Source organism: Passer domesticus, chromosome 19, assembly GCF_036417665.1.
Source record: "Passer domesticus isolate bPasDom1 chromosome 19, bPasDom1.hap1, whole genome shotgun sequence".
NCBI classification, from domain to species: Eukaryota; Metazoa; Chordata; class Aves; order Passeriformes; family Passeridae; genus Passer; species Passer domesticus.
The window spans coordinates 6,742,072-7,026,402 of record NC_087492.1 but is presented as its reverse complement, the minus strand read 5'-3'; the positions used below and the strand labels follow the sequence as shown (position 1 = coordinate 7,026,402).

General features: G+C 44.9%; 5 protein-coding genes and 4 long non-coding RNA genes across 24 annotated transcripts in view; 6 read left to right on the top strand and 3 right to left on the bottom strand.

Annotated features, from left to right (window-relative positions):
* NUP88 (nucleoporin 88) overlaps positions 1-8,015 on the top strand; it is a 9,740-nt gene extending 1,725 nt beyond the window's left edge. The window contains exons 3-17 of the mRNA XM_064394480.1: positions 1-21; positions 235-321; positions 937-1,113; positions 2,067-2,250; positions 2,662-2,812; positions 3,417-3,515; positions 3,637-3,727; positions 4,060-4,161; positions 5,005-5,163; positions 5,577-5,702; positions 6,192-6,257; positions 6,496-6,576; positions 6,884-7,010; positions 7,376-7,494; positions 7,793-8,015. The exon at positions 1-21 is cut by the window's left edge and continues 105 nt beyond it. Of these exons, the coding sequence (XP_064250550.1) occupies positions 1-21; positions 235-321; positions 937-1,113; positions 2,067-2,250; positions 2,662-2,812; positions 3,417-3,515; positions 3,637-3,727; positions 4,060-4,161; positions 5,005-5,163; positions 5,577-5,702; positions 6,192-6,257; positions 6,496-6,576; positions 6,884-7,010; positions 7,376-7,494; positions 7,793-7,856 (1,654 nt within the window). The 3' untranslated portion in view covers positions 7,857-8,015. The remainder of the gene's footprint in view (positions 22-234; positions 322-936; positions 1,114-2,066; positions 2,251-2,661; positions 2,813-3,416; positions 3,516-3,636; positions 3,728-4,059; positions 4,162-5,004; positions 5,164-5,576; positions 5,703-6,191; positions 6,258-6,495; positions 6,577-6,883; positions 7,011-7,375; positions 7,495-7,792) is intronic.
* A 217-nt stretch (positions 8,016-8,232) lies between these two features.
* RABEP1 (rabaptin, RAB GTPase binding effector protein 1) lies at positions 8,233-55,345 on the bottom strand. Its single transcript, XM_064394478.1, has 18 exons — positions 55,172-55,345; positions 37,221-37,349; positions 35,092-35,295; positions 33,732-33,892; positions 28,383-28,496; positions 26,915-27,050; positions 25,970-26,148; positions 24,927-25,052; positions 22,304-22,771; positions 20,315-20,419; positions 19,505-19,621; positions 18,195-18,293; positions 16,658-16,798; positions 15,803-15,992; positions 15,461-15,516; positions 14,920-15,018; positions 14,003-14,119; positions 8,233-12,046 (listed from the first exon to the last, which is right to left on the bottom strand). Exons 1-18 carry the CDS (start codon positions 55,203-55,205, stop codon positions 11,945-11,947), a joined length of 2,577 nt encoding a protein of 858 aa, XP_064250548.1. The 5' UTR covers positions 55,206-55,345; the 3' UTR covers positions 8,233-11,944.
* Positions 54,561-73,001, top strand: LOC135283561 (uncharacterized). Of its 10 annotated transcripts, XR_010349283.1 has the most exons (7): positions 54,561-54,650; positions 59,190-59,274; positions 61,461-63,310; positions 64,263-64,431; positions 64,549-68,746; positions 69,788-69,899; positions 70,180-73,001. It is a non-coding gene; the product is annotated as an uncharacterized LOC135283561 (long non-coding RNA). The 10 variants fall into 10 exon arrangements; XR_010349281.1 differs by having other exon boundaries at positions 61,461-61,627; positions 63,198-63,310; positions 64,549-73,001; XR_010349278.1 differs by having other exon boundaries at positions 61,461-61,627; positions 61,905-63,310; positions 64,549-73,001.
* Positions 72,102-75,462, bottom strand: IFT22 (intraflagellar transport 22). Of its 2 annotated transcripts, none has more exons than XM_064394486.1 (5): positions 75,382-75,462; positions 75,071-75,150; positions 74,906-74,995; positions 74,070-74,272; positions 72,102-73,127 (listed from the first exon to the last, which is right to left on the bottom strand). In XM_064394486.1, the coding sequence occupies exons 1-5, from the start codon at positions 75,418-75,420 to the stop codon at positions 72,979-72,981; spliced, it is 561 nt and encodes a 186-aa protein (XP_064250556.1). In that variant the 5' UTR covers positions 75,421-75,462; the 3' UTR covers positions 72,102-72,978. The 2 variants fall into 2 exon arrangements, with proteins under 2 accessions (XP_064250556.1, XP_064250557.1); XM_064394487.1 differs by having other exon boundaries at positions 75,406-75,449.
* Positions 75,463-75,598: 136 nt separating this feature from the next.
* On the top strand, positions 75,599-84,975 carry LOC135283562 (uncharacterized). Of its 3 annotated transcripts, none has more exons than XR_010349286.1 (6): positions 75,599-75,858; positions 76,365-76,561; positions 76,685-76,834; positions 77,277-77,443; positions 79,227-82,013; positions 83,769-84,975. It is a non-coding gene; the product is annotated as an uncharacterized LOC135283562 (long non-coding RNA). The 3 variants fall into 3 exon arrangements; XR_010349285.1 differs by having other exon boundaries at positions 79,227-83,932; positions 84,538-84,975; XR_010349284.1 differs by having other exon boundaries at positions 79,227-84,975.
* A 6,161-nt stretch (positions 84,976-91,136) lies between these two features.
* On the top strand, positions 91,137-260,458 carry COL26A1 (collagen type XXVI alpha 1 chain). Of its 4 annotated transcripts, none has more exons than XM_064394324.1 (15): positions 91,137-91,563; positions 114,514-114,636; positions 125,679-125,776; positions 217,926-217,987; positions 229,739-229,892; positions 232,362-232,406; positions 235,398-235,514; positions 236,741-236,893; positions 243,030-243,122; positions 244,559-244,620; positions 246,940-247,002; positions 250,556-250,600; positions 251,886-251,930; positions 252,518-252,602; positions 255,829-260,458. In XM_064394324.1, exons 1-15 carry the CDS (start codon positions 91,412-91,414, stop codon positions 255,999-256,001), a joined length of 1,470 nt encoding a protein of 489 aa, XP_064250394.1. In that variant the 5' UTR covers positions 91,137-91,411; the 3' UTR covers positions 256,002-260,458. The 4 variants fall into 4 exon arrangements, with proteins under 4 accessions (XP_064250394.1, XP_064250395.1, XP_064250393.1 ...); XM_064394325.1 differs by having other exon boundaries at positions 125,673-125,776; positions 255,853-260,458; XM_064394323.1 differs by having other exon boundaries at positions 125,673-125,776.
* Positions 242,332-243,116, bottom strand: LOC135283475 (uncharacterized). The gene is made up of 2 exons (XR_010349224.1): positions 243,006-243,116; positions 242,332-242,608 (listed from the first exon to the last, which is right to left on the bottom strand). It is a non-coding gene; the product is annotated as an uncharacterized LOC135283475 (long non-coding RNA).
* Positions 260,459-263,509: 3,051 nt separating the features above from the next.
* Positions 263,510-279,031, top strand: LOC135283735 (3 beta-hydroxysteroid dehydrogenase type 7-like). Its single transcript, XM_064394799.1, has 7 exons — positions 263,510-263,710; positions 268,083-268,238; positions 271,628-271,736; positions 275,879-275,978; positions 276,847-277,009; positions 277,910-278,363; positions 278,616-279,031. The coding sequence occupies exons 1-6, from the start codon at positions 263,563-263,565 to the stop codon at positions 278,347-278,349; spliced, it is 1,116 nt and encodes a 371-aa protein (XP_064250869.1). The 5' UTR covers positions 263,510-263,562; the 3' UTR covers positions 278,350-278,363; positions 278,616-279,031.
* Positions 265,731-266,698, top strand: LOC135283737 (uncharacterized). The gene is made up of 2 exons (XR_010349387.1): positions 265,731-265,917; positions 266,291-266,698. It is a non-coding gene; the product is annotated as an uncharacterized LOC135283737 (long non-coding RNA).
* Positions 279,032-284,331: the final 5,300 nt, after the last annotated feature.

The following is a 284,331-nucleotide window of genomic DNA, read 5'->3' as shown; positions in this document are numbered from 1 at the left end:
GACATCAGACAACACCATAAGGTGAGCCCCATTTGTGTTTGATTAGCTGAAGTGTGGTTTTTGTCGTGTCCAGCCTTAACTTGTCACTGGGTATTTGCATCCTGCCATTTTTACCAGAGTTAGCATTAAAAAAGTAGGATGGGAGGAATTTGAGAGTGGCTGGTGTGGCTGTGTCAGCAGGGAACGTGCAGCACTGCCAGCAGAGTGAACATGGCTGATGTTTGTTTCCCCCAGGTTTTACAGTCTGAAGGTGCCTCACACACCCATCAAAGTGATTGTGCTTTCAGACACCGAGGAGGAGACTCTTACCATCAAAACAGGGTTGGTGTGGCTTCTTGTGTTTTAAAATGCTTTTGCAGAATATTCAGTATTCTCAGCTGTGTTTTTAATGAATAAGTGATAAATGTGCTTAAAAATTTCATATGAGTTCTACAGTGCTAGCACTTCTTCATAGCAGAGTACCTACACATTTCCCTCTCCTTCGCTTTCCCTCTCTCCTCTCTCTCTCCTCTCTCTTCCTTCTTCCTTCTCCTCTCCCCCACCTTTCTAAAGCAAATGGTGACAAACTGTACAGTCAAGCATTTGTCAGAGTAGCAGCTTCAAAACACACGTTGACTGTAAGATGTGGTTAAGAAGATGTTTGTGAGTGAGGAATGTAGAAAATAGATTATCTTTATTTCCCTCTTGGCCTGGTTGGAAGCAGAACTCTTGCACCACGGAGTGGTGTCCCTCACAGGAATGCCAGAACCCCTCTTGCATCCTCTGAAGCTGCAGGGTCACCGCAGGAGCCATGTGCCGTGTCAGGGGTGTCACTTACACCCTTTTGTTGCTGGCACTGCTGGGTGGGGTTGGCAGGGATTTGGCACACCTCCCTCAGGAGCACTCAAACACGGTGCCCTCAGTCCTTGCTGACGCACTGGTTGTGCCCTGTCCCAGGAGAGCCTACACCGCGTCCCTGGGCGAGACCGCCGTGGCCTTCGACTTCGGGCCGCAGGTGCCGGTGCCGAAGCACGCGCTGGGCCAGCGCGGCAGCGAGGAGGTGCTGGGCTACCCCCTCTACATCCTCTACGAGAATGGAGAGACCTTCCTCACCTACGTCAGCCTGCTCCAGAGGTAGGCTCTGCCCTCAGCGCTCGCGGGGTGCTTGGGTGTGCAGTGCTGGGGGGAGAGAGTCACCTCTCAGCTCGGCTGGGACTCTGTGAGGGATGCTGGGCTGACTTATCTTGTATTGCAGCCTGTTCTGTCTCTGTGGCAGTGCTGATGGACTGGAATCCAAAACCAGTGTGTCATCCTTTCTCATCCAAACGTTATGGGTGCAGCTTCCATTGCTCAGAATGCACTGTGCATTATTTACCACCAGCAATCTGATATGGAGGCACAGGTCTGTAAAAAGATCAGTGGGTCTAAGGCTGTTCTGTGTATTTTGTGGCACAGACATCCTTAGCTTTAAATGAGGCTCATTGAGCCAGGGGCATCCTAGGAGAAGAAATATTTGAAGAGCATGGTGGGTTCACAGCCATGTTCTGCAATGTAAAGTCAGGATGATTAATCAAGAATAAAACATGATACAAGAAGGAATTACTTTAGAAAACTGAGAAGATGGTTCAAGACTTGCAAGTTAGATCTTGTGTAGCTGAATGTTAAAGAGTGTGGTACTTGGGTTAGAAACAGCACTGTGTGCCTCTGCACTGAGATCTGTCTGCAGGCAGTGAGATAGCCTTAGTCCATCTGAAGTTCTGCCCAAAGAAATGCCACAGCACAAAATGCTGCATGTGAAGTACAAGAAACCAGTTGAGTAACCATTAACTTGAGCTTTCCATGAGTATTTTGTGTTCTTATATGAAAATGTTTCCTCGTGAATTTTGGCAGTGTAGCTTTGGTTGCTTTCAAAGCATAAAATGTAATAAAATGAGCTCTGATTTCCCCTCTGAGATCTCCACCACGGAGCTGCAGGTCAGACTTGCAATGCAGCAGTCTGATGGGACTCAGAACTGCAGGCAACTGTTTGACAGCTGTGGGGAGTCCCCTGCAGAGCGGGGCTGAGAACAATCCCCTCTTCCCTGCAGCACTGGCAGCCTGGGGAAGCTGCTGGGCCCCCTGCCCATGCACCCGGCTGCCGAGGACAACTACGGCTACGACGCCTGCGCCGTGCTGTGCCTGCCCTGCGTTCCAAACATCCTGGTCATTGCCACCGAGTCGGGAATGCTCTACCACTGCGTGGTGCTGGATGGAGAGGAGGATGATGAGCAGGTACCTTGCCTTGGTTGGGTGTTTTCTGTAGGTATTTTTGTTTCTTTAATGCAAGTTCTTGCTGCAAGGTGGCAGGATGCCTGGAAGTGTGTGCCAAGTGCCAAAGCTGTGTTCTTTTGGAATGAGGTAGTAAGACTTTCTCCTGTTTCAGCCAGTCCCTGTAGCTCCCTGACACTTTTATTTAACTCAGTCATGTGTACCCTGACAATAGATCAGTTTCTGATCAAATTTACTAGGATCTAATTTAAGGAGGATTTTCTAAGAAACCCTGGGTTTGAGTTAATTTTTTTTTTTAAGTAAACTTGAACTACATTCCTTGACAATTAAATCTTATGGCTATTTCTTGATGCTATTTATGTTGGCATTCCTATTTAAATGATGTCTGACAGAAGAATTCAATGCTCTTCACAGTCAGAGAAGTCCTGGGACCCAAGATCTGATCTTATTCCTTCCCTGTACGTGTTTGAATGTGTTGAGCTGGAACTTGCACTGAAACTGGCCACAGGAGATGAGGAAGATCCTTTGGAGTCTGACTTCTCTTGCCCAATCAAGCTGCACCGAGGTAGGGTTGTTCATCTTGTGGCTTTTTATTCCACACATTTAGGGTCCAGTTATTTGCATGTTCTCATCGGTGTCAGACAAACAGGGGGGTCAGATTAAGGATTTGCCTGATGCCCTCAATAAAGCTGTGGAAGGAGCAGGCCTGGGAGGGGCTCCAGTGTAGATCACACATGGTCAGTACTAAATCCTGTCATCTGAGGGTATAAAGTCTTAAGTTTCTGCATCTGTGCTGATCTGTGAGTGTGAGGGAGTTCTGTGGGGAGGGTGATCCTGAGAGAAGGACCTGCTTATCCCAGGGAATTGGGGGCAGGACAAAGTGTTTGGGGCTTTGGGAGCAAGCAGCTTGTCAGAATGCTGGTCTGTGAGTTTTAATAATCTGCCATTGAAAACCTATCTGAGTGATGCAGATGTGGTGTGATAGGAAGGGTTCAAAACAACTCATCAGTATTTTAGACTTTTAACATGTTTGTCTGTTTCTGGTGCTTGCACTAAGATGTTAAAGCTGACAGGACACTAAGTTGATACACAGGACCAGCAGTGCAGGTATGAAGGATGAGTTTTCCTCAGTTCAGTGCCATCTCTTACATTTTCTGCTTCAATTTCAGATCCCAAATGTCCCTCTAGATACCACTGCACACACGAAGCTGGTGTCCACAGCGTGGGCTTGACATGGATCAATAAACTGCACAAATTCCTTGGTTCAGGTGAGTGAGGGAAGTGAGGAACAGATGAACATCTGCCAGTAACAGGCTGGTGGATGCAAGTACCACTGAATCCCTCACCCTGCAGAGTGGATCTGATGCATCCTGACATGTCTCCTTGTAGATGAGGAAGACAAAGACAGTTTACAAGAGCTGGGAGCAGAACAGAAGTGCTTTGTTGAACATATTCTTTGTACAAAACCACTGCCATGCAGGTAAAAAACCAAACTCTTTCTCAATTGCTTTTAAGTTGGGGATTGCTATGGAAAATATTTTGGATTTGTCACCTTTTGCTGCATTCTTGCCATTAAAGTAAGCTCGAAAGATTTCAACCAATACAACTGAGCAATCTGTGTATCAGGATGCTTACTGCACAGTTAGGGTAGTAGCTTAAATTCTTGTGTTTCTGTCTGAAAATCACCTGTCAGACCAGCAGAAACTTTCACTTCCATTTACCTGACCTTGGAGCATTTCCAAAATAGTGAAGGTGCACAACTTCAGGAACAAAGAACTTTCCTGACTGGATAATTTTTGTTCTTCCCTTCAGGCAGCCTGCTCCAATTAGAGGATTCTGGATCGTTTCTGATGTCCTGGGGCCCACAATGATTTGCATCACCAACAGCTATGAGTGCATCACAAGGCCTCTCTTGTACGTGGTTCTCAGTTGAAGTCCATGACTGCATGGAAAGGACAAAAAAGGATATTCCCATTTTTCAATTACTCTTTGATTGTTTCACCCCAGGCTTCTGCACCTCTTAGGACACACCATGGAGTTTTGCTTTCTGAACTGGCTGAGCACTGAAGTGTTACTGTAGTAGTTACCTACTGCTGATGAGTGTTTGTAGGGGATATAATTAATCAGATCACTTTTAGTGAGTACTAGGACAAAAAAATGTTCTTGATGGTATTGTTGAGGTTTTTCAGTAGTGTGGATATTCTTAATGGGCTGTTGGGGTTATGTGTGCCTGAAAGGGGAACAAAAGAAGTAGAATTTTTGTTTGTGCTTCCAGTTACTTTCTTTGGAGGTGGTGTAAATGTGCATTTGCACAATGAAATGAACACCTTGAGGGGGTGACATTATTTTGAGCTTATTTTTTGCAGGACTGTTTAAGGTAGGACAGGTACCATCAGCAGAGCCAGTGTTAACATCTGGTTCTCCGAGAGACCTTTTGTTTATGTCACTGTTTCCACACAGGTGGGCAGTGACCAGGCAGGGTGCTTTGTGGAGAAGGTCATGCTGCTGTTGCAGTGCCTGCCTGCCTTGTTCTGGAACTTTCTTCTCCTTAAGCCAGAGGATATTTATGATTTTTGCTAGTTTGAGCCATGACCAGACAGGTTGTGGGGATGTGAGCTTTACCTGCCCTGCTAGGGCTGGATTTACCACGTAACTGAAACAGCTGCAGTGGCACAGGAGCTCCACAGTGCCTCGCTTGCAGTGAGGAGGCTCTGAGCTGTTTCAGCCTGAGTGTCTGACTGTGTTCTCCCTGTGCAGAAGCACCGTCCATCCTGCCTCCCCTCCCCTGCTGTGCACCAGAGAGGACAAGGACCTGGCCGTGTCCCCGCTGCGCATCGTGGCCGAGGCGGAGCATTCCTTCGAGAAGCACATCCAGGGCATCCTGCAGCGCAGCTCTGCCAACCCCCTGCACCTCAAGTGAGCAGAGCCCTGGGGCACCTGCAGTGGGAGCACTTGGGAACACTGGGTGCTGGCCAGCTCCTGTTGAACAGCACATGGGCATGGCAGTGCTGGGGCACAGCTCCTGCCACTGGCTGGTGCCTGTGCACTGGGGGATGCATCCAGCCCAGGGATGGTGCAGGCTGGGAGGGATCACCTGGCTCCAGGCTCCTGCTCAAAGCAGGGCTGCCTTCAGCTGATGAGGTTCTCACTGCTTGGCCATTGGGTTTGGAGTATCTTAAGCTACCTTGGGATTTCCTCATGTCAAAGGGATTTCATTGTAATTCCTCCCTTTCAAAACAGACCCCCCCTGAGCTTTACCATAAACACTGGAAGTGGTTTAGCCTTCCAAAGGAACATGTTAATAAGATGGCAAAAATCTCAATCTTAAGATCTGCAGATAAAGATGCTGCTCCTCCCCCTGAAGAATGCCTTCAGCTCCTCAGCAGAGCCACCCAGGTGTTCAGAGAGGAATATATACTGAAACAGGACCTGGCAAAAGAGGAGATTCAGCAAAGGTAATGCAAAACTCTCATAACAATGTGCTGGCATGTCTCTGTGACACAGCAGCACTGTGGGTCTCATCCTGGTGAATGAGTAAATGTAAAACTAACAATGAATACCAGAACTTAAAACTAAGTTATCAGGAAAAGCAGGGGTGAGTTTAGTAGTTGATCTCTGTAGTGGCTTATAGGGGAAGAAAAAAAGGGTAAATACACACAGAGATAAAATACTTTTCTTGTGGTGTTGTCTGCCTGCCTGGGCATGTGCGTGGCAGGAAGTCTGACCTCAGCACTAATCCTGACAAAGGAAAATTGCTGTAAGTCTCTGCTGCTTCAAATCATAGTTATTTACACTATACAGTTAGGACAAAATGGGAGTTTTTTCTCACTGCTCCTTTTTCAGTGTCTTTAGTTCTTCCCACTCCCAGCATTTTCTCTGTGGTGTAAAGCCTGATTCAAGTGGTTGAAGTGTTTTGGGGTTTTTTTTGTATGTGTTTACTTCAGAGTGAAGCTGCTGTGGGGACAGAAGAAGAAACAACTGGAGGATCTGAATTACTGTCGAGAGGAGAGGTGAGTAGAAGCTGTCTCCTTTACCCAGTCAGACCTCAGGAATGATGCACCTCTGTGGTGGTTTGGACAAGGCCCTGTGTGGAACAGGTGACAAGTGAAGGCATTCCCAGCCACAGGGAAGCCTCTAGGTTTGCTCCCTCCTCCAGCTGGCTTCTTCAGCTTCCTTGTCCTGTTCCCACACCCTGGCTTGTCCCCTGTGTGGATCTGAAGTAAGGAACTGTTTCTCCCTCGCCTTAAGGAAAAGTTTGCGGGAAATGGCCGAGCGCTTGGCTGACAAGTATGAGGAAGCCAAAGAGAAGCAAGAAGACATCATGAACAGGTGAGTGCACACGGGGCTCTATCTCACCTCACACCACCTGATGTTAAACAGTTTGCAGGCGTGGTAGAACAGTGGGCAGGAGCTGCTGCACTGGTTAGTTACAAGACTGGGCTGCTGAAATTCCCTGTGCTGGGGCTTGGTGTGATCAGTCTCAGGCCCAGACTGCAGAATGCCACCTAAGACCAGCTGGAAGGGGAAGGTGAAGCCCCTGAGACTTGGGAAGCATGGCCAAAGCACCAGGCTGCAGGTGTCTAAGCAGAGCTGGGTACCAGGGAAGTTAGCTCAGAGACATTTCTTGCTTTCAAAGGATGAAGAAAGTCCTTCGGAGTTTCCACTCTCAGCTTCCTGTTCTATCTGACACTGAAAAAGATATGAAGAAGGAACTGCAGACAATCCATGACCAGCTGCAGCACCTGAGCAATGCTATCAGACAGGTGAGAGGAGGAATGACCAGGCTGGGAGGTTACTGAGCTCATCCCTCAGTGCGGACAGAGGAGTCCTGCCAACAAAGTGATGCTGTACTTGTGTTAATTAACAACAATGTACTAAAGGGGCTTTGGGCCCTTGGTGCTAATACAGACAACCTCTGCACACACTGCAAGCCCTCAGAGAGCTCCCCCTTCCTCAGCCTGGCAGGGAGGTTTCTTCTCTTTGTGGGAAGTGCAAAAGCAGACAGATTGGAACACAGAAATAACCAATTAATTGCAGTACAACACAGCAGTCTGTAATTAACAAGCTTCCACTGTGGCAGGCAGGACCAGCACTGACTGGGGCCTTCTCTTCTCTCCTCAACTCCCAGGTGAAAATGAAAAAGGAATACCAACAGAAACAGATGGAGAAGGGGCGGAGCCCTCGCAAACCCAGCATCAGCCTCAGTGCCTACCAGAGCAAGTGCATCCAGGCTGTCCTGAGGGAGGAGTAAGTGCAAGCTGGGCCCTCCTGAGGAGCCTGAGCCCTGGCACTCAGGTTCAGTTCAGGTGTCTCAGCTGTCACTGAAGCCGTGCTGCAGGAGGGGCTGGGGCACAGGATGTGCAGCTCCCGAGAGCAGCACTGAGCAGATGTATGGAAGTGCTTTTTGCCCCAGGATCCCAGGGCAGTCTGTAACCCAGCCCGGGATGACAGGCACTGCTCCCATTCCCTGCTTCTCCCATTTGAAGTGTTTCCCTTCCTGCTTAGCTCTCTGCAGCCTTTTGACTTGGGTTATTTTTTCTTGAAGGGGAGAGCACATCCGGGAGATGGTGAAACAGATCAACGACATCAGGAGCCACGTGAACTTCTGACCTGTCCCTGGAGAGGACCCTGCACGAGGGGCTGGATCAGCTTTACCTATCCCTGCTATTCCCCCTTGTATATTTACCATTTGTATGTTGAACAATACACCTTTTACATAGTATTTTGTAAAGAATTGTGAAATAAAATACTTTTGATATGACTCCTCACATGCTGTGGTTTTTGTTTTTGTCGTGGGAAGGGGACTTGCTGCAGGTGTTTTATAGTCAGGGTGTTAGAGGGTAACTCTTGCAGCTGCCTCAGGAGTGGGGGATTGCTGCTCCCTGGGGTTATCCTGGGATGGTCTCCCAGCCTTGCTCCATCAGGGGTTCCCTGGGGGGAGGCTGTGGCAGGAGGCAGAGGAGAAAGACCAGAGGCATGCACACACACACTTCAGCAGCTTTTTTTAATTTGGAACACTTTCTCCATAAAGGACACACCTTCAGTACAGTTAACAAATGGTTACACTGGAATCCTGGAGACAGCAGAATTCTACACCCACGATTGCACAGGACACCAATGGCTTGGCTCACTGGAATGCAGTATTGACTTCCAAACACTGCCTTTTGCAAAAGATGGCTCTGCAGTCCTTGCCATTACAAGGCCAATTCAGTCTCTGCTGTAGACAGACTCTAGTGGACAAGAAGGAATTGTTGTCCCTCCCCCCTGCCCCTGGAAAAGGCGCCGTGGTGAAGCTCAGGGGGGACAGGAGTTACTGCACTGCTAAAACAGGGGGGCACTGCTGGGGGGTACCAGACATGCTGCAAGAACACTTTGTACAGGTTAAGACTATACAGGTACAGGAATGCAGACAGAACTCCACCTGGGCCCTGTTCCAGCCTCCACCAACAGCTCAGCCCTGTCACAGCTGAGCAGTGGCACTGCCTGAGACAGGAGAGCCCACCCCGGCCCCAGCCACGCTCCACAACACCCAGAACTGGAAGGAAGAGCATTTGTTTTCTCATGTTCACAAACAGCAACACCAGAATCCATCATCCAGTGAGTATCTACACCAAGAGCTTTTCCTACATTTACAGTCTTTTAAATTTGCTCTGCAAATTTGGCACACACTGTCTTGTTTTGCTTTTAAAGGCCCCTTTGAGTTTGAGTTCAGCAGAAGCTCAGTTGCTGCTGCTGAAGCTTTGCTGTCCTTCCCCCAGAAGGGACAGCAGTTTGCAGGGAGCACATCTCCCACCACTTCTGTGAATAGCCAGGGTTCCAATTTCAAACTGAATTGTTTAAAAGTCTGACATTACAGCAGTTGGTGAAAAGGGTGACTCGTGTTCCAACACTAAAACAGTCACAGCTGGCACTGAGACAGGAGCACAGGTGTTGGGCTGGTGATGGAACAGGGAGGTGAAAAGGAAAACCATGCAAGAGCTGCCTGCCCTCCTCTCCACACCAAAGGAAGGTCCTCGAGGCACTTGTGCAGTGCCTGCTTCACAAACCAGGAAAAGCACACAGTGCACACCCCCAGGCCTGCAGGTCTGCCCTGGGAACAGCTCCACAGGCCCTGGGGCCACCAAGGAGCACAAAGCACTTGCCCCACTCCCTCCTTCCTGCCCTGACCCTGCCCTGACACCAGCACACCCGGGGAAAGCTGTGCCCACGAGCCATAAAAACAAACAAGGAAAAGCCCCCAGCCCTGGAGCACCTGAAACGCTCTGAGCCAGCACAGCCAGGGCTGCTGAGAACAGGCCAGACACAGGGACCAGCAAGGGGTGCTGGAAGGGCAGGAACAGCCCCTGCCCCTGCTCTCTCACACTGGGACCAGCCAGAAACACACCCAAAAAATACTTCACTGTGAAAGACCTCAAGGTGCAGTTCCTAAAGAACTCAGCTTGCTGAAGAGGGTGCAGGATGTGGTGTAGTTTTGTCCTACAGGAGGTTTCCTTACACCTCCTGCACAGGTGAAGCAGTCCCCAGTTACAGTAACTAACCCTGTAACCTGTTACACCTTAGTTTTTGGCAAGGGAGGGTGGGAACAGAGAAAAAAAGCTTTCCTTTCTGTTCTGCAGCTCCTACTAAAGGCCTGTAGTTTTGTCTCCAAAGTCTACCCAGCCATTGGAAAACTGAATAAAAATATCTGGTCCTGGATTTATGCATCAGGACCTGGCTGCTGTCACCCACAGTTCAGCAAATAGTGAGGAAGAGTAAAAAAACCCTAATCTCGTAATAGCCAAATAAGACTCAAGCCACACTTCAACGTCACCTTTATGTGACAGTAAGTGTCATCTCTAGACATGACAGCTCTGCCATCTGTTAGTCATTACTAAGGTGGGAAAGATTACTTTTGGGTGTCAGGATTATGAAGAGAATTAATTGCTAGGGTGAATAAAATGCTTTAATTCTTGTAATGAGTGGAAAGGAATTGAGCTTATATGATGCTTTTTTGGCTGTTTTTAAGGCATTCCTCTTCAAAACCACTGGTTCTGACTTTATGTCAGTAGCAGGATATACACTGCTAAAAATAGGATCTAAGCACTTAAAATATATAGTCATGTGCATTGCAGTTTGGAGCATTTTCTGTCACTTTTGAAGGTGATGAAGAAAAGCAGATCTCTGGCCAAGTATATGAAGTAAAAACATCAAGGAATGGAGGAAAAACTAAGAAGTTTTGGACAGCGGGATCTGCTCCTTCAGCCTCCTTTAAGTGAGTTGCAAAGTCCAAGAATTGGGTTTGTACCACCAGGATCATCAACACCTGCAAGAGCTCAGGAATCCATCCAGCTGTGTGCATGAACTCCAGCAGTGCAGGAGGAGGAGGAGGAGGGATGCTCATGTTACCTCTGGACATTTATAGAACAAGAAACCCAAACCTGGCAACTGAGTGATCACAAGAATTTCCTGCCTCTGCTGCCACATCACTCAGTGCCAATTCAGAGTCTGGGAGCAGAACCAGGGGACAGCCCAGGAGCCACCTCTGAGCAGGGCAGGACACCAAAGAGCTGCACTGCCCCCTCCAGCAGCACAAGCCTGCAGGTCTGTGCCCTGCCCAGGAGTGTCTGAGAGCGGCTCCCTGTGAGCTGACACGAGGCTGACCTGGCAGAGGGGTCAGGAACAGCTTCACTCAGCACCTGCCCTCCCCAGAGAGCTCCTGCCTGCACAGCTGGTGCCACCCCAGAGCAGAGCACACCTGCACCACCTCGGGCCAATGCTCAGACATGCACACAACTTTTTTTCTGGTTGGGTTTTTTGTTTGCTTGTTTTTTTTGTTTGTTTGTTGTTTTTTGGGTTTTTTTTCCACAGAGAAGGGATTCCAGGCACTGCTCAGCTTTAGGAGATGAGAAACAACCAGTTGTAGCTCCATATTCTAAATTACATTTGTGAAAAGAGATTACAAAACAGTGCATTTCTTGTGCTTTTCTTTCTGTATCTGAATTCAACAGAAAAATGGCAAGGAGTTAAATTCTCAGTACAGTGTTCTTTTTCTTTTGGATTAGCATTTATCTGTTCAGGAGATACACAGCTCACTCATATCCACATTTCAGCAGCATTCAGATTCTTCACAGAGCCAATGGTTTTTAAAAAAAAAAGTACTGAGTTATGAAATAAGATCAATATCCAGTGTCCTGCTAATAAAGTCATATTTTAATATAAAATATTCATACAGCATACTCTACACCTCATTCTCTCTGCTAGCTGAATACTGTTACTGACTATTCAAACAGAAAAACTTCAACCACTTTGCTCTTCAACGTTTTGGAGGGACAATAGTTTCCAGCAGCTACTTTGATCACAGTAGTGGGGGAAAGAACAGAGGGAAAGACAGGGGTATAATGTTCCAAAACTCTATATTAGGTTACGAAGTCGGCTGAAAGAGGGAAGTTTTTCAGAATGTAAGGACTGATCCCACTCAGTGGAACACGAAACACTGCACTCATTAGTGTTTCCATTAGAAATTCTCCTTCCTACACTACAAGTCACCCTTGTGCTCTCTTCCTGCCCAGTACGAAACCTTTTCCCCTCTAGAAACAAAACTTAAGTCATTGCTCCCCTCTGTTGTCTTCTGCTCTCTCGGTTAGAGTTAAATAATAATTAATGTTGCTATAAAGATGAGTTAAAAACCCCAGACACAGCCTTGGAGCCCATCAGGGTGTCATGTTTCAGGGAGCTGATTAATGTCCGTCAGTTTTGTGTCGTTCAGGATTGCACGGATCCTCTCCAGGGAATCTGCCTGCCGGATCCTCTCCAGCTGCACCTGAGGGAACCAACACAGGCACTGCAGTCAGCAGGGGGAGAGCCCAGAGCCAGGCCCAAAGGGGGAGAGCCCAGAGCCAGGCCCAAAGGGGGAGAGCCCAGAGCCAGGCCCAAAGGGGGGAGAACAGCTCACACCCAAACCCAAAGGGAGCCCCCGAGGAATCCAACATCACCAGGGGCTGAAGAAATGCAAGGTGTGAAGGAACACAAGCTTAGTTTGGGTGCAAGAACGGGAAGAAGAAGGCAGTTGTGATTTTACAATAATTCCCCACTTTCTGGGGGTTCCAGGCATCATCAGGACTCTGTGTTTTATCTCATGTCCAGTCACTGACACTGTACTGGAAAACTGGAGCTGTGCAAAGTAAACCTTGCCAGGAGCAGCCCAACACATGCCTTGGAGGCTCTCAAGGTCACAGCCAAAATGCTCTTGGAGCAAACATCCCATTTCCAGGCTCACTCCTTGCTTTGCTGATAGTCCAGTTTAAGCTATTTCCTGTCTGCTGAAAAAGGGCCCAGCAGAGCTGTGGTGAAATCAAGGCAAAGAGAGCACAACTGATTTCTTTCTCACACTCAAACTTTCACCATCTTTGCTTTCAGTTAAAAATCCCCAGCTAGCATTTAATTGCTTGTTAACCCTTCCTCTGAATTGCTGATAACAAATTTGGCCAGTGCACCCCTCACACAAGGGGTTCCTGCCCAGGCTCTCACTGACAAGGCCAGGCAAGGGAATAACCCTGCCAGGAAACCACAATCCTCCTCTGATGCTCATCTCACACTGTGCACAGTGTACATGGCACAAGCCATTGCTTCAACTGGAGCACAAACTGATGTGCAGTACCTGCTTAGGGCAGAAGGAAACACAAAACACAGCTACAGTTCTTACTGAGCTCAAGGTTTACTAAACTACCTGCAAGTTGTGGATGAGCCCACCACACATCTTCAAAGAGCTGTTTGCTCTAAGAACTGCAGGACTTTAAAAACCAAAAGTGAGGATGAGGACAAACAAGAAACAACTTCCCTAAGCAGGACAACTCAATAGTCTCCTTTGTTCTACCAATTCCTCCAGACACAGAGCCAGAGAGGACAGATCTCTATTGTCCATCCAGCTAAACTGTGCCTAGTAAACAATCTCCCACATTCTGGGTTAATTTTCCAAGTAATCCTGAATGCCTGACTCAGAAAATGTGTAATTTGAATTCTGCTGGATGTCACTGAGGGCCTGGCCAAGGACTCCAAGGAGATGGGGCTGAAATTCAGCATCTCCTCTGTGAGCAAAGCTGAAACATAAAGGGAGCACAAAGTCTGGAAACACAGACCCTGCAGGTGAGCCCAGTGCAGCCTGGCTTCCCCAGGACACTGACAGTCCCTCTGCACACAAACTGCAGCAGAGAACAGCCTGACAAACCTGGATCAGCCTCAGGGACAGCCCTGACAAAACTCCTCCCCTCAGCCACCTCTTGGCATCTCACAGCAACCACAGGTTCACTTGGTAGAGGAAATACAAGGATAACAACAGAGACAATAGCAAGGACAAGACTTCCAGAATGTATGAACAGAAAACAGTAACTGTAACACTAAGAACCATTTCACATATTCAGGTCAAGCAGTACCAGTTCCTTACTTTGCCCTCAAATATTTGCATCTGAATGATTTGCTAGGAAAGTATCACACTGTAAGCATCAGGAGATGGACAAGAAAAAACACAGGTCTGGAAGAGCCATCATCTTTGGCCCTGCACAGTTTCTTTCAGTACAGTAACTGAAAGTTGGCTGAAAATCAGAATAGAATCCCAATAGCTTTAATAACAGTATCATAGCAGGAATACCTAATCAGTTTATTACACTAACAAATTCTAAAATAGATCATATAGATACCAACATAAGAAAATTCACAACTGCTATTTCTTATTTTACTCAGCTCTGGAGAAGTGAAGTACACATTGGTTGGACTCTCTTACCTGAAGTGTCTGAGAAAGCTTTACAAAGTCTCTCTGCACTTGCTCACTGACATCCAACTCAGTCTGCAACCTCTGGGCTTTGTTCTTCTCTTCAAACACCAGCTGCTCAAGGTTGGCCTGAGGAGGAAAAGGTTCTTTTGCTTGAACTGAATAAAAATCAGCAGCTTGTATAAACTGATTAAAGTGTGATACCAGAAGAAAGCAGCACAGCATTCACAGGGCCCTGGCAACAAATCAAACCAGTCTTTCCACACCTCAGTTTCCCATAGTACAAAATCAGGGGCTAATACCCATTAATAGGTGCCAACAGACTCGTTAAGGCATGGAAAAGCCCAAAGTCCTTTAACAGCACCGTGAGCAGGGATCTCAAAAACAAAGGCAGAGTTCTGGGTTTTAGTGCAGTAAGTTCATGGTAAGGGCAGTAATTTGCTGCTGGCAATGTAACTGCCTTGCTGTCCTGAGCTTTAGCCAGAGAAGTGTTCGGAGAAAAGGCATAAAAAACCAAAATCACAAGAAGAGAGGGCAGAGAGTGAGTGCTCAGATCACAATTAAATAACCTGAGTGCTGAAGTAGAGCCCCTTCCTACAGCAACGACAAAAAACCCACCATTTCTTCAAAAGCATCAAAGCATCCAAGCCAAGGCTGGATGGAACAGGCAGGAATGTTCCTGAGCCTTCACTTGGGAGGGCAACCCAAGGATGGTCAGGTCAGCAGCAATTCAGAGCCACCATTTTACAAATCCCAGTGAAAAACAGGGGTGAGGATTTAACCACATCCAGAGGACATTACTGCCCTGCCAGTTTCTTACCAACATTCAAAAGCTTCTTTTTTTCATTCTTAGGTAGTGCCACATTCTCTGACACAGCTGCTCATCACAAAAGATGCAGATACACTTCACATCCAGACATCATAGCTACCTTTGCTGCAGTCTCCTTCTTCAGCTGTTCTTCTAGAGCATTCTTTGCCTCCTGCAGACTCTCCAGCTGCTGCAGGTTTTCCTGTGAAGAGCTTTCCAACTGTATAATAACAATAATATTGAAAAAAATTAACTAAATTTCTTAACATTTCCATCTCCCACAGTCCCTCCATAAGGAAGTCTAAGTATCTTTCAGATACTTAGTGGACTCAGAAACACACCCAACTAATCACTTCTAGGGGCAGAGAAAACACCTGAATAACATCACTTTCTCACCATTTATTTACTTCTAGAGCTGGAGAGAAATGTCCAAACTTGACATTTAGGTCAGTGCTAGGCAGTCTAGTAGTAGTTAGGAATTACTTAATCAAGTATTTAGGTTAGAGATTAATAAAACAGATCAAACACCTTTTAAGGAACAGAACTATGAATGTGTCCTACTCCAACACTGACATCAATACAGCAAAGAGGAAAAAAGCCTCTTTACAAAAAAAACCCCACATTACCAAACCCAAAAATTCCATAGTGAAAAAGCTTCTTACCTGTTCCTTTTCCGCTTTTATTCTTTCCAGTTCAGCTTTTAAACTGGAAATGGAAGCTGAAAAACAAAAATATTAAAACTTAAATGCAAGAAACACAGGAAATTGTTCACACCCTGTTTACTTCTGTTAATATTTAAAGGAGAATTAAAGTCGTGTTACATCAAGGTACCTCAAAAGCAAACAAATATTTGTACTTTTGTTTTCAGCTGCACAGCTTTGGTGTCTCTGCTTTCAAAAGTTCACAGTATTTAGAATTCAGGTAAGTCTACTAAAAAATCAACTCTTTGTGCACCTTAATAATTCCTTATATTCCTTTTCTGAGGCCGTTTCACCCCTGCTCACCTATTTCCTCTTTGCAATTCTCTATTTCCAGCTGTAGAGTTTCTTCTATATTTTCTTTCAAATATTGTTCAGCTTGGATCTGTTCCTTCAAGAAGAGGATCTCTGCCTTCAGCTTCTCCTCCAGGTGATCTGCTGCTGTCCTCACACTGATGATGTCCTCGCGGTACTTGAGGATCAGCTCCCGCAGCTCCTGGATCAAGGATTAGCAGAGATGTGCATTTGGCACCCCCCAGCACTGGGCAATCTGCACAAGGACAAAGCTCTGCTGCCCCAGGGTCTGCACTGACATCCCAGACCTGCTCCCAGCAGGGAATTACAGCCACAGTCTGCTGGGCCACAGGAAATGAAAACGTGGCAAACATCCCCAGGGTTTATGATGCTCCCCCTGCCCTTCAGCCCCACCAAGTCTTTTAGGCTTAAAGGAAAGGAGTGGCCATGAAAGGAATGATAAGGCTTATCATTATGCAAGGCTTTGGATTATCACTGGTTTAACTGGACAGAAGTGACTGACTTCACTTGAATTACTGAATCAATACAGTGGGGCTCTGCTGACTGAACACCTGTGTGCCCAGTTGGAAAATGCAGCTTGAACTGGCTGAACTGGGCCAGAGCCACACCCACAGACCACAGAGCAGCTGTCAGGCCAAGTTAGCTGGTTTTACAATCCATCCAACACCCTGAAGCAGCCATGGCACGGGGGGACCACTGGCTGGCTTCGTCCATCACAGACTTCCAGGGTTAAAACCCCAATTACTGTTCCCTGTGCTGTTTGAGACAGTTTTTTGATAAAGAATAACACTGCAGTGAGATCAAGTCACAAGCACTGTTGGTGTTAATGATTTAAAAATGTTTTACCTCTGTTGCTTCGGGTAGAATGAAATCTTCAGCCTGCTGTAAGGACACATGCAAGCTGTGTTTTCCTTGAAGACTTTCATTATCTTTTTGCAGTCTCACCAGCTCTTCTGAAACCTGCTCCCTTGACTGTGTCAGGACAGCCTACAATGCAAAGAAAAGCATAAATTCACACTCAGGGTCATGCTCAGATCTCTTCTTCCCCATTTACTACCCCTACTTTCAGAAATCTGGTGAATTGATATTCTTTTTAAAGAAGGGAAACAAAATGATGCTGTGGATCAACACCAGCAGCTCCCTCTTGCCTGGCCTGTGCACCAGAGATAAAGGCAAGGGCAACTTTAAGGTCCAGGCAGAGAGGAGGAAGACAGTGATAAATAAAATACAGCTTTGTTCAGTGTCCCACTTTCCTCCTGTGTTTATCCATTAGCTGCGCTCATGGAAGGGAAGCAGAGTGGGGAATCACAGGTGCTTTCAGGAGCTGCAGGGATGTTTATTAACAGCACCTCAGCACTCAGCTGTAAGAGCAGGTTATCCAAAAACCTGAAATATTCACCCTGGAACTTTCCATGGTGGGTGTCTGCCTCCCACTGTCCTCCCAGGAGAGCACCAGAACAGCTGACCCCATGGAAAGAAAAAGGATGAAGACTGCATTACAGAAGAAAAAAAAAAAAATTCCAGGGGAGTTTTCCAAGAGGAATGGAAATGGGGAACCAGGGACCTGAGCAATGCAGGAGCTGTGCTACAGGGGGCAGAAGGAGAAGCAGACTCAGATCAACACATTTTCTGGATCTCCTGCACATCCACCAGACATGTTCTCATGCAGAGCATCTCCCAGCAATGCCCTGATGTGCTACACACAATCCCTGACCCCAAAAATGGGTCAGTGAGGATGAATTCTCTTGGTCCCCCACAAATGCTGGGCCAGGGAGGACAAAAGAAGAAACTTGATTCTGATCCTTCTGTAGAAAGGAATGAATTGCTCTAAGGAAGTCAAACTTAGTTCTAAAACATGAGGTCCTCTTCCTATTCTCTGGCTTAATTCCAACAAGATGCTCAAAAATAGTTTTAAAAAATTAAGCTTCCATACATATCTCTCCCTGGGTGTTAGGGCTGTTATTTTAAGTCTGACCTGCAACAACACTGATCATTCATCTCTAAAACCTGAGAAAATATTCACTAACGATAGCACTTGTGATGAGTCCCAAAAACGTCTTGAGAAAATCTGTCTTGAGATTTGAGGTGAAGTTGAGATAGCACAGAGACATGGAATTAGACAATGAGTAAGGGGAAAGAAGCTGGCCAGTGATGTCCCTGCTGCTGAATGTGCAGGAGCACAGAGAGCAGCAGACTGACACAAACTGCCCCAGCCCCAGCACTTCCCATCAGAGCTCACTGCACCAGGCCCTGTGCAAGTGAAGATGCTCAGCCCCCTCCAGCCAAGCCTGGCTGGGCAGACAAAGCCTTTCACAGGCACACTGAGCTCCCAGGGTCACACAAACAGGGCTGCTCATGGATCTCTGCAATTAACCTGTCTTACCATTTGCTCCTGGACACTTCTCTTGGCTTGCAGAAATGCCTGCTGCAGCTCGCTGAGGAAATTTTCTGACTTCTGACACTTGGCCATGAGCAAGGAGATCTTAAAGAAAGAAAACACAGCAGACACATAAGAAATAAAGCCTAGAACAGATTCAGTAAAAGAAATAAGTTTTCTTGCCTGTTATCATTACTAACAGGTACTTTGAAATTTCAAACTAAGCCACTGCAGTTGATGTTAATTCTTCACTCAGTCAAGCAGGAAAGCAGCTCCAGGCAGTAAGGACAGATGTTGTGTTTCTGCACCAACAATATTTTTATGTTCTATTTACCAAACTCTGAATCAACAGTTAATTCTAATAAAATTTACACATAAGCTACTTTGGAGACACTGAAGGGAAACTGAAGAGCTTTTTTTTTAAGTTTTCAGCATTTTTTGAATTTTTGTACCTTTCTCTGAAAGCACCTTCAAAAACTCTACAAGTAATTCCACAACAAGTGTAAGATTAATCATTACTTAATTAACAGCACCCTGGTACAGCCAGAAGAACATATAAACATATTTCTGTTGTCTAAGCTGGACTTTGTCTAATGATTGTTTCTTTAGTAAGAAAAAATGCTGGGTAGGATGGAAGAGACAAAGTTCCAGCCCAAGTGAAGTAAATTCAGTGTCTGGTACACAGCATGTACCTACTACTCCAACCTTAATTAGGCCAAAGATGATGACTTCTTTTTTTCCTTCTTTTTATTTTTAACTATGACTACCACCCATTATATTTGGCTTCATTGTTCCAGAAGAATTAGGTACACATCTCAGACTGAGAAATCTTTCCAGTGGGCTATTATTTTAAAGGAGTTCAGTGCCTATTTTGGCCCTGCTAAGGCCTGCTCAGCTCCTTGTTACTGCATTCTTCACCACAAGTCCATTAATTGGGTGTCAAATCTTGATAACAGCACGTGGTGGAACAGAATCACTCTTCTAGCAACAAAGCTGTGCCCAGAGCACGTTTGGGTCATTTCAGACACACTCCAAAACTCAAACATTCCTCAAACTCCTACTGCCACTCTGTAATGGAGTTCAGGATTAGACATTCTATTTTAAGGCAAAAAATGGGTAACACAGTATTAGAGACACAATAGATTTATCTAGAAACCGTGGCAGACTCAGGTGGAGCACAACTAACCCTAGAAATTCTCCTTTGTGCTGCCTCTACAGCCAGTAGCCCATCCCTATCTAACAAAGCACAAGTTCTTGTTACATACTTTTGAAGAACATTTCATCATTCCTGGATCTCAATTACCAAATCCTTGTACCTGATTAGAAGAGTCTTCAGCACTTTGTTTCATGTAATCCTCCAATTCCTGTTTATCTTTCATTGTCTTTTCCAGCTGGTCATTAGCTTGCCTCAGCATCACCTGCAGCTTTTTCACCTGTGTTGTCACAACAAAATTAATTCATTTTTCATTCTCTTGGGGAGAATTTATTTTCTGAACCCCTTCACTCCTCAAACCAACAATATAAAATCCCTCAAAAATCCAAAAATCCTATGAAACCCAGAAGTTCCTTTGCTGTTGAAACAGGCTCCAGCACAGATTATCCCTCTAAGGAAACATGGGACATCCAACTGCACTGGACCATGGCCATGTAATGACTTCAATCACTTATTTCAAAGCACAATGTGACTCATGCCTTCCACACCCATCTGAAAATTGTCCTTTGGTATATGGCAGGAAACAAATACCCTCCAAGACTTGAAAGTCATTTTATGCTGCTAGGATGAGGTCCTTTTCTGTTAACAGATCTTACAGTATCAAAGATAATAGAATTTAATGCATGACAAGCATTTTAAACATATAAATTATTAAAGATACTGACTTCAGCATGGGCATAATACTTTTTATAGAACACTACCTTTACTACATGGTCTTACAGCATCAAATAAAGGGGTTCTTCAAGGTGAATCCCTAAGAAATATGTACATGACCACACATGATTAATAAAGCAAGTTATGCCAAGTTATCCAGTATGCTGATATTGGTCAGTTAAAACCAATGAATAAAACAGCACTCTCAGTAGTTCAAAAAGCTGCAAAAGCCTGGCTAAAGCAATGAGGGAATTCCCACCTGGTCTCTGGTCTCAGCCTCCTGGATCTGGATCCCTTGCAACTGCTTCTCATAATTGGAGCACATGTCACAGCGCCTGCCCAGCTTGTTCCCTGCATTCTGCACCTGCAGGACACAGAGTCAGCACCTGCCCTGAGCCAGGGAGGTCTCCAGGGAATGCAGGGATGCTGCACACACTCAGGTGTTGTGTGGCCACAAAGCACAGCAGACAAAAGACAGAATCATGTAATGGCAGGATTGAGTTGCTCTAAAAGTGAAGGATGGATAAATCAGCTGGGGGATATCAGCTTTTCCTGCCATGGTCCCACCAGTGGCACAAAAAGCCATGACACAAAGAGTTCATCAAGTCACTGCTGTGCTCTTCTGACAAGCAGAAACCAAACAGGAGAGAGGAAAGTAACAGTGTTGGGGAGGGCAGCAGGGAAACCAAGAGTAAACCTGATGTCATGCTGGAACTGCAATGGTTTTGGCCAAGGGGACAAATGGAAGTTTAATCAAAGTTCCAGCTGCAGGTCAGGTTTGAGCTGAATCTGTGTTTGTTTTTGCTGCTCCATGTCCAAGCCACAGCAAGAGGCATTCACACCCCAGTGTGTGCTCCTGCCTCCAGAAGATGTGAGAAGCTGCATTTCTGTTCTGGATTCTGAAACAGGGCTGAAGTAAAGTGTCACCAAAATGTCAACAGGGCAAGGGAACACTGAAGAATAAGGATTTAACTCAGCTCTGAGCTCAGGATGCTGTAATTTCTTCAGATATAGCAAATCAGTAGAAAAACAAAAACAACAAGAAAAACAAAGCAACTTTACAACAGGTTTGGAGAGACCTCCTAAGCAACAATTTGCACTAAGTTAAATTTCAACAAATTGAGAAAAAAAAATCAGTAGTTCTTAATTTCATCTGTCCTTCATCTGGCCTTTTCTCCTTCAATACATTTTTTTTACTCCCATCTTGTCTCCCTTTTCACCCAGTATCAATTACTATCTCCCCCCACCTTTTCTTCCCCCTAAAGTATTGCTCCTTGGCCTCTCTTCCTCTGAAACAAAAACCACAGGAAACCCCAAACACTCCACTTTTCAGCAAAAACCAAATACAAGCTTTGAACTGGCATCAGATAAAGCTGCTGAAAAACTGACAGGCAGAACACCCAGAAGCAACAATTTCCTTGATCATCCACAGTGCAAGTGGCCCAGAGTTTAGTCTAATCTGCTGCTTACTGCTCTCAGATATGGGTTTGTGGTGATGCAAGTCCCCAGTAATTTCCTGGAGCCTCTCTGTGGTACTTTGTGCCTTGGACATAGTTTGGCTGCTCATTTCCAAAGTGCCCCCTGTGCACAGCCCTCAGCAAACACCCCAGCACACAGAGCAGCACCCCCAGCTCTGCTGCTTCTGCTCCTCTCTGCCCTCTCCTATTCACCCCCATTTCCACTAGAATGCTCTCTCCTCAACTTCCCATTTTCTCCTGAAGTTCTCCTGTTCTTTTGAGTTCTTCTAAGCCTTCTAATGTTTACATTCTTGTAACAAACTTTCTCACGGACTTCATGTAAATAATTATTTTCTGGAGGAGGAGAAATTTGATGGACTGTTAGTTTGTCCAGTGTCATTGGAGAGATGGCACTTTCACCCTCCAATCCACTGTCACTTTTGGAAATCTATAAATGTTGCAATCAAAATTAAACCTCCCTCTTTTCTACCTTGGAGAATCTGTGTTTATGTCTTCCTACTTTGTGTCTTAGAATGACACTATCCCACCTTTTCCCCCCTCAGACAATACTGAGTTCCACAGCCACCTCCTCAAAACCCAAAGCATCTCGTGTTTAGTAAAGCTGCCTGTCCCAGGAGCAGGGCCAGCTCATACACCTTCCACTGGATGTGTTTCACCTGCAGAAGCATTCCAAGAGGGGAAAGTGAACATCTGCCCTGGATGTGACCTCTTCCTTTCCCAGCTGGCTCTGGGCAGAGCCCAGGAGGCAGGAGCAGGGCAGGGGGACTCACCTCCTTCTGCAGCAGGTTCCACTCTGTCTCGCTGACCAGGCGGTACCCGCTGGGGGACACATAAGCACTTTCCACCCCCTGGGTGACACTGGAGAGCAGGGAAGCAGTCTCTTCTTGCTCTGGTGTCATTGCTTTGATTGCTTTTTCCTGATCTTTGGTCAACATGAACCCGCTCGGCATTTGCAGGGATCCAAGGGAAGCCGTATCAAAGTTCTCAGACACTGAATCTGCTCCAACAAGTGGTCCAAAATCTGACTCATCCAGGTTCCCAGCAGATTTTGCTTTGTTGTTGTACCCTAAAGCTTTGGACTGTAAGGATCCAGATGTGCCCAGACTGTCTGTAGACTGTGCTCTCCTAAGTCCATCTTTAAACATATCAGTGTCTGGTTTATTGAAGGATTCGCCAGAGGAAAGAAGCAAGTCTGCATCCAGGGAATGGACTGAGCCATGGGTGCTATTCACATGCACCTGGAATTGAAAATCAAGGAATAAAACAAATATTTACTCTATTTTAGTGGTACAGCAGGAATGCTGGACACTGATTATCTGGCATGGCAAAGGCAGTTTAAATTTCTTTGGCAAGAACATCTGCTCTCTAAGTTTAAGGCCACAGAGAACTGAAATGAACCAGCTAGAATGCAAAAACAAATAAAACAAGTTTAAAAAGTCCTCTGTTAACAGAGTGCTTCTGTAAGACTACCTTCCTGCCAGACAAGCAAGGACACAGTCACCTTCCATCTTCCAATATTTGAGGCAAGATGCTTCCCCTGAAGAGATGTACTGGCAACATTCCCTCTGCAACCATAATCTACACACCAGAAGGCAGATACTTTACTTCCAAAAGGAAATTCAGGAGTTTTTCATAAAACAAAACACACTGCATTAACACAAAAATAAACAGAGAAAAATATACTTAAAGTCTACTCTATACCAACAAGTATATGTTGGACTTCTATTTTTCTCTTCTGCTTTGAGTGTCTAGCAAAATACCAAAATATTTCCTTCACAATGTTATTTGTACATAAAAAAAAAAGGGAAAAGGCTGGGCTTAGACCCAAAAGGTATCCTGGGGAATGCAGCAGCAAAAGCCACACAAATTGTCCTGTGATGTGTATCAGGCACATGGAGCCTCTCGATCTATTTTTGTTTTTTGTAGCACTGAAAAGAGAGCAGTAATGCTTTATTTAAAAAGCACATGACTGCTTTCAAAATACCTTCCAAAATATTATGCACTTCTGCTTTGCCATTAGACACATAAGGAAGTAACACTGGAACCAGGCTCTTGAGAAAAATTATCATTTCTGAAATAGGTCCAGAGACCAGCAGGCTGCTGGCACTTCATATAAGTGCTCATAACCTATAATAGATATATATTTATATCATGCACTAGTGTTTTATGGCTGCTGTAAATGCCTTGTTTTTATCATTTTTACATGTAATATTTATATTTGCATGTATATATACAAGTTCATCACAAAAAAGTCAAGAGAATGCAGACTTACATAAAACTGCATTTTCAGGCTACAGCTGTGCTGTGATAACCAAAACAATATTAACAAATCATCTCTTTGTATTGCAAACTGCACAAGAGAGAGGATCTTAGAAGCTATAACAAATTATAACAAGTTGTAAGAACTGATGAATATGACTGATTACAACATATAAAACATATTCTAAACAGCTAAAAAGGTAATAAATAACAAAACCAAACATATATATAGAAACCCAAACCACTCTGAAAGTTATGCTCCTTCTCAAAATATAAATTTTCCATTATGTATAAATCTTATAAGCAAATAAGTGCTGTGAATGATGGACTAAAGAATATGCTATGAACTGAGATTTAAGAAAACATCAGAAGATAAATTTTTTGCTCCTCACCAATGTGCCTCATTTGCATATCTGGACATAGAAGATATAAACAGTATTTGAAACAGAAAGTGGCTGTAGGCTAAAGGGTAGAACTAGATCTCAGCTACATTTAGATCTCAAAATTCTGAACAACTTTCTGCATTCTGAACTGTTATAAATAATTTATAAAAGTAAAGGAATTACTTCAGAATACATATAATAAAGTACGTACTTTTTTTCCCTTCAAAAATTATAAAAAACCAGCAAAACACTGGCTCACTCTGAAAACTCCCAAGTCTCTTGAAGGTTAAATAAGCTCCTATAGCACAAAAACTTTGTGGGTTTTTATTAATTTTTCCTTCATTTGACTCACAAAACCAAAATGGACCCTGAGAAATGATAAGTACAGAATTCAACAATTTGGTTAGCAAAGTAGCTGCAACACTCTTGCTGAATGTTCAGATATAATTAGCTTAATCCTGAACATTTAGGTGTGTTAGAACGTGCTTAGAAATCCCAGGAGAACCTACCAGCAGTTAACCTCCAGAATGCAAAATGTAAATTACCATTTTTAATGGCACCTCCAGGATGGTGCACTATTGTCTTCCAATCTTAATTAGGATTTATAGATTCAACTGCAACTCTGAGGATTTTTTTTATTGCCTAATAAGATTAGAAGCTACAGAGAATAGAGGGCTGTAACTTTGCATTTGTATTTGCAATGAACACCCTGAGGAATGCCCAAGTACAAGTGAAGATTAAATTGTTTTACCTCTTCATTGGAGAGCTGGGTAAGGGTTTCTTCAGGGGCCAGAGAACATGAAGCCTTTGTTTCATCATCTGAATCTTTTTGCTTCTCTTCCTTTCTCTTGCTAAGCCTCTGCTGATCATCTTCTTCCTAAAAATCAGTGGTCAATAGAGCATACACAGAAAATGGGATTCAGTTTTGCCATAATAGTCATGACATCAGCTTTCATGATAAACTAAGCTACTGAAAAAGATTATTTTGGTTAAAACCCAGTGGTTTTCACATAAATATTCTTTTAGTTAATAAATACAGTGTTCATTTCACAAGGCACCCAAACTGACTGAAGTGAGAACTTTGCACATTTAGTGGCTGATTGATGTTCTAGAACGATTTTATTCAAAAAGCATATTACCTGGTTTAAAATCCTAATTATAAAGATTAACAAGTAACAAAACTAGCTGGTACACTGGCTATGGTACAGACTATAAATATATAACATATCTATCCCTAAAAGACCCATTCATAGCCATTACACAGGCATGAACATGAAAAAAAAAAGTGAAATAGGAAGTGCCTTGATCACTAAATGATGGAATATAAGGAAACAAGAAAAAAACCCTAATAGATCACTAAGTCATAAGTATGTACAATCACTTGTGTAAGTTAATTTAAAATGAAAGTCTTAATTTATGTCTAAGATATGTACTGGAAGGCTGAAAAAACCTAGAAAGAAGTGAAACTTGCTGACATCCTTAACCCAGACATTTTGCATCATAGATGACTATTTCTTCCTCCAAGAGTAATTTCTGGATATTTTTACATTTTCATTTAAATATTGGCAATATTAGAGTTCTTATATGTAGCACTAGGAAAATACTTGTCCAAATGGGGTCAGTTATAACTGCCAGCTATCACTCAAAGGGGAGATTTCAGTTAAAACTGTCAGTTCTCATTTTTTGAGCTATTACCACATTTTCACCCAACATGTGATTTCCACGCCTGTTACACCACAGTAAACCTACAGCATTACAAAAAAATAAAAGCAAAAAGAGAAAGCAGCAGGTAACCTGATCCTTTTTTTTCAGCTCTTCCACCTGCCGGAGCTGCTCTGAGGTGAGCACAATTTCCATCCTCTGCATGTCCCTCATCAGCAGCCTCTGGGACTCCAGGAACTGGTCATTGGCTTTCTGCCATGTGTGTTTCAGCTGGTTGTGCTGCTGCCTCTCTTGCTCTAGGAGATGGCAAACTATGCAAGCAGAGAAAAAATTCTTCTGAACCACAAGTGTTTAAATATCTTTTCCAAATAGAAGCATTTTCAGGAATAAAAGTAATTATTGGTCTAATCAAGAACAGTCAGGCTTTGTTCAACAACTATTTAGGTTAATAATGTCTTATTTCAAATACCATTTTCTTAATTTCCAAACTTGGCTTGTGATTAGGGATATATTACTGACAGTTCAAGATTTCCCAGTGAGAAGACTAAAGCCTCAACTTCATTAATGAATTCTAACAGTTTTGGGGTTTTTTTTAGTGGTGGGTTCAGAAAACTGTCTTCTACATCCCTATTTACTTCAGCAGCAGGTTCTGGTTTCCACTCCTCTGCAGTGACCCTGGGCTGTGGTGCCCTACAGGGATATTTCCACACTCAGCACTGCAACACCTCAGGGAACCAGGTCTATACATTATGGAAATAATGCTCATAATTATGCACAAATACAACACATACCTAAAATCACTTCAGCAAGAATGAAGCTTGCAAGCTTAAAGAACTTAGCAGATATTCAACAATAAGCCTTGAGGGAAATAATGACTCTGCTGTTTTTCTGACATAAGGGAATTCCACATTCAATTCCTCTCAAACATTTTATGGCCTTTCACATTTAAAACTCCTACTTCTCTCTCCCAATTTCTTTTAATCAAGTTCAAGTAAGAAATTATAAAAGAATTCACAGCTCCACTGGGTTTTGCATCCTCAGTGGAAGAGAGTCAAAGGACTGTTGTTAGGTGGGTACCTTCATGCAGCTCCTTCCTCAACTTCTCTGCATCCTCTTGCAGGACTGATTTTTGTGTGTTGAGAACAGCCACATACATCTCCAAGTCTGTCCTACACGACTTCTCAGCTTCTAAATAATGGTTCAGTTCTTTAACCTGAATAAAAAGAGGGAAATAACCAGCTCAGGGGGGAACACTCTCAGACATTTCCTTCTTGTTAGAAGTTATAGTTCTGCCTGTTCAGGTAATGTACGGGTGCTGAAGGACCAGTTTACTTGCAGAAATCCCAAATATTCAACTACCAGTGTGTAAGCAGTGCTTGTGAATGAGTTACTCATTAAAATTCCAAGTCAAACCTATCAGTGTATCACAGTTATAGCAGCTGGATCACAGCAGCACTGAGCACAGATGGTAAAAAGGGAAATATCTCAGGAAAGCAGACAGTGAAGTAATCAGTGCTGATAGCCAGGATCTAAATGGCTGATAAATACTGATAAGCCAAGAGCTCCTTAGTTCAAAACAGAGTAATCATAGTAGCCAGAAAAAAATTAAAGAGGCAAGCTTGAAGTAAGCCTAAGAAGAGAGAAAACTTGGGGACAGACAAGAAAAGAAACTTTCCAACACATGAAAGACTGTTGCAAAAAGGAAGAAAATCTATCAACAAAAAGAAATTATATCAAGAAATATTGAAGAAATATATTTGGATTTTCTTCTTCTTGTTTTGTTTTTTTAGATTTTTTTTAATAGCAGAGCTAACAAATAACTGAGTGTCCTGCAGAATCTCCAGCCAGAACCTTGTAAGACAGGGTTACATAAACATCTGTCAGACATGATGCTTGGAGAAATGGATTTCATCTCGGAACAAGGATCAATTGGAAAGATTTCTTTATGGCACTCTTCAGTTTTACAGTTTGCTGAGTCAGAAATCACAGGAGGTTTTATCTCAGAGAAAACCAAAGCCTTCAGGCAATTCCTAACTGGCTGCAGAGAGCTGCTGTTCATCTTCCTCAGCACAGCACGGGACACGCCGACGCCAAGCCAGGCTCAGGACAGCCTTGGGCTGTGACTGCCACTGATGGTGGGGACAGATTTCCTGCCCTAGGACACCAAACCTTCCATCTGCTGCCCTTTATGCCTTTCAAATGTGAAAGTCTGACTTCGTGGCTCCAAGTGTGCCAATAAGCCAGAGGCCAGGTGGCTGGGAGAAGTGCAAAGCAGATATTTTTCTAGAGCTTTTTTTCTATTAATAGTAGACCTGGAGCTGTGCAATTTATTCTAAACCCAGATCCCACACACACAGTGCAACTCTCAAAACAAAAAGATGCAAAAACGTATTTAGGCCAAACATGATATTTGAGCTCCAGGAGACAAGAAGTGCATGAAGAGTTTCCCAAGACACCTTTTTCTTTCTTATAAAATTTGACTTGTCTGCATCAAACTAGCACACTGCAAGATATAAATCAGGATTCAGTTAGAGCTCCACCTCACCTCTGATGCTGCTTTTATTTTTTCTTCAGCTTCTGCCAGTTTCTCCTTTAGGGCTGCAATCTCTTTCTCCATGGGCATCACAACGGAGCGCAGCTTCTCAGCATCTTCCTGAGCCTGAAATTCAGACAGTAAATTGTAATGCAGCATCAGAATTTTCACACCAGTTCCCATTATTGGAGACATTTGGAGAAAATGTCTGCATCAACAAAAAAAGCTGACTAAACTTCCACTTTCAATGCTCAGCTTACTGCTATTTATTCAGTTCAGCAGCCACCTCTGTGACAATGGGCTGATATTACTCCATTCATAGAAGGCAACTAAATTTTAAATCTATGTATGGGTTAAGTCACAAATATCTCTTTTAAAAGAGCATATCAGCAAATCTATCACTCTTGATGCCTGGGAGAAAATGCATGGATCAAGCATTTAAAACAATGTGCACTTTATTAAAGGCCTAACTGTCCCACAACCTGCTGCCACAGAGCACATATGAAAAAACCCAAAAGAAGTGCATGATGAGGTCCTGATCATGCAGTCACTTACTCGAAAAGTTAAAAGCAAGTGGAGCTGCACAGTAATGCCTAGTGTAGCTCAGTTCTCTTTTAGAAGATCATTTTTCAACTTTACATTACTACTCGTGCAGCATCAGGTTTTGGTGTTACTGTACTGAATATTTCAAACTATATATAGACAATTTATCCCATGATTTCTTTCAAAAAGTAGTTCTGAGAAGATCAAAGAGCAGCAGAATTAGAGGATTGTTTCAAGGAAAGGGGAAAAAGGGAAAACAAGGTAAAAATAGCAAGAATTAAAATGAGAAATAGCATTCGGGGTTCAAAACCAGAGCTGCACATTAACGTGTGGCCCTGGCATCCCCATTTCTTAAATGCTCTGCCTTTCCTTCAGGGATGCACTGCAGACTTTCCAAATGAAAGGAGCAGCTCCCACAGACTCCCCAGGAGCCAGCAGAACACTCAAATACTCGCTGCAGTAAACCTCTCCAAGGCACAGAGAATTCCAGCATTCTAATTTGGGCTGGCTTTGTGCAGGAGGCTCAGAAAGCTCAGTTGTTCTCTGCCTTCTACTGGAAGAACTCAGCAGGGGAGGGAGGGAGGGAGGGCAGGGAGCTGTGCCCCAAGCTGGAGTTTCAAAAGATGACACCTTTCATAATCTCATCAGCAAAGACAGACAGTAAATGATAACACTCATGTCTGGTTTTGAAACTAGACTAGAATGCAGGTTTTAGAGGTTATTTATTTGACTTTCAGTTTCTGGTGAGCTTATTGAGAACTGTACTCCTAGCAAGACTTTCAGGAACAGAAATAGAAAATATTTTTAACTACTGAAGTTTTTTAACTTAGAACTAATAGACAAAATAAAATGTTACTGCAATACCTGTCAATTATTTAAGCAGTACAATTTTAAAACTTTACAGAAAATTCTGAACACAACACTAAATTAAATTTCTTTACATTTCATTTATTTCTGCTACATTTGTCACTGCTGGAGTACCAATGAAAGCTGTGAGGAAAGCAAGGGATGTCACTTGGCAGTGAATTCAATACCAGGGACATGTGACTGTCATACACACCCAGACCCTGGTGCTTGCAGCCAGCAACTCAACTGTCACATTTTTCAAACAAATGGGAGAAGGAGCTCCACTTCAGGCATTGCTTTATATTTCATTTATCATACCAGTTCTATTCATGTAATAGAATGAATTGAACATTATTTTCTAATTATTGAGGATAACTGCAGCAATATTTCACTGCCAGCCTGGTTTCACATGGCTCACCACAGAATACAGAGCAACAAATGAGCCTGTGTAGGAACCAAGCAGTTCAGAGAAACAGTCAGAAAGTTCTCTGAAAGCAAAACCAGACTGTGAACAACTGGAAAGACAAAACTGTATCACATTTCACATACAGAAAAATTACTCTGGCTTTTACTGCTTGGTAAACAGAGCTGAAGTTTGACACTGTGGTTGCAACATATTGTAAGGATCTCTATTAAAGGTCAGTGTGATCTTGAGCTAAACACTCCCAACAGCCTCTCTCTGCTAACAAAAGGAGTGCTGGGCCCTGGGTCTGCTTCTGGACATAAAGCAGAACTACTAGACTCCAAAATCGAGGTTAAAGCTCCACTCAACGTTTTAATAAAATGAGAATATCTGTTGTGTTGAAAAATGCTACTTAAAGATACCGTCACATGTGGCAAGAGGTGCCACAGCACCAAATTTCCTGTGCTAAGAGGTGTTATTCAGACTCTTCCAGAGGTGAGATCCTTAAAACATTTACTTCCTTTTAACTTTTTATTAAACTTAATTTGGCTGTCAACTGCCACAGTTTTACATGTGATCAGCTCATCTTTAGTCATTCCTTAACCAAAAACCAAGCACCCAAACCACTTCTGCCCCAGCCAAACCTGCTTCCCCCAGCACGGGGGCTGCAGAACACACTGAGGGACCTGCAGACCACAGCAGGAAAATGACTCCATGGAGAGATAATGCTAAAAATGAGTCCAAAATCATTTTCAGAGGAACAAACACTTGACTGGAGACATCCCAAGTGACATTGTACCTGAGCTTCTTCCTTAAAAATGAGACAAGTGGAAAACACACAGACACAACTTGAAGATTTTTCTTTAAAGCAGGACTAAACCATTTGAAACTCCTCTAAATATATCCCACTGCTCTTCACCATTACCAACAAAAATAGCATACTGTATATCAGATTTTATGGCCAACTCTGTCACAGAAATCTGATTACTCTTCCTTTCCAATTTCCCCTCTCCTGAGTAATAAGCACAATTCCTAACAGGAGCTTTGTACTTTCCTGCTCTCTCTGTACACAAAATATCTGCTCTGCAGACTTCTGCTACTCAGAGTTTGACACAACTGTGCTAAGAAGAGTATTTACATTCATCACAGCTCCAACAGCAAAACAGATCTTTTCCTGAACAGAAAATGAGGTCTGACTTTAAAAAAAAAAAAAAAAAAAAAAAAAAGTCATATTTTGCCAGTGGCCAAAGTTTGGGCACAACTCATCCCCATGCAGTCACTGTGCAGAGTCAGCCCAGTCAGTCCCCAGCAGGGAAGTACACGCTGCTGTGCTAGATTGCCTTTAGCTGCTGTGAAAACAAAAAACCCAGACCTATCTGGTACTACAACCCAACACGAAAACAGATTTTTATAAATCACTGAGATTAAGACAAAGTGGCAAGATTTTCTTAGAAATCATTGCTTTATGATACAAGATCACAGAACAGACAATTTCTCTACAGAAATTAGCAATTTGCAACCTGAAATTCACATGGAAAAGCAAAACAGCTGCTTCCAGACAAGAGCATGTGTTCCACCAGACAAGCTCTTTCTGACAAAAGAACATATAAAGATGGAGCATAAGCACTGCTGGCTGCAAATGGCATTTTGCATGAGGAATTGATCATAAGTCTTCAAATAACACATCCCAAGTGATCAAGAAAGTTCCTCTTTTCACACTGACTGCTGACACATGAATATTCATTATTTCGCTGCCCAAGCAAACCTTTTTATGGGCTTGGGATTTGCTTGTTTGTTTTTAGGTAAAATTGAATGTCCTTTTCCTAATTTTGATGTAATTCTCAGCCTCCTTGAGGAAAAACCTCACAGGTTTAATAATAACAAAGAAGATTAAACCCTCATGCAAAGCAGTTTAAGCAATTATTTCAAGCTGCACTCTGAAAACCAGATTTCCCCCTCCCCCTCCTATTACATAAGGTGCATGTTCCTCTGCTTTACAGGCCTAGAAAGCTTTCCAAACTCCTATTACCAGAGATTAATAAACTGATCACCTTTTCCTTTAGGGATATTTAACTCCCTTTTAAAGGACTATAGCTGAAAATGCTATTTATCTGCTATGCTAAACTTCCCTACTAAAGCCACAGGGTTTAGGTGAGCTGTGCTGCCATGTCAGCAGCTTGCAATTTCAACTTACACAATCAGTAATTTCAGATTAAAAATATGAATCAGTTGAGAGAGAGTGTTCTCTAGCAATGCTTATTGGCAGGTAGTTGGGAGTGCAATGCCAGGACTTTTACACTGTGAGCTCTGCATCTTCTGGGCTGTTTCTACAAGACTCACTGATCCAGTTTTGAACCTCCATTCAGCTTCAACCAAAGTCTTTTTGTTCTTAAAAATACTGAAACCTTTTCTTAAAAACAGTAAATGTCTTACAATTGCAGTGGGATTAGAACAGGCTTTACCCTGACTCTTACCTTTGAAACCAGGGCTCCATGAAGAGCAGACCCACAGCAATAATGCAACTACAACTAGCAATAGTCGGGAACCTTTCCTAAGTCTCAGAAAAAGAATTCCATTTTGCAACACTAACACTGATTGCTTGCTACAACACAGTAAAAATAGCTAAAATGTTTCTCCATACTGCATTTCTTCTGCTGACAGCAAGCAGGAACAGGCACATGCAGTGATGTGGCAGATTACCAGATGTTAGCCTACTTCTTTATTATATACAGGTTCAGTCACTACTTTAAAATTGTGTTAGAATGCCTTGAAGACTAAGGTAATCTTGCTGAGATGAGAAATTCATGAAAATGCAAGTTATTATAATAAATAAACAAAGATTTTTATAAAGCACTAATCTGTTATGACCAGTTCAATTTCCTTCCTGTCTGAAACACTAAATCTTCAACCTCAACAAAAAAAAAAGAAAATCCAAACTCAAGACAAGACACCTCAATCTACTTCTACGAACTTTTCTTAGTCACAGATCTTTGAACAACTACAACAATATCTGTCCATCCTCCAGAGCAATTATTTTTCATCATCTAGAGCCTGCTGTTTTGTGACAGCAAGGTTCTGCACTTCCTAGGGAGGCAGCAGTACTGTGATACACAAACATGGCTTACTTTAGAGAAAGAGAGAAGACATCTTAGATATTCTGAGGTTTTAATGGGCACTTTAAGTGCTGGGAAAAAAAGTAAAAGTAAAGAAGTGTAAAGAAAACTTTATAAAACTGCAGTCAATCCAGAAAAATCTAAAGATGGTTTTACTTGAGCTCATTTGACATCATGACAAGTGCCTTGACAAGGCTCCCTGTTTTTACAAGCTGAAGGCTAAACTTCACCATCTTCTCAGGTGCAATTCTCTCACTGAATGCACATAATTAGGAACAAAGCTTTTAAGGCTTTAAATGGATTAGGTCATGATGACTTCCCTGAACAAAGGCTGGCAGCTGGCAGCACCAGGCTGTGTGAGCTGCTGAGCAATCACAGCAGCCATAGGAATGAACCCATGTCCGACCCCACGGGCCTATCCTCAAACAGAAACTGAGGAACTCCTTTCCAACGTACCTTTTTCATTTCATTTTCTAGGTTTTCCTCCTCCTGGCCTTCAGACAGTCTCCTCCTTAGCTCTGCAATTTCCCTCTCCATGTTCTCTCGGTACTGGCTCCACTGAGCTCGCTCTTGCTCCATCCTGTGGTGATACTGCAGCTCATAGTCACGGACAGTCTCTAGAAAACAGCATTTTCAAAACTTATTTTCAATGTAAGTTAAAGAACAGAGCTTTAGGAACTCCATCTCCAACCACTCAGTGATTTACTATAATTAACTAAAACTAGGACAACTCTCCCTTCCTTCAGACTCCTGCCCCAAAACCCAAATACATAAGTAAAAGAACTGAAATTAAATTTCAATTAGTACCATCAACAGAACAGAGAGAAACAACCTGCAAAAACTGTGCAACTCCTAATTTCAAGGTAATGTACATGACTAATATCCTACTTAGCAGCACACAAGTACATCATCCAAACAAATGACTAGATCCTTAAAAAGGTACTCCAAAATGCAAAGAAATTCAAACTTCTCACCCAGCTTCCATTTCCCCAGGATTCACACCACTCAGCACAGGAGCTGCCTGTTTACACAGGCACAGCAGCTGGCACAGCTGAGCCTTAATCTAGGTTCATGTATCTGTGTAGATCATAAATAAACAGACATTTGTGTACTCAATATACATAAAGGTTTGTCTGTTCTGGGTGAAAAGCACAATGAAGTGATGGAAAAACTGCCCACAGCCAAGAGGCTCTAGGCTCAGGATAGTGAGATCCTGTCTGTGAACCTTTAAGAAAACAGACATTTGTGGCAATAGTCTGTTCCCAGTTCATATCCTTTTGTTCATTCCCTTTGTCTCAGAAATGTCAGCAGCTGTGCAATGTGCAAATATAACAAGGAAGAGATCAGAACTATTAAGAAAAAAAAACACCCAGGACTGAGAGAGCAGTATGTGCAGACAATACCCTGGGGGAAGGCCCACGTGAGTACTGGAGGGACACTTGACTGTGTGAGAGCAGAACTGTGCTCACACAGAAGGAAAGAAGAGAATCATGCTGGCAGCTTAAAGCTGTTTGCAGACTTGTCAAATTACAGGCATTATACTTATCTTCGTGGAAGGATGAAGTATCACACTCATAGTCCCTCAAAAATGCTTTGCATATACATGAGGTTCCTGTGGCCATGAATTCTAAATTCTATCCTCAAGCTGACAATAAAAAGCCCATCAAGCTCCTTTCCACAACCTTGGGAACTACACTTCACCCAGCCCTTCTGCAGCTTTCCCAATCCATAACATTTATCCATACTCTGAGGAAGAGCAGCCACAAATCCCTAAAGAATCAGGGTGGCTGATCTCAGCAGCTTCCCTGGTTGTTACCTTTCATGATGGCCTGGAGGGAAGCCACTTCTTCTTGCCACTGCCTCTTGACCTCGTCGATGGCCTCCTGCTTGGTGGTCTCTGACACTGTGGCTATGGCCTTGATGTTCTCCATTTCGGCATGGGCCTCCATCAGCTGGGTGCGCAGCTGGCCCAGGTCGTCCTGGGCTGCCTGCAGCACTGCATTCTGTCTTTTCAGGTCCTCTGAAAGGAGCATTGGATACATTGAGCTGGATTAATGAGTTCAACCTGAAGTCTAGCCCCAGTTGCTATGGCAAAGAACAGAAGGGAGTGAAGGAAGCAGTGGTATTAAAACATCTACCTGTAACGACTGAACAAATGTTGGCAGGCCTCTTCAGGGAATGCTTCTTCTTGACTTTGTTTGCCCTTGTCTTTATTAAAGGAGCATCTTATAGATGCAGACACTAGATACAACTAGGATCAGTATACCTGATGAAAGTGAATTGTGCTTTTCATCAGTTCTTATTATTTAACTAATTCTGGTAATGAATCTGGAAAAAGCATGAACAGACTGGAAAACAGTTTCCCCCCATTTCTGGGACCAACTTGGTTCTCAATTTGGATGGCACACTTCATATTTCTTGAACAAAAACACTCTGTGACACTTTAGAGAGCCCACACAAGAAAAACATGCAGCCTAATTTGCTTTTTACTAAAAACTTTGTTAAAACTGAGCTTCTGCAAAGAAAAGGGATACATTCAATGGAACAGCCATGACTTCTCTAATTGTTGCAACTATAAACAGAAATTAAACTAACTTTGTATTATCCTTCTGAGTTCTCAGCTAATCAGAAATAAACAGCTCTGGAAGACATATATAATTAATTCCAAAAGCACTAACACAAAATATGTGTTTTATGCCCACATAGCCTGCTTCAATGGCAATCCCTTTTAGCAGAAACATCTGGCCAGCACATAACCAACACCAAGCTATCTCCATGTATTTCCCTCAGGGCCAAAAAGCTGAATTAATCCTGGTGCTCTCACCCTGATAGAGAATAGAGAATCAAATACGAGGTAATCAAACACATAAAAGGACATTAATCCTTGTGTAAAAAAAAAAAAACAAGACTGTAGCATTAATATTCTTAGTTTTCAAATGATTGTATTAAAGATGGGTCCCAACAGCCCCAATGAACATTTAGGAGAGGGTCTTGGAGACAGGGAGGGGGAAAAACTTTGCAGGGGGTAACAAAAAGAAAAGTAATTGCTTGTATATTCTCCTCTGGTGTCCTTTCACTTCAGTAGCTGTGAAAGTTGGGGTGTTTTTTCTTCCCTTAACACAATTTATTTTATATTTTTTGACTGTACCAAAATGGGAGAATTATTGCTGATCTCATCAGTAGCGTCTTGTATCTTAAATTTCCTTTTATCCAGCCTGAGAAACACAAGTAAGTAGGCTGGCTGTATGATCCAATCTTCATTATGCCTGTTGTATTTCTGCTCTCATAAGCTTATACAGCAGCTGCAGTCTTAATGCATTATGTTTTGGCTCTGCTTTCATATGTTAAAGACAGGAAAATCATCAGAATTAGATAAGTCAATCTGGCTCTCAGAACAGCTATCTCTTCTCTCAGATCCTTCATCAGATATTTGAGCTCATATGATTTAAATTTTCCTATAAATTGTGTTATTGAAATAGATGCCCTTGGCTGGTATTAAAACTTTTATAACGTTTGCCTGCTTGCAGCCTACCTCAGATGGAAATTTAAGACAAATAAATGCTACATAAAAAAGGCCACAGCATAGAAACAGCACAGCATCCAGACTATGTCTTTCCATTTACTAGATCAGCTCCTGCTCAGAGAGCACACCCTGAATTCAGGAAATTAGTATTAAAACTCACTAATAGTTTTAGTTAGTTTTATACTAATTAAAACTCACTTTAATTAGTGGTATTTCTGCATGGACATCAAGTTGCTTTGGCTCCTTTCCATGAGGCATGTCTTTAAATTTAATTCTAAAGTTCATTCTAGGATGCTCAATAGACACCTATTGAATCTCTTACATTCTTATTATAACTGTTTAAAAGACTATGCTTTGTACAGGGATTATTTGAAGATGAAGTTCAATAAATTTTAGAATAATTCAGAGGACTAAGAACTTACCTTCCTTAGCCAGGTATAACTCCTTAAATTTTGCTCTCTTTTGATTAAATTCTTGCTCAAGTTGCTGCTTTGTGCGCAGAAATTCTGCATTGACCTTTTCCAATTCTGCTACCCGTTGTAGAAGAGCATCTAAAAATAAAGCAGAAGATAAGGTACATCACTAACAGTTATCCAGACATCCCATTCTGCAAGGCTGAGGTTTGGGGCTTACTCTTTTTAAAATATCTTTACTCATTAGCTCTGCTGCTGCCCCATGATAATGAGGAAAACTAGCCAGTTCTGTAAGGAACAAAGGAAGGTAGGTTTTCTTAAGACTTTAACACCAAATTCTAATTAAACATCTCTAGGGAACTAGAGGGAATGTGGCAGGGAGTTCTGCAGATAACAATTTTCCAAAGAAAGCCACAATTTAGTATATACAATGAAAGAAGAAATAGAAATAATTCTGGTGATGGTTTTCCCCCTGGGAAGTATGTGAGGGCTGAGCAATAAAGCACCAAGTGCTCAGAGGCTGAGGTCAGAGAAAGCCAAGTGACAGCAGCTCAGCTAACAGCTACGAAAGAGCAAAGCACAGGAAGGAAACGCTGTGAGCTAAAAATTAGGTGCCATTATCAATCCAGTCTTTAGTTCTGCACGTTAACCAAAAGATGAGCCACTTTACATCTGGAGAAGTTTGCCAGAGGATGACCACAATCTACAGAGAATTAATTGATTGTGAGATCACAACCTCCTCATTTTCAGCAGGTAAAAATTCTCAAGGGGGCACATCACTGTTTTCCATAATTTACCACATCAGCCCTTCTTCATCTGGTGGTACAATGAAAGAAGGAAAGTAGGAAGTCTACAAAGATTGTTATAACATGCTTATTATTGGAAAAACCCCCTTATGATACCATTGTATGATGCTATAAAGACCCCCTACAACCACCAACCTATCTGCATGTGCAATACCAACTTCTTTGCACCTCAAGTTCTGCTGTAGGTGGCAGTTTCAACTTGCACACTTCAGAATTCAAATATGAAATAGAAAGAAAAGACTGATGAACCAGAACAAAACACATCTCTCTGCTGCAACGCACTGGGGAAAAAATGTTCTTCTATATGAGTGTGTTCTGCAAAAGCATTTTGTGGGCATGTTCCAACTCTGCTGTGCAAACTGAATCACTTCAGTTACAGCTTCTATATAGCACAGACTAGATACACAAAATATTGATCCATCAGAGGTGTTTGTGTAATCCAACCAACACTTCCCACCACAATCAGGTAGTGAAAACATTCCAAAGGCTACACGACTTCAGCATCAAACATTCAGACTCACAAACAGCTGGAATCAGCTCTACAGCTTGCAGTGGTAAAACACTGGATGGGCAATGCCACTGAGATGGGGCCAGTTATTTTTGGTACCAGATGACGTAGAGTAAGAGCAGACACAAACAAAAGGACCTTCTAATAGCACAGGTATGTTTTACTGATTGCTGTTTATAAGAGCTTATGGTGTCAAAAAATACAGCACCTAATCTCTTCAGCTCTGTACTGAATAAAAAGAGAAATGCACTGACAAAATTTCCATGTTGCTTTTTAAAAAGAAATCCTAATTTGGGGATTTTTTTATCACTTTAAATACAAACACATAGGTTTTTCCGGCCAGCAGAGAGGGGGGATAGTTCCTTATGTGATAGATCCTTATGTGGATAGTTCAAAGCCAACTGCACAGGAGTGTTCTCCAGAAAATGAAAGGAATCCGCAGCAAAGACACACTGAGAGCAAAGCTTCAAGTGAGTTCAGAGAGAGTCTGGATCAAAACCAGGGATGAAACAGCACATGTGGAACCAGGTCTGGGTAGGAAAACCGCTTCCCAAGGTTAAAGGGCTGCCTTTGATCTCTTGCTGAAGTCTTGCAAAGGAAAGGGTTTGCTTGTGTTTCCACTCCCCGCAGTCCTGTGAGTGATGCAGAGCCCGCAGCCACCGTGGCACCTCCTGCTCCACTCCCCACCAACAGCTGGGCTGGCCCTGAGGAGCTGGGCTTGAGCTCAGCCCCAGCTCCTCAAGGGAAACTCCTGGAGGCACTAGAGCCTGAGGGAGCTGTGTGCCAGGGCCAGCCAGGCAGCTCTGCATCCACAGGTACCACCCTGCAGCCTCAAGCACACATTGCAACTGAACAAGGAGGAATCTGGGCATCAATCACCTTGCACACACTCACAAAAATAAACTGTTTCATTCTACAGTTAGTAATCCTGAAAGTTAAATCAACTGTAGCCTCAACTCTCCTGCCCTCAAAGATGACTGGAGCATTCCTTGTTTACTCAATTCCCTTTCCATCTTCCTTCAGCAGAGAGACAGCAGCAGCTGTGCTGCTGCTCCCATCAGAAAGTGCAAAGCACCCAAGCTGTACTTCTTCTGAAGGTGTGAGTTGCTTCTGCTGAGGTTGGAAGGGCAAGAGGACACCCCAAGAGCAGAATGTTCAAGTGCTTTCAGCTGGGGAAACAACAGACTCATCCTTTTGAAATCTTCCTGCCCAAACAGAAAGAGGGAGGGCAGAGTCACCAAGAAGGAAATGAAATTTAAATATTTATATTTTTATAGAATTCCCCCTTCTCTGCAGCCTGGCAGTTATGTCTAAAAAGTAATAAATAAATAACTAAATAATCAACTTCCTCCACAACTGAGCTCTGGCAGCTGTCAGGGCCAGCTGCAGGCATTCAAAACAACAAGCAGTTTAAGATCTCAACTGCAGGTCATCCATCACTGCAACTGTGCATTAACATTGTTCTTTCGATTCTATACTAAGTTTAAAGTGGTTTTACCACCTGTGCTACATATACAGCTCAGGACAGAGCTCAGCACATCCCCACTCAGTGAGACAAGGTACAAACTTGAGGACAACAGGCTTTATAGGTCAGCATCAACCCCCTCAAATGCACCTGTATAAGAAGTAAAAGCAAAAGAAAGTTTATTTTCTGAGACACCCTAACAACCACCACCTTTCTGCTAAGTGATTAATTTCACAAAGAAATTATTTTCTTCCTCAGAGGTACAGTTGTACAAAAAGCCACACAGACATTTCCCAAAGTGTGATCCCAAGCCCAGACTGCCAGGCACAGGTACCCTCGGGCTCTGTGGCACAGGTTGAAGTCCACCTGGGCATGCACTGGAGGCAATGGCAGGAAATGGGCTCATCCATACATTTCCAATTAGGCCTTTGTCATTTATCACCTAATTTTCACTCTGAATTTAGGCTCAACTCAGCCCAGGCCTATAACAGAGCTTAAAAAACAACCTTAGCTGCTATCATTTTAAAGGCAGCCCCAAAGCAAGCCGTCCGTGTGCAGCCGGCGGTGCCCGGGCTGCCAGGCGCCGTTCCCAAGCTGCCAGTGCCAGCTATCAATGTTTAACCAGGGATGAGGCAGAGCAAACACAGCCCGGGATGGGCAGCGCTGCTGGAGCCGGGCCCGGCTGCAACCGGAGCCGGGGTCACACACGGCACCGGCACGGAACGCTCTGTATTTCCTCACAGCAGCACTGCGGAGACCTAATTCCCTATTTAGGGCCCTAAGTCATCAAGAAACAGAGACCCTAAAGAAACTGCAAATACCCTATCAATTTCTTAACTTTGTAAACACCGCTGAGAAAACTTGAAATTAAAACTGATCTGCCAAACTAAAAAAATCCTAACAAGAAATCCTTTTGGCCAACAATTTAAAATAGCGTTTTTTCACTGATTATTAGGCTAAAAAGACTACAGGTGACAGAGTCATAGATGCCAATTAAATCACTAACTTTATTTCTAGCTGGCAACACAGATTTTGCAGAGACACTCCAGTCAGACACAGGGATCCCCATCTCCTGTGGAGCACTGACATTACAGCAAAGTGAACGTCATCATATGCCTTAACCAGGGAGAGGAACTCAACAGAAGGGCAGCAAAATCTATTTCAGAGCAGGCTCATTGATTTACAGGAGAACCATGAAACTGCTGCAATACATGAAGAGAAACTCCAGTGAAAAAAGATACAGCTCTCTGTTAACCCACTGCACCGCAAAATTCCAATTCTAGGAAAACACAGGAAAAACATACATTTCTTAGTGACTAGTTATTTATACGCTGTTCCACAGATCAGCTCCAAAAAGAGTTAAATTTTTTATATGACAGTTTCCAGTTACACAAACATGTAGCGATCATTCCAGAACTAAGACAGACAAAGCTGATTATCAATAAGACTATTTTTGAGTACCAGGTCTATTTATAAAATTAATGCCATAGAGCTTTCTGCTTGATATTTAAAGAATCAAACATGACATCAAGAGTTCAGTCCAGCATAGCTGAAATATGAAAACAGACCAGAAAAAAACCTACATGTACAATCAACTTTTTGGAGACAAATACATAGTTTCTGTAATTTTCTACCCTTCTTTTGCTGTCATCATTGCTTGAGACAGAAGTATGGAAAAATAATTATTTCTGAGTTTCTACTATGACTTTCTACTATTTTCTAGGAGAAGTAATTTTCATCTATCATGACATCATTCTGGAGCCACAATTCTGCTACTACATAAACTTTTAATCTAAGTCTGCCACCAGACCATTCACACAGACTGCTAAAAGCTTTTCTTTATTTTACTCAAACAGGATTTGATGAAAAAAGAACAACCAGCCCCCCTCCCCCCACACTCAGAATAAACCCCAATTTAAACCACTAAACCCCCAATAAACCCCAGCTGTTTGCATGAGGCACTCAGAAGCAAAGGAACAGATTATGGTTCTTTGAATAAGCAAGCTAAACAGCAGCAATTCCTGACTTATGAAATGGGGTTGCTTTTTTTCAAGAAACATTTGCCCTTACACACAGATATCCAGCAGCAGCAGATCAAACTGGAGGGAAAAAAAAAAAGGAAAAAAAAAGGAAGAAAATAATTACTTGCTTTTCTCAAACTTGCATTTGCAAGCATGAAGCATTTAATTTGCTTGGCCAAATGGCTCAAGCTCACTGGTCACACACTTTCCTTGTTTTATTTGAGGGCAGAGAATGACCCCTGACTTCTCACTTGCCACCTCCTGTTTCAGAGCAGCACCAAACACCTCTGACTGTCACAGCTCCCCTTGCAGAGCGTTTCACTGGGTGTGGTGAGAACTCAACCCCAGAAAGGGGAAAAACTGGGGGTTCTGCCCCAGAGCTGAACCCAGGCACAGGACCTGGAACCCGAGCCCAGAAGGGGAAAAGCAGGGGGTTCTGCCCCACAGCTGAGCCCTGGCACAGGACCTGCTCCCAGCTCCGAGCTGCCCTGCAGAAGGAGCTCAGGCAGTTCCCCATTTCGGGCAGTGCAGCTTTCAGACACTGCTGCATTCACCCAGCCATTTCTGGCTGATTGTGCAGCTGAAGGTTATTTGACATCCACAATTTGTTCTCTATTGACTAAACATTCACAGGCAAACAATCCAGTACCAATTTAAGGCCAATCCATAAAAACTTGGTGTTGCTGACAAATGCAGGTATCACCATGCAGATCAGAGCCTTGCTGCATCATATCTGTTACAGAAGCTTTATATTTATTACAGTAAATCGGCAAGTGCAGGATGACAAATATTCAGCTAAGCACTGCATGTTACCAACATCTAAACACATAAAAAATACTCTATTAACATCAAGTGGAAGTGTGCAGTATATTATTAAATGAAAGTAATGTTATTTTTCATTGAAGCTGAATGACCAACACCTTTCCACTATAGCCTGTAATCTCAGTAGTCCCTATTCCTACTCTTTATTTTCCTTTTTTATGCTAAACACTGTTTGACATCCTACATTAAGGATCTTAGAGAGAAAATGAAAAGCCATCACTAAATTAAAATAATTAAAATCTGAAGAAATTTAGATGTTTGAAGAAATGAGAAGACTCTCTTCTATAATACAATCAAGAATCACAGAATGGTTTGGGCTGGAAGGGACCTTAAAGGTCATCTCATTACAAACCCCTGGCTTGTACAGGGACATCTGCCATTAGATGAGGCTGCTCCAAGCCCTATCCAAACTGGCCTTGGACACTTCCAGGGATGAGGCAAGAAGAGAACAAGCAAAAGGGGGAGAGAAAACAAAGGTCCTTTAAATGTCTTAACTAAACCTGTAGAGATAAACAGCCATATGCAGTAACAACTAAGTAATTTTCCCCAACAGCACAGCAAACATCTTCATGCACAATTACAAGGAAAAGAAGGCCAACACACAGTTTCTCCTTCCCCATTTTTTCCACTTCGACTTTCCGCTTTTTCTCCCTTTTCACAGCACTCACAATGTGTTAACTACTTCCTTGCTTTGTTATTGACTCCTTCATCTTCTTTCCTGGACACAAAAGCAGGCAGCTGCTTCCTGGGGTCCAGATCTCCATCTCATGACAGTCCATTTCACTCAGTAAAGGAAAATCACACCTGACTTCCAGTTTGGTAAACCCACTTCATGTGACAAGTAATGCTCTTCTATACACTAGTCATTCTGACCCCAGGTTAACTTAAGTCCAGTTTTAAATTTATGCTTAGTTAACCATTATTTACATTGGACTGCAATGGAACACTGCTCACTCACATCAAGCATCACAGGAATGAACTTAAACATGGATGTCCGTGTTGACAAAAGTGAGCTTGAATTTTTTTCCAACAGTTTGTTTTCATTTGCCAAAAGCATCATTTCTTCCCAAGGACAGTCCCCTACCTCCATCATGATAGCCTGGCTTTTTGTACATCCCTGCTCACCATAGTAGCTGCTTCTCTCATTTAAACTAGGCTGCCATCAGAACTCTCAGTTTTGTGCACAGTCTTCTCCATGTTAGTCCCAGCTTAATGCACAAGAAGCTATACCACCATTAGTTTTCACTCTGTTTCATCTCTGTCACTGGTGTTTTGGAGAGGAGAACAATTCATCCAGAAATTGCAGGAAAACACTGTTGGTTAGCTTTTTTTCCCAAGAAAATCAACCACACTCTCTGCTTTATCAATTCTTTGAATAATTTAAATAGGGCAGCAGTGGATGAATCACAGAGTTGGAAAAGTCAACCAGATAACACCATTAATGGAGTCCTATGGAAAGGATTTTGGCTGTGTCCTGCTGCTACCACCAGTGAATCTCCTCAGAAACACTGTTGCTAAGCTTGAATGCGTATCAGAGTATCTCAAAAGTCAACAGCAAGCTACAGTCTGGTGAACTTTGAATTCATCTACAGTGACACAAAATGGAGAGAACAGTTACCAATCTCATCACAATCACCAGCATTTTCCCTGCTGCATAAATGCTTGCATCTTGTTGCCCTTGCTTTAATATTTTTTCTTTTTTATAACTGCTCTTTTCAGGAGGATCCATCTGGAAAAAAAAGAATAAAATAAAAAAAGCCAAACCAAAACCACTCGGTGTCTCCTTGGATTTATGAAGAGGGTTATTTACTCTGCAGGCTGTGGGCATTTACTCAGACCAGTCACTGCTTGAGCAAACAAGAGCAGGGTGATGGCAGCACAGAACTGGGCAAGGTGAAGTCCCCAAGAACCGGGCACATTTCTCCAAGAGGGTTCACAGCTGGATTACACGGCTGCCACTCTAGGCCAGCCTAGGTAGATCTCCACAGCCTGCAGGCACAGCAAAGCTTTTCCAGCATTTCACACATTTGAGCTCAGACAATGCAGCTGTCAAACGCTTCACACATGTCCCTGCCCCTTTCATTTCTCCAGCCTGTCCCTCCTCATTACCTGCAAGATAAACACCAACAGAAGGTGTTTTAAGCAGGCACAGAGGCTCCTCCAGCCTGGAACCAGACCTCCAGCACAGCCACCTATTCCCTTCCACAGCATTTGAAAACAAGTCCCCAAAAATGTCAAGTCACATAAATCTTTATGACCAGAGCAAGACTGAAAATATGAATGAGCCTTCATATTTACACAGGAATATTTCTGCCAAGTTTTTCCACACTACCACGTCTCATCATTTGTATGATATAATCAGAAAAGCCAAAACTGGATTACACGTGGCAATTCCACTTGATAGTGAGGTTTTCAGTGTGTCTTCCCAGTAAAAGAAAATTTAAGTTGAGGATATTGTCTGTTTTAGTAAACCAGCAGGAATCTGCTGTTCTGATGAAATAAAAATATTTCAGATTAAGAGCCATTTAGGGAGAGATTCTGAAATGCATTTCATTTTACAGGAGACCCCCTACACAATTTGCACTCTGAGCACCACTAATATAACTGTTCTCTTAAAATGTAAACATTTGCTAAACCCAGACAACAGACTGATTTTCTTTCAAGATAATTTAATTGCTGACTCATTTGCAGTGGGAGGGGAAAAAAAAATCCCTGTGACACCTTATTATATGTTTATCACTTCGCCTACAGATTTATTAAAGGCTGTCCTCTTCAGGCAGAAAAATGGGAATAAAGTATGACTCAACTCTCAGGAAAAAAGAACCAACAAAACAACACAAAACAACCCTATTGCATTGTTCTCTTTGATGAAGTAAGTTAATATATAAAAGAAAACCATTACATTAATTCCAAAATTCCCCCAGACACCACTAGTCTGAGATCTTGTGCTGTCTTGCTGTTTGTCATGGGGCCAAGAATTGAGGTGCAGCTTTGAGAGCACTCAGGCTGCAGACCACCCCAGGTACTCTGCTTCCCAATTTCCAAGTAGAAAGAACAAATTAATGATAACCTAACACACTTTAAAATTCCAAGGAAGCTAACAAAAGTGAAATATAGCTTGATCAAGAAGGTGATGTGGAAGAAACCAGAAAGAAACCAATGTTTGTGAAATTTATATAAGCAAAGGCTTTTGTAATTTACCACTGCTACAAGTATGAGGACACTGCCATTTAAAGCAAATGGTATCTCTATGGACATTTTCAAAAGCTGAAATAATCACAAGAGCATGGAAACTCACTTCCACATGTACAGCTACCAGACAGCACTACAGTAATTTCACAGGTACCAGAAAAACTTCAGAAATAGCAGCAGCTCATACACAACTCAAGAGTTATGATGTGAACAAGCAGCACAAAAGGGAGTTACCATCTGATTTCTCTCCCGCTGTGGTTCTCTACCCCTTGCTATATAATCTGGCCACTCAAATTGGTATACAGAGAATAAACTGGGAAAGAGAACAGGTAAAAACTTATTTTCAAGGAATAGTAATTTTAAATTTTTAGTTGCCAGAACGGCAGCTTGTAGGCATGAAAAAATGGTGCTGTAGAGGAGCCACTTAAAGGATATAAATCTTAATAAATGGCCTGGAAAATAGCCTGTTGCTAGATATATGTATGGAGAGATTGTGATGATAAATATAGTATAACAAATAACAGTAAGAAAAGACAATTAGCATCTTTATTTTATAAGGAACAGGATACAGATCCTATTATTTGGAGTAAGGTTTCTACAGCAATTTAATAGGTTCCCTGAGAACAACAGACTAGTACTCCCCCAAGCCTCTAGAATTTATTTCTTGACAGAAAATACTGCTGAGATTCTATATATTCATATTTTTTGCTATCACTTGTCAACTACATGAATTCTTGAACAGTTAAAAAGGAAGAGAATCCTCCTCCAGCATGAAATTTTCAAATAATTTAAAACATTCCAGGGGTCTAAGCAATACAGAATGGGAAGGCTTGACTAAGCCTGCAGTTACAATAATTTAAAATCAATTTCTGTACTGGTGGTCATCTGACAGGGTAACTCAGCACTCCCACCTCACTGTGAGCACATGTGCCTTTTACCCCCACCACGCTTTTGACAGCAGTGACAGCATCAGAAGTGATACAGGAAAAAGCTGGAGGGTGGGAGGGGAGTGAGTCTCAAACCAGGTCCAAAGCAGACCACACCTAGCACTTGGCTGAGCACAGAGATCTGACACACACGTGGCAATCAACACACAGAGTAAACTGTGAAAAAAAAGTCAGAACGATACCCTTGGACTCTCATATTATTACTGTGTGGTCTACACCCTTCCTTTATGCCAGCTCTAATGCTTATCAGGTCTTTCACTAAATTAAACTAATTAATTCAGCAGTGAGTAGTTCTCAGCTGGGTGACTGAGCTGAACTGGGGTCAGTGATGGGTCCAATGTGCAGAGCTGGCACAAAGGAAATGAGGGAAATGCGACTGTGGGAGCAGCAAGAAGAGAGCAGGAACACTTCTTTCAGCAGCAGCAACCTTCTAGACTGGCTTAGCTGCAACATGAAACCACAGCCTATGGGTACAGTCTGATTATCAGTTTAACCTAAGTGCTTGCTGTCTGCCAAAAGAAACAGTCTGGCCTTCCTTCTGTCCCCCACTCTCCCTTGTGGCTACTGAGATTGGTGTAGTCATGCAGCAGAACTTACTTTTTAAAGACTTGATGACTGACATTTTTAAGTGATAAATGACCTTTTTCAAATCCTGATTGCCATTCAGACTCTCCAGGGGAAGCTGACAAACTTAATTGGTATTAGAAAGCAAATTCCAAAGCTCAGGTTTCCCACCAGTGTTTGTACACACTCAGGTTTTGAACAAATGCAGCTGAAAGAGTTGCACTGCACTGCAGTTTCCAGTATAGAAGTGCTTAGACTGGTACAAAACCTAGAGCTGTAGATAAAAATATATCAGAAAACATCCCTATCCCACAATAAGATTAGGCTCACATTTACTCTTACTTGAAAGCAAACACACAGTTAGATTAGACAATGTAACAGGCCATTACAGCCCCTCCTGATGGATCCTGAGCTAAATGTAATCCTCAGGGCCTCCAACAAATTTAACTCTGTAACATCAGGAGTTACAGCACCAGTTTGAGATTTAACATCTTTATCTCCAGCTTCATCTAAGACTCCAACAGAAGCTGTGAAGACCAGACAGAGAGCTCTAATATCCTCACAGCTAGAAGTGTCACTCAAGCGCAGAACCCAGAGCTTGCCTAATTGCTTTCCCATTAATTTCACATGGGAGAAGATACAAACAGACATTGCAAGCTGGCAATTAAGAAAACCTTACTTGAAACCAATCTTTAAAAGAACATTTAAAAGATGCAGCATATGACATAAAGATGCCAGCCTGTCAGGTGATCTGAATTAACAGAGCCAAATTTATGCTTTGAACTTCACCAAAATAAACCAAGTAACACCACAGATAAAATGTATCAGAGGGATTTTGGCACAGGTTACTGTTAACGTAAGATGAATGTTCCAATACTTGTGCCTGAAGTCAATGGGAGGCTAATACAAACTCCTGTAAGCCTTAGGAAAGACAGTTTTCTTAAAGGATACTTGACACAAAAATTTACTGTAGATAGTTAAAATACTTACTGCTTGACCAATAACTTCTAGCACTCCTCTGTGTTTCTTCCTGTGCAGATTAAGGCAATGACACTGAATACACAGATGTAAGGATTGTATTATACTCTGTGGTTTTATCTGCCTTACTGTTTTGCAAGTTACTGCTTTGTTATTTTTTAAAGCAACCAACCATGGTGCTGCCTCCTCATTTTGCATAGCACTGATGCAGCACAGATGAAAATAAATAATTTCTGTTGGGCAGTATTTTAATGGTGACCAGCCATGCAAATACAAAGTTACCCTACCAGGGCAGGGGTGTGGGAGGTAAACACACAGGAAACACTCATCAAAAACGGTGAAAGAGCTGTTTCTCCTTTTGCTGTGCATATTCCTCTTCTTTGTTGCCATTTAAACAGCATTGCAAATCTTGCTGCAATTATCTGCAAGCTAAAAACGTGTATTGGCAGAAGATACAATACAAACCACACAGTCTATTCAGGTCACTGGCTTAAAGGCATGGGAACACCATTATAATCAATGCTGGTTTGGTTTGATCCCCAGGTAATCCTTCCCTCTGACCTCCAGGCTATTCCCTCTGGAATACACAGAGTTAATGATACCATTGCCTTCCAGTTATTGATTCCAATTCACTTTGCCATGTAGAACTTCTGCTATTGCATTTTTGCTCCACAGCTTTACCAAAAAACACTTTCAAAAACCACAAAATACAACAAGATAAATATTAATAAAATCCCACCCAAATTTAAATTTCTTCTCAGTGTGACTCACCACAGTAAGGCTTATTAAGTGCTTCTGGCTTATTAAGTAACTAAAAATCAGACTGCCTTTTTTTTTTAACTCCAGGATTCTGGTTATTTTTCAGTCCCTAACCCAGCCAGACACACAAGACAGGGCCCTTAACTACACAGAACCAAATGAGCAGATCACAGCTCTGCTGTTTCCTGTCCTACTCTCAACTGATACCAACTTTCAGAACTGCTCTGATAGCCAAAAGAAGGAACACTTCTATTTTCTACTTCTATTTCCAAGAGGCATAAGTTAACTTCCAGCAATGATTTTTTTCTAATCTGTGAAGCACTTACCTATTGCAATTTATTAAGATACCAAGGTATTAAAGAATTAGATGTCAGCCAACCTCGTGATTAGGTAACTGAAGTTCACTGCCTCAAAATTCTATAATCTGTTCTGAAAAACCACTCAGAACCTGGACATGTATAAGGCAGAGTTGCAAAGCAGATAAGTAGCTCTGTAAACCAAGAGTAAAGTACAATAAAATCTTCCTTCCTGAGTGACAGAACCTGGAGAGCTCTTAAATAAAAAAAAAATATATTTTAAAAAGAGTAAAAAAGCTAAGATTCAGCATAGCTAGGGAGCCATATTGTTTGGAAAAGCCATTTTTCACTGAGGAAGTTTGTACAGTCATGTGAGTTTCTCCAGAAGAGGAAGAATAGAGGGACTGGTGTGATCCCACAGAGCAGAGCAAGGCCTGGAGCTGCCAAAACAAGGGCAAGGTCCAGGGGATACCCCCAGACAAGAGGCTGCAAAAGGCAAGGAGAGCAATACTAAAGAAGCTGAGGTGGTGTCTGGGGAGGAGGGCTGAGGAAACCAGAGGACCTGCTGAAGAGCTGCACTTGCCCAAGACACTGCCAAATGACTGACTGGGTGTTTATCAGGGAGGGAGCAAAAACCTGAGACCAAAGAGCAAGCAAGGCCACGTTTCTGCTGCTTGGCTGTGTGGAGCAGGAATTGCCAGAGGAGATGGAAACAGACATAAAAAGTGATTCAGAAGTTTTTATTCTTCCTCTTCATTGTACTGAAGGAGCCAGGCCTGGGAAGAGAAACGTAGGATAGGAACAGGAAGGAGGGAAGCACCACCACAAGTCAGCTGAATGCCGAGGGGAGCTGTGGCTGACAGAAGGAGACGTGAATGGGAAAAAAAATAAATGCACACAGTTCCTCTTTATATCAGTGGTCATGCTGCAGTTCTGCACTCTTAGGGTACTACAGGCTCTGCTTACCAAGCAACAAGACAACTCAGAAATTTTCTCAGGTACTTTCCAGGGATAAAACCCCTCCTCCTTCTGAATAGCACAGAAATATTAACCAAGGGTACACTGCTCACTAGTTCTTCCTATGCCAATTTACACAAAAATATCAAATGATTTAAATTTTTCCAGAGATAATTCATCATCATGCCTAACTGACTATACTATGACTAAAATGACACAATGCTTATCCTATTTATAGAATAACTTGTGGAGGATAGTACCATTAACTCAGCCACTACTAAGTCAGATGCTAAAACCAACTCTGTAAGTAAAGGCTGAACCACTGAGAAGTACCAGACCTTTGATGTAGAAGATGTTCCTCTGAAATACACACACACAATGGCTTTCATTGCAGCCTTGTTAGTAAATACTGCTTATCAGTGTTATCAGTTCTTACCTTGAAAGACTTCAGAGTAAAACCATAATCTCAAATTCAGGCTTTTTCTTTTTTTTTTTTTAACTACATATTTGGTATTTTTTAAGAAGAAAAGAGTGTAGTTAAAATACCTAAATTTAGGGTAGAAAACTTCACATCTGAGGAGCTCTTTTTAATAAAATGCCTGGAGTGAAAGCCCAGCAAATCTGCCAGTCAACCATCACCCATAATGAAGCCTATGGGATTTGGTCCACTCCCACACTGAGAGAAATTGTTTGGTTTAGCTTCTTGAAAGTTTTAAAACAAAATTCCTTCTTCAATCACTTTCAAGGGAGTGCATACAAACTAGTTTCACAGTGGGAATCCAATCCACCCACCAAGGGCTATGGGAAAGCAGTTAAGCATCCAGAGGCACCAGGCCAGGAAGGGAAGAAAACACATTACTAAGTCCATCTTCTCCATGACAATGGTGAAGTGGCCAAGATGTAAATTCTTTGCCCATTTTTATTGCATCTTGCAGTGTCCAAAATGCAAGTCAGTCCACAGGTCAAAGCATATTCACTGTGCTTTCTGGCAGATCAACAGGTAATGATAAAGAACATGGTCAGGGTACTTTGCAAAATTAGGAGATTTGCAATTTGACTTCAACAGGAAAACAGACACCCCAAACATGGATATTCCCACTTCAGAGCAAAGTGACCTGCTGAGCAGTTCAAAATTTCCTTAGAAACATGTACATTCAAGGTGTCTGTTTTGTTTTTGAAACCAAATTCCATATTGGTTCACTGAAATGACACAAAAATACACAACCTAAAAAAAATAAGTGTGAATGTTTGTGTTTTAATTAAAATGCATTTTTAGTATATTAATAATAATATACTAAAATACAGTAATGTCAGTAATTATTGAATAATAATAAAGCAAGGACTGAGCAAAAAGAAAGTGAGGGAAGAAATTTTTTTGCCTCTTGGAAAGTACCAACAATTCTGAAGTTAATCCCCAAGAGATAAGAGTCTGACATTTGACAGTTGCATCAACAAGGCAGAGCTGAACATCAGCACTCATGGCCAGTCCCCTACGAACCACACCTAGCTTGGAGATGAGTAACAGCATTTTTAGATCCTTCAATTTTGTTTGAAAGTGATATACTTACAAGGAAAATAACTGGAAATATAAAAGCACCTGAGGTTTTGTTAGTTAATTTTCTGTGACACCCCTGACCTCTCCACCAGCAACATTTGGCCCTGGGGTGTGTGACAGTGACAGCAAGTCCCAGCTCTTGTTGGGATCCTGGATTATTGACACAGGGACACAATGCAGATCACGGCACTGCTGGTGGCACCAAAATCAATATGGCAACATCCTCCAATCTTCCATCTACAGCTGAGCAGCTCTCTCCACTGAGAGCTGGCACTGCCTCCCACCACTGACAGACTGACACTTTTTACTGGCCTAAGTTACTCCAATACTGGATCAATTCCTTCTGCCAGCAAATTCTTATTAAAATATTTGACAGACTGTGCCATTAACAGTTTATCACTGCACAATATCAATGGATATGCTAATTATCAGTCTGACTGCACTAATGGTTTAAGTTTAGAGCAGTAAGAAGAGTTTAATAATTGGCCTATCATTCTAATTAACTTTAGTATTGAAGAAATAATGTTTTATGTTACTGCAGTTCCTTCATGGAAGTGTCTTCCAGAAATGAGAAGGAGAATTAAATCCTGAGCATTCTGAGAGGGAAAAGCTATGCCAACACATTTTGTTTGGCAACCCTACATTCAAAGATGGCAAGCACCCAGATCCAAACTAAACCCAGGGAGCCTGAGAGGTTTGAATTTTGAACGTTACATTCGAAGTAAAAATATTTTGAAAAATAAGACATTACAGCTGTGGTAAAGCAATCTAGACAACACACATAAATTAAAATCTCTCCAAAAAAAGCCCCTCAAGGAGGATCAGCAGGCAGCACACACCTACCTGCAGCACAGGTCAAGATCATGAGCTCCCAGCAGAGAGCACAAAGCTCCAGCAGCAGCCAAGGGCTGCCCTCGGCCTCCCTGCGATTCTTATCATACAGAAACTCTGTTACTTCACACGCTGGATTAGAGGGTTATTAATGTCTCCACTAATCCAAAGTACAAACCAGGGTAGGACACAACGCCCATTCTTTTCCTATTTCTCTGCACTATTCCTTCCCCTATTCTTGGGCCTATTTTCATTTCAGTGCACGCTTTAGAACAGAAGACAATTTCTACATTAATTCCTTTCATGTTGTTCCATATGTTATTTCTACCACACCAGAAAAAGTAGTAGTTTTATACTTGCTTTCCACAAAACAAATCATAGCTGATGTGTCTTGTGTGAGTAAAGAATGCATAAGTTATTTATAATCAATACAAGTAATTATAAAAAGCCATTACTTTTCCTTAGGGGAACACAGTAATCCAGTTCTATTTTGTCACATGTAATCTTAAATTGGAGGTTATGTTACTCCTTTAAGGAATAAATTCAGTACACAACTAAAGATATGAAAGAATTTATTTATTGAATTTTTTCCACGTTAAAATAGAACAGTTTCAAGGCACACTTTTGGTAAGCTACTTACAAACAAAATCAACAAAGTGGATAAAAACCCCAAACTGGTCCTACGCTTCTCAAAGGAGGATGGGGAGAGGAGCCATTTCAGGGGCTCCAATTCTTTAGTGTAGGACACAGCAACCACTTTTTTTTTCAGAACCCATCCAACTTTCCAGCCAATCCCCTTCTCTACAGCATTCCCATCTCCCCCCAGCCAGGGAGCAGGAAAGGGACAGCAATCCATACCTCCTGTGAGACAGGGTTCTCCGACCTATCAAACCACTCAATTTATTTGCACCTTTTTGCCTTCCTTTTAAAAAGCAACAACACAAACACATCCAACGTGGATCTTCTAATACACTACAAACCTACAGCTACCTTTCCTGGTCAAGAGGCAGCAAACATTTGTACACTGCACAGCTCCCCTGCACACTTGCAGTCTGTGAGAGCCAAGAAGAAAATTTGCTGGAAGTTGTTCTGCAGCCCTTAGAAGAACAATAAACAATGGTTATTCACCACAAAGTACAGGAGAAACTCACCTTCTCTTCAGTGCTCTCAAAGGACAAGCCAGCAATGACTGATCTTAATGTAGGGAAAACCCCACAATCTAAGAACCTTCATCACTGAAATTCTCAAAAGGCAGGCTGAAATCCCTAAGGATAAGCACTTTCTGGTGTAACTCCACAAAAAGGAAAAAAAAAAAAGGCCCACGCAATTCCCTAGATATGCATAATTAAGAATACATCATTGCCCTTTTCTAACAGAGTGCTTCCCCAAGGAAACTCAAATGTTCTCTGAGAGAGGAGAGCCCTGGCCTAGTCCAATGGCTGGGTAAGCACCAATCCTGCAGGATTCTGCACATCCCTCCAGTTCTCCTATACATACATTATGACCAGCCTCAACTTAAATTCCTGGCTTTCTCACCCCTTCCCACACATCCCATACAGTAAACACTGTCCCTTCAACCTCACCTCCCAAGCTAAGCATTACCTACAACTTTTTTATATGCACGCAGCTCTGTAACCTCTTCCAAGGTAAAAAACGTTCACAATTCCGCTTAAACCAGAAAGAAATAACCTTTCCACAGCAGGAACCTTCAGGGAAAGCTTAGCTTCCTTCTGCACAGGTACACCTTGAGAGAAGACCTGTTATTCTCTTTGTCTTTTCCAGCAAAGGAACGCACTGTTCACAGCGCACATCCCGACCTGCACCTTTCCGAGGTGCCTTTTCGAGCACAGCCAAACATCCCCCGCCGTGGCCAACTCAATGACGGCGTCCCACCCGGAGCATCAACATCCACCTGGACACACCGCCACCCTTCCACCCTTCCCCTCCTCCCCTGCCAGGGCGGGGAGGCCTCGTCCCATCGAGGCTGGGCTCCCCTTCCCCAGCACAGCGCGTCCTCACAGCGTTATCCCCGCTCCGGGCGCGCCGGGAGCCGCCCTTGCTCCACATTTACAGCCTAAAAATCCACTTGCGCTGCCTCCCGCCCCCTCCCCTGGCCTACCCAGCCGTGCTCCCCGCTCCGTGAGGGCCACGGGACCCTGCCCGGCCGATCGCGCCCAGGCCGCCGCCCTCGCCCCGCGGCCGGCGCGGCTGCCAGGCGAGCCCGGGGCTGCGCAGGCCGCGCCGCCGCCCCCGCCGTACCTTCGGTCTGGGCGCTGGGGCCCGGCTGGGCCATGGCTCGGCGGGCGGCACCGCCGCGGCCTCCTCCGGGCGGGGACCGCTACGCCACGGGCACGGAGACGGGAGCGGCCGGGCCGGGCCGCCGCCTCCTCCGCCTCATCCTGACAGCGGCCGGCGGCGGCGGGAGGGGAGGACGGCAGGAGGAGGAGAAGCGGCAGGAGGAGGAGCCCCGCGCAGGCGCCCACGGGGAGACACGGGACCGGCTGCGGCCGCCGAGCGGGGAGGGACCGGGAGCGGGGATTGGAACTGGGCATGAGACTGGGAACGGAGAGCAGTACTGGGAACGGAGACAGGGACTGGGGTAGAGAGCAGGAACCGGAACCAGGGCCAGGGACTGGGATGAAGACCGGGAACCAGAGGCAGGGCACAGGAAGAAGGAACAGGCACCAGAATGGGGAACAGGGGCCAAATACCGGGGTACAGGGACAGAGACAGATACTGGGGACCGGGGACAAGAGCTCGGAACAGGGACTGGTGACGCGGTGAGGGAGGTGATGGCTTCTCCCGGGTCCCTGCCCGGCCTGGCCCCTCAGCCCCGGGCAAGGGAGAAATCGCAGGGCCTACAGCCCGGAGGCATAACTAATGTTTATTACTGAGGAAACAACACTAACAAATTCTGCCCTTTAATCACAGAATCGCTGAGGTTGGAAAAGACCTCCGAGGTCATGGAGTCCAACCTGAGACCGATCCCCACCTTGTCACCCCAGCCATGGCACTGAGTGCCACATCGCTGAGGTGATGACGCACCCTGAAGGGGATGGAAGCACCCAAGATTCATAAATCCCCGTGGCCAAATGACCCTCAAAAGTCATTATTTGTCTGCCAACAATCAGGAAGTTTTATTAATAAATTACACACTTGGCATGGGAATCAGTGTATTAGTCCCTGGCCTATTTTTAGTTGTCACACTTGTTGTCACACCAATAATGACCTGGCTGGGCAGTGGAAGGAGCCTGTCCTGCCAAGAGGTTCCTTCCCCAGCCCGCACAGTTGGGCTGTGCTGATGGAGGTTTAGTCCTTTGGGTTTTAGTCCTTCCACCCAACTGGGAGAACATGTCTGAACTCCAGGTTGTAGCAATAAAATAGATCTATGTCATTTGAGCACATGTAAAAGCACAGAAGGCAGAGTTGGAGTAGAAATTACAACACCAGTTCCTTTCAAGGGCAGGGTCTGTTACAACTCACTTTTCTTATGGCTTGCATACCCTAAAATGAGTCACTTTTAAGCTGAATCTCACTTATTGCCACTGTCTTTGAAAATTATTCCATTTTGCCCTTTTTGATCAGTTGAAGTAAATTTTCTCAGTCTTTGCTATTGTGTAAAGCAGGCTTAAACAAAAGACTTAACTTTTTGGTATTCCCACATTGAGACATCCAGGGCTTTCTTCATGGAAATGTGGAGAACCCAGAAGTGTCATCTGCTCACAGAATTGCTGACTTAGTGGCAGGTGATCAAAGGAAGAAATATCTATCACTTGAGGTACATTTACAAATGTCTTAGCTCCTTCTTAGGCTTTTTTATAAGTAGCTGGATGTTACAAGTATTCAGTGCATGAACCTCCCTGGAAATCTAATCCTGAGTGTAGGAACTGAGCTCTTGAAACTCCACCCTGGTGTGTGTTCATATGGGTACCTCAGAGCACCCACGTTAGCAGCTAATTTAATCTTGTTCATGTTGAGGCAAAACTCTGACACATTCTGGTCAGTCAAGGATCAAACTCAGTGCAGCACCACTCCTGCTGCAAAAAACAAGTCAGATAATAACAAGCTGGATATCTGCTGTACCTACAAGTGCTTATTAAGGGATGAACATAATTTTACTTTCATCACTTCCATAGACTGGATGACAGGATATTGACTATTGGAACTGCAACATTTCCAAGTCTCTATCTGAACTCCTGAGCTTACACTCTGAATGGGTTTTATATGTAGTTTGAAAAATATAAGAACTCTCAAGGGGTTTGTACTTTTATTTTCCTTTCTTGTTCTTCAATTTAGAGCTATACTAGCTTTATAGGTGTGGTTCTTACTTAATCTTACCTTTCTGGACAGTAATTGGACTTGACAGAGGTGAAGGTTTATGTAGTATCTAATAGAATGTCTTCTAACCTGAAACAATTGAGTAACTTCCTCTGTGCCTCCCAAAATGTCCCATTTAATTCTACTCACTTGTAGTTCTTACAGCCTTGATCTCAAAGGATTTCCCAGCATGTCTCAGCTAAGTCTTAAAAGAACTAAAGGAGGTTTAGCAGCAGTTTTCAGTCAGAGGAAAAGGTCTTGCAGCAGAGAACCAGCAGAGACCAGAAGTCCTGAATTGCAGTCCTGGTGGTGTGAATGTTAGACAAGTGCAGTGTTAAGGAGTCAGTGACGCAGATGAGCAGAGACTATTTCTGGAATAAGCTCCTCCAGAAATAATGCTCCTAAAATCCCATAATTTTTTATCAAATTTATTTGGCCTAAAAGCCTAACATGGACATTTTCAGCATCAGCACCACATGCAGCAGACACATGTGAATTGGAGGTGCATCTTCCTGGAGAGTGTGTGCTGTGTCAGTACAGGTGGAGTAGCTGTCACCTTGCACTCTGCCTGAAATGTAATCCTGCAGGCTCATTGAAAAAAATGAGTTTGCAGGTTTTGTTTGAGCAGTAACATCCAGGGGCAAGCAGTGAATGTGAACACACAGTGGCTGCTGGAGACCAGGAAGAAACTGAGGGGGGCTGAGGTTGTTTGGTTGCAAAGAGAGCAGTGAAGTAATTCACATAACATATCTAACATAACATATCAGGAGAAAAGACGTATTTTCATTTTCCTTGAGGAAAATAAAACAAAGAAGTGGAGAACAAGCTTATTAACTCTGTTTTCCTAATAGGTCTTATGGTTAATTGACTTCTGTGCTTATGGGTACTCAAATTCCAAATGTAACTTTCCCTGCTTATTTTTTTGATCATGGAGAAAGATTTTACTCTTTCTGTGTCTTTGCCTTTATTTTTTGTTCCTTTACTTGGGGCACTTTAACCTCAACTGAGGCATCTATTTTCACAAGGCTTTGAAGAATGTAATTATCGCTGTCCTTATCTGTGACACTAGTCCCAGATCCTGAGGCTGGTTGAGTTACCCTAGCTGTGTCCCAGCTCCATGTCAGGACAAGACCCAGTTACATACATTGTACTTGTACAAAGTGCACGGCTTTGGGGGAGTCCCTGCAACTCCAGCAAATCCCTCATTGTGGATGGTTAAAGGGGCAGGGCTGTGATCACACTGGGGAAGAGTATGATCCCAAAAGCTTTGTAAGTCACAGGAAGTTTGGCTAATAAATACAGAGATAATTCCTTTTGTTTTGAGTGATACAAGATACTATTGTTTCATACAACAGCTAAGCCAATTCTGCAAGACCCAGAGTCTTTAAAAAGATAAACTGAATTTCTGGACTTGCAAGGCCAAGTCTGCATCTGGTGTGAATCCAGTGGAAACAGGCTGGTGTGTGGGAAGCTGGCCTGTAGCACAGAATCAGAATGGAGATCCAAAAGGCCCTCTGGAGTGCTGCTCCCCGTGTCTGCTGCTTTACTGGCCACAAAGAAGCTGGATTCCATTGTGCCCTGTGTGGTGGGGGTTTGCAGTGAATCACAGGTCCTGCTCCCAGAGTAGTTAATCTCCTAAACCACCCTCTGCTTGATTCAATTAATCCAAGAAAGCTCAGTAACGAGGTGGATTTGGGAAGTGGCTTTGTGTGTTGTTAAGGCTAACCTCCAGTGCACCCACAGGGGATGGGAATTGCAGAACTGGGGGCCTCTGCCTCAGCAAGAAGGAGATTTCATCTCCCCCACCTACTCTACTTGGAGGAGTTACATGTGGAGAGTTGGGTAACAGTCTCCAGGCCAAACCATGCAATGACATCACCTTGGGAGGAATGCAACAAGAATGTTTCAGGTGATATGAGTAAACATGTTACCAGAAAAAAAACTGTGTTTTAAATTCCAGGTGAAGATCAGGAAGCAGAAGTCACACACATCTTTAGGGAGAGACTCAGTGATACAGGACAGTGAGCCTTGGCTTCATTCCAAAGGCAAGTAACAGCCTTGTTCTGCTTACAAAAAAGAGGAAAACCAGAATTTATAGCTTGCACTTTATATATTTCTAGGTTCACCAGATTTTGTCTACTGTTTTTCTCACTTTTTTTAATTGTTTAAAATAAAATGTGCAGTTTCCTGATTTTTAAATGTTTATTTTCCTTCTGTTGAGATTGATGGGTCATCAGCATTAAGTATTGGTTCTGCAGCTAGGAGTGCTTCTGGGCTTTGGTCCTTTCTTTTTAAAGTAAAGCTTTTGCAGAAAACTTACATTCATCTAAGTATTACCATAAAGAGGCTGGTTAAAAATCCCAAATCAGTCATGCTCTTTGCTTCAAAAGTTCTTCTGGAATGCAAGGAATTTAGTCTGGAACAATTACATTATTTGCAATAGTAACTTCTTAGCGAACCCTGGAATAGTTTATGTGGTTAAAAACCTTTTCAAGAGCAATTGAAAAATTATGTTATCCCATCTATTGTTTAAAGGATTCCATGTGGTGCTGTTCTTTGAATATATGGGAAGAAAATGGAGCCAAAAATGAAAATTTGGCAGGCAAAAAATCCAAGTGCTTGCATTGGCTCTAAATCCAGATATTTACACGTTAATGATCTCATTTGAAAGATGTCTATATTAAGATCTGAAAGCTCTTGGTGTTCCCAAGGGACAAGCTCATTGAATGTTGTGATATACCATGAAACTAAACAATTTTTCTTACTGCAAAATAACCAAGAAATCAGAAATTCAGTCTGTGTGAGTAACAAAGAGCATATTATGAACACAGTCTTTTGGGTAACCTTGCTCAGCAGTACACCAGAATTGCCATTGCAGGGAGGCACAACTCTGCTTTGTGCTTACACTCTCTTTCCTGGGAAGATCTAAAAATATGCCATACCCCATCCAGACTCACTAAAGCTGCATGACAAAGTTACCTGCACACACTGCAACTACTGCAATACCAGCATCTCTACTTGAATCTCTGCTGAAGGCAGGCTTGGACAAAGGCTCCCTCCTGGCAGCTCTGTTATTGCAGCAGGATGGCACAAGAGAGGAGAGAGGCACCAGCAAGACCCATTAATTTTTTTTTTTGTTAAAGTTAGGATTAAATGTGTGAGATGGTATTTTTGTTTGGATTTAGATGTTTATTAGTTTTTATTTATAATATAGTTTTATAAACTGTAAGTTTCATAGTATTTTATTTTAATAAACTAAAAATGGATCCTTATTTCTTTTTTTACAAAGTTTTCAAGGATAAATTGTTTCATTAAGAAGTGATATTTAAATTATTTTTATTTCTTGCTTAATAACTAATTACCTGTGGTTTGTAATGTGGACTTTTAAATCTAATTATATAATACTATTTAAACTTATGAAGAAGAAGGTGAAGAAGAAGGACTTCTGTTTTGAAATATCTATCTTGTTTTATATATTACTACATTTTAAAATCTTAAACTTTAAGTTTCCTGCTGTGTGATATTACACACTTCCATCCAAACTACACACCTATAATCCCAGTTCTATCATTCAGTTTCCATGGCCTCAGGTCAAAATGCAGTGTTCTCTTGGGATCAATGCCTGTCAGCACAGAAAGTCTCAAATTCTCAGTAACCAGGGTTCCAACAAGTCACCACACATTTCTCAGACCTTATTGAGCAAACCCAATGTAGTCCTGCACGTGGGGACAGCAAGGGGACCCCAGAGAGAACTCTTGTTTTTCACTCTGTGCATGAGATTACACTTTCCTCTTAAAAACCCAGAATAACAATAGGGTTTCTGCTTCTTGAGGCTGTTTTACACCCAAGTATTGCCTGTAGTGGCAGTTCTCTAAGCAGCAGCCCGTGTGAGCAGTAGCATCTCCTGCACTCAACTTCTGAATCTTGAGGCAGCCGGTTCATTAACCTCGATGGGGTGAGCCATGGCAGAGCTGCAGCACTGGGCCATTTATCCTGTTTTCTTCCTCTGAGGCACAAGCAGCTCAGTTATCCCATAAATTCTAATGGTTTGCAATGCCCACTTGCCAAGAGAAGGAGGGAGTGTTGCAAGTACTGTAAAATTCATTGTCCCGTGTGTGTCGTATTAAATGGTGTAGCCAAAAGATTTCCATGTTAAGGCTTCAACAGCAATGCTCAGTTTGGAGTGTTTTATTCATCCAAGTGCTGTTAACCCTCAGTTTGTCCCTTTCAGAACTGTCTTTGGAGATATTTAGAAGGAGGATGGCCAAGAAGACTGAGCAGTGTTTGTGTGAAGAGTGGACTGGGCAGATGAAGAGTTGCCACAGGCTTTCAGGGGATCACCAAATCTGTGCCAGTCCTTCAGAGAAATGAGCCCACCCTCTGAAATGCTTAATCCAGGTAGGATTGTTGGAAAGTGTAGTTCAAGGCCTTCCTCCAGGTGAGATTCTTCAATGATTCCTGAGCCTTTTCTGGAGCTGTATAGCCAGTGGTGGTCCAATCCAAATACTTATCAATACAGGTTTAAATCCCACATCTTAGGTCAGTGGGTACATCCAGCTGGTTCAGATGTTTCTCATCAATGCCACCCCATCCTTATGAGTCCTTTTATTCCCTTTTCCCCTGTTTTCTCCTAAATGCTACAGCGATCTCTCTACTTGCTTCTTTATTTTGCTAGAGTGCCTTTTCCAGACCTATGTTCCTTAGATGTAGACACACAAAATATTTTGTACTTCTATGGCACCTTCTGTTGAAGAAAGAGCCTTTTAGAAGAGCTGGAAGAGAAGGAATTATCACCAATAAACAAGGCTGAGCAACTTCAAAGAGACAGCCTGATTTGCCTGGGGATGCACAAAAATCAGCAAAAGAAAGGAAAAAAAACCTGAACATTTATCTCCTGTCTCCCTTTAGCTTTTTTTTTCTATAAAGTATATTTCCTTTGCTTATTCATAACACCTTTAAGAATACCAAAAATCTTCTGACCTTCCTATGAAAAATAACTGAAGACAAACATCTGGTGTAAAATCAATATTTCTTAGTAGGCAAAAAGATCAAACAAACTCATTTTCTGTAGAATCTGTCTGATTCTCTCCAAAAGGTTTGCTGCTGAGATAGCTTCCCTGCCTCACACAGGCAGCCTTAAGAAGCTCCTTTCTCCTCTGGGACCACAGGAGGTTTCACATTATGTTGTTAACCTCCCTCAGATCATCCCCTCCATGCACAATCCCAGTCACATTTACATGCAGACATAATGTCACTCAGCCCACTTGATGCCACTTACATCTCCTTGTTGCTATGGGGAATACTGATAAGGAAACCAATTAGCAAATAAAATATTTGAGGCCCAATGTGAAAGCCACTGCTCGGTGGATTTGTGTGTGTTAAGCAGTGACATTTCATTTGGCATTTGTCCTTACCTAGCAGAGCTTCTTCCACTGCATTCTATGTAGTCAAAACATGCTCTTCTTGGGATTTAGAGGCTTAGACGTGCAACTGTATGTGACCCCGGGGAATTTTTACAGCTCTCAGGAGAAGTGGGAGCTTGGAAAGCGCGTTTGCAGCATGGAAGTGCCAAGAGCACCATCCAGTGCTTGAGCTGAGTAAACACACAAGAACTCGGTGGTGCTGGGACAGAGGCAGCTCTGCACATCCCATGGTCCAGCTGCACCTGCTGGGATGCACCAGGAGTTCATGGAAAGAGACCACAGTTAGAAAAGGGACTTATAGGGGAAGGCTGGCAGGGCTGTCAGCCTCTCAGAAGGGCAGGAGACAACCGAGAAGGTCACATCTTTTAGAGAAGAGCTGTATTCTGAGTTGGAGTTACTGACTGAGGGAGCAAGAGATACAAGGAAGGAGGAAGTGGAGGTGGCAATAGATGGGGCCAGTTAAGAAAAGTAGGTGAATTAAATCCATGATGGAGAGGAGAGAGAACTGGGCCAGATACTTATTCTGTTATTCTTCCTCTTTGCAGAGCTGAAACAGCAGAAAGAGACTAGGAGGGTGCACTGGCAGCTGAGAAAATAAAGGAGAAGTGACCTCAGCTGCCACTGCACAGTCTCAACAGCCTGGTACTGTTTGACAAATGTAGGTAGTCCTGGATTTCAAGAATGAAAATAATTTGGAGAAAGTTTTGCACAGATGTGTGCACTAAGTAGTAATTTTTACTACATGTGGCTACAGGCTGTTAGTGGGCTAGAGAGAAGGAACTAATAGGAGAACAAAGAGTCCATGGGGCTAAAAATGGGCACAGACAAAAAATAATGTTATCTATAAAGAAGTGATACCCAAATAGAGGTCCAAAAGAAAAGGATGCAACTTTTCTGTGGACTAAGAGCTATGCAATAATCTGTGGAAACTCTAAGTAAGCAAGGAAATATTAATTTGGTATATTATGAACCAGATATTTATTAATTAGAGATGAAGAGTGCTCCAGTTTAGCACAATATTTGTGGTAACATATTACTAATATACCCTCCCCAAAACAAGACTTTGGGCATAATTTGGAAATGCTGCAATCCAAGACAGCTCCTCTGCTGTGTTCAGTGTTCCCAGGAACAGCTTAGCATATGTTTGCTCTTACTCTTTTTATATTGAACTTGCAAAGAGCAAAGAGAGCAAAACTCACTTCTTTGCTTAATATTAAGCAGTGTTTTGTTTGTGCCCTGTGGCAGAAGTGCCCAGATGGAGTGGGCTGGATACTGAAAACACAAGAAGCATTTAATGTTCTGTGGAGGTCTGTTAAAGTAGTCTGAATAGAACATCTGGTATCAAATATTTGAATAAATCAGTTTCTGTAAGTATTTGGACCTGCTCTGGGTCTGTGCTTTGTTCCAGCTTTGCATTCCCTCTCTTCCTTCCTTGTTGCTAGAGCCAATAGATGATGGTTTATTGCCTGGTGCAACCCATTAAAGTGCCTTTGTTGGGCCTTGGCAATTAGCTGAGCAGAAAGAGTATAAAAATCACTTTGACATCTGTGGGGTTGAAATGGCAACACCGACTTAAGATCTCCCTGAAAGGTTTTTTATCTGTCCACAAGGTGATGGAGAAAGAAGAAAGAGAGGTTATCCAGAGGTTTTGGGAAGAGATTGTCTGATGTGTCTGCAGAGTGAGACCCTGTTTGAGAGCTTTGGTCTGTGTAAAATGTGCCTGCCCACCACAGAGCCCTCGTGGGGATTTATCCATGCAACACCTGCCTGCCAGGGAAGGTGAGTGCTACCCCACAGCTCAGCACTTCCAAATGCCACTGCCAGCCCAGCCTTATGTGCAAGGAAAACTCCTGCAGAGCTGAGGAATGTGAGAACAGGAGCTGTGGTGTGTCATAGGACGGATGCCACTCGACAGATGGAGGTGCCCATATTGCTGCCACACAACATTCCACAGGCCTGGTCTTCCCAAAATCATCCCACTGCTGGGCACAGCGAGGAGGGGCAGGCTCTCACATCCCAGCTGTGACTGCAGAGGTGAGTCACAGGCTGGTGCATATGAACCACCCAATTTAGAAGTGTTTGAGATTAATACTTTCACTTTAGGAAATGTTTCAGCCAAGGAAGGCTGAGTACACAGAGCTACTGTTACCCTGGCTGAGACTTTGGACATTTGGCTTCACTCCTGGACAGATTTTCCTATGAGTGGTGTTTTCCCCTGTAAATTTTACCAAATTCACCTGCTTAGAGGCTCTGACTCCTGGATCTATGACCAAAGCTATGAAAGAGCACCAAATGGGAATTCCTAAATTGCACAATTGAGAGTATGTAAGGCAACTGTTTCATGTATAGTAACCAAGAAAAATGTCTCACAATGTAACATTCTCTGCTACTAAGAAAATAAGGTACTTTGAGTTACATTCCTTTAAGATGTCTTGCTATGTTTAAAGGGCTGGATTTTTTCTCTTTTGTCTTGTTTTCAGGCTTGATACATCAAGAAAACTTCAGAGGAGTTATTATTGCCTCACACCAATGTAAGGCGAAAGAGAAGCAAGTAATTCATGTTTAATGTTGTTTTGTGCCAGATGTTTTGCTGGTAGAAATCCATAGCTCCACAGGCATCAATTTCTTCAGGATCTGGAATGTTTGACACAATTTTTTTTTCTCCTTTCTGGATGGTCTGTAAAGGAAGCTGCTTGGTTTTGCAATGTTGAATATTCACGCTGAGAAGTTATAAGCAAAAACAAAATAATGAGAGACAGGGTCTCTAATAAGCTTCCTGTCACATGAGGCTGTGGTTCTGGTGCAGCAGATGTGGTTGCTGACTTGTTTCCAAAATGTTTGTTGAGTGGTGATTAGATTCTGTCATAGTGATGTTATATCTCTGTGATCTCATTCAATACAAGTAGTTCTGCAAACAGTGAAATATTTTTTTCCTATGGATTTATATCTTGGATTGTGTTTAGGCATGGATTCTCTGATGTGTAATGGGAATTTAATTCATTTTAGCCTATTTCTTCAATGAGAAATGAATAATCTGTCTTGACTTGGCTGTCAGTTTTCACAGACTTGCAGAAATTAAATATCTTAAGTTCTAAAAATCTGAGTGGGAATTATGAACCAGTTCCAACACTGTTTGGGGCCAATTCATATAAACAAACATAAACATGAGTCTCATTTTCTTACAAAAGCAAAAGATAAGAATAATCTTTTTTTACTTTGTATTTCCACATTACCTGCTTGATTATCTGCTGGTTTATTTGTGATCAACCATAGAAGATATGCTTTATTTGTAAAGCTGTATGAAATATGGGACTTTTTTCCACATTGAATGCATATTAACTCATCATTAATTTATGCTTGTTACAGGCCACACAAGAGGTCACATTCTCTTTTTATTGTCCTTGCTGGAGCATGGGAAAGAAGTGACATGCATTTCAACTTACATGTTTGCACAGACAAGTGCAGAGAAAACTAATTCTAAAGGAAAAATTATCTATTCTATCACCAGTTCTGGTGAAGGAAATGTAGAATTAAAATTATCTTTTGGATTGCTGAGTCCAGTCTTCTGCTCCTGTAGTGAGCCAAGTTTCCAATCTTTTTCATAAACAGCTTGGTGCTATTCAAAAATATGCTCTTTCCTCCTTGTTGTCTCTCCTATTCTCCCAGTTTCCCACTTTATTTGGTGTTTGTTCCAGAATTTCCTTCTTTTGATGGGAAAAAAACATTTTAATTTCCATTGTCAGTTTAGATATGTTTCTCTTGTTCTGTGAAATTCCTAAAAAATTAATTACTGCAGGTAGCCATGTCTGTATAGGGAATAAGGGAGGAAAACCCTTAGAAGAGGATAGAAAATCTTCACTTGGGTAAATTCTTAAGTCTGTTGGAAACTAGGCTTTAACAGCACTTAGCATAAAGTGTTTGTGTATCTGATACTACCAGGTTTTCTGGGACTGGCAAATGAATTATTTAATAATGGAAACTGCATGTGCATGTGTTTGGCTTCTGTAGTTTCACATGATAGAAACTGTAAGAGTGTCTGCAGGGATCACAACTGCACAACCTTGTATCTTACACCCTTTGTCTTAACAGGGCTCAGAAATTCCCATTTAGCTGGGTAAAAGAGAGAGAACAGAGTGGCAAGTCTCAGCTTTTATTGCTAATGCTTTAATGTAAAATAACATTTATGGTCTGTAGATTTGGTTCTGTGTAGGTCTGTGTGACTTAAAATTTATTACACCACTTCATATTTGTGCATCTCTCTCCAGTTCCTGGATATCAAAATATTAAAGGTCCAAAAGGTTACCATTATGTTAATAGATCCAGATATACCCAGTATTTAACTTCCCTGTGCAAAGGAACTGCATCAAGGACTGGCTTGTCCTGTTAGCATGTGACAGTGTCAGCCCCGTGTGCTGCTGCAAAGCTTCATGGAGCCTTAGAGAATAAAACAGAAAAAAGCCAAGTGTACGCTCAATGGAAAACAGATGGAGTTTTCATTAGATATTACTTTTAATGATCTGCTTTAAAAGTAAAGATACACCATTCTGAGCAGAAGGGCCTCATAATAGCTGTGTTTGAGTCCCAGGCTCATTAACTTAGCTACAGATAAGCAAGACTGCAAGATCTTTGTATCATTAGAGGTTCCAGTCAAGCTTGCCTACCATTATTAGAATTCCAAACACAGCAGAACTATTTTGGAGCCTTAACAATAATTTATCCTGAAGATGTATCTTTATTTAATGATTCAGAGTTGTTATTATGGGCCTGGCAGTCAGTTGCTCAGTTTCTGGAGTATTACCATTTAACCTAGGTCAGGATAAAAATCCTGGAATATTCATTGCAGGGCAGAGCTGAGGGTCTGTTCTTTACAGTCCACTTGGGTGTGACTGTCCCAAATGGTGCCACTGGCTGTGAGAGGTGACCTCAGCAGTCTACAAAACCTGAAGATCCCTCCTAAAAAGAGGGACCCTGCAAGCTGTGCCTGTGGGTACTAAATCAACTTTTGACATGTAAAGAACAATGCAATCCCAGGGTTTTAGGAGTAGATGCTTGCTGCCAAACCACAAGAAATGCTTTTGTCTGGAACTCATGGAGCAGTAACATAGCAGTGGAGGGTGTACCCTTGTCTGTTATTCCCTCTGAGCAATTTCTCAGAGACTTGTTACCAGGATTCAGATAGATTTCATGGAACTAGGAGAGAAATAGGCTTTAATTTCCTTACAAAAGGAGGGAGAGACAATAGAACTCAGCAGAACATGGCATTTTTTTGTTTCTGTCTGACAGTTATGCAAGCAAAACCCAGTGCCCATCTTCAGGCAGTACTTTCTAAAGTGAGACTCATGTGAGAAAATTTGTGTTATCTTTCTTCTGGTATGAGTTGATAAAACTGCTTCATTTCCTCTGCATGTGAGTACAACCTATGTCTTCAGCTGATCTCCAGCTGGGGAGCACAAATCAGAATCCAAGTTCCTCAAAGTTCAAGGAAGTTTGGAGATGATGTTCTGGTTCACTGCTGCCTCTGCAGAAAAATACCTGCATGAATAATAAAAAAACCCCAGCCTCTTGTTTTCATAAGAGGCGGACTAGAAGGATCAAGTCCAGTGACAATCTATCACAAACTGCTAATTAAATACTGTTATGGAACCAGGTTTTTCCCACTCTGTTAGAAACCTTCTTTAACTTCCAGACTAGAGTTATTGGTTGGCTAGTTTGTTCATATTTAGTATTGTGCCAAAGCTGTCTTTTAGTTTAGATTTTTACACACAATGCGTTAGATTTCCTCTGTTTATAGTTAGGTTTGTGTACCTTAGTTACAATGGTCCAACCCTTTTTCAACAACATTTCTGCTCTTCTGATTGCTCCTGCTACCTTATGTCCAAGTAATTGCAGTGAATTTCTTCCGTTGTGATTTATTTGCAGACATCAAGGATATCCCCTTGCTATGTTGCTAGAGTGAAAAAACAACACTTCTTATACAATGGTTTCTTTCCTCTTTAGCCATTCAGTGGCCTTTTCCTGATTCAGTGTATTTGGCCATTTTGAGTGGCCAAATCAGAACAAGCCAGTTCCATCATAGTGGTGATTCCAGCACGAGGTGAGAGGTTCCTACTGTAGTTTGTGAAGAATTTTCACAGGATAAATTCTCAGCAAATTCTAAGCAGGTTCCTTTCCAAGGTGTCTAGTTATGCAAAGCTCACTCGCCAAACTTGTCCTAAGTAAATAATCTGTATGCATCAATGCAAAAATGCACACCTGAAGTGACAAAAGGCTTGCTTTGTACAGGGGAGTTAACCCCTGCACTGCTCGGGGAGCAGCACATGGTACTCCTGGGTGCCCTGGTGTCTGTGTGCACACACAGCACTGACTGAAGCTGGGGGAATTACTGCTGCAGTGTTTCCAGAGTCTTGCGGAAGGCAACTTCTCAACAAGGTACATTGGTATTTGGCAGATCTTTGCTGCATCAAGTATTCCACCAGTAGATAATTCTGGAGAAATGATTAAGAGGAAATGCAAGTGACCTCCATAGCAAGGTACTCCTGTTGAGAAGTTGAGTTGTTTAAGATGTGTTTTTTAGAGGTCCTGGATACCTTCTAGAAGTTGTTTCTTAAAGCATCTGCATGTCAGCACCCTAGATATTTTAAACTGAGCATGCAAAACCCCAGCATGGATGGGCACTCTTCAATGAGGAGGCCTACATGACTCCCTTTAGTTACTTGGCAGCACAATAATAGAAATAGGAACGTGGGATTTCTTATGTCTATTGTGTCCATTAGAACAATACTGCTGAGAGCAACTGAGACCAAAGGCCTGGCCTTCAAAATATATGACTTGAAAAGAAAGCTGCATTTTTTTTTGTAAGGTCCAAATGTATTTCATTCAGCTGTGCTGCTACTCTCAAAGTTTAGTTGTAAACAAGTCACACATCTGGATAGCACTGCCTGTAACTGTCTTCATCCTCACCAGGAGTTACTGGCTTCACAATGTTCTGTGTGTGTAGAAAACAGCTTGTAAGAGGTAACCTGAGCAAACTCTTACAACTAAAGAGCTTAAGTACCTTCAATGACCTGCCTGCAAAGTAGCCACAGTCTTTAACTTTATGGGTATAACCCTAAAGTCTTGAAATCCTGCATTTTAGCCCTGCAGAGCTCCTCTGATTCTGACTGGTCCCTATCAAATTTCCATGCTGACTCTTTGTCCAGACAGATCAGCTGTCCAGAGCAATGGTGTCCTAACTGCTTTTGTGGGAGGTGAGTAGAACTCACATACAGCTATAAAGGGTTTTGTAGCTATACAGCAATAAAACTTTGAAAACCATTTCTGTACATCATAAACAAAATTAAGTAAGCTGTCAGAATTATCATTACTCAGTGCCAAAATAATGTTGCACCTGAATAACTTCTGTTGAAGTGACAGGTTGTTTTCTCACTGCATGGTTGGCATATCCTGGAAACTTTGGATTCTGCACTCTAGAGACTAAATTTATTTGGATTAATTAATATTTAAAATGTTCTATGCTCCTGATTCCAGCCTCAGCTCCCAAAACCATGACAGAAAAACAACTGGAAAATATACCCACTGAATTCCAGTATGGACAGGGATCCACAGAAAGGGATAGGGAACTTGGAGACTCCCAATTTGTGCACAGCTGATACAAGGCCAGGGTTTGGAGTTCTTGGCTGCTGACAGGATGAGAAGGGGACATGACCTGTTCACTCTAAGAGACTGAGGACATGTGGAGAAGGCTGCATTTTGGAGGAATTGAGACTTCACTGGTTGTCTGCCTTTCTCTTGGAACAGCCATTCCAAAAAGTCTTTACAAACTTCCCAGCATGGTGGTGAGGTCCTCAGCATGGAAGAATAAAATCAGAGTGCTCTTGCTGCAAAGCTGCTGTTCTCCTCTGCTCCTAGACTGTCCCTACTCCCAAGCACACAACTTGCCTGCTGATTTGTGGCTGATTGCCACATGCTCCCAGTTTCCTTTACACTTGCCTGGCATTTCCTTGGCCTTCCAAGCAGAAATAGGACAGAGCACAGAAGAGCCCCTCATAAACCACCTGGCTTGAGGCACGGAGACACAGCTGTCCCCACAGTCTGAGTACCACCAGGATGTGGCACCTCCTGGGGCTCTGCAGGCTCTGAGAGCCCAGAAAGGCAGAGGCAGAGACCCACGGGTGTTCCTTGGCATTCCCTCACCTCTCTCCTAGCTGGCCTTTGTAAATCATTAATGAAAGATACTTCTGAATAAACACTTTCTCTGTTATCTTCTCCAGTACTAAGGATTAATTTTGCATGAGTCTATGCCTTTACTGCTCTTCAGCAGTGACAGAACTTCATTTCTGGGCCAGATTTTATGAATGATGTTCCATATTTATTATGTATTATGACCTTTTTGGATGATACAAAGTTGAGTCTAGACATCTGTCTTTGGTTCTAACACTTTTTCTTCTCTGATGAACAGTGTGTTGCAGTCTATAGATACCTGTAATTTACAACTTCTTTTGAGTTTAAGATCATGATTGACATTTTATATAAAGCAAGGTGGTGAACAGGAGTTCATTGACTTTTCAACCCTGGAATCACCCAAACAGTTTTACATTCCAAGTAAAATATCTGGTAGGTTTCACACCAGTCATTTACCAGTGAATATCACAATGTTGCTGTTGGAAAAAAACCTGAATTTATTAAGGCAGTATATTTTAAAAATTGGCTCCAGCACCACACAGCTGGAAACAAGGAAAAAGTAATCTAAGGCAGCATGTAAAAAACTGTTCTCTAGTTAGACTGTGTATTTTTAATAACTGCTTCCAACAGACCACCCTATGACACTGATTGCAAGCACAGAAAGCCTGATTGTTCAAAAGCCACCTAAATAAGACAGATGTTGAAATGCCAACCTCCCACTATCCACCTCCAACCTATTCTTTTCATCTTTTTTGGCTTATTTCACTTGTTTATTTCCTGGTGTCCTTTCTCTCACTGGTGTTTTCCTTCAGTACCACCCTCTTTGCCTCCAGAACCAACTGTAGCTTTTAGCTTTAATGGCAGAACAAGAACTGTTCAGAGATCTTTTAATCTTTCACCTCACATGTCCCTTGCACAAGGACAGGCTACTCACTGCTCAGAGAAGAACTATGAAAATAGGAAAAATACTAGATTAATTAAGCTTGATCACCAAAAAACCCAAGAATCTCTTACTCCTGTTGTCTTGCACTAAAATACAAGAAGTGCTTCCTGGTTTATAACATACTTTCTCTAAAGGATGTTTACTGTAAGACAGTGTCAATGTGGTGTCATTCCTTTGGCCACTTGGGTCCCAGTTTTTGAAAATGTCTCTTGTTGTAGGCTGAAATGTATTACAACTTTATCACTATTTTCCTTACTAAAAATGAAACAAGTTGATAAGAGTTTCACAAACCCATAATTAACTTCCCCTTTGAGAACAAAGAGGATGCATTTTTAAAATGTTTTTATTGCTTAGTAATTCACGATACAAAAAAATGTCTTCTGCAGCAAAACACACAAAGAGGAATGAGTGCAAACCAAACAAATCAGAAAGTAAATTATCTATGAAACCACTTATTTCAATGCAACAGGGAACAGTAAAGTTTTGAAACAGCTTTTTCCTCCTCTGGAGAATTCAGAACTTATTGGAGCTCCTGACCTAAGTCAGAATATTGCATTAAACCAAGATTTCAATTCCTTCCTCCCAGAGAGACCTAAACATTGTCCTCACAACATGTTCATTTTGTTGGAATAGAAGAAAAATTTAAGTCTTGAGAAAGACTGCAACCTGCTCTGTCCTGCCAAGGCAATGGCTGTGCCATGTGCTCTCCTCAAGGGAAAGACAAGGACAGCTTGGAACATAAAAAATCCACATGGTGGATTCTACACCATGACTTCTCAGATCTCTATTCCAATCAGTTTGTACTGACTTCCAAAGACAAGCCTTCACCAGCTAACATGAGCACTTTGCCCACATGCTCCAGCAGAACTCCAGTGTCTTATGTTCTGTCAGGCTTTCTTCTCCCAGCAGCCCTGCACAGAGGAATTCTCAAGACATGGCCCATACCTTTGTATTTTGAGCCACACTCACATAGTAACACCTTCCTGTGCCTCTGATGCCAAGGTGCAGCTACAAAGTTACACAAATTCCTGGATGTGCAGCCATCTCCTTGACACCACAGTTCACTTGATGTCACTCCTTGTTCACAGGCTGAAGTCTTTGTAGCCTGGCAAATTCTCCTTGGGAGGGTCTGTTCACAGGATAGTATAGCTTACAAAGGGAAAATTGTATTTTTTCTTCCTTGTTCAGTATCTTCTTTAATATTATGAGATAATTGACATTTCTTCCCTCTCTCTGCTCTCATTTATTATGGTGATAATGCTTTTGAAGTACTTGATAAATTCCATCCGAACATCTTCAGGATCTTCCTCTAAGTTGGAATGGATCAACTTTAGCTTGTTCAGTGGATAAGCTTTGAAAATAAATAACAATAATTAGGTATATCCCTCTTATAAAAGAAATAGTCACAATCATGAGACAACTCAGCTGGAATTCAGTAACACAATATTTGACAACCCAGATAACACAGAGCAGGGCCAGGAGAAATGCAGCAGAGTTTGTCAGTGTTGCAAACAAATACAGCTTTTTGCCAGATTAAATTCACAATCAAATTAACTTCAAAGTTTATTATTATTATTGAAGCATAAAGTCTGGTTTTGGTCTCACATTCAGTTAAGAATTAAACTGAGCACTGAACTGCAATTTTATTATTGAAGTGATGTGATACTCTTAGGTTACTTCAAAATTATGGAATGATATTGTTGTATTAAATATATATTAATATATTAATGTCTATAACATATATGTGCTTGTTTAAACACTGGAACAGGTTGCCCAGAAGGGAGTGTGTGTTTTTACAATAGCCACAAATAATTTTGCAGTATCTAAGGTACCTATTGCTAATTTTAAGATGCAGCTCATTAGCCTTTTATTTCAAAGAGCTCCTGTTCCTTGGGCTGGCAAAATACAGACTTAAATGCCCTCAAAAGTGTCTGTTACCAAAAAAAAATCCAATGTAAGAACCAAACTATGGCTCATGAGGAATATAGCAAGAGTTCTGATTTCTGGCTCAGCTGCATACACACTTGAAGAAGCCACTGAAACCTTCCCCTTCCCCTTCCCCTTCCCCTTCCCCTTCCCCTTCCCCTTCCCCTTCCCCTTCCCCTTCCCCTTCCCTTCCCAACAGGAATATTGCTCACCTTTGAAATCTATTATTTCTGTTTTTGCCAAGCACTTTAGTGTTCTTTAATCAACAGATTTAGATGAAAAATGCAAGCCACGAGGTATTAACAATTTTAAAGACACAAAGATCAATCAAAAACTGAACTACAAATGGAGTTTTCCATCTCCTTACCCAAGGACAGGTTTTCTGTGTCCCCTGCACTGCCAGGCTTGTGATGTGCCACCAGGAGACACTGACTGTCAAGCAGAGGCTGCTGCTGCACGAAGCACGAGTACCACATCTCAATTTCTTTCAGGTGGCTGGGCAGCTCAGGGTTGAAGATTATTATTACACCATGAGAGTCCTTCATCAGGGCTGGCCAGCATGTTTCAAACCTTGAAAAACACAGAAAATTGAAAGACTGACAGCTGTAGAGAAGAAACATGCACTCAAATTTACTCATGTTTTTTCCCCTTCTCAAGAACATATTAAGTGCCTTTTTAACATCAGTAACCTTGCAAGTTATATATCATACTCCAAGTATTTTGACTTATCTATTATGATAGTTGATCCCATGATTTTCTGATTTGATGACAATGTAGAATTTGGTAAAATGCTCATATAAACTTAATTAAGCATTGCTCTAAGAATGGAACATTCTCAATTCCATCTTTTAGAAATTAAGGCCTCAATCATATGCATACATTGTTTGAAGTCCACTCCCATAATTTAATGGAGATGAAGGCAATTACAGAGTGGGCGTCTGCCTCCTGTATCTGTAACCTCCTTCCAGGAGTTGTGTACTTTACTGTTTGAGTCAGTCCTTATCCAAAACAGAGTTCAGCTGTGATCATGGCAAGGAGTACCTAGTGTTGGATGCTTTACAGCAGAAACTATAAGAATATATTGGGGTGAAGAGTCAGGAATACTCCTCATATCAAACAGATCATTGGATTGTGCCTTGAGTATCTTGTAAACAGAACTATCAGGAGTTCCGTAACCTGGAGAAAGCAACAACGCTGGCTTACTTCTGATCACCACTGCAGTCCCAGAGCTCGAATCGACACGCAGCTCCCTTGTTGTTCCCGCTGAGGTTTGGCTTCTCATACTCCAGGATCCTGCGGGGATGATGGATGCGCTGGGATGCGATGGCACCCACCGCACAGCGCGGGGCTCTCGGGGCTCTCGCTCACCTCACCCCCTGCGTGGGGCTGTAGCTGCAGATCCCCTCCGTGCTCTCGGACACGAAGTTTGCCAGCACAGACTTCCCAGACTGCCACAGCGCGGGGGTGAAAGACAGGACACGCGCAGGAATTTAATGTGCCAAAGCCACAACGTCGGTGCGCACCAAGCCCCCCGCGCCATCCTTCCCGCTCAGCCCCGGTGCGTGCAGGCCTGGTCCCGCTTCCTCCTTCCCTCCCTCCCTCCCTCCCTCCACCGCAGTGGCCCCGCGGGGCTCGGCGGTGCCGTTCGGGCGCTGCCGGGACTCCCGGCCCGCGCTCACCTCCCGGGGCCCCACCAGCAGCACCTTGGCCCTCAGCATGGCGGGCGGCACGGCGCCGCCCCGCGGCCGCTGCCCGGCAACGCGCCGAGCGCCGGGAGCGCGCGCCCATTGGCTGTGCCGCCGTCACGTGACGCCCGGGGCGGGGCGGGGCGCTGCGTGAGGCGGCGCTCGGGCGTGTGGGCTGTCCGCGCTCCGTCCGTGTCCCCGCTCTGTTCCTGCTCTTTCCGCGCTCTTTTTACTGCTCTGTCCCCTTTATGTCGCCTCTCCGTCCTTTGAGTGTCCCCGTTCCGTCCTCGTGTCCGTCCGCTGTGTCGTCACTCCGTCCCCGCAGCCTCCCTGCTGTGTCCCCTTCATGTCCCCAGACTGTGCCCGCAGCGTCCCTGCTGTTGTCTCACTGTGCCCCTGCTCTGTCCCCGCAGTGTTCTTGCTTGACAGAACGAGAGGACACAGTCTTAAGCTGCGCCAGAGGAAGTTTAGGTTGGATGTTAGGAAAAAGTTTTTTAGTGAAAGAGTGCTAAAGTGCTGGAATGGTGTGCCCGGGAGGTGGTGGAGTCACCATCCCTGGATGGGATGTGGCACTCAGTGCCAGGGTTTCGTTGAGGTGGTGTTAGGGCATGGGTTGACTCGATCATCTTGAAGGTCTCTTCCAACCCAGTCATTCTCTGAATTCTGTGTGTTTTGTCCCCGCGGTCCCCTCGCTGTTTCCCTGCTCTGCCCAGCCTGCCCATCGGTCTGCTGGAACAAATGTGGTGTCACAGCAAAAGAGCAAAGGGATCCTTCACAATGCTGCTGTGGCCCAGGGCAGCTTTGCTAAGGAGGAAATCCTCCCGGCATTCCCAGCTGCTGCTTTCAGCCGGGGACAGGATTTCCAGCCACTGAGCTGTGTGACCCCTGAGCACTGAGCAGAGGAACAGCCGATGACTTTTGTGGGCAGAAGTGGGAGAAAGTGGAAAGTCCCTCTCAGACTGTTTTTCTGCCCATAGATATCAATCTTTGAACCATGAGAAGACAAAGCCCACAGCTCCTCCGCAACATTTCAGGATCCAAAAGTCAATGAAAGATGGAATAGAGACCACCAAGCCCACTGCTGTCCCTATTGCTGTCCACATCCATGCAATGCTGCTCCTGCACTGGCCCCAGTGCCCTGGCAGGCAGCCCTGGAGGGGTGAATCAGGCAGAGGTCAGTGCCCTCTCCCAGAGCCCTCTGTCAATGTGGTCTTTAGGCCATTCTGCACTGATCTGGTGTCCCTGACTAGCTCCAGCAGTGCTCTCCTTTCTTGTTTCTTTGTGATTTTAACTGCAGATTCTCCTTGGAAGGATGATGAAGCCAAGCTCTTGAAGATTCTTATTAAGGCTTGTTAGGGGAGGCAAGAGGCTTTTTGAAATGGCAGCTTCTAAGAAAATAAAACATCTGGCAGACAGATGTGCTGCTTCAGAGCTGTTTAGTGCCCAGGTACAATAGCACTTCTAGACAAGCTTTCAAATAGGGCCTCTAGGCGCTACCACAATGTAAATGTTTATTACCAGTACTGCTAATAAATGTGAACCAGAAATGCTCTGCTCTCACTGAGGGGGTACAGTCTTCTCTATCACAGTGGAGACTCATTTGTTGTTTCACTCCTTGTGTAGGGATAGTTTACAGTGCTTCAGTGTGGCAGCGGCATCCCGATGTTCACACAGTATTTTAAATATCACAAAGCCCTTTCTTTTCAGGTTCATGGGACTAAGACAAAGAAAAAGCAGTAGCTGCAACTACCCATGAATTTGATTCTGCTGTAGCAGAAAGGATGTGTGCTTTCTGTTTGTGTTCTCTGTGATTCAGGACCAAATACACAATGAGCTGGGACAACTCATAGTTAATTCTTTCCTCAGCTTTTTTGTTTTCCACATTTCAGACCCACGACTTCCAAATGAAAGACAGAAAGGGTGGCCCAGAGAGAAGAACCAAGACAGCCTTAGCTGGCATATGGTATTAGCTGACACTAGCACATGAAGAGAAATGTGTTATGAAGGGACCTATTGTGGACACCAGCACAGAAGAAGGGGAAATAAAGCATAAGAGGTAACTGAAACTGGGTAAAACTGGCTGTTTGTGCAGCTGCCCAGAAAGCAATTAGGATTAATTTTTAGATGGAGTGTCAGATAGGGTCTTTGTGTGTTTATATTAGCCACTGAAGAGTTAGGAGAGCAGAGCTGACTAAGAGTGCAATTTTGGGATTTATCCATGTGATTTAGGGTTTAAAGTCACTTTAGAAAGTGGGAATTAAGCTTTCAAGCCACTTAGGGTGACTTTTCAAAGGCATCTGAGTCAAGTACATTTGATGTTATCAGCATCTGCCTTAGGCATATGGGTAAAGCTATGTTAGTGCCTGGTATATTGTTTGCTGAGAGCACATGTGTGTGAATAATTTTCCTTCACTGATTTAAAACTCTTTGTCAGACTGCAGCAGAGAGGAAGCCCCAGCAGTAAGTGAACTACTTCCAGACAGTGCTGGTAATGGTCTTTATTCTTGCATTTATTAGATGATGGGTTCTCCACCATGATGTTTTGGTAGCAAGCAAAAATTATCATCTTCAGGTGATTTTCCTTGTAAAAATCCTCCCTCTTCTCTCAAAAGCCACTGGAAGGTATCAACAATATTTTAATAAAACTGTTCTTTGCTCTAGAAATGCCAGTGAGAACTCGAGTGAGAGACGCAGTGGTTGCTGCATGATGGCAAGTGATGTTTTTTGCCTCAATTGCAGATCAGAGGATATTTGCCTCCAAGGTAGAGACCCACTGGTTTTACTGGAAGCAGCAGTAAAATGTAATGCCAGTCAGCTTTCAGATAATACTTGAGCACTTGCAAGCCATTCAGTCTTTCAGTATTTTAAATTTGCATTGTATTTCGTTTAATGTGGCACATAAAAATTTTCCTATGAAAACAACTCAAAAAAAATTTTCATAAGCTTTTGTGGTTCAGTATTGGTGCTTTGTTTAATGTACTGTAGCAATGTTTCCAAACTTTGGGAAACACGCCCTGGAGCACTCCAGTTGTGTGTGAAAATGCTGCCTGGGTTAGAAGTACAACCACATGGCACAGCTCACCATGAAGGGCAGGCTCTGCCTGGTTGCTGTGTGTTGCATGACATTTATTGTGTGTGTGCAGAAACAGCTCTTCAGTGGGTGCAGACAGAGACCTGCATTACATCAACCATTTATTTATACTGGTTCACCTGGAGGCAAGGCATGGGATACAGAAATTGAGAGGAAGGAACACCTATTTTTGAGCATTGTAGCCCGTTATTAAAAATTCAGGAGAAAATCAATATTGTAGTCTCAAATCTTGTTGGTTAAGAAGCTCAGGGCAGGGATGTGTCTCTGGGGCTCAAAGCATAGCTGATTAAGTAGATGATGGTTTGGATGAAGTGTGGCTGCTCTCTGGAAAAATCTTTGGGGGGAGCTATGGCAAGAGACCAAAGGGAAGCAGGACATTAAGGTGCATTGACAGGGGTGCAGTGCAGCCCTGCTCTTTGTCATGAGTCCGTGGGGTAACACTCAGTTCAGTCTCTCTCAGGAAACCCATTCTGGAATCAACAGGAACAGCTCATGCAAAACCTTATTGCTTCGTTCATGCCAACAGATTGTCAAGGACTTCAACTCTCAAAGTCCTTCCCAGGGGAGATGAGGGTCTTTATTTCTATTTTATTGATGGAGAAACAAAGCAGAGATGTAAAAAACAACCCAAGGAACATCAGTCTGCCTCTATGGTCACTCCAAGAAAAGACACCAATGTATTCTGATTTTTGAATTGCAGTACATTAATCCAGAAGTAAGAGTTTGTTTCTGTGGTTTAAATCTTCAGGTGCAGCTGCAGATGATGCCTCTGATAGATGTTTTCCTTATTCTAAAGTCCGTGGAGCAACAGTAACACCTAGTGGCTGAATGTGCCAGTCTGGTCCTCCTTCCTTTCCTTCCTTTCAAGAAGTAGAGTTGGAGGGCACACGGTGTGATTGACAGCTTTGACTTGCAAGGCCAACACTTAGGATCTCCAGGGATTTGGTATTTTCCTTTCAAGCTCCCACCACATTCTGTTTTCTATTAAAAGTGGTAGATGAAATATGAAACTCTTCCTCCCACCTCCCAACCCCCTTCACTTTTCTGGCTTATGGAGGAGGTTGTTCCAGTCCATCTTGATCTGTAGGTGGGTGGGCTGTGAGTGACCAAGCCTACTGCTTCCAGCTTGGAGCACTCAGATTTCTGTAAGGAATCCAAGCTTTTTCATTTTCTTTTTTTTTTCTTTTGGTCTGAAAAGGATCAAGCAGATCATCTGGTGGAGGTTGGTGACCTCAGTCCATTTGATAATGTGGTGTTAACTTGCCTGCATTAAGGCAGACCAAACCAATCAGTTCCAAGAAGTACCATTTCCTAAAATGTGGTGTGTGGGATTGTTTGCCACAATCTACTGGGACTGCTAATTCAGCAGAGAGGGACCCCTAGAAAAACAGCATTAGGGAGGAAAGAACCCACAGATGTTTATTGTGTTAGCCAGAGAGCCCTTCAGAGGGTCTTCACTGCCCCTCACAGGGGAAGGTTTCAATTTTTCCATGGAAAAAGAAACATTAAGCAAAAATATTTCTGCTGAAGCCCAGATCATATGCATTTGTAAATAGAACCTCAACTCTTTGTGGGAATTACAGTGCTGAGACACTCTGGGTTTGTCATATTCATGCAGTTTAATTTTAGGTTTCTGGTTTAGGTATTCTGAATTACCATAGGAAGCATTTCTTTAGGAGAGTCTTCACTGCCTGCTGCCAGAGCCTGAACTCTAATTTACACTGTGGATATATGCTCTGTTACACATGACATTAACTTGTATCACCAGTCAAAAAATAGTATTTGCCTCCCTTCACATCCCCAGTTCTTCATCCAGCTTCCTCTCAATTACCTGTTTAGATGGAGCAGATTAAGCTGAAAACTAGCCTGATGCCTCTGGGATAGAAAATAAAATAAAATAATCAGCTCCATGAACCCATTTACTGCAAAACTACACAAAAGCCTGGTGCAAAAAGAAGGGAGGTAATGGGGACCAGTGGGGACAAGGCCAAGTGAGACAAAGATAGGACCTTTTGGCTGCTGTGGAGATGTACGTGGAATTAAAGCATGCATATATACATACCATTAGTCAGACCTCCTAAATCTGGTGTTCCCAATACCTGTTTGTGAGGGAAGGCAAAGAGAAACATACCCTGATGATGAGAAATGGGGAATTTTGTGCTGGCATGTGCTGGGCAACCTTTACTCTTAGAAGGAGTGTGGCAGCCTTGTTGGGCTGGGCAAAAAATCTTCCTTAATGTTTGCTAAAAATGCTGTCAGAGGTGGCAGACCTGAAAGCACTGAAAGAAGACAATCACAGGCTAATTGTTATTTGTGATTCATAAGGGCTCTTGGATCCTCTTCTATTAGACATGTATGCTTTTTGTTTTGAATACAGAATTTCAAAGTCAGCTTTGTTTCTCAGTGGTAGCTGTGGTGTTTGCCACCCGTGTTGGTCTGGGAAGAGACAGCATTTATTAACGTTGTCTGTTCTGGTTATTCACCCAAGCCAGACTCTCAATGACTTCATAGAAAGAAAGCAAAGCAGTGTGTAGTGTCTTTAGACAGACTGCCATGTACCCTGTAGGAGAGGAGAGCCTACTGACAGGAAGATTTTGTTTTCTCTCAGTTTCATTCTCTGGTTTGACTTATGTGTAACTTTGCAGTTTATGGCCAAACACAGGAGTTCCTTAACCCCATGATCCTTGCAAGCATTATGTTTCTGCTAACATCCTGGGTCAAATCAGCTGTCTTTTCACACGTCTCACATTCATTTTCATTTAAGGCTCAATTACCTCTTGGCAATATGCCACTTGTGACAACAGATTTATACCAGTAATTAGTATGTTTGGAGAAGTCTGGAATAAAATCTGTGCTCCTTTGCTTAGGTACCTGGATGCAGTGATGAATTTTTAACTCTACACCCTAAATTTTAAAATATTTATTCTTAATAATTTTGCCTCAATTCCCTTTAAAACCTAGTAAAAGTAGTGCATTAGTTTCCAATGCTTGGCTCACTTGCAAATTCCTCGTTTGAAATTCTCTCTGTAATATCTCTGGGCCACAAAAACCTGTGTGTGAGACTGGCCCTCTGAAAGGGAGCTGCCACTGCAGACCTGCTGGGACTGAACCTCTTTCCACTGCTGCAGGTGGGGCTTGAAGCACTGTGCTGTTCTTGGTATTTTAAACACCACGAGGAATGTCTTGGAAATATCAAAAGCAAAGAGACTGGGCACTCTGAAGGAGTTCATATTTAATAGAGATTGTTGATCATTTAGTATTAAATGGTTCATTATTTTATTGTTCTTCAATAATTTGAGAGCTTAAATCTTCTACTTTTGGCTTGGCTAGTGATGCTGTCTTGAGCTGGGTTATAAAAATACTGTGCTTCACATAAGCACAGATTGTTATAGTTTTCATCTTAATTAGCAAGCTGCAGATTTAGATGGATTAATACAATCACTCTTTCTTTCTTTTGCCATAGAAGTTCAGAAGTATAATCTGTCACTTGTGAGAACATAAAGAATTGGACTGGAAGCATTCCAAACTCTTTACTGTAAGTGTTCAAAGATTTAATGGAGTCCTCAGTCATAAAATCTTAAATTTGAACTAGACCTTTATATTCTCCATTCTTAAATTCACTATTTTTATGTCCAGGGGATTTCCTGTTATCCAAGTATGTACGGAGGCCCTTTATTTCCCTCTGTGTGTGTTTTTTAATTCAAATCAAATGTGTATGTCAGTGGTTGATTGCACTTAACCTCCTTAGGTTCATATTTCTTATTTAATTACATTACATTTTAAGGTTTAAGGCTATATATTTACTGCAGTTAATAGCAAGCCATATTTTAATGAAGCTGTTATCTTCTGCAAATATATACAGAACAATGGAGATGGATTGTATAGGACCTTTTGAAGAAATTGTATCTCAAAGCCATTTAAAATGAATAAACACAGTGGAGAGCTTTTCTTAATGCAGTTCTTCACCTAACACAGCTTCAAAATTCAAGAAATGAGTGGTTGGGTTATCAGGGCTCTTGTTCTCCTGATCCCCACCCAGGGACTGCACCTCTGTGGGTTGCAGACACAGCTGGAGTGTCCCAGTCCCAACAAACCAGAAATGCTCCAGAACTGCAGCTCCAAAGTCCAGTCACCTCCCAGGTACACTGGCCAGGATCCCCCTCTGCAGCTCAGCTCTGTACATCTATTGTCAGTCCTTTCAGGGAAGGTTCAGTACATGAACAATTATTATCTGATTTTACTGAAACATCTGAAAACAAGGGCAAGTATTACCTAGAGATCATGTCCAGAAAATCTGGGACAAATCTCCTGTGCTCCACTAGAATTCAGCCAGCTGAACACCTGTTTTCAATGCAGAACAGGGCATCACCCTATATTGGGGCACTGACTGGGTTTCTCACAACAATCTGAGAGTTAAGCACTCTGAATTGAGCCAAAAAATGTTGGGAGACACTTCTTTCCAGGCACACAGCAAGGCTGATACTCTTGTCCTACCATTCCATCACATACCAAAAATCTCCTTAGTCTGGTCAAAAGCTTTTATTTCTTCTTTTGGGCAACAATCAGTTTAAACATTTCATAGTATCTTGCAGATTTTATAATTTCCTTTCTGCCAAAAAACAATTTATATCTCTCTTTAGATTATATCTCATCTTGCTTCTTTTATTTTTATTTCTCTTCTTTCATTGTTGTTACTATTTATACCATGTCATTTTTATTCCATTCCTATTATCCTTACAATAGCCATGATACATAACAGAGCACTGAACCCTGTGCTACAAAGGGAGGCACTGAGAGATTTCCTGATGGCTCTGGTAGGTCAGGGAGTTCAACCAGATTCTTTCTGGGTGTAGACTGACAGCCCATGTGTCCTTCCTGCCTGAGACCCTGTGGCATGAGGGGCTGTGAGCCAGTGTAATCCCAGAGGATTATTTGGGGATTGGTTTTGCATTTGTAGAGAGATTGATCTCCCTTAGGCAGAAGAGAAAACAGAGAGATGAAGAGCATTTCTTGTGGTAAAAGAGATTTGTATTCTGTGTGTGGAGCTGGATATAAATAAAGTACAATTTAGTAGCTCCAGCTTGGGTCATTTAAAAATGGAAGAGAGGCCCTGGAAGAGGGATGGATTTTGGAAACCAAGCCCATTAGGTGTGGAATCCATTGCTGACAATAGAGTATACTGTGAACACCTAAGCTAGCGTTAGTATACATGTGCTTAGCCAAGAAATACTTGGAACCTGTTGCTTTGCAGTGACTTTATCCTTTAATGCCTGCAATCTTTCGTATTTAGCACCTTAGCTGCCTTTTTATTGCTTCCATGGAGGAATCTGTCAGGTTCAGAGAGGAGATTGGGTAGAGAGCCAGCTAAAGAGCAAGGCAGTGCCACTGAACAGTGCTGGTGTTTGCTTGGATGATTGCTCCCCTTGGAACGAGGAGACACAAATGTTCATAAAGGTAAATTGATAAATCTGGCAAATATTCTCTTTAAATAATTCCCAGAGCTCCCAGACTAACACACAGCTGTAGGGGAAAAATAAGGACCCCAACAACTGAACAGGATGTTGGGCTGCATTACAGTAAGAACAGAATATATATCAAGAAGGTGTTATTGTTATTACCTAAACCACTGGTGAGTTCTTGTTGAGAGTGCTCTTTTCAGTACTGCTCATTCTACCTAAGGAGGATGTGATTAAGGGATAAGGCAAGGAAAATGACACTAATACTGTGCCTTTCAGCTTTGAGTTATAAAGCAAGACTGAAGAGCTTTGGTATTATCTTGTTTTAAAAGAGATCTTGCAGTGATTTTAAATGATTTTAAAATAATGAAGGAGATTAATCACATTGAAACAGACAAAGTCTATGAAAACAAGAGTTACATTGGAAAATAGGATCTTGGGAAAGCAATGAAGACAGAGAAGGGAGAGGTTCATGTGAATGCTCCAATAAATATGTGATGTCAGTTATCAGAAGGGTCCTGTGAATCTGGATGTGCAGGGTAAGGTCAAGCTAAAACTGTAAGGAAAATAGGAGAGTGACAGTGACATTGTGACTGTTGGCAGTAACACACAGGCAATGGAAGCCATTCTGGAGCAGGATCTGGGAAACACCTGCAGCAAGGAGCAAAAGGAAGGGCAAGGATGCTGCAGGGTGGCACTGACTGACAAAGAATTTGCAGTGTGAAGACAGAGACTGACAGGTAAGCAGCTTGTGGAACAAGGCAGGAGAGAGAAGAGGGAGAAAGCACATGGCTGCTGTTAATCCATCTGAACTGCAGGCACCTAAGGTGAAAATACTGAAGGCAATTTCAGCTCTTAGCTGGGCAGGATCTTACTGTGGACATGGTGGTCCATATACAATGGGACCAAGTGCAACAAGTTTCAGCTTGCAGCCCACAAATTTTTGAAGGACCAAAGCCAAATTCTAGGGTCCTGTGAAAGCCAGCTAAGAAAAGCAGACTGTTGTGGTTAGTCCTTGTTGTAATGGCCCACAGAGAAAGTTCCTAGGAGATTAAAAAAAAAAAAAATCAATAAAAGCTGTAAAAATATGGCTAAAACGTTCAGATTTGCTGGACGGATGAAGGGGAACACCAGTCTCCCCACTTGCATCCCCACTGGTTTTTCTCCTTGGTCCCACAGGGCAGGTGGCAGTGAGGGTGTGCAGGAGCTGGGATGAGGGTGCTTATTTCCATAACTCCTTAGGTATGTGTTTTGTGTGCATTTACATGTGTATTTTGGGGAGTGAGCCCCCCCTCTTTTCTGTGACTTGCACAATACAGAAGGGGAACTCAGACTCCCACTCATACGGGGTTCCTCAAGTCAAGCAACCTTTGTCCATGGGGAAATTAGGAGAAATAGGAGGATTTAAGAGCCAGAGTACAAAGCTGAAACATTCTTTGGTCATAAAAGTCTTTCCTTCTCTGAGATTCAGAGAGTCCGTGATTCAGGACAGGTTTTCAAATTAGCTAAGCCCACTGAATCTGGATATCCTATAGTCAGTGACTCCAATAAAAAAAATTGCAGCCTTGTCTCTGGTAGCTGCTCCCACTGCATCTTACAAAGTACTTTATTTTGTTGTATAAGTTCAAGATTCTCTGTGGTCTGGAGAATTTATAATATCAGTGTTTATGTCCTGTACAGCATCAAGCAAGCAGGCAGCCCCCAGTGACTGAATGATGTTTAATGAACAGTTAATGAGCAGGATCATGGTTTGGGGATACAGACATGGAGACAGACCTCCCAGTGTTTTCTTTAGTGATCTCAGTGATGGAAGAGACAGCATATTTATTAAATCTGTAGATGAGGCAAAGCTGGAACTGAATGCAAGAGTTCTGGAAGGCAGGATTAAAATTTCAAGTGATCTTGACAAATTGGTGATATAATCTGAATAAAATTAGAGGAAACTCATTAAGGACAACTGCAGGGCACTTTGCTTTGGCAGGAATAATTTCACCTAGCAAGTACAGGATGAAGGAAGGTCAGGCTAGCAGTCCTGTGGAAAAGGTAGAGAATCCCAAACTGAACAGGGATTAACAATGATGTACAGATGTCAAAAAGGCAAATCCTCAACAGGGCAGTGGTATTCCACAGAAATATAAAGCATGGATATCATAAAATAGATGTAGACCAATTGGAAAATCCAGAGGAGAATACCAAAAAGAAGCAGAACTATCTAACATGACCTGAAGAAACTGCTGTTGTTTTGCTTCTAGAAGACAAAGAATGTTATTAAAACATTGATTAAAGTATGTTGAGGAATTAAAAGTCTCTTCAATGAGAGAAGAAGTAGTTTTCTACATCCATAATAAAAAAGTAAGCCATTAAGAGCTTGAATTACACTAAAGCAGAATGGAGTTGGATGCTAAGAAAAACTACCAGAACAGAGCACAAACACTGAAATTTGTTTTCAGATGACCATGGAGACTTTGAGAGGTCTTACACAACAAGGCAAAAAAATTTGTGCCAACAGTAATCTGTGTATATCAGATCTTTCCTTCTTACTGGAAGGAGGAAGAAGGATTGGGTAACTCTTACAGTCCTTCCTGGCTACTTCTGGATGTGTTTCTACTCTGGCAGGTCTGAGTGCAATATCCTTAATGCTATTTCTGCCTTTTCTTATCACACCTGAGTGCACCCCTGCTGCATTCTTGATGATTCTGATGGATCAAGGGTGTGTCCACAAAATCCCTGTGCCTGTGCAGATCAGTGCCTGACATCAAAGGTGACATAAATCTTTTTTCCCAGGACACAATCATGCTCAGAGTATGTATAATTCCACCGGACATAGGCATTGTCTTGCTGATCAGTTGAGTCATCACATTTTCCATCTGCTGAATTATGCTTCAATCTGAGTTATTTTATCCCTTGTATTACTTTATAATACCCACACAAGTGCTTCACTCAGGCAAAGTTCTCATCTATGGTCAATGAATTTTGCCATTCATGACTTCTGACTCATTTCTCATGCTTCACACAATAACACTGTCTGTCATGTTTGCTGTATGCTAAACTGCTTGTGTAAGTGAGCCTTTTTTCAATTCTATTCCATTCTGAGTTGTGATTAATTTATTCCTGGTCAAATGTAAGAAATGTGCACACAACAGCTATCTACTAGCTTAAAAGAAAAACCTCCACAGTCCCATAAAATTTTCAGTCTGGTTTAGGTTTAGTTTGACTCCCAGTAATAGACATGTTACAATAACCTTAGTAATCTTATAATTTAATTTATAATAGAGGTCTTGAACTCTTACTGTTGCTAACCTCTTATCCATCTATTTCAATTTTCCAGTGTTTCTTGAATACTTTGTATATCATAATGATCTAGGCATTTTGGGAAGCTAGAAGGAGTTTATCTAAATTATTTTTGGGTTTAGATGATCTTATCAATGACTTCATTCTAGCTTCAAAAGAACACTTCATAATTCTAAAGCTCCTCAAGGTTTTGTCAACCAGAACACAGCTGCTTTTCCTTTGGTCTCTTCTTAGTATCCACATGAAAAGTGCACTTGAAAAATCCTAGGGATTGGCCTTTCAAAATTTGTTTGCCGTGTTTCTAACAACATTATGACTTTTCTTTTTCAGCTAATTACTGACTTTTGGAATAAAAGTGGTGCTGAAGAGTTGAGATGGCATTTCTGTTGTGGAGCTGCAATCTGCTTATAGATACAACAGTGCTTTTCTACCTTTTTGTGCCACAGATCCCTCTTTTGCTGTATCATTCCAGTTTTTCCCTTTCAACTGAACAAAAATCAGACTAAACATTGATTATTCCTTTCATTGTCTCTATTTTCCACCACTTCATTTATTGGTTGGCTTGCATGCAGGGTGTGTATGGTTAAAGAAATTATAGATATTTTCTCAGAACAATTTCTGATGTCTTAAGGCTCAGGTTTGCCCAGTGGACTGGGAAGCTGAAACACAGCCCATGTGCCCACATGATTTATGTCCAATGGATTATCCTTCTGACATGACAGTGTAAGGCTGGCATTTGCATAGCAGGTGAGCAGAGTGCAGGAGGACAGTCCTCCGAGGATTTCTTCTTTATGATAGCAGAGTTCACAGGGCTGGTAAATGAAAACCTGCCCCTTACCTCTGTACTTATTTCCCCCAGTGCTGCTCTGAATCGTGGCTTTCCAGTGTGCATCTGCCCCTTCCATCTTGAACTGAATTGGTGAAATGCATCCAAATAATTTATTTAGCCCTGCTTGCCTGGGCAAATCTTTAATTAACAGGCATGAAAAGTGTAGCTTTCTATTTTAAATATATTACGTTTGGTTTATAAGAACAGGACTGTTCAGATTTCAAGGGTTTTCTTCTCAAAGCCAGTCCCCCTGATAAATTGAAGGGATTATGTTTTTGTTGGCTGTCTTTGTTACCTCCATCACTGTGTTTCCAATTTATCAACATAGTTTTGAGAAATTGTTAGAATATGTTGCACTCGTAAGCACCGTGGGGAGAAAAAATATTCATTTATTACTGCTATTGTGTTTGATTATATTACGCATATCCAAAGGACTAAAATGAAATGTCATCTTTAATTCTCCCCTTACAGTAGACAATATCACCCTTTCTTCTCTCTTTCCAGAAACAGCTTGGAAGTCAATTCTTCATTTTCATTTTAAATCAGCCATACAGAATAGAAGCAAGTGTGCATTAGGGACATGGCAGATGTAATGGGAGTCTGGAGATCTGAGTTCTGTTTCTCGCTCTGCCTTTAGCTCTTTCCAGACTTGAGCAAAGTCATTTGACCTCTGGTCTACACTCTCTCAGTTCATGAAATAGGAAGACCATTTGCTTCCTACAGATGTCTCTAACAATTTGCCAGAATCATGTCTTGTCTAATCACCTGTGTTTAATATCTCCTAGGGTCTTGCAAAATCAGTGAAGGCTGAAGCAGCAAATTTTCCATGCAGCCGAAAATAAAATGCTTTTGGAAAGTTAAGACTTGAAGACTACAGAGAGCTTCTGGAGGATCTAACCCAGGAGAATGGGTCAGAAAGCCACTGGTGCTGTTCGGTGTTGTTAAATATTGATAAATGATCTATCTGAGCCTGTCAGGAGAGAGAGGTGTGATTGGGACAAAACGCTGAACCCTGCCCTCAACATTTCAGTCTGGTATGCAAGGAACTGCTGGGGTGGAGGTCCAGCTGCACCCACTTTGTGCACACAGAGCTGAGGATGAGCACCCAGACTGAGGAGAAGGGGAGTCTTAGAGAACTGCTCAGTGTTTTGCTGTTCCTGACTCCTTTCCTAGGTGAGGGTTGAATTTTGAGTGGTCTGTAGTCCAGCTTAGAGGGAAGAGCAGGGAGGAACTCTCTTCTTTTGTTGCCCTGTCAGGCTGAGCAGAGGTTTCCTGAGGACTGACTCTGAGCATGTCTGAAAGGCTGAAGATCCTAGGGTGACTTTTTCAGAGCTGTGTGCTTTCTTGGGGGTGAGAGAAGGGAAGGGAAAACGTTCCCCTTGCTGGAGGTGAGGGAAATACAAAGGGAAGAGTGCTCAGGCTGCAGGCCTGGGGATAGAGGGCCCAGTTATATCCCAGCTTCAGGCACTGAGGGCTTTTTGTAAATATATAGTGTCTGTTTCTGAGTGGGCTTGGCATCCAGTGTTGCTGGAACAGAAGTTTTAGGTCCCTTTGGGCTCAGAGAGTGCTGGTGCACTGCCTGCCCCAGCTCTGGTCTGGGGCAGCCTGGGGAGGCTGTGCTGAGCTGAAGTGCAAACTGCATCTCTGCCCCCTTGTGTGATTTGCTTCAGTGATTAATGGCAGCGGCTGTTTAAAAACCTGGTGCCTCATTTGCAGTCTAAACTTGTCTGGTTACAGGCTCCAGCCAGGGGCTATTTATCTCTGTGTGCAGGCTCTGGAGGTGGGCACCATGGGGGAAGGGATAGCTGCTCACCTGTGGCTGGGGGCAAATGCCAGATACAAGATACTGGATTTTCCCAGTGTCTTGTAGGGAACATTTTTTCAGCTGCAGCATCTTGCAGAGATTGTATTGCCCTCGAGGGAAGAGGGTCTCTGCCTTTGCAGAGCCCCACGGGGAGGCCCTGGGCCCCTAGAATATCCCAGGAAGAGACCTGCTTTCAGTGGTACATCAGGGCTGTCTTTGGCTGACTGCACAAACAGTGAAGGTGCAGAGGGGGTGTTGAGAGCTTGCAGGATTTGAGGGTAAAAACTTTAGAAAGACAGTTGTGTCATCTTAAAAATTAAATCCCTTCTTGAGGTGTTTGGTGCAGAGAAGTTGCTTGCCTAATCAGTGAGCTGCAGCAGCCCAGGTTCCTCTGGAGCTGGGAAGGGGACTCTGAGCCAGCAAAAGGGGTCCTGACACTGTTGCCAAATGGGGGATGTACAAGGGTTTTAAACATAGATTCAGCTTCTGTACTGAGGGGGAGCCTTGCTGCTGCCTTCCTTCTTGGGGTGTTACCATTGTGAAACACCCACATCCTTCTACAACTGCAAAAATCTTCCTCCTGCCTCTTCAAGTTCAGGGCCATCCTGGGTGATAAACCAAGGGGATCTGTGGGAAGTGGTGGCAAAGGGAGTGCTTGTGTGTGAATCATAGAATCATGAAGGTTGGAAAAGATTTCTAAGATCATTGAGTCCAACAGTCAACCTCACACTGCCCTGTTCACCACTAACCCATGTCCCCATCTGAGTGATGCCAGAATGAGCAGGATGCACATGGTGAAAGCAGAGATCACTTTCTCACTGCTTACCGTGTGAGTGAAATGTCTTTAAATTATTTATTTCCTATTTTATTTGTGTAACTTCTGCAGCAGAAGTTATTTGTGAACGTGGCAGCAGGCACCAGCTTTGGGGTATTTGGGCTGCACTGCTGAACAGTGAGTTCCCTTCGACCTGGCCCTCGGTTTATTGGGGAGACACATGGACTTCTGCTGTGTGTGGGTGATGCCTGGGGCTCCCGGGGCGCTCCCTGCCCGCGGGGCGCTGCCGGCAGTGCCCGGGGCAAGGCGCAGCCCCGCGGGTTCCGTGTCCTGCGGCAGCGCGGCTCGCCTGGCCCGGGCCGCCTGCCCCGACGGAGCCCCTCCGCAGCGGGGTCTGCCGCCAGGCCTGGCAAGGGTTAACGCCGAAGCCCCACGCCCCCTTTGACGGAGTCGGGCCAACCTCGCCAAATTTGAAAAGGCATCCGGGGCTGAGTGTGCGCCCTGGGAGCATCGAGCCGCGCTGGCCCCGGACCCCCTGCGCGGGCAGCAGCCGCAGCCGCCGGGGCTCGGCTTGCCGAGGGTCGGGGCTTCCCTTTGGCAGCCGGAGCAGCCATCCCCTGTGCCCGGCACCCCTGCCCCGTGCTCCCCGCTCCCGGGGCTCCTCCGTGCCGCGGGATCCCGCCGTGACCCCGGCCGGGGGAGCACGGTGTGGCCCCGCGCCTGCCGTGCGGTGTAAGAGGGAAAAGGGAGGCGGTAGGAAAACCCCGTTCTTGCAAAAATGCAGCTCGCTCTTTTCTTGTCCTGGTGCTGCTGCCTGCACGGATGCGCGCTGGGCACTGGCTTCCTCTATCAATTCCCAGCATCAACCCTGCAGCACAACTACCCCGAGCAGAGCTCCGGCTCGCCGGGCAGCGGCTTCGCCAGTCGCCGGTGAGTAAGACCGGGTCCTCCTCCGGGCGAGGAGGCTGCGCCCCGCCGGTGCCTCGGGGGGACAAACGGGCACGGTAAAGCCGCGGGCACCTCGGAGGGTGCCGGGCCGTGCGGGGCTGGGCTGGACTGCCCGCATCCTCAGCCTACCTGCCCGCAGCAGTGTCCGCCTCCCGGGGCAGGGAGCGGCTGGGGATCGAGGAGCTGAGCTTGGGTAAATGACACCCGCGGAGTCTGCCCCTGCCCGTCGGGGAGGGAAAGGGGCTCTGCCGGGCTGCGCGTCCCTGCGCAGCCGGAGCAGGAAAACCTCCCGAGCCGGGACACCGGGGATGCCGGCAGAGGGAACTGTTATAGCCCTCGGCTGCGAGGAGAAACTTGTTCAGCTCAACAAAGGAAAGCCCTTAATTACAGATCTTTCTTCAAGAGTTGTAACTTCCAAGTAGCTGTTTAAAACCAAACCTCCCACTTTTCTCCTCTCCCCCCACCCCAACCCAATTTCTTAGAAACTTAATATAAATCAGGTTTGATTTACTGTATCTTACTGCTTCAGTAGAGCAAACAATTTAGGCTTCTCCCCCTCCCCTCTGTTTTCTCTGGGTATTTCTCTAGAGGTGAAACAGCTGTTCAGATGAATGAGCTGCACTGTATAAAGCAAGAGAGTGGCTTAACCTGATTCCAGTTGTTCTTGAATTTCACTTTTTTCTTTTTCCCCCCCCGTCATTCCCTTAAGTGGGGACTTGAGATTTAATATTCAGGGCTCGTCCATCCTGTCTCTACCTCTTTTCCTCCTCCCTTGCTAATACCTAGTCTGGGTGAGTTGTGCTGCTGTGGAGGAGGGCTTCTGTTGGCTTACTTGGGCTGGGGTTTGGGCAAAGGCACGGGCTCCGTGGATTTCCGTGCCGGAGGTGCAGGGGCGGCACCAGCCCGGTGCCTTGCACGGGGCTCGCATATGGTGCGGAATTCCCCCGGGGGAGGTGGCTTTGTCCGCTGTGCTGTCAGACAGCCCCGGGGCTGCAGGGGGTGTGATGTTAAACTACAGCAACTGTCAAAGGGTTTGAAACGGCACAAAATTATAGGAGAGTAATGGGATAAACCTATCCCAGCTGGATCTCTTCCAAGGTACCCCCTCCCCAAAGCATGAGCTGCAATGAGAACCACATGTCATTTGTCTTACATATCTATTAGCCTGCAGATCTTTGTTCAGAGCTACCACACTTACATGAGTGTGGACTCTGCTCACCAAAAACCTTCCCCGGCTTGCACAGCTTTCCCATGCCTCAATGGTTTGGATAGCTGATGCTTTGTCAGGGGAATGTGTCTCTCTCCAAGTCTATAAAGTGTTGTGTAAAACCACATAAACCTGATTTAAACAATGATGTTGGAGAAAGCTGGTAGATTTTTTTAGATTTATTTTTTATGTCCAATGGAACTTTGCCCTGGGAGAATCTCCCATTCTAGTTTAATACAGAGGGGGAAGAAAAAAACAGAAGGGAGGAAAAAATCACCAGTGGATGTTATGAAAGAAAAATTCAAGTGCTCAGTCAAATATCACACGTTGAAGCAATCTTTGTATGTTTTAATTTCCCCTTGAGTGGTGAAGTTTTGTTGTTGGCAAATGTCTAACAGCTTCACTTTCTGATGGGAAAATCTGTGTGGGAAAACTTTCCCCAGCCACAGTGTTGGACTTCTGAGGGAAGCCTCCTGCTGGGTGCAGCTTCAGGTTGGGATAGCTGGACTTTTCTGGGTTTAATATGGTCCGTGATAGGAGTGAGGCTTTTTACTCTGAGTTTGACTTTGATCTATAGGGGTGCAAAGCCATTTTTCAAGGTCTGAATCAGACTGGTATAGATGGGTTTTTGTTGTTCATTGTCTCTTTTGCCATTGAAACAGGGAATCTTGGTAGCACCTGAATTATGTGAAGCAACAGCAGCTCCATCACAATGAAGCTTTCTGGCCTCTGCTTTGGAGAGGCTGTGGAGGAGACAAGATGATGGGAAGGAGATTGCTATTAATGGCACTATATGGCCATTCCCACTTTCTCTTCTTCAGCCTTTCGAGTGTGTGCTTTGTCCAGTGTCTTCTGGCAATTTTCTGAGTCAAAAATAAGAAGGGACAGAGCCTTGAAAGCTCCTGCTGCAGCTCCAGGTGTTGATACATTGCAGCACATATTGATGGGATGCTGTACAGTGGACAGGTTTCCTTGATACAGGACACACCATGGTTCTGCAGTTGTCTTTTCCTGTCTTTGATCAACAAGTGATTGAGCTGTTTGGGAATCTACTATCAATTTTCTAAAAATTAACTTGTCATAAGAGTTATATTTCTTCAAGGGGAGAAGTTTCTGGAGTCCTTTGTGCTGATACAGCCCTTGGTGTCTAGACTGCAAGCTGGCTCAGAGATGGGCTCCTGAGGCTCTGAGGACTGCTGACCATGTTTCCTTTCTTGCCAGAAAAATAAGGTCCTGAGCACTGTAAAAACCTTGGGGTGGTGGTGAAGGGAAATTTGGAGGAAAAATTACTGTTATTCACAGTCTTCACAGTGAAGCCATGGAATACTTGTTCTGGAGGGATGATGTATTCTTTGTTTCCCTTGTCTTTTTTTTTTTTTTAAATTTTAATGCATATTCTAGCTCCTGGTTGGCTTCAGTTTACAGGTCTTGGTTATTAGACCACTTGCAGTCTATCTTTGCACGTGCTTGAATTGAACTTCTGCTGTGCAAGTGCTAGTGACTGAAATCCAGGCAGCAGTGTCTGTTGGCATTGTATGGACTGCAACAGCCTTGCAATTTAGCTTGAAATTCCCATTCAGTGCATGCATTTTGAACTTGCTGCTGTCTTAAGGCAATGAATGGGAAGTGGGCCTTACTGGAAGCATAAGAATGGAGGGGCTGCCTGCCAAGGAGAAATCTTCCTCCAAGCTCTGAGAAGCTTTGCTAACTGAGTTAAGGGAAGCTTGTTCCCATGCTGGAAGTAGCTCAGTTGTCAAGGAACACTGCCTCTGTGTTAGTTGTCTTTGGGGTTGGTGTTCTCCCAACTCCTCATTCTATTTTCCCTGTACTTTCTAATTAGTCATGCATTGAGTCCTTGTGAACTTAATTGTGGGAGTCAGAAACTTCTGAGAATAGATGCAGGGCTTAGACTGGAAACCTCTTTGGTGGTGGAGGTGGCTGATAGAAAATCCCAAAACATGAACCCAAAAGCAATGTGGGATGATAATTTTTTTGCTGGGATAATTACAGTACGATCACAAAAGCCCCCTGGGGTGGATGCAAGTCCAGCTGTGGCAGTTAGGCCTTCAAAACACTCTTCAGCCTAAAAACATGTTCCTGTTAATGAGCATTAGAACCATGATGTGACAAATAACAGGACTGTACAAACAGGTACTCTTATCCACATTCTGCTGGTAATTGCACATTTGGTCACAGTAATTCCCAGTGAGTCCTACAGCAGTGATGTTTCTTGAGGATGGATATGGAGAGGAAAGTAATACCTGATAGCTGTAAGTGCAATATTTGGCTTTGACATGGAAGGCTAGGTGGCCTTTAGCCTTTTATGTTGTGACTCAGAGCACAGCCCAGGAGAGTGAGGCCTGGGTTCCAGCTGCTCCTCTACCAATGGTTTACTCCATATCAGGGAGCAAATCACTTTGCCATGGATTCCATGGAATAGTTAAACAGGCCCTGTGAGCTGCTTTGATGTGGGAATGATACTTAAACAAATATCAGCTTTCCAGTACTGCAGCTTGTCTTGCTTCCTTGAGAAACCCAAAGTGTTGGTGCTTGAAATATGTTGTCAATTATTCCTTGAGACTACCAGTTTCCTAACAGATCACTTGGATGTCTGGCTCTCAAGATCAAGATGTCTGGGTGAACCTCTTGTAGGTAGACGTGTTCTGTCCAGAATAACTGCCTGTGTTATGCCTGGCCCTACAGCTACATCTGTGCTGGGCTGGAAATGACCCTTCCCAGCACAACTGCACTGAAATGTAGCAACCTCCAGCCTCTTAGGTGAGGTTTTAGTTCTTTTAAGTAACTGTGAGTCTCTTTATGTGATAGAAGCCTGTTCTTAATATTAAAAGGTCATCTATGAATAAGTATCCCTATTTATGTAGTATGTAAGAATGCTTTCAGAATGTGTATCTGTAGTTTTCCTGATGGATTTTTATTAATTCTCTCTTCACTAGAGACAGATGACTTGAGCCTTATTTCAGCCTCAAATTCTGAACCTCTCGTGACTCTTAAGTGGGTGTGGAATATAAAACTATACATATTGGCCAAATGTGGTTCTCTCTCCTTTTAGTGACAGGATCTTGCTCTCTGAGTCATTCTCTCCATCACCTAATTGTCTGCTCGTTGCCTGAGGTCCTTGGTTTTGCTATGGACTGTGAGGATGTCAAGCAAACAAACTGGGATTTGTGTCACGCTGAGTCCTCTGCTCTAATTCTGCTTTGAAGTGCCCAGCCCAGGTAACCAAGAGGTCAGAAGGTCTTGAGCTCATCACCAGACCCTGGAACTATCTGGTGTTTGTTCCCTGGACTCTGCAGCCATATGATCTTCATCTGGCTGCAACTTTGCAATGCAATTAGCAGTGGAGCCAATGGTAGGCTGAGGGTCTGGTGACACTGGAATGGCTTTGAAATACCAGATGTGATTGTAGCTACTGCAGTAAATTGTATTCCTGTAGGAAATCTACTGTCCTGCCTTTCCAGCTGCTTGTGTGAATAATTTCCCCTTAGGTAGGTTTCATTTACCAGCTCAAGGGGAAAAAACAAAGGGAGCAGAAAGGCAAAACAATGGGTGCCAGTGAACTTGTGCTCCCCTTGGATAAATTAACAAATGTTTCTTTCAATAATCCTTATTTTTTAGTTTTCTCAAAGTTGAGCTTGTTAGGGTGCTAAAGTGCTGGTGGAAATAGGTCAGGTTAGAAATGTCACAGCTTTGCTTGGGGAGTGGTTCTGTGACACTGGCATCAGAGAATATGTACTTACATCTTAGTTCTGTTGGGCTGTGTCTTGATAAAGCGGGAGAAATGAAGAATGACTTTGAGATAACAATTAAGAACTGAAAGCATAGAGTGCTTTATGTTTTCTGGGTCAGAGTAATGGACCCTTTCCTGCATCAGACCTCCAGTATGTCTGGAAATTTTACTGATTTATAAAGCATAGATGCTTTTCCTGTAGGATAATACAAAAAATTGTCCAACTGCATTTCTGAAATATACACAAAGCTCTTGATTCACTTTTAATTAGGCAGATCGAGACAGTGCTTAAATTTACTTCCACTGAGGCATAATGTTTATTTTGAATCTCTGAGCATACAGCCAGCCTGTGCCAACTTAGATATCACAAGGATTCTGTTGAGGGTAACAGCTGCAAATTAGAAAAAGGCAAATGCTACTAATTTGGTTACTGTCCTAAATTTTCCATCTTTTTATATAGCCGAGTAATACTAAATCTCTTGCTTAAAATCTCACTGTAAATATCTACAGTGTAGCACTCATCTGAATTAGAGTCCTTAGTACTGCAGAAACCAGCAAGAGTAGGAACTGTGATCCTGTTCCTGTTCCTTGTTGGTTTTGTTCCTTGTCTCCTTTTGTTTGGAGAAATGGTTGTTTGTTGATGTATCATTTAGTACATGATTTAGGTGCTTTGGCTGCTTTTGACAAGTAATGGTTGCCTCCTCTTGGAATTGAGCAGATGTGTAGGTGAGGAGTGTGCTCAGATGGAAGTTTTGTCTGTAGTGTTTAGGCCTCGCTGTTTGAAAATAGCTGAATCTTTCAGGGATGACCAACAAATAGGAAGCTATTTCAGATTTCAGACTCCTTTTCTGCTTCTAAAGCTGGACAATCATATTTCTGGCAAAGAAAGAAGCCTCTTTTATCTGTCTAGAAATGGCTTTCACCCAGAGGCCCACACAGTGGATGCCTCTAAGACAAAAGTTGAAGGCAGCTTCACAGTGTTTCATGTTTGGAACAGGTCAGCCTCCTCTTCCATATTGATGTAGTTCATCTGGGAAAGAGAATCTGCCACTCAAAATCATAATAGCTGATTTTGAAACTGAGAAGAGTTGCAGTCTGGGAGATTCTCTTATTTAGGACTCTTCCCTTTGCCTTGTGGTTTGCTTTGTGTCTCCTGTCCATCCTCCCAGAGCTGAGTAAGGCTGTTCTTGTCCAGCCACCTGCCTTTGTGCTGAGCAAACAAACCATCTGTCAAAACATTAAAGCTAAACTGAGGTACCCCTGCATAGAAGGGACCAATTCATGTCCAATATTGACATCAGGTTATGTAGTCAGATGTCTTTTTAATAAATTCCACTTTTTCTGCCCCTAGGAACTGGGTGGAAGTGATATTCTCTGCAGCATTTGTGCTGCATACAGGCATGTGTTTGCTCAGGGAATCTCAGAAATGCCAGTGCAGTGAAATCATGAGGCAGGGGAGTATTCCCTGGATGTGGTTGTGTAACCAAGTTAGACTGAGTCTGCAGAGTTAAGAACAGGTCCAGTTCTGTTTCTTCTGGATGTCCCCCCACCTCCTCTGTGTGTGTATGTGCAGTCTGGAGAGGAGGTGTGTTTGTTGGACAAGACTCTTAATTTCCACTTTTTAATGGAATAAAAAGACCAAGGATGTGGATAGTGTGCCTTATAAAGGTAGTGTAGGGCAAGGTGTTTCATGGAAGATGCCTGTTTCATGCAAGGACAGTTTTGGGGGTGGACTGTGAGGAAGGGGGCAGAGCAAATTCCATCACAGGACCTGAGCACTAAGGTTCTTGGTCTTCTGTGTGAGAAATGGGAACAGGATGCCCCTTACCCTGTGCATGTTGGATGATAGAGCTGTTTAGGACTAAGAAAAGGCAGCTGCATAGGTGCTAAATGAGCTAAACACTCCTTTTGCCCTGTTGGGATGACCTCGTGAGATGGAGCTGCTCAGTTAAGGCACTACACAAAAACTTCTCCTTCTTGATTTGTGCCCGGGGTCAATCAAATCTCCTTTTCCCCTCCAGGACTTTGCTTAGTTGTTCAGGAGCGTGGTGCTGGGAGCTCCCAGCTTGGTTGGAGCTGCTGCTCCTGGGGAAGGGCAGGGGCAGAGGGGCTGGTGGCTGGATGAGATAACGTCTCCACGCTGGGCTCCCGTTGGCCCGCGGTGGCGGTGCTTGCTGGGGTGTGGTAGCCCCGAACGGAAGGGCAGACATTTCTTTTCTGCTGTGTGCTGCTTAGCCCTTATTAAACTCAGATGTTTCTAACCCCTTCCTCCAGGCTCTCATTATTGCTGTAAACACAGCAGAGCACAGGGAGCTTTTTCAAATCCTCGTTTGAGGCAGCAATGGGTGACAGCTCTCCCCGCATGAATTTAACACTTCAACCCGAGGGAGATTCTGCCTGTGTCTTCCCTAAAGAAAAAGACTTTTTCGTCTGATGCCACTTCTCTTGTGCCTGCCTCGGGTTGCTTGGCTTCCTGGCTTTCTTCTTGCCTGATTCTGTCTTGTGCTTCCCCAGAACCTGTCTGGTTTCTGCAACCCTGCTCAATATTGGCTGTCTGGCTGCTTGTCTCATCACTGTATCCCGTTCAAATGTTGAGTTTGCATTTTCAGTGGCAATGAAAGCAATACCAGCTAAAATAAGCTTTCTCTTGCTGTACTAGGATGAGTCAAAAAGGCTGTCCTGGAAGAAACACCTAGATCTGCCTGTCAGCAGGTCTGGATCTCAGTTGTACCTGTTCCAGATTTACTGTGTGCCTCCAACAGAAAATTACATTTCAGCTTTCTGTGGAGGGAGAAAGAGAGGAGAGACTGCCATGGTAACAGGATCTTAGATGCTTCCTACCTATGAACCACAACTTCACCCAGCATGAGCTACTGTACCCCTGTGGGGGAACTTAGGAATCCTTGGTATCTCTGAATATAACCCACTAACTTTGAGGTAAATCCAGGCTATTTATAACCTTCTTGTATGCAGTTCTCCAAGGACTATATCCATTGCAAATCTACTTAGGAGTCTCAAATATCTGTCCATTTAATATAATTCTACTTTGAGCTGAGAAATTCTTGGCCCATTTGAGATATCAGAGCTGCTTTGTGCACAGTACTGGCTTGGTAAAAGCTGTGCTCCTGCAAGATCTCTGACAGTCTCTGTCAGATCATCTGTGTGACTTTTCTTGTGACATTTGTGTCTTGCTCTAGTCTCTTGTAAATTGAGAGCTCTTGAAAGAGAGCTAGACAGAACCAGGCTATGGCAGATGTTAGAAAGGTCATTGCCACTCTGAGGCTGTATTTAGTCACTGGTGCTGTTTCCTTTTGGAAATTTAGGCTATCCTAAAACACTTAAAGATGAGCTACCTTGTTGCAAGATTCACAAAATCAGGTCCCTTGAGTCTATGGCTTTAAATTGCCTTCAAAAATTAAATTGCCCTTCAAAAGTTTCTGGCATGTGGGGAGGTACAGAGAGCTTTTCTCAATCATGATTCTACATCTCCAAGAAAACACTGATTTAATTAGTGGTCACTGCAGATTTGAGGTGAACTTTTAATGCAGCTTTTAATAAACTTAGAGCTAGAATGGCAGTGCCCCTGAGAACTGAGCTGTCAGCTTGTGTCTGTCAGTGGCACCAGCAGTACAGGACAGAGAAAATCTGATATGCTTAAGCTTCAGTATTTCAACATGGCAAACCCTGCTAACCTAAACACTGAGGGGGGAGCTGCATTCTTTGCTATGCCTAATCTCTGTATTTTGTTAAACATGCATTCCTGCCAGAACTTTATTGGACAGAACAATAGTGACCAGCTGGGCAAGTGACCCTGGCTTTTCTGGTCGGCAGAGGAATTCAGCATCTGAGAAGTTCAGATTCTCATGTGCAGCTTAAAGTGATCTGGATTTAGTTGCTTTTAATTATTAGCTGGCTGATTCATAAGGCTTTGTTTTCCACCCTCTTTCCCAAGACAAAGACTGTTTCCTTAAATGCTCAATATATATTCTATAGAGTAGCACAGAGTCTGGGAACTGAGACTTGCAAGTTCTCTCTCTCTTTTCTTTCCCCTAAATAAAATGGGAATAGCAATACTTCCCTTCATGTAAAGGAAGGCTCTGGGGAGTATTTCAGGAGGGTGTGGTTGTATCTTAGAGGGAAAGCTACAAAATCCAAAGCACTGTATATGAATTTATGCTGAAGTTTATAATAAATCTATGAATGATAATACTTGGCTCTTGTATAAACTTCCACTCTTACAGAATAGAGGTCATTGTGCTCCCTGTTTACTGCACCTCTCCGAGTCTGAATGACTGAAATTGGTCTTAGGGAGTAAGGGAGCTCTGCAGAGAGGGATTAGTTTGGAGGGGATGCTGAGGGGTGCCAGAGGGAGGTGCTGAGCAGGGCAGGCTGGACTGACCAGTAGCAGAGGGCTGAGTGATGGCACAGGCTGAGGGGCTTTCCTGTCCCCAGGGCAGTTTTGGGAGCCTGGTGTGGGACATACCTTTAGAAGCAGCACTGCTTTGTGCTCAGGGCACAAATGCGTGTGTGACCCAAGAGCACCAGCCTTGGAGCAAAGGCAGCTCTGGGCTGTGGTGCTGCAAACTTCCCCTGTTCCCATCTGAAGTACAGCAGAGAGCAAAAAGGCAAATTGGCTTTGTAGGATGTTACAGTGCTTGGCTTAATGCTGCTGTAAATCAGCATAACCTGCAGCAAAAGCTACAGCCTCCCTGCAGTGTATTTCAGGATACAGCACCGAGCCAAAGGGTTTAAACTATCACACAGTAAAATGCTGTCTCTGGGGCGGCTGTTACTGGAAGTCACTAATGTATATCACAAATGATACAAAAATTTTGGATTACAGAGTGGTAGGAATTCTTCGGCTGTCGGCCTGCGGATAAGCTTTGAATGAGTGTGCATTGCAAGCAGAAATAATAGGATCTCATATTGCCAAGCACTAGAAAAATACTTGAGGCCTGATACTGTAATTAAAAGTCTGCTAAAACCCTTGCAAGACCTCTGCAACCAAACCCATTGTAAATTTATTTCAAGAACCGCAGCAACATACTAATTTTCTTGGGTAATGTCCTTTGAAACAATCAAGCTCTCTAATTATGTCTGTCAGGTCTTGCCAAGTGGTTCTTGGCGTCTGAACTAGAAGGTTTTCAAAGTAGCTTCTGCAAATGACTGTGGAATTTTGCTGAAGGTAAACTTTCAGCTCCCAGGTACCATCTGGAGAAGTTGCTGCATAAGTTTTAGGAAGCTTAGGGTGAAGCTGTGTATCTGTACAGTGGCTGGGAAGAAGGAGGAGAAAAGTGGGAATATGGAAATTATAGGAATCATCCCAGCTTCTCTCTTGAATTGAATGCAGTTAGAAATGGGTTGCTTTGTGTTGGGCATTTCAACTGGGTCCTGGCTGAGCCTGGGAGTCATCTTGTGCTGCCAGTGTCTGGGTGATGGATGGGATCTCAGCATCCCTGTGGAAGCAAGGTTGGCTTTGCAGGGCACACTCCATGTGTGGGGATAGTTTGGGGTTTTATTTTGTTGTTATTTGGTTGGATTTTTTAACCAACCAGCCAAAAAATGCCACCACAAAGACCAGCACCAAACCCCACACAAGCATTTGACTGGAATCCCACACTTCCCATGGGCTTGTGGCTCAAGTGTTGCCAGTAACAGCTGGGTAGGTGAGCAGGCTGTTCCCATGGACATACCTCCAGCAAGGGGAACCAGTTCAAGAGTTGTTCTGTCACTCTGTGCTCTGAGGTTCTACCAGCCTTTTTGATTTGTGATGTTCATAATTTAATGTGATGTTCAGCACTGCAGTGTTCATATATCCCTCTATACCTGCTTAGAAATGGCTCAAGTGAGTGCTGTAGCAATGGCAGCTGCTGGCTTTGCTTCCAGGATGGCTCAGTCTAGCACTTTGCTAAGACAATGCAAAGAAAAATTTCTCCAGACTGTAGGGAAAGGTGTACAGGAAAACTCTCATGTATGTTTGCATGTAGGAGGAAAAACCACAAACAAGTTTGAGCTGTTGTGTGTGAAGGATGTTTGTGTACATACTTAGTGCAATAATAAACACAGATTGTTGCTGTGTGTCACTCACAGGTTTGGTGGTTTGCCCTCAGCCAGTAAAACAACAGTGAGATGTTCCCAAACTATGTAAAAGGTACCAGAAATACAGAATAACTCTCACCCATTGATAAAATTCAGGTCATAACTGCTTGTTTTAATCAAACTTTTATCTTGCATGCTATTTGTGTCACTCTTCATTCTCTGATGGAAGAAATGTGTTTAAATAGGACAGGAAGGAAAAAAGTTCATCTCTCTTTCTTTAATAGTTTTGCCTTGAATTTGCCCCAAGCTTTTGTCAGTACTGTGTGTTTAATGTATTTAATGTCAGCCACTCCTTTGCTCACACAGACAGAGACCCTCTCACCAGTAACTCCAGGCATTCCCATTCCCAGCAGAAGGATGAGGGATGCCTGTGAAACCTGTGCTTTAGGAGTTTGGTTCACTGTGGGCAACAGGTTGCATTTTCACCAATTTGTGGTTAAAATGCTTTATGTTGTGGAGTTTTCCACTTTGCCATGGTGGAGCAGTTAGGTTGCCCTGTCCTTTTGCATTGGCAGGCAACTTCTAATGTAAACCACCACCAAAGAAACCCTGCAAACCCCCATCTAGTGGAGTTTGCTGTACAATTCTGCACAGAACAGGGCAGGAATTTTTCTGACCAAATGCCTGTATCTCCTTCAGACCTCCTGCTGTCCCCTCTCTTGCTCAGTGCTGCTTTCTCCCCATCCGGTTTCCCACGTGTCTCCTCGGGAATGTTTCAAGGCAGTGTTATCATTCCTAAGGAATCTACTGTGCATGCACAGGCTATGGAGGTTTTTTTTTTTTTCAGCTGTTATTACTTGGCCAAATCAAACCCATTTTCCACCTGGATACTGAAATGTAGATCTCCTCCCTTCCAAACAGAGGCTTCCAAAGCACTGAGGCACTAAAGCAGTTTCGTAGATTGCTCAAGAATTTTTTAATAATAGAGAAAGGTGTTAGTGTTTCCGTTCACAAGAGAAAGGCTTTCTTTTTTTAAGCTCTTTTTATTTCTAATGAACAAACTGGGTTGCAGCAGGGTTTAAAAGGAGAATACAAATAATTGTTCTTGGCTAGAAATGAAGTATGGTGACTGCTTCCAGAATCAGTGAAAGCTTAGGAAGCTGTGTTAAAAGCAGAACAAACCTTTTACATTGAAAATAATTAGAGCACTTAGTTCCTTGCAGTCTCTTTACAGTCTGTCTGTAGGCAGTTATCAAAGTGCAGTGGGTTCTGTGTGATTAAAACACACCATCTTCTGAAGAGTGAGTTTAGAACTTGGTGAGGCAGCACTGGGTGCTCACTAGCAGGGGTTTGGGACTTCTGTGTGCAAAGAGCTGGACAACAGCAAACCCTGTGGGGTTATTTTTTATGACATTGGATGGATGCAGTCAGGAGACTGAGTGGGAGTCTGGAGGAAGGTGAAAAGGAGGCTGCTGGTACAACAGATTGTTGTGCCTGGAACTGCCTCATCCCAGCCATGCTGTGGTTGCAAGGAGGTTTCAATGAGGCCTCCACTTAGTGCGGAGGAGGCTCTTTGGAAAGGCTGCTCATTGGCAACCAGGAGGTGTTTTAGAGCAATTCACTTCATTTACATGGGCACTGGGAAGGACTGGCTTGAGAGGGAGACAAGGAAGAGAAAGATATGATAAACTAACACCCATGGATGTGAACATGTGTTTGTAAAGGCTATTGCTATGCTGACAGTGGTTTCTAAGAGTTTTAGCCTGTCCAAGTTGGCATTTATTGACCTTAGAGCTATTGATGCATCCTCCTGCCTTAGTTCAGCTTCTGATCCTGCTCTCAATATGCCCTTGGATCAAAACTGGCTGTTGTAAAGGGCAAACTCAGCTCTCTGATGACAGGACAGATCTCAGTTCTGATGTTCCTACTTCCCTACACATGGAACTCCCATGGGTGTGACTGGAACAATAGGATTATTTTCCAAATTATTTTTTATTGTGGTAACGCCCAGGACAGCCTTGTGCCAGACATGGCAGACGTGGAATAAAAAGTTTTCAATTTAAATAGCAAATTAACACACAGGCTTTGGGGTTTGTTTTTCAGGCTGATTAACACTTTGAATACCCAGGCAGAAAAGTTTTCCAAGGCTTTGTTTTCACTGAACTGGGTCTTATGTGGCTCATGCTGGGAATCTTTGAGCTGGGCTGGGGGTAACAGCCTGATTTATCTACTGCACACAGCACAGACTGGTGTTCAGATGGGCTGGCACATTGGTAGAGAAGTTACTGCAGAAAAGTGCTTTGCTCTTGAGGTGCTGATGTGTCCATGGGGTACAGCTGTCCCCAAAAGAATCTTCCTGGAGTCTTGTGTCAGGCCTGGTGCAAATGCTGGCTCACAGGTACCTGAGCTTCAGCTGCCTCACTGCACACAAGTGGCTAATGTGAGACATCTAAAAGGAAGAAGAGAAATTGTTCCTCTCAAAGCAAAATAAGAAGATGGATTTGTCTAGACTGGCCTATTGTTTCTAATCACCTCCTCCAGCAGAGGAAACATTAGAAAACTGTAGGGTTTTCTTGCACTTGAGGAAAGGCTGTTCCCTTGGTGGTTTCAGTGGGGTTGTTGTCCTGTCTGGCTCTTTTCAGCCACCTGAACCAGGAGTGCTGTGCAGCTGAGCCTGCACTCCTGCTGCAGCTTCACCCTGGAAGAGGTGCCTTTGGTCCAAGGAATCCTGTTCCCAGCAGGAATGGACAACCACGTGGTAGGTCACTGTTTAGAAATGTCTGCTGTGGAGTACCTTGCACACCAGAGCCCACAAATTCCTTTACAAGTTGCTGACCAAACTGAAGACCTAGATTGAAAAAATTGTAATGTACCTCAGGAAAAGAAATGAGCAGGTGGAAGAGGTGATGCTAGAAGAGTTGTGGATTCAGTTTACCTCACACAGCTGTTTGTGCAGGTATTTCCAGTTGCATCCTAAGACCTGTGAATCTGAAGCTGAACCTTTGATCTGGTTTTTGATACCTTTTGGGGCTCAGTGCTCTGACAGTTGAAAACATAAGGAAAACACTTCCATACTGCCCTAAAGAGAAAGTAATGTCCTGTCTGTTCGATCTCTTCCAAGATATATTTTTGTTTGTTTTTTTTTTTTCTAGCTCTCAAAAGGATGTACCTTCTCCAGTGGCAGCAATATCCCAACTGTTCAGCTGCAGGAAAAACCCAAAACATGCATGTTACATGAGCAGATTAACATCATGCAATAGTAGGAAGCTTGATCATTCCATCTTAATTTTTTTTTTATACACTGTCCTTTTGACATTGCTTTTTGTTCTTGCTATAGTTTGTGGTTTTTGGTGCCAGTATAATGTTAATGAAAAACACTGCTTCATTTAGGCCAAGTGCCTGTGTTCCTGTCATGCATGTGGCATTCATTGCTGCTGGTAAGTGCTGGGAGTTTGGCACCAGAGGGCTGAATGGGAGGCACAAAGATGCTCTGTTGTCTGTACAGAGCTCTATAAGCAAAAAAACAAAACAAGTTTGGGAGTAGACCCTGTCCAATCCCTGCAGATTGGCTGCTGATGCAGATACAGCCTTTGTAGGGCAAAGGGTAGGATTTAAGGAGATGCTGAAACCAGCAGGAGCCTGATTTGTCCCTTTTGGAGAACTGAATTGTGCAAAGTGTTTTGTTACAAGGGGAATTAAAGACAGCCATGGGCACTGCCTTTGTGGATGATGGAGGAGCAGCTGTAGACACAACAGGAGCAGTAGTAAAGCATAGGATGCTCTGACAGGGTCACTGACTCCTTATACTGCTTTTCTTAATGTTTTCTTTTCTGCAAAGGTTTTGAGGACAAGCAAGTGTGTGTCAGTGCCCTGTTTTTCTACTTAAAATTCACACTCTACCTCTTGCTAAATCAAATTTAGAGTTTAATTCTGAATGAATTTTTGTAAATTCAGATGTACTGACTTTGATAAAAGTTAGTCTGGTGCTATTAATGAAGATCAGAGTCAGTGTCCTCAACTTAACCAGTTCTAGATCAGACCCTCAGAGGACACAGACAAGTACCAAATGTAGACTTTGACCACAGGGATCTGTTTCAGACAAATAGTTTGTGTGCCAGATTCCAGTTCTCTACTTTCAATCAAGGTCTTAAGGATTTTTTTTCCTGTGATCCCACCCATCTTTTCAAGATCAGGCTTTTTAGGAATGAGCAAACCAGTTCTATGAATGTATTCACAGTATGGAAGTGTTAGACCTATCTACAACCATGTTATCCAGCTGTGCAAAAATGTTTAGACTCAGGTTCTTCTTTTGAAAGGCTCTAATTCAAGCAGTTTTTAATGTTGCAAAAATGACATATTTGGTTGTAATTGTGCATGATTTCCATGCTGCAAGGATATCAAATGCCAAATTCCATCAAGTCAGTCTAATTTAACAAAGACAGATTCCACGGATATTTTTGTACATTTCCTCTTTCCTCCCTCTGTGAACACTGGAAACTACTGTCTTCTCATTGATTGTGATAAACTCATGGGAGGGAGCAGCAAAACATTGCAGTGTGTAAAAGAATGTCTGTAAAAGCAAAGAACATCAAAGGGGTGAAGCCCCCTTTTATTTCTGAGCGCTCAGTCATGGACTAACTTCTTTCATTTCACTGCTGAAGGTAATTATGGTTCAGGTCAACCATATTTATGGTTTGATTCAGTTGGAACCTGTCACTGGCAAACTGAGAGGAGATGGGTTCTGGGTATGAATCAGAGGGACTTATGCTGGAGAAATATTCCTTGTGCCCTCTGCCCTTACACACACCCAAACAGGTATGCAGGCTCAGAGGGACATGTTTTGAATGTGATCAGTTTGTTTCTCATCCTATCTGCCTGATCAACACTTAAATCTTCATATCCCTCTGTTCAATCATTCATTAATATCAGTGCTGATGCTCTGCAGGTGGATCAAGGGTGTGTAACAGGTGAGTGTTCTTCTCTTCAGGCCACTCCTGCAGCAGCTGGCAGGTACCTAGTGAATGGGGCAGTGAATGAAAGTTAGAAGAGGAATGTTCTCCTGGCTGAGGGAGCTGAATGTGGCTCTGGGGAGCTGGATCCCCTCCTTGTCTCTGCAGAAGAGTTGCACACATGTTCCTTGGTATTTAGCTATGCTGCTTCTAGGTGTTTAATAATTCCAAGAGGGAGAGGTTTTCCCTTAGCCCCTGTAACTTCAGTGGCTGCAGGAGGATAAGATAAAATCTTGTGCAGTTTCCTACGGATTGAAGAAAGCTCAGCCCTCAAGGTAGTGCTTTTTGGAGGGTCATCCCTGCACAAAACAAAGCAAGGAAAGCACAGTTAAATGTGCTTGGCTGCAGAAATTGCTGAAGACTGAAGCTGTTGTGCAGACTGAATTGTGTTTTCCTCCTCAGGTAAAGATTCCTCTAAGGCTAAACTCCCTCCAGCAGGCTCTGATAATACTCTTTGTGTGGGAAAACTTAAGGCTGTTATTGGCAAGTGAGTATTTGAAGTGCACTAAGCACAGAACATATTGCCCCCCTGGGGAAGGGTTATGCTATTGGGAGCTTCCTAGATAAATTGTCCCATCTTACTCTGCTAGCCAGAACTTATTTTTATGGCCACTTTGTTCAGACTTTTGTTGTGGGGGTGGAGTGGTGGTGTGTGCAGAGAGGTTGGAGCTCCTTCCAATCTTTGTCTGACCAGCAGAGCAGAGTGGGAGACCTGGAACTTGTCTTGTTCTTGTTCGTGCCTCTGGCTCTCTGCTGCTTCAAATGGCTGCTGCTGTCTGGCTTCAGAAACACCAGCAGCCTTCCAGTTTTATTCCTTTCCCAAAATGAATGGGCTGTTGCAGAGATTTTTCTCCCTTTTTTGCAGGAGTCAGGGTAACCTCTGTTAGTGACTATGAAGTGCTCAGTGGGAGTAAGGCATGCATAAAACATCAATATTGACAACAAGATTACTGTGGCTTGTCGTGGCTTCTGACTTGCCGGCCTGTTAAAACTTTGTAATGGAGGAGCAGAATCTGCTTGGAACTGAACCCTGCCACGATAAGCTTGTGTAGAGCCAGCCCTGCCAGGTGGTCTTGCATGGATTCCTTAGCAAAGGTCCATCTATCTACAGGCAATCCTGAATCAATCCATCAACACTGAACTTTCCAATGGTGTGGAGACTGCTGGTTACAATTGAATTTTGTAGCTGGACAATGAGCTGGATGACAGCCTTGATCCTAAAACGTAGTTACCTGGGGAGAGCATGAATACAGCCAAGAACAGGGGAAACTTGAGCCCAACTTGGCTTTTATCTGAGCTTTCCAGTAACATGTGATGGGATAGTCTCCTCTTTAGCCAGGTCACAGCAGTAAGGAGTAACCTGGTCACAGCCAGCTGAATTAGCTGGTGAACTTGATCCTGATGAGAGTCAAAGTACCTTCAGGGAGGTGTGTATTTGTGAATAAGAAAGCAATGGTGTAGTTTTATAGAAATGGATGGTTCGGGAAGAGATACCCCAGAGAGCCTGGCAGCCTTTAAATTTGGATTTCTTGGCATGTAGAGGGCAATGTCTGCTCCTGGCCTCAAGGGAATATATAAATAACTAACCCCTCCTAATGCTGGGCTCCAGCACACAGTGCATGGATTGCTGTTCTGGCAGAGCAAATGGGATGCTGTACTATTTACACAGAGAAAAGGGCACAGTTTGCTTTCATTGAGTCAGAACAGCAACTTTTTTCCCAGTGAAAGTCAGTGACCTTCTGATTTTATTGAAATTCCTCTCTAGGATTGCAGGGAAATTGATAGCTCCAGTGAAAAATGTTATGAGGAAACTTGGGGAAATCTACCTAGCTATCAAAACACTCCTACTGTTTTCTGTGCCCTAAATGTTGATCTCTGCTAAGTATAACACACAGTGTGTTATCCTTATGGAAACAAAAAGATAATTCAGTGCAGTTGTTTACACAGGACAAAGCTTTAGGGCAAATCACAAGCATCAGAAATGCCAACCTTCCTGAGAGACTTCTGTGATATTTATTGAGAGTGGGGAGGGTCAGTTTGTGCCCAAACACAGGGAACAGGTGCTGATGAAACCATCCTGCATATTAAGGGTTCCCCACTCTCAGAAAGAATTCTCTTCCTTCTGGCTTGTCATGTTAACTCTTTACCAAACCCACACCAAATCCCCATTTCATTCAGCTCTACAAATGGCTTTGTGCAGAGCCCAGCTGGGAGGATTGTTTCTGCTGGAAGCAGCTCTGAGCTGGTGGGACCGTGGTGTGCTCGGAGACCATGGATTTCAGGAGCTGGAGCCATGTCCTTCAGTCCAGTGGGAGCATCAGCCCACAGCTCCTGTGGGGGAGGTGGTGCCTGCTGTAGGTCTGTCCCTAGCAGGGCAGGCAGTCCTGGGTTTGTGTGTGGTGCTGAACTGTCACCCCTCTGAAGGAGGGGATTAGGCAGGAATGCAGCCACTTCCATTCCTGAGCTGCACATTCCCGAGTCTCCCTTGCTGGGCCCTGATCAGTTCAGCCCAGTGGTTCTGACACTGCTCACTTTGAGATCCCTTCTCCAGTGAAATGGAGCCAGCTACCAGCCAGGTGGCTTTTCTCTTGTGAACCACCTGGAATGTCCTCCAGGGACCCCCAGGACACAGAGAAGCTTGGAAAAAGTGAGCAGTTTGGACTAGGAAAGGAGCAAACATTGCTTTTGGGGATGGCTCTGTGTGTTGTGGTGTGAGTGTTCCGATGGATGGATGGATGGATGGATGGATGGATAGATGGATGGATGGATGGATGGAGAGATCCCTTATGCACCCTGTAGGCTTTGGGAACACTCTGCAAATCCCAGTGGTGAGAAGGGAGGGAAGATGAAGTTCCCTGTCAGTATCTTCCCATCCATGAAAGGATTGCTGTAACTATGCTATCCAGGAATTAAGCTTTGATATGTGAGTGTGCTGCTCTTCTGGAACCTACAGTATTTTAGCTTGGTTGTATGTTACCTTACACTTCTCCACCCTCTGCAGTCCCTTTTCTCTCTCACTGTTGGATGACAGGCTGTAAAATCATCCAGAATCTCCAGGGGTGAACTGTGACTCCAAATAATCTTCTGCTGAGGGGTGCAGGAGGTTCAGAAAGTCAGTGGGGTGCAGGTATGGCTTTGTCTGGTGTCTGCCTATGGAAGCAAACTGCACCTCCAGCTTTCTGAGTAAGCCTGGATGCCCTGTGAGATGCTCTCAGGCTGTTCCCCATGTGCTCTGGAAGGTGAGGATTTCTGGTGTCCTCCAGGTGCCCAAAGCCACCACTGCTTCTGCTGAGTCAGCAGAGAGCAGGGGCACCCTCAGCATCTGCTGAGGGAGGGGTCTGTTCAAGCTCCAAGCAGGAGTTTGCAGAGTATCTCCAAATGGAAGCAAACTATTGATTTTGTTGTTCCATTTAGCCTGAAGGGTCCACAGTAACATCCCGAACCTATACAGTGGGTGTGATTAGATAGCTGCTGGCACCAACACCCCTATTCCCTCTGGAAAAACACCCTGTCAGCTGGGATCAAGACGTGAGATCTGGGTCTGTAGCCCCAGAAGGAAACTGTCTAAATCAGCAGCTTGCAGGCCAATCCTCTGTTGTCTGTGAAAGTCTTCCAAGAATTAAATAGGGTGTGAGAGGAGGGGGTGTTTCTTTGGAAACAGCTGGAGGAATTGGACCAAGTGAAACTCCTCTCTCTGAGCGAGGACCAATTCCTTCGGATGCTGCAGAACATCACATGAAATATGCTGGTGATGAGCATGCATGAGATCCTAAAGGAGTTGCAGTTTGGATAATTTTGTTTGCTTGGTTGGAATATTCTTTTTGAATAAGCTGCAATATATTCTCTGCCATCCTGGATACATGCCAGTAAAAGTCCTAAACCTTCCTTCCTAGCATCTGTGTATAATATAAAGGGTCATTTATAATCTCTGTAAGCCATGATGGGGCCTTTCGTCACGTTGTCTGAAGCCTGCTTGCATTCTGGAGGCTGCTCTTGCTGACTTTTGGCTTGCAAAGAGAAGTCTTGGGATGGTTTTGTCTGTCTTCTTTCTGTTGTAATCAACGTGCTATTTTATCTGTACTGAGTTCCAAACTGGATGTCCTAATGCATCCTTGACCACCTGTGTTCCTGTTTTTGTCTCACCCGCTTGTGTGCCACAGTAAAAACCCCTAAAAGTTGTATTTGTAGGAAAATTATGCTATTTATGGGAAGCCAAGAATGTGATGTACCTTTCACTCCTGGCTGTGGGTACCTTTGTATCCAAGCCCTCTGTTCTGTTGGTAAAGAGAGAAATTGGAGAAATCTGTGTTCACATTTGATTAGCTGAGTATCTTTTTTTTTTTATGCCACACTGGTGTTTCTGCTTTGGAGATGAGGTGATAAGTGTGGTACTTTATCACTGTCACTGCTCTCTCCGTGCCCCTGCTCAGGAAGGTGAAAGGTTGTCCCTGGGTGTGAGTGAAGGTTCTGTTACCCTGCCATGAGTGCCAGTCATGTTCAGTCTGCCAAACCCAGGTGATGGCTTCAGGCAAGGAAGGCAATGCATGGAGAGCCTCGGGGAGCTTCTCAGTTCCTGCAGTGATTGATGAGGAACGGCTGAGGGAGCTGGGGGTGCTCAGCCTGGAGAAAAGGAGACTCAGGGGTGACCTTATCACTCCACAGCTCCCTGAAAGGTGGCTGTGATCAGGTGGGGCTGGGCTCTTTCTCCAGGCAGTACTGACAGAATGAGAGGACGCAGACTCAGGAGTGCATCAAGAGAAATATAGGCTGGATATTAGGAAAAAGTTTTTCATGGAAAGAGTGATAAAGTTCTGGAATGGCCTGCCCGGGGAGCTGGCAGAGTCACCATCCCTGGGTGTGTTTAACAAAGCCTGGATGTGGCACTAGGTGCCAGGGTTTAGTTGAGGTGCTGGGGCTGGGTTGGACTCGATGATCTTTAAGGTCTCTTCCAACCCAGTGATTCTGTGAATTCTGTGAATGCAGGGCTGTGATTTTCCCAACCCCTCTCATTCTCACCCTTTCTCCTGGCTGCTTTTCCTTCTGTGCTTAACTGGCTGTTCCCATGGCATGAGGAGATATTACCCCTGTCTGGACAAACCTCATGACTAAGGCTTGGACAGACCAAATGGTTGATTGCACCAAGTGTGCATGTGAAAGGTAAAAGAAAACTTTACTTTGAATTATCATATTTTCAGCCTTTATCTCCTGTTGCTTCTGCTGGTCCTTCTCCCTAAACTTTGTGTGGAAGTTCTATCGAGCCCATTAAAGGATCTGATGCCATCATGTGATCTGAAGCTTCATTAACTTTATCTTTCCCCCCCCTTGTTTTGATGCTGCAGATGTCAGTAGAGACATTTGGGTACTCCAGTGCCTGATCCCTGTTTACATACCTCAGACAAACTTGAGATAAGTGGTTCTGAAAGACCTCCCTGCCCACCCGGGCTCCCCTCAGGTGTGCCCACAGTGCACACTCCCTGCTGAGGAATCCAGGGGCTTTGTGGGGAGCAGGAGCAGTGTCTCAGGGAAAGCTGCAGGCTGAGCCCTGTCCCTGCTGCCGGGCTGGTGGCACTGGCACAGAGCCACCCCTCCCTGGGTGTCCCAGCCTTCCCGGCCGGCTGTAGCCCAAGGGTCAGCGAGCAGCCCGCTGGCCCCATGTGGTCCTGGCATGTGTGCCTCCTATTCATGGAGATGGGAGCTATCCAGAGAGCAGGGATTCCTGTGGAGATGGGAGGGGAATGCAAAAAGGGGAAAAAAACCAACAAATGCTGCAAATGGCATGTTCTGGGGGAATCAAGCTGACGTAGAGGAGGTGGTTTAGGGAAGGAGAAGGAGATGTGCAGGTGCATTTCCACTTTGATTTTTGGTGTGCAAGGTTGGGGAGTCACTGTGGTGCTTGAAGGGATCAGCTCTATTGAGGGCTCTTGCTTTAAGATAGATGAGGAGCCAGGACTGTGGCTCTGGTTCAGCAGGGAATGCTTACACAAGCACTGGGTGTGTTTTGGAGCACAAACTGGTGTCTCCATGTCCCACGGTGACCCCAGTTCTGGTCCCCAGTCAGTAGGAAAGTGGCTTTCAAACCTGTTAACTACACTGATGTACAAAAACATCACAAAATATTCCACACCAAAATATTCACAAAAACGTGAACCAGTATTTGGCAAAATGAGCAATGCTTGCGAGGGGGAAATTTTTTGTATCCCCTCAAGCATGTCACTGGAACGTAAAACTTTTTTTTTTTTTCAGAGAAGGTCCCTGAAGGATCTTTGGTTCCCTAAATTCCCTGTGCTGACACTGCAGTTCCTTCTGTCTCACATACCTTGCAGTGAGGGGTCTGTCTCTCTCTTGAGACAGTGTGAGACACTCATCCCTCCCTCCCCTGCATTTTCCCTTGCCCATTTTTAGGCAGTAACATCAACAGGACAATAACAGGACTTGTTCAGCACCCAACTTGTTTGAGCCCTGCTGACAGAGAACTCCACCACACCAAAAAGCAGAGTTTTCCTTCTCTGCTGTTGTTCGAATGGTGGGAGGCTGGGGAATGATACCATAACAAGCAGGGTGGAATTAAGACCAGTACAATGGGAGCTGACTATCAGGAGATTTGGAACATGTCTTTTTTTTTCCCCAAGTTCTATTGTTTCTGATAAGTCACAGAATTAAATTATGCACTGTAAAATTCTGGCCTCCGACAACCAAGCAAGAGGCATTACTGGATCTGTGGTTCAGGTTGGCAGGAGATGGGAATCTTTCTGCTGCTCTTGGAAGGAGAGGGTGGGGTGAGAAGTGAAGACTGCAAGTTAGCCTGGCTGTGGCTGGCAGAAGAAACCACCCCACCCACAGATTCTTGGTCTGTTTTTCCTGCAGTCTGGTGTGTGCTGGCTCCCTGGCTGTCTCACGGGGGCTCACTAACGTGTCCTCTCTCTCTGCAGGCACTGGTGCCACTACACAGTCACAAGGACAGTCTCCTGCCAGGTGCAGAACGGGTCAGAAACGGTGATCCAGAGAGTTTATCAGAGCTGCCGCTGGCCAGGACCTTGTGCCAACTTAGTCAGGTAAAAATCTTCATGTCTCATGCTGCCCAATCCTCCTGCCCTTCCCCTTGGCTTGGCTGGCTGGTGAGGGCTGCAGAGAGGGCTGAGGGTCAGGTGGGATGTCCTGGCTTGGGGTGCTGTGACTGAAGAACACCACTGGTGATAACTGCAGGGAAATCACAGGTGAAGGTAAGTGTAGCATTGTTTCCAGTTTTAGGAGCTCCCTAAACACAGCCAGGTCTAATTTAGAAAGGAGACATTGTTTATTCTGTGCAAGGTGGAGGTTACCACAAATCAAGCACACTGAGGGGTAAAATATTACATCTTTTATACAGAAATGTTTACATGAGCCCCCTGTCTAATATATATTGTCCACCTTCCTAATGCCTATTTATTTGGGTGATACGATCTTACACAAGATGCTTGAAACATAAAGTTCTTTTCTTTCATTCAGCAACTTCTATTGTAGAAATTATGTGACAACATCAGTTACATTTACAAAAGGGGAGCAAATTCAGCCTGGGGACAGATAGTTCAATTCAAAGACATCAGGGTCAGGACAAGTTATGTGAAACAGTTTAGCTCAGGCTGTCGTGCTAGTTTGTGCTTCTCCACACAGGAGGCTGCTGCTGGTCAGGCATGAAAGCAGATAAATGTTCAGAGTGAGTGGACAGGGTGCTGGGTCAGTGGTTCTGTGGGACTTGCTGGTATCAAGTCCCCATACTCAGAGCTGTAGGGGCAATATTGATCACATACACCGGAAAGCTGTGATCAAATCCCTTATGGGCAATGGGGGACAGAGGTAATGTTCCCTGTATCTTTCGGGGTGGAATTTCTTTAGACTTCCTGGATTTCAGTACCCATTAAAGACAGATCAAAACAGAATGCCCTCTCCTCAGACAAGAAACAAAGCTTAAAAACAGCTGCATGTCAAAAACTTGCCCTGAGCCTGCTTTGCCTTTTGAACATTTACAGTCTTGGAACCTACATGTAAGAAGGGGAAAAAAAAGTGTGAAATAGCTGTCCCCAGCTACCACCTTTCAGTAAAATGTCTGCATTGTTGTGCTTTGCCTTCTCTGAAAGGCATTCTCAGAGCAGAATAGTACTACCCACCCATCTGGGAATTGGGGCAAAAAAGCCATTGTGCTCTAAATTTGCACCTAGCTTCTAAAACAATTTCCCAAATGGACAAGCCATAACTTAGCTCACAGAATTCATTCATTTTATTGTTATTTTTACCAATTCACCCACAGGGCACTGGTTGAGGTCCTCCTGTAGTTGATAACCTGGCCAGAAGGTGACTGCAGACTGAGCCCCACCTCCTTGTTCTTGTGACACTTCATCTAGAATTCACATCTTGTGTGGGGCTGTTCCCATTGTTGGTTCTCCAGTTTCCACTTGGCCAGTGGTCAGTCTCAGTTTTTTTACTTGTAATATATCTGCTTTGGTGTCTCTTTTGTCTTTATGCAAGGCTGTGGTTGAAACACTTCATATTTTACACTGTCATGGCCAAACTTCTGTTGAAGCCTTTTAATTTCCCAGGCTTTTTAGGCACATAATTGTCATTAGAAACTTGTGAGCTTTCACCTTGTCTCCTAAACATGCCAAAAATCTTAGATATTTTTCGTTTTTGACACAACTGGAGTTTCATAAGAACCAAACATTTGATCGTGTTATTAGTAAAAATTCTTTTTGTGGGCCCCTGCAGTTGATTGATGCCATTGATTCTTACATTAACCCAGAGACTTTAGGAGTAGTGTGTGCTGTTGTGACATTGTTCATGGAACATTTTCAGTTTCAAATGTAGTTTGGTTTGTTTGCCTGATGAGTCCAATTGTTTGGAGACAATGCAGAACAGCAGAAGACATCTCAATTTTTCTTTCTGTGTGAAAATATCTTGGAAAGAAGCTGAGGTTATTAAATATTCAAGATCTCAGCTGGTGAAAGCTCAGCTAACAGGAGCTGCATTTTTGGAAGATGATCACTATGGAGAAACCTTCTTGAAGAGATGGGAGGACATCAATGCTCTGTTCCCTTTGGGCTGGGAGGAAATGCAGGACAAGAGGATGGAACCCTGCCAGGGAAATGCCTGCATGCCTCTAGGCACATATTGTATGACATTCTTGCATAAAGTAGAGAAAGACCCTGCACCTCTTTCCCAAGGACCTCTCAGAAAGCTGCTGACAAAATTCTGGAACTCATCCACTTATCATCAGAGGTAAAACAGGTCCTTGATAATTTCCCCTACTGCCACCATCTGAAAGGGAGAGCCCCAAGAAAGAGTAATAACAAAGGTGGGATCTGAGATCTTGAGAGTTGAATGGGCTGTTGGATAAGTTAACCCCAGCCAAGACATCTTTTAGAATCACAGAATCATGAGGTTGGAAGAGACCTCTAAGATCATCAAGTCCAACCTATGCCCTAACATCTCAACTAGACTATAGCACCAAGTGCCATGTCCAGTCTTTTTTTAAACACATCCAGAGATGGTGATTCCACCACCTCCCTGGGAAGACAATTCCAGTGCTTTATTATTCTTTCAGTGAAAATTTTTTTCCTAATATCTAACCTATACCTTCCCTGACGTAGCTTGAGACTGTGTCCCCTTGTTCTGTCAGTTGCTGCCCGGTGGAAGAGACCGACCCCCACCTGTCTACAACCTCCCTTCAGGAAGTTGTAGAGAGCAATAAGATCACCTCTAAGCCTCCTCTTCTCCAGGCTAAACAACCCCAGCTCCCTCAAACGTTCCTCGTAGGGCTTGTTTTCCAAGCCCCTCACCAGCCTCGTTGCTCTCCTCTGGACACGCTCAAGTATCTCAATATCCTTCCTAAACTGAGGGGCCCAGAACTGGACACAGTACTCAAGATGTGGCCTCACCAGTGCCGAGTACAGGGGGAGAATGACCTCCCTGCTCCTGCTGGTCACACAATTCCTAATGCAGGCCAGGATGCCGTTGGCCTTCTTGGCCACCAAGGCACATTGCTGGCTCATATCCAATCGGCTGTCAACCAGCACCCCCAGGTCCTTTTCTGCCTGAACACTATCCAGCCACACCGTCCCCAGCCTGTAATGCTGTAGGGGATTTTTCGTGGCCAAAATGCAGAACTCGGCACTTAGACTTATTAAACTTCATACTGTTGGACTCTGCCCATCCATCCAACCGATCTAAGTCTCTCTGCAGAGCCCTCCTTCCTTCCAATAGATCAACACAAGCTCTAGAAGTGGTTGTTTGTTTTCAGCAATGCACCTGACTTTGATAAGAGAATGAAAACAGCTGCTGAAAATGATGACTCTTGTGACGTGTGACTGCTGTGGCAATGTTTGGTACCCTGAGCCAGGTTATGTGGTTTGTTGTTGCTTTCTGAGCACACAGCAGCCTAGCACTGTTTTGTTGCCAGCCTATAGGGATGCCTGAAGTGGCTTTCTTTTTTTCTTGGAGTCAAGCTGAAGTTCTAAAACTACTTTTTTTTAAAAAAAATACTTTTTCCTCCTCTGTCACCAAAATGAGTATTGTCTTTTTAGGAACTGCCAATCTCTCCTAATTCAGGTAAACCCCATCTCCTGTTTTGAGATGAAATAGAAATAAGAAAAACAGTTCCCAAAGTCACAAGGCAGTGTAATGCCTTTCCTGTTAAAAAACTGGCTTTGAAGGGGCTTGTAAGAGTTTATCAGCACCAAGCTGTACAACTTCCATTCACAGGTCTCTGAAAATCCCTGCAGAAGATGAACAAAGCACAAAACTCAGCCTGGATGCCCTATTTGTTTCTGTTTCCTCCTTACCTTGTCTGTACCAGTGCCTCTTTTTGGGATTTCTGGAAATCTAGCTTCAGGCAAGGTCAGGCTTGTTCCAGGTCTGGTGGTGGCTAAAAATGTTCTTGCTCTCTATATCCCTGTGGTTGTTCAGGTAATAGAAATATATCTGCTTTTCTTTTGCTAAAAAAGTAAATTTAAAGTGTCTTTTGCTCTTCTCCTATTCTTCTCCAGGGAGGTTTGTGGTGCCTGAGCTTGAATTGAAGAGCACAAAGTGTTCTATGTGACTGTAAGCAATGCAATGTGTCAGCAAGGTATTGGCACCATTTTGCCTTTCTAGTGTTTCTCCCAGCTGTGATTTGTAACAAACTGTTTTCATCTCCTTGTTTACAGGAGTCAGCCATATCTGGGAGAGCTTTCATTCTGCCAGCACCCCTTATCAGGCTGCTCACTAGCAAAAGGGATGTCAGCCAAGGAAAAAGGCATCTCTCAGACTCGTGGTGACAGCTGAGAGGGGCTCTCTGCTACACAGACTCTGCTTATGAGTAGACATCAGTGGGGCCAGACAGGATTTAATCCCTTTCCTGTCTCCCATTCATTCCTGTTGGGTTTCTTTCTCTTACTGCACAAACTGCAGGTCAGGGTCAGGCCTTTGGCAGTGGAGGATCTGTGATCCCAGCCTTGCAGCCCTGGCTGTGAGATGTCCTTGCTGTCCATTCACTTGCTCCTGGGAAGCTGCTTTAGCAGGAGTCTTGTCATCTTGGCTGGGCTGGGCTGGGATGAGCTGCTCTGTTCTTGCCCTTAGCCCCAGGCTCTTTATTTAGCTTGGGTGCTGAGTTGCTCTGGAGCAGTCTTGGCTGAAGGATTTCCCTCAGCAGATCTGTTCTTGAGCTCTCTCCATTTGTGCAATGAAGGCTTCAGCTCCTGTGTGCTGCAGGCTGTGCCCTTGCCATGTCACACTCCTGGTGCACGGGCAGCACCTGGCTGAATGCTTCAAACTCCTGTGCCATTTGTCTGTCTGAAAGAAGGCACAAAGTCCCTACCTTGGGGGGTCAATGGGAGCCTAATCTCTGGTTCTCTGCTGCCTGGATGGTTCTCCCCAGCCTGATAAACCCAGGCATCCAAATTGTAACCCTTCTCCTCAGCAATCCTTTTGCTACAGCAGCTGCAGGGTGATGCTCAGTCCTGCCCTGCGTGGGACACTGCACTCCTCAAGACTCACTCAGAAGGGTGGTCTTGAAGGCCAGACCAGGATTTGAGACCTGCTTTGAGTTTCTGGAGCTTTTGTGACCTCCTGTGCCTTCAGACCAGCAGTGCCATCTCACCTGTCAGATGGAAACAGAGCTGCTTTTGTCTTACTGTGTTTTATGACACAATAGAGCAGCTTCTTGCTATACTCTAGTTGGCTAAAACCAGCCTACTTTTGATTAGAATGTTTGTGTATGATTGTTGTGGTCAGTAAAGGAGTGTCTTGGGAGGTAAATGGATGGGATGAATGGCCTTGGCAGATCATGTGCTGTTACAGCCTTCAGAAGACAAACACTTTCTGCTTCAAACTGTTGTTGCCTTGAAAATCCCCATCTCATCTCTGGAAATGTTCATTTGTGGTGGGATATTCCAGCTCCTCTCCTACTTGTCCCATCCTTGAAAATGAATGTTCCCAGCAAGGCTGTGTGAGTTTTTATTATCTTTGCTGTACTCTGTGGTCACAGAGCTGTCTCACTTCAGCTTTTGAGCCACCTGTCTCTGCAGCATTTCTGCCTTCAGACACTGTGAAGATTTTCCATGAAACCCACAGCTGGCTTGTACGGGGATGCATTTACCTGGTCTCTTACTTTGATAAGAATCACTAAAACTCCAAACATTAATTTATTCATCTGTTGCCTTTAAACTTCACTCAGAGATGGGAAAAATGGCAGGAAGAGTGTTCTTGAGCAGAGCAAATCTGGGCTGTGATGCCCTTCCCAGCTGCCTGTCACTGCCTGATTTTTTGTTTCAGTGTTGTAGTTGCTTTGGCTTATCACAAATACTCTGTGCATTTCATGTAAGCAGGCTACACATCTTGCATGGATCATTCTTGTTTGGTGTTTTTGAATGCTGGGTTTTCTTTTTTTTTTTTTTTGTTCTTTTCATTTAAGTTGAACACATTACTCTCCCGGAGGGATTTTACAAGCTAGTTTGTAGAATAACAAAGAAGGAATTCTGCAGCCTCATCCAATTTGGTCTTCTGTGCTTTTGAAAACTCTGTTGCTACAGGGTCAGTAGGAGAAGTTGGGGATCTGTCACCCAGGAGATTGGCCTGTAGATGATGTTTCCCCTCAGTTTCAGAACTAGTAATGCCACAGGGAAATCCTTCTCTCTTTCTTGCTTTCCAGTCAATTGAATAATAAATCCCAGAGCTTATTCCAGTGCATTAGGATTGCTATTTGAAGTCCTGTTACACATAAACCCTTTTATGTGTTTAATTCCCTTACAACTCCACATCTTGGAGAGAAATGTGCTTGGAAAAAGGCATCTGCTCTCTGAAGCACACATGGGGTATAAATGCAGGATGAGCAGTGCTCCTATGGTGGGACAGACAGAGGCTCTGGGTGTGTAGGATCAGAGCTGTAGCACAAAGGGGCATTCTCAGCTTTGAACAATGGCTCTGTGGTGCTGCCTGGGCACAGGTGGAGGGTCACCTGTTACAGGGGTTGTGCTCAGGCTGCTGATTGAGGCCTTTTGATCTTGCCCAGACATTCTCTGAGCACTCCTCCTCCCTTCTCAGTGCTGCTCTGCAATAGCACTGACATCTGATTGTTAATAAAGGCAGGAGCTGATGATTACTCTGTGGTGGCATAGAAACATCTGTCTCTGTGTCCTTGGCCTTTTTTCTTGGGACTGAGAGACTGTCAAGTATTGCTGTGGACAGCAGGGCATGGCAGGTTTGTTTCCTGGGTTTAGACTTTTGCTAAGTTGTTTGAACCAGATGTGTTCAGAGCTAAACAAAGTCTTATTCCTTCCCCTTGGCAGAGGCAGAAGACACAATGAGCTCCAACACTCCTGCAGCTGCAGGTTGGTTGTTTTTTGTTTAATCTGGTGTCTGCAGGGGCATATTTGAAGCTCCTCTGGTTATTTTGTTCCCTGGGGAACTACTGTGTTTGTGGTAGGGAAGCTGGAAAAGCTGGGGCTGCAGGAAGAAAGAACACAGCTCTGATTCACAGTGATGGTCTCTGCCATGCCTGGGAGTGCAAATGTGATGGCAAAGGTGCTTCTTGTCCCTGCATCAGCTGTGGCACTGGTTTGAGGTGAAGTTGTGTCTGTGTCACACAGAGGAGCTGCCTGGTGTAATCAGTGTCTGCTAGGCTTGGAGAAGATGGTTATGATGGTCTGTGTGGGCGTGGTGGTATTGAGAACCAAATATATATTTGATAGTTTCTCTGAGCTCTTAAACTTTCCTTCTTTCCAAGTGCTTTGAGATACAGTTACTTAACTTGATGGTTTTGAAATCTGATTTCAGAACACTCTGATTTTGTGTGGGAGTTGTAGGGTTTGGCATGCCTGTAAATCAGGGCATTGGTACCAAGAGTTATAGGAACTACCAGGAGCTATGTCCTGAATGCCTTTTGATGGACTTTTTGGAATGAAGATGAGGGTCCCTGGCAGACAATATGGCAGTTTTATGGATGGGGTTGGACCCTCTGGGTTGATACCTGACTTCATTGCCATGAGAGAAGCAAGCAAGCCAGAGCTTGGATTCCTTGGTTTCTGGACTTTTTGCCAGTCAAAAAGGCAAGTTCATTCATCTTGTAATCCTGAACCCCATCAGTAAGTGATGGTGAAACTTCCAACCTGGGGCTTGAATAAAAATCAATAGAAGCCTCTGAGGGTCACTGAGGTCTCCTTCGGCACAAACTGCAATGGCTGAATGAATCAGAGTAACAAAACCTTCTCTTGTGATGTGGAAACGAGTTTCACACCTTCCTTCTCTGTGGTCTTTGTGCACAAACAGCTTTGTTTGTGAGTGTCAATGGGCAGAGGAAATCCAGAAAGGGTGAAGGTATTTCCTGTGAGTGACAGGCTGTCCTGCTTGGGTCATGGCAGAGATCATCCTGTCTCTTTTAACCTGATTTTTGAGGCTTTGATCCAGGAATGTGGCACTCTTCCCTTTCCTTGTGTCATGTCTGCCCCGTTGTGTTCAGTGGCACTTCCTTGAAAACAAGGGAGACACATCCTTGTGTGCTGAGGAGTGAAACTCACTGGCTGCCATCCCTTGGTGTGTCCTGACCTCCCCAGTACTTACAGCTTCATGCCCCTAGATCAGTTTATCAGTCAGCTCATGCTCCTTCCCCAGATTACCACTTCCTTGGCAGTCACTTAGAGCCACAAGCAAGAGATGCTGTTTCCCAAATGATAATTCCATGTGGACAAGCTCGTGTAGCTCATCCTACAGGGATCAGGCTGCTCCAAGGACAGCCATGTGTTGGCTCTGCTCTAGGAACAGCTGCTTCAGCTTTCTGGGCTCTTCCCTGGGAGTTCCCCACTCCCTGGGATATTGAGGTGAAGCCTCAGCAAAATCCCTGGAAATGACTCCTGACTCTTGCAGTGGAGTGGCAGACCCTGGTAGTTTGCTCCTCCATGAAGTGCTTGGAGTTCTCCTGCTGAAGGGAGCTGTGTGCTGGGCACATCCTTGGGCTTCCTGAGGAGCAGAGCAGGGCAAGGTTGTGGCTCCTCCAAACTTCTTCCCCTCTGCTTTGGCAGATTTCTGTGCCAGTGTTTGTGGCTTAAGTGACATCCAAGGGAAAGGCTTCCCTATTTTGCTACCAATCCTTTTTTCTGCCTCTTGTGTTTTCCACACATTTTCATTCAGGGGCTTCTGATCTTTAACAGGTATCTTCCTTCCCTCTCCTTTTCCATATATTTTTAAAATTTCCTTCCGTTGCAACACTACAAGTATCAGATGGTGATGATGCTTTGCTAAAGGTGCTTTCTGTGCTCCCCTCCTGGAATAGAAGTCACAAATCTGCATGATATGATGGCATAGGTCACAGCAGACCTTGGTGCCATGTCACAGAATTGAGGAAAAATGATGCAATGAAGAACAGAGCAACTCCAGAACAAATTGGACTTGTAAGCTGGGCCCACTTCAGATGCCTGAGTGCACAATGAACAGAACAGAGCTGCACACGTCAGGAAACTTCCAGGGAGTTCAGGGTGGGTGGTAGACTGTGACAGCTGAGCTCCACGCTTGTCCTGCCCTGAGAAGTCCTCCCTCATTTGAGGATTAAACTAGAGCTACTTCCCCGACACAGAACTGCTGCCAAAATTCCAGTCTGGCTCAAGCCACTCTCCACACTTCATAATGAAGTTTGAAAGAGTTTTAACATCTTGGTGTTGGCAGAAACATGGTTTTAAAATCACGGTGTGGTTGGAGACACGCTGGCTCTGGACACTGGTAACAAGGCTGAGACTTTCATCTGAAGGTCAAATCCAGCTGTGGTGTTAGTGACAAAGTCATGAACTTCTGACTGATGCTTTGGGGCTTACGTGTGGAAACGTGTCTGGAGTCCAACGCCAGGACTGGGAGTTGGGAGACCTGGCTTCAATTCCTGGGCTTTGCCAGAGCTATTCTGAGAGACCCTCAGCAAGAGTCTTTGTGCCTTTGGTCTCTTTGTGAAAAAGCACTGAAGGTCTACCTACATCAGCGTGCTGCAAGTCCTTAAACTCACACGGCTCCTGAACACCACTGGATGCAGAAGAGCAAAGAAATAGATGGGATGAGCTGGTTCTGTGCAGCCCACACCAGCCAAGTGCCTGGATCACAGCTGTGGGTATTAACAGGGGCTGGTGGGCTTTTTGGCAGCTCCAAGGCTGAGGACATCATGTTCTCAGGAGGCTGTGCTGCTCTCCTGTCTCTGGGTAAGGCTGTTCCCAGGGCAGGCAGCCCTGTGCAGCCCACCCTCTCCAGTGGCTATAGCAGAAATTAGTTTCTGTGTTTGGCAGCTGGCACAAATCATCAGCAAACAGTTTCCTGAGAAATTAGCTTCCCAAAGACTGCTAACCACGACTGAGCTGCTCTCTTCTTTCCAAGACACACATGGGCAGCCTCTCCTGGCAAGCCTTTGTTACTGCTCTTTGGAGCAGCCACCAGCCACTGCAGTGCTGTCCTGGGTGTACACCTGCCTCCCCTTGAGCAGTTTTGGATGAGATTCATGCAACCTCCAGCTCTGTTTTCCCCCTGTGCCCAGCTGAGCCTGGGGCTGTCTCTGTCTCCTCTGGCTCTCAGCAGGAGGAGCCTCTTCCCTAGGGACAGGGTGCTCAGGGCTTGTGTCTGCCTGGCTTGGAGAGACAAGCATAAACTGCAGCCTGCAACACTGTAATCCCAAAGCTTCAGACTCTCCCTGTGTGTGCCAAATTCTTTTGGCTGTTAAATAAGGGTAGGAATTTTGAGGGGAACTTGTAGAGTACAACTTCTGTGTTTGCTTTTAGCTTCATGAATAGCAGCAGTGACTTGTTTGGCTGTGTACTGGGAAAACTCTGAGTTGCCAGCTTTGACGAGCTGCTGTTTTAAAGGAAAAGTTGTCACTTATGCAACTGTCTGTTTTGTGTTGACTTCAGAATCACTGGTGCCTTGCACAGCCCTGCTGTGTCTGCAGGTCACCCTCCAGTTCCCAGAGGGGCTTGGCAGTGCTTGGGCTGTAATTGGGACCCTGGGGATGCTGTGCTGCTCCCAGAGCTCCCAAACTGTCCTGCAGAGCCTTGGCTGTGGTCCAGAAGAGTGTGACCAGTGTGAGGAGTATTTCAGATGGGGGAGAATTGAGGCAGGTAGCTGGGAAAAGGCTCCATGAAGGTCCCTGATGTAGCTGTCATGTTGATGTGTTGGTACATCCCAGGTCTGAGTGGTGGGGAAAAGGAAGGCACCAGGGAGATGCAAACTATTACTGCTGAGTGAGGAAAGGCTATTGCCAGCCTCTGCTCCATGTCACAGAAGCCCACATGAAGGGAGAGTGTGGGAAACAAGTCATCATCTCTGCTACTTGCAGGGCTTTGCAGTGATGAGATCTCCACAAAGCTGCTGGTGGTACCTGCAGGAGGAGAGGTGTGGGGAAGAGCCAGTAGAGCATGAGGGCTTAAGGAGGAAAATAAAAGCTGTTAAATGACATCCACACTCTAATAAATCCTTGCTCATATTTTGTATGATTCCTTTTTCTGTGTCTGGGGTTGGCTGGGTGCTCTGGGGTATATCCAGGTGGGAAGATGTGCTGTGAATTAGCAGCAGCACTGTTGGAGTGGGTCACTGTGCTCTGCTGACTCCTTGTTTGTGTTAGTTACAGGACTCTCATCAGGCCCACGTACAAAATGTCCTACAGAACTGTGACCACGCTGGAGTGGAGGTGCTGTCCTGGCTTCACAGGGAGCAACTGTGAGGAGGGTGAGTTATCCAGCAATGCCTCTGTCCCTATGGAGCAGCAAGGATGGACTGGCTGCCTTGAGCTGGGGTTTGTTCCTCAATATGCCCTACACCTCTTAAACACAGGAACAAATCACCTGTTCCCTTCCCCATTGTTATCTGAATGTCACACACACATCTGAAAGGTGGTCTTGGAAAACAGATCTTTCTGAGTGCCTGCAAACAGGCTTGAACAGGGAGGGGGAAAGAATAAATAAAGAAAAGGGAATCAGGGATGACCTCATGTTTGGCATCTCTGTTGTGTTCATAAAATATTCTTTCTCCTTTTTGTGTGTTATCTTCTCCCTGTCCCTGTTGTCACCATCAGTTGCTGTATCTAATAAAAGCTGGTCCCTGGAAGCTGCTTCTGAACGTTTTATGGCTGAAAGGTCTGGACACAAATAATGTGTGCTCCCAGAGAGCTGTGAATCAATACCTTTGGTTCCCCTTTCTACCTGCTCCTTGACTTATTGGTGTAACACTCATGTTGCAGAGCATGTGAAAGCACATTTCTCTCCACTCAGAGGAAAACACTTTCCAGAACAGGAGGAAAAAGTATTTTCCTTTTTTATCACAATAGGGCATGCTTTACATTTTCCTTCCTAACATTTCATACTACTGTCACTTCTGGGGATTTGAAACAAGCCCTAGTTCTCCACCAAATATCAGGTTTAGGCATTAAGACATCTGCTGAACCTGACTTGAGAGTTCACAGCTTGTGAATGGGAGGAGAAACTAAGCCTGGAGTTTTCTGTTCATTTGCATCAGGTCAACACAGCCTGTCTCTGACTGCTGAAGGGTCAGTGGGGGTGTCCAGCATCTCTGAGTCTGCTGTTTGTGCTCATTTTCTTTGTGCTGTGATATCTTAATACCAATCACACAATTCAGGCAAATCTCTGACGAGGAAGTTGTCTCGTTACAGTCCCAGAGAGTGATGGCTGCAGACAGCAGCTGGCTCCAGGCTCCCGAGGAAACAATAGCTTCCCAGAAGCTCCAGAAAAGCCTTACAAAGGGGCAAAACTACCCAAAGCTGCATTCTGCAGGAGAGAGCTTTACATTTTAACATAATGCTAAAAGAAGTGAGCTGAGAGAGAAGCTGCTTTGTGCAGCTTGAGTTTTCAGCTGTCCCTGCAAGGAAAGGGGAGCTGGGGGTGGTGGCAGAGCTGAGGATGTGCCTGGTGACCTGAGGAGCCCCTGTGTGCAGCCTGTTCGTGCCTGCAGGTTTGGACAGGTGTGAGTTATTGCAGCTTAGTGGTGCTGCTGGTGCAAAGGAGAGATTCCAGCTCCCCCCTGCAGTGCCAGATCTGTCTCAGCAGAGTTCAGTGGAAACAAAAAGCCAACATGAGCTGGTTTGAGAAAGCCGGCAGCGACCTCGCAGGAGCAGGTCTGTGCAACGAGGTGACAATTTTATACACTTACTTTGAAAGGTGGAACTGTTCTTTTGGGCTTGGATATGGTCTGCGGGATGTGAGAAGAAAGCCAGTAGTAAGCCCTTACTTTCAAGTGTGAGATTCTTTTTACCATTTTTTTTTTCCTTTCCTTAAAACATCTGGTGCTACTGACAGTCCCATATCCTTGAATGAAAGAGGAAAATAAAAAAGACTCCTTTCTAGTGCAGCAGGGTTAGGCCACTTAGTTTTAAGTGTAAATACTGGTGCTAGTGGTCTGCATGGTCCTTCAAGCTGTCAATTTTAAAATGGAAATATTTACTTACTCCTTATGTTAATTCTTAATGTTAGTGTCACTTGGAAATCAAAGTAAAAAAGGCTAAAAATAGGTTTTAGGGTTTTTGGCAACCCAATAGAAGGCCTTTTGTACTCTTTCTTTTCTGTGCTCTCCCCTACTGCAAGATTGGTTCCTCTGAGAGGGTGGGATGCTTATCTGTGTGAGTTCTTCCTGGAAACAGCAGACAAAAGGAAACAGAAAACTAAACTGAAGCAAAACAAAAACAGTGCAGTGATGAAGCCACAGTGAATTAGCAGGGCAGAACCTCAAAATGCTTTTATCTTTCTTTGGTAGTTAGGTTCCTTCTCAATATTTCATTTCACTTGTGTGTGCAGCTGGTGCTTTAGAAGTTGATGTGAGGTAGGTATGACTGGAGGCAGCCTGGACCTGTATTATTTTTAGCTTGCTTTCTTGCTGTGTTGCAAATCCTTCCATTCTGTGACAGCCACTGTTGCCAAAGCAGCTGCAGTGGCTCTGAGCTTCCACTGCAACATCTCCTGGTTCCAGAGACTGAAGGGAAACTCTTCCTTTCCTAACGGGTCTTGGAACAGTCAGGGTGTGATTCCCTCAGTGGGATGGATTAAGCCAGCAGAGAATGGATTGATGAAGCACACAGAAGAGTTCTGGGAGCTGTGTGTGCATGGGCATGGATGAAGGTGGCTTTTGCATCCTGATGATATAAATCTATTGATTCCTTCTTTTACCCCCCGTGAGCAGAGTTAATATCTGCTCCTTTTTTGTGCTGTTCTGGAGCAGTGTCTTTGGGGGAACCACTGTAAGATAGATTATTTTTACTAGCTCTCCTTACATCAAGCCTTCCTTGCCCTTTTAAAATTTATTTCTTTTAGCATTTTATGAGGGAAGACAGGACAGGGAGAGGGTGAACCAAGGAAAGAAGTGAAAGAATTTGAAGCCATTCAGAGGCTGCAGCTATTTATGATACCATAACTTGTGATCTCCCAAATGGCAGGTCAGCTTTTCCTTAGAAAAAGCAGCAGCTCACTGTGGGTGTCTAGCCCCAAAGTATGACAGACTCCTGATGAGAGTGCCCTGCTGTAACACACCTTCAGTGGGAAAACTCCCCTCTGCTAGAGCAAGCTGTTAAATGTAATTAAATCATTGAAGTGTCTCCATCCTCACCTGGTAAGTTTAGCTTGAGACAGTAACCGCTTGTCACCAGCTGACAGGCACCTACATTAACACTGAAAGCTGCACAATTTTGGATTTAAATTATCCTGGAAATCTAACTCCTGCACTGGAGCTGATAAAGAGCAGCACTGTCTGGAGGAAGCCCAGCTCTAGAGGTGGGAGGTGGATGAAGATCTTGCTCTCAGTGGGCCATTAATTTACTGAGGTAAATTTCCAACCTGTTTCCTTTTTCAAGCTGACACTGCCTGGGGCTTTCTCAACCCTTCCTTTCCTTGCTTTCTACTCAGCCCAAGGTATGTCAGTATTTGAAAGATCTCCAGTTCCTTTACTGGTGTTGTAGAGCTGTGACCTGCTCATTGAGTTGACAGTCAAAAACCACCAGCTGTACCAGGCCTTCCCAAAGGGTTTCTGGCAACTTCCTTGGATGGAGAAAAAGACTTGATGCAAACCGGTCTGGTGAATATAACTGTCACTAGATACTAACTTTTATTTTCCAGTTTCAGGGGGTTTTTGTTTTGTTTAAAGTGGAGCCCAAGCCCAGGACAGGAAATGAATGCACTGAGCCACCCAGTCTGCTGCCTGCTGATATAAAGAACATATGGATGAGGGCAGTGCAGGGGTGAAGTGGTTTAGCCGTTGCAATCATGCATCAAGCTGATTGATTTGAATCCAAGATGATGCTGACATTTCAACTCTGCCTTTTTTTCTATATGGCTGAAAGTTCAAAGGCAAGTGCAACCTCTTGGGAGAGGAAAAGTGTCCCCAGCAAGTTCAGGGGCTCAGCACTGCCCTGGAGCTCTCCAGCCAGGCGAGGTCTTATTTTACTTTACAAATATAGCATAGCTTTCTTCCTTGTTTGTTTGTACTGCTTGAGTTTGGGACAGTAGCCAGTATCCTATTTACCCCAGAAGCAGATTGATGGTAGACAGCTTAGCTGTTTGGGCAAGAAACAGCTCCCAGAGTAACCTCAGCACCTCTAAAGTGATGCTATTGTGATTCCAAGCTTTTTTTTTTAAATTTATTTCTTAAGAATGCAAGTAAGATAGGAAATTTGGGCAGCCTTGTTCCAGTAACAGCTTAATTGGAGAACTTTTTTTTTTTAATATCTCCCCCTCCTCATATCAGTTCTCTGAATATTCTGATCTACTTCTAGTAACTATTATTTGCATCTTTTTTGTCATCCTGATATTTTTAAAACCTCCTAAGATTCCCATGTGTTTACAGTTTTCAAGCAGCATAAGAAAATGAGGCCTTTGCTCTTGGTATGATAAAGTACGAAAACTCTTTTAATTTTTACTGCTGGTTTACAAAATTTCTTGGTCCCTGGAGGAGAGATGCAGAACAACAGTGCCAGGAAAATCAGCAAGCAAATGCAATTACGAGACAAAATTTGATGAGAGTGGGAGAAAGGACATCAAAACAAGAGACCTGAAAGTCTGAAAGCCTGTTGAAGTGCTCTGAAGGGAAGGGAATTCAAAGTGGTGTTAATGGGACCTCACTTCTCCTTGTCCATCTTCCCCATGAGCCACTAAAACACAGAACTGTCCATGATGTGAAAGGGCAACACAGAGATGATGAAGTAACATTTCCTGTAGTATCACAGCAGTTCTCTCCAGGAGTTGAGCTTGTGTGTTCTCCTATCCTCAAGTCCCTCAGTTCCTTCCCCAGCAGAGCTTTTTGCTGCCACTCAGCTTTTTAATCTTCCCTTAGAAACTGAGAAAGTGTAAGAGAAAGCAGTGGGAGTCAGAGCCACTGCAGTGCCCGTTCCTGTTCCTGCTGAATCCTGCTTCAGTGATGTTTGCCCACTGCAGCTGAGTCCAGCTCCTGTCATAAAACAAAAGCTTCCATGCGAACACTGCAATTCCCCCCAAGGTGGTTTTTCAGTGCCTCTGACTGGTTGGGCAGTTCTGTGCTGCAGATGTGGCAGACTGAGGTTCCTTCCCTTCAAGTTTGGATCTAACAGGGATGTAGTTCTCTACCAGAGACTGTTCAGTAATTCCTTTAGGGAAATGTGGCTTAGCTCTCATCTGAGACCTTTGAAACCAAGTACAACATTTGATTCCACACAGCAAATTTTTTTTCTGAAAATATCTTTTCATGCCAAAGTTTGTTTGTTAGATACAGTGAATGAATTATGTGAATACGTTATAGACTATTAAGTGGAATGTAATTTAATTATAGTTTTTTAAATAGGAGGTAAAATGTGATAACTATCTCTGTAAATCTGCCTTCAAAAATATTTTATGAAAAAATATCAAAACATGTGAATCGCCCATGATGGAATTGCTGCCATGTGGAAGTGGCTTCCTGAGCACTGATGTTTGTGATATAGGTCCCAGGTGTTGGACAGTACCTACCCCAGTATTTTCTTCCACAGGACACACCTCCTGCTGCTCCAGTGTTCCACCTCCTGCTTGTGCTTCTGGTGGCCTCTTCAATACAAATCCACCAGAAGTTGCCCAAACCACCCTACAATGTGTCACCCACTTGCTGTCTGCTCCCATCACTGCTGACCACTCAGCAACCTCTGGCTTCAGGCATAACTTGTGTCACCCCTGATCAAACTGATCACATTTTCTGAGGAGTTCCTGGAGCGTGTGGTCACTGTTGGAAGTATCCACAGCCTGCTGAGAGCACTTTCTGGCATCAGCACTCTGTGACTACTTGAACAATTTCTAAATGTTCATCTTCCTTTTCAATACATAGATAAAAAAAAAAAAATCCCTGTTAGATTTCCAAATATTTTGACACTGCATTCCAGCATCTGAGTAGTTTCATTTTTTTGGACATTTCTAATGTGAACAGGGAGAATTTTATTGAGCACCTAATGTCAAAATATCTGAAGTGCTAAATATCTGCAGATGTTATCTTAACATAAGTGAGAAAGCTGTATTCTGTACCATTACACTGTCCCAAATTTTTTAGCTCCCATCAAATTACTGTGGTATGTGGAGAATCATTTGTATTTTCATAAGCTATTGGCTTTCCCAAACACATGGGATGCTTTCTGCTGTGTGTATGTCTTAATTCACAAGTGAAGGACCCACCTGTTTATAGTGAATGACTTTCCTATGAATTTGCTTTATTTCTAATCAGGAGTGAGCCTAATCTTCCCCTGGGTAGGGCTGGACAGGGCTTGGAACAACCTGGGCTGGTGGAGGCTGTCCCTGCCCATGGCAGGGGTGGAATGAGATGATCTTTAAGGTCTCTTCCAACCCAAACCATTCTGTGCTTGTTTCAGACTTGTGTAAGCTCAGAGACACTTCTAGTGGTGGATTAGTTAGATATTGAAAGTTTTGCACCCAGGGGAGCTCCTGAATTACTTTAGAATAGAACTTGGGAGGTGTGGGCTCTGAAGAGCTCATCCAACCTCTTGACATTTTCTTTCAAAATCTTTAATGCCTCCTTCAATCCTGAGCTATTCACAAGCAACTTTCTCATGCAGCTGTTCCTTCAGAGCTCTTGTTTTCCCCCAAATTATCACTTGTTTCCCATTCATCCTCCCAATGATGAAATTTTATTTGCTTGAGGCTGTTAGAAGGGAGTTGGTTTTTTCCCCCCTCTGTGAGTGTCTCATTGTTAGAGCCTTTGGGAGTTCAGACAGTGTAGTGTCCTCTGGAAAAAGGGACATGTGACATGTTATGCTGTGAATCCTGCAAATGCAGCTAGTACCAAAGTCAGGAAAAACATTCTCCCAAAAAACTCCACCCTGTCTCTCTTTTCCACAGCCATTCCCTTGGAGGTGGTGGGGAAGGGGTGGAGCTGTGTTTATATCAGAAGTTAGTTAGTACTTTTTGGAATGAACACTCCCATTTGCATAGGGAAGAGCTAAATGAGAGGAATGGTCTCTAATTGGTGGCCACTGCTCAGTTTGATGCTTTTCAAGTGAATTGCAGATAATAATGGAAGAAGAATTAAACCCACCTGCTGATGGTGTTCCCAAGTTTCCTTGCTGCTGCACTGACTTGTTTTTTATATCAGGAATAGGAAATGAAGCTTAGGCCTTTGATGTGAAATTCCACAGTTGGAAGGGGTGGCAATGAGGAATCTCTTTCTTTCACTCACTTTGCAAGGCTATTACCCACTTAACCAGCTGGTTTGTGTTTAATTTTTGAGCACTTACGAAATTACAGCTCCCTCCCCATCACTTTTCAAGGGCTTAGTTATGAAATGTGTGGATTTAATGTTTCTGTCAAACAGTGCTGAATGGAATGGTTCCTTGAGGAAGAACTTACTGAATTTCTTGCAGGGGAATTCTTGAGTGGCCTGATTTGTAGAGTGCCTTTTCTTTTTAGTGCAGTAATTCATTTACTTTTAGTTATCTTTGACATCTGACTCTAGAAGCAGGGGAGACTTGTGCAGATATTAATGTTGGGGAGGATAAGGGAAAGAGGAGGGACAAAGTTCCAGGTTTTCAGGACTTTCACCTCTAGGTGTGACTCTGTTCAGAATCTTGCTGCCATCTCTTATTTCTGTCTTGTCAAATACTGGGGGAGAGACAAGAAGATAATTTACACCACACAGGTTTCTAAGAGACCTATGCAGAACTGATCAAATAATGAGTTGCCACTTTGTGTGAGTGATGGAGAAGTATCTTGTACTCCTGAGATTTAAAGACATAGGATAAAGGAAGATCCTGAAGATGGGAGAATTCATCACCAGCTTTCCACAGAGAGCAGATGGACAGGCCAAAGTACTCTTGCAAAAAGTTTTTTAATATGTTTAAGCCAAGTTATTGACAGTGCAAACTTTTTGCATGTGTGAGTGTCAAGATGTGTCTGAGGGGGTGTGAAATGAAGGGGAGAGGGGGAAGGAGGACACAGAGTACATGGGGTGGTGCAGTTGGTAGCAAGCTGAACTGGAGCCAAGATTTGGGGGTGAAGCAGATAGACACATTCCTATTTATACCTTAGGGACTTTTTCCTTTCCCCCTCCTTTATTTACACAGGTTTTCCATTAAAAAAGTTAATGTGATTGGTACTGTAACACTTGTGTTTTCTGTGGTAACTAATTCCAGTTGTGGGCTGCTCAAAAACATCAACACAAGGAGGATTTATGCAAGGGCAGGATGTGAGCAGGGTAAGCCTCATCCACACAAACCTTCTTCAGGAAGAAGAGATTTACTAGGTACCTAAATCCCCATTACAACAACTTTGCCATGTGGAAATGGGATTGCAAGGAATTGGGATCCAGGTAGAACTGGGATTGCAAGCCCAGGAGTTGGAACAAAGGTGGATTTGCCAGAGAAGTTTGGCATTGGTTTCATGTTTTGTAGACTTCAAGGTGAAAGCAAGAGGAAAGCATTGAATTCTCATGTTGCTGAATCCTAGACTTCATTCTTACTCCATTCCTTGTTATCAACTGGGGAACAAAAAGTGTTCCTCCAAATAATAATTTCTGGTGGAGTTTAATTTCAATTTAACATGAAGTGCTAGGCAAAAGCATGTTCCATGCACTTCAATGTTGTCTTCTCTATGTGAGCCCCTTGGAAGGATAAAGGCAGCAAAGTTAGTACAGCTCCATTTGGGAAGCTACAGAAATGTGCAACTTCAAACCATACAGCTCACTCAAAAAAACCTCTGTGCTGTCATTAGTGAGAGTTCAGACTGTGCCAGTTTGGGCAGAGGTGGCAAATGGAGTTGTCCCAGGGACTGTGCTCAGCCCAACATGGCTTGTTATTCCATTTCCAAGTTAGTGTAAGGAATGGAGAGCCCTCCCTAATCAGATCTGTGTGTGTTGGAGGCTGGGCAGTACTGGGAATATGTGGTAGACTAGGATTAAAATGCTGTTAAATCTTGATTGAATTGTAGAATTGGGCAATAATCCATGAAGGGAGATTCGATCAAGGACAGACAGAGAGGCAGGACTAATTAAATGCACAGATTTAAATAAGGGATTCTGAAGGTAGTGGGATCCCAGTGGTGGGAATGGAGTTTGTGGAAGATGTCAGAATGAAGTGTTGCTCTAAAGTCAGGAGAAGAAATGCCATGTTGGAGTTTGATGCTACAGATATTCTGACCAGGTGTAACATTTACTTCTAAATAATCCATGGCACTGCCTGACACACAACAAATAAAACTTTCATGGGCTGTGGTACCTGCATGTGTTTGTGTTGGTGATTTTCAGAGAGGTCAATTTTCAGCATTGATTGGAACTTCAGACTTTTAACTGCTAAACTCAAGTGAAAACCAGTCCTAATTGTGCTGCACATCTGAGCCCCAGGACTTAAGTACTGTAAAGGGATGTGTTGCATCTGTGAAGGAAAGTGTTTGGCTCAAAAAGGAATGTGCCTTTCATAGTAGATGGTATGTGAATATGTGGTACAGTTAAATAATTAGACTGCTTAACTTTGGAGGAGTCGGTAGGTGTGTGTTAAACACAGCTGAAAATAGCATCAGCACAAACAAGCTGTTCTAAATATGCCATGACTGCTGGTCATTTAGGCTAACTCATGGCTTTCAGAAAGTGGACAAGAAGACTCATTCTAATGATGACGTGCATGTGATTACAGAAAGTCTAGGAACTGATTAAATATTTCCTATGAATGTATCACTGCAAGATATCCTGATTGTCACAGTAAACTTGTCAAGAAATCTTGTTGGATGGTTCTTTAGCAACTTTATCATTCCTAGGCAAATGAAGGCTGGGAAAAACGTACTGGAGAAATGAGCTTTGCTTTTATGTGCCCTCAGATTTTGAACAATATTTAATAAAAGTCTTCACCAAAATGCAAGTGAAGCATCACCATTTAACCAAGTTGTACAAGGTCCCTCAACCACCAAAGCAAGAAAGACACCAGAGGAATGGCTCTGTGCAAATCCCCTACCATGAAGCTCATTAAGGACTGGTAAACTTTATTCTGGACTCGTAACATATGCTTCTTGTTCGGGCTCCTGATTTGTGTCTCCTTGGATAGTGCATCCAAATCCACAAGTAACATGCAAGTTTGCATTTCATTTTGAGCCCAGCAGGCATACAGCAGTGAGGTTACAAGACCTTTCCAAGTGAGCCTGGAGGGACTTGTTGGCTAGAGTTTGGATCTCTGGCAAGCAGCTCCCTCCAGCTCTGTTCTGTAATAAACTCAGGGTTCAGTCCCCGGCCTCGCACAGATACCGAGCTCTGTTGCGTGTCTCTGGGTAATCAGTCACTGGGAAGGCACAGATGTTTCAAGATGCACAGCAATGGGTGCAGCATAAAAGAGAGGCAACAGCAGGGTCATGCTACAGATGCAACCACATCTCACATGTGTTCGTTCTTGACAGGAAAATTCTTGTAGAGTTTGCGGTTTTCTGGTTGCTAATCCCATCAAATGAGGACCCAAATGCTGATAATGCTCAGGCCTTTTATTGCTGCTCCTTTAGCCATGCAGTGCCAGGTATGGCTGATGCCTCTCCTGCAGGCAGGTCCAAGAGAAGGGCATTAAAATAACAGAGAGGGGTGCACAATTGCCCCAGGCAGTGGCTGAAATTAATTTGGGCATCAATTCTAATAAAGTCAGAAGCATTAAAGAAATCTGGGGCTAGAAGATGTCCTAACCTTCACCTGGTTGTGGAGATAAGAAATGAAAAAACTGCATTTTTTCTTCTTTTCCTGTAGATGAAATACACTCAAGCCTAAAAGAGAAGAAGCCAGATCAAGGCAGGATTCAGTTTGGTGTTTCATTTGTGTGCACATAATGACTTTTGTAGCAGTAATGCTGAAGAAGTTTTGGCGTGTGTCCACTGTGGGAAGTGCAGGGCTTGTGTTCATTGCTAGGTGGTCCTTCATTCTAAAAACCTTGAGGGACACCCAAGGCAGATGGGCTTTAATTAGACTCTGTCCTGCTTGCCAGTGACTGTCAAATGTGTCTCCCCAGATCAAGCACTAGGGCTTTCTGTTGAAGGTGTCAGATCTTGCTCTGGAAAGAGAGTTTCCTGCAGCATGAGCTGTAGAAAGTGCTGTGGTACCCCTGAGACACGGACAGAAACTGTGGAGTATCTTGGTTAATTAGTTCTTCAGCGGCCAGTTTGGATGGAGATACAAACCTGTTGCTGTTGTCAGCCAGTGTTTTAGCCTCAATGGCAGGCCTGTGCAAAGTAACAAAGGTTCTGGTTTTCTCTTTACTGGTGTGGAGACTTGTTAAACTCGTGTGGCTCAGAGCACTTGTGTAGGGATGGCTCTGCTGTGTTGCTGCAGGGCTCTGCACTGTAAAAAGTTACAGCCCATTCAAGGAGGGGGACAAGCTACTCCTAGACTTGGCTTGTTTGATCTTTTCTAGCTTAGCCTCAAGTGATTAAGCAAACTGTCTTTTCAAGCATTCTCCAGTTGTGTGATCTGCTAAACACATCTCGCTGTGGGATCTGCCAGAGATGCCTTGAACACTGTCCTTGTGCTGTGCACTGGCTGTCCTTGTGGGAACACAAATAAGCAGTTATTTCTATTGCATCTGCTCTGTCTGGGTGGGATGCAGAGGATGGGTATTGGTTTATGTTTAGCCTAAACTTGAAGAATCTTCCTTTTGTCTTAATATTAACACTCACAGCAAGGCACAGGTCTTTATTAGCTACCCAGGAAAACAGTCCTTTCTCCTTGCAAAGAACTCTTTATCTGCAGTGTGATGTGTCTGTACAAAGGGGTCATTCTTGCTCTCCCCTTATTTTAGGGAAGTAGAATGTCTACCAGCAGTATTAGTTGGGATACCAACCATAAAACTGTAATCTCCTTACAGACCAGTGTAACCAGATCCCTGACACCCTTCACTGGGAACATGGATGAGCATTTGCATGGCTCCATTAATGCCTAGTGGGCACGGTTTTTTTCTTTGACACTTAGCACTGGTCTCCTCTACCTGAACAAATGTGAATGTTGTACACACTAGAATATAAATCTTCACCCTGGAATCTGTGTTCTGCTACAGGTTCAGCTGTTAAGCTTTGGTCTTTGCTGATTGATGCAGAAAAGGGCAAAAATAAATTCAATGCCTCAAACACATTTGAAGTGGTCAGGAGTTAGAGAGGATGGTTTTCCTGAAGTGTATCAAAAGCTGATTATTTATCAGTCTTTTCTCCTTGAAATTTGGGGTGATCCCAGAGTAAATGGGTATCCTTTTCCCTATCCACATTATTTTGTACCTTATTTATATCTCAAATCAGCGGAAACTCTGATCTTCACCTGGCTTTTTATGGCAGCTTGTAGAACAGTAAATGTGAATATGCTGTGACAGCAAACTCTAAATCAACACTTGGTCACTACAAGCTGGAACAATTTGAAAACCTGTGTAACCTTTTGACCAAACCTGGGCTGATGTTCAACATCTTTAACAAGAACTGAAGCCAGAACAGCTCTGATGACTTCAGACTTTCATTATGAGCCAGCTGTAGGCTCTAATGTACACCCAGGTTGGGACAGAGGATGTAGAGGGTCAGCTGCACCATTTGGGCAGGAATGTGCTTCCTCCCAGGGGATCCATTGAGAAATGGTGTTCTCAGGGCTGCTTTTTGCTTTGCACTGAAAAGCAGTGGGCACTTCTTTTCACCACTGCTCCTGGGCACCAGCCATGCCAAGGAAGTCCATGCCAGCATCTGTCATGGTTTTCCTTTGCTCCCCAGCTCTCCCCATGGCCCAGTGTCACACTGAGCAGCTCCCTGGGAATCATTCTCTAGCTCTGCACAAACTCTGCACTACAACAGTGGGCCAGATTTGCTGGTCCAGGTGTGCAGCTGATTTGAAACGTGTGTTAAATCCCTTGTTCTGGCACAGATCCCTGAGCAGCTTGATGTCCCATCCATGTGGATTGGAGCAGGCAGGGTTGAGCTAGCACTGGGTCTGCATTAACCTGCTGAATAGAAGCTAACTTCAGTTTGGGTGCAATAATCAGCCTCTGCCGGTGCAGTAGAATGGACTCTCTCCCATTTGCTGTTAGCTGAAATGGTTCCCAGTTTCTGAGAGGGTATTGGAAGAGCTAAGAAGAAATCAAGATTTTTCTGATTACTACAGATGACAGAGGAGAGTTGGACCACTGATGTTTATATAACAAAACTCTGTGGAACCTGTATAGAAAGGGAAGGTGATTTTATTTCAAAACACATCAATATGTTGATTCTACCCACTCACATTCTTGTAACTGTGAGCACTTGTGTGGTCTGGATTGGATCACTTGTGGGACATGGACAAGAAGGGACAGTAGTTGTCATATCCTCTGTCTTTTGAGTCTTTCCAGGCTGTTGCAGAAAGCTGGAATTTGGGGTCTTTCTTTCCTTCTAGATGTCAGCAATAGTTATGATGTTACCTTTTGACTTTGGAGTTTGCTTCCTTCACTGTCAGTAACTACAACTTAGGGCTTCTGCCTGTTGCCTTTGACCTTATTTTGGCTGCTGTTTGTCTGCCCACTGAGATAACAGGAAGGGGCACAGTGTGTGTAACCTTCATGTGTATTTCCTTCTCAGCAACATTAATGCTCCTGTCACAAAAAACGAGTTGGGCTTGGACTAGGTGATTGTTGTAGGTCCCTGCCAACAGGGACTGTTGTAGAAAACAATTTCCCTATGTGTGACATACCTGTGCCTTTTGAGATTCATGTTGGGGGCTGAGTTCATTCTGATGCACCTGCATATCCAGGTTTCTGTTTGGGATCTTGGAGTTGCTTTGGATTCACAGAATTCACAGAATTTCGATTCTGGGTTGGAAGAGACCTTAAAGATCATTGAGTCCAACCCAGCCCCAACACCTCAACTAAACCCTGGCACCCAGTGCCACATCCAGGCTTTTTTTAAATACATCCATGAGTGGTGACTCCACCACCTCCCTGGGCAGGCCATTCCAGAACTTTATCACTCTTTCAATGAAAATCTTTTTCCTAATACCCAGTCTATATTTCCCTTGGCAGAGCTGAAGATTGTGTCCTCTGGTTCTGTCAGTTTTGATGAAAGAGATCAACCCTACCTGACTACAGCCACCTTTCAGGGAGTTGTAGAGAGAACAGCATGGGTGCTTCTCTGGGTTTGCTGCCATAAAGACAGTTTTGATGTGCCCTGAAGCATCTTCCTGAGTGCTCTGCTCCCAGCTCCTGCTCCTGGGCTATCCAGCTTGCCCGTGCAAACAGACCAACCCCAAACCCCCCAAACATCATTTAGTGTTCAAATTGCACAGCTTTCTCCCTCACTCCAATGACTAAATTCCACTTTGTTGATGCAATAGGATGCTTCAGGCCATGTTCTCCAGGGCAGTGATTGCAACTCCTCATGTGATTAAAATCACTTGGCCAGCAGCCCTTATCACAGCAGGGTTCATTCCTCCAGTAAGAGGGGCTGGTGCACGTTAACCACACTGGGGTTCCAGATTTCATAGCCTTGGGATTTCTGCCTCAGTAGTGAGAATACGCTGGGATTTGTTGTGATCCCACCTGAGCCCCACAGGATGTTTGGATAATGTGCATACAGCAGGATCTGGGTGCCTGTAGCCATCAATCTCCACAGGCACAGTAGATGTTTTTATTGTCCTTGCTTATCTGGCTGTCCCTCACTCTTTTAATATGAACCATACCAAATAAAGCTGACTGAGGATGGAAGATTATCTGTGGTATTCGTCACTTGTAGGAAGGGGAGTTGGTTCAGTGTTGGCTTTTAGCATTTGCTAGGCCTTGTCTCCTTGACAGAAAACAACAGACTAAAGCCATTACCAAGAACAGCTGCTTAGAAGGGGCTTGGAATATTTTTTCCGCCTTTGCTGACCTGAACCACAGCAATTATAAGTTCTGGTTATTGTAAACTTACCACAGAACACAAGGCATACCTTAAAATGATGTCATGTCTAGACACACAATTCAGGTATAAATTATGGAGAGAAAGTAGCTTGTTCAGTGGTTAAACTGTAAAAATTTAACAAGATATTTCTGTGTCTCTAGCCTTCACTCTTGCATACGTATTTCTTTACCTCTTACCAGGAGAATTCTGTGACTGCCTCTTAATTTTTTTGTGTTGGGAGATGGAATTTCCTCCCTGTTCTCCATTTCATTTCCTATTTCTGCCTTGCTGGGTCTCAAGGGAAGTTGCGTAGCCATCTACTCAGAGTCCAGAGCTGGAGAAGAAGACTCTTGGGTCCAGTCATGACTCAGGCAAGGTCACACAAGGGGTGATGTACAGCAACCTTTCCAAAATTTGGCTTGCTATTTTGGGTAGCTTTGTTTTATGGGGTAGTAGGGGAAAGAGAACTCTGCTGTAGTGCCCAGGTGCCTGATTTTCCAAATACTCAGAATTTGGACTCTCAGCAACATCCCAGTGAAGCTGCATCAGCCTTAGATTTCAGGGGAAGTTGGACCCCATTTACCGCAGCCTCATCCCTGTGCTTGTGTGAGCTGCATTTCTGTCTGGAGTCACTGCTGCAGCTCTCAGGGGAATGGTGGGCACAGCTGATGGGCAACACCTGAGACTTGAGTCCTGCAGGCTCAGAGGAGGGGTGGCTGTCACAGGTGCTGGGGAACAGCACATGCAAATCAGTGAGCAGCACATGCAAATCAGTGTCCTGCCCAGCACCAGGGACTTGGGCAGAACTCCACTGCTGCATGGGAAGGGTTGCCCTGCTGACAGGGCCTGGCTACTCTGACTTGTGTCAAAATGCAGCTCCCCACACTTGGCCTGGGCTGAATTTCCCCACAAGATGGGAATGGTTGGCTTAGCACCTGGTGGAATCTATACCTGCAGGTAGCTGCAGTGAAAGGCAGGCTTTGGAGGTGGAGGAGGCCTGTTGGGTTAGCAAGGCTGTGCAGGGCTATTCTCTATAGTGTATTCTGTTGTGCTTTTCCTGGCCTAATTACACAGTCCTCAAGTGAAGGAATTTGGCAAGAACATTCTTCCGTTTTTAGTGGTGTTTGGTCTCAAGTTCTCTTAGTAAGCTTTTTCTCAGTCATCTCCATTAGAACAAACTGCCATCTAGAATTTCTCTGTGTAGAAGCCTGTTGTGGATTTTGCTGCGAGGTCAAAATATGATACCTCTTCTTACCTGAGAAGCACCTTGATGTCCCCAGACAGCTGGTTTGCCATCTGTGTGTCCTCTTGAGAGCAAGGATCTAACTCTTGTCCTACCTGGGCATCTCATGGTCTTTTTTAACCCATAATCACATCAGTTTGTTTCCTGGAAGCTGTCTATGCTGCAGGTCTCTGGAGACAACTATTAATGCTTGGCAAGCAGAGATGGCAATTGATTCTAGAGAAGTTGTTCTGTTCTTGTTGCCATGGGGACAGTTTTGGAATACACTGAAGAACAGTTTCACTGTATTTTCAGCTTATGCAGCAATGTTCTCAATTCCAAAGGGGCACATGTTTCTGCAGTCTCATGAACTTGAAGCTTCCACACTGGCAACTGGTGTGGAAGACTTTTCTTTGGTATCCATGAACTTAGGGAGAGAAGCCCTAGGCCTTGGTTCACTCTCAACACCCATTTTTTGGTAGAACAGCAATCAGGTCAACTGTCCCTGTGCCATGTAGATGTCAGATCTCCTCTGGAACTGTGGCTTTCTTGTCCTGACTGTTCTGGAATTGTGACCTTTCCTGTCCTTTGTTTATACAAAGGTCCTTTTGTACAAAGGTCCGCAGGTCCTTTTTGCTGTCCTGCTTTTCAGGATCACAGCAAGACCTGCTTTCATTTGGATGCATTTGTATCTGTTGCTTCTCCTGGCTTCTTTGTCCCCTGTCAGACAGGAATGACCTTTTTGCTGCATTATTTCTCTGTTTGCCCCCTGCTTTGCTGCTGTCTGCAGAGCAGTGTGGGGAAGGTGAACATTGTGCATCCTGCCAGGTGCCCAGTGTCCTCTGAGGGATTAATGCTCTGTGCAGGGGGCACAAACCTTGAGGTATTTATGAAGGCACAAATTGCTATAACATCTTCAGACATCCACAAATAAAATGATTGTTGAAGCAAGGCCACGGAGTAGATGCTGCCACTGGAATACTTTGTTGTTTTAAGAGCACTGAAGAAATTAAAACTCCCACTGCACCCTTGCAATGTCTTGCACAAGCTGAGGTGGCCTTAGGGCCCCTTTTCAGCTTTTGATTGAGTGATTGTTTTTGTACATGGATGTCTTTTTTTTTTTCTTTAATGGCTATTAAACATAGGAGGAGAGTGTTATTACAGCTCTAAGTGCTGTCAGCCAAAGTTTGTCCTCACTTCTGCTTCTAGGATATCCACTTGCAGTTGTCCCATTTTCCCTATTCATGGCTTTTAAGAGGTTCTTTTTCTTTCATGAGACTCTTGATCAGCTCAAGTACAAACAGATGGAAAGCAGCAGAGATCCAGCTCTATAGCAGCACCCAGGCCAGGGTCTTAACTCATCTGAAGTGTTTGGTGCTCAGGGATGGGGCTACAGCCAGGAATTGCATAACCTGGGGCAGGATGCTGTAGGTTCTTCCAGGATGTGTTGTCCTTCGCTATTCTCCCATCTTTACCTCTCCCTCACCTCCCCTTTCACCCTGTCTTTCCAAGGCTCTTGTTTGCCCTGGTGGAGCTGACTTCCTTTCCTGGAATACTGATGTGTCCCTCTCCTGGCCAAGGACAGGAAGCTACAGGCTCAGCTGGCACCTGTCCCCTCCCTGGGCACAGGGGGACAGGGAGTGATGGTTGATGGTCTGTGGGAGCTGAAAGTTATGGAGGAACAATAGATGTTTCATGGAAGTGTTGTCTGGGCACCCTCTTCTCTTTTATGGTGTTTAGGAAGTGCTCTGCAATGGAAGAACAGTTTCTGTGAATAAAGGATTCTGGTCCTGCTGCTGAGTGTGTGTTGTGAATGCCAACTTCTGCTGTTCCTTTACTCAAATACCCACAAAACAGAAGCCCTAGTTAGCACAGAAATTGTCACTAATGGGCCATCTTGCCTTGGGGGGTGTGTGTGTGGTTTTGAGCCCCTGGTCACTGCATTACCTCGGTCGTAAGGAGGTTTGGCCATGTCCTGACTTTGTGCCAACAAAGGGAATTCTCCAGTGGACCACTGTGTGTGTTTCTCCTGTGGAATGATCACCATGTAACTCTGCCAGGGTCAATGTGAGCCATCTTTCAAACAAATGTCATATGCAAGTTTGCAAATCCTATTGTCCCAGGAAAAATTAACTTTCTCCAAAGTGTTGAAGTGTTGCAGGAAGCAAAACTTCAGACTGTACTAGAATATTGAACTATGTAGAAGTTGGAGAATTTTCCCACTTCTGCTCCATGTGGAGTAACTTAGCTTTTTCAGCACCTTAAGGGCATTGACATACATCCAGAGAAGGGAAAGGAGCAGAAATGCAAAAAATGAAAATGTAAACCAGAGCTGTTTAGGCAGAGACCGTGGCCTGGACATGAGACTCCTTTTTGCTTCAGATTTTATAGGATTTTTATGGGGAAGGGAAGAGATATGATCTCTGGGAAGAACACACCTATTCTGCAGCTTTCTACTCAGAGATGGCCTTTAGCAAGTGTGTGTGAAAGATAAGCTCTTAATATAAAGCAGAGCTTCTTAAAGTTCTTAACAACATCTAAATATCACCACTAGGAACTCTGCAGGGAGAGGTTTTGTTTAATTTTGATAGAAATTTTTAATTTTAATAGGAATTTTAACTTGTAGGAAGTTAAAGTTTTGTTAACAGTGGGACTAGCTTTTCATGCATTGTAGTTGGGTCATTGCTGTTGGGAATTGAACATGCCTGTTGGAAGTGAAGCGGTGGATGGAGTGTAGTGTGAAACCTGCTGTGATGCTGACTCTGAATAGATGTTGTGTTGTTTAACACAGAACAACAATTTCCCTTTATATAAGTTCTAAGTATACATAGAAAAAAATGTGTGTGCATCTGTGGATGTACTGAAAAGAAGCATCTTTGCTCACAGATTTCCATGTTTTCCTCTGGCTGACAACCCACTCTGGCATTTTGTGCCATGTAATTGCAGGACTTTCAGTCTTTCCATTTTCCAAGTAGTGCTCTTGGCCACACCAGGAAGCCAGGCTGTAAACATTGTGAGGACAGACTCTATCACATTTTTCTATAATCTCAGCTAGTTCCTGAAGTGGATCTTTGAGTGACTGGTGACAGATCTGCTCTACCTTTGGAAGCAAATGCAAATTATTTCAGAGAAAATCTTTTTCACAGAGCAAGTCTCTGCTGGCTGGGGAGGAAGGATCAGATATATTCACCTAGGCTTTCTCATCTAGCCAGCTTCACATTCCTTTCCCTCCTCCTCCCAGGCTTCTGTTTCTTTTGTTTCCCCCCAAGACCCATTGTTCTTGTTCTCTTCCAGTGGTTAAGGCACAGCTGGAGTCAGGAACAGCCACAGAGCAGTTTTGGGGTGCTGGGCTGAGGTGGGCTCCCCATTCCCAGCCCCAGCTGCTTTTCTGTGCCCCGTCCTTGGTGGGTCACAGCAGCTCCCACCAGTGCCATCATCCACAACTTCTGCTGGCTCCACAGGGTCAGGTTTTCCAAACTCCTCTGCCTTCAAGGCCCCTTCTTCTGCACTGTTAATGGGGAATAATCACATCAGTCTCTAGCAAAGCTTTGGATGTGTGAAAAGGAGGCAATTGTTTCCCCATCTCCCTGGCATCAGACACCCCAAACCTGGGATGTTGTGGACAGGAATTTGTTCTGAGGGCAGCAATGCCTGGGGAAGCCTCTCTGCAAGTGGTACTAAACAGAATTTCACTCCTGTGCCTAGAGGCTTGGTAAAGAATTGTCCCCACCTTGCCGTGGGTTTTCAGCATGGCAAAGGCTGCTCTCCTGGGCTTGGCTCCTCAGGCTGAGGAAGTTGAGTGAACTGTGACAGCTCCAGCTAGGACAGGGTGTGAAAGCCCTGCCTCTACCTCCTCTGCAGCTGCTCCTCGTGGAAAGGAACCAGAGGGTGAGTCCAGCAGGAGCCTCTCTCCTGTTCCTCAGCTACCTGAGGAAGGTATCTCCTGTGCCTGCTTTCTGCAGCTGCCTTCCCTGGAGGGCTTCCTTGATGGAAATGCAGGAGAGCTCTTGGCTTGTGAGAAGGAAAGCGATACTTTGGAAATTACCAGGCTCCAGGATTTAACTCTTTAGCCTCTGGAGTTCCCAAGCATGGACTGCTTCAACATGCTGAGTTAGCCCCTGCTTTCCAAGTGTCCTGCAACTGAGCTGAGCCTTCTGGGATGTGCAAGGCAGCCAATTTTCTCCCCTGCATCCATAGGATCCCAGCTGTGCAGGCAAGAAATCATCAGGGAACACAGCAAGAAAAGAAGATGAGAGCAAGTGCCTGAAATCTGAAAAGCAAAACTCTGGGAGTGGCTCACCTCCCTCCCCACCTTTCCTAAAGATCAGCAGCACTCATGGAGCTGGAATAGGGGCTGCATTTATCAAATTCCTGTCTGCAACAGCAATGCAGTTGTTTTAGATTAGTGTACAAATAGACATTAGTGTAATACATCTGTTGTTAATCCACATCTTGGTAGAAAAGAGATGCCAACACATCATTTATTAGCCACATCGATCCTATAATGTCCTTTCTTTTGTCTTTTGAGTATGTAATGGGTTCCAGGATGTCTTTTATTTCACTGTATACCACATTTCCTCTTGTCTAACATAGCAGGACATAATGTGTTCCAGGATATAATTTATGCCATTTTGGAACTGGACACCACACAATGTATCCTGAACTTTTGTGAAAACCTTCAGTGTGTTGTGTTCTGCTCACAGGTCTTTGCACAATTGATGGGTAGAAAGAGCTGGAAAACTAGTAGGAAGGAAAGCAATTTATTCTTAGTCCAAGGAGAGCTGAAGGACCATGAGGACCTCTGGATGCTGGCATGGCAGGCTATAACTCTTACACCCTTCATTTGTTTAGAAATTTGGAAAGGGAGGTGGTAGTCCAGCTTAGGAGCCTATCCATGACAGCTTGTGTAAGACCCTGATAGTTTCAGTGGGATTCCACCTTGAAAATGAACCTGTGAAGGGGAAGCTGTTTATCTACTTTTTTGTGAAAATTGAGAGCTGCTGCTTATCTGACTATACCACATCTCTGTGCCAACCATAGGTGAAAAAATGAAAACCACTTCACTGTCTTTTTCCCTGTTTGGTGGTGTTAATGGGGTTTGAGAAGCAGATGAAATTTACAGGTGATGAGGGAAGCACGGACACCAGACCTGCTGAAAGTTGGGGAGTTTGGTGGTAATTTTCTTGTGGAATGATCATCTGGGGAGGAATTGGCAGTGGCCACTTGCCTGATAGCTTCTGCAGGAGTCTGTTCCTTTTGCTTGTCTTTGTCATGAATTAAAATCCCACCCAGAATAATGGAATTCCTGCATCTCCTCCACACTGCAATATCCCAGTGTCAGCTTTGACCTGTGCCAGATGTTCACTTTGTGGTGGAGTTGGACACTTGAGCAAGAGACTGGTCCAAAGGGACACCACAGGATTTCAAATCAGCTTCTGCACAGAGGCAGGATCACCATGAGCAGAACCTTTGAGTTTTAGGTCAGACCAACAGTTGTTGTCAACTTGTGGAAAGGTTTTTAAAGATAAAATATTTTGGCATGATGAAATAGATTTCTTTTTTGTTGTTGTTTGTTTTTGTTTTGTTTGTTAGTTTTGTTGTTTTTCTTTCATCAAAAGATCTCACAGCAGACAATTTGTGTTGCACTGTCCCAGTTTCCCTGCTGTGGACCCCATTCTGTCTGAGTGTGTCTGGCTCCTGATGCCTCAGTCCTGAGGCTGGAGGACTGGAAGGTAATAATGGCCCTGTTAACTGCAGCCCTGAGTTCTTGCTCCATCAGACCTTTTTCTTTATTTTGTGCTTCTTTTAAGCACAGGGATAGTACAGGGAGTCTGGGGAAGGGTTGCTGGGGTAACAGAGACATAAGACCAGAGGGAATAATGTTAATAAAATAAATTGCTGACTCGGAGCAGCCTGATAACTCAGACGGGTGAGTTCTCAGGCTTGACATCATGTTTTTCTCCTTTCCTCCCTCTTGCCCTGCCTCTCTGCCTCTCACTTGCAGGCACTGTCATTCACAGGCCTGCAGTTCAGCTAAATCCCATACAGTGTCATGCCATTAGCACACAGGTCTCCTGTGCCAGGATCTCATTTCCAGGTCTCCAGAGAACCAAATGTTCAAACTTTTTAAAAGGCAAACTGTTGTAGAAATAGGAAACTCTTCTTCCTCTCCACACAGCTCAGCACCATTCCTGTGCAAGGGGAGATAGAATATGAAATAACAAACAGCACAGACACCAGTCAAGTGATTAATGCTCCTGCCAAGGCATAAGAATACCAGAGGGTGGGATGGAGTGGAGAAGGTGGAGTTATTTATGTTGTGAATAACAGCTGTAGGTCTGCATCGTGCTATAAACACAGAATAGAGTCTCAAACTGAAAGCTCTTCCTGTCTGCACTGTCTGCTTTAGTTAAAAGATCACAAAATGAGGGCAGTTGTGAAATTGTGTGTTTGCATATGAATGGTCTCCAGATCTCAGTGTCACAGGACATGAACACAGCTGAATTTTCTGCGTGGTTCAGAACTTTTTACTGCTATTGAGATCTCTTCTGTTTGCATCAGAGCAGATAAACCTCTCAGAGCACAGCTCAGCTAGAAAATTGTGGTTCTTGAGAAGAACCTTAGGGAAGAATAAGTTTTTCTGTTAACTGTCTGATGTATGGTCCTTTATGCTTTCCTTGATGCCAGCCCTTTTCAAAAACTTGTTCTTCCTGGCACTTCTTATTGGCATTTATCTTCTTGGTACCTGAGGCAGTTAGCTACTGTTGAGTGCCCAGATGGCAATTTGTGCTACCACCATGAATTTAAGAGCTCCTTAGGAGGAATGGTGTGTGCCTGTACACACAGGAGGAACTAACAGCACACTTAGGTGCTGTGCAAGTTGGGACACTGAAGGAAACCTCCAGTGACTTTCCCATGGTTAACAAACAGTGCTCTCTAGAAGATGTTGGTGCTTCTCAGCTCTGTGCCTCAATCCAGTTTGCATTTTCTCTCCCTGGAACAGTAATGACAGATATTTGAGTGACAGAAGCTGCCTTGATCGTGTAAAATTCTGCCTCTGTCCTTTTTCTCCTAAACCAAGTCCACTTTGTGTAGCACTGCTGAGGGTCTGGTGAAAACCCCCTACCCTGCACCTGCCTGGCCCCCAGCATGGCCTGTTGGAGGATGTGCTGCCCCAAACACTTGACCCCTGAGCAAACTGGCTTTCCTGGGGTCCAGGCAAAATTTGCTTGTGGTCCTCACCCAGTCCTTGGTCCATCAGCTGCTCTGAGATCACCTTTAGACACACATTAGCTCAGTTGGTTAGAGCATGGTGCCTGTATCACTGAGGTTGTGGCCATTTGCTTAAGAGTTGGACTTGATGATCCTTGTGGGTCCCTTCTAACTAAGAATATTCTGTTTTGTACACTCTGGTTTAGTGGCTTATTATGGCCAAAGGAGCCACTCCTAGGCCATGTGTGCTCCTGTCTGGGCCCTGCAGCCAGAAGGTTGTAATTATTTCCTTGCTCTTTCAGCCTTCATTATGCTGCTCCACATGCCTTCATATGGTAAAGGACACTGCAGTTCTAACAAGCTTGGCTGGAATAATCATTCCTTCTTGGCAAATACTTCCCTGACTTGAAGCCGTGCAGTGAGACCAAGGAATCATCTTTATCTTTTGCAGTGGGGTGGGGATGCTGCTCTCTCAGCCCTGTCCCTGCTGAGGCAGGTGTCCATTCCTGTGGGAAAGGGAAGGAAATGCTTCAATTTTGGCTGTTGAGCCCGTGCCTGCAGCTCACCAAGCACTAGGAATGTGCTGTTACCAGGGTGATGCAGGCTGGTCAGTGCCATGTGCTGGTGCCATGGGGGAGTGGGTTAAGAATCCTATGCCCAATTAAGCACAGCAAACACCAGCCTACAGAGCTGTACATGGGTTGATGGGATGGCTCTGTGGGAACTGTAGGCAAAGCAACACTTGAAGACACTTAAAATACCTTGGTGGTTGGTTTTCCACATGCACTTTCTCAGGTGAAGCTGGTGCACTTTCAGGTACTCTTTTACTTGCACAACACATGGTCCAGCAGGTTAAATTGGATTCCTTCCTGCCCCTGAAGGCCCTGGAACTGCTCAGAATGTACCCCAGCAGAGCTGAGGTTGGGTTTAAAGCAGATGGGAAACTTGGCAAGCTGTGCAGGCAGGATGGCCTTTGCAGGGGCCAGGCACGAGTGCACATCTGTGTGCTTCTGCCATTCTGTGAATTGAGTGAGAGAGGGGGCTTAAGGGGGTTAGAAAAAAAGGAGAAATCATGGTGTGATGCAGTGTTTTGGCATGACTGAGTTATTTTCCTTAATAGCTTGGAGATGATTTAATCTTGGAGATAATTAAATTGAAGGTGTCATTTCAAAAGATAACAACGTCTGTATGAGCTCTGTTAGGTTTGGCATAAACTTCAGCTTGTTTTGTGGGGATTGAGGAATTTTCTTGAGTGGAACATGGGGGAGGAAAGGCAAGGCTAGCTTGATGGTATTTATTTCCACCCTTTCTTGCTGTAAAATAATCTGACATAATGCAGAGCAAGAAAGCAGCCCCTGTGACTTCAAGGGGGTGAGAGCAAAATACTCCCCTGGACTTAAGTGTAGCTTCTGAAAAACATCTTACATCAAGTCCCATCTTCATGTGCCTGCTCCCATGACCTGCTCAGGGAGAGAGACTGCTCTGGGAAACAGCACTGGGGTCAGGAAGCACTGTGAGCTCTGCAGGGACCATTCTTAGGAGTGTGGGGTCCCAGGGTCCTTCTGGACTCCCAAAAAGTCACTCTCTTCTCCACTGTCACTTATTTCAACTGGAAGGTCCCTGTATTTGTAGCTGACAGGGTTTGTGGCTTGCTCTGTGCCTTTCCTGCAGGACAGGCAGGTAATACTGACAGCCACCTCTCCTTCCAGCCCAACAGGGGAAATTCTGCCCTGTGCTGGGCATGACTCAGTTTGTGGTCTCTGTGGGGACATGCTAATCCTTCTGCTTTGGGTACAGGTCTCCTCCAGAGCTGGGGGACTTACCCAGCCAAAATTTAACGTTTAGCCTTCTGGTATGTGACCTACAGGTGACTGGAACACGTGTTCCAGAACTGAGGTGCCAGCCTGCTCCTATAGACCCTCTTGCATGGTTGGATGGAGCCAGCCTGCAGTTTTCCCAGCCAGAATCCCTGTGAGTTGGCAGGGAGCCCTCAGTCCCACGTGTCAGTGCTCTGCTCCATCGCTGCCGTGCCCCAGGCCCTGCCTGTGACACAGGGGTGACCAGGGGAGCTGGGCTGGTGGGGAGCAGGTCCCTGCTCAGGACACCTGCCTTGGTGAGCTCTCCCCTGACTATCCTTAAAGATGCTTCCTCAGCCCTACTCAGCAATGGGTTTGTGCAGCAAGAAATTGGTAGCAGTTTTCCTTCTCTTTGAACGCTGTATTTTTAGTGATATTTTGCCTTCTTCCTAAATGCTGCATTTATTTCTCTGGGTCTCAGAGCTCTGCACCAGCTGTGTGACCCTCAGAGAAGCAAGGCTCTATGTAATAAAGTGTGTGAGTCTCTATTTTTTTTTCACTTTAGCTCTGATGTGAAAAGCCCTGTCTGGGCATTTAAATGGAGTAGCTTGTGATGTACACCAATTTATGTAGAAGTTGGCAGGGCTTTTTTTTCCTTGCCAGCAGGAGAAGGAAGGGGACCTGGGACCTCCTTCTGGTGAATTACTTAGAAAAACAGCCAACATTTAAAATTACAGGTTTGGAATTGAACTATAAATTCCAGTGAAGTAAAAGATCCATGAATAATATGTCATTAGTCTGAAATATAATTTGTTTGTATGTTTTAAGCAGTAGAAAGGAAACAGGATATAATTCCTATTAGCAACGTATATATTTTCCCCAAGCAAGAACCAGCTGCCTGATGGAAAGTTTATGTTTGCTCCATAAATGTTTTTAACTGTTTGGTTGTACTGGGTTCTTTTTCCAGTGGTACACAGAGCTTTAATCTCTCCTGTTTCAGCTGGGTTGATGTGCTGCTCTCAGTCTGGGATTGTGTGCCCTCTGTTCAGTGTGAGCGTGTCATGGGCTGCCACAGATTTAACACAAGATCCAGAAATCAAGAGTAAGTTTGTCTGTCTGCTCTGATGGGCATCTTGAGAATTACAAGCCAGACTCACAGATCTTCTCACAGTTTTGCTCAGATCTGACCAGCTCTTCTGTGATCTGGAAAAGTCTGGTGAAACAGGAGGAAGTGTTTTTACAAGGAACTTTTTGCATTTCTCACATAGTGTTGGACCCAGCATAATCACAGAGCACTTTTGGTGGTTTTATTGGGGACCACATGATTTTGTTTATGCCCTTAGATGTCTGGGTGAACTGGATCAAAGCTGTTGCATTTGCTTCTGTTTGAGACAGAAATTGCCACAGATTCTTCCACAAAACGGTTTAAGGCACTTGTGGTGCCCTTCAGTGTTTGCCCTTTCAGTGAGCAGAGGTGGATACCAGCTGAAGAATCTGGAGTTTATCTCAATTTCTTTTATCATTCTCTGCTCACTGGGATGATGGTGACATTGTGGCGGTACTCACAGCAGGTAATTGTGGAAGGCAAAAGCTTACAGAAAACTATTTTTTTTAGAATGATTCCAGTTTAACATTCTTGGGTCCTATCATATGTTTTAAGTCACTTTGGTTTTAGGTTGGGAGGCTGGAGTATGGGACCTGGTTTGGGAAGTTATGCTGGCTCCAAAGTGGTGTATCCCAGGGGTGAATTTGGGCTCACAAAGAGCTTTTGTGGGATCTGAAAAGGTTCTGAGCTTCCTGCAATCTTAATGACCTTGGTAAGGGCTTGTTGTGAATTCAGCTTCAGAGAGATTGAGAAATAAAAGAGGACAAATGATTCAAACACGCTCTGTGTTGGCACCTGACACTGCAGGAGGCTGAAGGAGCACTGTCTGTCCAGCCACACCTGGGTACAGTAAATCTGTAATTCTGGAGTCCTGGGCCATTCTCACTGCTTGGAACTGGAAACAACTCAGCCAAAGGCAGTGGAAGAGCGTTTTGATAAAGATGGCATAAACAGAAACACGGTGGAGACCTGCAGCACCCCTGTGAGTCCCGGGCCGAGCCAGAAAGAGTTAAAGAGCTCCTGTCCATGGAGTAATGGCAGGAGCTGCCATTTGGTGCTGACAGACAGGGAGTCACTCGCTGCCTGCAGCTTCTATCAATTTCCACTCCGTTGTCAGCAGGTTGTAAATAAAACCTCTGCTGGGCTGCTCTTTGTGCTGGCTCTGGGACTGCAGCTCGCATGGATTCGAGGCCTGATGGACGCCGGGGCCTGGCGGGGCCTGGTGGGGCCTGCGGCCATCGTTCAGGGTGAGGGACACGTCTGACATGGTGCTGGCATGGCCCCAGAGCCTGCCAGGGGCAGGAGGAGCCCCAGGGCACGCTGTGTTCTGTGGGGATCACCCCAAGGAAATAAACTTCTCTCTGATGTGAGCTGGCCTTGATTTTTTGGCAGCTTCAAGAGAGAGAAATAGGATTAAAACTAAACGGAGGAATTCCTCTTTTCAAAAAGAAAAATGGAAGAGGAGGGAAAGGGTCCAGCTTGAAATTGAGCTTAATGTTGCTGCTCACTCTTGGAGTTGCTCAGAAAGCATCCAAAAATGAACTTGTGTGTTTTTGGGAGTACCCTGGCCCAGCACAGCGAGCTATGGAATGGGGGCCCCGAGCTGTGCTTTGTGGCTCCACCACCAACTCCTGCTTGTGATGGGGACCAAAGTACTCAGGCCAACTTTTCAGAGGCAGTCAATAATTTTTGGGCTTTCTGGTTTGGGAGTTTCCAAATCCAAGCAGCTTCCACTGGCTTCTGTTGGTGGTTCAGGGTAGGCAGTGCCTTGAACAAACAAACAACCCCTGCTGCTGCTACTCAGACATCCCAGCTTAAGACATCTGAAGTCTCCAGTTCCCAAGTCCTTTTTCCACACCAGAAAATGTTGACTTTCATCTTTGTCTGTTTCTTCATCCGTAAAATAATAATTTTACGACCAATTGCTTACACCTGATAGCTGATGTAAGGATAAAAAAAAGTTAGCTTCCTCAAAGGAAACAGTTGTGAAGCAAACTTTACAAATGTGGTGCCAAGGCTTTCATGATGGCCCTGTCTCTATGGGAGGCTCAGATGCCGTGTAACTCTCTGTTTTGAACTAATTTAGAGCATTTCTTTTCAGGCTCCTGCTAGTCTTCTCTGAACATGGGTGTTCCCATTTTCCAGTTTATTTTTCACATCCATGTGGTCATCTGGAACAGCCCAGTTCCCAGGGCAGGCTACATGGAGAGCATTGGATATGAGCAGGATGGTGTTCAACCCCAGAAAATGCTGATTTGCGATCACTCCACAGCAACAGCCCCAGGAGGACACTGCCAAAGCTGCAGCTTTGGGGGTTTGAGTGGTGGCTGTGGGCCTTGGCTCTCTGAAATGAAGCTGCAAGCTTTTAGATTCTATTAAATGGGCATTTTTATTTGCATTTGCTGCTGTGATAAAGGCAGGGGCTGTTTATGCCTCCTCCTGCCTGAGGACAGAGTGTTTGCTGCTGTAATTTTAGCTGTTCAGCATCTGCTCTGTTACACCCCTGCTCGAGAAGGGGACTCAGCACTAAACTTTCCAGGTCTGTCTAGAGTTGATCTGCTTCAGTCCTCCTGGCATTTTTGATGGGAATTTTACAACTTCTTTCTTGCAAGTTTGGTACACATTTTGTTTTCTTTGGAGCCAGTATTGGCAACTTGTGCCTTTCTTTTGGAAGCTCCAAATGATCAATGCCTTTGGTTGTGGGAACTCTTGCAGAGAAGAGTCCTGTCATCATTTATGGGGGTACGGGAAAAACAGATGAAGAAGTGTAATATATGCCAGATATTATCCTCAGAACTGCTCTTATCTGATATCTACAGCTGTACTTGCTTAATGTTAATAATTATTTTGCTTAGCTGGACCTTTCTGTAGGGAAGTTTTTGTTAAAAAAGTGGAGTTCTCTGAAATCAGGCATCTTTGTTCAGCAACTAGAATTATCTGTGTTGGTATCTGTGTGTGTGATTCATTTTTACTGCATTGGGATTGGTTTACAATACTCTGTTTTCTAAAGTCCCATTCTGGTGGAAACTATCAGCAGGAAAGGAGCTGTTGTGGTTTCAGATGTTGGATGCTCTCCACTGGTTGGCTGGATAAGATACATCACCTTATTTTTAATCTGGCACTGCTCTGCCACCCAGATTGGCTCCTTAGGTAGGTTCTTGAAGAAAATAGGAATTCTTGGGTAGCACGAGCTGGCAGGACAGATTCTCCATTTGTATCATTGTCACATGTGATGTTTGTGCTGCCTTAAGCTCAGTCACCATCTGCTCCTGAGCCTGTTAAGTCATCTGAGCAATTAGTCCAAGGCTCATTCATCAGCCATGGACTGTTTATGTTTATTTTTGGGTCTCCTTCATCACAGTGCCTGGACCTAATGAAGGGAGTGTGGTACAGATGCCAAGGCAGGTAAATGAAATAAGTAAACCTCCAAGTTCTCAAATCCCCCAGTAACTTTTGTAACCAAACAAGCTGATTTTGGAGATGGAACACTTGGCCTTTTAAGGGAAAACTGTTGTTCAGTCTGGTAATTCAGACTAACAATTAATCTTTAACTCCTGCATCACTGTTATGACCCAAGGCAAGGCATCCATTCCTTTTGCAAAGGAACTGTAATCCAAGCCCTGGCCATTCAGGATAGTGATGATAAAACAGGAGCTATTAAAGCACTCACTGCATGAAGCCAACAGTTAGAAAAACATTTTTAATAGGTGTAAAAGTGCCTAAAAATATTACCTGCCTACACAAATAAGTTTAAATCAGAGTAAGGAGTAGAGTCTCTTAAACACATCAGCCTAAGATTCAGAAAACTTTTTTTTTTAAAGTGAAAAGCTTAAATAATTTCCCCAGAAAGCCAGTCTGTAACTTAAGCCTTCCCAGGGAATGATCCAACGTCCAGTCTAATCGTTTTATGTGACTATTTAATCTACTGTTTAACAAACAAAAATACTTGCAGTACCATAGCAACTACTGCACAGATCAGTGCCCTTGGGACACAGATCAGCTTCCTGATCCAAAGCAAACCTGCCTACTCTAAATTCTAAGATACACTTTAGGGCAACATTGTGGAATCATAAGGAAGACTTTCAAATGCAGGTTAAAGTGGACCCATTTTTTGGATGTGGATGTTTCATTCAGTGGCCCAGAGATGCTTAAATATGCTCCTTGATTTGAGATAAATATGCAGCCATATTCTGCAAGGCCTCAAAGCCTGAACATTTCCAGCCTTTTTCCTGGATGTAGGGGTATTATAGCTAGAAATGACTTTACTCTTTGTGCATAAAACGTGTGTTTGTTGAGTTTCAGAGGAATGCCCAGATAATGGTTTTATATTTAAGGTAATAAAGAACCTCTCCTACTCTGACTGTGGCTGAAAAGCTTTAGGAAACTTTGCAGAAGCACTGGTTTTGATAAAAGGCTCTCTTGTGGGTCTACACCCCAATGCTCCTGATTCCCTTCCTCTCTTCTGGATGTTTATTCCACAGCTTCACTGCTGCAACTGAAGGTTTTCTGTCTTTCATATACTTTGCTCTGGTGCTGTTGGATTTGCAGCATATTGAGGAAATTAACCTGGACCCCACAGCACAGCTCAACAATTAAAATTAATTGTGATCAATCAGCTACATTTGTGTCCCCTGATGAACATGCCCTGGACCTATGGCTGTCCTCTTGTTATTCTGTGAATTTTCATTTCTGCTCTCCCCTCTCCTGTATTAACAGCACCAACAAAAACTGTTAGTATGTTTGCCCAAGAGAAATAATTTATTATATATGTATGTGTAAAGTTTGAGAACCTATCTGGTTCAAAAACATAAATAAAATTTTGAGCAACCACGATCCTAAAGCAAATTACTGTACTTCATCTAAAAAGAATCTTCCCACGTTGCAGGATCTCTGGGCACTCTGTGTAAAATGATACCCTACTAAGAAATAGAACTTATTAATGAAAGTTTTGACAGAGAAGATTTCACTTTGAAAATAATGTTCCCCAAAGCTTTTATAATAATTGGGTTTGTAACAAGGCTGTGCAGACAAAATAATTTCCAGGCTGAGTGATCAGATATAACTTTCGTCTATAGTTTCTTTTTCCCCCTTTTCCCTTAAAATCCCTCCTCATAATTGGTCCTGCCATAGATTTAATACTGGAAACCCCCAATACAGTATAACAAAGACAAAAAAAAAAAAAAAAAAGGAAAAAGGAGGAGGACACTTCCTCCAAGCTTTCTTGGACTTCTCCTTTTCAAATTATCCTTGGTCTTGAAACAATTTAAAATCAAAATTGTACTTTCCATTGCAACCCAAATAAACTTGCCTTTCTCTGTGAACTCTCTTCCCCTTCTGTCCAATCTGTGCCTTTGTTCTGCACACAACTCATAATACCTAAATATACTTCATAATACCTGAATCACATCAATGCCTTGCCACTTTAATTACAGTAATTTATTCTTAAAATCTTTAATTGCATACTTAGGGACTGCGCTTGTTTGTTGTACTGAGAGCTGTATCTGGATTATTTACTCAGAGCTGTGATGTTTTCCCGTTTATCCCTCGGGACATGATGGGAAAGGTTGTTTTGTGGGGTTTTAGGAGACAGCAGGGCCCATCCATCTCCTGCTACAGCAGAACTGCAGGGAAAGCTTGCAAGGCACCATGAAAGCTCATGGGGTCAAGCAAAGGAAATCTTGAAGCAGTGGAGATGTGGGTTAGATCCCCTGGCCTTAGATCAGGGATTGTGTCTGTGACAGGAGAGGGTTGTACCAGGTGTGTAGCAGTTCACCTAACTCAGGTTAAAATCACTGGAAGAGTTCACAAATTGATTTTCTCTTATGCATTAATTGGAAATAACCATTCTTGCTCACACTGATTGAGGGGATTGAGGCTGTTCATGTCACTTAGAGATTCTAGAGGAAATTCTCTTAGAAACCTAATGATTGTCACAGGTATCTTTGCCAGTTTGTTGATTGGGGAAATCAGCTTATGGTCAAGAAAAGCATTGTTGTAGCAGGAAGAAGGAGCTGCTTGTCCCCTCCAAAATTTAGATGATATCCACATGCAGATATTTAACTCAAAATTGCTTTGATAGTCTGGTACTTTGACTAGTGCAAATCCCACGTAGAAATGCTTATTTTGGGCTGCATTAGGAGCAGGGATGGGTATGTGCTCTGCTCACTGCAGGCTGATGAGTGCCAGGACATCAGTTTAGCAGGCTGCTGCCATTCTGTGCCCTCTGCATATTGTGACACAAGGGACAATCTGTTGGCTAAAAAAACCTGAGTGTGCTAGGAAATGGTTCACCTGACTTAGGTTAATCACTGAACCCCAGAATGGTTTGGGGTGCAAGGGATCTTAAAGCTCATCTTGTTCCACCCCCTGCCATGGGCAGGGATGCCTTCCACTATCCCAGGTTGCCTCAGGTACCTCTGAATACCCTCTTTTCTCATTTCCCATTCAGCCCCTCAGTCAACTCTTGGCCAGAAGTGCAATGGGGGCATGCACAGAGTCTGCATCCTCACAATCTGCACACCTGCTTTAAATTCTGGACAGTACCAGGGTTTTTAGAGATAATCCCAGCACTGACATAGCTGGATGCTGCCCTGCTGGAAAGGTGCCTGTGGGATTTGGCAGTGACATCTGGAAAAAAGCTGAGTGTTGTGCCCTTGCAGCACCATGAAGAAAAAGCCTGCAAGGTGGTGTTGCAGTGATGCAGTTTTGTGCTTTCCAGGTGAATCAATTGTGGATACACTGAACCTATCTTGTGTTTAAAATGGTTTGCTGGCATAAGCTCTTGATATTGGGATTTATCCTATACCTTGATATGGAGTAGCATTATCTTAATTGTTCTTGGCATGGTGCAGGACAGATCCAGGCTTTGGGTGGGAAGAGTGAGAGCCTCTGGGAAGCACAGGGGTGTTTTTCTGTTGTCTGGCTGCTTGATTAAATTGCAGGGAGTTCAGCTGCCTGAGCAGCTGAGTTTTAGTGCATGATTTGTGTTTTGAGGGTTGTCAGGAGGCTAAGATCCTTGAACAAGCATGCTTTTTGCTTTTTTCTTTTTCATCTTAATTTTGAGTAAATAAAACTAAATTACAGTGACAATTTCTGGAATTTCATCACTCTCAAAGCTTCTCCAAATACTGGGCCTGCTCAGGTCCCAGGCAGCCAGGTGAGGAACATCTGTCTATCACATAACATCTGTGTATGAGTTAGATAAATTAAGAGGCTTTCTTATTGCTTTGCCAGAATTATTGGTCTTAGAGCTGGGAATGGAAACTGAGACCTTTGCTGTGCTCCTTAGACCACCCTTCCAACCACATGCTTATGTTTCAGTGCTCAGGCTCCTCTCAAACATGTGCAGTTAGTGATCTGTGCTGCTCATGCTATCAGGCATCTCCATTAAATTTATTATCCCGCAAAAGATCTAAGCTTTTGCATAGTTATGCCCTGGCTGTGTTCCTCTGTGAATTATTTACGGTAGTATTTTTGGTCCTCAGTCATCCAGTTTTGGCTACAACTCTTCTTCCTCCAGTTTCCTGCCATTTATCCTTCATGCTTGAAGCCAAGCTTTTAGATTGTATGATTACTGCATTTCAGGTGTTGTTGTTCACCTCTCCCTTAGAAGGAACAGCTTTATCCAGCAGATATTATTGAAGCTCTAGGTAGCAGATGAACATTTTTTCCTTCTCAAAAGGGATGGTGTCAAGCTTTGTATTGAAAACAAGGAATTAGAAGTCTCTGCTTTTAATAAGCCAAGGTTATTTTGTAACATAGGGAGGGGTCTTAGTTTTTAACAATTGTGTTTTTGCCATTGATTTTGTTTGCTGCCATTTGAGTTTCTCAGCTGGACAATAAAAAATATTCTTATTTTAGCCAGATCTTACAGCGAGCCCTGCTTTTCACTTCCATCAAGAGAAGTTACATGTGGGAAGACAGCAAGGGATCAAATATTTTCTTTATTTATATTGTTCTCTTTGCATGCTCCAGGACAGTCCTGTGATCTTTGCTTTGTCAAGCAAATATTGCTGATTTTTAAAAACCCAGCAGAACATGTCACCAGGAGTTACAACTTTGGAATTTCAGAACAACGGTCAAAGCTCACCTGTGGAAAACTTATGATTGAAGGCAGACTTTACAATATTCTCTTTAATTATAAGAGTGACTGCAAAGGTGCTGGAGACATAAAAGATTAATGCATTGCCTGTAGTGGCTTTACAGCCAATGCAACTTGCAGAAAAGAACCTGGTTTCTCACTGAAGGTGAAGAGGGATAAAATTAACTCTTTTGATATCTGAGAGATACTTTGTGAGTGTGAAAGCTGGTCCTTGCTAATGGAGATTTTCTCAGTATTTTTGACTCTAAATGCAGATGTTATGTAGGCAGGATAAGAGTAAGTGGGTGATAATGTTTCAGCAAGAAAAAAGGAATTACTCTGAAGGATCTGTGGCAGAAGGGCAGCAGCAGAATATATCTGTGTGTATGTGTGTACCTGTGTCTCCCTTCACTCTTGCCCAAACCCATACAAATTAAACCTATTTAATCTTCCTTGCTCCATTTTACAGGCTGTGCACAGGTTCACATATTAACTCTACTTTGTCTTAGCTATTACAGCACTACAGATGATGGATGGACTGTCATGCATGTCCTTGTTCATTTAACAGAGATGGAAACATTCTTCCTGCAGGCAGGTACTCATTTCTCTTTCTGCTTTCTCCATTGCTGTCTGGTTGACAAGAAGATCTTTGTTCTGTAGGAGTTTATCTGCTCCTGCTGTTTGTTCTGCACCTGGAGTCAAGATATTGATTTGTGGCACTGTGTAATCCCATCCACAGCAACCCTCTGGGACAGCTTGAGCAGTGTGGGGATGCTCCAGGTGGGAAGGACACACAAGGGGGAGGATCTTTGAAAACTGGAGAATCCTCCCCTGCAAATACCCTGCAAAACAGAAATGTCAGTTCAGCTCCGTGGCATCAGTCCTGTGGGTTTGAGTCCTGAGATTTTCTTCAGCAGTGCCTATAATAATAGTAAAGAATCTGTTTTGGGAAAACTGTTGACAACCTCTAAATGGCCAGTGTGGTTTAGAGTTTCTCTTTGAAGCACGGCTTTGCCTTGAACTGTCTTTTTGGGCATAGCTCTTCTCCCCCTCCCCACCTGCTTATCTCCTTATCTTTTTCCTGCTAAACTGTAGGGCTTGGTTAAAATAACAGTGGAGTTTTTAGGACAGCCATAACAGCAACAACAAAAAAAGCTCTTCACTGAAGTGACTACAGGTCCTTGATTGCTTCCATCCCATTTTGTCTTGGGTCTGTTATTTTTGCTTTCTTGGGTTAGATGCTTTTATGGATATTAGCATTCCCTTTCATCTTGGAAACTTGAATATTTTGGTACCAAATAGTGCTAAACTTGCCTTCATATAAGAAGCAATTTTGCTCAGCCAACAACCAAAGAAATCTGGCTCAGTTGCCTTTTGTAATATTTCCTGATTAACTTCCAGTTTGCTTTATCTTCCTCAGTTTTATTGCTGTAGGTGTCAGCAGCAAACTTGTTCATGGCTGAGTTTATTCCAATGATACACTCCAAAAATGAAGAGGCTTTTTCAACCTTGACCTGCAACAATCCAGCTAACAAAATGTGTGGAGGGGAGTTCAACCCTTAAAACGAGACACTCAAAACTTTCAGGGTCAGAGGGATAAAATCTATTGTGCATTTTTTTGCTGCTTTAGCAGAAACAGCTCTGTGGACCTCTAGTGGTCTAAGGATCAGACTTTTAGCCACAGCTTTTATGTGGAATTAACACATTTCAGAAGCTGTTCTAAGTTTGTAAACCTGGTCTCTATATGTTGAACTGCTTTACTGAAGAAATGCTGGATTCTTTGGCACTTTAATGTCAAAAGCTGAGCAACATTTGAAAATCTATCTAAAAAACCCTTGCCCAGCAAAAGGATGAAAATTGTCCACCCAATCAAAAGAAAATACAGACATAAAGGAAGAATCTAAGGTCAGATTTCACCCCAAATTTAGGGTCAATGTTCTCAAGAAAACATCATGCAACATTTCTCTCAGACTTGGACTCCACAGAACATTTTTTTCTCTGAAAAATGTTCTACCAAGAGAAATGTTTTTCCTCCACCAAGATGTGTGTGTGTAATACAGAATGTGGTATCCTTTACATCCCCAGCACTCCCACATTTTCCCAGCACACCAAGAACCAGTTCAGTGAGACAGGATGGGAGCTGTCACCCAGAACACACGAGGGAAGAGGGTTCTGAAACCATGCAGTGTGAAAAATGAGGAAAGAGGAGAGTTTTTCAAATTCTGTATTTTAATAATGTGAGTGGATCCAAATCATTGCTGGAAGTGTTGATTTCAGTGGTCAAAGTGATATTCTCTCTGCTAGGAGGCAGTTTTTGAGGCAGCTGTGGTGTGCAGGATGCAGAGGATGCACATCCCACCTGGCCCCCTGCTCTAATACAGACCTGATGCTGTGGAGACACCAGGGAAAAGAGGAACCAATCCCAGTTTATGGTTCACTGTCCCAAACAGTTTATAAAACATTGCTATTTTCTTTAAATTGCAAGTTAATCCTCACAAAAGAGCATTGTATGACCACTCAGTTGTATGTATTCTTCCCTGCATTTGGTTTTCTGCTTCTCTAAAACCAGATTTTATTGCAGCAGTGACTACAGAATACTCAGAGCATCAGAAGTTAGGTACCTGAAAGGACAATTCTGGGTTTTTTATATGTGATTAGGCTGTGACAATCCCCACAACAAACTGGAAGGGGGAAAATTCAGGTCATCCTGTGCTTATCCAGCTGCAGCAGATAGAGAAAATGTAGGAGAAAGACAGACTGGCTGCCCCATCCCTAAGGTGCAGTCATGGCAGAGGAGAGGACTGTGAAACTGGCCTGAGACCATAATTTCATTTGGGAATATGTTCATAACAATTACTGTAATTTTTCACAGACCTGATACAAATTTTCCAGCAGTTCTCTAAAATGAAGCTGCTGTTGGAAATAAAGGTGCAAGTTGTTCAGTGTCAAGTCCTGCTTCAGAGGATTTGGAAGCAGCAATTGTATCCAGGTTGCCAGTGTTGTTTCTTACAGGTACCAGTCACTTCACAGCAAATCTTATTTAAATGGAAATGTGCTAGCAAGGCTAAAGGCACAGCATCAGGATTTCTTGCACCTTTATTAACATTGTAAAAGTGTTTGTGAGTGGGTTTTTTGTGGTTTTTTTTTTTCCTTGTTCTTTCTAATTTCAAATTTTCTGGTGGAATGGATAGGTTACTTTTTTTAATCACTTGGGGTTGATGGGAGGTGTTTGAAACAACGATGATGGACCAGGCTCCCTGGTGTCCATGGCATGTCTGTGTGTGCAGCTCTTACCTTGCAGAGCTCTTTGGGCTCAGCTCTTGGGATGAGGGAAGTGAAGCAAAGTGATGCTGCCTAAGGAGCATCTAAGGCAATCTGTGTGCACAGAGCCCCAGATTTCAGATTTCTCTGATGTTCATTGTCATTTGTCTTGCTATTGAATTTTGCTTTGCAATTAGAAGAGTTCACACTCACCTTTTGAGAAACTGGCTTGGTTCTTTTCATCCTGAGGTGGCTGAGTTCCCTGTGTAGCCATGGCCAATGCTTTTGGAGATGGAGTTTGGATCTCAGCCCATTTCTGATGACTAATTCAGTGTTTGTGATGTGAGGAGGCCACAATTAGTAGGTGAGAGATGGATGTTGGCATGCAGAAGATGAGAGAAAGCAGTGGAAGGATAGGATGCCACTCAGCAATGTCTGAAATGGAAGACAATGATCTGGTGTGCAAGCTGGGGTCCCTCCCAGCAGGAAAGTGGGCCTTTGTCTTGTGGGACAATGTTAGGGCACAAAGCCATCCTACATGCTTGGAGTGGGGAGCTTAACAAATGAGCTCATTCCTACTGAAACTCTAGCACTCTGAGCATATTACTACTATGGATTAATGCAATTTATTTCTGTCACTGACTGATTCATAGGGTGTTCTCCTGCAATTTGCAAAAGCACCTCGTGAATCATTTAAGTAAGAATTATAAAATTAAATGCTTCTTTCCTCTTCTGACGCTAGTCCTTGGAGCCAGGCTATCTGGGGGAGGTGTGAGGGAAGGGTGTGTGACTGTGCACAAAGAGTCATGTCAGCAGTTTCTCCTCTGCTTCTCTCACATCACAGCTTGGAGGACATTAAGATGTTGAGGAACCCTCTTGCTCTACTTCACATGCTCACGTTGGAGAGAGGGCTGGCTCTCACTCCACAGCTTTGCCCAGGTTTGGTGGATCAAGTGCTGCATCCATTTTATGTGACTACCTCTATTCTGTGCTTAAGACCCACTTACACTGCTCTCCTGGCAGATTTTGGGCTGCCTGCAGCCAAATTTCCCAGACAAGCACCAGCTTTGTACCGTGGGTTTGGGTGTCTGGCTTTAGCAGATAACCTGAGCATGGCCACCTCCTTTGGACACAGGCTGTGGCCACCTCAGCCTGCCCAGAGCACCCACCCAGGATGGGCAGGTGTTATCTGCTCCTCCTGTGAGCCTCCCAGCCTCCCTGTGATTGCCACCACACTGTGGTGCTAAGATCAGCTAACTGCGCCTCCAGGAGCTGTTCTCCTTCCTTCACCTCTGGAGTCAGTATTTCAGGAATTACTGGCTTATTCTTCCTTCCTGCCTCCACTTGTGGGCCAGTGGTTGATTCTGTCTGTGCCCCAAAGTACTTCAGTCACTTGATATTTTTCCCTGTGTTACCACCCTGATATTTTGGAGGGGGGTTCTGGGGCTGGGTTTGGTGATGTGCTGAGTATCTCCCACTGCTGCTGGGCTCATCTCAACCCTAAAGGGCACTTCTGCAGTCTGGGTATTTAAAGTGCAATGAGTTGGATATTTAATTGAATAAACTGAGACCTAAAAGGATGGCACCTTCTAGCAGCTGGACCAGTGAACACTGCAAACTGTGGGAGAGCCAGAGCACTTCTGGAATATGATGTCAAAAATACTGTCTGAGATAATTTGATTCATTAGCCAGAAACACTGAATCTGTTTTACCTATAGTGTACCTTTCCAAAGGGGCTTAGCAAGTGAAAACATCAGGTGTTGTTTCATTACAGTATTCCTCAATTTGCAGGGCTTTATCTTTTTTTTTTTTTTTTCTTTAAATGACTATGCTGTAGCTTTAAACCCCTGGAATATTGTAAACATATTGCAAGCATATGCTCTCCATGCAGAAAACCACAAAACAATAAACCTAATGTTGAAAACCACATTAAAACAAGGGAAAATCACTAATGTTTTGTTTCATACTATTTTTTAAGACTTGGAATGGAGTTGAGTCCATTCTCTTGGCTGCTAATCAAAGAGTCAGCATGCTTCACATAGGAAAAATGTAAACTTTAGAGGGCCAAGGATTTTACTTTCAATGCCCCTTTCAGACAGTGGTTTTTATGGGTTAACAAATGTTAGCCAATACTTCTCTGACAGAGACAATCAGTCCTTGGGTATCTGAGAGTAGCTGAGCTCCCTTTGGGGGACCTGGAATCACTTAGTTCTTGTTAGCCCAGTGATTAGAGTTGTTGAGTTTTCAGTGTGTCACCATTTTTGTAACCTGTTAAGGAAATAAACAATATTTACAAAGGGAAATAAATTAATGTGGATTCCTCAGTTAATTGCATTCATGTCTTCCCAAATCAAGATACTTTATTTGGATTTCCTGGAGGGCTACAATTCTTGTCAAAGGCTGATTGATTTGGACTTTTCTGAGCCTTCATCTGGATCTGATTCCCTCTTGTAAAGTCGACTAACAACAGAAACATCTGATAAAAGGTCTTTTCACTTGGAGCCCTTTACAACTGTAATTGCAAATTATCAGCCTGAATTAAGATAGGGGAAAAATATTAGTAAAAAGGTACTTGGCTTGCTGAGTTCCATACATCGTAATTATAGCTAAGAGTCTTCTGGCTGCTTTCACATCCCATCCCCTGATTATTCAGAAGCATGCCTATTGGTCTCAAACTCAATTAGATGGTCTCCTTTGTCCATGAGATCACCTCTGGTTTTAGCATTTATAAAACTTTTTGGAGGTTTAGAAGACTTGGTGAGGCCAGGGTGCAATGCCAGCCACCACGCACTGCTCTGCCTTCCCTCGCTGGATCATCTGCACTGGGGAGAGCTCAGGTGATTGCACAGGGACTGGGAAAGGTCACGGGGGAGCTTTGCCCTCCTTAGTGCACAAGGAAATCACAAATGGGACAAACCAGTGCTCCTTTGGCATTTCTCAGTGCCTGAGGAGAATGGCTTGGGAAGCCAGAAGTGAGGGAATGTGAAGTGGGGTTCACCGTGTGGAGTGCAGTCACTAATCATCAGGCCACTTCCCTCTTGCCCACTTCTTCCACTCCTCCTCTTGGGAACAGAATAACAAAACCAAAGGAAGTCAGGGACACTCCTGCCACTGAAACTGCTGCTGAAGGGTGCTCTGGTGCCATGGATGAGTGCAGTGTGGGAGTGGAGGCTGGTTAGCTCTTCAGTGTCTTCCTTTGAGAGTTTTCATGGGCGTGAGGCACCTGTTTCTCCCTGCACTGCTGGATTTCTGTACCAAACATCCTTTCTTGAAGGTGTCAAGTGATTTGCTCTGTGTGGAGTGTGATCCAGAGCCTGTGAGAACCTTGAACTGAGCAGTCAGTAGATGTCAGTAGAAACTGAGCCATTTCTCACCCTGTGGGGCTGGGCTCTCCCCTCAGTTCACCAGAGCTGGAAGTGTCTTGGTTGTCTTTCAGTTCTTGGTGATTCTTCTCCTGGTCAATGCTCTCTGTGCACACTCCCAAGCAAACCAAGTAAGCACAAATTCTTCATTTCCTTGGGTTTATTTCTCAGCCAGCAAACTTCTGCCTGGTCCTGCAGTTGATCTCTGTCTGTATTGTCGACTGACCTCCCTTGTAGAAATGTTAAGGTTGGAAAAGACCTCTGAGATCATGGACTCCAAGCAAACAGACCCTCCAGAGGCTCTGCTGCTGCAGTACAAATATTCAGTATCCAGGGCTGTAGCTTTTGTTCTTGGCCATTGCCTCCCTTCCCTCAGAACTGCCATTTGCTCCTGTGACAAGCCTGGCTGTAGATACCTCCAGTGAGGTGGATATGTGTAATCTGTATAAACACGCACTATTCCTCTGCATCCATTTAGTCTGGTGGAGTTCTGCCTTCATATTGACTCCTAAAACTGCCTGGCTTTCAGTTTTAATTGCTCTAGCTGTTCCTTAAGTATTTCCCGCTTTTTTTTTGGTGATTAATTTCCAAGACATCCTATAAGAGTCCTCACTGATGTTCTCCAGGGCATTTTCAATCTACTGCTCAAAGGGAGAAAAATTTATACATTCCTTTCTCGAGTCCTTACAGTCTCCTCAAGAGCTCCTCAGAGCTGCTGATAAGATCAGAATGCTCCTAAACATCTGATGGATGTAATTATGGCCAGCATGATTCTGAATTGTGAAGATTAGGAACACCACAGAGCTTGATAGTGTTGGCTGCTCAGCAATTCACACCAGGGAGTTCCTCCTCTCCTGACACATGTTCACCCCTGCCTTGCTGTGCCTAAGTGTCATCTCAACCAGTTTCTGAGTCATTGGAATTTTGGAGTGATTGGACTCCTGGCTTCTGCCTCAGGGTTTGGTTTTTTCCCTTTTTTTAAAGATGTGTAGCAACATCCCTAATCCATAGCCCAAATTTAGTATCCTGAATCTCTGCCCAAAAAATCGTCAGATGAAAAGTTTTTAAGCTGTTTCCTTTCCTCTCTGGGATCTGTTTTCCCATCTGTCTCTCCAGCAAGAGCCATTTGCTCTCCCTCCCCCTCCAGAGAGTCTCTGCAATGCTAAGGTGGGGCTGAGGAGGGAATGCTGTGTTGTTGCCACCTCTTTAGAGGATGGAGCCAAGCACCTGGCAGGCTGGTGCTTCTCATCTGCCATCTAAGGCTGCAAACATTGATTTTCCATTAAAAATTCCACAAGACGTTTAGTTGCTTTGATTGAAAGTGCTGTCAAGGATTGAATGAAGTGTAACCAGTGCAGAAGAATGCTCTTGTCTCTGCAGGGAACTGGGAGCAGGTGCTTGGGAGGGAGGACAGGCTGCTCTGTGCTGCTGAGCACAGTCCAGGGAAGCTGCTGAACCACAAACCACTGCAGTCTGGGAGGGTTTCCAGGTCAAGTATTGCTTTGTGCTGGTCCTGTACACTTTCACACACAGCAGCTATGAAAGTTGGGATCCCAGGGAACCTGGGACATGGCTCTGACGGAATTCCTAAAGTGGTATTTTATGTATTAAGTTCTTTGTGTGGAAGAGACAAGAGATTCTGTTATTTACTGTGACTGGCACCTTGTGTAGCAGGTGACAACCTGAGCTGTTCCCTATTCCCTTCCATCCCCTCAGTCCATGTAAGCAGCCTCAGCACAGCTCCTGGGCTTTATCTGAACCCCTCCTTCTTCCTTCATGAGGCAAACCAGACCAAACTAAGGGGGTTGCTGGCCCCCAGTGCATTTCTGAGTACAGATTTCAAAAACTTTTCAGGCAGGACTTCTTTGTGTGTGACACTTTGACAGTGTTTGCCTCCTTTATCTCATTTTAACTCTTTCTTCTCCCTATACAGGTTCTCTCCTCTTCTTTAGCCCATTATAACAAGATTGTCATATTCTCATAAAGAAGGAAATTTGTATGACCTTAGGTAACCCAAAGTTCTACATTTTGAGCCTTACCAAGTGTTACTTACATGTTTTTGAGCAAAACAGTGCTGGCTTAGGTGTTCTATGACAAAAGAGAGCAGCAGTGTGCTGGAGGAGCCATTGAGTGGCAGCTGCTTGATGGAAATGTCACAATTCCTGAGTGTCCTCATTGTGATTTGAGGCAGACCCAGATCAAGTACTCTCAATCACAAGGATATTCAAAGCTTAATCCAGCAGATGTAGTTCAGGTGTATGTTGTGCACCAGCCATAAAGCAGGGTGGATTTTTTCCATGCCATAATTTTCCCCTCCTATCACATTGGATTGGACCAGTGGTCTTTTTTTTAGCACCTTTCTTTTCAAACTGTCCTTGCCCTGTGTCATCCCACAAGCCCACGTGCCTGAAACAAATACAGCCCACTGGAAGCTGCTCAGGAGGGCTGCTCTGCCCGTTCCCCCTGCTTGTCCAAGGACAGGGAAATCCCCTGTGCAAGTCTGGCCCTTCTATGGCTCCCTTCTCTTATTCCAGTTTGACTCAGCAGGTTTCAGAGGAAGCTTAGATTTTCATCTGGCATGGAAGGAAAAGCAGTTACCTTCCCATCACAGCTCTTTGTAGAAAGGCTCTAAATTACCATCACAGCTGTGTGGAATGTCTGCAGAAGAACAGGATCCATCCTGGCCCGTGCCAGCTCCCTCATTCCCGCGCAGATGGATCGGAAGCCAGCTGGGAAGTGACAGCCTGCTGCACCCCTCCACAGCCTCTGGGAGCAGCTGGAAGTGCAACACACCATGGAACTGCCTTGCATGGAAGAACAGCCATCATTTATTCCCTCCTGGATCGTCTGCCTGGGTTGCTCTTGAATGTGCAGTTCCTCTTTCATCTGAGACTTGGCAGGCGGTGCTTTCCTGCTTCATTGAGCTCTTTTTCAGAGAGAGACAAAGATTCTACTTTTTTTTTCTTTAAGGGGGTGTGGAGGAGAAGTCATTTGCAATCCATAATTTGGTCCCAAATTGAGAGCAGCAAAACTTTCCAGGAAAGGATGAGTCCCCCTTTGGCATGAAATTCAGTGGTTTTCATTGTTCCTGGTTCATTGCCTGACTTTTCAGAGATTGCTGAGCATATGCAGCTCTGCCCAAATTCACTGGGATACAGAGGTTGAGGACTCCTGGAAGTCACACCTTCCTCGTTTAACTTAAGCTCATCTTACTGGATCACTTGAGGAATTAAACTTTAATAAGTGGCAGATTTATGTCATCCTTTAAATGACTTGCACCTCACACTGCATTTTCTTTTGATTAATATCAGGCAATGATTTAATCAACACTTTTAGTTACAAGCACATTTCATTCCTGGCTGGAAGTTATAAATCAGCAAACTCTTCGAAAGGATGTAAATAGAAACCTACAGAATTAATTTGTCAGCCAAGAGGTTCTACTTTGTCACAACTGTTACTCTAACCATGAGAACGTGTTTTTACAATTAGAAAGAAATGTTGACTTCAAATGGTATATTACATTAAATAGAAAAAATATGCTGTCAGATTGGAACTCGAGCTGGGGTTATGGCGGAAGCAACTGAATAAACCAATGAGGAGAAACTGAAATATCTGTAAACCCAACCAGTGAGTTACCCAAAATATATTGTGTGTGTAATTGAATATAATCCAAACACAAGGTAAACCAAATAAAAACAAAACAAAACCATAATCAAGGTGGCAAGGAATCACATTAAAATAAATTGCCAAATATATTGAGAATTTAGAGAAAAAAACCCCAGCTGGTGAAAAGTACTTTCTACAGGGTACTTAGAACTTCTGACATGGTGGGTCTGGAAGTGTTTCCCATAATTCCAGTTGCTGTGTTTGTTTTAATTATATGCTCTGTGTGTTTTGACCAAATGCATGAAACAACAAAAATTATATGCTTCAAAGGAAATTGATTAAATTTAATTAGACTTTGACAGAAAGAAAGAAAGAAAGAGTTTGAGTTAGATAGAAACAGCAGACAATAATAAATAACTGGGAGAAAAATGACTAAACCCATATACTAGTGTAGCTCTCTTTAAAGAAATGAGAGCTTTAGCAGCTCCAGCCTGAGGTGGGAGAGTCCAGAATCCAAGGAAGTCTCCCCAAGGCTCTGGAGATGGGAATGGAGAGGTGCTGATCCACAGGGATCAAAAGAAAACTGCAAGAAGTAAAGGAAATCATTGCCTTGCCAGTGACCTGATTGATTACTGGAAATCCTGGAAAACCAACTGATGAACCATGCAGATAAAGAAATTACATGTTTAAGGAACTGGTTCACTGGATGCGTGAATCCCAGTGCAAAGCAAGCAGATGGAACATTTGCAAGATCCTAGCTCAAACTGCAGACTATAATTTATGTTCCCAGCGTGGTAAAAATGTGAACATTTCTGTGGAATGAGATAAAACCCTCAGGGAAGGTTGGTACCCCCCCAAAGTGGTGGTCCTCCTCAGCAGAAGGGAAAATTGCTGTACAATTGTGGCTTTGGATGCTTAAACCTCTGAATGGTTTTGAATCACTAACCTAAAGGTGCTTTCAATAACTCTGTGTATCTGCCTGCTCTGCAGACATCTCAGGGTGCTTGGGCTGGTGTGCTGGTTTGCAGCAGTGGCTGCAAGTGCTTGTGCATTCCTGGGATGTGCTGGGAATGCTGCTGGGACAGCGGCGTAGGCGGCGGGCACTTGTGGCCATGTGCTCTCCAATCTTTCAACATCAGCCTGCATGTTTCAAACGTTTTTTTTGGACCTAAGTGAGCAAAATTAAATGTAGCATTCAATTTGAGATGAGCTGCTGATTTATATAAAACACACACAAGATTGCCTGAAGTGGTTGTGGAGCCTCCAGTGTTGGAAATCTTTAAGAACCACTTAGGCAAACATGTCAGGAATGATAAGAGCTGAGCTGATCCTGCTTTGGGATGAGAGGCTGGGCAGATGGCCTCCCGAGGTCCTGGCCCCACGGCTGGAGGTCAGAGAGGCATTTCAGAACGAAATAAAACACAAAAATCAGACCTCTGCAGATCAGCTCTGGCCAAGAAACACGCCCATTGTTAGCAAGTACAAAAGGAGAACTTGAGCCACTTGCACTTCATGAGCCTTAAAAAAAAACCCCTCCTGAAATAGCATCCAGTTGTTTAAGTGACTCAGATTTTTTTGCTTTGACAGCGTGCTTGGTAAGCTACATTGTTTTGAATGATTTGCTGCTCAGTTCTGTGACATTTATTGCTTTTTGGATGAAAAGGAGAAAACTCCCCTAGGTCTGTTTAGAATTTGTTCATCTGTAATTTCCACGTATGTTTCCTTATTTAGCGGTTGGAATTGGAAGTGTGTGTTGGCATTCCCTCCCTTCAAATTTATTGAGTTACACTCAGAAGAGCCTCTATTCCTCTCTGTTGGGCAATGTGTACAGAACAGCTTATTCAGCAGTTGCTAAATAGGTGATAGGTATGTGTGGTTTCTTTCCCTTTACTCCTCTGCCTTGTTCCCAGCCTTGCCTACAGTCGCATTTTGGGTTGGGAATGGGGAGCTTGCTCTGAGAGCTGCCCCAGCAGGACGTGTCTGGTGCCCAGGTGCAGCCCTCTCGTGGTGTCCCAGCCAGATGTGTCCCAAATGTGTCCCAAACGTGTCCCAAACATGTCCCAGACGTCTCCCAAACTCCAGGGCAGTGGCTGGTGGGGCCGTGGGACTGGCAGTGGGGTGTGCTGGGAGGGAGCTGCTGGCCAGCCCCAGCTCCAGCTGCAGGGAACGGGGCCAGCAGGGGCTGGGGAAGGAGTTGATGTCATTGGGTTGACCTGGGACCCACCCACACACGTGCCCAGCCCCACGGTGGACATGAGGGAGATGACTGTCATCTCCCACCTCCTCCCTTCTGCTCTCACAGGGGCTGTGGCTGCTGACCTGCTGCTTCCAGCCCTGGGAAGGGGTTGGGATGGGGCTGTGGCTTCAGGAGGGTCACTGTCTTCTGGTGAAGTGATCCCAGACCTGCTATTCTTTTTCCTTGGTTTTTTTCTTTGTCTAGACAATCCCTCTTCTCTCTGACACGTGTCTCACATGTGTCCCATGGCACCTGGACTGCAGATAGGACAAGCAGCACATCTGCTCTGGATGCTGGGGGTGTTGGGAGTGACCTCCTTCACTGCAGGCCTTTGCTGCAGTATTTTCAGTCCATCCTGAGTTACAGCTCTGGCCATGGATGTCCTGTATCGCTGTTGTGCTGCAGAAGGAAGGCTATGAATGGCTTCTCAGACATGGAGGTTGAATATTCTTTTTAATAAAAAAAATTTCTTTTTCTTCATACTTAAGGACCCTAAAAGACTTCAGAAGTCAGATGAACATTAACACAGAAGGGAAGTTGATTAGATCTTAGTTCAGCTACAGTGTTCATGAAGAGCCTGTCCTATTGATAAGGAGCGAGAGCAGTGGGAGCTGTACAAATCCCTCTAATAAGACTTGCTCTTGCAGAGAGAGAAAATTAGGCAAATATTTCACCAGTAAGGTAAAGTCACTTCAGATTAAGAGTGTGGGTGGATGTGCCCACCTTCCAGCTGGCTCCTGACTGAGGAAACGTCAGGCGACAGAAGCAATAAGCTCCAGATAGAGCCCGTGGGCTCCAAAAACCTCTACCAGAATCGTGAGCAGAGGTAGAAAAGTGCCAACATTCAAGTAATTCTTTCCAAAATGCTGCCAGAAATGATTTAATAATGTTCCACTCCTAGCAGTTCTTCCCCCTTGCCTTTCATTTCTGGAGGAAGTCCTAGTGGCATTTTCTGGACCAGTCGTATCCTGACTGAGATCAGGCTTGAATTTCATCTCTTTCCCTGTGTTGTTCCAGCCCTGCTCCAGTTGTGAATCCTCATTCCCAGCCCTCTGCAAGCTCATGAAAATTTCCGTTCTGGCCACAGTGGCGTGAGCAACCTGGGGGTTGGTTACTCATTTAAGCTCTTTTAATTTCCTCTGACCACTGTCTGGCAGAGCTGAAGGCTGCAGCACAGTCTGTGGCCCTTTTTCCATGCAATTTGCAGTGTTTTTTCTCCTAGGTGAGGCCACCGAATGGGTCAGCCAGGAGAATCCAGTATTGCTGGAGGTTGTGTGAGTGTTTAATCTGCCTTTTATGCCTGTGGGCTTGTAGTGTTTGTTTGTAGGTCATAATTTCTGACTCTGCAGAGGTTACTTGAACAAATCCACTGTATGGTCCAACCTCTTGGGTTAAGCTGGTAGATGGTGACTCAGAAGAGCCAGTGGTTGGTCTCAGGCTGTGCCTTGTGCCTCCTAAAAGATACTCTGCAACACTTGCTGGTCTGTGGTGATGAAGATGGGAGAGATCCCTCATCTCACATGGTTGTGGAAAATCTCTGCTCTGTTCAGACACAGAGCTCCCAATTGTGTGTCTGACTTTATTTAGCCATTTTCACATGGCAAGGTTGGAACCACCTTTGAGTGAGTGGCAGACACAATAATTTAACAGAAGAATAAGTAAGTGAAAGTACACAGTTGAGGTATGGGAGTTCATCTTCTCTGTCGTGGTTTGAAGACACTAATTCAGTTATCCTTGAGATCCTGCACAGATCATGGTACGCTACCTGCAAGCTTTGAAAGTGAAGTTGGTTCCAGTGTGTGTGTTTGGGGACAATCCCATTGTTTACACAGAGATTTAGGTTCCTCCCTTTCCTTCTAGTGTAGCTGATAAAATGAGAGAAACAATGGTTTTAGTTTACAGGAATTCACACCCTAAAAACTTACTACAAACAAGAAAGAAATGCTTTGAATTCCTAATGTGAAGTGGGCAGGGCATTGTAGGAGATCCAGGGTTGATCCTTGTTTGTGGGTTAACAGCAGGGATTTCTGTTTTCAGGGCAGCGTTGGCCTTGTGGAAGGATCCAGGATCTCAGATCTGATCTGTATTTTCAGGGAGTGTTGCCCTGTGGAAGGATTGAGGAGCTCAGATCTGATCTGTGTTTTCAGGGAGTGTTGCCCTGTGGAAGGATTGAGGAGCTCAGATCTGATCTGTGTTTCCAGGGCAGTGTTGCCCTGTGGAAGGATTGAGGAGCTCAGATCTGATCTGTGTTTTCAGGGAGTGTTGCCCTGTGGAAGGATCCAGGAGCTCAGATCTGAGCAGTCTCTTGTGCTGAACCCTAGAAAAGATGGATGTTGGTGCTGAGTGAGCACTGCCATTGCCACTGCTGGTGGCAGTGATTGCCACCTTTGGGTCCCCTTGCTGCCCCTCTGGGCTCCTCAGCCTGGAGAGTGAGCTCCAACCCCAGCAGCTCAAACCTTGTGTGCCCTGCTGGAAGCTGTGTGGCTGCCCTGGCCTTTCAGCCTCTGCAGGGGCACTCCTGGCCCCTCTCCCCAGGATTCCTGAGAGCCCAGCCTTGTCTAGCAAGGCTCCCCTTCTAATGAGAGCCGGAGGAAAGGAGTCCTCAGGGGTCTGTTCAGAACAGGAGCTGATAAAGATCCAGAAGGTGATTTCACTCCTCTGTCCATTGATCACAGGCAACCCAGGGAGACCAGACCAAACATAGACATGTCGGCTGTGTCCCAGGGTTATGTGATACAAATGCTCTTGCTTAAGAGGTGGGGTGTTTTAAACTCCCCTTGATTATGTGGTCAGTGTGTTTAATTCCTTTCTCTGCTACATTATGAAGTGGGATAAAATCTCAGTCTCTTGCTTTCAAGAGTATTTCCTGAGTCTCCCTTCCTCCCAAATGCCCATTTCTTCTTGCCTAATGGCTGGAATCTGTTGGAATAGGACTGGGGCAGTGTGTGAAACCACTAATACACAGCAGCCTTTAGGAGGATCAGGGATCCGTGGTCCAGAATGCAAATACATGCTTTAAAAGCGTTCCACTGAGCAGGAAGGGAGAGAGGATTAAAGTTTCACTTCCTTTTCATTTTTATGGGCTGAAGTTATTTGTCAGTTGGAAACATGATAAATTAGACAAACATTATCCTTTCCCTCCTCCAGGTTGCATGTTCTGCTTTGCATTTCACAGTGCAATGAATAACTAAGCTTCATTATCACCAGGCTGTCAGCACTGAAAAGCTATTGCAGAGCTTTGCCTTTAATTGAATCGGGTGTGCTGTGCACCTCATTCGTGGCTTGGTGCATTTGTCATTCAGAGTGTGAATGGCAGCAAAAGGCGACTTTGGTTGGAGCACTGCTGCTGCCTGGTGTTCACAGGTCACTTTTCAAAGCTCCACCAGCATCAGGTATTTGCATTGTGCAGTCACGATAACGGTATCATGAAATAAGTACAGCAGGGACCATTTCATCATTTCAATTATGTGATTGAAAGATGTGGGGAGCTGCAAAGCCACTGAGGTTAAGAATGCCATGATGTATAAATAGCCTTGGATAAGTGTAAGCATCAAATTGGATGCAGATGGGTTTGTGGACTTTGCAAGTGGTTTGCTCAAGAATGTCTGCACCACACACCCAACCATGCATCCATCATGGTGAAAGTGCAGTCTTTGTCAGCAGGTCTGAATTATGCTAAAAATACCTAATTTGTACCTAATATTTTGTGAGAAGTGCTTTAGTGCAAAGGATGGCATTGTTCTTCCTGTCCTGCATTTACAGAAATGGTGGCACAGAAAGCCCTGGTGGTAGAGCAGGTCAGATGGGAGCTGAGGAGAAAAACCTGCTTTTGGGGCAGCCCCGTGCCTGTGCCTGGGCAGGGAGAAAGGTGTTCAGGAGAAATGTGGTGTAGAGTTTTCCTTTTGGAGCTTCTTCCTACAGCAGCCAGCACTAGAAGTGAGCTTTGAACAGAGGCAGTGAAAGGACCCAAGGACTTTCCTCTTCTGGAGAACTGGTGAAGCATCCTTTCCCACTGCCTCCCTCTCTGGAGTGGCATTCCAGCACTGGGTTCTCTGGGATTTGGGACTTCCAGTGAGGGATTTGGGTCTGAAGGCACGGCAGAGCTTGGGCCCCTGCCTGGCACATGCAGCATTCCCAGCCCAAAACCAGGGAAATGTTCTGTCAGCCACACGGGATGAAACGGGCTGGAGTGAAGACAACTTCTCCTCATGGGGCTGGGTCACTCACTGCTGTCTTGCAGAGGTTTCATTTCTCACCTCAAGATTAAATCTGAGATTTAATCTTTATTTTTGCAGTGACTTAGTCTTCCCAATGCTTTTGGCAAAATGGCCAGCTTTGATGTTGGTCTTAGCCAGATGCTCTCATGACATGAGATGCTGCCCATCTCAAGCTTCCCCCACAGTTCCATTTAGCAAAGGAATTTTTGAGAAGGATCTTAGAGTTGGCACTTTCAAGTGCTGAGTGTAACGCTGAATTTATAAACTTTTAAGTCTCCACCAGTCACAAGTTCTTTTAGTGTGTGACCTCCTGTTCCCAGCCTGGAGAAACAAAATGGGGCAGGATGGAGGATTCTGAAATTTCAGAATTTGAAAGCTCTATAAAAGGGCCATGGCCACCTCCAGCTTGGATCTGGGAGAGGGTCAGAGCTGTAGAGGGTAGGTTTGGGTTAGATTTTACTGAGAGATGACACTTTGAGACTAAAGCCTGCAAACATGTTTTTTCTTTCTGCAGTCTTGTTTTCAAAGATGTTGTGGCAACACAGCAAGAGGAAGGTCTTTTCACAAGGCTTCAACCATCTGACCAGCATTAAAATTGCTCTTGTTGGGGTTTTAATTTGGCTTGTGAAGAAAGGGGTGTGCTCCAGCAGCTGGTGTTGAATATAGAAGCAACTGGATTTTAGAGTTGCAATTCTGAAGTAATAGTTTTGATGCTTCCCTAAAATGTGCTATTTTTAAGAGAAATGATCTGTACAAAAGGAACTTGGTGATCTATAGGCAGTACAGGCTGCATAGCCAGGACATATTATGTGAAAGAAGAGAGAGGTAAAACATAAAATTGAAAAAGGGAGTTATAGGAAACCACTACAGGAGCACTTGGTGAGCAGTTCTTTAATAATTTAGGGAAGGTTATACCTGGTCTAACTCAGCATTAAAATAGAAATCCTGGAGTAAGACTTGAACTGTAACATTCCCCTGTGGTTAGTAGCAAAATTTATTCCAACAAGCTAATGAGGTTTTTTAGAGATATCTTTGGTCTCCTAAAGTCAAACTTGTGGCTAGTTCAAAGTTTTATGGCTGTCTAAGGTACCAATTTTCATTTTCTGTATGTTTCCATACTGTGCAGCTTTTATGGCTGCACTAGAATTACTGATGTTTGTGCATACTTACCAAGTTATTTAAATATCCTAGTGACTCTTAGCCCAAAACACACACTCAGGCTCTCCAGGGAAGTGCCTGCTACTCCACACAGTTGACTCATGTGGTATACATTGCTGAACACATTTGAAGTACAAGCTGAGAACAGAGGCCCTATGCTGAGTGACTAAGATAAATTACAAAAATTGTGTTATTTTCAGCCTACATACAGGAAATTCTGAAGTCAATGAACCTTAGGAAAGATCAACAAATGCAAGATGCTCTTTGTAAATTTTTTGTATTGTTCTCATTGTTTTGTTTGTTTATTTCTTATAGTTTTGGATTTTTTTTTGTGTTGTGTCCTCACTTTGTCTTCACCCCAGGCCACTGCTGAGCTACCTTGGTGAGAGGCAGTGGGAGAAGGTAAAATCTTGGGACACATCTTTTCCTTAATCTTTATCTCACTGTTGGGAGGCAGGAAAGTTCCCTCTAAACTCAGGGAAGAGCCACCTGTGATGGAGGAGGAAGTGAAACTGTCACCTCAGGCAGGGACACCACAGGAGGAGGCCCAGGGGAGAAGCTTTCCACATGGAAATGGGCTGCAGGTGTGGGATGGGGGTGCCCCACAGAGCAGCTCTCAGCTGGAGAACTGGGATGGGCTGTGGATGGAGGGATGGGCTGTGGATGCAGAGATGGGCTGTGGATTCAGGGATGGGCTGTGGATGGAGGGATGGGCTGTGGATGCAGGGATGGGCTGTGGATTCAGGGATGGGCTGTGGATGCAGGGATGGAGATGTGGATCCAAGGATGGGCTGTGGATTCAGGGATGGGGCTGTGGATGCAGGGATGGGCTGTGGATGCAGGGATGGGGTTGAGGATTCAGGGATGGGCTGTGGATGGAGGGATGGGCTGTGGATCCAAGGATGGGCTGTGGATCCAAGGATGGGCTGTGGATGGAGGGATGGACTGTGGATGCAGGGATGGGGTGTGGATCCAAGGATGGGCTGTGGATGCAGGGATAGGCTCTGGATCCTCCTGCAAAGAGAGGCCTCCTGAGATGGTCACTGAGATTCAGGTATGAATTATTAATGGATATTTGGGTGTTTCTGTCAAATAGATCATACAGTGAATGTGGCATGGGAATCCTTGTTCAGTTGATTGTCGTGTTAAAACCCCCCTAAAATCCAAATTAGTCTGTCTTGCAATGCTGATTCAAAAACAGGATAAATTTGCATGCTGGCTTTCATGAAAAAAAAAGTGTCTCCTGTACAGATTTCTGAATCTGGAATTTAAAAAAAAAATACAGCTATTAATATCTGAAAGAAATGAGCTGATGTCTAACTAATGATCTTTCAATGCTGCTGGGAACATGGTTTATATTTTTAATTTTATATGATGTCAGCAACCACTTCTGGGGGCTGGCACGTACAGTGGGCGAGTCCAGAACATTTCAGAGACAAGCCAGCATTTTCAAAGCAGCTGTAAGAGTTTTGACTCCTGGGCACTAAGGAAAAAAATGTTCTTTATGAGCTAAGCCCATCCACAGTGCTTGTTTCCCAGGCTGCCTCGTTTATTCAATAATTTGAGACAGTGTTGGATTAAATTTCATCTTCCAAGCCCCGTCTGCTGAAGCTGCTCACCAGCTCTGTCATTTATCAAGGACACTACATGTGAGCCTTGATTTGATTGCTGCTTCTCTGGAAACCACTAACAGAGGGTGAGAGTATAAAGAAACAGGGAGGGAAAAAAAAAAAGGAAGGGAAAAAAAAAATCTGTGTTTCTTGGAGGCAAAGAGTCCCTGGCTAATCTGCTGAGCCCTGCAGTCCCCAGAAGCCAACTCCTCAACTCCAGTCCTGTCAAAATTACTCCTTCCCATATGTAATACTGAAGGAAGAATAAATTTACAGCTTGCTCAGGGAGGACAAGAAGCCTCTGTGAGATGTCTGTGCTGGACCCACCCTATCTGGTTTTGATTTTTTTGTTTTGAATGCATCTCCAAACAATCACTGAAGATAAACAACACGAGCAGGGAAACTTAGCCAAGTGGCTGAAATTACTGAACCTTTGAAGACTAAACACATGCAGGATCAATCTTCCCTGTAGCCTTTCCTACTGAAACTGGATCATTTCTTGCTGCTACAGGAAAAATTGTCTGGAAATCCCACAAGGCCTCCCAGAAAGACTGGTAATCCCTTACCTGCAGCAAACTCTAATGTGTTTTCCCTCAAATAAACTTTCAGGCCTTCCTTGCTGGGCTGCTTTTATTTTTCTTACCAGTTTAGGAAAGAGTATGGATTAGCCTAATAACTCATGGGGTCATCCAGAAGTTGCTAAAGCTACTGATGTCTTTGAACGCCTTGTTCTCTGTAGCAGCCAGAGCTTGTGCTTGGCTTGAAGCTGGTTCCACTGTTACAACCCCTAACTTCAGTAACTGAACAAGGAACCTTCATCTGCGTTTGCCCAGATCATTTTCAAACTCATAAGCAGGCTGTTTTCAGCCAGGTCACAGAGCTGTTTGCCATGTGTGTGTGCTGATTTGGGCAGTGCTGCTGCTGTACAAGGATTTCAGCACTGCCATGGCGAGAGCTGAGCGTTTGTTTCCAGCGCTGGCTTTGTGCAGAGGAGCTGCTGCCATGCTCTGCAGTGCCTCCTGAGGTACCCTGCAGTGAAGCTCATTAATCAATGTGTCACTAATGACTGGAACCCAGCTGAGCTGGATGCTGCTGCCGCCTGCGGAGAGCAGGGAAAGCAGACCTGGGAGGTGGCAGCAGTGAGTGCGAGCAACCTGTGGCAGATCCTTCTGCTTCACTTCCCCTCGTGGCCTCTTCTAACTGGAGGGTGCCACCAGTGTCCAAAATAATTGTGACTGCAGCTGCAGTCAGCAAAGTCCTTGGCTGGGTCTCACTGGGAATGCTGAGATGCCACTGTTGCTGCCTCTGTTTCCCTTCCTGAGGCAATATGGGAAGCAGCAAGACTCCACAACAGTGCTGTGGTGCACCCCAAAAATGACCAGAGGTTTGTTAGTGGTGTCTTCCTTTAAGTGCCACATGTGTTCAAACTCATATTAAAAGCCATATTTATATATTTGGTGAACCACATGTCTTGGTTCATCCCAAGTCTGGAGTTGGTGATGTACCCATGCTGTATTAGGAGTTCTTGCAGCAAATGTGTATTTATTTGTGGGCAGTTTTGGCCATCCACAAACTGTTTGGCCATCCTCAAACTGCAGCTCAGCTGTTTTATTCAGCTGAGCTGCAGTTTCCTTACACAGCACTATTTAGCATCACAGTGCCTCAGCCTGACTCTGTGCAGCAGCTAAAATATTCCAGCAGCAGTGTCTGACCTACACTGCTCAGCCAGGGCTTGGTCTGACCCTTCTCCCTGCAGCTGTTCTCCCTGTCCTTGTTCACTGAGTGCAGCCTCTGCCTCTCCAGGCACTGCTCTTCCTTCAGGAACTCATGTCTGCAGTGTTTCCACATTTCCTTCCTGAGCAGGTTCATCCCTCAGTCTTACAGCAAGTTTTGGGGTTTTTTTTTCCTGGATGCTAAACCCTGGGTGACTCCCCCTCAACTGAATCTCTGCAGGATGTGTGTATAAATTCTGGGATTGGGTCACTTTGTGCATAGGCAGAGAGAGATTTGTTCCAGCATCATCTGCTGTCTAGAAAGCACTGTCTAAACACATCAAAGGGAGCACTGTGATGTTAAGGCTTGGCCACAGTCCCAAGCCCTTATGGTCTTCAAGCCCATCCTCCTGGAGCAGCTGCTTGTGGAGCTTCCACCAGGTGCCTACAATGAGGATTTGACTTGGTGCCACTTGGCACTCAGCCCTCAGCATTACAGGCTAGAAAAAGCAGCAGAGGCTTAGTCCTGCTAGAGCAGACACTTTCCAGGTACTCTTGCCTTAATCCCTCTGTCTGTCTTCTTTATCCCAAAGAGCAGGAAAATCATGATAGAATTAAAATGGGATTTGCTTGCTGCAAAATCCTGAGCAGCTGTCTCCTCAAAAGCTGCATATTTTAGCAACTCTTCTGTGAAGGTCCAAGAGGTTGGTGGTGAGATGCAATTGCTGCTTTTTGATGGGATAAGGACACATCATATCCCTCTCTCTTTGTGCTGTCAACTTCCAGGCTCTGATTTCCTTAAGAGAGAATCCTAGGTGGGTTAAACAAGAACCATGTCAAAGATTTCTCTTCTTCAAAAGTCTGAGATAAAGAACAGAAATTCTTTATCAACTACCCTTATCTTTGAAGCTAGGGAAAGCAGATGGAGAATGAAGGCACAGGGATGATATTGGTCAAATGGGATCAGATCAAATATCCATCTATCCCCTGGTCTTGTCTCTGACAGTGGCCAGGAGCTGATGGCTGTGGGAAAGTGTGAATAAAAAGGCAAGTGTGTACTAATGCTCCTGACTACCCTGCAGGCCTGAATCCAGCAAGCTATGGCTTAGGCATGTCCTTAGCTGTGAGCTGATTTTATTCCTCTTTTTAGCCCTCAGTGGATTTTTCTGTAGCTTCCTCCAATCCTTTTTTGAACCTGTGAAAAATTTGGTCAAGGGCAGTGTCCTTGGGATGATGCTACAGTGCAAGGTTCCTGGCAAACAGTTACTCAGCTTCACTGCCTGCAATGTGGAAGAGCAGTTTTCTGCCACAAACTCTGTGATCTTGGGCAAGGCATTTATGTAAAATGGGGATTATGCATTCCTGTTTCACAGGGAATTGGGAGGATAATATTTAGAGGTTGTTCAGATACTGGGGCTGAGAGATTTATAGAAACATTCATGCTAAATTAAGCAATTTGGTCTTCATCTGATTCCTTTCTGACTTCCAACAGCCCAAGCCATAAAACCAGGCTTTCTTTTAATTATTTTAAATTTTGTTTCTCTCTCTCTTAAAGAAAAAGAAAAGGTGTATCTCTGCTGTTTTTATTATGCCCAATATTTGTGCTGGACATGCTCTTAATGTAGGTTTTCCAGTGTTAAACTCCAAGATACAGGATGCTATTGTACCTTGAATGGGATATCATTAAAAATCACTATAGAGTTGAAGAGTTCCCAGGTTCAGCAGGAATCCACAGTCCTTGTCACATTCAAACATGAGACTCATCCACAGAAGAGTTTAAGATGAGTCTGGTGTTTTCCTGATTGAAGAGTCTGAATGTCTCCTTGCCGTGGCTGGCTTGGGCTGAAATGCTTATCTCCAGAAAGGGGGGAAGAAAAAGGAGAAGAATAAATTCTCCTTGGTGTCAGGTCTGTCCTGGTAGGTGGAATGTTCTTCAGGGTGGGTGACACCTGTGAAATGGTTGAATTGAGTGTATTTCGTGCTATGAAACATGAGACTGTTGCCTTGTCTGCTCTGTTTATGCAGAGCAGAAACTCTGAAAAGGCTGATTTATCCATGTCTTCTGTTCTCTAAAATGAGAAATCATTCCTGCACCTTTTCATTTGCAACTTCATGGAACTCCACATGTGTGGCAGAAATTAGATCATCTAATTGATTTATAGTCAATCAGTGACTGTAAAGCCCTTGCATTCCTCATGAGCAATTTATAGAGGTCTGAAAGCTCACCCCCTGAGCTGCAGTGGAGGCTTTAGCCTGGCTGCAATATGGGTTTAAAACTGCTAAAAATCCCCGGACTTGCGATCCTCTGGTGTTTGAGATTGTTTTAGAAGGTGTTAGCTGTGTGGTGGGAAAGGGGGTGATGAGAGAACAGAAGTGAGTGCCTGCAGCCTGAGAGCTCTGACACTGCAGAGATGGAGCAGCTCTGGCCAGGGCTGGGAGCTGCAGCTGTGGAGGCATCACTGCAAGGGACAGGAAGGCTTCATTGCAGCTCTGTTCATTTAGCCCAAAACTATTGCAGCTCTATGTTCATTCAACCCAAACTACTGCAGCTCATTGTTCATTTAGCCCAAACTACTGGAGCTCTATGTTCACTTAGCCCAAAACTGCTGCAGCTCATTGTTCATTTAGCCCAAACTACTACAGCTCTATGTTCATTTAGCCCATAACTACTACAGCTCTATGCTCATTTAGCCCAAACTACTGCACTGACAGGAGGGGGAGGTTCACCCTGGCTCTTGCTCCTGTTTGAGATGAGGATTTGGGAATATGGAAATAAAGGTGAGATGGATTGTTTGTGTTTTTCTTTATTGCTGTTAGTGCATATCATTATGTTATTGGAAGCTATTGCTTCAGTTTTGATCATTTGAACAATTAACAATTCATGTACAACCAGGAGCAGTCTCTGTTTCTTCCCAGATCTGCCATTGGAAAATATTGGAAGAAGCAATTAAACCCCCAACCCTCAAACGACCTCAAAATCATCTCTTTCTGGAAAAAGAAACAGGGAAAAGAAATATATATGCACTGGTGTAACAGCAAGCATCAGTTTTGGCTCCAGCCACACAGATGGGTTTGGTTGCTTGGTGTTCATCCCCCGTTGCCAGTTATATCTTGTGAATTTCCAGTTATCATCATCCACACACAAAACCCCACAACCCTTAGTTATTAATTCTCCCTTCCCACTGACCTGGCTCTCCATAAATCTTAGGCCTGGAATCTTTCTTCCTTTCTTCTCCTCCTGCTCCCACCTCTTTCTCTCTTTTTTCTCTTTTAAATTAAACACATTCCAGAGAGAGGCTGGGAGCTGTTAGGAAGATCTGCATTGATGGGGTTTCCTTTGGGATGTGCAGGCTGGTGAGATTCCTGCCAGTGCTTCTCCAGCCTGCAGCAAGGAGTAAGGGGAGACATCACCCTGTGGCATCCAGCACTCCCTGTACTGCTCCAGAACCACTTTTCTATTCTGAGTTCACCAGGAGAAAGGCACTAAAAAATAAGAATAAACCCATACCAAAATCAAGATATGTGCAAACTACTATCGTGACTCTTTCCTCAAGGGGCCTGGTCTTTCATCACAGAAGAAAATCAGATTAGTTTGACATGATTTGTTCTGGACAGAAGTATGTTGACTGTAAAGTGACTTGATTGTTATCTTCCAGGTACTTATAAATAGTCTGTTTATTTACTGCTTCATTTTTTTTCTGGGTATTTATGTAAAAATGGCTGGCTTCTGTTCTCCATTTTTAACAATAAGCATCATCCTGCCCTTCTGCCCACAGGATCACAGGATAGCCTCCAGAAATTCTTGAACATGTTCACCAGTCACTCACCAGAACATTCTCTAAGTGCTCTCAAGATACTGTGGCTCACATAATCAGAAACTTCAGAATTGCCTTGATAAGTCAATAATTTGATAATTAGCAACATTTTTTCCTTTGGATGCTAGAGCTGTTTGTGAGAGAGACATTGTAAAACTTTTGATTTATAAACTTTGTGCACTACTTTGGTCATGCCCAGAAACTCAACTTCCTGACTGGGTGAGTCTGAATGTGGATTCCCCCCACACCCAGAGAAGAAAGTATAAAAGAAGCTGGGAAACTGGAAAAAGGATCTTAAGGACTGATTGAAGTCAACCCAAGTATGGCAAGAGAAAGCCCAAGGGTTTTATGTAGTGCAGGCCCAACAGAGAAATAAGGCAGGGAAGCAGCGGATATCCCACCTATTAATTTTGCACTTTGTGTTTGGGTTTACCAGATTCTTCCTTTTAGCTGTAGTGCTTTAACACAATAAGTGGTGTAAAATGTTTTAACTTTCTCAAAGAAGCCCAAATACTTTTAGCAGATGACTTGATCTCTCGTGCCAGTGAGCGTGTGCTTCAGTCTCTGAGCAATTTCCCTTTGACAGAGTGCCCAGTCCTGCAGCAGAACAGCTGAAGGCACAAAGTAATTTAACCAAAAATTTTAAGACATCTTGAGGGATCTAAGGTTTGCCCATCAAGAAGAACCACTTTTCACCTTTCCCTCACTTCTGCCTCTTAAAAATCCATAAGGAAGAAGAAAAAAATTCCCCAACCCTTAATTTATATTTAGAAACGGACTGTTTTCCTTGAATCCCTTTCTGGCTCAGCCAAACTCAGAGCCTAGGCTGACAGCTGTGAGTTTGTACCATCAATTTCCATGTACATGTTCCTCAGATAATTACCTGAGGGAGCAGGTTTCAAACCACAGCGTGTGGCTCACGGCCAAGGCGATAGAGATCTGGCATTGCGTGGGAAGAAGGGTCAGTGCAAATCAAATATGAGCCCCATTCCCACATGAAAAGGAAATAAAACCTCCACGTGCAGGCATGTGGAGAAGCTTCTCCTAAGTCCCTCAGCTTAAATATAAGCAAGCAGGAAAAATAATGCTGGCAAGGAAATACAGCTGTGTTTATTGGCCATTCGGTGCCCAGCGGGTCTCAAACCCTTCAGTGCTGGTTTTTCATTAATATTGCACTGGAAACCCTGGCTGCCTGCTTGTTTTAGGAGCTGAAAATCTTCTGTAGGCTGGAGGCAGGAATAAAAGTCTGCAGCAAAGAACATAAAAGGGAAAAGCTGACATGGCTGTGAGCAACTTGGGTGGAAAGCTGAATGTTCCCCACATAGAGTGCAGAAACAGGTTCCTCCAGAGTGGATGAAGTGTACTGGATGTTGGTCACCAAGGGATGTGAGCCACCCACCCTTTGCCTCTGAGCATGAAGAGAGGCCAGGGTGACCAGCTTGGGCTTCAATGTCTCACTTTCAGGTGCCTAAATTAGGGCAGGTAAATCCCACACTTGCAATGCAGGCAGGGCCTCTTGAAGACAGTGATGCTTCAGGGGGAACAGGTCAGTCTGAGGGACTGCAGTGGCAGGAAATGCCATCATGTCCTGCCATGCTGGTGAAACTCAAACTGTCTGGGGTAGCTCCAAAGGCCCCATGCTCTCTTTGTCCAGGACATTGACCCCAGTGTATGGTTCCTTTTCTACAAACAAGAGCAACCCAGTTTCCACAACCAAATTGTTTCAGGAGCTTGTTCAACAAGCAGCCCCCATGGGCTCAGCTGTAATCACCCCCAGTGCCACCCTGTCAGAAACTGCTGGATTTTGATGTGTGTGGAATGGCTCTGTGCTAACAGGGGACCTGCAGGTGTGGCCATCAAGGTGTCCTTGTATCCCATGGGCTGCAGGACAAAGGTGCTCAAGCAGCACAGTCACCTGAGCCAGCTGCTGGGTTTATTCCCCACACAGTGTCACTTGTCCCACCCTGGGAAGCCACAGACCCCAGCCTTGGAGAGGTGTCCTGTGAGTCAGCTGTGGATGCTCTTGGGAAGTCAGGAATTCTTCCCATACAAGAATTCCAGGCAGTGTAATCCAAATTGCTATATTTAGGCATTTGAGCCACAACTCACTGAGTGCCCCCAGTGTAACAGAGCAAAAGGAGTGTGAGGAAGTAGCAAAGTATTTGTCCCACATAAAGACTAAATATCCATTATCAGCAATCTCTTTGGCCTGCTTCCTCTGTTGTTTCTTTCCCTCTGGAGATTTGGCAATTGGATTGATTTGCTGCCTGACTCACTGTCTTAGATTGAGATACTGAGAATTGCTGACAGTATTAATAAAATTAGCATTAGGGAGGATGTTTAACATTTGCCTTTGACGTTTTTAGGGGAGAGAGCTGACATTTAGTCTAAGTTGAAAAGTTACTTAATTGCCATTATTTTTTTCCCTGACCAAAGTATTTGTAATTTTCATGTGAAAACTTAGTCCAGAACTAAGAATTTCAGATTGCAAGTTTTGGTCTTTCTTTTTGCTGAGAACCTCTGATTAGCTAAGAAAGCACTAGATATTTAACAGCATTCTTGGGAAAAATATTTTCATAAAACCATAAAATACATGTTCTAGTATCTCCAGCAGTATTGTTTTATGATAGTGAGGATTATTTTGTTCTGTCTTAGGTGACATAAAGGTCAAACTGAAATAATAATCTTAATGTCAAAATCTAAGGACAGGCAAATAATTTTCAAGAATGGTTTGCATCATTACTTTTAAATGCAGTTGCCTGGTCTTTAGGATTTGTGGTTAACTTTTGCTCCCTGTGGGAAATGACTGAATTGAGGAGACATTTGTTTATGTCATGACTGCTCTTTATCTACACACCCTGCACTGTTTTCACGTGGTACAATTAATCCCCAGGGAACAGCAGCAGGCTGAGCTTGGGTTTGCTCTGGTCAGCAGGAAGATCACTTCCCAACAGTCATTATAGGCAATTTTCAGTAGTCCTTAAAGGTTTAATTTGGGTGTTCATTATTCTGTGCTCTTTGCCTGACAAGTGAGGCTCCCTTGTGTCACTGAGAGTCTTCTTGAATGTGAGAACTTCTACAATCACTGGGGCAAAGTGTTGGAGCTACTGCCACTGCTCAGTGTCCATGTAAGGTGTGGAACGGTGTGAAAGATCTTCCACGTGTTAATACTCATTTATAGGTTGTATCCTTTTAAATAGGATCCTTTTTATCCTTTTAAATAGGATCCTTTTTGTCCTTTTAAATGGGGCACTGCTAGTCACCTCCCTGTTTCCTGTGTCCTCCTGTCTGTTTCCTGCTGGCCTCAGCCCTTGGCTGGTGGGAATGCCATCTTTTGGGGCTGGAACTGCCATTACTTTGTACCTGTGTCTTTTTTAGGCCCTACATGCTGGCTGTTTGCTGCTATCAGCAGACCCAGCTCCTCTTCAGGGGGGTTTTCTGTGGGGGAATCCAGCAGAAAGCTGTGCCAGTCACAGCTGTACTTGTGTGAGGTCGAATTCCCACTGCCTTTAATGAAGAGCGAGTGCCAGAATCTAAAACAACTTTTCCTGCTCTCCCATAGACAGCATTGCTTGTTCCATCCCACAAAAAGTTGCTATTCTCTTATCCATTTTTCCCTTTCTCTGACTGCAAAAAGCATAAATTATTTTACTGCAAAAATTTTGGAAGGTTTTCTCCCTCTTCCCCATTTCCTGAAAAGCTTGCATACAGAGTGAGACACTCATAAGCTTTTCCGAGATAAGAATTTAATTTATTTATGCTTCATTGTTCCAGGCATGGCTACAGACTGGTTTGGAAATTTGCTGTTCCAACTTTAACAGGTCACTGCATGGAAAGGAGCAGCTGGATTTTCCTCCAGAGCAGCCGTCAGCTGTTGGAAATCTCTTGATACTCCCCTGGCTTCTCCAGATTCAGCATTAACTTCTCCTTCCTGTAACAGGAATTATGCTACGTGCTGTAGACTCTTTAGCTAGAAAAAGGAGGGAAGCACAGGAGGGGAATACAGCAGATGCTGGTGGGGCTGGCAGAGGCCACACCATTGCTCTGACTCCTTTTCACCTCCATAAGGTCAAAGTGTAGGAGAAAAAACCGTCTCAGAATCCAGCATGTCACAATCTGTCTGAAGTGACTCCTGTAGCTCGGGCAACGAGTCCAAACTCCAGAAATGTGACCTACTCCATGCTTTTACACTGCTTTTCCCTCTCACCTCTTCCTCTCTTAGGAAGTGCCTCCTCCACTGCATATTCCAGAGCTCCAGGATAGCTGAGGGATGGAGGCAGCAGCCCCATTTCTCATCTCACATGAGATGTGAGATGCATGGCAGCAGGATTGTGCTGACTCTGCTGAGTTGGTCCCGACTTGTGCAGATGGAGTGACCCATATGTGAAATCTGTGTGATGACATCTGCAGGAGATGTAATGCAGCCAAGGAACTCTGCCATGAGAACAGTTTCAGTGTTGCTTGACTTTCTTTTAGAATACAATGACGAAAACATCATATTGCATTAAGTAGTACTTAATTAATGTAAGCCATGAGAGAGAGAAATTCAAGCAACTTGCTCCTTTGAGCTGGATGTTTTACTGAGAACTGAGCCAGAGTGACATAACTGGTGACTTTTTTTCAGAAGTTGAGCTGTTGGTTGCCTCTCCTCTCAACTTTAGTGAGATTTGTCCTTCAACACCAGCTAAAAAAATCTGAAAGCAGGTTTTCTGCTTGATCTTTCACATTCTTTATATCACAGCCCTCATCAGAGTGCTCCTTGCTCTGAACTTTGTTCTATAATTTGTCTGTCCTAAATGTCTCCAAAGGTTGTAGGACAGAAACTGCACATGCAAGAGTGTCCCAAGGCAAACAGAGCTGCAGGCACTGGCAGCACAGCACTTAACCTCTGCAGGGAGTTGGTTGATAGACATTTTGCATCCAGTCACAATCAATGGAACTTTTTAATGTAACTAAAACTGATTATGGGAAGAGAATAAAGTGAGAAGGGGAAAGGACAGGGGAAAACGCCACATTACCACGGCTGGTTATCAGAACTTGCAATTTATGTCCTGTGAAAAACATGGGGAAATAACTGAAAGTCAGAAAGGAAGAGTTACTGGCCATGACATCATTAACTCAGTTAATATAAAACATTAAATGCTTGTTTGTTGAGCTGCTGGTAGAAAGGGTGGATTCTGCCTGGTATAAAATGACATAGTTCCACTTTGACATATCAGATTTGTTGGGACTTTAGTGTGGTTTTGTCCAGACCAGGAGATCCTCAGTTCTCTGATATTAGTGTGACCTTTTCCCCTCAGCCTTTCTGGTTAAGTTACAAGAGAGAGGATATAAATTTGGCTGTAGGATGTAAAGAGCCTGAAGACACTCAAGATGAAGTTTCCAGATCCTTTTGATGCACTGTTGACCATTTTCAGGCACTTTTCCTCTTCCCTATGTTCTGAACTCTGAGCTATTCATTAAAAGGGAAGAAAGAAAAAGCAGTTCCCTCTAGCTGAGGCACTTAATCATGTTTGGGAGATGCAGATGCAGCCCCTGAACGAGCCCAGTCTGAGGCTGGGCTCTCCGGGGGATATTAGCGGCTCATCCTTCGCACATCAAGCTTCTGTAATGACAGTGGGATTATCAGAGAAAATCCCCCCTGCACCAGCGAATCTGAACTCCAATTCACAAAATAGAACAGCTGGATTAGCACAGCCAAGGCCAAGTTATCTGGGGGAGGGGTACATCACGTCCTGGGAGCAGAGCAGACATGGCCCGAGCAGCATCCCATGGTTTGTCCGACCATGAAACGATCTGAGGTTGTCTTGGTTTGTGTGGGGGAAGGTCTTCACAAAACACTCCTGAAAAATGGCTGGTTTTGGAGTTCCTGTCGATGGTCCTGTATGTGAGAAACAACTGCTCACTTTGAAAATTTAAAGAGGTTTAATAAACCTTGAAAAAAACACAACAAAAGGACTACATAAGGAAAAATTTGCAGTGCTGGGAACCGCCCACATGCATACCTTGTGGCCAGTTCATTTTTAAGATGGATGTTCAGTATTTTATAACCCTGGGGGTTGCATCAGCCAGCCCTGGCCCCTCCCATAGTCTGTCAGTCAGCTCTTCTTTGCCATTTATTACTGGAGACTGCTTTCCTGCAACTTGACTGGAGGTCAGGTGTTGCCATGCCTCACCCCCTAAGCAACAAGCTTCTCCATTCCCACCTGCCCCATGCAAGGGACACAAGTGCACACCTTCTTTTTACCTGTCCTGGACAACCCTGGCTGTCTGATGGCAACAGCACAGGATGGGAAAAGGCAACTATGGGGACAACAGAGGACATCTAAACTACAATAACATACCTATACATCACTAAAGCTTTTCTTAATATTCACACAATAGTTATCCTTTAATTGCGAGAGCCAATTGTCTCATTATCCATCTATAACATCTACTTTATGGTAGAACTCTCCTGACATTCAGTGAGCTCACAACCTCCCATATCTTGGCCAGTGCTAATAATAATTACTCATTAATTGGAAAACGGTGAGGGAAATTGGTAGCATGCTATAGAATGAAATATTCCATGGACATCTGGAGTTAGATGCATATATCCAAGGGGTGTGAAATAAGAAAGCAATTTTCTGTGTCCCCAGGGAGCTGTAACCCTGTCAGTAATATTTTTTTTGTCCAGAGAATGTAGCAGGAAGGATGCCTTCTCCTTGGAAAAGTATGGACAGCGTTGGTATTGTCAGAAAATTAATCCACAAACATCACAGGTTTATGTCCAAAAAGGAGACAGAGGAGTCCTTTTACTTTATTTGAATAAAGGGGGAGGCCATGGGGCATTCCCCTGGGATCTCTCAATTTTTTGGAGGATGCAGCCTCCCTTTTATCCCAATTTCCTGGCCACATTTCCCTTCTCTCTTTCCCCATTGGCTGAGGTACTTGAGAGGTTCAGACTTCCCCAAACGCCTGATACTGAAGATTTCCCTCTAATGTATAACCCTCCCTTTTAATTTTTAATTCTTATGAGATTTAGGGTTTTTCCCCATTGTTTATTTCATCTTTCAATATCTAATTTCATTTATCAGCAAACCAACAGTTTGTTTGTAAAGGCAAATACCTTTTTTCCATTCATCAATCAGTGGAATCCTTCCCATTGTTTCTTTTGTCTCTCGGTGCTGGTTTTATCTACCAGCAGACCCACAGCTTGTTTGTAAAGACAAATCCCTCATTCCTCTCAGCACTGAGGTGAAGGATGCTCCTACCTGCCCGTGAGGGGGTGGGAGCCAAGGACACAGAGGACACGGTGTCTCACTCAAGGCTGATGAGAGTGGAGCCCACCAAACATGGGCAGGAGGTGGCTGGGCAGGTATTTCACTACCTGAAATATCAACCGAGCTTCAGAGTTTAAAAACATGTCAACTGCCTTCCACAATGAGAATTCCAGATGCATTTCCATCCCATGATTTTCAGTTAATCTTCCACTGGTTTGTGATTTCTGAGGAGCTATAGATTGAATCCAGGCATGCTAGCTCAGCTGAATTTCTGAGTGGTAGGGGTTTTTAATGTTTGTTTATTTGTTTTAAATATTTTTTTCCTTTTAAATTCCTCCAATACCGAAGGGTAAATGGATTTTTGGGCACTAATTTAAGATATTGCTACTAATAATAACCTAATGCTTGCAGTTTGTCAAAAGCTGAGAATCAGCAGTGATGAAAGATGAAACTGCCCCAAGCTTCTTGGCAAAAGTGATGGAGGCAAATATTTCAGAGGTCATTTCAATTTTGAAATTTGTTTCCTCAGAGATTGTGCTGTGGTAACATTTCCCTTCTAGATGTTATCAGAGAAGCACTGGAATTTCATAGTAACTGAAATGAAAGAATTTTAGGATGTAGAGTCTGGCTGTTGGAGATATCCCTGTCCTGCTGTTCTCATTAACCTTGCAGGTGTTGCAGGCAGTCTCTGAGCAGTCCAGGTCCAGCCTTTCTCAGTCAACATCTTACATCTCAAATTCAAAATGATTTGGTTGTCCCCATTCACTGATAACATGCTTGACTCTTGTCCTATTTGTTATCTGTTGGCTCTTCAATAAGATTATGTGTATTTTTCTCACCTATTAAAAAAAAAAAAAAGCCAACATAACCCCAGACTTGCTTGTGCATTAATGGACTTTGCAAGTTAAATAGTGCTCTCTCATTTAACAGCAATGCTGCAGGAGCACCAAGAGACCACTCAGAGCAGAGCCCTCTGTGGGCATGGAACAAACTCAGAGCTGCAGCAGGACCTGCCAGGTGGCAGCTCTGCAGCCCCAAACATTCCTTATTTTGCATGGAATAATGGAGACTCTGAAGAAATGCTGCTACATCTCAAGATGCTACAGCTCAAGGGCAGCAATGTAGGAAAACAAAATACCTTTTAGTTTTTCTGTGCACCTTTTGATACTATCCTAATTTTGATATTGAGTGATTCTTGCACAGCATAAAACTCCTGTTGCTTTGGTTCTTAGATGGGTTCAGCTGTTCCAAATTTGTCCCTGTTCCTAGTCTGGAATTCTGACCTGTATCTTACTGGGTGGAGCAGGAAGGCTGTACCCAGACACTGGTAGGAAATTTATTTGTGCTTTTTTTTCAGCTAAGCTGAATTTGGCAGCATCTTGAGAGCAGCTGTTGATGTGCTCCTGTAGTTGGTGCCTCTCCTTGGGGTATCTTGGACCTCAGGGAGAAGGAATTGAAATATCTTTCCATTGGGAACATAGGGCTTGTGTGGGAGCCTGAACTGGGAGAATGTCCTTTTGCAGAGGCTGTGAAAGCAGGTGGCCTGTTCTCCTAGAAGTCATCAAGTGGCTGCTCTGATCCCAGATCAGAAATGAAGTGCCTGTTTCTATGAGCAGGTGAAAATACCCCAGGATATGGCCAGATTTCTGAGCAGTTTCAACACCTACTTAGTCTGTTTCTTTCCTTATCTCCCTCCAGCAATCATAAGTCATGTGGAACACCTTTCTCCTGGAATTGAGCTTGAATTGGTTGAAAACCCCTCTGCAGTAGATTGTGAGCAGGTTGCTGCTCTGACTTTTCAATCTATATCACTGAAGACAAATTTTATTAGTAAAATCTTGGGCAACTCAGCAGTGGATTTTTAGGCTCTGACTGGGTGCCTGGAGCTGCATTTCTTTGAACTGTCTTCTAGAGGAACTGCAGCTGTATAAATGGATGAAGACTGTGGAAAGAAACTATAAATAAGGCTTTATTAAGGTGGGTTTTTAAATCAAAGTGACTTTTTGAAATATTTTAATGAACCCTAAAAACTATTTTGCAGTTCTTTCCAACAGTTATGTTACTTTTCAGCAGTGGAAGAGGAGGGGGATGTTAGTGAGGGAACTGTGGCCATTGCATCTGTGGCAGTGCCTTTCCCATAGACTTGGCTGGACAGAAAACTTAAAATGTCCAGGGGCTAGAATACCTCTTCTGCTACTAATTTTCATGGTGTAAAGTGTAGCCAGGTTTCACGGGGATACCATTGGCATGGTGTTGTGGAGTGAGGAATTTGGGGGCATTGGAGACATTTCCTGTTGCCCTGAAGCTTTTTCAATGGGCTGTGGTGGATTGTGCTTTACCAGGAATGTGACAAACCTACTCAATATACGTTTTCCTTGCTGGAAGTAAATTGAAAACAACAATTGAGAATATTAAAAAAATGTGCAAGCATTGCTTGCCGATGGTTTAGTGCCTTCTATTCCCCTCGTGTTCTTGTCCCAGAGAGTTTAGGATCTGTGCTTAAGCACACATGGCAGCTTTCAGAATTCCACAAGCCAGCTGGTCCTTGGTGTTGGCTGTCCTGGGAGTTAATGGTGGGCTCAGTAAGCACCACTGAGCTGTGCTTCCTCAGCAGCTGGAGCTGGGAAACTCCATGGTGGGGCTTTACCTCAGAAAAGACACATCCATTCCGGCTTAAACACACATCTCCACGTCCCAGTGACTCCAAACCTGGCTGCAGTGAGCTCCAAAGGGACTTAGAGTGAAACAGGCAAAGAGTGGAGCAAGGCATAGATGGAGGGATATGGGTGGTCAGTGGAAAGTCAGGGCTAAACCTCTGGCAGTTCTGTCTTGCTTATTCTCCACCACAACACCATGAGGAGAACACTGGGCAAGGTTCCTCACTGGAGGCCATAGCATGAAGGAAATCATTCAGAAAGCTGCTCAGTAGTATTGCAGAGTGTAGAAATTGCTGTGATGGAAGCAGTTTTCCTCTGGGTGTGTGCACATGGACATGTCTGTGTAAATGAATGTGTAAAAGGAAAGGCACTGGAGTGCATCATCCAGAGGTGGTCTGAGCTGGGATTTCCACTCAGCAGAGCCTGACGTGGGGAGGCTTTGTAGCAACTGCAGTGTTCTGTTTGGGTAGGCAGAAGTGTTCCAGATACACGGTACCATCATGGTAAAAATGATTTTGGCACAGAGGTAAGCACCTCTCTTTTAATTCAAGTGTCACATTTTACCCGCTTGCAGTTTCCTGCTTGTATGTTTTGGCTTTTGCCCAGCACCTCGGGCTATGTGTGCTCATCTGGTTTTGATAAAACATTGGACTTAGACAATACATCTTCTTGGACATTTCTTCCTGTTAGATTCAAGTGTGATACAAAGCAACCAGCACTTGATCAGTAGCAGACACTGTTTTTATCAAGCATTGTTGGATGTTCATTAGCCATGAAAGGACTGTACAGAAAACTTGTCACAGGACAGGCTGGTGCTTCTCCTTCCTTAGCCACCTCAGTGGCTGCTGTTGGGTGCTCTTTTGAAGCCCATGTTCACATACCAGGCTACAATATCCAAGTTATTTGCCTGGTGTTTATCTTGCCTCTTTCATAGTCTAGTTAGTCTGCTAAAAGAGATAAAAATGCCCATGAGATTTTGAACAGTGGCAGATGAATGGGAGTAGTAACCTCATTAAAAATCATCTCCTCATCCTGACATTTAGGCAGCGTTTGAGAATGCAGTGTAGTAAAATGTTGGGTGAAAAGATGAAAAAAAATAGCATTTCTCATGGTGTGCCCACTTGTGACCTCTGATATGACTGTGAGTCACTCAGGCTCTGTAACACTCTTCATATCCCTGATATATGCAAGGTAAGGATGCACCACATCCATGTTTATCAGACAGTGACCTAAAACATGAAAAAAGGCATTTATCTCACTGAAGTTCATGTGTCTGTCTGTCTCCTTTTCACCAGTCACTGGGCTCCCCTTGGAGGAGGGAAAGGAGGGAAATCTCCAGAGGCTGAGCATGCCTGCCTGATTTGCCTGCCTGGCAAGAACACCAGAGGTTGCAATGTCACCACATGGTGTTAGTGGTGCTCAGGGAGCTTGGGATGGCTGCCCTATCCCTGTGTCAGCACCATCCCTCGTGGGGAAATTGCCCAAATTCCAGTCCCAGGGAAGTTCTGCCTTGCAGCAGGGCACCGTCCCTGGCCTGTCCTGCTGCTGGGGATCCCTGGTGTTGTGCCAGGACAGCTCCCACAGCCCTTGCTGTGCTGCTGATTTCAGTGCTGGCAGCCAGTGTCCAGCTCACAGCTCTTCCAGCAGGAGGGAAATGGGTGACACTCCATGGAAACCTGGATAAGCTGGTCCTCGAGCTGTTGGGAAGCCTGAGTTGCACAGGGAGATAAAAGACACTCAGACTTGCAGAGCAGCGTTGTCAGAGGCTTTGGCCTGACCTCAGGCTCTGACAGACGTGTTTATCCAGCATGAGGGAGGCTGGAGGCTCTGCAAGGACCTCTTTGTTCTCAGCTTTTTTATCTCTTCATGTCTCATCTCCCTTCCTTCCCCCTGTGGACCGAGATGAAAGTTGTGTGCACCCCTCTGCAAGCTTCCTCAGATCCAATTGGAATACCTCATCCTTGGAGCATACGGGAGGGTTGAGCCATTGAACCTCTTCCACTGGAGGCTTACAGTCCCAGAGCTTTTTTTTTGTCTTGTTTCTGGGATTATGGATATTCAAAACTGAGATTGAACACTTAAACTTTTATGGGAAGGGCTGGTAGGACTTAATGTGCTCTTTGGTTTTCAGCAGATTTTTTGCTCAATGTGAATCTGAGTTTTGCCATCTTGCTGCAATACTATACTCCAATAAATAAATGCAGTAGAATCCCATTTAATTTGTATGAGTTGCACCCCCTAAAATCCTCTAGGCTATTTGAACAGATTACAAACCAAACCCCAGAGTTTTCCCCTAATTTTCCAGCTGTGCAAATCCATCCTTGGATATTAAAAAGACTAAGTTTCATTATACATTTTCTGTCTTCTCTATCATGACCAATTTGCTAGAAAAATCAAAGATCTGGTTCTTGGAATGTTGTAACTAACAAGTGTTTTTTTAATCATATCTTAATCCTTAAAGGCAGGAGATAACTCAGAGTAAGAGCTGCCTGCAGGTTTCCCAGTGACACTGAAATACCTGATAGACCCTCACTAAATCTGTCTCCAGGTCCAGGGATTTGAAGGCAGCTGACAATTTTCATTAATGATATGTAGGATGAGGGGGAAATCCAAATTACACTCCCTGTACTGGTTGTTGTGATGACTGAAATGTGGTTTTATTTTTGCCTTTATCACATGTACATGGAAAAGAAGAAATACATAGCAGAGGTTCCATTTTTTTGAAGTGTCACTCATCTGAGCCATCTCTGGTGTAAAAAATGAAGGTGCTTTTACAGAAACCATACAAAACCATTGTCAGGGCTTATATGAAATACTGTTGTGTCCTAATAATAACTTCTAGCTGAAAAATCTTGGCATCCTGCAGCTTAGGAAAAGGTTTTAAAATTCACCTTCAGTTTTTGGGCAACAGGCAAAACATGTGGCTCTGTTTAGGAGCTATTTTCGTTAAAGCTTGACAATACAGGATGATAAAATACAGCTGCATTGTTTAAACTTTCAATTTAATTTCTGGTTTGGGTCCAAGCTGTTTCATCAATATGGCGCCATTCATTTCAAAACAAAGCCCTTGGAAGGGTCTCCATTACCCCACCATTGATCAAGAGGGTGTTAAAATGTAGAGCCTAATTATGTTCCTGGCCCGCTTGGAATTCCAAAATTGGATTTTTATAACTGTCAAATTTGCAATCAGGGTAACTTTCCATGACAATTAGTCAGAATTATTAGTGCTTTCCTTGCCAGGGAGTTATAACTAATGGTGGTGGCTCACTTTTCAAGGCTCAGTAAGAGTCAAAGACAACATATATCTTACAGAAGAGCCATTTGACTGCAGAATTGTCTGCACTGAACTGCACCCGAGCCTCTACTACTGTTACAGTCATTTTTATCAGTTCTCTTGGGCTGAGTTGTGGCTACAACCTTCACTGCAAGCTTTGCTCATAGAATTAACCACCGGGTTCTGTGTTATTGCAAGATGGGACTCGAGAAATTGTGACATGAGGAAGTTCATCCTTGAGTATGTCACTCAAACTTACCTTGGTGAGGGCTGGTACTCAAAAGGCTGCTGATTTTGGTCAATTATTGCTTTGAATCTTTAAAATGAGCTGAGAAGGAACATCTGTACAACCTGTCTGAGGAAGGATAAATCCTCTCAGCCTGACTCACTAAAAGCTCCTGCCTGTGTGTAAGGCTGAGTTTGTGCTAAACCAGAGATGTTTGTCCAGGTGGGAATTCCTTTGTTCCTGCAAACATTATACAAAATATTCAAGGGGAAAAATAAAGAAGAAAACAGTTACAACAACAAGCAAAGCCAAACCCAAAGACATTGAAGACATGACCCACCCCATGCTGTCTAATGCAGTACTTTGCAGATGTGGTTCTTCAGCCCAAAAGCTGGTACATGAGGGTGTTTGCTCACAGGAAAGCAAACACTGGCAGAAAAGAGCAAACACTGAGCCTTGCCTCCTGTGCCACATCAATTCTGGGGGCATCTGTTCGAGTTGCAGATGATTTTGTGCTGATGTGCACAGATTTTTGATGAGCTGCCTGGCCATGGCAGGCAATGACCATGTCCTCATCCCTGCAGGAGTTCAGTGAGCTCCTTCCCAGGGGCTGCTCCAATCACCCCTCCATGTGCCTGCTCCTCCTCCCACCCTGCTCTGCCCTTTCTGTCCCACTGCCACAAGTGGAACAGCCATGTGGTTTAAGGAATTGAGCCTTGAAAAGTAATCAATTACTATCTCCAGATTGGGTTCTTTTTAATCTTTCTCCTTCTTATCTGGCAGTGTCCCTCTGTGAGCTGCAGACACCCATTCTAAAAGCAAAGGTGGCAACTCCAACCAGTTAAACTTAAGCACAAGTGCTGGTGTCAAACTGTCACCTCTGGCTTTCCCCAGGCAGCCAGAGCCTGCCTTTTTCTCTTAGGACATCTATTTTTCTCTTAGCACATCTTTTTTTTTTTTCCTTAGAACACCTCTTTTCCTCTTAGAACACCTGGAACATCTCTGTGTCCACTGACATATATTTACCTGGACAGCCATGTGATTGTTTTTGACAAAAAGATCTGGAATTTAGCTTTATTGATACAGGTTCCAAGTTGCTCATACCCCTAATCCTGCAGAACGTTTGCCCTGGAAGAAAGAGGGATTGTACTCAATTTTGCTTAATTAAATCAACCTAAACTAATTGTCAGCTAATAAAATAGTGTTGGTCAGCTCATAAAACAGAAATGAAGATTAAAAGAGCAGTTGCCATGAACAGGTGGTAACTCTGTTTCCAAGTTAGACCACATTACTCTCTGGCACAGAATCTCTGAGAATACCTCATATTCCAGGTTTTTTTCAAAAAAATGTTTATGAAACTTATAAAATATAGAGCTCATTTTATAACCAATTTTCTATCTCACCTGCCAAGAGCAGTGGGGGTTGAGCCAGCACAAGGCGGATGCAGAGTTTTAGGCAGATGTCCAGAAATGGATTCTCTGTGCAGGGCTGTGGAATACATTTCTACCTTTGACTGGCCTTTCTGTTACAATTCTTAAGGTTTGGTTTTTTTCTTTCTTGTTGCTATTACAGAAAAGACCTAGTAAACATTTTTTTAATGTCATTGATCTTGACCTGACACTGTTGTGCAAAGGGAGAAACTGTTCTCACTGTGGATGCTGTTTAACTCTAGATGGATCTCGAGTTAGTTAACAGGATCCCTCTGGATTTGGCCTTTAGTATTTTTGTTGACTCTGCAGATCTTGCAGAAGGCATTAAACATTTATCTAATTTCATCTGGAAAAGACTAAACTGGAATCTTTCTCTACTTCTCAAAGTAGAAGCAGAACTCGGTGGTTTGAAGTTGCTGTTAATGGTTGAATGATGAAAGAAAATTTATTACCTAGTGATTATTCTATTATTGGGATAAGAGTGCAAAACCATATGGTTTTGAGCATTTTGTTATGGCTTGCAGGTAATGTGGATGCTCTGTAGTGGTGCAGGGCTTCCAGCACCAAAGAAACTTGCCATTTTCTGTGACCATCCATTCCCAAAAATCTCATGCAGGATGTGCTTGGTTGATCTTATGTTAAGTCCTCAAACATGAATGACACGATTAATTTTCCTGCCCTTCACTCAGGATCAAAGTGCTGCCTTGCTGCAGCTCCTCAGGCTGCACTGACAGTGTCACAGCAGAGGGGAGGCTTCTGCCAGACTTGGGGTTCAAAAGCTCAATTCTTGTTTCTCTGCCCTCCTCTTGCAGCTGATGTGTCCTTCCCTGGCATGCAGGGCAGCTGTTGTGGCCAAGGGGAACCAGATTTGAGGTTCTTTGGGACTTGGCTGTGCTGGATGAGGGAGGAGAGGAGAAGGATATGAGGAGAAGGATGCGAGTCTGCCCTGCTGACTGTCCTGGGAGAGGAGAAGGGGCTGGAGCTGCATCCCAGTCCTCAGCTGCACTCCTGCTGCAGCCAAGGCAGGCAGCAGGGTGGGTGGGACTGGTTTTCTGTGAAGCAGGGCAGTACTGCGGCTTGCTGCAGTCTTAAGGCACACCTGTAAAAAGAGGAAAGAGATTTAGACACAAAGATGAGACACAAAGAGGTCCCAGCACATGTGACAGGATCGGGAGCTGGGGTATCAGGAGGGAGGATTCTGTGGGATTCCCCTGGGTGGTTCCTGCTGCAAAAGTGGTTCTGGCCTTGCAACAGGAAGGGCTCACTCAATAAATGCCATGTTTTCTATGTTTGCACTTAAGGGCCCTGTGATGCAGCCAGGCTGCCCTGCCTGGGTGTGTCCAGACCCCTCCTGCCCTCTCTCCCCTGTGCATCCAGAGCTGGGCTTGCAGCAGGAGCTGGCACAGCTTGGAGCTGTGGGGATGCAGGAAAGGCTGCAGCATGGCCATCACCTTGGCCCTACAGGATTTCCTAGAGGGAAATGCTGCTGCCTGGCTCCCACTGCTCAGGTTGGTGGGAGGAGAAGAGCTGGGAGCAGTGCAGCACAGCCTGTGGTTGCTCATCTGAAAAAAAAACATGGTAAGAATTTATGGCAACATCCCTCAGGGATCTGATTTACCATGTCCTTGCTGAATGAGCACCACTGAATCCCAGATCTTGGATTAAACTAGCTGAAAAGATTCCCCACACTGGCAGTCTTGTGGGGATCTCGGGGTCAGGTCCTGCTGAGACAGGATTTCTTTAAGGGAAAGGGAATAAGGTAGTGCTGGAGTTCATTCTGGGCAGTTTTCTGTTCATCCACATGTCCCAGATTTGCACAACATTATGAAAACATCTGCTGGGAGTCACACCAGCAGCCAAGTCTCTATTTATTTTCCTCAAAGAATAGGTTTAGGGGGAATGTAACACTGAGTGTGGGACTGGCCTGGGCCCATTATCACTGCTTGTGTGCTTTAGAGGTTGAGTGACACAGCAGAACTGGAGGAAAGTTAAAGCATCATCCTCCAAAGAAATGTGTGTGGGCTGCAGTGACTCTGTGAGGGTCCTAAGGGGCTCCAGACATTGTCCAGAGTTGCACTGGTGTAAATGCACCAGCATCTCCTGTTCCTGCCAGTGAGGATGAGTAGGAGGACTGTGAACAAGTTGGCTGCTCAGCTTCCCAGGCCTTTGCACAAAACCATCCAGGACCCCAAACTAACAAAAACCACATTCAAAGCAATTATCTGATCTTGTTTGGTTGGTTTTAATGTGATGTTTCTAGACACTGGTACAACAAACACACTCTTGTAAACTCTTGTAACAGTTGTTTGCAGTTAGTATCTTCAAGATGGTTTTATGTGTGTGATCATGACTAATATCCATCACTTCAGTGGGACCATCACCCTCTGCTGCTGGGGGAAGTTTTTTCCTACTAAGACAATTATTTTCTCAGCTTGTTTAGCATTTTTCTTTTTCCTTTTATTACCCTTTTAGACACAAAACACAGATACAGATTTGCTCATATATTTCCAGATGAAAGTGCTTTGTGATTCACAGACTTAAATAATTACACAGACCTCAGACTGGTTGTAAAGGCAGTTGGAGTCGTCATCTCTGGCTTTACTCTTGGAAACAGAAAAAGTCTGTAGAGGGAAGGTGACCAAACCAGCTGAGAAGCAGAGCTGGGGGCAGACACCCCCTCTGAAGTGTACTCTATTTTTCTAAGCATTAGGAGATGCTGCTGTGCCCATACTGCTGAAGGCCTCCCCCTCACCTTGATCCCATCTCTTCTTGTCACAAACATAATTTTGAGGCCATGCACCAGCAGTTGGAAAGGTGCTGGATTCTTCTCCCCATGGCTCACCCAAAACAACAGCAGCTGCTCTCCCTCCTTGCACCTGGGACCATTTTTCCTCATGGCGTGTGATGGAAGCAGCAACTGCTGTTACCCCAAAAAAAACCACCCCAACCCCTGCCCCTTTTGCACTGAGCCAGGGTGGATGCTGCAGCCTGTTCCCTCCAGGTTTGTCTGAGGCTGTATTTCCTGGAATTGTCACCATTGAGCCACAGATGACACAGAGCCATAGCAAAAGGCAAATGGCAAAAGTCCTATTTATTTGAGCCTCTCTTCTTTTTATACCTTAGTTTGCTACAGGTGGACCTCATTGGTCATTTCATCAATACATTTCACATGATTGGCTAATTAACAAACACCCATTTGTAAACAACCTAATGAGAAAAACAGCACAAACAGATGGTTAAAAAACACCACCTGCAGATCATTTTAATATCTGACTATCATTGTTTATCTCCAGCTCCCTAAAGCTTCCTAGGCTGATTCATGGGAAAACTTACCCTGCTTTCTCCCCCTCTGCCCAGGCTGTCACATCTACACTGGAAGCACCATCTCCAGAGGAGTTTTGGGGCTGGTGCAGCCCTCAGGAGGGCAGTGTGTGCTGTGAATGCCAGGGCTGCTGCTGGCATGGGGCAGTGGAGGTGCTCCTGTTCCTCACCCAGCTTTGCTCTGCTCCCCCAGCTGAGGGAGCTTTCTCCTGCTGGGGCAGCACGGTGCAGGGCGAGGCTTTGCCAGGGCAGTGACAATTCCTTCTCTCCCCCAGCAGGTTCCTCTGGCCTCCAGCACGGCTCCTCTCCCAGCCGGGACCGTAAGTGGGCACCAGGAGCTGGGCTGTGCTCCTGGGGAGGGGGGCTGTGCCAGCCAGGGGTGCCCTTTGCTCCTGGGAGGGGGGGCTGTGAGGCTCTGCCTGCTCCTTGCCTCAGTTTCCCTTGAGGATCTGGAAAAGGGAGCTGGGAATGGCCTGCTTCTCTCTGGGAACTGCCCAGGAGGTACCAGATGAGCACCTGGGAAGGGCCACCCTGCTTTCTCTTTCCTCCTCCTTGCTTGGCTCACTGTCTGAGAGATGACACCAGGCTCCTGGGGCTGTCTCAGGGGACCTGTTGTGCTGTCCTTGCCATTAAAGCTCATGCCTGTTTTCCCCAACCTCTTCTCATCAGTCTTTTGGGGTGGGATGCTGAGAAGAGCCAGGAATGTGTTGTGTTTCCCTAAGACATGGATTCTTACAGGAATGGGGTTATCTGAGGTGGGTGCTCAGAGGGAGGGTGGCTGTGGCCTCATTTGGAGTAGCAGGCTCTCCCTTGAGGTTCCTCAGCCACTGGCATCCAGCAGCCTGGTGTCTCCTCATGTCTGAGTGTGTTGGAACAGCCTCCCTGAGAAAACCAAGCTGGTTTTAAAGGTTGAAGGTGAATGAAAGCTGCTTTGCTGCTTGCTGGTGCATGAGACGTGTGTCTCCAAAACAGTGTTAAAAAATCACTTGAAAGTTCTCTGGTGCAGATGCAAAAGCCCAGCCAAGGTTTTAAATTCTAAAACGTATCTCTTGATGGTTAATCAGAGAGAAGCAGGAATTCACATGGGAGTCTTGTGTGGTTTTGTGGAAGGTGAAAATCGTGGCAGCTCTAAAGCAGCACATGCTGAGTTATCCCAGGCTCTGAGTTGTGAAGGCAGCGGTGTGATGGCATGAGGAGCTCTCACTGCTCTGCCTCTCTGCTCTCCTTGCTGGACACACTGAGCAGAAAATCTGTGTCCCACAGCCCAGAACCTCCAATGAAGCCTCAGATTAGGACAAGCCCCAGCCTTGTGCCCACCCTCTGTGGGGCTGTGCTTCTTGCTGCAGCTTCAGTTCATCTCTGCTCTGCCCAGGGGTGTCACAGATTCCTCATGGAATGGTTCTTCAGGCTGGAGCTGGCCCTGGGTCCCAGGCAGACCTGGAGGAGTGGGAAACAGCCAAGCAGGGCAGAGAGGGCAGCCTGGGAAGGATCTGTGTTCAATCTGCAGTGCTGCATCCCTCGGGTGGGACTCTGAAGATGCCCAACACTATTCCCAGTGCTCACTATGGAGACCAGAGGACATTTGGGGTGTGTAACAGCTTCCTTGAAATTCTTAGTTCTTACTGTATCAGGAAAAAAAAAATCCATGTCTGAGTAGAGGAGGCAGCCCCAATCCTTCTGGCAGGGAAGGATCAGGTCTTGTTTCTATCCTCATTCCCTTTCCTGCTCTCTGCCATGTTTTGGGATGCTATTGCTGACTCCCCTCTGTTAACTTGGGCATGTCCTGGCACACAAAAGCATTTCTTTACCACAGTGACCCTGGTGTTGGAGCTGCCATGTGCAGGAACTGGTGACATGTCCAAGGACACGTGGGAAAGTCCTGTGTCAGCAGAAATTATATCTACATTTTCTGCAGTCCTTATTATTGGTCCTGCAACAGATCACTCTGAGTTCTGGATTGTCTTTTTAAAGTGGTGATTTGTTTCCTTGGCCTGAAACTTTGTGCTTTAGTTTCTCCCTTGGTGGCTGTGCCCTTTTGGACATCTGTCCTGTTGGGTGTTCAGGCAGAGCGCCAAGAGTCCTGCCCTTGGAGGGGGCAAGATATTAAATAATTTTAAAATGAGGTTTACTCCACTGTGCACTTTCACACCCTTTTAAGGTTTCATCCAGGCCAAATCCAGTGCTGCTGTTGTTCTGCTGATGTAACAGCAGGTTAGAGAATATGGGCTGGGTGTTGATGATGGGTGTTTAGCAGCTCTGAACACATCTCCTGCAAACACAGGCTGAGAGAGCTGGGGTTGTTCAGCCTGGAGAGGAGTCTGAGGAGACCTTAGAGCCCCTTCCAGTGCTTGTAAAAAGGAAGGAGAGAGACTTTTTATACAGGCAGATAGTGATAGAACAAGGGGCAATGATTTTATACTCAAAGAGGAGAAATTTAGATTAGATTTGAGGAAGGAATTCTTCTCAGTGAAGGTGAGGAGGTCCTGGCACAGGGTGCCCAGAGGAGCTGTGGCTGCCCCTGGATCCCTGGCAGTGTCCAAGGCCAGGCTGGACAAGGCTTGGAACCACCTGGGACAGTGGAGGGTGTCCCTGCCCATGGCAGGGGAATGGAACTGGATAATCTTTAAGTTCCCTTCCAATACAAACCATTCTATCCTTCTATGATTTATAGATTGGTTGGATTTTTAGGGTTTTTCTGACTGTGGAAGGAACCCTTCATCTTAACAATCTGGTCTGGGATTCCTCTTGTTGCCTGATGTTTGAAGGTTTCCTTTCATGACTTAATTTTAGTCATTCAGCTTCCAAAGGATGCTCTGATTTTAGGATGTGAGCTAAACCCTTTGGAAGTGTGAGGCCAGGCAGCAAGGCAGAGACAGTGGTTATTCCTTGGACATGGTTATGGGCTTTTTCTACACCCTGATCATCTGCATCCTAATACTTTGGGATTGTCAGGCAAGGTGGGCAGGTAATAACAGTGTTAGGTTTACCACTGGGAGGCTTTCAGAAGTGTGAGCTGCTGCTGTATTTCTCCAAGGTACAGGAAGGTCTGTGTGTTTTCTTTCACACTGCAGTGTTCCTCATGCTCCTAAGCACTGCAGCACAGAGGGATCTGCAGATGCTCCTGGCTGTACTCGGGCACTTCCAGCCCTTCCCAAGGTGGGTGTCTCTGCCTGGCCTTTGCTATTGGCTGTTTCTGAGGCTTCAGCCCATTAGAAACTTTAGTTTCAGGGAGTGAAGTGGAATTTAAACTATCTGAATATAGTCCTTTGTGTCAAATCAAATGATTTGTTAAAGTGAGGCCAGATTTGTGGGGAGAATCAATCTTTTTTATTAGATCAACTGATGTGGAAAAAGCAGACAAACTTTCAGGCATATTAACCCCTCTGCTTGCCTGTGTTTGTATTGCAAGAATGAAGAGACCTGTGTGCCAGGGGAGGCTGTGCTTCAGGCTATTCCTCAACAATCTTGGTCTGAACACAGGCATGGGTGGTATTTTTGAGTGTGCTTGTACACTTTTTGGGGAGGAAGACTTTTCTCCCTCTGTATTTGGACACTAGATGTTACTACAGAACAAATAATGGGCTCTGCTCTGCAGCTGACTCATTGTGCAAGTCTGGGGCTAATTACTGAATCCCTGTGTGCCTCAATTTCCATCTGTAAAATGTCACAGATGCCCACCATTCATAAATCGCTTTCAGATTTCCAGATGAGGTGCTGTGTAAGTGTAGAACAGCATTAGTTTATGCATATTGTGCTAGAGAGGATAATACAAACCACATGCAGCAGAGGAGCCTCACAGATGTGTCTCCTTCCACTGTGAAAGGCAAGGCCCAGGCTGATGATTTAGCACAGCACTAATTGGACTAAAACAGGAGATTGCTTTTGTACTGATGCAATTGTCACCATTCAAGTCCTCATTTACCAATGGGTCTTGGAGGTAGCCCAGTGCTTCCCTTTGAGTTGAGGAGAGCTGCAGTGCCTTGCCTCTGGAAGCACAGCAATTTACTGCAAACACTGCTGTGTTTCCAGCACCCCCTGCCCTCATTTTCCACCTCTGGAAAGGGACTGGCCATGCTTTGCTGGGAATGTGCATCTTGCTTGGCCCCCAGCTGCGCTTAGCACATTTTTGCTGGCATTCCCTAATCTCCAAGCAGAGGCATTTGCAGTGCCATTCCTGGGTGTTGCGCTCCCAGGAATCCCCATTTATCGATAAGAAAAGCTGTTCCCATGGCTGCAGGCGAGTGAGGGCCTGGCAGCTGCTCAGCATTAAGTCAATTCTCAAAGTTTAAAGGATTTGTGGGCTGTGATGGTTTGGGTCCAGGCAATTAACTTTGGTGAAGTGCCTGAGAGTGTCTTGCAGACACATTTCATGGAGAAAGATGAACTTAAACAGTGAAGAGCTTTGATTTGATGAAGTGCCCTCAAGTTTCTGTATTGTTTGGGTTAATTTCAGTGGGTACAAAACCTAGGAGCTCTCTGACTGCAGGAGAATTATGCTTGTTGCTTCCCATTTCAATCTGGCCCCGTGCTTGTTTTAAAGTGCCAAAATCACCCCTGTTGCCAGCAGCATCACATGGCAGCAGGCACCAGTGACTGAGCATTGGCCTCTAAAGCTTGAGCTGTGTCATTTTAAAGCCCTGCCTGGAGCTTATTTGCCAGTGTATTGTTGCCTGGTGCTCAGAGGTGGCTGTTGATGGTGTGGGGTTGGAGGGATGGAGGTGTCTCTGGAGGTATCCAGTTCCTTCTGGGTGTATTGCAGGCTAATTGCACCATTCTGGGTTTGTCCATTTTGGACTCGCTGGCTCTTCTCCCTGTTCCTCATCCATGCTCAGAGGGAGGGTCAGAATTCATTGTCAAAACCTCCACAGCTGTAAGAGTAACATAATATTGAGGCAGAGTGTGTGGGGTGACAGGCTGGGAGAGAAGATTGGCTGACACCCAGCCTTACCCAATGCTTGCCATGTTCCAGGAGAAATCTCCCTACATGCTAGGCCTTCATTCATGGGTCTAAAGTTGCCAGTTAAAGCATTTTAAAGGAGAGTTTCAGGATGGAATCATCTAGAACCTCAAAATGAGGCTCCTCAAACTGCCACCAGCATGAGGGCTCTCAGGGACATGCTGTGCTGTTTGCCACAGGTCAGAGAAAGTGCAGAAAGGCAAATGGTGATTAAAGGCTTGATCCCATCAGAAAGTGAATACATCCTCACATTTGGGAAGTATTTGGTGAGGTTTTCATTAAAACAACAGAATGCAGCAATCCTGAAAAACATTTTGATTATGAATATCCTTTGATTTTTTTCAATCTAAAATGAGTTTGAGGTGTAGCTTCTTTAGAAGAGTTAAAAATCTGAAGCTGAAATTGAAACGTGCCTGTCTAAGCCCAAGCAGATTTTTCCTCTACTAATTTTTCTTCACCCAGAAGTTAACAAGGCAACAACAGAAAACAAACCCAAACAAAAAGTCCTTTGCACAGCTCTGTGCTCCCCAGTAATGGGATGCAAATGTTACCTTGTTCTTTGCATTATGGAGACCAGAGGATGTGAGGGATTTGCTGGGTCCCTGAAACCCCAGTGTCCCTGGGTGTCCTGGAGAACAAAATCACAGCTGCAGAGCAGTGTGGAAAGGATTGCTCTTCCTGCTGCTCAGATCTGTGAGGACCACTGCAGAGCTCAGGGGGGTTTGGGTGAAGGCCAGCGAGGGGTAACCAGCAGCATGAGGCAGAGTGAGGGTCCTTGAGGATGTTCTGGACCTGTGAGCCATTGCAGCCCAGCTCCCAGTGCTCACTGGTGCTCACTGGCCTTGTGCAGGGCAGGGGTGTTGGTGAGGGCTGTGGGGGCCCCTTGGAGCCCCAGGGAGGGAGGGAGGGAATGGGGGAGAATGGACAAACCATGGTAGGGTGCACCTGAGGCTGAAATGCTGACATGGGAAATGAAACCTTTGCAGAAGTGCTCCTGGCAATAGAAATAATAACAATCATCATCATCGTGCATTTACTGGAGGAAGAATGTGCAAACACAGCATTTTGATGTTCAGGGAGCCAAATTCTTCTGAATACTGACCATCCTTTTCAGTGGCTTAAAGAGTTGTTTTCCTTATTGGTCTTTCAGCTTCTTTTTTATCTTGGCTAAAGGAAACCAGTGCTAAATGTTCTGGATGAGGAACACCTAGAGCTTGACTGAGCACCCTGAATGTCACATGTTTGTGGGTTGCAGAGAGGAGGTGCCCAGCCCTAGAGCTGCCCTGCAGCTCTGCAGCCCCAAGTAATAAAACTCAAAGCAGGGGTAGAATTTGAGGTCAGCAATCCCAGCTGGAAAGAAGATGCATATTTTCTATCCAATGGTTAACTTTGGATGCAGTTCACTAAGGAAACCTTGGTTGTCTGGCTCTGGAGTGTCTTTATGAAACACAAACCCCAGCTCAGCACACGTTGCTTGGCTCCAGACTGTGAGAGATTCCCTGTCCTGTGTTACACAGGTGCAGAACCAATATTGTGAGAGTCCCTGCAGACTTCACAGTGAGCCTGATTCAAATGTTTCCTTTTGTCCTGTCTGCTTCCTTATTTCATGTTACACTGCACCATATTTTGACTGCATTTTCCCTCTGATTGCTTCTCCCAGCAGGGAGAAGCAGTCTGGTTTGTGAGGGATGTGAAGCCATCTCAATGTGAGATGAAGTTTAGAGTGCAGTGGAGTTTCTGTGTGTTCTTCACTGGGGTCAGGTCCCATGAAGTTTCTCTCCATGTCACAGAGCAGGGATTGAGGAGAAATGAGTTTAGCACAGTGATGGTGGTGTCAAACATGGGATTTTGGCACAGTGAGGACTGGACTCACTGTAGTGTTTTCCCTGGTTAGGAGCCCCAGGCCCTGTGGACATTGTGTCCTCAGCTTCCTTGGCTGGAAAATGTGTGGAATCCCTCTTTGAATTTGGGGACTTTTAATCTAGTTTAGATTTGTCTTGCTGTGAGCGGTTTCTATACATATCATTCCTCCTACCTGTGTTTCTTCGTTTTCTGTCCTTTTATTTGCTTTGTCTGCTTTGCTGCCATGCCCTGCTACAGCTGTGAACTGGGTTTGTTTGGTGCAATATCAAAATTATTGAGTAGCCTCAGTGCCACCAGCAACACTTGGAGGTCCAGAATCAGCAGCTCTAGTCAGCAAGGCTTTAGCAAACTCATGCTGGACAGGTAAAGTTTTGCTTTCAGGATGACTTCAGTCAGGCTGTGTTAGTGAAATGTCCTTAGTGCTTGTAAAAATAAAGATGATGCATTTCTCTCCAAAAATGTTGCATCAAAACCCAGCACTTCCCTGCTGAACCTTCCTCTGGCAGATAGAGATGGATTGGACATGGATCTCACAGCTGATGGTTCCCTGTGAATAAATTATCCTGATCAAATTCCAAATGCTGACAGAGCACCAGCCTCACCAGCAGGATGGGGATGAGCACAAACCCCCAGGCTGAGAGGAACTGTGGATAAAATTAGTGACTGGGTGGGAGTGTGCATGTGTGAAATCTTAAATAAAACAACATGAGTGATGTGAGCTGTTTAAGAATAGACCCGGGTATAATGGAGGGGGCTTGATTTTTCAAATTAAAAAAAAATGGAAAGCAAAATGATTTGGGAGAATCTGAAATGGAAAATTTTAAGGTTTTGACACAGTGTAGTAACTAAAATATGGGTTTGGGTCAACCAGAATTGTTTCTTTTGACCCAAACTAAACAATTTACTTTCACTTAAGACTGTTTAATTTGTTAATTTATTTTTAAGTGAAATTTGAAAAAAATGCTATTCAAAACCTAAGGCTGAAACATTTAATTCAGAAGGTATGAAAAATTATTTAATAAAAAACCTCTAGAGAAAATATTGCAAAACTTTTTAAAATTGCATCTGTATTTTTTCACTTGAAACAGCGTACCAAATTTTGTGTAGCTTTTTGAATAGTAGTTTTTACCACAACTTACAGTAACTTGCATTTTGTGATAAACTTTCTTTTCACTCAGTTTTGCTGAGGTTTTTCTTACAGACATTTCAAAATCACCAAATATCATGATAATGAAAAAACATTTATTGTTTGTTTATGAAAAAAAGCCTTTTCCCCTTTTTTCATCTTTAAGAAGGAAAAGAAGAAAGTAGACACAAAAATGAAGTATGAACACTTTACAAGCGGAAAAGGATCAGATAGCAGTTCTCATAAGAAAGGAAATCTGAGCTGCTCCTTAAAGATAGCCAGTAAAGTTAAGGGTAAGGGTTGTTATAATAGAGATATGAGAGACATTACAAATGGGGGAATTTTGGCAGTGACTGGGGTCTTGTAGCAGAGATGGTGAATTATCTGGAATGAAGGTAAAAAGACAAAAATATTCTGGAGGTGTTCTGTTTCATATTGATAGGCAACCTAATAACTCACAATTTCCAGGTGAAGATAAAACATTCCAGCCTGCAAAATCCTGATGTGAAAACTGTGGGAAAGAACAAACCCTCTTTGATCAGAGACCATCTTTAAGTTTCTCTGAGCTCCAGGTTCCTGATGTGGGAGGTGTTTTAACTGTGCTGATGACCAGCAAGATGTCGTGGGGCTCTGCCAGTCCCAGAGTGGAACTGGATGACAGAATGGTCTGAGCAGGAAGGACCCCAAATGATCACTGGCTCCCATTCCTGAGTGAGCAAAAAGGCTTTGAGGTGTTCAAATGCAGGGTGGAAGGTGAGGCTGTGGCCAGGCTGGAGCCTGCAATATCTGCAGGTCAGCCAGAACACAGCTTTGTTGCAGCTGGGCACGGGAAGTGTTGGGAGGAAGAGGCACTGAGGCACAGCTCTTCCCTGGCTTGGGAGCCTTTCTGTCCCAGCACCAGGGCTCTGCCAGCCCCGTGGGGCCCTTCCCTTGCCACTGCCTTTGTCAAAGGGGAAGAGGAGGGGCAGGCGCTGATCTCCTCTCTGGTGACCAGGGACAGGGTCTGAGGAAATGGCCTGGAGCTGTGTCAGGGATATTAGGGAAAGTTTCTTCCCAGAGGGTGCTGGCACTGCCCAGGCTCCCCAGGGATGGGCACATCCCTGAGGCTGCCAGAGCTCCAGGAGAGTTTGGACAATGCTCCAGGGATGCACAGGGAGGGATTTTGGGTGTCTGTGCAGGGCCAGAGGTTAAGTGGATGATCTTTGAGTCCCTTCCAGCTCAGGATATTCTGTGGTTTACAATGCACACAGCAAGTAAACATCAGGGCAGTAAAAACAGAGCAGTGGAGTCTTGATCCTACACTAAACAAAACCCAGAGAGCTTCCCCTTGCAGAAACAGCTCCTGCTCTGCCTTTACTGGGACTGGAGCTGCAGCCAGGGTCGGAGCCCTTCCCTCCCTTTGATTCCTGAGCCTTTGCTCCTCAGGCCAGAGGCTACTGGGTGACAGAGGTGTCCATCCCCTCCCTGCCTGCTGTCAGCCCTCTGCCTTTCACGTGCTCAAACCCCGGTCACACACAGCCTGTTCTAAACAAGCACAATTAATAAAGCCTATCTAGCCAACATCTGACTCTCATTAGAGGAAATGTGTTGAAAAAACAGATCCCAGGTTGGCTGTGATTTATGGCTTGGGCCTGCTATCCTTCACAGGCACTGGCGAAAGCTTTTGCAAAGGGCCAGAACATAAACTACTTAAGGAAACTCAGTAACCATGTAAAAAGGCTGGAAGGGTCAAATCAGACAAATTAAAGAGAGGTGGAGATGCAAGCCCAGGCTGGCTGTCCCCCAGCTGAGGGCCACCTAGGTAGGCACAGAAGATCTGTGTTCATATTTCTGCTGTGGACTTTGACTCGAAATTCCTCCTGTGCCAGTGTCAGAAAGCGTCACTGTTCTTTTTCTGGCTCCAGTGTCCATATGTGTGTGGCAGTAAGGGGATGGTCTGGTGGTTTCTCTCAAGAGTGTCAAATAAAACATCAGTGCATGAGATCCTGGGTGCTCACTGAGTTAATGATGCTTCCTATTTCCCTTGGGAGTTTTGAGTTCATCTCTGCAAAGAAACATGGTTGACTGGGTGAATTTAACTGAGTTCTTCCAGATTTGCTCAGAGACTGCTCTGAACTTGTCCCGGGGGAAGGTGTCTGCTGAGAAAAGCTGGTCTCCTGCTTACTTTGACAGACAAAGTGTTCTTCCAGCAGAACCTTCTCGAGCTGTGTGTCACTGATGTGTCAGGGCAGTGCCGTGGCTGCGGTGGTGCAGGAGCTGATGCTGCAGTTGCTGCACACTCAGAGCTGTTGTGTTCAGTTCCATGCAGCTGCTGTTGCCTTCCCAGTGCTCCACCATGGGCTGTTGGCAGCTCTGGTTTGCTCCCCTGCCCTGGGGATCACCCAGCCTGTCCTCTTTGTGCATGGCCATGCACTGGACGTGCTGGGCTAGATCAGATGGAGAGGGAAGAGCTTCCAGGCAAGTGGTGTCACAAAAATCAAGTATTTCATTTGTTCCTCTGCATATATGTTACATTGGGTCCTTTTACATCCTTTGACCTTGGATCCTTTACATTAAGCTAACAATGGATGAAAGGAAAGTGATCCTGGAGGAGGGAATTGTGTTGTTTGGAGTCTGAGCAGGTTGAAGCATGAGCTGCAGATGTGGTTCTCATGTCCCCGAGCCTGCCTGTGTGCTACGCCCCATTGCATTGCAAGGTTGAAATTTCTTGTAATAGCAAAATATGGTCTTGAAAAAAAACTGGCTGCAAAGACTTTATTTGTTTAAACAAAGGCTTTGTGATTCCAGAATTCCCCCCCTTTCATATGTTATAAACCACCTCCTCTGCCTCCCTTCTGAAACACAAATTTTGGAGCAATCCATCAAGAAAAAGAGAGACAGAGCCTTGATCCCTTGACTTCAGTTGAGCTGTGCAATTTATATCTACTGAGCATCTGGCTGTAGAGAAACCAAAAGCTCTTTTAATATTCTGCAGAGACTCGGTGTACAAATGAGTGTGGGCTGTCAGAGCTGAGAAATGGGGCAGAGGTGCCAAGAGGTTTCTTTGCCTTCTCACACAAAACTGACCTGTGGCCCCGTGGTGAAAGCTGGGCTGGTTCTTCTTTTACTGCCCTCAGTGCCACTGTGATAACTGTGCTGAAATCATCAGAGCCCTGTTGGTATCAGGCTGTTACCACACTGTTCTTGTTAGGATCTGAGTGAGGAGTTTGAAGACTTGTGGGGCTTCCAGGCTTGAGAACCTGAAGTGTGCAACTATTTAATAATGAAATTATGCAAAGCAGGAGTGCCAGGTTAACAAGGGACCTGAAGTCATCACTCACTGCTTTAGGTCACTCACAGGGGTGTATCCAGACTGGAAGCTCAGGCACAGATCTGATGCCTGTTGGCAAAGCTGCAGCACTGGAGGCTGATCTTTAATCAAAGATGGGTTGAACGTATCAACCTTTGTGTCAGGGTTAAGGGGGTCACAGCTGGTACAGAGTACCTGGGTTATTATTGTTCAGCATGTGAAGTCTTCCATGTCTCATCTGCATTAGAATTTTCCATCCCTGCAGTTGCATTCCAGCTGAAAGGAGGAATGGGAAGGGAGAGATGTGCTGGGACAGTCTGTTGTGGAGACAGACTGGGTGTCATGGGATATGCTGGTACTGTCTCATGCTCATTATCTCAATTATTTATCCTCCCTGCTGAAATATTTCTTAAACAAATCCTACCATGTGTTTTGAGGTTGGGATTCATAGAGTGAAATCACAACTCCTTTCTCAGAGTTTAGCTGGAAAAATACAAATCTGCCAACTAGGAATAGAAGAGAAATAAACTGTGGTTCTGTGTAGCAATAAGTGATGGATTTCTGCAGATATGGAAAGCGTCTGCTCTGCAGTCCCAGGTCAGAGAGTGTGTGCATTTGCCCCAGCGTTAGATTTGTTCCATGAGAAATAATTATGTGAGATCCTCAAACTCTTCTAAATAACACAGATTGCTTCCACCCTGATCAGAAAATTCAGCTTCACAGTCCCAGGCCTTGGAACCACCAGCTGTCAAGATGAGACACTAAATACTTCAGTGCATCGTGCTTAGGGAAGATATTTATTAGCTTGATTTGTCACCACCATTCCCAGTCTTTCTGCAAGGCCAGCTGTGGTGGTGTGGCTTCAAGGACAGCCCCTGCAGAGTCCCTGGTGTGTTGTGAGGGAGCTTTGAATGGAGAGTGTGACACTGCAGCCCTGAGCATTCATCTCTGCCTTCGAAAGCCTTGTCTGCCTGTTGGTCAGATAAATAAATGTCACGTGGATTTGTTGGCAGGACTCTTGCCTTAGTAAGGTCTTTTGCATAAGGATATCCACTTTCTGGGTTATTTAAATGTCTTTTGGGCCCAGTCTAAGTACCTTGGGTGTGGGTCTGGGTTTCCAGGCATTTCACAACAGAAAGGATCAGAGATCAAATCCAGCCTGAACTTAAGTAGTTCTCTTCCTGACCCAGGCTGTGCTTTCCGCCTGTTTCAACATCACTGACATGAAGATCATATCAGTACAAATATCACATGCAGTGACACTGCTGGTTTCCCTCCTCTTCTGGCACTTTGTCCATTTAAATCAAAACTTTCCTGTTGCAAATGCACCTGAGAGGGCTCTTTGTGACACTCCTCAAAAGCAGAGAGAGTTGCTGGACTGGTGCTGTCCCTGAAGCCTGTCCTTCCCCTGGGGAGCTGGTTGATTCACCAGCTTAAGAAAAACAAAACAAAACAAACCCCCAAAAACAAAACATACAAACAAACAAAAAACAAAACAAAAACAAAACCCTTTTTTTAATGAGCTGAGCTCTCCAGAGGGACCTGAAGTGGTCAGTCCATCTCAGAGGTGCAGAGATGGTTTCAGGCAGTTCAAGTCAGTCTCTCTAAACCTGTGGGAGTCACTAATACGTGCAAGCCAGCAGAAGTGAGAATAGGACTCTGTATTTTATTTGCTCTGTAACACATCTGGTGTGTTTTTTGGCTCCTGGGAGCACTGGATTTATTCAGTCTTATCTTTCTGTAGGGATGAGCAAGATCAAAAGCCTGAAGCCAGTTACATACAGAACCCAATTCCCTGTTGCACACACCACAAGCAGATCCAGACCAAACAAGCCTCACCCATTTCCTTCCCCAAAGGACAGTGCACTTAGGGCACTTTCATGTTCATGGGTCAGTTCAAGCCAAAAGAGATTGCCCAAGATATATTGCAGAAAATAAAAATAAGCAAATGTTATTTGCTGTTGGGTAAAAGAAAGTCCATGTCAGTATTGACCTGTGAGGAAATCCCCCCATCTGAGTGTTCCTGAAGCATCAGATGCTTTTTCTTGCAAGATGTTGTATATTATGAGGTGGAAAATCTATGTCTGACTCCTTTGGGAAGCTACACAGCTCCTCACAGAGGGCCAGTGTGAGAATTCCTTTGGAAAGTGGATGCAGTGGGTTGCTGTTAGCACTCAAAGAATCTTTTTAGCCTGTAAAACACCAGGCTGGAACAGCCCAGCTTCCTGTTCTTCCAAGCCATGCACTCAAATCTGAGAGCCACCAGGGCATGCAGTGTGCTCCACAAAGCCAGCAGGAGACTGGGGCTGGAGGCTGGAGAGGTCCCTGGGGTCCTTGTGCAACAGGGGACAAATCTTGTTAGGGGGGACAGCAGAGCCCAGGGGCTGGGGTGTTCACTCAGGGCAGAATCCATGCTCTTGGCCATTCCTTGCCATAGGGCATTATCTGAGTCCCAGTAGGTAGAAATTAAAACTGTTTGTAGTTCCATTCTTTGCCATAGGGAAGCTTTGGGTTTCTCCACCATCCGCTGCATCACTGCAGCCTCAGCTGCACCTGAGCAGTCTGTTAGGGGCTCAGGAACTACAGGACAACATTCCCAACCCTGTGCAAGCACTAGAGTTAAATACTTCCATGGCCAGTCAATGGAAACAGGCTCTGACCCTTAAGGAGCACAAAACACACACAGAGATGTGATTCTGCTCTATGGGACATGAGCTGTGATTCATCACCTGAATATGGATGGTTTATCCTCTGAAATGATCCATGCTGTAAATAATTTTCCCTTTTTGAGGACTGCTGGGCCTCAGAGGTCATGAGAGGTGAGGGGTCCAGCGTGGAAAGCTTCTCTGAGAGCTGGGAATGGGCAGTTCCACTCTGCTGCAAAGCACTGGAAAGCACCTTGTTGATTAAATCTCTGTTCAGGGCTTTATCCTCCTTCACTCACTTCAGAATTGCTGAGATGAAGCCAGAGGTAAAGCAGCAGGCCGTGTGTTTAGATAAGGAATGTCCTTTGGAGGGAGCAGTCACTTTAACCTGCACTCAGAGCTCCTTCTGGCAATGTTTGCTCTCTCTGAGACCTCCTCTCAGACTCCTTTGGTGGCTGCTCACTGTCTGCTGCTCCTCTGCAGCAAAGGGAGATGGAAACCCCTTCATGCTGCAGCTCTGGGCTGCATCAGCCCTGGGACCTGCCTTGGGTTTCCTGGCTGTCACTGAGATGGAAACTCTGTCTCATTTGTTGGGAGTGGTAACATCCCTGGGAGCCCAGGGATGGAGCAGGACTCCACAGAGATGGGCATTTTATGTATTCATTGCTTTCCTTGGTATTTTAGCAGGCAAACAGTAGAGGGGAGAGTATTAAAGGGAGTGGAGGTTGTGCAGCCTGGTGTCCTGTGAGGTGGGAGCAGGTGCCACGCCAGCCTGCACCAGTGGCAGGACAAGTGTCTCTGCCTATGACAGCAGGTCATGCTGCTTGGCAGATGAAAAGTCTTAAAACTGATTTTTATTTCATCTGCTTTCTGCATTTTGGGAACTTCATTTCACACTCTAACCATCCCCAAACAAGGTTCATGTAACGTGGCTGTGGCTGGTGACCTGTGCAGTGGATTTGAATATTTATTTTGCCCCATAACTGATCTTGACTCGCTTTTCCATAAGCCCTGGATAAAGGGATCAGCCTGGAGCCGTGGGTGAGCACACAGAGCAGCTGGCAGTGTGACATCACTGTGTTTTATTCTTTCTAGAATGCATGAACTGCACCAGGCTGGCTGACATGACCGAGAGGCTGAACACGCTGGAGGCCAAGGTAAGCAGCTGCCTTTATTCTCCTGTTCCACCAACATTTTCAAAAGTTTCTGGTGAAAAAGACATTGTGTTGGCAGGCCTGGAGAGATCAGGTGCCTCTTCCTCTCTCCATGGCAGTGGCTGTGCCCCAGAACAAGAGGCACTGTTTTCTCTCCAGCCCTGCTCCTTCCCTTCCCATGGCTGCATCCCTGCCTCAGCCCAGCTCCTCCAAAATACTGCTCAGACCTCAGAAATACCTTGCCAGGTGCTGCCATTGTGTTTATCAGTCACTGTTTGCCTGTCACACCTGCCTTCCCTCTGCTCTGCTGTATTTCTTCAAGTGCAATCCAGTCCTGCTTTTTTTATCCCTTTTCTGAAGGGTGGGAGGCTCTCATGCATAGTTTAGTGGAGACAAATATTAGGGGGAGACTTTCACATTGTGGAGGGCTTTTTTCCCCCCTACAAATAGTTTTCATTTCTACCTACTGGGATTCAGATAAATTGTTCCAGTCTAGCAACAAAGCAGCTGAGTCAGCATTCCCCTTTGATCTGTGGTCCCTCCTGTGACAGCCCACTCCTGGCTGCTACTTATCATGCTTTGGTCCCTTTAAGGCTGTTATTATTCATTAACTGATGCTTATCAATGACATAAAAGAATTTAGGGAGAAACCTTTGTGGAGGGAGGTGGTGGTTGTGTGGTGTTTTTGAGGCCAGTACATGATACTATGGTAATTTGGGAATTGTTTGTGCTGAAATGAAGTCTGGAGCCTCCTCAAAGCCTTCACAGTTATATTTCACTACAGGAAAATGAAGGGGTGGGGGGAATGAAGTTCTGGGGAACAGGATTGTTCCAGAGTGTAGTGCAAAGGGAGCTGGGCTGTTTGAGCTGCAGGGACTGGCAGTGGGGGTCCCGTGGCAGGGCAGGACAGAGGGATTGCTCAGTGACCCCTGTGTGTGCACTCCTGAATGCCAGTGAGCCCCAGGCCTGGCCTCAGAGAGACGTGAGCCAGCCCTGCCCTCCCAGCTGTACCTTTCTGCCCTGTCCAGGGTTTTCTGTGTCTGCCTGACTGGAAAGGACAAGCAGAGGCTGTCCTGACATCCCTCCCACTCTGCTGCCTTGTGCTGCTCAGCACTAGTGTGGGGAGCTGCTGGCTACCTGCTGCTGATTCCCTGACTGCTGGGGCTCAGGCTGGGCCCTGCCAGGGGCTCCCCTGTTGGGGAGACCCTCCTGGAGCAGTCTTGAGTCAGGAAAAAGACACACTGGATTTTTTTGGTCTTCAGGTTCTTGTTTATTGTTATCTTAGAGTTTTGCACGCTGTCCACACCAGGCTCAGCGTGCTGGAAAAGCACCACAAAAATAGCAAACAGTCTCTTGTTACAAGGTCTTTTAAAACTAAACTATCTAATTAAGAACTGACACCTAGATTATTTCCCTTTTCAACCCAATAACTGATCCCAAAGAGCCCACAATGTTTTTCCACCCAATTACAAAATGCCACCCAAACCCATGAAGAAGGAAGAAGAAGAAGGAGGATGAAGAAGAAACCCAGGACAACACCCTGTGCCCTCCATCTTGCTTCCACCCACAACATACTAAAAATACCAAACCCTAAATTTCCCACCAAGTAATTCACCTACACTACTCTCTACAATCTACTTCACACCCTAGTGGATTCTAGTCTCTTCTGGAGTTAGCAAACTTTCTCCATGAATGAGGGTCAAAGTCAGTGTTCCCCTGGGCATCAGGGCATCCCAGACAGGGAAACATCCCCAGTGCCCTGGGTTTCCACAGGTAACAACGTGTAAAGACTGATGGCAGCCTCAGCTGGGGCCTGGCAGGACTTTGGGGAGGGGGAAGGAGGTTCTACCTGCCCAAAGCCCCTTGGGAAGTCAGGCAGAGCGTGCTGTGTCTCTGATTTAGTGCTGCAGTCAGGCAGTTGGTGCTGTTGCTGTGATGGTTTCCCTCCTGACTTCCCTCTGCTCCCACACAGACCCAAGCTGGGAGCAAGGCTCATCAAAAGGGTTCACTTTTACAGAGGAAAATGAGTTATTGCCTTCCTTTTTGAAGTACTAAAGACCATGTATCTGCAAGGAGACCTTCTGCAGCACAGCCCAGCAAGGTCCTTATCAATCTTTTGGCTTCCACTTTGTTTGAAAAGCTGTGGATGCTTTGCAAAAATTGACTGTAGCAATGAAATAGAGTGAAGCAACAGTACATGACTGCTGGTGCTGTACACAGGAGAAATATGCTGATTCCCCCTTTTTTAAAAGGTTAATTTAAGTTCAGTTTGATCTCTGTAGCAATCTAATGAACTCAGTTGTTATTATTCAATAATAGCCAGCATCATTTAAAAGGTACTTATGTTTGTGTGGTGGTGTCTGCATTCCTGCTCTGGATTTTGGAGGAAGATCCCTGTTTTGCTGCATGATCTGGATGTGAAGTTGTCTCTCAGCTGTCCATACTGTCTCCTTGTAATGTCTCATTTCACCACAACAACCTGAAGCTGTTTTGAGGAGCACAGGAAGGATGGGATGGGCACACACATCTCTGCCAGTGCCAGAGGCTGTTTCCCACTGGATTTTTGCAGGTTTGTTCTGCAAAGGCAGATGTGGAATTTCATCTTCCCCACAAGCAGAGCTGGATTTTCCTGCCACAGTGCTGCTCCCTCTGGAGGGAGCCGAAGTTGAGGCACTTTGCAGCTTTTGCTCTTTTGAATTTCAGCCCAGAATGAGCAAGGTGAGCTCAGGGGATGGCAAGGGGAAAGAACAGCCTGAGGTTTCTTCTTCCCCTCTCCTCTTCAGCTTTTATAACAGCCCCCCTAAAAATGGGGATATAACCAGCAATGGTCTCATCTTTCCTATTACAAGGGTGAGCTGGTTCATCCAAATTGAAAGATCAATGTCCAAATGAGGTAATAAAAGTAACCCTGATTTTAGTAATATGAGAGTTGGATCAGAAGGTGAGAAGCAAAAATAAACACAGAGCAAATGGAATGAAAAATGACTCATTAGGGACCAGTGCTTTTATTGCCCTTGGGGAGGAGAGAGGCTCAGCTGCAGCAGAACCAATTCTTCATGTGCCTCACACCTTCCTGTGCTGCTCCAGGATGTCCTTGTGCCTGCAGGAGATGTTTCTGCAGGGAGGGAGGTGAAGGCAGAGGGAATCAGGTTCCATCCTCATCTCCTGTTTCCAGCCCCCACACTGTCTCCCCAGGATGGAGCTCATGTGCTCACCAGACCCACTGGGTGCCAGAGTTCTGTGCTTGATTGATGGTGCTGAGCTGGAAATCTACAGAGCACAGGACCTGTGTCAGGGGGATGGTGACCATCCTGTGTGGACTGGAAGAAGAGCATCCCCTCCCCAAGCCCCAACATGCCAAACCTTTCTTCTCTCCTGTAACACCTGAGTTTACACCCCCTCAACACCCCCTGACCCCAGGGGAGCCTCGTTGGTGGGACAGCAGAGCAAACCCTGCTTTTATTTCATAGCAAAGGCTTCACAAAGAGCAAACCCTGCTTTTATTTCATAGCAAGGTTTCACTTAAGCCAGCTCAGCCCCTTAGTGGGAAGTGTGTTCAGCCCTTTCTGAATTTCCTGAGCCTGGTGCTGCCCTCCTGTGTCACAGGACTGAGTCCAGACAAACCTGGGGAGTGACAGCACTGCCTATGGCAGAAAGGGCTGGAAGGGGAGCAGGGCTGCAGGCAGGGATGCAAGTGGGGCTGGCAGATTTGCAGGCAGGGCTGGCAGATTTGCAGGCAGCTGCACACAAATTCCTGCTCATTTTTCTCACCCAGTTTCTCTAAGTAAGCACCACCACAGAGCTCTGGGCAGCACAGTATTAATTGCAGGTTTGGGCTGGAGTTGGAGTGCAGTGCTTGAGCTGAGCTGATCTAAGCCAGCCTTATCTCCTGACACAGCTCTTGTGAAGCTCGTGGCATTTCACTCACAGCTTTAATGCCTGGAGATAGCATTACATATCCAGTGTCTGATTGATTCATTGTGTGATTGATAAATGACATGCATAGTTTTTGCATGAAAACAGCCCCTGTAATGTGATTCCCCACGCAGAAGATTCTGAAAGGTTTTAAAGAAAATCTTGGTGCAGTGCACAGAATTTGATCGATTCATTGCTATTTTTCTGAAATCAGCCCATTTATTTAGGAGAGATTACCAACAGCACCTTCACTGCCCATGTCTTTGGATGGTGAAACATCATTACTTGGAGTTTTAATGTGATCATTGTATGAAATGTTTCTGTATTTCTCTTCTCCCAGGCAATTACATTAAATACTGGCAGCTGTCTGGGATGTTTTAAGGGGTTTGTCTTTCCTTTCTCTGATAGACAATAAAACAATTCCCTGCTGTAGGGGAGAAATATTTGGAAGATAGCAAATGTTTCACGGTGCTGTGACATGGCAGAGAGATTGGCAGGGGAACCAGAACTGCTTGGCCATGAGGCTGCTGCTGGCTCTGCAGGGTGGACATGAGCAGTTGTTTGATACTTCAAGAACTTCCATGGATTTTCCATGTTCTGTATGTGATAGCTATGAGCAGCTACATCCTTTCTTTCTGAACAGAAGGGTGTCTTTTAAAATTATCATCATCATCATCATCATCATCATCATCATTATGAATTACTAAGGTTTCCTAATGGCTGTGTGCAGAATCTCTTCCTCCAGCTTCAGCAGTACATTGAATTTAAGGAGAATTTGGGCTGTTTCACTGGCTGGTTTCTGGTAGCAGTAGCAACGTGGAATCAATCCCTGTAAAATTTCTAATTTAATGCTGAGTTTCTGTAGTTGAGTTAATGACTCAAATATCCCTAATAATAAAATGCAACTTCCTAACTGATTCTTACAAGGAGGAACCATGAATCAAAACTGGGTGGGCAAACTGAATTTTGTGTAACTTTGCATCCATCTCTTGTTTTTAGCAGCTCTGCAATAATCCTGATGATGAGACACTTTGGTACTGACCCTTCTCTCATTTGGGCATCCTGCTGTCTTTCAGAATGATGGTTAAAATCCTTTTTTCCTAAAGTCTAGCAAGTTTTGGACCTTATTTCTTATCACTGTTGGACTGAAGGAGTAGTCTGTCCCCTAAGACTGTTCCATGTGTTTGGCCAATGCTGTAAATCGTTTGCCAGAGCAACAAAAAGGCTGCAAAGGCCTCCTCATCCACCATTCCCTCCCACAAAGTCTTTCAGTTACAAGTTTGGCATTTTTAGTCAAATGGACTTAATATTTCCATAAAATAACTTTGCAAAATTCTCTTTTCCTGACACGCAACTGAAGTTTGCCAAGCAAATCCTATGTCTGCATTAGGAGAAACTTTTGGTGTGTTTAACACCTGGGAACACTGTTTACAAGCTTGGATTTTTTTAAGGGAAATACACTTGTGGACAAACAGTATGTTTTGTCACGGGAGGTGTGTGAGGAGCCCAAGGGATGTGCTCAGATCCTTTTGTGTGTCCAAACATTTGAATTTCCACTTGGTTCTAATCAGAAATTCTATGGGAGCCTCATAAGTACCACTGTAAGATAAAAACTACTTTGGGCCCTTTTTCTTTCAATTTGCACTGAAGGTGAGCCCGAAAAGGCCCAATCTCCTCATCTTTTCCCCCATTCTGCTCTCTCCCAGCAGCTTTTAGAGCTCTGTGGAGGAGAAGAGCACACGAGGCAGCTGAGCCTGCCTGAGGTGAATCCCTGAGCTGATCCCTCCTCAGCTGGGGGAAGCAGAGCTGATCCCAAAGGCTTTGCTAGGCACTTGCTCAAGACTAAATTCACCTTAGGCTGGGCTGGGTTCACATCCCTGGTGCTCCTACATCCCCAGGAGGCCTCAACAATACCTGGGGCAGAGGAATGATGTGATTTTGAGGGTGGAAGGTTTTAGCTCCCGTGTATTTTTATACAGTGTTTTACAGCAACAGGTCTGATTTCACTCTGAGCTCCCTTGCGTGCTTTGTGTACAGGGCATTGCTGGATCCTCTCCACATCTGGCTCCTTGGGGTGCCAGCTGTGGCAGGCTGGGGGTCTCAGCAGCAGAGTAAATCCCACTGGGGAGCACATTCAGAGGAGCTCCCAGTGCCTCACAGGAGCACAGCCAAGCCTTCCCTCCAGCTGTTCTCTCAAGCAAAGCCTCCAGGCTCTGAGGGGCTGCTGAACAGTGCCTGTGTTTTGTCTGAACTGGGCTTTTGTGTCTTCTCTGCCCTGATTCCCCTCCAGAAGGTACCTGCTGAGGAAAGAGCGGCATTTTCCATCCTGATTTTGGAAATCTGGTAGCTCTCTTTGTAGAAAGAACAAGAACTGTGCTACCTGATGGAAGCCTTTGGTCCGTGTTTCTGTCTTCCATGATGACACAAACCTCACCTTTTGCTCTGCACTGAGTCACTACAATGACATCAGCTAGTGCTCCCCCATAATTTATCAATGCAAGAAGAACTTCTCCCTGCACTAATTATCTTGTCCCTTTGGCCAAAGCCTCTAAGATCTTCTAAGTCTGAAGTCACCCAGATTCTCTGGGCACTCAGCTCCTCAGAAGTTGGTGGACATTTACTGGATGTCTTTTGGCTTTTGAAACCAAGCACTTGTGTCAGTGCTGGAGCCTTCTGTTCACAGGTCCCACATTGCTTTGAGAGAGAGACCTTCCCCATCACATTTTGTCAAACTCCCTGTTTAGATCTGTCTTGATAAATGATTAAAAAACTCTTATATTTCCAAAAAATTGCTATGAAGAAAGATCTGTCCAACAAGTTATGTAATTTACCATTACTAATCAGCTTGTGTCTCCACAAGATCAAGGGACTCTTACTTTACACTGGAATTTTTAGATGATGAGCTGGATTCATGCAGTTTCTTTTCCTCCTCTTTAGAGAGGGATGGAAGGGAGTTAATTCCACCGATGCTTCAAGAGACCAAATATCCCCTGTTTATTAATTAATAATGTCCATCTGGATTTTTATCCAAAGAAAAAAGCATTCTGAGCCCTGTCATATCAACTTTTAAATCTTTGGAAGCATAACTGCTCTCCCCTTGTTTCTAACACCTACCTAGTTACAGGACATCAGGAATGTGAGCAGAGGACAGATGATGGGAGGAGGCTGCCTTTGTGAAATCTTTTTTTGATGAGTGGGAACAACAAAAATAGGGCTCTGGAAAGCCACTACAAGCCAAAAAAAGTCCTCTGACACCGAACATCTCAAGAAGATGAAAACCGTCCTCCCATTTCCATTGTCCCTGGCCTGAGCTTTTGATCTGACGCAAGAAATGTGGTATTTGTCTGAAGTTGAGAAAGTTTATGCTGGCAAATGGAAAAGGAGGAGGTGGGTTGAGTGAGCTGGGACTGAGCTCCAGGCACACAACGCTCGTGTCCCCGCGGAGGGCCGGGAGCGGAGCGGGATCCGCAGCCAGGCTTCAAGCCCTGGGAGTGGAGCAGGAGCCAGAGCCTGCCCTGGGAGCCTGGCGGGTCTGGGAGCCCCGGGGTGACCCTGCAGCCTCTGGAGCTGGCCCTGAGCCTTGCCCAGGGCAGGATGGTCCCCACGTTCTGAGCAGCTCCTGCGGCCAGCTCGCTGTTGGCAGCAGAGATGGCCCCGTCTCAGTCCCTTCCAGCCTCCTGACCCAGCTCAGCTGTGTCTGACCTGGGGTCTGAGCCAGACACAAACCCTCTCTTGCCAGAGGCTCCAGTTCAGCAAGGCCATTTAGGCTGATTTGAGGTTTTCCTTCCATACATGCAGAAAAACAAAAGTTTGAGTGTTTTGCCGAGTTGAGGCTGTCCTTCAACTCAGACTGCACATTGCAAGGTGGGCAAGAAAGGGGTTTTTGTGTCCTGCAGGGATCTGCTGTCCTGGCACCACAGGCAGCAACCACTGTCCTTCTCTCTGCCTTCCCTGGTTGGCTGATGAGTGACATCATCCAGAGCTGCAAGACATATTTCATTTATCTGGTGGCGTGAGGATGTTTTCTGCCTCAGTTTTTCATGGAGGAAGAACTTTGGTGTTAGAAGTTGCAGCAGCAGCACAGGTGGGCAATGCTTGCAGTGAGGATTCCCTGTGAAAACCACACATTCTTCCCATGATGTTATCCCTCTCTCTACCTCAACCCTATTGACTAGAAAATACCAAGATTTTAGTACTGGGATTTTAATACACTGCACATTTTGCTAATTTTCTTTCTGGCTGTGAGCCTCTGTGGTATCATTTTCCAGCGGTTTACTCAGAGGGCTCGAAACATTTTTTTTTTTGTTTAATGAAAGTGGGAATTCTCCTCGAGTCCCCTGACTACAGCAATGGCAGCCTTAAGAAAAACAGAACGTGACAGAAAGTGGATGAATGGCTCCAGTGCTATTGCAATAATGTGGAAGGAGCCCATTTGTGCTCTGTGCTGTGTGAGCTGTGAGAGGACACTCCTTGCTGAAAGAGCTGTGTGTAGTTTGAGATTTTTGAATGTGACTAAATCCCTTGTGCTTCTCCTTCTTTAGCTTGGCTCTGTGGATCTCACGGATGTGAGAGCTCTCCTCTTTCTGCTTTATTTCTTTTGGGCATTTCTTCAGTCCTAATCATAAAAACTAGAATTTCTCAGCAATTTCAAGTCTGGAGACTTCCTGACCTGTATCATTTCGTGCCCAGGGAAAATAAACTTGTTACTATGGTTTGAGCCTTAATGACTGCAAAGTATATATAGTCAATTTATAACAGTGCATGCTGGATTATCCTGTGCATGGCTTTACAGCTTTTACAGCATTTATCAGCAGAGTGCTCATTTAAAACATGTTGTTTTAATGAAAAGGATACCGTTGCCACTGTTTTGTGTTGATTATGTGGTAACACATTTTTACTATCACCCATAAAAATGATTTGGAGCCATTCCACTCCAGATGAGACCTTGGGCAGAGCTGTGCTCGCGCCGCCCGCGAGGGCCACGGGCCCCTGAGGTTTGCTGGGCCCTGACCATGGCTGCAGTGATTTAATATCCCTGTTCCCACAGCTCTGCAGAACACTGGCCAAGACAGCCCCTGTGTGCCCCTTCTCACAGCAGGAGCATCCCAGCCCTGCCCTGGCTGCAGCCCCTCTAATTTGCCCTCTCCAGGGTTACTCTGCCTCTCTACCCGAGCACATTTTGGCAGCATCCAGATGTTTGCTGGGGAAGTGAAAGGAAGATATAATAAATAATACAAAGTGATGCAGAAAGGGTCTTCAGCTCACACTTGAGTCCCATGGCAGTGGGAGTTAAGCACAGTTATGGTAAGGCACATGCTTAAGTGTTTGTTGAACTGATAACACATTTCCTGGAAAGTCTGAGGAATAAATCATTGGGTAGGGGAACAGAGTGCAAGAGGCAGATGGAACTGATTCCTTCCTGCCTGGCATCAGTCAAATCTGGTGAAGAAAAGCATTGTGACCTTACTCCTTTTTGCTGTACTCAGAAAGCAGAACCCTGGATCTGTAAATAAAGATCCTTGCAATAAAGGAAGAATTTTGCTTGTTTTCAAAAGTGAGGTTCAGTTCCCTTGCACTTAACCTAGCTCCCAGTTTAATTAGTTTCTGATTCACCCCCATCAGGCGAGTACATTCTGCAGGAAGTTCATCATTCCTGGCGCTGCTGCAGTGCTGGCTCTCACCAGGCCTTGCAATAAAGAAGTGATAAACCTTGTAATAATTGCAAGTTAAAAACAAACAAGTGGAGCCAAGTCACTCTCATTTATAATTGCAGTGTGACTTCATTATGTAAAGACAACACAGTGTGTAAAGGCTGAAATTTCTAGGGATTTAATGGAAAGTTTGAGCCATATTCCCTTTTATTTCCCTTATCCCTAAATTAGTATTGCTTAGGTGGTTTTCAAACAGGAAAAGATGATGCTGTAACAAACCTCGGTGTTGCATGCCTAGAAAAATGTTCCCGTGTTAGAGACCAGCTCCCAGTTTCACAGAGGCTACCAGTGGGCAGGGATAAGAGCCTGATGGACAGCCTGGACCATATGGGGAACGTGGGGTCACTTTGCCAAGGAGAGAAGGTTGTAAACAGCTCAAACACTTCAGGGATACCTGTTGGGATGTGGGATTGTTTGAAGGCTGTTGTTTTCAAGGCCTAGAAACAGCTATGAGTTTTAATAATATCCTATTGCTTCTAAGCAGAGCTCACTGAGTAAACAGCCTTTTTTTTTTTCAATTTGCTTCAAAGTTAAAGCACATCAACTCTTTAAAAGATTCATCTTCTTCATCATCTTTGATTCAGTTGGTATTTGTGCTTTTACAACCAGTACTTGTCCTCAGTTTGCTACCCTGGGCTTTCAGTTACAGCCCTTCACCTCATCCCAGCTGTCAGTAATTTCTGAATTTTTGGCTCTGGTTTGAACACCAGGGAAATGCTGTCCCTGACAGCAGCTTCAGTCCTTCATGTTTCTCAGCAGGGACACAATCCCACGTGAGGCCAGGTCCCTCTGGAGGCAGTGAAGTCCTCCCCAAGGAGGGTGTGTGTGGGACAAACTCACAATTAACACAGCAGCTTCCTAGGTAATTGATGCTGATTTCCTGAAACCAATAAAGCTTTTATGCCAAAATCCCGTGGTCTGTGAGCAGAGTTATTTCTAGCCCCATCTGGCAAGAGGAGGAGTTTTAGGATCTCCTCAGGAACTGAGACCATGTCTGAAACCATCCAGGTCACAGATCACAGAATATTCTGAGTTGGAAGGGACCCACAAGGACCATCCAATCCAACTCTTAAGGGAAGGACCCATGTGGGGGCTGAACCCATGTCTTGGTTTGAAAAGACAAGTGTCTGCTAAGGAAGGCAGGAGTCTCCCTTGAAATGGAAAATGTAAACCTCCTCTCTCTGAAATATTATAATTTTGAAATTAAGGGGCTCTCGGACAAAGATATGGGAATAGGAATAACAGTTCTTTAACAGGAAAATTAAAAATACAAATGCAATAGTACAAAAAAACCCCAACACTGCCAGTCAGAATACACCCTGACCCCCTGTGGGTCAGGGTGGTGGCACAGTCCCATTCCATGGTGGCTCAGCCCTCCTGCAGTGCCAGCTGTGGTTCTGTTGGAGCAGGGATCCTGTAGAAGGGTGGAATTTTCCTCTGAAGGTCCAGGGGTGGTGTAGATGGGTCTGGTCTTCCTCTGGGAATCCAGTGAGAAAAGTCTGTGGTATTCCAAATCTCAGATTATATCCAGGTAGGAATGCTTGGCTCTGTTGTAGTTGAAACTGAGTCAATACAAAGCAACACTCCATTTGCAGAAGGCTTCAAACTGGTTTTATTATAGCATGCATGCTTTCTATACATCCTTACAAGACTCATAAGTTTACACTTTACTTACTGGTCACAAAAAACAAAGTGTTCATTGGAATAGGCGGTTGCAAGTTTCTCATATTTATCCTTCTTTCTTTCTTGGTTTCTATGTCAACAACTTTGGTAGAAAATTCTTCCAGGGGTAAACATGGATCCCTTATCAAACTATGCTCTGGCTCACAGAAGTTGCTGTAAAACCTCTTCCACATGGCTCCTCCCCTTGGGCAGTGCATCTCCCAGTGGGATGATGGAATTTTATCAGCCATGCAGGGACACTCACTGGCCCATGAACAGAAGAGATCTCCTGGAGGGAAGATTAGCTGTGGGAAAGATAAAGAAAAAACTGCCCAATGAGCAGAAGATAATAGCCCCAGCTCTGACAGATGGGAACAGAACACACACCCCCATTTCCAACCTAACACAACCTGGCTTGTGAGCCCCTTGCTGTGAGAGCCAGCTGACCTGTGTGTGCTGGTTGCAGATCCTGCTGCTGGAGGCTGCAGAGAGGAGCCCAGCCCTGGAGAACAACCTGCCCATCACGGGCACCACGGCCACGTGGTACGAGGAGCTGCTGCCCGACGCCTTCCCCCTGCTGAACCCCGGCACCGTCCTCAGGAAAGCCGCGGGATCTGCGGGTAAGCCTGGCCTGCTCTTCACCAAACCACCCATCCTACGAACACCATGCCTTTGGGGGAGCTAAAAAGGAGTCAGGGTCTGCTCTCTCCTTGGGAGCTGCAGGGTTGAGGGGCTGGGAGGTCTCTGCCCTTCCCTGAGTTCAGCCAGAGCAGAGCAGGGATGTCCTTGGAAAAAATCCATTGCATTTTGCCAGACGTGGTGGCCTGTGGCAGCCACGATTTCTTTGGCAAACATCTGCTGGGAGCTGAATTTGGGTCTGTTTGAGTTCTGTTAACCCCAGGAGGGCTAACTGTGTGTTTCAGTGGGCTTGTTTTAAGTTTTTTGAGGTTTTTGAGGCCTGGACACATGAAAATGTTCCTGAGGAAACTCCAGAGAGCCATCAGGATCGCAGTGGGACAGCTCCTGCTTACCTGCAGAACACCAACTGCAGTGTTTCCCAGTCTGGGAGCAGAGGAATGGTCTGCATGGGTCATTCTTGGTTTTATTGGACAAAAAGCTTTCCCATGAATAGCAGCACCAGTTGCAGTCTGCTTTATATTTTTTAAATTTGCCATAAACACAATGGGCTGTTTTATGATCCCTCTTGTGGCATGAAAAAAAAATGCACTTATAAGAAAGTCTCCCTCTGAGCCCACTTGGCCAGACAGATCCCCACACACTGAATTTTCTTGACCTTGGCATCTTTTTTCAAGATCCCTGTTCTCTGCTTCCAAAGCCCTGTCTGTTTGTTGCTTTGCTTGCTCCCAGAGCAGTTCTTTATTCTTTAGGGCCTGCTTTTCTTTTTTCTTCCTTTTTTTTTTCCCCCATTTTTTTGGCCCAGGCAGTTTATTATGGCAGCTCTTCCCAACTGCAGCAGACTTGGAGCGACCAAAGCAGTCCAGATGTCGTCCCTGTTTATGATTTGTCATGATGCCACAACATGGAGGGAGGTTCACTCACAATATGTTCTGCAAAGTATTCTCAGAACCACAGCCACAGCTGCCAGGAACTGAATTAGAGCAGTTTCCCCCAGTGTCCATTATGTGCTCATTCTGCCTTTCCCATGTCATTTATTTTTGCTGTGGCAGTGGCTCTACACCTGCACTTTGCTGCACCAAAGTCAGCCCAGCAAAATGCTGGAGACTCTGGGCCTCCCACACCAAGTCCTGCCCTGGTGGAGGCTCCTCACACGTGGGCACAGAGCAGTGGCTGCCTCTCTGCCAGGCTTCTGGCAGGGCTGGCAAGCAGAGCAGCTTCCCTGTAGCACTTGGATCAGCCCGTGGTGCAGGGTCAGCACCTTCCAGCCTGCAGCAGGGCCAGGTGGTCACTGGTGGCCACCTCCTGAGGCAGGTGGTGATGTCTGAGCTGTGGGTGAGCCTGTGGTGCCAGCCAGATTCCAGGCTCTGTGTGTGTGTGTGCTACCAGCTGTAGTCCTGGCTCGCTGTTACCCTTTGTTTTTCTGGCCTTGATTTATTTAACCTGGTGTGGAATAATAACTGTGGTGTAATAAAGAAATCAGGAATGCACTGGAGCATTTGGAGCCAGGCCAGTGTCTTTCAGCAATGAGAAATAATCACTTCAGTTGCTCATTGACACTTCTGGAGCCCCTACCCAGCCTCTGTGGGCTTCAAATTCTTGCTTTGCTAAAGAGCTGTGGGGATATTTCGTGGATCTGGGTCCATATTTGGCCTCCTTCCCTCCCCACACCAGTCTGAGTCCACGATTCAAAGCCAGCCAAAAAACCTCAGTGTGGATTTTGGTGAAGGGAGCTCCACACAATTCAGGATGGAGGGGAGCTGCCCATTTTGCATGATTTCAACACCGTGCCCTGACTTGCTGCTCCAAGCTGCCCCCAGGTTCCCTTACAGGGATCTCAGGAGATCTTTCATCGTGTGGGATATTGGAGAAGGTGGAAGTCAGGCCTGAGTGTCCTGGGTGATTTGGGGCTGTGGAAAGCTAATCCTCTGTCCCTCCCACCCTTCCCCTGAGCCTTTTGGGAAACATTCCCTACTTTGCCCTGCTGCTGGGTGTTCAGCCAAAATAAATCCCAGCCCCACCTTGCATGCCACGCAGCTGGATAGACCAAGGGCAGGATGCTGGGCCTGACACGAAGGTGGGTGACAGGGACAGGATGCTGGGAGCTCTGGAAGTGTTTCTGGATGACCCCAGAGCTCTGGGTTGGCTGATGCCTGTCCAGGCTGAGGTCCAGGAAAACTTGCTACTGTTTATGAGGGTGGTTATTCCTTCTGTGAGTGACAGGGCTGAGAATAGACAATCATTTAAAAGCAATCAGTGCTGTTGAGACAGCTGCAGCACTGGCCTTTCTGATCAGCTTGTTAATCAACAGAATACATTTTTCTGAGTATTAAGAAAATATATATACTCTGGCTGAGCCAGTTGGCAGCAAGAGACCTAATTTTTCATATCTCTCTATTTTTCTCCTATTATTTTTTTTATTATTCTTTTTTTACCCTGTCCTTCTTGAACAGAGCCTAAAGGACACAGAGGTGCAGAGGAGCAGCTGATACCACAGGGTAAGTTCAGTTTCTGCTGTTTCTCTTTCAAGCACAAACTGTTGTTGTGCCCAATCCTGTACTTATGTCCCAAAAAGCAGGAGGGTCCTGTGGCCAGGAACTCTTTGGAGCCTCACAGATGGAGAGGCTGAGTTTGTTCTTTGGGTTTTATCTGATCAGAGGCTGCTTTGGTTGGAGAGGCCACACACCAGTTTTATCACCTCTGAGACATTCATTCCCCAGCACACAAGGGATGGAGAGCAGTGTCTGAGGGAGAGGAAGATCGTGGAAGCACATGTGGCCAGAGCCAGCAGGGCATGTCCTGAGTGATGGGAGAAAACTTCTCTAGCTGGTGTTACCTGCCAGGGGCACCAGGAGCCTCTGGGGATGTCAGGACATCACTTTCCTGTGCTCCATATAGACAGAGCAGCTCCTGTGCAGGGAAAACCCTGGGAAAGGAGAGCAGCAGATGGTGTGTTGCAGGTTAATGACAGAGCCAGGGAGAAAATCCAGGTCTCTGCACATCTTATTTGGTTTCTAGTAGTAGATTACTCACTCTTTGCCTTTTAAAAAATATTTTTCCTGTGGTCTTTTACTTCATATTGTTTGGAGGATAAACACTCACCAGGGGCTTCATCTCTCTGGAAGCCATGCCACTGCAGCAGAGCTGTTTGTGCCAGCTGAAGATAACTCCCTTTTTCTCCCCACTTTTCCCTGAATCCTTCCCTCTTTCTTCCCCTTGTTGCACTTGTCTCTTTTGAGCTGGTAACACCATTTGTCACCAGTGTGAGCCCTTGCCTGACTCATTACCCAGTGCTGCTTCTCCAGCCTTTCCTTCAGCTCTTCCCCTCCAGGGGAGGAAGTGCCAGCTTCTCTAAAGCTCTGCTGCAGCAGAGGCATTGAGGATGCTGCAGGAAATGATTGCTCCTGGCTGCAGGACATCATGGGGTTGAGTTATAAGGTTGGACTGAAGGATTGAGGGTGATTTCCACAAGTGAGGGAATGTTCTGACCCACACTCAGCAGCACAGCGTGTTGTGCTTGCAAAACAGTTTCTGCTGTTCCTCCCTCTGTGCTGCAATTGCTGCAGTGAAGTTTCTGGTGTGCTGAGTTTTTTTTAGGGGTAGAAGCTGCTTCCTAAAAGGGCTCCTGATCACCTGCCTGGGCTTCCCAGGACAGCATCCCCTGCCAGGGGAGATCCATCCTTCTATCCACAGAAAAGGCTGCAGTTTGTGTCCTGTGGGTAAGCAAATTGATCCAAATTGAAACCTGGCCTTAATTCCTTATTCAATACTCAAATCAGATCTTAATTGATGACTGAATGCAACAAAAGTACAGGCTCACACTCAAAGCCATTGAGAAATGTAATTTCCTCAGTTTGCCCAGTTTCATTGTGGATTGAAGGCAGAGCGATTTCATTTTTGTAAGAAAAAACAGTTTGGACATCTCTCCAAAATGGAAAAAAGAAGAGAGAAAGGGTAATTTTTCCACAGGAGTCTAATATTGGGGAATTACTGCTTTGTTCTGAGAAATGAGGAGTTTGGATGAACGTCTGGGGTGATAAGGTTTTGTACTCCAGGTGAGCTATCCCACATCTAGAGTGGGAATTGTACCCAAATGTGGGAGCTGCAAGTCCTGTGAGCCTTGATGTGCAGCCCTGTTCCCTGGTACCAGCTGGGAAGGTGCTGTCCAGCTTCCTTCCTTTTCTCCTTCTCTCCCTCCATTCCCATCCATACTCTCCGCCCCATATGCAGCATATTCTTTGGTTTTGGGGGGTCCAGTACCTCTCCTGATACCTGGGAAGGAGAAAGACACTCCTTAAGAGTTGATCAAACCTTAAACTGTTCTGCTGTGTTGTGGTCATATGTAACACATGGACTAAAATCTGAAATCTGAGTGTGCTGAACTTTGGACTCATCCTGATCTCCCCCTGGCTTTGGATCTTGCATCTGTCACTGCTTTCAGATACTCTGAGCCCTTTGGTAGCCCAGAAACCAGGAACCTCTGACTCTTGGCTCTGACAGTTAATGCCTTTATTGTAACCATTAGCCACTTAATCTGAGCAGACAGACCCACTTGCCCACACCTCCAGGGCATCAAGGCTTCACTGCTGTTTGCACAGTGTTTAAATGTCTCTCCATGTGAGCCCAAGATCAGCTGTGTTCTTCTCAACAACACCATAAAATTGCCAAGTGTTGTTGTTATTTTGATAGTCTGGGGGAAAACAGCATTAAGGTTTTATTTAGTCTCACCAGAAGTGGTGGCTTTGAGATCACTAATGCTGCCTCTGAAGCTCTCCTGGGCTTACTGGGGTTCGGAGTGGGCTTGCCAAGAAACATCCCACTGTGCTGCAATCACTGCTGCTGGTGTTACCCTGGAACCCTGCTCAGTGATACTCATTACTGACAGACACTTCCTGCACAAGGGGGGCATTAATGTCACTTTGGGATGAAAAACCTGTGCACAGCACAGAGCCCCGAGAGAGGAATGAACACAGGAGAAACCAGGGAAACATCATTGATACAGAACCTCTGGGTGGTGTGGGTAGAGAAAGTGGGAGACAAGGTTTGGTTGTCTTTGGCAAATCTATTTTGTGTATTTTGGTACTTTGGGATGGCCCAGGAGTTGATGTGTGTCTGGATGAACCCAGCAAAGGACACCCAGACCCTGCCAGAGCCATTCAGGCCTTGGGAAGGGGACAGGGTGGGCTCAGTGTAGCTCTGCCCAGAAGATCCCAGCTGGAGGTGCACATCCTGCTGACTTTTTTGGGGATGGTCTTGTGCATGGGGATGTGCTTTTTCCTTACAGGGTTGAAGGAAGAAGAGGAGAAGCAAAGCCCAGTCTGGCTTGTCTGGCTTACAGCTCCTGCCAGCAGTGCCACCCTGTCAGTGCACTGCTGCATTTCTCCCCTCTCCTCTCTGAGTCCCTCTCCTCTGGTTTTGAGGTTGCTGAAGCCTTTCTGACCTCAGCAGTGTCCTAACTTCCAGCTCGTTTCCTTTCTGAACATTTCCAGGGATTCCAGGACGGGTTGGTCCCCCAGGCCCGGTTGGACCCACTGGGCTCCCAGGACCACCAGGGCCCAAAGGAGAGAAGGGACAGCCCGGGGAGAGGGGCCCAGCAGGGCCACCAGGTGAGTCCTGTCACAGGAGATGGTTCACTTCATACAAATTGTCTGTGACAGCAGCTCAGACAAGGCCAGACACACAAGATTGAGCATCTTCAGCTGGTATCAAATCCATTCCAGCGAATTCCCTGGCAGCTGGAATCAGCCAGGAGCTCCCAGGGCAGGCAAGCACCTGCAGGAGCAATGCCTGACCCTGGGATTTCCTGTGGAGCAGGAGAGAGCCTGTCCCAGAAAGCTGCAGAGCAGGATCATGTTTCCCCATCCTGCTCAGGAGCTGTAAGAAAGAGCCTGTGACCTGTCAGCCTTTGGAGCAGAGCTTTCCCTCTTTAACCCTCTCACTGGGTGCCTGTTTTAACTCCCTTTTTTCTCCACCATTTGTGTCAAGCTGTCAGATGCCAGGATGTCAAACTAATGATGCTTTTGTATGTTAAGGGAAAAGGTTATGAGGCCATTCTTTCAGAGAACACTCCATTCCTGGGCTAGGAGTCTTTCTTCATTCCCCAAACGTTCCTGAATGTTTTGATGAAGGTGATACTGCACAATAGGTGCCAGACCTCAGGCTCTGTGCTCTCTGTGTCTGAAAAGCTGTGCCTTGTGAGCCTGAGCTTGGGTATGATTTAAAACTCTGACAGTGCCTTAAATGTGAGAGCAGCCCTGAACACTTTTTGGCATTTTCTGGCAAGCTGTCAGTGGCCCAGGTCTGGCCAAGGATGTGTCTGCTTTTTTGGTTTCTCAGTTTGCAACGAGAGCCTTGCAGCCCCACAGGACATGTGATCTGTCTGCTCCTGGACTGACTCTGCTTCCTGGCAGGGAGGTGACACAGGTGTACCTGGAGGCAAAGAGGATTTGATTTCACACTTTGCTGCCTGTAGTTTCTCACTCAGCCTCAGGGAGAGGGGAGATTTCACTCTTTCAGCAATTGGGCTGCTCAAAGGCAGCACCTCTGAGCCAAGTCCAGCTCTCTCCTTTGCAGAGGAAGATGCTAAACAAAAACAACCAACCAACCAAACAAAAAAAAAACCCAAAAACAAACAAAAAACCCCCAAAAAACAACAGCAAAAACAAAAGAAAAAAAATTTAAAAATTTTAAAAAAATGGAAAACTGTTTCTATTTTCCCCACCCTTCTATGAAGTTCAGGACAGAAATCCTTTGTCTTCTTGCTGCCTTTTCACATGATAGCATCACTAGCACATCCCAAAAGCATTGACACTCCTCTTCTGTCTCTGCACAGGGATGCTGGGACCTCAAGGACCAAGAGGACTTCCAGGAGAAACTGGGATCCCAGGTCCCCCAGGTCCTCCAGGGCCACCAGCCACCCCAAGCCTCCCTCTCACCTTCCAGCAAGGGGTTCTCTACTCACTCCAGCCCACAGCTGAAAAAGAAAGTAAGTTCCCTCCTCATTTCCCTGTTCTCCTGTGGCATCAGCAGAGTGGGCAGGCACAGGGCAGCTCAGCTCTGCTCCCACCTCCTTGCCAGGCTCTGGGTGCAGCTGGACACTCCCTGCACTGTGTGGGTCTCTTGGAAGCTCCTGTTCAAGATGGAGCATCTTGGAAGCCACAGGGGGCTCACCTCTCCAAAATGAAGAGCTAAGTCCCTGCTCTCCTAAACTGTCAGAGCAGGTTTGGAGGATTTTGTTCTTTGTGCCTGTTTTTTTTTAGGTTCATCACAGCTCTGGGGAGGCAATTTGGTGTCTTGTAAGCTTGTAAGAGGGTCTCTGGTGAAATGACAGAGCTCAGGTAGCATCACCTGAGAGAAAGGGCCAGAGGAGCCCAGAGTGGCAGATTAGGTGCTGGTGCACCAAAGCTGTGGGGTTGGAGCCCTCTTGGTGCCACTGTTGTGGTGTTGGAGTGTCAGGGCTGCTCAGGAATCAGCAAGGACTAGAGATTTGCAGCTCTAGAATTACAACAAGGACGTCTGTTAAATCTGTCTCCTTCCTTGACCCTGCAGATGCTTCTTCCACCTGGCACATCCACATTATCCCACATCCACAGAAAACACAGAATTATGGACTGGAAGCCATGATTTATCATGGACTGACACCATGATTTATCCCTTCCCTGTAACAGGAGGGTAAGGGTTTCTTTGTGCTTATGCTGATTTAAAGAATAGATTTATTTGATTTGTGCTGTGCAGGGCAAGAAAAAGCTTTCCAGGAAAGGCACTTGGATTGGAATGCCCTCAGATTTGGGCTTGATTCTCCTGGTCCAGCCCCATGGAGCTGGCAGGTAATAATGAGGGAGCAGAGCTCAGCTGTGTCTGCCCTTGCTCTGCAAACTCTTGGAGCTCCAGCTCTGCTGGGTCTCCCACCTCCACTCCCCCAGAACTCAGCTGTGCCTCTTCCCCAGCTCTGCTGCTGCTGCCCAGCTGAAAAGCTCAGTTGTCTTAGTTACAGCCAAGGATTACTAAGTCTCCCCATGTCTGACAGTTATCTCAAGCTCTCCCTTCCCTTCCACCCACTCTGGTCTCCAGACTCCTTTTTCCCAAAAGTGAACAGATGTATTTTTAATTTAGGGTGAATTTTAACAGCTCGATTTTGTATTCAGTTACTCAGGGTGTATGGGCAGGATGAATAACTGAGGTTCAATACTGAGATTTTCACAAAATACACATCAACATGCTGCATTCATCAGCCTGAGAACAAGGGGGGTTTGCATTACAGTTGTCTCACTCCTCTCAGGGTCACACATCCTGCCTTTTATTCCAAGTCATCCCTAAAGATGGTTTGGGTGCTGCTGCTGCCCCCTCCCTCCAACCACCCTTTGAATTAAACTCTTCCTTGTGATCAGTGGATAAATTAAAAAGTGAATAAAGGCTTTGCATGGCCTTCCCAGCTGATGTGTGAGGAGGGTGAGCTCAGTGTTGTGCCAAATGGGAGAGGATAAATGGTGGATAATTATTTCTATTGTCTCTGCCAGCCCTGGGCAGCCACAGGGACTTGAGAGCAGTGAGGAGATGGTGACTGCTCCATTTCCATCCCTGGCATCCCTAGGCATTCCTCCCTCCTTGCCTGTGCATTGCTTGGTTTGCAGAAGGAGTAGCCCAGAACTTTATGACACTTTTTCTTAATACAAATCCAGCTGCAAGTGCAAGTTATCTATGTCACCATGACAATGTTCTGGCAGTATCAAATTTATTTTCTTACCATTTTTCCTCTCTGTTGGCTGATTCTGCCTCCCACAGGCTGGTGGAAAGCTGATCTGCCACCAGTAAAACTCAGCCTTGTAAATTCTGTTTAGCTTTTTTAAAATGTATTTACTTGTTTTGAAAGGAGCACATCTGAAAACTATAAACACAAAATTCCAGCTGCTGACAGCAGAGGGAAGCATATTCCTGCTAATGGGAATGAGATGTGAGAGCTGTCTCAGGTTATTGTTATTATACAGAGTTTGGTTCTGCCTGAACATGGTTAATGCCTCTGCCTTTATTAATTGCAGCAAGTTCCTGTTGGCAATATTTATCTACAGGCAGAAGCCAGAAATGGGGAGACAAATATTTTCTCAGTTTCCCTGTGCTGTGGTAAAAAAATGGTCCCATTTTTTCCCTCCAGATCAGGTAGCAGGAAAAAATTAAGACAGGATTACTTCATTTCCATCCTGTCTCAACAAATCAAGGCTGTAATGGGGGAATTTATCCCTTAGTCAGAAACCTTAACCCTCAGCCAGAAGCTGAGCTGCTGTTCCCCACTGCTGGGGCTGCTGCTACTGGGACCTCTCACTTTCCCTGCCACTTAAAAATGAGTGATCAGGTACATGGTCTGGAGCCAGCTCATTCCTATTCCTTGTGCTAACATTGGTGATTTCTAGGGAATAGTTAGAGAAAATAATGCAACTCTCACTCTTGAGGGCTGTTTCCTTCCAGCTCGATGATCTGGCAAGGACACATGAAATAAAATTAACCTGTTTTCATAGAATCATCACTGTGGGAAAAGACCTCCAAGATCAAGTCCAGCCACCAACCCAGCCCCACTAAACCATGTCCTCAAAGGCCACAGCCACACATTTTTAACATTTCCAAGCATGGTGACTCCACCCTCCCTGAGGGGAGAGCCAGGGGAAACTGAGGCAGAGAGCTGATGGCGTGCCTGGGATGTCAGTGGTGATAAGGGAGAGGGATCTGTGCAGCAGCATCCCAGCTGCCACCAAGGCCCTTCCTGAGGAAGGAGAAGAGAGCAGATGAAGTCAAGGGGAAGGAGAGGAGGAAAGGAATTGAGAAAACTGATTTCTTTCCAAGTGTGCCCTGAGCTACCTCTGCTGCTCTGGCTGGGCAGCTTTCACTGTGTCCTTCACGGCATTTCTGTGCTGTTTCAGGGTGTCTCTGTTCCATCCCAGAGAACACAGGTACTGAACACAGCCTGACCAGGCCACACTGGTTTCACTCTTCTCTGGGCTTGGATAGGGGTTGGAAAGCTCCTGGAGCAAATTCAGTGTCAAGGTCTTCCCAAATGAAGCATTGGCTGCTGCTTTGGGGTACCCAGGAGCACTGAAACAGAATCCAGCTCTTGAGCCCAGCAGAGCCTGGGTCGGTGCAGGAGGTGGCTGAGAAGGGAAGATTCCTGCTACCATTTGATGCTATTTTGTGGCTGCTCTAACAGTCTCCAGCTGCAGAGAGCCCCAGAATGTCCCCATTTAGAAGCGAGTTTATAAGGAGATACAAGTTCTTCCTGCTGCTTTATGAGAACATGGAGGCAATCCCTTAAAAAAATATGAGGGTTGTGTTTTAACACACTTCAGTCCCATTTCATTCACTGTGTGTTTCATTCAGAGCTGATCCTGGAAAGAAACCTGGCTCTGAGTGAGTCCTGCCTGGCCAGGAAGGAGCTGGCACAGTCCTGTGCTGCCCAGGCCAGGCAGGAGCTGCTGAGCCCTGGGTTGTTGATCAGGGCTCTCTTCTGTGGCACAATCATGGAATCACCTTTCATTAAATAATGTTGAGTGAAATGTCAGGAGGGGTAGATTTGTGGGACTGTCATGGTAATAATGTGCCATTTAGTTGGAAGTTTTGGAGCCCACATCTTTATCCCTGGCTTACCTCCAGCAGAATTTAAACCCTGGCTGTTTGCAGTCCATCCTCTGCCCCTCTCAGTGGATGTGCAGTTCATTTTGTTGATCTCTTTAAAAACAAAAGGCTCTGCAACTGTTAAAGTCTTCACTGCTGTTTGATGCTCATTTCCCAATTTCATCTTACTCCCAAGCTGTGATAGATTTGACATGGTCAAATAAAACTCAGATTAATTGGATTACACACTTCACTGGGGTACCTTTCCTCCTGAACATGAGAAGAGTCTCAGTTTGTTTCAGGGCTGTGAGGAGGGGGAAGATGAATGGGTTTAGAAACAGCAGTCAGAAAAATACCTGTTTGCATTCAGGCTTTGGGCACAAAATGTGGTTCTTGGAGGGATCTGGGTTGGACCTTGTGCTGTCCTGCTGCCAGGAAGGCATTGCAGAGGTATCCTGTCATCCTTGGCAGCCAAAGCCATGGCACAGTTTCCCCTGGGAACTGCTTTCAAACACCTGCCTTGGAAGCTCCCTCTATCACTGCCAACGCTCCAGAAGCTGGGAAGGCTTCACAACGTGGCTGCTGAAATTTCTGGAGAGTTCACCTTCTGACCTTTGGGCTGGACTCTGCAGAGTAAGCAAACACCCTTCTGACCTTCCTGGTGTCACTTGACATTTGCAGTGAGACATTCCCAGCCTTTTCCTGCCCAGGGTTCCCCTGAATTTTACTGTGATGAGTTACAGGGATGGGTGGAAGGAAACATGAGTAAGCTTGAGGTCATGGGCAGGAGGAGGTGGACATTATTCCTTGATGGCACCTCCAGCTGTGGAAAATGTGGGATTTTCAAAGGGTTTGCCATCCTGGTGACCAGAAGCCAACATCTTCATCCAGGTTAAACAGGAGATTTATTGTTGGTCCTCCAGCAAAGGGTCAGGACAGAAAGCCTTGGTAGCACCAGGATGGGGGGCTCCCTTGCTTGTTTTGTGGCCTTGTTGTCTTGGTTGTTCATTGAATTTTTGCCCCAGGTTTCCATAACTGTCCCAAAGTGTTGTGGGGTGCTCAGATGAAAGGTGCTGCCATACAGGTACCTGCCCAGATTACAGGTGTGCCTCAGTACAGGTCCACAGGCAATGGGGGTGTTGGATATGGTTTTGGCATTGCATTAAATACTGGGGGTTGCTTTTTTATTTACAGTTGTGGGTTTTCTGTTCAGCTGCCAACTGAATAGAAACCTATTGGCTCCAGGCTGAGGGGGGATATGGACAGCTGCAGGCTGCTGGGTTTTGTTCTTGACTGGAGAGAGCTGAGAAAGATGTGCAAAAGCACAAAACTCTTCCAGTTCCTGCTACTGCCTTTCCCTTCCCTGCTCCACTCCCATTTCTCTCCATTTCCCAGAGCTCACCAGCTGAACACCTAAAATAATCTTAAAAGGCAGGAAAGTTTCCTGAGCAGGTGGAGGGGACAGAGCACATCCCTGGGCTTTCCTGCATCCTTAGACCTCAGGGCACCTCCCAGCAGCACCTGCCCAGGTGAGCTGGCCGGGCTGGGGGCTGTGCTGCCAGGGAGGCTCAGCAGGTCCTGGTGCCAGGCAGGAGGGAGCCCACAGCCCTGCTTCACTTGCCAGGCAGCCACAAGCCAGCTGTGTGGTGAGGATGGTGAATTGGGGTCAGTCATTCCAAGGAAGGATTGTACAGGTGGATAAAACACCAAGGTTTTGAGAGGAAGCACAGCTTGTCTGGGGTTCTCAGGGGTGAGAGGAGCTGCTCTGCAGGATGAGGGTCACAGCCTGTCGTGGTTGTGATGGAGACAATACAAAGCAACACTCCATTTTCAGAAGGCTTCAAATCTGTTTTTATTCTAGCATGCATGCTTTTTATACATTCTTATACAGCTCTTAAGTTTACAGTTTACTCACTGGTCACGAGAGACAAGCAAAGTGCTTATTGGAACAGGCAGTTGCAGGTTTCTCTTATTTATCCTTCTTTCTTTCTTGGTTTCTGTGTCAACGACCTTGGTAGAAAATTCTTCCAGGGGCAAACACGGATCCTCTTATCAAACTCCCCTCTGGCTCAAGAAGTCGCTGTAGAACCTCTTCCACAGCAGCCTTGGAGAGCAAGGGCAGCGCTCCAGGAGCCAATTCAGCATCCTGCAGCACTGCCGGCCCGCGGCCAGCGACGGGCGCCAGAGCATCGCGGAGAGAGCCGGCTGGGCTCGAGTCTAACTGAGAGCCGGCTGGGCTCGAGTCTGAGAGCCGGCTGGGCTCGAGTCTGAGAGCCGGCTGGGCTCGAGTCTAACTGAGAGCCGGCTGGGCTCGAGTCTAACTGAGATCCGGCTGGGCTCAACACTGAGATTCTGGCTGGGCTCGAGTCTAACTGAGATCTGGCTGGGCTCAACACTGAGATCCTGGCTGGGCTAGGACTAACCGTGATCCCGACTGGGCTCGAGTCTGAGATCCGGCTGGGCTCGGGTCTAACTGAGATCCCTGCTGGGCCGGGACTAACCGTGATCCCGCGCTGTGTCCGCAGATGGAGAAGCCCAGCTGGCCTCCACCGTCATCGACACCATCATGGCCGGAGTGCCCGGACCGCGGGGAGCGCCGGGGCCCGTGGGGCCGCCAGGTGACAGCGGGGCTGGGCCCGGGGCTGGGCCCGGGGCTGGGCCCGGGGCTGGGCTCGGGGCTGGGCCCGGGGCTGAGTCCGGGGCCCGGGGCTGGGTTTGGGGCTGGGTCCGGAGCTGGGCCTGGGGCAGGGCACAGGGCTCGGGGCTGGGTTTGGGCCGGGCCCGGGGCTCGGGGAGGGTGGCGCGGCCCCTCTGATGGAGCGTGCTTGGCTGTGGGTGCCTTTAGGAGCGGAGGCCTCCTCGCTGTCCAGAAGTAACTGGGTTTTTATCTGTTGATAGTGGCTGATTGTTTGACCTTTCCGTCTTGAGAAAAGGGCTGATTAAAAGGTGGTTTTAAAGGTTGTCCAGTGATCCTTCCTGAGAGCAGAGTTGTTCTCGCCCTGCTGCAGACCTGGCCTGTCACTGCACCAAGCAGGGGCTGGCCAGAGGCTCTGTGATGTCTGTGGAGACTTTGGAGCCAGTTTGAGCAATTCCAGATTTTCACCACTATAACTGAAATCGGAATCTGAGATGGAAATTCAGTGACAAGCCTTCTTTCTCTCTGTGCTGATGGGTGGCTTAAATGATAATATTCCTGCAAACGTCAGCACTTCCCTGTATGATGCATATTTAGGAGTCAACTCCCATTAGTTGCAGAAAAGGCTTCTCCTTTCATTATGAGGGCCTTTCATTTATCCTTCAATTCCTTTATTCTTTGACTTAAGCATTTGTATGGTGCATTAATGATTGAGGCTGATTCAGCTGTACTTTATGTATAATGTCCACATTGTTTCATCTCAAGGGTTGTGACAACTAAAGCAGAGAGGAGTATTGCTAAGCTCAGGCTAAGCAAATATCCTGTCTCCCATCTGCAGGTATAATTTAACAGCTACTGTTGAGATATAATTATTTTTTCAAAAGGAGTGAATCTGTTAAGTCACTGTGTGAGACAAGTTGACCTGTTTAGATGGTGCTTAACTCATCCTAGAAGCAACTTTCCTGTGGTACAGATTTTAAATTAATTTATTGCCACTGCAGTGAGTGAAGACCAAGAGAGAGCTTTGCTTTGCCTCTCCTATCTCTGACCAAGTGCAGCAGCCCTGGGGCTTCCCTGGCACCTGAGATTGTTTCTGGAACAGCACCTGCAGTGTCTCGCTCTCATGGAGCTAGTTTAAGTTTTCTCAAAAATTGCATTTTAATGAATGGAAATGTAGTTGTTACTGACATCCTTCCTACCTATTTTCACCATTTTTTTCCTCCCAGAGCTCTAACATCCCCCCTAGGGCATGGGGATGTGTTCTGTCAGGATGTGGGTGTCCAGTACTCCAGTGTTTGGTGAAGGGTTCTCACTCACTGGGAGGCTCGGCAGAACAGGAAAGAAAGTGCATGCCTTTGGAATTTAGGGTTCTTCCTTCTAAGTCTCCTTAACATTGTCTCCAATTATGATTCCCACCAGGGCCACCAGGTGCTTCAGGACCCAAAGGGCCCCCAGGACCCATTGGAGCCCCTGGATCACAAGTAAGGTGCTTTGGTGCTTTGGGGTGAAGGGCACAGGGGGTCAGGGGTGAAACATCATCCCATGCACAAGGAGGGAGGGTAATCTTAGATCTGCTGGTTTGTTCCTCATGAAATTTTCTGATTTATTTCCTTTTTCTCATTCTGGATTAAGAGGTTGAAATGGTTGTGCTTTCCAGAATTTCCGTTAATCATAACACCACATTGTGCTGCTGCTGTGTCAAAACATTTCACTGTGGCCTGAGTTGGTGCAAAGGATCTGACATGGGCTTTACTAACACAGTGACAGAAAAACTCTGCATTTCCTGTGGAACACATAAAAAGAACAAAAATGCATCAATGGGAATTCACCAATTCGCCAGAGTGAACGTGTTAAGCCTACTTTTCCAGACATAGCACATTTTATTCAAGAAAAATATCACAAATTCCCATCAGTTTGATTATTTATTGATACAAACATTGTGGAGGGGGGAGATAATAACGGAGTGGGGGAAAGCTCAGTCCAAAGAATTTATGGTAGAAGAAGGGCACAGTACTCAGATGGATGGAAAAAGCTGATTAAATGGAAAGAAGTGAAGTCATGAATAGGGAACTGCCAAACTACTCCAAACTGTGGTTGGCTGATACAAAGGGACTCAGTTTTGGGAAGAATATTGCTTAATGTGGAGGTAAAACAGCAGCATCAAATTTTTCAAAGGAATCCCACATGACTGGAGAGCACAGAGAAAGGTTAAGTGACTTTATAGAGGGATGTAACTCAGATCTGATCAGAGGAGGTTTGGAACTGAAAACAGAGAGAGAAGATTTTTCCTATGTGTTTATTAACCACTTTGAAGAAGCAATGAACAACGAGTTAGGGAAAGTTTGCCAGTGTAGCAGAATCCTTTCAATTAGGAAATACTCTGGAGAACAATGAGAAACTCCAGATAGATACAAACACAGTGAGAGATTTGGCAGCCAAATGACAGATGCAGTTTAACATCATTAAATATAAGGTAATTCACAATTCATAAGTAGATTCTGCAGCAGAGTCTGGCTTTTTGACACGCAGCACACACTGTAAGCCTTTTATTTTTGCACTATGGAATTCAGTGTTCTTGAGCATCCCTGTCTCACCACACACTGCTGAGAGCTGTCAGGAGCAAAGGATGCTTTTGGACACTTGGGCTTTGTCCATGCTGCATGTTTGACACAGGGCCAAGCCTGGTTTGTGCCCTACCTCATTTGGCAGTCCCAGGGAGCTCCTAAGCCAGGCCTGAGTCTCTGAGGAGCTCAGCTGAGCTGGTGGGGCTGGCTGCAGGCAGGGGACAACGTGCTGCTGGTGAGCACTGCTGGCTCCCAGCTGAAATGGGAGAGGGCTCCTCATTTGCACCCCTAAATCACAGTGTGCCCCCTCCTTGGGTCACTTCACAGGCTCTGAGCTCCTCACAGCAATGCTCCTTTCTCTGGGCCTACAAACCCCATTTCTCTGGGTGCTGATGTGGGGATTTGGGGGCTGTTCCTAACCAGGCTGGCTTAAATCCCCAGTGGCCTGGAGGGGAGCTCCAGACTCACTTCTGCAGCCTCCAAGACAAGGTGCAAGTCACTTGAGGTGGAAAAAAAGCATCTTGTACGTGGCTGTGGGGGGGCAGGAGAGCTGACAGGCTGAATATAAACAAACAATATTGTTCTCTCTTGGTCTGGTTAATAACTGTGCCTTCTCTGGGTGGATAAGTGAAGAATTTGGATCGATTTCTGCATAGCAGTTCAATTAGTAGAAATCTGGAGACTGTGCCCTTCTTAGCCATTGGTGACTGCTTTATAGATTTGTTCAACCCAGGGAGTAAAATTATTAGCAGAGATTGGGCTTAATTTCAAAATTGTTTATTAGGGTGAGTGAATAGCTTCAAAATAATTTCCACTACACAATCCAATTAATTTTCAGGTATGTGTGCTTGCTCCTGCCACCCACTGAGGCAATTAAGAAGCAGGGGGAAGCAGTGGGGATTTTTAAGCTAAACATACTACCTGTGTATTAATTTCTTCTTGGTAACTGAGAACAAGAACTGTCCTGTCATCCTGACCCCAAAAAAATGTTACATCAGGGGCCTGCAGTGCATTAAAAGAACCAAATAGAGTGATCTACAGAAAGTGCAGGGCTCAGGATATCTGCAAACAGAGCTCCTGTTGTGTTTGCTGGAGGGAAAAAGAGAATCCTGCCCAATTGCTTAATGGGTGTATGAGGTTTTCAGGAGCTGAGGTTCACTGGGAAATGTATTCAATACACCTACACAAAGGTTGCACAGAAGAAATTAATTCCTCCTCATTCTGCATCTCTTCTAGGGCTTGCCAGGATCTCCAGGACAGCCTGGACCAAAAGGATCCAAAGGAGACCGAGGAGAGAGAGTAAGGTTCTACAGGCACAGGGAGATTCCCACAGCATTTGGGGGCTGTGGAATTATGCACAGCACAACACACATCTGTGACCACAGCCACCACCAACTTTAAACTCAGAGTTTTTGGGGTTTCTGTAGGAACCAAGACAAGGTTTTCTGTACAGAGAAATAGTTGAATTCCTTGCAAAGTCAGGTATTCCCCAAAGAGATTAGCAGATTTGCTAATTTAGATTTGCTAATTTAGATTTGCTACCCCAAAGACATGATGTATAAAGGCCTGTGGAGACCAACTCTCTTCCACCAGCCAAATCTGTTTAGTGTGGAATGTTTTGAGAGTCTAACTGAATTATTCCTTCTGTGACACTAAGGCTTTAAAAACTCACCAGATTTTCTTGAACCAAAGTTATTCCCTGGGTCAAATGATGTTCTTAAACATATTTGGAATATACTGAAATCATGCTCTTAATGTTTATGTGCCTCAGTCCTAAGTGGGCTGTCCAGTGCTGATAACTAAACAGAGAGCAAAAAGGCTGTTTGAATGTTAATTCCAAACTGGTGAAGTTTAGGAACTACCAGAGAAATATCTGACAAGGGTATAAATGTGACAGATTCCCAGCCCAGCATTCAAGTACTGGGAAGGGTTTGAAAGTGGCATTTGGGCCTTTGGCTGCTTCTGTCCAGCTGGACTGCCAAAAGGTCATGGTCTGAAATCTCTGGGTGAGTCCAGGAGCACAAAATCACTTGGAAGTGATTGGAAGAGGATCATCAGCCCTTAGGTCTGAAATGGGCACCATGGATTGTGGAGAAGCACTGAGACCCCAGCATGGAGAGAGCCAGAGGAGGGGCAGAGACAAGGAGGAGAACATTGGCTGGTTCCTGGAAGTGATGGATGTCTGCAGTGGTGGCTGCACTGCCACAGCTGTGGGAGACAAACTCCCTCTCCTTCCAGTTTCCTGTCCCACAGATGGGGGTGAGTGGGGGCTGCAGGTGTGTGACAGAACCTCCTCTGCATTCCTGCTCCCCTTCCAATCCAGCAGAGCACAGGGATGCCTGCAAGAGCCAGGACAGAGCAATGCAGATCAGTGAACTCCACTGTGCTGACTTCTCAAATTCCTGGGAATAACCAGCCATAGACAGACTGCTCCTCTGCCCAGACTGTGCAAGGTGCTGGTTTCCCTCTCCTGAGGGATCAGGAGCAGCAGATATCTGAGGGTGGGGCACTTCTGCCTTTGGAAACCTCTGTTCTATTTCAGTTTGGGGTGCTTGGTCCTGTTCTTATGTAAGACATCACTTGCACTTCCCTGAAAGACAGAGTGACTGTTGGTCAATTTTTGTAACACTTTCCTTGTGCAGCTCAGCCAGTTTGGGCATGACTTGGCTTTACAAATAGATTGTAGACTGATGGAGTTCTGGGACTAAAATTCAAGATTCTGGTAGAGAGCACAACCTGAACTGGTGAGACGGATACACAGATTACCAACTACATCCCATTGCCATTCAATCTTTATTTTCAGAAAAAAAAAATAGAAAGGCATGGTGTGTGGCAAAGAGTCACATTTCCATCCAGGAAATGGATAAAACTCTTTCTCAATGATTTATTTAACATTTTGCTGTAGTTTATAGTCAACCATATTGCTAATATTACTGCCAATATTACTACTAGTATGCCATATTACTACTACACTTATTTTGAAACAAAATCCTGTTGCATTGTGCCCATTCACTCCTGACAGATCCCTTAGAATTTGGTTTTGTTCCCTTCTTGCTGGGGATTTAGAATTGTAATTCTCCTCTTAGGTTTGGGACAAATGAGATTTTCAAATATCAAAATGTCTCGATAAATAGAAAAAACCCCATATTTCCTGTTAGTGTGGAAAGGGAAGCTGACAGCTTTTTCTGTCAGAATTTCTGTAGGATGCTCTGTGTGCTTTTTTGTCTATTGTGAGTGTGGCTTTGAATGCTGGTTTTGACAACTACATGCTGCAATTTTGGGTTTGGTGGATAAAAATGAGGGCTCGAGCAGAGGAGCTGTGCAGCTGCAAAGAAAAGCAGAGGGGGGGGAGGTTTACAACGTCTACTGAGATTTGAGAAAATGTTATTATACATTCTTCCTGCTTAATCTTGGAGAGAACAGATGTGGGAGAGACCTGCAGCAGTCAGGGCTCAGCTCTGTGTGCTGCTCACGCTCAGCCTCTGCTCATCCCAAGCACTGCCAGCCAGGGAGGCTCCACAGCCTCTCCAGGCACTTCAGAGCAACAGCCAGGGAGGCCTGGGGTAAAAGATATTGCCAACATCCAGCCTAAATATCCTTTGATCCCCTTTAAGCTGATAACATCCTTTCTGTTCCTCCTGGACATGGAGCACAGGCTGTTTATGTATTTCCAGTCTGTTGTTGTGCTCCTCTCTGAGATTTTTCCTCTTGCCTGTGCTTTTTCACAAGCTTTGCTCCCTCCAGTGCAGAATCCAAGTATTTCTCTTTGAAGATACTGGGAGCACCTGACTGGGCTTTTCCCCCAGAGCTCTCCCTGTCCATAGGGGTCTGCTCCTGGTGCTGGCAAGAAGGAACTCATTCCATGAGAATGTTCTGTAGGTGCCCCTTGGTTTTATACAAACTTAATGGACACAAACCCAGCAGCTCTCCCTTTCCACTGCAGAAATCTGCCACCATATATGTAGGGTTTTTGGGGGGGGGAAAGAATGGGTTTGTTGCTGTGTGTGTCTATAAAAGGAGAGCAAGGGGAAATATGTGGCTGTTTCATTGATGGATTTCTATGAATGCTTTTACATTTTTCCTCTTCTTCCCAAGCTCCTGCTTTCTCACTGAATAACCTGTAACTGCTCTCCTGGTCAGGGATTCTGCCCTGCCCCCGCTGCTCCAGGGTGGGAACAGTGTGGAGGAAAACAGGGGAAAAAAATAGATGTTCAGTTCAACAGTTTCATTCTGCCCCAAACCAACACTAGTTCAGACTGTTTCTCTTAAAAATTTTAAAAAAAGAACAAAAACCCCTCACTGAGAACAATGTGAAAATTAGCACAGCAGGAGAAAGAAACAAACCAACCAAAATATTGTACCTGTGTTTTGATCAGTAGCTGTGGGGTGTGTGGAGCAGGAGCAGATTAAATCAGTGCTTGGTGGGAGTCTTGGGCTCTGTTCTGGCTGGGGCAGCAGCAGCCCATCACTTCTACCAGAGAGAAGAATGCAGTGTCTTTGTAAGGAACAAATCTCCAGCCAAATTCCTTCCTGGTATAATGTAACTGACTGCTGGAAAGTTCAAAAAACCTGCTAATCGTCTTACAGAGAGGGCACTGAGCTCAGGAGCTCTGAATCCAACCCAGCTCCTCCAGAGCCTGATGGGATTTGGAGCTGATACTTGACAGAAAACCATAACCCCCTTTTGCTGTCTCTAAGTGATAATGTCAAGGGAGAGGAAATTTTTTTACACATTATCCCAAGTGTAAGGTTTTTCTCCATTAAGCCATCTTAATTCCACTAGTAAAAATTACACTGTGCTCATGTCAAGTGGCAAAGTATCTCCTAATGACACTGCCTTTATTTCCAACAGGGGCAAGCAGGTCTGCCTGGAGAGAGGGGCATTAAGGGACTTCCTGTAAGTGCTGCACTGGTGGGAGGGTGCCAGGCTCAGGTGGGGCTGGTGCCTGGCACTGCAGGTGCCTCTGGAGCTGCTTCAGAGCTCAGACATTTGTTCCACAGACACCCTCACCTTAACAAATCCTCTGCAAATGAAACATGCCTGGTGTAAAGCACAGTGCTGAGGTGACCAGGGGGCATCAGGGGGGCTGTGCTGTGCCTGCAGATCCCTCTGGCCAGAGCTGGGCACACCCAGCAGCTCCTGGCACCACCAGAGCCCAAAGGAGGGCACAGTTAAACACCTCAAAGTCCATCAGCTGCTCTCAACTCCCTCCTGCACCTCAGCTGGCCAAGCTGAGCTGGAAACCCTGTAATGAGGTTAAGAGAAATCTCCAAATGATTTTTTGGCAAAACCTGAACAGATGCCCAGAGGAGATGTCTGCACTGGCACGTATGGCCAGTGGAAACAAACCAATGGTGATGTGGCTGACAGAGATCTAGTGGAGAAAATTGGGGTTTTTTTGGCTGGCAGCTTCCAGAGAAGCCCCAGACCCTCTGGGAAGGTTCTCATCTCTCTTCCTTGGTTCCACCTCATCATTTCATCAATTCACACAGCCTTTTCCTTGGTCCTTCCTCCTGTGCTCACCTCTGCTTTGCAGATATCTCAGGGATATCCAAGTTTGAGGAGCCCAAGCCTTTTCACTCCATTTTAGATTGTTAGTTTTGTTTTATGTTTAGCTTAGAGTGGTTGAATCTCTCCCTGTCATCTGCTCTTCAGAAAGTGCATGAACTTGCTGGCTGGGGGAAACATGGGAGCAATGTTCACAGCACAGAGATATTTGTTCAAGGAAACCTTAGTGAGCATCTTCAGAGGCAGACAGTGATGTGACTGATTAATGAAAGCAGAATGGAGGGTTTTTCATCCTGTTCTAAATCAGGATGAAAACATGCATGATGGGGGGAAAGGAGCAATTTATCTGTGGTTTAGCATACAGTGTTGTTCACTGAGAGCCCAGTGAGATGTTTGTGGCCTTCCTGGGGCCCAGGCCATGGCAGGTGGCTCCTCCTGCAGCTTGGCCACTCCTGCACAAGTTCATTTGTGTTAGAAGTGGTGGTGACCTCCTGGGAAGCTGACAGGAGCCAAGGCAAAGCTCAGGAGAGCACTTTGGCCCTTGGCATGAAGGTCCATGTGTTTTCTGCTGGTGAAATGCTTCTTTAATTTTTCTCCTTTGGTGGGGAGGGATCCAAGGGATCCTGGAAGGCTCCTCAGCCACATGTAACCAAGTTTCCTTCCTTTGTTTCAGGGTGAACCAGGCAAGAAGGGTGAGGAAGGTGACAAAGGCGCTGATGTAAGGATGTGTTTCTACTGTTTTACTTTTGGTTTTGTCACTTTGCTGTCCTTCAACCCTTTGACAGGTGGGTTTGGGGGCCAGAGGGTGAATGTGCAGAGCAGGTGTGCCTTGGGTTTGAATTTAATGTGTGCCAGAAATCCTGGTCTGTGAGGTTTCCGTGGCCATGTTGTCACCATGTTCTTGAACACCTCAGTGCCCAGAGGTTGTTCTGTCACATGGAGCTGGTTGGGAATTGCTTCCCTATTGTCCCTCCCAGCTGCTGAGGGACAGACTCCCAGAAGAGATCAAACTGCATTGGAGTTCTCACATCTCTGCTCTCAGTCCCTGAAATACTTCCCAACATCTCTTTGGCCCTTCAAACCCACACTTAAGGTGACAATGACAACAAACTACAGCCTGAGTGTACATGAGGAGCTCTTTGAACAGGGACTCCTCCTGCACTCCTGCTTAGGTTATCTCCTTTTTTGCATATTTTCATTTTTAAACATTCACACTGCAGATTTTGGTGCTATGAAAGTGTCATTATGGACAAGAAGCCTATTCTGCAAAACATTCCAATGTTAGTTGTGTTTTCTTTCTTGCAGGGGGAAGGTGTCCAACAGCTTCGAGAAGCTCTGAAGATTTTAGCTGAGAGGGTATTAATCCTTGAGCACATGATAGGAATTCATGGTAAGCACTGCTAAGGTTTTCTTCTCTAGGGAACCAGGGCTCTGCTTAGGTTTGATGGTTAAACATCCTCCCACTCTCCTGAGCTCTCTGGTGTCTGTTCAAGCCCCATTTTCAAAACTAGGTTCCATGATTTAGTTCTAAGTTCAGTTCCAGCAGCTGTACTACTTCCTCTGGCTTTCCAGTAGCAGGTGAAATGACCCTTACAGTGATTTTTGTTACAGTTCAGGCAGCCAAGTCATGAGCAGCAGCTCAAGCCATGTGGCACAGATCATCCACCAGCTTCCCACAGAGCTGCTTGTTCAAGTCTTCAGGCCAGATCATTTAATCCTGTTAACAGCATCTTCCAAGTGACTTGAACACCACTGGGGCCCTTGCTTTGTGCAGCACCACATTTTGCAGAGAAAGCCCAGACAGTGCTGCCATGCCACCCTGAAAATCAGTGAACCCTGAACATTTTGTGATCATAACTTACATAAAACCTATTTTCACAGTCAGATTTAAAGAAAGTCCCACATGTTCTACATTCAGATAGATTTTTGTGATCTCTTGAGGCTGTTGGCTCTCCCATCACTGGTACAGTGTGTACATCAGCCCTTAAAGAATGTTCTTGTTCTCTTCCCTTAGCCACAGGATGGTGTTGGTTATTGTCTGGTTATTGCCAGACTGCTCCTTTTGGGGTAGCCAAGATCAGTTCTCTCACAGCTGCCAAAACCAGCTGTGCCAGAACAACAAACACCTTCTGTGTTTCAGAAACACTGTTAGAGGCAAAATGTTTGGCTCTGCTATCCCAGCCTGTGAGCAGCAAACCTGTTCATGGCACTGAGCAAGTCCCAGAGCACTTTTCTGTCCTTGACACACGGAACCTCACTCCTGACCTTGTTTGTGAGCCCACCTCACACCTCCCCTCTGATCAGCATCCACTTTTATTGGGATGTAGCCTTTGGGAACTGATTTAAGCTGTGGGAATGCTAAGCAGCTAAAATGCCCAGCAGTCCTGACAGTGCCTCACTACACAGTAATAAAACACTTCAGGCAGCACCTTGGGATCCCAGCCCTGTTTGGAGCCAGCAGTGCTGGGATGGAATTGCTGTTGGACCCTTCCAGTGCCAGGGCATGGCTGGCCTGGCCTGGAGCCTGCTCTGCTCAGTGCCCTCTTGCCCTTGGAGGCCCCAAGTTCTACTTCCAAAAGCAACAGGCAGCAACAGCATAACATTTTTGGGAAACCCTGAATCACTACCCCATGATTCAACCACACTCACCCTGACCTTACCTCTGCTCTAGTCCTGCTTCACTTCTCATTTTCATTCCAAGGGTAGAAAAATGTATTTTTATGCTGCTTTGCTTTGGGCTGGTGGAGGTACCAGGGAGATGCCCACCCGATTTCCTAGGCAGCAAGCCCTGACAGCTGGGATGATCTCCAGGGAAGACAGAAAGGGGGGTTCCCTGGATGTGTCCATTAGAAAAGGGGATTTACAAGAGCCAGGGTCTGGGCCTCCTTTGGCTTTTGCTTTGTACCTTCATTTATAGTGGTATAAAGCAAAAAAATCACATCCTTAGGAATCTTCTGTAGACCCTGGGAGTGGGGTTCACACAGCCTTGCCCCAGCAGAGCTGCCTGATTTAGCTGTTTTTCACATTCTCTTTGGAAATACAGTAGCAGCAAGGCATGTGCTGCTGTTATTTTGAAACAGTCATTTCAGCAAACCATTTGTATTGATCTGTTACTGCTTGGGATGGAGATGAGTTATTTACACTCATCTGTGCTTCCATACCAGTGTAACTGCATCAGCAAAAATGGATGGTTTTTAATTGTGCACTGTGGTTGGGTCATATTTAAACACCTATATTGTATGACTTTAGGGTTGTTTTTTTTTTGTCCCCTAAGTATTGATAATTGTATTCCTACTCTGTGCTTTTGAAATAGTTCCATTCTTTCACTTCACACATATTTTAGGCCCTAAAAAATACTGTTTAGAAAGGGAACTCGGAAAGTAAGGCATATTTTCCTTGTGCAGTTATGTTCATCTTTGTGTAAATGGTTAAAAAGGCCCCAACAAACAAAAAGACATTAAATAACAAAAAATATTTTCCTTGAGCACAGATCTCCCTGGACTGAAAGGCACCACAGAGGTTTAAATCACCAGCACCAACTGTCTGGTCATGTTCCCAGTGTAGGTGTTAAGCATTTGACCACAGGTTCTGGGGCAGCCCAGCTTTAAAACCCCACTCAGAAATGCCAATCCCATGCTCTCATTTTCCCAAGAAACTTCCCACTGAGTGTGGTTTCCAAAACCACACCACCCAAGCAACAAGGCAAAACATCCCAGCAAACAAACCTCTCCTCTGCTCTGGGAGGGCAGCTGGAGCTGACCTGGCCTGGAAGCTGCAGAGAGCAGCCCAGCAGGACACAGCAAAGCCCAAATTGTTTGGCAGGGTTTGGTGCCAGCAGACAGAGCCCAAATCCTCCAGCAGCCAAAATCTCACTGGAAACAGAAACGCTGCCTGTGGGATCAAACCAAGGCTGGCACGTTGGGCTCCTGGCAGGGAAACACAAACATCCAGCTCTGGAGGCAGAAGGAAGAAGAAATTGGGTCATTGGAAATGATGAGGCAGATCAAGCCACCAGCATCTGTTGCTGAAGAGTGGCCCAGAGCAGTGTATATTTAATTTGTTTAGCTGAGGGAAGAGCAGGAGGTTGTTACCTGAGGTACTCTGGGAGCAGGGACAGCCACCACCCATCCCCAGAATTATTGCTGATTTGGCTGCAGCCCAGGGTGGGCCAATCCTTCCAGTCAATCCTTTCAGTGCCTCCAAATGTCCTTTACTAGGAGTGAAATGGTACTTAAACCCTAAGAGCATCACTGCTCACTGCCCACCAGCTCATCCTCCAACACCAGGAGTCTGTGGGCAGTGCTGAGTGGTTGCTGCAGTCCAAGTAAATTCATAATGAATATAAGAACAGCACTTTAGAAATGGAACTGCAAAGGAGAACAGGCCCTGCAGTAGGAGCACTTACCCCAGAGAGCTCAGGCAGAGCAGAGGGGAAACATCTAATGCAGGAGAAGTGTGATGGCAGCAAAGCTGTAGCTGCAAAGCTGCTTCCTGCATGGAGAGCAAACAGAGGGAGCACACTGCTCCAGAAGAGGAACCACTCAGAAGGGCCCATGAGTGTCTTCCTCAGCCTCCCCTTTTAAATAGTGCTCTCCCGTGACTTTCTCTCCTTACAGACTCTTTGTCTTCCATTGAGCCAGGCTCTGGACAGGATGTGATCCCAGGCTCCCCCCTGAGAAGCAGCATCAAGATCAAGCGAGGAGGAGCCCGGCAGCCCCAGGCCCACCAGATCCTCTCCTCCCTGCTGGATGATGCTGAAGCCAGAAGGAGAAGCCACCGGATGAAGTAGGAGCATCTCTGTGTCCTCCCTGCCTGTTCTGCAGTTCAAGATACAGTACCCAGTGCTTAATTGCACCCTGCAGATGAAGTGGGTGGGAGGCTGCAGTGTTGGTGGCTGGGTTTCCTTCCCTGGCCAATACTGAGCCCTGGTTGCAGGGAATGACTTATCCATAGCTCAGAGAGGGTTTTGAGAATGTTTTCCTTGATTTTGTTGTTTTGCCTTTGGAATAGCAGTTGTCAGGTGTCTCAGAAGCTGCCTACAGGAGTGACACCTCCTGGCTGTGCCTCGAGGGTTTAACCCTGCCCTTGTTCTCTCACTGCCCTTGACAGTCACTCAGTAAAGCTCTGCTTAACTGGCCAAGCCCATCCATCCCACCCAGAGCCAAAGCCAAGCCTCAGCCTTGTCCATTGCTGCAGTTGGAGACATCTGCTTTTATTTCCTTCATGACCTGCAAGGATTTCTTTTAAGCAAAGAACAAATTAGAATACCAAGTACATTTAAAAGTATTACTCTGAAAATTCAGGTGGCTCTCTGGACTTTAGCAACAAAACCCTGGCTTTTCATGTTGCTAATTGCATGTGAGTGACATTATTTCTATTTGTGGTTGGCTAAACAAGGACTTGTGATGCAAATGTTCATGGAAACATTGGCTTTCTGTCTATCTTCACAGAGTTTAGACTATTTCTGTGAAAACATAAAGCAGTTTGCATGAGATATGATGGAATTGTGCAAGAATTTTCCCATACCATGTTCAGCTTGTGCATACATCCAGAGATAATTAATTTAAGTGGTGGCAGTAGCTATTCACAGAAAAGGATATTTTGCAATAGTTTCTTAATCCTACAGCAATCAGGAAAAATGTTTTCACAGTGTTTTGTTTTAATCTTGTGAGTAAATCCTCATCATTTGGATCTGGAGACAGTGTAGGAGCAAACCACAGCCTAGGGAATTAGAGTCTTGTCAAGAGCTTATCTTGCACTGGGAGTTAAATACAGAGTCATTTTCCTTTTTGCAATAACTGGTTATTTTAGGGGAAGTACCAGCTTCCAGGTTTAAGAAGTTGAACCTGCCCTTCGGTGACAAATGAATCACCTGCTGTGCTAACCAGGTCAGACAAGCTGATGTCATTCATGTAGACAGTGATTTTTGTTAGAAGGGGGAGATTAATCAACAGAACTGACTGGACTGCTTTTTTACTTTTTAATTCCCACATTCTGACAGTTCTCAAATTCAACCCAGGACAAAAGTGAGCAAATTGAGTTGTGTTATGGCCCCTGTGTGTCTGGTTCCTGTGCAGAACACAGCTGTGTGAGCAAGCTGGGCTGCACTGCTGCAGGGTTTCTGTCAGAGGCTTTCCAAGGAAAACACTCTGCAGTCCCTGTGTTCAGCGCCCCAAGGGATCTCCCCAAGGCAAAGCCCACTGGAAATAAAGCTAAAAATGGAGGAGCTCTGCCAGCCCAGCATTAGCCACACATTAAATTGACTGTCCATAAACACTGTGAACATGGCAGTGCTGCCAACAGAGACCAATCCCAATCCTTCCTCTGAAGACCTGGCATTTCCACAAAGGAGCAGGTTACAGGCTCCTTCAGGATGGCTGAACCCACAATACCTTCACCTGGCCCTGCTCCTCAGGAATCCAGCCCTCCTCAGCCAGGTGAAATGGCACAAGCTGATGCTGAGCAAGCACCAGAACCTTTCTTTTACTGCTGTGCAGCTGAATAACAACCAGCTGTGCTGGAGGCAGCAGGGATGCAGGTCCCTGCCCTGCTTTTGCATCCTCCCCTGCTTGGCCAGTGCCAGCTCTGGGTCTCATTCAGCCCACCCGGTTCAGGTTGTGCTTCTGAATGATTGAATTTCCCAAGAAACAAGTCCAGAGCTTTGCAGGAGCCTGAGGAGGTCCCTGGCTGCACTCTGAGTTACAGCTGGAGTGTGGTGTAGAGAGACAAGAAAATGAGTAAAACTCATGTCCAGCAGGTTCCTGGGCTCAAGGAGCCGTCCTGTGTCTGCAATCCCTTTGGGAGAAGGAAATAAAGCCTCTCTGAATGCATGTTGATCTAACTCTAAAGCCAGCATTAACTCTGAGGATGTCTGTGGTGCTCTGAGAGCCCAAGTCCCTCCTTCACTACTGGCAGGGCAAGAGCTCTGTTTGTGGCCAGCCAAGCAGCTGCAGCCATGGGAACATTCTTGGAATAATCATTCCATCTAAGAATTAAATGTAAAAAAAAAAAAAAAAAAGGATGTTTCCTCATTTGCAGACTCATTCCTGTGCAGGAATTAAGAAGTACTTGGTTACCTCTATGGTGAATTGGGACTATCTTGGTCTGGATCACATGGACACTCCAAGACCTCACTGGTGGCTTCCAGGAGACAAATCAGCCACTTGCTGTTGGAAAATCAGGCCTGGGGAGTGAGGCAAAATCTCAGTTCAGTCTGAACTCATGCACTAGGCAGGCTGGTGCCAGCTGTAGCCGAGGCCACAGGAACAATCTGTCCTCATGGCAGCTTCAGGAACCAAACCCAACCAAAGCAATCTTTAAAAAGGGAAATGGGGAAATTGAGTTTCACTGGTGCTGTAGCTGCAGGGTTGAATTTGGCGAAGAGGGAATACAATGAGGCCATTTCTACTTCCCTGGCATTTCAGAGGCTTCACACTGAACTGAAGGAGAAATCTTTCTTTCTCAAAGTCTGTCTTCTGAATTCAAAGTAATGCTTTAGTCACTCACATTGGTGAGGCATTCATACTGACATAGATTTGGAATTTTGTATTATTTAAAACAAATTACTGACAAGATGAAAGGAAAATTTAATGGAAGTTGTTTGCAATTAATCCTGCCAAGTCAATTGTCAAAAGGCTGTTCAGGTTTGGGTTGAGACCACTTTAATTATTGATAGTATGAGCTATGTAATTTTTTCTCCTTGCTTTCTTCAGCCCCATCTCTCTGATGAGGTTCTGTATCTTTAAATGGGGAACAGCAGGATTATGCCAGATGGACTTTCTCTCTCTGCTGGGGTTTCATTCCTCTGCACTCACACGAGGGCTGCAGCACACTGTTGTGCCACCCCAGTTTAATTCAGTTTAAAGGTGAGCACAGCCTCACACACTGCCATTGATGACCAAGCAAACCACTCCACCACATTCTCCATCATGGGCAGGATCCTGAGGTTCACTTCAGCCAGGGCATATAATGCTTCTTGCCATGTCTATGTAACTTAGGGGATTTATCTTGAATGCGTGCTCATTTAGAAATATATTTGAATTGAAATGTTTAGTGCTTTATCTTACATACATACTGTGCAATACCATAGTGTGTTCTTTTCCTTTTTTTTTTTTTAATTTCCTAAGACTTTTTGAAAATCTTGATGTTTGTTTGAGCTCCAGTATGTTTTTGACTTGGCTCAGCTCTGGTAGTAGTAGTGTTTTCCTTGCCCTGAGCTAACCAGAAGCAGCACATTGCACAACCAAAACCCTTTGCAAGTCATGCACCCTCATGTTCACCAGCAACCTGGAACTCCTGGGAGGCAGAGAATGCTCCTCTCCAGAGGGTCTAATTTGCACTTACTGTAAGGAATGATAGCAACCCAGGGAAATAGGAATTAACTAGAGAGAAGAGCCCTCACCTGCTCCCACCAAACTCCACAGTCATTTTGCCATCAGCTTTCATAGGAACAGGCCTTAAAAATCAGAGCCAGCCCTGGAGCAGCTAGTGCTGGGGCTGTGTGGGCTCTGCTCCAGTGTCTGCCATGAGCTGTTGTCACCTGGGACCCTGAGCACTGACAAAGGCTTCCAAAGACAATCAGCTTCTGGACTTCCCTCCTGATGCAAGGATTGGAAACCCATCCTCCTCCTCTTCTGTCTGCCTCAAGATGACATTCCACTGGGGGTGTAGGGGTTAAACTACTCAGAGTCTCTGTGATTTCTTGGTTTCCTGTGAAACCAAGGGATTGAAAGGTGCTATAATTGTTCACGAGGCACATTCCCAGCCACAGAAGGAAATGGTAATTTCTTCAGCAGTTATTTTACACAGTACCTTTTTTATTTATATCAGTGTGTTTCGTATGTGTGCCAATGGTCCTGGCTTCTCCTGGGGATCAGCTTTACAACCATTTGGTCTTTTATAGGGCAGCCATAGGCAGTATCTTGCAATCATGTGTAATTTCTTAACTTAGAGCAAGAATAAATCTCGTCTGACAGGATGAACTCATTTATGGCAGGCTTTAATGTTTGTTGTAAACACAACCTGTTTGTTCCATCTCTTGCATGGTTACTTATCTGTTTTCATATTGCTATGTTATTGTTCAAAATATCTATTTCTCTTTATTTGCTATGGGGTTTGTTACTGTATATGGAATGTTTTGTATTCAGCATTTTCTTACGGAGCAGAGTGGGAACAGTATTCAAGGACCCACAAATACCAAAGAACCTTTCATGTAATGCACTGAGAAATAAACTTACTGTAAATGAATATCATGTCAGGTGTCCTCTGTTTATGAAGTTCAGAGCAAGTTCAAGCAAACTGCAGCCTGGAATCAGGGCTTGTCCTTCCTTGCATCTCAACCTTCTCTTTGGGAAAGCTCCTTTACAGGGCTCTTAAAAACAAGATGGGCATGAAGGCCCTGCTGTGGGCTGGAGGGGCAAAAAGGGCAAAAAGAGCAAAAAGGGCCCTTCTTGCCTAAAACCAGAGCTGAGTCTCCCTGCCCTCGGTGGCACTGACTCCTCTGCAGGTGTTGGACAGAGAGATCTGTCTGCAGGACACACAGAGCCACCCCTCAGCATTCCCAGCCACCAGAGCCAAACACGGGGACACATCCCAACCGTGGGGACACATCCCAAACACAGGGACAGATCCCAAACACAGGGCACATCCCAAAATCAGGGACAGATCCCAAACACAGGAGCTAATCCCAAACATAGGGACAGATCCCAAATACAGGGACACATCCCAAACAGAGGGACAGATCCCAACCAGTGGGACACATTCCAAACACAGGGACACATCCCAAACACAGAGACACACCCTGCCCTCATGGGGAGGTGTTTTAGCTCCTCAGGCAGCCTCTCAGGTCACCTTTGAGCACCTTGCTGTGCATTGCAGAGTGAGGCTCTGCCCAGACCTGGCAGATTCCTCCTCCAGTTCCTGCAGGAATTCTGTGCCAGGGCAGTCCCAGGGACCCCAGCTCTGCCTGGGCCCAGTGAGGGCACTCAGAGGATGGGTGGCTGCAGCAGATTGTGAGGGGGAACAAGTCAGACAGAGAATTGTGCTCTGTCCAGCAGTGCAAATTTAAATCTGCTGATATTTGCAGTGTTCCTCACTTCCCCAAAAGTTTCCTCCCAGTACAAGGAAGTCGAGTTGGCTCAGCCAAGACAGCAAGGGCTGCCCAGACCCCGTCCCTGACATCCCCTGGTACCTCCTGGGCATCTGCCCCCTCCAGCAGCCTTTGGGTGCTCTCTGAGCATGTCTCTGGGCTTGTGGAGTCCCCCAGAGTCATCTCTTGTGGCAACTCAAGCTGCCAGAAGAGGATGTGGGTAAAGCCCTTCTTGAAACCTTCCTACTCTGGGAGCAGCTGCCCCTGGGATGCAGCACCCCTGTGTTGGCAGAGGGAGGCTGCAGGGGAGGGCCTGGGCTGTTCTGTCACAGATGTCACAGCTCTGGGCTCTGAACTTGTTTTCATATCCCAAAGAAAACAAGAGATATGCAAATCCCAGCCAGTTTTTCCCCCTCCTGATCACACTACACTGCAGAGATGCAGATACCAAAAGTGCAGCGAAGGCTGAGCCTTGTAAACACAAAAATGTCCACAGAGTCGAGGTCTCTGCCTCACAGGGCTTTGTGCATCACTGATGAGGACATGCTCAAGGTTACTTCGTGCCAGACATTCCCATGCAGCACTTCTCTGGTCTCTCAGGGTGTATTTATCTCAGTTTTTGAGTCCTAACACCTCCAACTCCGATGTATTTATCCTTGCAAAAAGTCCTCTGAGGGAAGGCAGCTGTGTTAATCACCACTGTACAGATTGGGAGTTGCTGGATAAAAGGCTAAATTAATTTCTTGGGACATTTGTGGCTGTGCTGGTCTGCCAGGCACCAAATTAGCATCAGGCCCATGTTGGTCTCTGGGCCATTATGGCCACTGATTGTAATCACAGCGAGGGGAACTGACTTCTCCTGAGCTTAACACAGCGCAGGAAAATCAATGGCAGAGGGGAACACATTGAACTTGTAGCAGGAGCTGATTAAAAGAAAACTATTTATTCATGAACAAAACACAGCTACTCTTGGAGTTCACTGCCTTAACTCTTCATTAACCTCATGCTCAGCAGCAAGTGGCTCTTGAGCAGGCTCTGGCACTGTGGTAAGAGTGGCTCTGGCCATGAATGCAGTTGGAATTGTCTCCACATTCCAGCCTGGGGATGAGGAAAGCAGGGAACCTGAAACAGGAACAAACTCACCCTAAACTTCCCAAGCAACACTAGAAAAACAGCTACTACACTGTGTAAAGGAAAAATAAGCAGGGAGATTATATGATCTTATTTACCCTCTAAGAACAGTTCACCAACAGGGACAAACAGCTTCAAAGATGGATTGGAAAATATGGGACTATTCCAGACTGGAGGATGTCATTTGCTTGGCACCAAGGAGAGCCTGGGAGCTGATCAGGCCTGACTTTATTATCTCTGAGCCTTTTTGGGAGAGGCAAGGAGAAACAGGACAGATCTTGTCCCTACCACATCCCACTTTTAGCCAGGACCAAGCGTCCTTGGACAAAGCTGATGCCATTTTTGGACTCCAGTGGGAAACTAAACAGCACACACTCTGTAGGGCACAGCAGGGAAAGGTGTGTCAGCCAAGATGGAACTTGTATCAGTGATGAGAATTAATTGCTGGAACACTTTGCCAAAGGATGTGGTAGAGTTTGCACTCTATAGAGTTCTCAAATTATGAGAGGTCCTTCTCCTCCTAAATATACACTCATACACACATATATATATATATATCAATATATAGCAGAGAAGGGTGTGTGTGATGTATTGAGCTCAAGGCAGATCCATCCAGGAGAGCCTTGCCAGATGCTCAGACTGGTGGATGTGGTGACCACAAACCCCACTGCCCCTTCCTGGCACAGCTCAGCACTGGAAGGATCAGCTGCCCTAAAGCCTCTCTCCAAAGCAGCACGGCATGGGAACAGGCTCCCTGCAGCATCCCACTGGCAGCCCTGAGCTCCCCCAGCTGATGAACCTGCCTGTGGGAAGGGACTCTGCAGGGTGCAAAACCAGCACCCAAATTTTGGCTTGAGGCTGGACACACACCAAGGCAAGCCAGAGGTGCCCCACTGGCCATGGGCTACCAAGGGAGCAGGGAAAGGCTGGGTCAGAGCCCAGCAGGGCCAGCAGTGTGGGACCATGCCAAGGAAAAGCTGATTTATGTGTAACCAGCTGCAGTTAATGTTCACCCAGCAGCATGCATGACAGCTAAACTTTAGACTTAGCTCAGAAAACACTGGCTGAGTGCATGATAAGATCCTGGCAGCCTCCTCCTCTCTGCTCCTCACCCACAAAAACATCTGCAGCAATGGATGGAGCCTGGGTCTACCTGGTGACAGGAGGATGTGGGTTTGTGGGGGAGAGGATCGTAGAGCTCCTGTCTCAACAAGACTACATCAAAGAAGTCAGAGTTTTTGATTCAGTAGCAAGAGAAGAAGTAGAAAAACTCAGCACAGGTAAGAAAAGGCCAGCAGCATCGATTTAGTGCCCATAACCCTCCCCTTCCTGGCAGCTGGGATAACACTGGAGATGCCACAGTCACAGGCATGGGGCAGGAACCTGGATAAACAGACTGGGTGAGGAACAACTTCCAGCTCAGAAGCTTTACAGCACAGCACTAAATCAAAGAAAAAAGACCCCTGGGGATGGGTCACCCAAGAGAAGTGTCCCAGTGAGGCTCTGAGTCCCCAGGCAGGGCTCAGTTGTGAGGAGCCACGTGCACACAGGGGCTGTGACATGGGAACTTGGCTGCCCTGCAGTCTGACACAAAGGGGCTAAACCAACACCCTCCTGAGCTGCTCCAACCAGCCACTGCTTCTGAGGGAAATAACTAAAAATCCTGACAGCAACAGAATCAGTCTCAGCACCTACTGCAGGCATTGTGAAATAAATGATGGGAATCATTGAGAGAAACCTGTAGCAGCCTTGAAAAAGGAGGGGGTGAGTCTCAGTAAACAGAGATACTGAAATAATTCATTTGATCATATCCCGAGTGCTGCCCTCATGCACAGTGAGATTTGTTGGGGAAAAACATCCTGTTTTACTGGATTCAGGAATACCCATGCAAAACAAGCCAAGGCAGCTCAGGGTGCTCTGCTCAGCTAATGCTGGGCTGGGCTCCCTGTCTGTGACTGCCCAAACCTTCAGCCTGCTTTGAGAGAGGAAAAAATGCTGAGGGAGATCCTGTGGGGAGATATGGACAGAAAGGGGATGCACCCACAGCAAGTCAAGACTCCCAGGGAAATATCACTATCAGAAACCTCCCTGGCAGATGAACTCAGCAGACTGGTTTGCCCAGCTTTCAGGGAGCCAATTACCTTAAAAGCACCCATAATTGAAGAAAAAGCTGTTTAAACCTTAGGGAGGTGCCAAAATCCCTGCTCCAGGAGGGGTCTGTGGCCTGACACCCCAGAAACCACAGGCAATGAGGCAGGAGCAGCCTGAGGGGCCATCCCAACCCCATCCCTCTGCCCCAGGCACCCAGCTCCACCACAGATGTTTGTTCTGTCCCCAGGCCGCCCCGAGCAGCCCATTTATCTCTGCCCCACCAGGCAGTGGGTACAGTCTGGGTCCTTGATTTCCCACCTAAACTTACAGGTAGAAGAGGTATTACAGGATTAATGTCTTTTTTTTTTTTCTTTTAACAACAATCTTCACCATCTGCAAACCACATCCTTCCACTCCACACTGGTTTCTGCTTTAGGCTAAAGCAGCTCTCACACACTCCTTCCTCCTCCCCTTCTCCATCCAGCACTGCAGGGCACTGCCATTGTTCCTGGCTGCAAGGGGGGCATTGAATTTTGGGCTGTGGCCTTCCCATTGCTGCAAAAAGCTGATGGCTTTGTCTCTTCCATCCTCTAATTTATCCTCCTGTTTTACCTGTCACTACAATTGTGCCTTTTCCAGCTGACAACAAGAAACAGCTCCTGAGATGCCCTGGCCCAATTTAATTCCTTCATGAAGATCAGCTGCCTCTTCCCTGCTAAACCCAAAAACTTCCCTTTGTTTCTATCAAATTTAACTTTTTTTTTTTTTTTCCCTCCAGACTCTGTTAATTCCATTCAGCTCATACTCAAATCCTCCAGCACGGTCCCTCCCAGTCTGATGTTATCTGCTGATTTAATGAACAAATCTGCCAGATTCTTGATGAAAACAATCAAAAAGACTCAAATACAGCAATAAGCCCGGGAGAGCCCCAGGGCAGCCACCTACCACAGCTGGCAATTCCCTGGGAACTGTAATTCCACCAGCTTTGTGCTCTCCTTAATGGGGCTTATTTAGCCCATGTTTTACTGACTCCTTGTGAGAATGACGCTGAGTTTCCAAAGCCCTTCAAAAATCAAGATAGATGACATCAACCTGTTCCACAATATCCCTGCAGCCTGCTACCTTGTCAGAAGAACAAAGGAGGTTTATCTGGCTTGATTTGTTCTTGACAAATCCATGTCAGCTGCTTCCATTCTGCCCATTATCCCACAGGTGCTCACGCACACGTGGTTGGGTGCCTGCTCCTGAATTTCCTGGGGTTGAAACCAAAATGTTCTGTAATTTCCTGCCTCTTCTTTACCTCCCTTCTAAGCACACGTGTTTCATTTGCTCTGCTGAACTCTCCCAGCGCCTTCAGAAGTTCTCTGAAGTAGCTGATAACACACTGAAGCTGCAGGTACACCCCTCACCTCTTTAGGAGCCCTGGGAAGAGCTCATCAGGCCTTGTCAATTTGGAAATTCCTCATGGTTGCTTTACACCAGCTGCCTTAACACAGCTGGTGTGAATAACACTTCAGCCTGGTGGCTTCTAGGCTTTCCCAAACAACAGAGGAGCAGAAAAATTCCCCCCAAAAGCCTGCTGATACCCTGCTCTGCCTCTCAGCAGGAGCAGCCTCCTCTGCACTCTGCTCCTCCAGGCAAGGGTTTTACCTCTGCTTCATGGACAGCTCCTTTCTTTCACCTCTGTTCTCACTGCATCGACTCTGTGCTTTACTACTAAATTAAAATTCACCCTCAATGTTAATTAATTTAATATTTAAACTCCTCAGAGTGAGTCCACTGATTGTTGGCTATGCTGATGAAGAAAGCAGCTGGACCCTTTGGTAAAATTCCTGTCTCCTGCATCCTGGGCTGCTCAGAGGACACTCAGCACTTGAGCTGCTGCCTTGGATTGCATCCCTCCCTTTGGGCCATGAGGAACAATCCTCTGCCCACCTTGCCCTGTTGAATCCTCTTTGAGGGTTTCCAACCATAACAGCCCCACAGCTGGAGCCACAGACCCTTCCCTGCTTTGTGGGATCCTCCAGGAATTCCAGCCCTGGAAATGGTTGGAATTCCCAGCCCAGCATGTGTGGGGCTCTCTGCCCAGGGCAGAGGAGACATCTCCTTCCCAAAGCACCCCCACGAGTGGCTTCTTGCAAATCCCTGAGGAGTGCAGGCTGCTCATCCCAGCTTCTGACTGTTCCAGTCCCAAAAAGGGGAAAATGCTACTCAAATGTTACAACACTGTCCCAAAGCTAGAAAATTAATAGTAGATGCCAAGAGTAGCCATGTAAGGAGCAGCTAGTCTGGAAGAAGGAGGAGGAGGTAAAAGGGAATAGGGGGAAAATTCTGAGTGGCTCTAAGGAAGGAATTTCCTATGAAACTTTTTTACCCTGTTGCATTATTTTCCTTCTTAATCTCTAGTATTTGCAATTTAAACAAAGCTCTGTGTGATGCCTCTTGAAATCACGGGGTGTTGTTCCCACAAACCCTAAACTTTTGTGTCTGAAGGGAAGAGTCCAGCACAGCTCCCCTGATGCAGAGGGGCTGGAGCAGCTCCAGCCCTGGGCCAGGCGTGTCCTGCTGCAGTGGCACACACAGTGACTCTGCCCACGGCTGATGCACAGCACCGTGCTGAACCAAAACCAGAGCAAACCTGGCTTCTTGGAGTTCAAAAAAAAAAAAAAAAAAAAAAAAAAAAAAAAAAAGAAATTTTGCCCTGGTGTGCTGGATTTAAATGGCACAGTCACTATCAGAGTGCTTTGCCCTGCCCTGCAGAGAGGACATTCCAGGCTTTGCAGGAAGGTACAATTTTTTTGTACTTCGCAGAAAGCACAAATGCTGATTTGATGTATAAATTTTTTAATGATTTTTTTATTTATAATTTTTTAATTTATAAATTAAAATTAGTTGATTATTTTAAATAAATTCATTATTAAATTAATTAATCATTAATTACTTGTTAGTTACTAAATAATTATTAATTTTTTATCTGTTTAATTAAAATTAACAAATTATTTTTTATTTACAAATTTTTTGTACTTTGCAGAAAGTAGAAATGCTGATTTAATTTAGAAATTTTTTGATTTATAAATTTGTTTGATTTATAAATTGTTTATTTTGAAAGTAAAATAAATGTATTTAATTTAAAAATATTAATTTAATTGTTAATTAATAAATTTGTCATTATTTATTAATTATTAATTAATTGTTGATTAAAATGTATGTATTTAAAATTTAATTAAAATAATTGTTTGGGTTTAATTTATCGATTTTTTTGTACTTTGCAGAAAGTATAAATGCTGATTTAATTTATAATTTTTTGATTTATAATTTTTATTTATAAGTTTTTATTTATAATTGAAAATTAATTTTCAAATTGGTTTATTATTTATTTTTGTAGTTGTATTATTTCTTTTTATTAGTTATAAAAATAATTTTAATTTTATTATTTATTAAAATTTATTTAATTAAAATTTAATTTGAATTTTTTAAAATATATTTTTTGTACTTTGCAGTAAGTAAATGCTGTTTTATACTCTTTTTTCCCCCCTGCACCTCTGCATTGTTTTCCTGCAGCCCCCACTCGTGTGACGGTGATGAGAGGAGACATCCGCGACGCCGGCGCGCTGCTGGCTGCCATGAGGGGGGTGCACGTGGTGCTCCACACGGCTGCCGTGGTGGACTACAGGGACACGGTGCCCTTCGGGGAGATGAGCGCTGTCAACGTCGGGGGTGAGCCCACACCTGGCCCTGGGCACAGCCCGGCCCTCTCACACCCTGCAGCCTCATCCATCCGTGTTTCCTGCTCCCTCTGCCCGAATCCCACAGAGCCACGATGGGAGAGGTGCTCAGCACCCTTCCAGCAGGGAGGTTTCTCCCTTTACCCCTCTCTCCCTGCTCAGGGGAAATGATGGGAGAGGTGCCCACAACCTTTCCACTGGGGAAGTTTTTCCCCTTGCCCCTCTGTTCTTGCTCAGAAAGAAGGACGGAAAAGATGCCCAGAACCTTTCCAACAAGGAGGTTTTGTCCCTCTATCCTTGCTCCGGGTAAAGGATGGGAGAGGTGCCCAGAACCTTTCCAGTGGGGAAGTTTTTCCCTTTCCCCGTTTATCCTTGCTCAGGGCAAAGGATGGGAAGGTGCCCAGCACCCTTCCAGCAGGGAAGTTTCTCCCCTTGCCCCTCTGTCCTTGCTCAGAAAAAAGGATGAAAAAGGTGCCCAGAACCTTTCCAGTGGGGAAGTTTTTCCCTTTGCCTTTTTATCCTTGCTCAGAAAGAAGGATGGAAAAGATGCCCAGAACCTTGCCAGTAAAGAGGTTTTGTTCCTCTATCCTTGCTGAGTGCAAAGGATGGGAAAGGTGCCCAGAACCTTTCCAGCAGGGAGGTTTCTCCCTTTGCCCCTCTGTCCCTGCTCAGGGCAAAGGATGGGAGAGGTGCCCAGAACCTTTCCAGTGGGGAAGTTTTCCCTTTGCCCCTCTACCCTTGCCCAGAACCTTTCCAGCAGGGAGGTTTCTCCCCTTGCCCCTCTGTCCTTGCTCAGGGCTGCTCCTCTCCACTGCTGATCAAATCTGGGCTCAGTTTTGGCACAGCTCTTCTGGGCCAGGGCAGAACTTCCCCTGGTGGCACTGAGGTGGGTCAGGACACACCGACAGTGGTCTGAAGCTGTTTTGTGTGTGACAAGAGCAACAATTAAAATTAAGCCCTGTTCTGGATAGCTCATAGCTTTCCCAGGGATTTTGCCCTGTCTGTACCAGCACAAGGCTGTACCCGTTGAACTGCACCCACCAGAAGGGAGTGATGCTGTTTTAATTAGCAGAGTGATGCTGTTTAATTAGTCAGAGTTCCCAGCTATCATGTATCAACAGGCCACGTGTAACTGAGAGCTCCACAATCCTGTCCTCCTACCACCAAGAGCCAATTTCATGTTTGGTGCAAGATCTGCTTAGAGAAAATTTGTTCATAAATCTAGGAAATAAGCACAGGCTATAAAAATAATAAAATCCCTATTACAGCAGCAATTCCAGTGGTACCTCAGGCTGTTAGCTACTAAAATAGTCGTTAACCAAAAGGAAGGAATTTTATTTTTTTTAATATATATATATATCTCCAACTCAATTACTGCTTAGGGCTTTGACTATTTGCTGATACATTCAAGGGTAACATTTAAATTCCAGCCTTCTTTTCATTGCTGTACTTGTTTTCAAAACTCAATGCTTTTAAGAGCGTGTATTGTGCTCTCTGTGTTCTGAGAAGATTCAGAGCCTGAGGGTTCCTGCTGCTTTTTAGTGGCTTTGTGAGCTCTTCCCCCTCACTGTTGCTGTGAGCTCGGTGCTTCAGCTCAGGGATGATTTACAGAACTCTGAACACCAGGCAAGTCCCCTCCTCAGCAAACCAAACCTCTTGCAGATGTTGGTGACATTCCCAGAAAACCACACATGCAAGGATTTTCCAGTGTGACTCTTTGAGGAGCACGTTCTGGGATGGTTTAACAGGAGCCTGTCCTGCATTTCTGCCTCCCCTTGGATGGCTCCACATGGAACTCCCCAAAATGGGGCTGCTGCCCTCACCAGGGCTCCTCAAAATCCTGAACTCAGAGATTAGCCTGAAGTTCTCTATTAAAATCATGGCAGATAAAAGAATAAAAATGGTATTTGATACCTGCTGTAGACTTCATGGGAAAAAGCAGGGTCAGGAGAGGTCAGGTATATAATCCTCTAGCTGGCTCCTCTGTGCAACTCAGGCCACAGAAATCCATCCAATTACTGCTCTAAGCCCAACAGTTTGTGGCTAAATTGGACCATTCCTTTTCAACAGGCTTGTTGCCTCGAATTAAGGGTGCAAGTTAATGGGCTATCTGTCATGGCTTTCAGCAAGCCAGAACAATGCTGAGGAGTGATGGTGTGGCTATGGTTAATTATCATTTCTGGCCAAAATTTACATCTTCTGCTTTGATTCCCTCCTCTGTTTCAACCGCTGGCTGCTGAATCCTGTTATAGCCTTGTTGACTGAATTGAAGAGTTCTCTTCTACAAGAATTATTTTTTCCATCTAGTCACTTAAAGATTTTTTTAATCTGCTTTTTGTTAAGCTGAATGAATTTTAACTCAGCTGTTTCCAGTGATGTTTCTCACCAGGGGTTCTCAGTTAACTTTACATATTGTGATAGGCTCATGGAGAAGCACATTGATTCTTTTCCACTGGGATTTCAGATGGATTTGTGTGCTTGGAAATTATCCTAAACTCAGGATTTCCTTGGTAATTTCAGATTATGCCCTTAATAGCAAAGAGAAGAGAAATCACAAGCCCTCCCACATGCGATCTGCAGACAGGCTCAGGGCAGAGCCTGCTTAGCCAGGCACAAATAGTGTGGAGGTTTCTGGAAGCCAGCCCTTTAAGCTTCCTTTCAGATCTGCCTTACCAGGTCGGAAGGCTCTCAGTCCTTGTCATTGAGGTTCTCACAGGATCAACCTGGATCAAAATCACAATGAATGCAAAAATCACCCTTTCAAGAGTCACAAACCATTCAAACCCACCAAAATACTCCAAAATAACCACACTAAACCACACACACTGACCAACTAATTCAGCCAGACCAACCTTCCTCAAAGCACACCATGTTTTGGATTTGTCTGGATTCACATGGACTTGTTAGCTGCCCTCATTATTTTATTTAAACTTCTGCAGCTGTCAGAGTCTGATGGAATTATTTCACCTTGTAGCACCCTGTGGATCTTCTACAGAGCAACACATGTAACTAAAACACTGATCCATTGTCAGAAGGCTGCAGTTCACCAACAACCTGCCCCCACATGAAAAAAAGATGGAGTTTTGCTCTCCTAAGCCCTCAGCTTCCCTTTGTTAGTAGCTGTAATGTCCAAGTTAAGTCAGTTGCCAATGGCCATGGAGGATCAGCCACATCAGAGCTATGGATGTGACTGCTTCTCGTGTTATAAACCATCCCCTCCTCAGGAAATGCAGCCCTGACCTGGGGCTTTACATATTTTCAGCCATAAAAAAAGATGGGTTAGTTCCAAGTTGGAAAAAGCCCCTGGGAATCTGTTTTGATTTGCACAACAAGAATCAAGGCAAGGTGGTTGATGTTTGTCCTTCCCATCCTGCCCCACAGGAACTGAAAACGTGGTCAGGGCCTGTTGTGACCTGAGCATCCCATACCTGCTGTACACCAGCTCCGTCGCTGCCGTGGGCCCCAACACCTCCTGTGAGCCCCTGCTCAGGTGAGGCTCAGCAAATCTTCTCCCTTGCTCTGTTTGTCCAGTCAAACTGCAATGCAGCTGCAGCAGATGGATTTGAGCTACCAAGAAAAGATTTGTGTTCCCCTTCCTGTTTTTTCCTCTTCTCTCTCTTGAAAACCTTTCCTTGCTGCTCTGCCCGTTTGGGAACCATGGCTCTTCCCAGCCTAAGCCTGGCCAGTGATACCCCAAGGTGAGAGCTGTGTGCCCAGCTGCACTGCCAGGCTGCCCCTGGATCTACAGCCCTGCTCCTCTGAGCCCCAAAATCATTTTCAGATAAGGTTTCACGTGCTCAGAGTTTGGGATATGGCCAAGTTACATCCTGCTGTTGGGTCAGAGGTTTTGCTCCCCCTCACAATGAGTCAACCCAAAGGGCAGGTGATGCCCCACTGCAACCACCACACTGCCCCTTCTCCTCCCAGCTCCACAGGGAACTGCTGGCAAGCCTGTGCCCATCTTCTGTTATCAAATGTGGGCAAATCCCAGAAAAAAGTAACTGCCCAAGAAGTCTTAGGGGACAAATGTACTGGTGTGAAACTGCCCTGTAGGATTCAGGTGTAGTCACATCCTTTTGTTACTCATTTCTGACCTGTAAATTTTACCCTTCTATCCCTCAAAATCCTTCTTCCTGGAACATGCTCATGGGGACTACCTCCTGGGCTTCAGGGCTTTATGCTCAACCCTTCTCCTCTGTTTGTGGCTCCCATGAGATTGACCCACAAGACCCAGAAGCAGCAGCAGAGCTTTAGAAAACCCTCTGTGGCAAAGGTGGGATTTGGATCAATACAAAGACAGTGGTCAAAATAACAGTTTTGAGGGTTTTCTTGCTTTGATCTTTGACAATCAGCTGACACCCCTGCTCAGGGCTCAGCACCAGGATACCTTTTGTATTCCTGGGGCAACAGCACCTGCACCTTGAGAGCTGGGCTGATATTTCTGAAGAAATATCTTCAAAAATTCAGGGGCTGAAGTTTTAGGTTAAATTTAAGGTCAGTCTGATGTATACTATTGGAAGGCTCCTTGCTGATTTCAAGCCTGGTTGTAGCCACACAAACTGCTCAGCCCCTGGAAATTTGTGTGCCAGGGGAGCTGGCTCCAAGTCAAATGGTATCTCCACAGGCTGGACACAGCTGCCTTCAGTCACTTGACTCTAGAAATTTGAGCCCAGCTAGAAAAGACATAACTTAAAATTGCCTACAAGCCTAAATTTCATGCTCACAAGTAAGTTAAGGCATAAGCCCCTTGTTTTGAAAAGTGTCTAAGCACTCAAATCTGTAGAATAAATGTCTGGCTTATGAAAAAATCCATGAGAGCAACTCAATCCACTTGGGACCACAAGCACTGGAGACTGTGTCACTGCTAAGCTATGGAATTTGGCCACTAGCAAATACAAATAATTCCTAAGAATTCATGTAGATACAGGCACATCCCTGTCAGTGTTTTAGTCCTGTGACTTAAGGGAGAGATGTGAACAGATGTCTTGAAAAAAGCAGCCCCAGATCTTGCCTGATCAGAGTCCTTTGGCCTGTAGTGGTGGCACCAACAGGGGCAAGAAAACCCACCCAGGCTGATGCTCATGGAGCTATGAACAGCTTTCCCCACCACAAACACCAACAAAGCCACACCTGGAGCCTTTCACTCATTTTGCAGAACACACTCAGATTCTCCCATTATCCTGAGAGGAAGCCCTAGAGAGGGGTCTTCATTCTCCAATTATTTTGATTTTAAATGAAGGGAATTAGATAATGAGAAGTATCAGCCTCCCAGTGAAAACTTACCCCACCTGTCTCAGGAGGGAGCCCAGGGATGACTGGGAGCAGCATAACATGGCTCTGCTTTCCAGACTGAAGGCACAGGCACAGGTCCCTTCTCCACCCCATCTGATCTGCCCTCTTCCTCACAGTCAAGGATCTTTCCTTTTCCTTTTCCTTTTCCTTTTCCTTTTCCTTTTCCTTTTCCTTTTCCTTTTCCTTTTCCTTTTCCTTTTCCTTTTCCTTTTCCTTTTCCTTTTCCTTTTCCTTTTCCTTTTCCTTTTCCTTTTTCCTTTCCCTTTTCCTCTGTGCCCCTTCTCCATCACTGCACTGTAGAATTTATTTACCTCCCTTTTACGTGGAGGGAATTGGCACAGACAAAGCAGGAGGAGCCTCTGGCCGGGGTGATGGGCACAGGGATAATGCTCACACCTCAGCATCCGACAATAATAGAAAATGCCTCTGTCAGTCTCAATCCCTGGGAGACAGGCACTGCTGAGATACCTTCTGACAATGCTGCTCCAGTCTGATTAGCGTTCACTTATCTGGGATCGTTTTGAAAAGCAAGAGCATTATGCTGAGCTCTTTGTTACTACCGAGCTTCAGAGGGGTGGGGGAAAGCACACACAGCACAGCCCAGGAACAGCAGGCAGGTTTGTCCCTTTGTGAGGCTGCTGCTTTTCAAAAGCTTTGCAGGGCAAAAAAAAACAGAGAGAGAAAAAAAAAAAACCACAAAACAACAACAACAAAAAAAAACCCACAAAAAACAAAACAAAAAAAAAACCAAACCAACCAAAACCCCCCAAAAAATTGATTAAAAAAAAGAAGAAAGCAATTAAAACTACAACTTCTAGATAACCCCCTACTAATTGTCTTGGGTCTCTCCTGGGCTTGCAACAAACCTTGCACAATCAATCTTTTGTCTTGCTTGTTTTTTGGTTTGTCTCTTGTTCATGCCCTGTAAACACGAGGGGGGAGGAGGGTTTTGTGAGAGAAGCCCAGGGTGTGTGAGGAGTCTGCATTTCTGATGCTCCTAATTTATTTCTGTTGCTGTAGTGCAAGGAGAGCCTGATCTCAGCTGGGATATCTGACACACAACACGCCAGACTGCTGAACAGGCAAGGGCCAGGCAGCAGCACCAGCCACGTTCTACACAGGGAGATCTGAGCACAGAAAAGAGAAAACAACTTGCCAAGGTCAAAGAGGGAGCCTGAGTCAGAGCTGACTCTCCCAAGGCCCAGTGTTTGACAAAAACACCTCTGCTGCAGATTTGCTGGCCACTGAGCCCTGCCAGGAAATGTATGCAAACCCATCTGCCACAGGAGGGTGAGGATTCCTCTTTGCCCTGTGTGGGGTACCCGGTGCCTGGCAGGTCCTGGTTTGCCAGGTGGATTTCTCTTGAACAGCAAAATACAATAAATTAATTTTAAAATGGGAAGAAAGTCTCCAGCAGCACATGGAGAGAGGGAGAGCTCATCTCTGCTACTCAGGGGAGCAAGTGGATGCTCCTTCCCAATGCTGCAAGCCAGGTTTTTTCACTCCAGAGCCCAATGGAGATGTTTAATCAAATCCCATGATGGCCCCAGGCTGATCTAAAACCACTGGGATGAGATGCTGACACCCTCTGGGGAATAGAGCTGCTTTCTGCTTTCTCCTTGGCATTACTCCAGGCCCTGTGAGGCCAGCTCCATGTGAGATCCCACATGAGGCTTTCCCCTGGCAGCTCTAAGGTGGCAGCCTGAGGAGCAGGTTGTCTTCCACAGCCCAGTGTTATCTGCTTGTCCTTGGGCTCTGCTTCTCCTTCCCCTCAAGAGCAATTTGTGAGGGGAGATGGAGGAGCAATCCCAGCCCAGCCCTGCTGACTGCAAGGCTTCCAGGAGATCTCCACCACATCCCCAGAAAATGCCTCCCAACTTTAATCAACTCTGTGAGAAAATTAAGTAGCAGTTTCTCATTTTAGTTTATGGCTCATGAGAGGCTTTTCTCTGCCCCTAATGAAAAAATGAAGTAGAATTGCTCTCATTTTCCTGCCCTCCATCTTCTTGTGCTCTTTTTTACCTTGCTGTGAGTTGCTTAAAAATGTCACTCTGCTGCCTTCTAATTTGCCTGATGGAATGTTATTTCAATCGTGCTATTAGACAAAACTGAATCCAGCTCTGAGAAACCACTGCCCCCATGCAAACCTGCCTGTGAACACCCCGAAGCACCTGCTGCTCCCTGGGGCTTTATTCCTCCCAAAGTGCAGCCAGGAGCTGAGCTTCCCATGGCAGAAACCCCTGGGAGCAGGGAATGCAGAGCAAACCAGGCTGGCACAGATGTCCCCGAGCCCTGTGCTCTGCCCCATGGTCACTCCCTGCCTCCCACAATCTGTTCCAGAGGAAATGAGGACACTCAGTACCGTGGGGAAGTGGAGCTGCCCTACGGGAAGACAAAAGCCATGGCAGAAAAAATTGTGCTTGAAGCCAATGGAAAAAAGGTACAAAATCCAGTGGTAGCACCCCTGGAATTACAGCCCAGGGCAGGGGAAGAGGGGGGTGGTTGGAAAGACCCCACAGCTCCTTGCTAAGTGGAAATCCAACCTCTGTCTGGATTTGATGCATAAACCTCATTGTCCTATGGCCTGATATTCCACATCAGCAGGAAGCTGCCAGACTCTCCCAGGATCTCAGGGTGCTTCCCTTCAGCTCCAGCAGGAGTGTGACTTTGGAAAGGGCTGTGCTAAATTAGAGCTGAAGGAACCTGGTTCACCTCGTTCATACTGAAAATAAATGTAATTTCCAGGCTTTCCAGAGTGACTTTAAAGTTAAAAATATCGGTGTACCCAGAGCCAGCCCCCACCCAAGGTAGCTGTTCAGTGTTTTAGGCTGGCAGTGCAGTCAGCAGCATATGAGTTCTTCTAGACACCTAAGGAGAATGTAAAAATGAGACTTGTGCTCTAAACCACTGCCTGGAGCATCTCTCCCCCAGTCCCAGCTTGAGACCAGCCAGTTGGGCTGGCTTGCTGTGGAACCTGGTTTTGGTTGTTGCAAATCCTCTTTTATACACCAAACTGCAGAAGAATTCAAGCCAGCAGCACTCTCCAGCCAGGACCTCTCAAGGAGAACCACATGGGTGCAGGTCTGCTCTGAAAAAAAAAATAAAATCAAACTGGGCACCTACTTGTGATTTTAGGGACCCAAAGCAGGTGCCAAGCAAGCAGAGCAGCTCTGGAAATGTTGACTCCTCTAGGCCAGTACTCCCAGGGTTTGGGTTTATCTGGGAAGCCCAGTGTCACTGTGGGAGATTCCATCTCTGGGTCCATCTAAAGTGGATCCATGCACTGACAGCCCTCCCTGATTTTCCAGCTGAGCAATGGTGGCACACTCAGAACCTGCATCCTCCGTGCCAACACGGTGTATGGGGAGAAGGCAGGGTTCCTGCAGGAGCTGTACTCGCTTGCCAGAGCCAGGAGTGGTGTTCTGAACTACCTGGAGCCTGAGGACTCCGAGCGCAATCACACCTACGTGGGTGAGTGAAGGGCTGAGCTCCTTGCATGGGTGCTCCCAGCTTTAGTCACAGGGGATTTTACACGTCAGCTCAGCTGTAATCTCCCCAGACAGAGATCAGTATGGTGAACGAGCACAAATGGGTTTGGAAGCACAAAACTCAAACTGGCTAAAGGATTTTAAAAGCAGCTTCTTATTGCTACTGTTTTTCTGGAAAGGGCTTTCTTGATTCCCTTTGAGAAGGGTTTCAGGGATGTATGGGGGGCAGAGAGAAATTCTGGCTGTGTTTTTAAAATGCTTTTGCTAGGAAAAGACATTTCTTCATTAGAAAAAAATTAAACTACCACTACTTGTCAAGTTCTTTACAGAAAAGGCTGCACTGCATAACCAGTTTTAGCAAGCACAAGAAATTATTCACAAAACCTCTAGGAAGAGTTTGTTTTGGTGCCTTTCAGGGGGATGTAATTCACCATTAGATCATGCAGGCATTCAGTGATTTCTGTGCAGCACATGTATATGTCTTTTTCCAAAAGTGCAGATTTTGAAAATGCTGTTAGAGAAGAATCAGGCCCAGATAAATCAAGTGACTCCTTCAAAGGCTCACAGCAGAGGCAGGGATAAAACCCTGGAGCACTGCCTCCTATTCATCCTGCTCTCACTACAAAACACTGCCCTTTTGCTTCACGTGAACCAGGATCACAAGGCACATTAATTGTCCAGCTCAAAGGGGAGACCAAAGGTTTGAAGGATCTTGGAGGCCTGGATTAACTACTCAGTCTCTCTGCAGCACAGCTGAGCACACACGAGTGCCTCCCTGCTTCCCAGCACTGAAGCTGGCAGATCCAGTGCACTCATTCTACGGTAAACAGGGAAACTGAGCTCCTCCTGAATGCCTGTTTCTCTCCCTCTCTTATTTCCCCAGGGAACGTGGCATGGATGCATGTCCTGGCAGCAAGGCACCTGCAGCTGAAGGCAGACCTGCTGGCAGGGCAGGTGTATTACTGCTATGATGACACCCCAAGCAGGAAGGGTTTCCTGGTCAGGCACCAGCTGCTGGCCAGTGCAGACCCCTCGGTGAGGCTGGGCTCTCACATCCCCTACTGGAAGATGTGGTTGATGATACAAGTGCACAGGATCCTCAGGGCCATCCTGTCCCCGTTCTGGAGGCCACAGCCTTTCCTCAACGTGCCCCTGCTGAACACCATAGTCACCACCTTCTCCTTCGAGACAGACAAGGCCTCCAGGCATTTTGGGTACAAACCCCTGTTCACGTGGCAGGAGAGCAGGCTCAGGACTGCACAGTGGCTGAAAGCAGCTGCAGGGAGCCTGGGACACCCCCAGCTGCAGGAAAAGAAGAACTGAACAGCACTTTTGGGGTAAGGAGGTTGCTTATCACAGCAGCAGGTTTCATCTGAATTCACAGAATCACTGGGTTGGAAGAGACCTTCAAGATCATCGAGTCCAACCCAGCCCCAACACCTCAACTAAACCCTGGCACCCAGTGCCACATCCAGGCTTGGTTAAACACACCCAGGGATGGTGACTCCACCACCTCCCCAGGCAGAACATTCCACTCTTTATGTGAAAAACTTTTTCCTGATATCTAACCTGTATTTCCCTTGGTGCAGGGAAGGGATCTTCACAATCTACATGGACCTTTGGCAGGAGCTTTGCAAACACAGAAATTCTGGTACAGAAGCAGAGAGGAAGAAAAACTCACAGGCTGCAAGCTGTGACATCCTTGCCATGCCAAAATCTCAGCTGTTTTGTGTCCCATTGGCATTTGAAACCTTCCCTGCACACACACAGGACTTGCTGGCCTCCCTCACTGCCATGGTGCCACCACTGCACAGTGACTTGTGGGAACAAGAGAGAACAAGCTCAGCTGGGAGATGGTGCCCAAAAAACACCTTTGTGGTAAAATCAGTGAACCAGTTTTGTTCCATAGCCTGGGAGCCATGGTCTTGGACATTTGGTGAGGTGGCTGTACCTGGCTCAGGCACTGAAGGGATATTCAGTGATTGTTTTGGGGGGGACAAGTAAAACCCAGCAGGTTCTTGCTCTGATTTAGGGTTTAATAAAAAGTAAAAAGAAAAAAATTCCTTTTCCAAAACTGCCTTTTGCAAGATGCTTCCTGTTATTCTTTACATGTGGAATACTGAATATCTATTTTAAAATATTATCCCTCTAAAAGGAAAACTTCTAATCTTATGTCTTAGTAAGTCATAGGCTGATTTACCTTTAATTCTATGGATGGAGAAGTGATGTCTACAAGCTTAAAGGTGGCATTCACATAGTTTGTAACCCCAAATCTCTTACCACAGAGCTCTCCACAAAGCAGATTAAAGCCCGTGTTCAGCTGCTGTGCTGGCAGAAAGCAACTTCAAGTGAAGGCCTTAGGGGCTGCATTTATGCTAAATAACGTTTGAACTCCAGGAGGAAGAGGTCATTTCAACTCCTTCCATGGCACTGGAGCTCACAGCCCATCTGGGAGCAGCATTTCACAGATGATATTTTCCTCACACAGATGGGACGGGCACTTCCAGGAGATTCACAGCAAAACTGTGGTTTCTATCAGTTTATCAGCTTCTCTATTTTTAAGACTTGCAGAGAGGCTGGTAAATCTACATTATGCACAACTGAGATGTCAGTTTTCACTTGAGCTTGGAGGAATGGGATATTTTTACAATACTGGCTCAAATTGAAAATGTTAATGTCACACTTCTGTGTTCTGTGAATCTGTACCCATCTCTTGAGTGTTCTTGGAGGAAAAGTGTGCATATGCACAAATAGAAGCTTATTTTAATTACAAGTGCCCTGATACTCCTGGAAACAGCAAGTTTCAGCATGGCATCCTTGATAGAAATGATGAAAATTTGCTTCCTGTTAGTCCTGGTAATTACCCAGGAAGGAAAGTGGAGCAATACAGTGAGAACTGCCAAGTTAAATTCACACTCACAAGAGAATTATTTTTCAAAATGAGCTTACAGATCAGAAATCAGTTGTTTTGGTAGTTCATTACTAAGCTCATATAACAATAAGTTTGGCCCAAAATGTTGCAATCTGCTCTCAGAGAATTTGAAAAGGTGAAGTGTGTAAATTACCAGTTTCCTACTATTTTCCCCCTTCCATTTGTGCTGGGAGGGGTTAAGAAAGGGAATAATAAGATTTCTGATTTTTATATATTCATTACAAGTCTCTTTGCAGTTTTTTTGCCATTATCCAAACAGTAGCTGACAAATTTAAGAATGTGACAACCTCAATTCCTCACGCACATCCCAGAGCATCACCACAGTGCATCAGTGTTGGCCTCAACAAGTTTTGATGCCTCTGAAATTATGGATTTATCCTGCCAAAAAAGAGCCACTGGGTGGAGCTGCGAGGCTGGGAACAGGTCCCTCCTCGAGGAGCCTCACCAGGATTGAGCTGCGTTCTGCAAGGGCTGAAATCCCTGCCCAGGCAGCGAGGCTGAGGGCTCTGTCCTCACTCTGTGCCACTGGCAGTTCTGGTCTGCCTTCCCTCCCCTGGCTGGAAGCAGTCACGGTTTTATCTGCATGTAGCTCTGCAATCAAAGACACTGAGGAAGTTGTTTTTTCCACTCAGACTCATTAGCAAAGAATAAAAGTTTGCTTTTTGTTTTTAAAAATAGAATGGATTTTGGCGCTCTGACCTCTGAGGAGCCTTGCACAAGCACAACAGGCTGATGCCTTCAGTCCCAGTCCCTCAGTAATTCCTTTGTGGGATTTGGAGCTGCTGCAGATATCAGATGGGAGAGTTGTCAAGCCCCAGCACTACCCCAGATTAATGCCTTACAAGCTTGCCTGCTTTCATAAACCTTGCTGGGAACCTCATCATGCTTTTGTTCCTGTCCTGCTCATCATCACCTATGATTCTGATGCTTATCAGGGTGCAGATGACATGCAGGATAAGCAGAAGGGATTTTCAAAGGTGGTTAAGTGCTGGATTTTTCACATGTATCTGAATTAGGTGGCTGCTCAGCCTTTTTAATACCTACTCACCTCCCAAGCTTTGACAAAAGCAACCAGAGGATTCCCTTTCCCTGGTCATGGTAGAAATAGGGGGAAAAGTTAGACAGCAAAGCTTCTGTGCTATTTTCCAAAAAGATGAGTAAGCTTCCTTTGGCTGCCCTGCCTTTTGGCTCCTCCAAGCTAATGCTGCTGCAGACTTCCTGTTAGATCCTTGATTTTATCAGATTATAACTTGTTTTCCCCTGGCAATGCTTTAATTCTTTCTACTGCATTGGGTTGTCATTGGCTTTTCTTTTCAGGGTCTCAGCCTTATTATGTAACAGCAGCAGCAAAAAAAAAAAAAAAAAAAAAAAAAAAAAAAAAAAAAAAAAAAAAAAAAAGAGAGAGAGAGAAAAGAAAAATATTTCAGATCTGTTTCTACTTCTGGAGAGGAGCCTTTGTGCACAATTACTCATCCAAGAGATTCAGCAGGTATAACTGCTTCCCCCAGGGGCTCCATTATATAATTGGATTTCAGCCATACAAATTAAATCCTATCTTACCCCTTAGTTAAGCCAGGCAGTAAGTATTTAATGCTAATATCCCTGACAACTATTGCAAGGAGAAGCAGAGCTGAAGCACAGAGGAGACAGATGCAGGCAATCTCTGCTGCAGGAGCAGGGAGGATGAGCAAGGACTGACACCTGCTTGTATTTTCAACATGGCTAAACTTCCCCAGGACGGGCCATGGCTCAGCTGGAGCTGTTGTGTAGCTGGAGCAGGGTTCTCCCTTGGTTTTCTGTGCTCCAGGAGTGTTCACCCCCAACATGCACACTTCAAAGAGCCACATGCCTAACCCTGTTTGAGTTTCTCTGGAAGTCTCTGTTCTTGTGCAACGTCTGAAGGAAGCAAATTTAGCAATATTAAAACTCAAGCCAAACACAAAACCAAGCAAAGAATCCCCAAATGAAAAAGAAAATCTCGACTGAGTTACTCATTCATCTGCATTTTCTGCCACGTTCGGTCTTCTCCCGGCGTGTTCCTGTGAGACAAAGCCCTCTGGGCAGAGCCCATCTCTTTTGGTGTCTGGTACATCAGTCACAGAGTCAGGGCATGGTAATAAAGCAAAACAGATTCATGGTAGGAGTTAAACCAGTCGGTCTGGTCCTGTAATTGGAACATAATCTCATATTGACAGTGTTTAACTCAGGATGTGCAGGGAGCAGATGGCACCAGGCCAGGCCCCGTCGGCCTGCGAGGGTTGGAAAGATATTCTCCAAGTCCAGCCTGTGATAGATGAGCAATGTGATGGTTGAGTCTCACAATTAAAAGGCAAATGCCATGTATATATGTTAAGAGAAGTTTTATAGATTTATAGTTGTGTTTTACCCCCCTTGTGTTGTTATCAGGGGGTGGCCTGGGTTTGGGACATTTGGGAGGATTACTCATTACCATGGCAGCACCTGAGCTCCAATCAAGATTTAAGGAAATAAACTCCTCCACTGGACAGCACAGAAGGAGTCAATGCACAGAACTTTAGGAGGTGCTAAAGCGTTAAAAGGACTTTTGTGGGGAACCCTTGCTGTTTCCACAATGGAAACCTCCATTGTGAGATGAGCTCGTGGTGAGAAAAATCCTCTGCTCCTAGCACTGTAACATTTTCTCTATTCAGTCTTCTGTTGTATTTTTGATAAGGTTTTAATAAACCTTTTAACTTTTTGAAAGTGAGTAGCATTTCTCACAAGCTCCTGGACCTCATGTGAGATGCTGCAAGCTTTTCTTCCAAAAAGGGCCTTGAGCCCCTCACTAGTCCTGGTTCACAGAATTCATAGAATTTACAGAATTCACAGAATGACCAGGTTGGAAGAGACTTTAAAGATCATCAAGTCCATGCCCCAACACCTCAATTAAACCCTGGCACCCAGTGCCACATTTGGCTTTGGTTAAATACACCCAGGGATGGTGACTCCACCACCTCCCCTGTCAGCCATTCCAGCACTTTATCACTTTATCACCCTTTCTGTAAAAAACTTTTTCCTAATACCCAACCTGTATTTCCCTTGACACAGCTTGAGACTGGTTAAAGCCCCACACATTGCTCTGCACAGTCTGGCTGGCAGAACTGCCTTGGGAGCACTGGGACACAGTGGGAACAGCATCCAAAGGGTAAAAATCTCCCACACCTGCTGGGTCAAACAGCCCCAGAGCTCCTCATCCTCCTGGGGCCAGCAGGGACCTGCCCGTGACACGGGGCACAAGCCCAGGGGTGCTCTCAGTGCCAGGGACACCCACCAGTGTCACCTTCCTGCTCCTTTTTTCACCTCTAAAGCTCCAGTGGCACAATTAACTCCACAGAACACACTGGCAACAGTGACTAATTCCTTTCTCCAAGCCCAAACTGCTGAGCTAAAGCAGGTGAGAGGAGAGGAAGCACATTTATTCCACCTCATCCTATGGTAGAGTCTAAGTGCAGACACAGACTCAGCTTTCCAAGGGTGTGGGACAAGAATGCCAAGCTTCTTATAGCTGCTACAGGAAGTTTAAATTGATTTTTCTCCATTTCAGCAATTAATTCCCATTAATCAACTTACTGTACAATGCTGCACAATAATTCACAAGTTTTATGTATTATATGAATAAAATTGCACATATATTTTTATGTGATTTTCATTTAATTGAATTCCAAGGAGATTTATCTGCTGGGTTATTAATAAATCTTAATATGGCCTATAACACTCAATTGATATTTAATTAACCTGCAATAACTGCCTTGTAAAATGTAAATTAAATGCTTTATTTTTTCCAGGCATATAATGTTAAATCAAATCCTTCATTCTACCAGCAAAGCAAAAAAAAAAGTGGGGGAAAAAACAACATTTCAGGCAACTAAACCATACACCTGGAAATATTTGATGTTTTAAGAACTTCAAACTGGAAATTAAATCCATGCTTTGTAATCAGTTCTTCTCTTGAGGAGAGGTGCTTTTCCACTCTTCCCACTTTTAAAGATCACAGAATTTGGGTGGATTTAGATGAAACAACAAAATCTCAGGAGGCTTGAAGGGAAGCAAGAGGCGCCCATTACTAATAATAAGGTTGCAAATTCCCGTAGGTATTGTGGTATTTGGCATTTTTTCTGAAAATCTTGGCACCTAGAGTCACATTATTAAATGAGAATGTCAATTTTCATTTAAAAATTTAAAAATAAAGGAAAGGAAAAGGAAAGATGTTAAAACCCTTTGATAGAGGAAGTTTGCAAACCTGAATGTCAAAGGCATGAGAACTAAGAGACAAAAATACATAAATTTTGATCCTTATCTTTAAAAGTATCAGAACTTTTTGAGACTGAGATGTTTGAAAACTGGGAGGTGGCAAC

What these genes read in the sequence shown, in the direction of transcription:
- IFT22 (XM_064394486.1), bottom strand. Translation starts at nt 75,420, where the DNA reads ATGCTGAGGGCCAAGGTGCTGCTGGTGGGGCCCCGGGAG. An exon ending in TGCTGGTGGGGCCCCGGGAG is followed by an intron (nt 75,151 to 75,381) that starts GTGAGCGCGGGC and finishes GCGCTGTGGCAG; the next exon opens with TCTGGGAAGTCTGTGCTGGC. An exon ending in AGCCCCACGCAGGGGGTGAG is followed by an intron (nt 74,996 to 75,070) that starts GTGAGCGAGAGC and finishes TCATCCCCGCAG; the next exon opens with GATCCTGGAGTATGAGAAGC.
- COL26A1 (XM_064394323.1), top strand. Translation starts at nt 91,412, where the DNA reads ATGCAGCTCGCTCTTTTCTTGTCCTGGTGCTGCTGCCTGCACGGATGC. An exon ending in CCTTGTGCCAACTTAGTCAG is followed by an intron (nt 114,637 to 125,672) that starts GTAAAAATCTTC and finishes TGTTTGTGTTAG; the next exon opens with TTACAGGACTCTCATCAGGC. An exon ending in TTGGAGCCCCTGGATCACAA is followed by an intron (nt 244,621 to 246,939) that starts GTAAGGTGCTTT and finishes CATCTCTTCTAG; the next exon opens with GGCTTGCCAGGATCTCCAGG.
- RABEP1 (XM_064394478.1), bottom strand. Translation starts at nt 55,205, where the DNA reads ATGGCCCAGCCGGGCCCCAGCGCCCAGACCGAAG. An exon ending in AAATAAAAGCAGCATCAGAG is followed by an intron (nt 27,051 to 28,382) that starts GTGAGGTGGAGC and finishes CTTTTTATTCAG; the next exon opens with GTTAAAGAACTGAACCATTA. An exon ending in AGCTTTCTCAGACACTTCAG is followed by an intron (nt 12,047 to 14,002) that starts GTAAGAGAGTCC and finishes TGGTTCCCTCAG; the next exon opens with GTGCAGCTGGAGAGGATCCG.
- LOC135283735 (XM_064394799.1), top strand. Translation starts at nt 263,563, where the DNA reads ATGGATGGAGCCTGGGTCTACCTGGTGACAGGAGGATGTGGGTTTGTG. An exon ending in AGTAGAAAAACTCAGCACAG is followed by an intron (nt 263,711 to 268,082) that starts GTAAGAAAAGGC and finishes GTTTTCCTGCAG; the next exon opens with CCCCCACTCGTGTGACGGTG. An exon ending in TCCTGTGAGCCCCTGCTCAG is followed by an intron (nt 271,737 to 275,878) that starts GTGAGGCTCAGC and finishes AATCTGTTCCAG; the next exon opens with AGGAAATGAGGACACTCAGT.